This window comes from Acipenser ruthenus, chromosome 2, assembly GCF_902713425.1.
Source record: "Acipenser ruthenus chromosome 2, fAciRut3.2 maternal haplotype, whole genome shotgun sequence".
NCBI lineage: Eukaryota > Metazoa > Chordata > Actinopteri > Acipenseriformes > Acipenseridae > Acipenser > Acipenser ruthenus.
In genome coordinates, this window is record NC_081190.1 from 98,587,583 (window position 1) to 98,875,940 (window position 288,358).

Here is a 288,358-nt window from a genome sequence, read left to right on the forward strand (position 1 = left end):
GCTGTAGTGATTAATCTGTAGAGTAATTGAAAAACAAGTGCAGGGTCTGTTCATTTTGGATGAACTCTAGCGAGTTGGAGTTCAGATTACCCCTGACAGAGGAGTCAGGCTCTGGGATCTCAGCCAGGGGTCAGCATCTTGAAATAAACAAAACCAAAAAAAGTTAAACTAATCCTAATATATATTCTTCTATATATATATATATATATATATATATATATATATATATATATATATATATATATATATATAATGTGTGTGTGTGTGTGTGTGTGTGTATATATATATATTCATTTAATTTTGTTTCTTCTTACAGGCAATTGGAAACAGATGACTAGGAAATCCATGAATGATTATTGAAAGCTGCTGCTTCTATTGTGGAACAACACAAGTGTTTTCGCTATGTTAATCTGGCCCATAGCCAAATGGGAGGGGATCCCTGTCCTGAACAATGCTGATGTTATTATTCCCAAAAAATATAACTTAATCTAAAAGCTCGGAAGTTGATACCTTTTTTTTTTACAGGAACAGTGCTGAGCTTGCTAATTCTGCGGGTTGAAAAGCTCAGGGGGTCTAAAAGGTTCACAGATAGTTCAAAGCTGTAATGCAGCACATTTCTGTAAACTTTACCGTGGTATATTGTTTTTCCATGCTGTATCGTGCTCATTTTGCACACTAAACTTTACTGTTTCTCATGCTTCAACACAGTTGGTATTATTGTCCCATGCTTTTACTATGATGAAGCTTGCATCGTCATGGAATAGCACACTGGCACATAAAAAGCTACCTTTAGTAAATAATTAGTATGGAAAACTACACAGTCATCACTTACTGTTCCTTGTTTATATAGTCTTGAATACAGCTGCCAATAATCAACCCTCTATTAAAATCTCTCAGATCTGCTGTGTGGCCCTTTGTGATTGAAACTGACATGCTTTTCCAAAACGTTTGTGCTGTAGATTTGTAGGAGACCATTGTTTTGCTCTAGTGTTCCCAGGTGGCTGCTATGTGTATTAAGATTTGATTAATAAACTGTTTATCTAGGTTAAAAACCATAAGAAACAATCAAGTGAACAAACTCTTTCTGCTTCACACTAAAGAAGGCAGTAGCCGAAAAGTTTGTCCAATTGACTTGTTTTCATATAGTTTTACTTTAATGTATTGTTTATTCCTACTATGTTATAAAATAATGAGCACGTATGCACTACATTCCAAGACTTGGCAACCAGCTTTCTTTTGAGGCTGCAGTAATACCTGGAATGTCTTATCCTGCAATGTATATTTGGCCAGTCCTTGGGCTCATAAACATGTGTGAAGAACCCACAGATGTGTTGGGTAGGACTACAGGCTACCCATTGCTCAGATCTGCTAGAACAATCAGATGAAATTGAAAATGAAATTGAGGGTGGAGGAAGGTAATGCCAGGTCAGCACCCCAGGTCTTAACTGTTCTGGACAAAGGTAAGCAGTTTTCAGGCTCTCAATACTAGAATCAACCTAAGTACAGTACAGAGTAGACTATCTGGGTCAGGGGTGGGCAATTCCGGTCCTGGAGGGCCGCTGTCCCTCCTGGCTTTTGTTCCAACTGTGCTCTAAATTACTTAATTAGACCAATAATTGGTCCAATTAAGTAATTCAGGGCAAAGTTGCAACAAAAGCCAGGAGGGACACCGGCCCTCCAGGACCAGAATTGCTCACCCCTGATCTGGGTGGTAGTCATTAAACAGGGATGCTTTCTGATAAAGGAAATAGCAAAACTAGTAAGCTTATTGGTAACAGTTAAACAAATATACCCCCTAACCTCTCATCTGCAATCCCTTGGTGTCTGTTTACTTCAGTCTTCAAAGTTTTGCACTTTACTTTATTAGAGCGCAATCCTTTACTTTTGCTACCTATTGTAGCGTTCTGCACAGGCAGGCAGGGAAGACGGGAGACAACACGCTGAAATCAGTTCCAAATTTTTTATTTCGGGACACTAATCTCTAGCTCCCACTCAGAGACCACTGCGCTGACTGCTTCACTGCTTTATGGAACACAACCAAATCAGGACAGCAACAACAACACATAATTGGCGGCACAGCACCCTTTTATAACCCTGCTGCCCTGTCCTCTCTCTACGTCCTGTCCCATACCCCGCGTCTCACTGGACGGGGAGGTGGGACGGGTCTTCTCCTCTCTCCCTCCTTACTCTTTTCTGTCCCCTCCGATCTCACCTCACTCTCTGTCAATACCTTTGAATTTCATGCAGTCCAACTAACCTCTCCCTGTCAACTCCTGCTCATTGTTCTGTACCGCCCCCTGGGCCTCTCACTCACTTTCTGGATGAACTCGACTATCTACTCTCCTCCCTCCCCTCTCTGTCTACCCCGACTGTCCTGTTGGGTGACTTCAACATCCATCTCTCCAACCCCAGCCACTCTGCTGGATTCCTCCCTCTCCTTCACTCCTTCGACTTCTGTCTCTCTCCGTCCCCTCCTACCCACAAAGCTGGCCGTCAACTGGACCTCACCTTCTCCAGGGCCTGCTGCCCCTCCACCCTCTCTGTCACCCCCCTGGACCTCTCTGATCACTATTTCATCTCTTTTTCTCTGTCTCTCCCCCCTCTCCCTGCTCCTCCTACCCCCACTATCACCTCTCGCCTTAACCTCCGTTCTCTCTCCCACTCTGTCCTTGCCTCCACTGCTCTCTCTCACCTCCCTCCTATCGACTCCTTTTCACAACTCTCAAAAGACTCTGCTACCTCTACCCTCTCCTCCTCACTCACCTCCTCCCTCGACTCCCTCTGTCCCCTCACCTCCCGACCTGCTCGCCCCTCCCCTCCCCATCCCTGGCTCTCCTCTGCGCTCCGCTCGGCAAGAATCACACTGCAATCTGCTGAAAAGAAATGGAAGAGAACCAAACTCCCTGCTGCCCTAGACCTTTACCGCACTCTCCTCTCCTCCTTCTCCTCTACTCTCTCCTCTGCTAAATGTGCTTATTTCCAATCTGTAACCAAGCCTCCACTAACAACCCACGTAACTATTCTCTACCTTCTCCTCCCTCCTAAACCCTCCCCCCTCCTCCTCCCTCCTCTATCTCCCCTGATGACTTTGCCTCCTTCTTCTCTTCTAAAATCTCAGATATCCGCAAACTCTTTAACACCTCTCCCTCCCCCGCACCTCCTCCTGCTCCAACCCCTACACCCACTACATCCCCTACTAACTCGCCCTCCTTCTCCACCTTCATGCCCCTCTCAGACTCTGACCTCTCCTCCCTGCTCCAGGGTCACAAACCCACCACGTGTTCCTTGGACCCTCTCCCCACTCACCTCTTCCAAGCTGCTGCTCCTGCTCTACTCCCCTTCATCTCCTCCCTCCTCAACACCTCTCTACTTTCTGGTATCTTTCCCTCTGCCTTCAAAAAAGCCTCTATCACTCCCCTCCTCAAAAAACCTACCCTCGACCCCACCTCCCTCCAGAGCTACCGTCCTGTCTCCCTCCTACCCTTCCTCTCCAAAACCCTCGAGCGGACTGTACACCGCCAGCTCTCTGCTTTCCTGTCCAACCACTCTCTGCTTGACCCTCTCCAATCTGGCTTCCGCTCTGCCCACTCCACTGAAACCGCCCTTCTATCTGTCACCAACTCACTTAAGTGTGCCCGAGCTGCATATCTCTCCTCTGTCCTAATTCTCCTCGACCTCTCTGCTGCCTTTGACACTGTTGATCACTCTATTCTACTATCATCTCTTGCTGACCTGGGGATCTCTGGCACTGCTCTGGTCTGGTTCTCCTCCTACCTCTCCAACCGCACTTACCAGGTAACCTGGCGTGGAGCAACCTCCACACCTCACCCTCTCTTAACTGGAGTCCCCCAAGGGTCAGTCTTGGGTCCTCTCCTGTTCTCTCTCTACACCCGCTCCCTGGGCCCCCTCATCGCATCCTATGGTTTCTCATACCATTTCTATGCTGATGATGCTCAGATTTTCCTCTCCTTCCCCACCTCTGACTCCACCATCTCCTCCCGTATCTCTACCTGTCTGTCTGCTATTTCCTCCTGGATGCACTCGCATCACCTCAAACTCAACCTCTCTAAATCTGACCTCCTTTTCTTTCCCTCCTCCTCCCCCTCCTCTGATCTCTCTATCTCTGTTCCTCTGGAATCTACCACACTCTCTCCCTCTTCCTCAGCTAAGAACCTTGGAGTCACCCTGGACCCCTGCCTCTCTTATTCCCAGCACATCTCCACTCTGGCACGCACTTGCAGATTCTTCCTGAGCAACATCCGAAGAATCCGACCCTTCCTCACCAACTATGCTACCCAGCTCCTGGTCCAGGCCCTGGTACTCTCCCGCCTAGACTACTGCAACTCCCTCCTGGCTGGCCTCCCTGCGTCCGCCACCCGTCCGCTCCAGCTCATCCAGAACTCTGCTGCCCGCCTGGTGTTCTCTCTGCCTCGCTTCGCCCACGCTATTCCACTACTCCGCTCGCTCCACTGGCTCCCGATCACCGCTCGCATCCAGTTCAAGACTCTTGTACTAGCCTACAGATGCCTTGACCAGACTGCACCCAGCTACCTCCAGACCCTCATCTCTCCCTACACCCCCACTCGACCTCTCCGCTCCGCCTGCGCTAGAAGACTAGCTCTACCTCCACTACGCTCCCCTGCCTCCAGAGCCCGCTCCTTCTCCACCCTTGCTCCGCAGTGGTGGAATGACCTTCCTACAGATGTCAGGACTGCCCAGTCCCTGACCACATTCCGGCGCCTCCTTAAGACTCACCTCTTCAAAGAGCACCTGTAGAACTCCTCTGTTTGTATCCTGGGACACTATCACCCTTCATGTAAATGTGCTTTATTTTGCTCTTATCTGCCCCCTATTTTACTGCATTTAATCCTGTACTTCAGAATACTGTAATCTGCCAAGTGTTTAACCTGTAGTACTTTGTATTTAATCATATCCTGATGTAACTATCACTATTTAATCATATCCTGATGTAACTATCACTATTATCTGCTGTATTATTGAATTGTGGTTTGTCACACTTGTACTTTGCTTGAACAAAAGTTATTGTATTTCTTGCTCTTATTGTATTACTTGTATTGTAACACTTGAAATGTATTTGCTTACGATTGTAAGTCGCCCTGGATAAGGGCGTCTGCTAAGAAATAAATAATAATAATAATAATAATAATAATAATAACATAGCTCCGCCCCTTTATGTTAATTGGGTGCCAGAGCTTTAAACACATCCCATTGGTCCTCAGCCGCACACCAGGACCAATGGGCACAGACAAACAACAGCCTATTACAGGGGAGACACAAACAGCACCACACGCGGAGGTTACATTTACACATAAACACAGAGACAGGGTTATACAAGCAAATGGCGGGAAATACAGCGCGGGAAGGGAACACAATACAGCGGGAATTACAGTACGCGAACACAGTACAAAACATAATTGCTTGGATCGCTACATTGCCCCCACCTTAGTCTCTTTTTGTCCCCAAAGATTTCAACAGGGTGCAATGCTCTGATGGCATCGGTGCGATCCGGCACAGGTTTTCCTTGCTGCCGCTGACGCAGCTGGTGAACGATGCAATGAACTTCCATGCTTCCAAAACAACCCTTTACCCCCTCGAGTGACTGTAGTGCAAGGCACTTTGAACCAGCATGGGGTGAATCTCTTTCAGGTCTGGAACTGGAGGAGAAGACTGGTGCCGTTCACGTCTCAGGGGGAGCCGGTGGCAGGGTTGAAGGAGGTCTCATTACAGGCTCCAGCCAGTGATATGGGGCGAGGCAGTCTCAGTGGAGCACAACCTTTCGATTCCAGATGCAAAGTTGCACCCGGTAGACCACCTCGCACACTCGCTGTAGTATGGTACACGGTCCCAATCAGGGAGCATCCAGTTTGGGTGATCGTCCCTTCTTTTGGCAGGGGCTGTAAACCCACACCAGCTCCCCAGGCTGAAAATGGCGTCCTCTCTCCCGCAGGTCATAGTTTTGCCGCTGTCGAATCCTGGCGGCCTCCACTCTGGCTCCTTTTTCCCCGGCAGCTGCCCATACGGTATCGCCGCTGGCGTCCGCAGCGACGTAGCGACACTAAGCCAGCAGGATTAGTGTCAAGTGGAGGTCCCAGTCCCGTTGGTGCTCACTGGTGGCGATGGCCAGTTGGGTGCAGAGTGTGCGGTTAAAACATTCAACTAAACCATCTCTTTCGGGGTGAAGGGGGGTGGTGCGGGTCTTGCTAATCCCCAGTCGTTTGCAGACATGGCCGAAGACCTCGAAATTCCACCCTTGGTCTGAGTGGAGCTCCTGGGGAACCCCGAACCGGGAGAAGAACCCGTCAATGACCACATCCGCCACCGTCTGTGCCTCCTGGTTTGGCAGCGCATAGGCCTCGGGCCACTTGGTGATGTAGTCTACGGCTGTGTCACAAAGACGGCCAGAGTGGGTGGCGTCAGACCAGAAGCAGGAAGTAAATAAACAGAGAGATGGGGTTTTGGTAAAGCTGAGCGCGTGATTGCGCTCAGCATTTAATAACAGACAGAAAATAAAAGGTTTGAAACAACAAAACACAAAACAGGACACGGCACTTGACGCCAAAATAAACAGACATACAAAACGGACTAACACTAAACAAACGGTGCACGGACAGACAAACAAACACGGTGAGAACAAACACTTATATTTATGATCTTTACTTCTTTTAACTCTCCTCTCTCTCTCACCCGTTCTCCTCTTCCGAACACCCAACAACCACTGAGTGAAAATGTGTATCTATATATACTGTTGTGCTGGGATTCAATTACTAATTAATTATTCACTTGAATCCCAGCACGTGAATTCATTACGTGAAACCCCGTGTTCACATATTACATTTAACCAGCACGTGAAGTGATTTGTGCCCTCCTCGTGCCTAAATACAAATCTACACTTTTTAAATACACGTGAAACACAGACCCGTTTATATCCCGTGTACCAATCTATACACCAACATTAACACACGCAACATCCAACATACAACACAGATCACACAAATGCACACAGGGGCGGGGCACTTTGCCACATATACCCCCCCTTGTGCGCAGCACACATGGCCTCAACGGCCACCTCCCCCCTTAAAAACCCAGCAGTCCAGAACAAAGTCTCGGGCTGGGAAGGGAGGCTTCAGTGGGCCCTTGGCTGGCAATGCTGTCAGCACCCCTGCCGGTAGTGGCACGGCTGACAGCCTGTTGGTCCCGTCCTGCAGCGAAAAAGCTGCGGGGGCAGGTGGTCCCCCGACCTCCCCCTTCTTCGTAGCCGGCAGCTCCCTCCTGTGGGGCTCCGGCCACAAGAACTCCTGCAGCGAAACTGCTGCTGGGGAAAGTGGTCTCCAGACCTCGTCCCCCTTCTTCGTGGCCGGCAGCTCCCCTTTCTGGGGCTCCGGCCACCGTACTCCCTGCGGAGGTACGGGCAGCAGAGGCAGCTCCTGCTCCTCTGCTCCGGGCGGTGGCGGAGGCAGAGGCAGCTCCAGCTCCTCTGCTCCTGGCGGTGGTGGAGGCAGAGGCAGCTCCAGCTCCTCTGCTCCTGGAGGTGGTGGAGGCAGAGGCAGCTCCAGCTCCTCTGCTCCTGGCGGTGGTGGAGGCAGAGGCAGCTCCAGCTCCTCTGCTCCTGGAGGTGGTGGAGGCAGAGGCAGCTCCTGCTCCTCTGCTCCTGGAGGTGGTGGAGGCAGAGGCAGCTCCTGCTCCTCTGCTCCTGGAGGTGGTGGAGGCAGAGGCAGCTCCTGCTCCTCTGCTCCTGGAAGTGGTGGAGGCAGAGGCAGCTCCTGCTCCTCTGCTCCTGGCGGTGGTGGAGGCAGAGGCAGCTCCTGCTCCTCTGCTCCTAGTGGAGGAAGCGGTGGAGGTGGCGGAGGCAGAGGCAGCTCCTGCTCCTCTGCTCCTGGCGGTGGTGGAGGCAGAGGCAGCTCCTGCTCCTCTGCTCCTAGTGGAGGAAGCGGTGGAGGTGGCGGAGGCAGAGGCAGCTCCTGCTCCTCTGCTCCTGGTGGTGGTGGAGGCAGAGGCAGCTCCTGCTCCTCTGCTCCTAGTGGAGGAAGCGGTGGAGGTGGCGGAGGCAGAGGCAGCTCCTCTGCTCCTGGCGGCGCTGGCTCCCTCCGCTGTGGCGGCTGGGCTGGTGCGCGCCGTGCTGCCTTCAGCAGCATGAATAGAGGCTGCTGGGGGACACCAGCCTCCTGCCCCTCTCCCCCCCAAAAATTTCCAGGGGGTTGGGCCTGTAACTCCTCCCCTTCCGGCCCTTGGGGCTGAACCAGCAGGCATTTTCCCTCTGCTGGTGGCTTGGGTCCCAGGGCTGTGGAAGCCCCGACTTGCCTCCCTTTGGGCTGTGGACGCACCGACTCCTCCCTTTTGGGCTGTGGACGCACCGACTCCTCCCTTTTGGGCTGTGGACGCACCGACTCCTCCCTTTTGGGCTGTGGACGCACCGACTCCCCCCTCTTGGGCTGTGGACGTTCGGGCTCCCCCCACTCAGGCGTAGGACGTTCGGGCTCCTCCCACTCAGGCGTAGGACGTTCGGGCTCCTCCCACTCAGGCGTAGGACGTTCGGGCTCCTCCCACTCAGGCGTAGGACGTTCGGGCTCCTCCCACTCAGGCGTAGGACGTTCGGGCTCCTCCCACTCAGGCGTAGGACGTTCAGGCTCCTCCCATTTGGGCTGTGGACGCTCAGGCTCCTCCCGCTTGGTCTGTGGACGCTCAGGCTCCTCCCCATAGCTGCGGAAGGGACAGTGGGCGAACAGGTGATCCTGGTCGCAGAGGAGGCACCCCGGCGATGGCTTGTTACATCGCCGTGGATGCCTGGCCCTTAGGCGGCACTCCTCCTCCCTGTCCTTCACCTCTTTATCCGGTTCCTCCTCCTCCTCACCTTGGAAGGGGCAGATCGCCACCGTGTGTCCGTAGACTCCACAGGCCATGCACCAGCCTTGGTCCTCGAGGCCCCCGAGGAGGTCCTCCAGGTCCCGGCAGCCGTCTCTCCAGCCTTCCATTTTCACTTTTTTTTTTTTTGAAACCAGTCCTGTGGTTTTTTTTTTTTTTTTTTTTTTTTTTTTTTTTTTTAAAACACAAAACCCCCTCTCCTGGTCTGACGCTTGGAGGCGCTGTTATCCCACGATGACACCACGTGTCACAAAGACGGCCAGAGTGGGTGGCGTCAGACCAGAAGCAGGAAGTAAATAAACAGAGAGATGGGGTTTTGGTAAAGCTGAGCGCGTGATTGCGCTCAGCATTTAATAACAGACAGAAAATAAAAGGTTTGAAACAACAAAACACAAAACAGGACACGGCACTTGACGCCAAAATAAACAGACATACAAAACGGACTAACACTAAACAAACGGTGCACGGACAGACAAACAAACACGGTGAGAACAAACACTTATATTTATGATCTTTACTTCTTTTAACTCTCCTCTCTCTCTCACCCGTTCTCCTCTTCCGAACACCCAACAACCACTGAGTGAAAATGTGTATCTATATATACTGTTGTGCTGGGATTCAATTACTAATTAATTATTCACTTGAATCCCAGCACGTGAATTCATTACGTGAAACCCCGTGTTCACATATTACATTTAACCAGCACGTGAAGTGATTTGTGCCCTCCTCGTGCCTAAATACAAATCTACACTTTTTAAATACACGTGAAACACAGACCCGTTTATATCCCGTGTACCAATCTATACACCAACATTAACACACGCAACATCCAACATACAACACAGATCACACAAATGCACACAGGGGCGGGGCACTTTGCCACAGGCTGCCAAAACAAACCGGTTCCCGCTGTCTGAGGTGGGGAAAGGGCCCATAACGTCAATGGCCACCCTCTCCATTGGCTCCCCGACCTGGTACTGCTGCAGGGGTGAGTGTGACTGTTTGCTGGGGCCTTTCTTGGCGGCGCAGTCATCGCACCATCAGCAGTGGGTCTCCAAGTCATGGTGGCAGTGTCCCCAGTAGTATCGGTCGTGGAGGCGCACCAGCGTCTTGGAGATGCTGATATGCCCTACCCCTGGTGCACCGTGGTTGGCCTGGAGTACGGCAAGCCAGAGCAAAGCAGGCACCACTAGTTGCAGACCAGGCTCTCCGGTGGACGGAACTTGCCATCGGCCGTGCAGGATGTCCTCTTGAAGCTCCAAGGCGGCCCACTGTGCCCAGAACGCTTTCACCATCTGCGAGAGCGGGGTACTGCAGCCAAGTCGGATCACCGGTCCTCCTCTTTCCATTGTAGGAGCAGACATAGCTCAGAGTCCTGCCTCTGCTGTTCCAGCCACTCAGCGGGAGACTGGGGCTGCACCTCTCACAGTCACCGTGTCCCCATCCTCTTCCAATGCCTCTCTGTCCCTGGCTTCCTGACGGTCACAGTATCTGCACCCCACCTCACTGCACGTTCGCCTGGACAGGATGTCAGCAATCCCGTGCTTCACTCCTGGCCGGTGTCGAATGTCCAGGTCGTAGGACTGAAGCGTCTTGAGCCAGCAGGCTACCTGTCCCTCAGGTTCCCTGAAGCGCAGCAACCTTTGCAGCGCAGTGATCAGTGTGGAGCACAAACCGGCGACCACAGAGGTAGGGGCGGTAGTGTTTGATGGCTTTTACTACCGCCAATAGCTCCCTCCGGGTCACGCAGTAATTACGCTCCGCTTTGCTGAGGGCACGGCTGAAGTAGGCCACCACTCTCTCTCCGCCTTCAGGGGTGTCTTGAGACAGCACCGCACCGATACCCTCGTTGCTGGTGTTTGTATCCAGGGTGAAGGGGGCTTTCGTGGATGGGGCTGCAAGAACAGGAGCGCTGGTTAGGGCATGGCAAAGTTGAAAGAAGGCAGCCTCGTGTACATGAGCCCACTGGAAGGACCGTTGTTTGTCCAGGATGCGGTGAAGGGGGCTGGCGATGGTGGCAAATCCTTGCACAGTGGGTAGGAGTACTTCTTGGTGCCTGAGTTTAATCGGAGGTAGTTGACACAGAACCGCAGGTTTCCGTCTTTCTTGTTCACTAATACCATGGGCGTGGCCCAGGGGCTGTTGGACGGCTCAATCACCCCGGCTTCTTGCATCTCCCGAATGATCTCCGCAGCCACCTTGCAGTAAGACGCAGAATTGATCGCTCTTTCGTTCCCGGCATCCCTCCTTTCTGTGCTGGTACACCCCTCCATAGCCTCACTGAGGCAGCTTCCTGCCCTAGGTGCGCGCCATTTGCGGGAGCTCTCATAAGAGCTGACACTGGCTGGGATCCGAGGGTTGATGCTGGGATCGGCCGTCTCTCTCTCTCGCTCTGCCCCACGTCTGTTGCAGGAGACCTTGAAAGGGCTGACACTCACTGGGGTCTGGGGTCTGACGCTCGGTCACTGTCTTGCTCTTGGCGCTCGCCGTTGGTAGCCCTTAAAAGGACTGGCAGCTGCCAGGACCTTGGATGGGTAGGAAAGGTAGGATTGGCTTCAATGGCAGCAGCCATCGCTCTGGCTTTCCGCCGATGTTTCAAACCTGGCCGACGCCTTTTTCAGGAGCCCTTGAAAGGGCTGGCATGTACCAGGGTTCCCGCGAAGCCTGTTGCGCTGGGTGGGGTGACTGGTTCTTCTAGGAGGAGCAGCGGTCCTGCTCAGAAGGTCGTCGTCCCTTTCGCCAGATCCAGCCTCTCTCTCACCAGTTGAAGGAAATCCAACCCCAGGATGCACTGGTCCTGGATGTCGGCGACCCAGACCTCCTGGTCGAAGGCGGTTCCCCCAGACGCAGCTGCAGTAGCCTTCTTCCTCGCATCGGGGATAGTTGTCCCATCACCATCCGCAGTTGCACCGTCGTTGTTGCCACTTTAGCCTGGCTGGTCTGGCCAGCCTGTGTCGGGTCTGACCAGGGTGACGGTGGATCCAGTGTCTATCAGCGCGGTGCAGGCACGCCCTCCACACTGCAGTTCAGATGGAGATGCTCCCCGATACTGGTTCTCCCCATGATGACTTGTTTGCTGGTGGTTTGTTTGGGGTTGGAGAAGCGGGCCAAAGCTTCCCCTTCTACTTCGGCCCTCTTCCATTTCCCGCCGCTGACTGGTCAGGTCTTGGCCGCGGTGCTTGCCGAGGGCAGTAGGCGCAGATGTGACCCGGCTGCCCGCATCCCCAACAACAGGTTTTACTTTACAGTACATTGCTCAGCTTAGCTGCAAATCAGGTATTACAAATATATCAGTATTTTGATTATATATTTAACATGGCCTTATGAGGTAATGTATTGCCTAATACAGTATGCAAAATCTACAGAGCACTACAGTCTTAAGGCTTTTCATGACTGCACCATTATAGCTATAACTGTTACTGTTTCTGTTAAGTAATTGATTTAGTACATTCAGGTTGTGGGGGTATTCCTGAACTACTGAACTGGTATACAGAAGTAAGTCCACTTGAGGTAGATGGGAGCTTATTGGGAGGTGAACAGCCTCTCATCTCACTAAATGTATCCCTGTCTGCATTGAATAAGGACATCAATTCTGAACTTGTGAGTGTAAAAAAACAAAGCCAGCTGGTCACCAGAACCCAGAATAAAAAAACAAAACAAATGCAGAATTCTGGACAGATTGTATGCTTGCAGCTGTAAGCACTTGAAATATTAGGTTAATATATGTTTGGATTGGATTCATTTTCTGAAGACTCAATTGCTTCCTCATGCGTTTTACTCACATCATTCACATATGGATATATAAATGGGTGTACATGCGACAAGAAAGAAAGAAAGAAAGAAAGAAGGAAAGAAAGAAAGAAAGAAAGAAAGAAAGAAAGAAAGAAAGAATGGAAACAAGTTAATGGTTACACTGTGGAGTATACTGTATAGGTTAGACATGAAAGCTATATTAAGCTCACTGGGGTGCTTTAAACATCAGAGCCTTCAGGATATGATGGCTGAAACACAACATCCTATCTAAGTGAAGAATACATTCGTGAAGATCATTGTGATATTTCACACCTACATCAAGTGGTGCATTTCATTAAAAAACACAGAAAGCACTAAGAGTAAGAGGGACTGTACTCTATGATTTAGCTATTGATTCAAATACAAATCCAGCAGAGACTAGACACTACTAAGACCCCTTCACTCTGGCTGGCATTCAGTTGCTCATGATGCTTTCAGTAAGTGGACTGAACCACTTTTTCTGGCGTACCACTTTTCTTTGTGACACATGTCTAACATTTTGGCAAAAACAAATTGCAAAAGGCCACTCTCCTCATTGCTGCAACCTCTGCTGATAACGCAAGTGTGAACTGCTGTACTACAAACACAAATGAAGCACCAGAAATAACTGCATTCTGATCAGCCTGTCTAGTGAAACTTGGAATTGAAGAAAGGAAACCGTTTCTTGTGTGTTTATTTTTTTTACTGTTGGTAACCCTAACCCGTACAGAGTGATTCTACAGTCTCCTGAGTGGAGGTGGTGGTGGACTACCCATGTCTCCCTATCAAGTGAAACCAATCACTGACTTTAAAGAAGTGGTACAGTATGAAGTAAATGTGATGACTTTCCATCATACAGTGCCGTGTACATTAAGTTTCCATTCAGTTGCAAGGCGGGGCACTGTTTATGTCAGCTTTACGGAGAGCTTCCTATATAAAATTTGCCATGGCACATTTGCAGTGCAATGTTGCATTTCTCCATCCATTTTGCATATTTCCCCATGCTTTTTACCTTGTGTCACAATGAAAATGTTACGCCATGAGATCAGAAGTAACCCCCATGGTTTAGAATAATTACAGTGCAAGTAGCTTTGACCTTGAGCTTAAGGATAGAACAGTTCTCCTCATTCAATTCAAATCAAGGGGACAATAGGTGGGACTGGCAGAGATGAAAGGTTGCACTGATTTGAAAGTGCTTGTACTTTTTTATTTTTATTTAGAGGAATAGTGCTGAGTTTGCTAATTCTGCAGGTTGAGAAAGCTCAGGGGTTCTGAAAGCTTCACAGATAGTTCAAAGCTGTAATGCAGCACACTTCAACATAGTGAAAGCATAGGAAACAAACTTTACTGTGCTGTATTGTTTTTGCTTGCTGCATCATGGTCATTTTGCACACTTGACTTAATTTAGATGAAGTGTTTCTCACGCTTTACCACAGTTGGTTATATTTCCCTATGCTTTCGCTATGTTGAAGCTTTGATCGTCATGGACTAGCACACTACTACATGTCATAACACTTAGGTACACCATAACCATGTGCAGTCAGGAGCACTACTCTCAAATGTTGACTACTGAGAGAGATGTCACAGAATAATAAAGACACTGATTAATTTCAGTACCATATCTTTAAGACACCTGCAAAACCCTTGACAATGCACAAGATAATTGGGTGGAAAACAGTCATCACTTGTATTTAGGATTAACTTGACAAGCTCAAAGCAGCTCAAAGTCAGATAGAGAGAAAACAGAATCACGCTAACGATTGCAAACACAAGAGAATAGTAAGAGAAGTAGAAAAAACTATTAAAATGTCCTTCTGTGCAACAGTGCTTACTCTTTTAAGGCCAAGAGTTTTTACAAAATTAAGAAGCCCTGTATTTTGTTTGTGTTTAAATGTCAAAATACTCAAATAAACATAATAAATGAAATGACAAACTTTTAGACTACATGTACAGAAGTGCATAGCGTTACAAAATGCAGTAAACAGTCAGCCAGTAATCCTGTGTTAAAATAAAACTTGAATTCAGTTCAACAGCTTTATCAGTTCCTGAATATTCATTCAAGCTGTTTCAGCCTCTTACACTGGGTGTCTCAAAGTTTAAAGGTTACAGGTAGGAGCTGTTCTTTTTTCTCTTTGAATTAGTCATTTTCATTTTTTTTATTATCATGAGCTGCAAAAACGAAACCCCTAAAAGGTAACAAACAGCAGGCAGTGAAACTCGGTGTATGGAGGTCACCAGGGCTATAAAATCAACAATACCAAATGGAATCTCGACTATAAATCTCAGAGTGATAAAGCATGTGGGTTACGTCACAAAGCTGCAATTACAATTTATTGACTGTGTCTGTTTCTACTTGAGATAATGTTGTAGTGACATGGAAAAGGTGAAGTTAAGGGTTGCATGCTCTGCATGAGTTGATTAAATGGAACCAGCTGAATAAATATGGTCAGTTTCATTTGAAAAACAAAAATGATATCACATTATTAGAGGCATGGTTTTTTTTCTCCCATACGTTGTTGATTTCAAAACACTGAAAATTGAAACGGGAAATAGCCGTTGAGAAACGCTACCCCACAGCTCTAAGGAGCGTTCTGCATCACTTTATTCCTGCTCAGCCCTATATAGGGTGCATGATGCGGAGAAGCTAGGCCTGGCCCATTTTCCGCAGGTTGAGGCTTCTATTGGTGTCTTGTTCCAGGCGCCTAATTATAGCACTACAAGGACGCTGCCTGCCCCAACAAGCAGTGCTGGGTCTCTGAGGTGATCCTCAAGAGAGCCTATTCAGCTGGTGCGTTCACCGCATGGCTAGGGAACTACAACAGCATCCTAGTAGCATCCCAGTCACATTTGCAGCTGTCCCTTTCTGAGAACCACAGACCATCACCACAACAGCTGGATGAACTGTGCTTGGTTAATAAAAACCTTCTTTGTGTGTCCAAGTTCAACGGACAGGCTGTAGGTAGAAACCTGGCTGCGCTGGTAGCTGCATGTAGGCAGCTTTGGCTTTCCCAGGCAAGCGTGCCTGATGGGTACAAAGCTCCACGGTTGGACATCCCGATTACTCCAGTGCATACGGTTGGTCCCGCGGTAGACGAGATGCTGCAGCACCCTAGGCCCAAGCAGCCTCAAAGACCAGCATAGCTGGCTGCGCCCGCTGGCATAGGTGATGTATGGAACCAGCATGCTGGCAGAGGTGATGTTCAGGACCAGCCCGCGGTGCTGCGGAGGTGATGTTCGGGACCAGCCCACAGATGCTCGCTATGGAGGTGATGTTCGGGACCAGCCCGCAGATGCTCGCTATGGAGGTGATGTTCGGGACCAGCCCGAGGTGCTGTGGAGGTGATGTTCGGGACCAGCCCTCGGATGGCGGAAAAAACTTGCTCCTCGGCGTAGATCTGGGCAGTGTCATCAGAAGGGAGGTCGTCACCACGGACACATCCAGCCTGGGAGGGGGCATTGTGTGGAATGGCAGGGGTGTGCAAGGTGTGTGGAACCCCCCTTGGCAGGGTCTTCACATAAATGTTTTAGAGCTGCAGTCAATTTACCTGGCCTTGCAGCATTGTTCGAGGTTCGAGGGAGTCATGCGCTTGTCCGTACAGACAACACAACAGTGGTGAGAACATAAGAACATAAGTGTCTGCCTCGTGGGTTCGACATGGTGTCTGCCTCGTGGGTTCGACCCCATGACCTGTCCCATGGCAATAATACTGCAATTTTTGCAGGACCTGTTTGATGAGTTTCTATCTGGCAGCTATTTAAGCTTGCCATGTCAAGATTGACTTGGTCTTCCCAGGAGCTCACTTCCAGGCGGGGCAATTTATGAAAGGTGCTCAGCAGCTTCGGCCACCTGTGAAGGACATTGTTCCTCGCTGGATGCTAAACGTGGTGCTTAATGCACTCATGAAGCCTCCATTTGATACATTCAGCAGAGCTGAAATATTTTTCGCTCAAAACATCATTTTTGCTTGCTATTACCTCTGCAATGGGTGAGTGAGATGCTGGCATTCTCCATTGCAAAAGCCTGCTTAATTTTTACAAAGGCCAGGACAGAGGTGACGCTCCCTACCGATCCTGCCTTTTTGCCGAAGATGATCTCAGTATTTCATGTCAACCAGTCTGTGGAATTTCCATACACCACCTTTCCAGTCTGAGAGGGAGCGACAGCTCCATACGCTGCCCAGTGCGGGCCCTGGCATACTACGCTGACAGGACGAAAAGTTGGAGGCAGTCAGAACTGTTTTTTTTGTCTTCTTTGGGGCTAAATCCTATGGTCAAGCCCTGTCTAAGCAGAGGCTGTCCAAATGGATAGCAGAAAAGTTCAGGACTGCCTATGAGCTGGCCAACTTGCCCCCTCCAGAAAAGATCACTGCCCATTCCACCAGGGGTATGGCAACTGCGTGGGCTTTATTCCAAGGTGCGTCTATCAAAGACATTTGCAATGCAGTGGTGTGGGCTACTCCCCATACCTTTACTAGGTTTTATAGAATTAATGCCGTGGATCCTCAAAACCCTGGTTTTGAACTTGTGTTAAGGGTGGCTTCTCAGGGTTCTGCATGGCAACCTTTCGGCTTAGCCTTGTAGCATTCCAGTTGTTCTGCAATATTGCCCTTGCGACGGCTTTGGTACTCTCACCCATATGCTAATAGTTAAATTTTGCACTTGAAAGGGAACACTAGGTTATTATCATATCCCTGGTTCCCTGAAATAGAAATGTAACCATTAACCTTCAAGGTTGCTGCGTCCATGATTGCAGCAGGCTTGAAGGAAAAATGATGTTGAGGTCTGTGAGCGCAGTATATTTATGTCCTTGTGGGCGGGTCGTGACTGTGTCACAGGCTCGTCGGGTGGCTTTGATATAGCTTGTTCAGGTTTTGGGTCTTTAGGAGGTAAATACCCATACGGTAATGGTTACATTTCTATTTCAGGGAACCAGGGTTATGATAATAACCTAACATTTTTTCACTTGTAATTAATAACGAAAACTCTAAACCTGAGGTTTATGCAGTTGATCTTTCAGACCAAAGCAATTGAAAAACAATTGTGACTGGGTTCACAATCAGGCACTTCATTTTAACAAGACACACACTCAATAAAGGATTATGTAGCTTCGCTGGGTCACCGCTGAACAATCAGCACTGCCATTTGATTCATGAACTTGTAAAAGCACAATAAAGTCAGTATGTTTAAAACATGCTTGCCCCACCTATTGTGGAAAAATGGTTGTGGACTCTTTTGTGATGTGTTTATTTCACAGGACCCTAGCTCTGGTGAGTCATTCACTGTATGTGCCTGTGTGTGGCTGAGTCTGAAGAGGTTCTAGTTAAACTGAAACTTTAGAAAAAAGCATTGTGTCAGAAACCCATCTGTGTCACAAGCGTATATCTTTTTCAGCCTAAAAGCTGTGGTAAACCAAGTTTGAATACTGTCAAGAAACATCTTGAAAACACCATCTGTCCTACACACCAGCAAAGGAACTGTGAGTCTGAAGTTCCCAGGCCAGTTTCACCACAATAAATTTGACTTCAGCAGACCATTGCCTGGGGATAAGGCACTCTTTGCAGAAGAGCATGAAGGGTGCTACTGTAGTGTGGCTCTACTAGAGGGTATGCAATTGCAAAGTGACGTCCAAAGTAACATACTGGAGTGTACATGACTATTTTCTTTATTCTGGTGTAGCCACTACCTTAGTGTGACCTTCTTTTAGACGCTACCACAACCTCCACTCCTGCAGTCAAACCAATTGTCTCTTTTCATTGCAGCCAAACCTAATCATTGCCTCACCTGTAGGAGTTTCTGAATCGTAATGAGACCAATGTAGTAGCCAGATCAGCTTGGCTTCGACAGGATTCAAACCACACTTGCATGATTCTTGCAGCAGTCCTTTTACTAGGAGAGAAACTGGGACACCCCGGCTGTGTTTATTAACAGTACTACAGCATATGGGTACACAGACTAGTCCCACTAAATATCACTAAAAAATGAAAAATAAGAATAATATATTTTTTAACTTAAGACTTTTGTAAATACATTAAGTGTCAGCAGGTCATTAAATTATGTATTTATAAGCCACACATATTAAATATTGTTCTGATTCCATCTGTATTCCCACTGTCTCATTCTTTCATAATTTCTTAGTAACCAGTAATATAACTTTTCTAAAATCAACATAGACATCTTTCTAGGCATTGAAAAGAAAAAAACAAACTTGGCAATTTGAAACTCAGGTCCCTCACACAAAACGCATGGCTGGCACATTTTTGCCAAGTCAGCAGGCCTTTGTAGAAAGTGGTGGGTGGAGATCACACCAGGCTGATATCTGAAACTAGCTATACAGACTGGCAGAAAAGGAAGAAAGCAGCATTAACAAACTTTGCTGCTTGTGAAATATGCTGGGTTAGCTGTTGAAGCACTCACCATTTACCCTTAAAAAAATCATACACAAAATGATAGATGACTACAGGCAGCTACCCCCTCCTAAGAAAGGTAGAGGACAATAGACCCTGCAGGTAGAGGTATAACAATACACTGAGGGCACCATACAATAAAAGCAATAACACAGCCACAGTGCTTCTTTAAACTTCTGAGTTTTAAAAAGTCATCAGGATGTGATGACTACAACAGAAATTGGTATATATTACCTTACAGCAGATGTTTGGGTCAATTTTGAATCAAATATGTACTAGCCTGCTATCAATTTCCAATCTTAATTTGCAGTACCCATGCTAACAGTATGTATTATCAGAAAACAAAATGGAGGCGATTGGAAGGAGAACATTCCATGCTATGGGTTCATTGGGCGGGTTTCCTCAGACAGGATTCGTAATGTCAAGGGGCGCTGCAAGCCAAGGAGGCTTGAGAACTCCTGCTCAGTAACATTAGTTTAGTAAATTCGATCATTTTACTGTACGTAATGTATATAGGCAGCAACAGATTGCTATAATAATTATGTATATTCTTCCCACCAAAATATTTGGCCTCTATCCAATAAAAATAGAAAACAAGAGCAGGGCTCTATCCAACAGCTAATAAACAGGGATAACCCTCACAAGCGTTTACCGCACTAAAAGCAAACTGTAATAATGCACGTGAAAGCACGGTAAAGCATAGTTAAGCATTGCAAAGCCTAGAGTGGTATGGGAAGCAAACTACTGTAAGCACTGCAGATAAACACAGAAACTTCCCGTTTCTGAGAATTTCAGCATGCTCATTTCTTGGCGTGTGAAGTATGGAGGCATAGATTATGTACATTTAGTTTTCCTTAAATTTGAGGCTGTGGAATACTGGAAGTGAGAAGTCAGACAATGGAATTAGAACGATGTCTCCCACAAACTATTGTCTTAAAAGGCAGTTACCGGTACTGCAATTAATTACGCATGGGCACCAGTGAAGTGTCACCTACTTCTCTTTATCCATAAACTAGGTGTGTGTGGCTTCAAGCACGTAGCCTAAACTGCACTCCATCTTCCCAAACAAGTTATACGGTATCATTTAGATTATCGCTCTAAAAGCGATATTATCAGGCACCGTAACAGTAACTGAAATGCAAATGTCTTTTTTCATATCGATATAATTTATTTATTGATACAAACAGTACATATGCAAAAACAGTCTATTTTATATATATATATATATATATATATATATATATATATATATATATATATATATATGTGTGTGTGTGTGTGTGTGTGTGTAATCGGGATATGCAAATGTCAGCATTACAACTTTAGAGCAGAATGGGCTCTAAACGTTAAATTAACATGCGATTGTAAAAGCTGCATTTCCCATTTCATGCAACTAGGTTGTTTACGGGCTACAGGACTCTTACATACAACTTCCTTGGTAGTGATACGAGTCACGCAAGAGGCTTTGTTTCTCAGACTTTAAAGTTAGAAGCAGACACACGCAACCTTTAGGGGTTATCGTCATATAAAGAAAAAAAATAGAACGTATAATTTACAAATTTACGAATATCAAATTTACACATAAAGTGTGAGGCTTTGCATGTATGTGAGAACGTTTAGTACGAGTAGGTTATTTGTTTTGTAAATTCTGTTTTTACTCAATCTTTACAAAATATTCAAATTTGACGTTTTGTAATTATTTTTTTTCATTTCACGTCGATTCACCCCTCATCTGCCCTTTTCCACGTCAAATGTTTCATTGGGAAAATAAGACCACACCCACCTCTTGCCGTCTGTCCAATAGGTGACTACTAGATAACTTTCTGGCCAATGGGTGACTAGGGGGCTAGGTTACACGTGCTGTTGCTAAGGTTCGGCTTCTAAATTGTTACTATCACGGTCCACCCACTCAGAAGACTGATATCAATGTATAAACATTCTATCAACATTCTGCTGTAAGCCTAGTAGCAGTCGTTTGTGATTGGCCAGAACTGGCATTTAAAGATCAGTCTTCTGTCCCAGTCCACTATTGGATTGGGTCTTTGTAGTTGTCAATCTTTAGGTGCATTTTAGTAGAGGTGCAGTTGATATGAACTTGGAAGTTCCACATATTCTGGACTGTGCAGCTCGTATTTATCTCACCGATTTTTTATATTTTTTATAAAAGGATTCCGAAGTGTAAAAATATATATTTTTTAAATAACACGACATCGCCATGGATTCTCTTCTACTTCTTCACGAGGCTGCTGAGTATTTGGAAAGAAGAGACAGAGGTGATTATATCTTGTTATTTTAATTCTTGCAATTCATATAGTCTTACAGTGAATTAATATCAATGCAACGAGTGCATACTTAGAATTATGCAGCTTATTATTTTGTACTAAAATCAAAACATTACGGTGCATAGTATATTAATAATATAATAACAATAACTTGAATGTATAATTTGGTGAAAATATATGCCCCATTGCACAGTACTTTTAATTCTCATCGTGTTCTTTCAAACCTTTATTATTATTATTTATTTCTTAGCAGACCATGACAATAATCCATGCAACGAGATTTATATTGTTGTTTTTTCAAACTGGGTATTTTGTTTAAAAACAATTGCATTATGAATGAGACTAAACAAATGACGAATCTTACTGTATGCGTTAGTGCAACGGAGGACTTGTGTATTACTTGTTATATAAACCGAATTAAGTGCGTAACTAATTAGCTGTTTTATAATTGCACCAGTGATATTTTGTGTACAGTTCCAGCAAATAATCATATGCTCTAATAAATGAACACTGACTCTGTTTACTTTGTTTTTTAGAAGCAGAACATGGTTATGCGTCCGTTTTACCTTACAATAGCGACTTTTCCAGAAAGAGAACGAAAGCTTCAACAGTTTCAAGAAAAACGCAGAATAATCGGTAAATATACGCTGTCATTCTTGACAGAAACGTGTTTCATTTACTCGGCTTGTTAATTCACCTATCTGCTGATGTATTGACGCCATTTTTCCTGCTTTGGGCTTGGCTTCTGTTTTGATCTCGCATAAACACTGCCACGCGTACAACAGTAACATTGCTGTTCAGAATGCACCACTTATTTTGCATCCCCTCTTCTAATACGATATCCCAACATGCATTCACTGAGGTTGATCAATTTTGATGTATTTTCTTGATATTATAAAACGTTGTTTGTACATTTTAGTGTATTATTTGTAATTGCAAAGTTTGTTACCATGCATGAAACTAAAAACAGTAACAGTAAAACGCATATATATTAATATTAGTGTGTGTACATAAATAAATACCAGCATATATTGAGTTGTTTCTTGCACTGCAGTACTACTGGTAATATATTTGACCGGCATGAAAATACTCGATGCATGTATGATATTGTTTAGCAGCTAGTATTTTCATGTAGCAAGCAGTGTATTTGTATGTCATATTTGTGTCGGCTTCTGTTTAGTGCTGAATTCTTCTGCTTTCTGGCTGTCTTCTGACCTGTGAGTGTTCTTGCGCAGACGCTGTGCAATTTGTTTGGCTGACCAGGCAATGCCAGAGTGCTGCCTACGTGCAAGAAGTCTTAAAGAGACAGTCACAGGGTTATGTAACTTGAAGTCTGACAAAACCACTCTTTTATATATTTAAAAAAAAAAAAAACTCTTTGGCTTGCCACATAACAATTATATTTCATGTTCATCCATAATATAGCGAATCTGTGGGAGGAAAATGTACAGATGTGATTCTTTGTAAAACATATGATAGGAGAGATAAGGTGGTATTATAGTATATATTGAAGAAACTATGAACTAGAACATACAGCATGTACTGTATACCAGACAAGAAAACGAACTGTGCATACTGGAGATTTCACAATTGCAATTCCCTGAAGTATTTGCATCATGGTTCTCTGTTGTTGCACTGATGAATTGTCAAGCTGTAGATCCAGTAATTGTGGTTTTTAAATGTCATCAGCCAACAAAGGGAGTGTTGTGTTGCATTTTTCCCCTGTGGAAATACTTGCAGAAATAATTTGCAAATAGTGAGGCATCATTTTTTTTTTTTTTTACATCAGACAACAGCTAACAGTAGTGGGTGTGATTGGATGGTGTGTATGGATGTCCTGTAAGCAGGCTGTAAAATCTGAACTATAATACAGATCTAACTAGATTTTTACATAGCTGCCGTACTATGTTAATTTAGAAAGATGTACTTTGTTATCTAGTTATCAATTCTTATTGAAAAAGCCTGAAGGGGGAAAAAACTGAAGTCAAAAACAACTTTATAGTCTTCTTATGGTCAGAGAAGCAGAACCAATTCTGTTAGTTTGTAAAGTTATAGATTCAGGTACAGCTTGCTCCATTTTTCAATGTTTTTCAATTCCAATTCCTTTGTAAAAATCTATTCCCAATTCCAGATCCAGTTCCCATTCTCCTTTAATCAATTCCAACACATCATTGATCAAAATTGCAATTAGCAGTATTGTGTTAAAATTAGCTTCTCACAGTGGCAACACATTACTTCAATTGAAGTCACAGTTAATCAATTAAATTGTCTATAAATGAAAGCAGTTGAACAATCGCAACAATTATTATGTCTCTAAACTATAATTTCCAATTCCTTCGAAGGAATTGGAATTGGCATTTGATTTTAAAAAAGGAATTGACCCCAACCCTGGTGCTCCTCAAGGACTTTCAAGAATGTTTGTTTCTATTTTGCCAACTTTTTATGTTTTGATTTGGAACATGCAGATATTTCAAAGCCAACAGAAGAAAGGCTGCTGCTGCTGGTTCTCGGAAGCTAAATTACATGTGCTGTAACTCAAACGCCAATTGTTAAGCTACTGCAGCTGCAATCCGACCACGTGAGCCAGTAACATACCAGGGTGACGCATTTCTGCATTGTATTTGATAGATTTGCGTATCCTGGAATTAACGTTAAAAGAAAAAAGAAAAAAACGAAGAACCAAACAATTCTCACCGCAATGAAAGTGGAACCTACAGCAAAGACTGTTTTAACACACTTTACATTTTTCAAGCGAGGTGCATGTGTTTTTATTTCTTATATTGGGTATAAACAGATTCAGAATCCCACTTTCACTTTTACAGTTAGTATTGCTATCTTGTTTACGTGGGTGTGGGGGCACAGGGGTTATTAGTGGTGCCTTTTAAATGTTTTCTGTGGTGTATGATGAACGATAAAAGCACAGAAGAGCAGATTAACATATAGGGAAAGTCATATTAAACATTCACCAGAGGTAGTGTAAGCACCAATTGCACATCATAAAGCACTGTACACCCCCCCCCCCCCCCAAACCATTATGCATGGTTTCTCGTAGTACTCAGATTGGCTGGGGGTGTCTGGCATTGACAATCTAGCTGGTAGTCAACTTCCATTTGCTCAGATTACAGACTCTCTTATTTTTCTCTGGGATTGAATACAGGTTATTGCTGCTTGTAAATGACAGGCTTTTTATTTATTTTTTTTATATATATATATTTTTTTTCCTCCCCACAGGTCATCACATAATGAGCTTGAAAAACACAGGTAAGTGACAGCTGAAAAAAACACTCCACTTAATTTTTTTTTTTTAAAGCCGAACAAACAGTATTTGAAGAACAGTTCCACTGAGGCTTGTTGCCTTATTGTATGGTTTGTGAACCTGTCCTTTCGCTTTAGTGGTCCTTCTGATCTCCGTATGCCCCGCCCCCCCGCCAACAACTTTATCTTTTCTTAACATAAATTAAAATAGCATGCTTGTGACTGTGTGCCAATAATTAAACAGGCAATGCAACACCTGCTGCTGGTGTGAGTAAAACCTGCTTTTAGTAAATAAGCCATTTACTAAAATTGGATGTTGTTAAAGCACACTTTATATATACTTTCACAAAAGCATAGTGTAAAAAAAATGTCATTGTCATATTTGATCTTAGGCTTTAACGAGTAAGAAGCAGGGTTCTAAAAAATACAGCCTTCTAGTCACCACATGGTGCTACACTGTGATTTCTCATTAACATCCTGACAGCGTTTTACACTTATAACTTTAAGTTTCAAAGCACTTTTCAAAATGGCCGCTCTAGTACACTGGGGTTTGAGATCACTGCAGGAAGAGCGATTTAAATAAAATTTTTTAAAAAAACCCAAAAAGAACAGAAGTGCTCTGGCTTTTAAATTCTGTACCACCTCGTGGATCGTTATTGCTGTGTAATCCTTATAATATGCACCAGAGTGGCAATTTTGAAAAGAGCTTTAAAACTGGCTTTAAAGTTTATAAGTGTAAAAAGTTGTCAGGATGTTAATAATATAAAGAAAAATTACAGGCACATTATTTAAACAGTTGTAATTGACATGTAATATGAATATGTATGTAGGCCTTTTAAATATATTGCTGCTATCTTTTTTATTATCAGTCATATTTATTTAACTTATTTGTGGGTGAAAAAAAGCTTAGTGAAGCAGCTGTGAGTCATGTGTCGTCTGCATTCGTTTTTTATGGTGCTTTCAGTTTGTCGGTCACATGGTGGTGAGTTGTTGATGACTTATCTCCAGTGAGAACATGTAAAGGCATCCGGGCCGGATTAAGGTTATGAGGGGCCGAAGGCTAATAGGAGAGAAGGACCTAAGTATGTATTACATGTTGCAAAAAAAAAATTATGAAGTCATCAAACATATTTATTTATTTACCTATATAAAATTAACTCAAGGTAAATTCATCAAACATAAATCACTCACTACACTCATTTCTTCAAACAAGCACATTTTTTCCCCTAGCTTTAGCTGTGGCAAATTCATGAGTGATGTCATCGTAATTCAAAGACCTCACAATTTCATTCTCAATGCGCAAGAGAGACAAAGCACTGAGATGCTCTTGATGGTCGATCGGAGGACATTTTTGTAAATTATAAATATCGTAAAATATTAAACTTTACAAGACCTACAACTTTTGTTCATAGCATTTTCCAGTGATTTAGTTTGAAACGGCTTGAAAAATGGGTTGCTGCCGCAGAGACAGTGTTCAACTAGTGAAGGCTGAAGATAAGTGAGTAGTTTGCTAACTGACCACGAGGGTGCTACAATTCATGTTGCTAATGTCATCAATTTGTACAAAGCAATATCTAATGAGACAAAAAAAATTCAGATGGCCGCGTTACCGTCACTCAGCTGTTACTTCAATACGGAATGGAGGGCCTAAAGGAGGGCCTACAATATATGACGGGCCTAAGGCTATAGTCCTTGAAATGGAAGTAAGCTGTCACACACATAGCGCACACCATTGTGTGTTTGATCATTTTTCTCCACACACTATGTTGTGTGTTTGATCATTTTTCTCCAGTAGGCTTCCACCCTGAAATTAAACTGCATGTGACTTCATTTAAGGTAGCTTAGACAATGCCTTGGAAACAGAACATAAGCTGATGGCTGATTAAACTCTCTTGCCAGGTGTACATAGTAAAAAAACAAAACAAAGCAAAAAAAATTAAATATTTCAGAAGGTGGCAGATATTTATTTATTTATTTATTTTTTGCATGAGTTCTGACTGTCACCCGAATTTAATTTCTTTAAATAATGCTTTATTTCTGGAGCTGGCTCCTACAGTTTGATTGTTTTTTATTAAGAGTTATCATGTATTAATATGACTCCTAAGAGAACCCCTTTCTTTGCATACAGTAGGCCTGTTTCTAAATTAGCTGTGCTAGCATCCATTTGAATCTGAATATTTCAATACATTAGGCTTGATTGCATTACTGAGAATAAGACAGAGATAATCAAACCGCACCAAGAGCAGTTAGATATTATGAGAGGGGTCTGTTTGACTTGATTAAAAGGCCTGACGGACTAAAAGGTTGCTCTTTGGTCTTCTACCCAGACTATGAGGCTACAGTTGGATGTCTCCTAAGTATTATTGGTATCCACTATTTGTATTAGTAACAGCTGCCTCTTTAGAACACACATGACTGTATTATGCAACATGTCCTAGCTACATCCTTATATAGAGGCATTTGTGTATTGTTTTACGGATTATTGTTTTACATTTTTACCAGTAACTTCCCTTTAGATGTTTCCCTGATTGATTGATTGATTGATTGATTGATTGCCAGCCCGACAGTACATCCCTGCCAATTGCTCCTGCTGTTCCTCTAGCTCTCCTGCATTTTTGTTTCTTTTGTAATTTAGGAGATTTCGTTTATCAGTGGGGCTGGGATAAATATTGACCATTTATTGATGGCCTTTCAGAAATCCACTAACCAGTCTGCACACACAGTGACCTGCAGGTGTCAAGTCTGGCTTCAGGCTGGTCAGTAATCTACAGCCCTGGGTGGGGGTCTAGACTTGGCCTAACCTCTCATTGACAGGCCAGACCTGCAGGCCATACGTCAGGGTTAAAGTTTTACTTCAGGGAGCTCTAAATTACTCTTAGGAAGACACCATGTGCAACACCACTGGGTTTAAACATGGACTGAACCTACTGACCTGACCAGCCTTAGACCTTAATTTAGTCTCTTTAAAAACATCTGGATTCTTGTTTTAAGGAAGAGGCCCCAAGCCAACTATGACAAGCGGAAATAACTGATATTTTTTTTAGAGGGAGATGCAAGTAGAATTTTTTTGTGCGTTGGGTAGAGGAATAATCACATTTTTTTTCTCCAAAAAAGCTTTGAGCAGGTGGCAGAAAAACATTTAGATAAAGAGTTTCACACAGTTTTTGAAAGATGCCTCGCCCAGTCCACTGCTGATCTTTCATTGATTACCTACTGGATAAGATAAAAGTAAAATAGAGACTATTTCACACAGGGATGGTATAACAATTGCTACTGTAACATGTTGCAAACTTAGTAAAAAGTGCAAGTACATTCCCACACACTCTGGCTTTCCCTTATAAAAGTTTCCCATAGTAAAAGCATAGCAAAGTGTAATAAAGCACAGTGAAAGTAGTAAAGCATAAACATGGGAAAAGCATGATAAAACTGCAAAAATACTGTGGTAAACATTTATAAGGGTCGTCCCAGTGGGAAAAAAAAAAAATTGGTTGCAGCATCGCATGAACTTTCCTTTGTTCTGCTTTGCTGCATTCTGTTTGTATTTAAAATAGAAGCGCCGTTGAGTGAGTGTTTTCTTGTCACGTTTCACCAGCGTGTTCTGGAGACCACATCGTTTTCCACAGAGCCTGATTGGTGACTCGGCAAGAATAATAATACAAAACATGTACAGGCATGTTCAAGAGCTGCTTCCAATCAATCTGTTTGCTTATTACTGTGTCCTATTGAGTCATATTGCTAATTGGTGGAGCATTTCTGGTCAATGAGGTTGTGTAGTATAATTTTCTGCACATTTTCTGTAAATAGCTGCATATTTATGTAGCTTACTATCCATATAAAACCCACAGCCAGTCATGTTTAGATGTGTCAAACTTTTGGATTGAATCATTTTTGCATATTATTTTATTTATTTACTTGCTTATTTTGGAACAAAAATGTTTAATTGCTTTCAATATAGGCTATAATATAAGTATAATGACTCACAAATCAACATGTTTTAATTATGTTAAGGGTTTTCATATTTTTCAACCGGTTTCTGTCTAAGAAAATGTTTTACATCAAGCAGATGCGTTTTTTCAAGTAGTTACTAAATTGCCTTGAAATGCACAGCAGTTGAGTTACAAACACAACCTTTGGTTTGGGTCACTTTTGCATGACATCACTTTTGCATCATATTGATGGGATCCTACTTCTGTCTGTTGTATTTATAGTCTACTTAAAAAAAAGAAAAATGTATGACTGTTGTAATATAGTCTACAGAAGATGTTTGCTTGCCTTTTAAGAAATAGTTTTGCATCTAGTTCTTATTTGCACCTTTCACCACTCCTTCATTGGTCTTTATCTGTTCCCCTCGTGTACTGTAGTGCTGCAGCTATCTTTCCCAACTCCCTGGCTGTCAGGCTTGTGTGCGCAATGAAATTCATGTTCCCCAGCACGCTCCACAAACACTGGAGTAAATGGTTTCCAGTAGTGGGTGAGTGGGCGCTGCCAAGGTCTACACGCAGTGACTCGTGCACTTCCGGAGGTACACATCAGCTGGGTTTCATTAACAGCTTGATTGGAGGGTGCTGATAGGCTCTTATTACACAAAGGTTTAAAATGGATATGTCAGAAACTGAAAGAAAGTTGTTTTTGTAACCCAGGTGCAGTCGTTGAGTTGTTGCATACCTTTATTGATTGATTGATTGATTGATTGATGGATTTGTCTATTTTGCTTACTTTGCACTTTCCATCCAAAAAACAATACAGGAAGCAAAATGTGTGTGTGTGTGTGTGTGTATATATACAGTATATACAGTGCCTTGCATAAGTATTCACCCCCCTTGGACTTTTCCACATTTTGTAGTGTTACAACCTGGAATTAAAATGGATTTCATTGGGATTTTTACCATTTGATTTACACAACATACTTAACATTTTGAAGGTGCAAAATATTTTTTATTGTCACACAAAAGTTAATTAAACAAAAAAAAAAAAGGCATTTGTTGGTTGCATAAGTATTCACCCCCCTGAGTCAATACTTGGTAGAAGCACCTTTGGCAGCAATTACAGCTGTGAGTCTTTTTGGGTAAGTCTCTACCAGCTTTGCACATCTGAATCCTGCAATTTTTGCCCATTCTTCTTGGCAAAATTGCTCAAGCTCTGTCAAGTTGGATGGGGACCGTTGGTGAACAGCAATTTTCAAGTCTTGCCACAGATTCTCAATCGGATTGAGGTCTGGGCTTTGACTGGGCCATTCTAAGACATTCAGGTCCTTGTTTTTATACCACTCCAGTGTAGCTTTGGCTGTGTGTTTAGGGTCATTGTCCTGCTGGAAGGTGAACCTCCGCCCCAGTCCCAGGTCTCTTGCAGACTGAAACAGGTTTTCCTCTAGGATTTCCCTGTATTTGGCTCCATCCATCTTGCCCTTAATCCTGACCAGTTTCCCAGTCCCTGCCGATGAAAAGCATCCCCATAACATGATGCTGCCACCACCATGCTTCACCGTGGGAATGGTGTTCTCAGGGTGATGAGCAGTGTTGGCTTTGCGCCACACATAGCGTTTTGCGCTTAGGCCAAAAAGTTCTATTTTGGTCTCATCAGACCAGAGAACCTTTTTCCACATGTTTGCTGTGTCTCCCACATGCCTTTTGGCAAAATCCAAATGGGATTTGATGTGGGTTTTTTCAGCAATGGCTTTCTTCTCACCACTCTTCCATAAAGCCCAGCTTTGTGGAGCGTCCGGGTTATAGTTGTCCCATGGACGGTTTCTCCCATCTCAGCTGTGGATCTCTCCAGCTCCTTTAGAGTTACCATTGGCCTCTTGGTTGCTTCTCTGACTAATGCCCTCCTTACCTGGTCACTGAGTTTTGGTGGACGGCCTTCTCTAGGCAGAGTCACGGTTGTGCCATATTCTTTCCATTTTTTAATAATGGATTTAACGGTGCTCCGGGGGATGTTCAAAGTTTGGGATATTTTTTTATAACCCAACCCTGATTGGTGCTTCTCCAGAACTTTTTTTTGATAGCTCCTTGGTCTTCATGATGCTGTTTGTTTAGATATGCTCTCTAACAAACTCTGGGGCCTTCCAGAAACATCTGAGATCATGTGACACTTTAATTGCACACAGGTGGACTCCATTCAACTAATTATGTGACTTCTGAAGGCAATTGGTTGCACCAGAGCTTATTTAGGGGTGTCACAGCAAAGGGGGTGAATACTTATGCAATCAAGACTTTTCAGTTTTTTATTTGTAAATAATTTTGAAAACTATGTAGATTTTTTTCCCCACTTCGACATTATGGACTATTTTGTATAGATCAGTGACAAAAAATCCTAATTAAATCCATTCTAACTCGAGGTTGTAACACTACAAAATGTTGAAAAGTCCAAGGGGGGTGAATACTTATGCAAGGCACTGTATGTGTGTGTATATATAGATAGATAGATAGATAGATTTTTTTTTTTTTTTTTTTTTCTTTCCAGGGTATTGAGTATCATAGAATGTTGTTGTGTGGCTGCAGTTAAACGTGGGTTCCCCGAGTACATTTTCAGTCCATGATCCGCGCACAGTCTTCACTGTACCCTTAGACCCGACTGTAAAACTGACCCTGACAGGATTTAGTGTGCACTGCATTTTATTATCGCGTCGTTTTAGACCGCAATGTGGTGAATCGGTGCAAGGCAAAACGCGTTATGATAATTATTTCTAATATTTATCAACTGTGTAATTTATGGCGAACATTGACATGGTTTTTTGCCTTAATTCATGTGCAGCAATGTTCGTTTAGAATATTTCAGATAGTTTCTCCACCACACTAAAGAAAATTATTATTACTTCATAATAATGATAACACTATGTAACACAATTTTTGTTCCTGGGTAGTAAGTGTTATTTCCTAATTGCTTATGCCTCAAAAGTATAGAAAATGGCTATTATTCCCCACAAACTTTGCTTTTGTGACCAGGACAGTGATATTTTGAAATTTACCTATTTCCAATGAGAAAACGGGCGAATTTGTGTCTTCGTTCACATAAAGTCAGAAAAAAACATATGAATCCAAATTAACATGTATTTGTACTAAAATAATACAAAAATGACTACAAAAGATTTAGAAGTGAGTAGTTGAGTAGATTTACGATTATACTGTAAATCACTTTCACGAATCAGCCCCGAAATGTAGTCTCCCATCATGTTCTTGTTATACTGTCCTTGGTAGCGGCGTTCAAAGTCCAGTATATCCTGGTGGAAGCGCTCGCCTTGCTCCTCCGAGTACGCTCCCATGTTCTCCTTGAATTTATCAAGATGAGCATCAAGGATATGGACTTTGAGGGACATCCTACAGCCCATTGTGCCGTAGTTCTTCACCAGAGTCTCAACCAGCTCCACATAGTTTTTGGCCTTGTGATTGCCCAGGAAGCCCCGAACCACTGCGACAAAGCTGTTCCAAGCCGCTTTCTCCTTATTAGTGAGCTTCTTGGGGAATTCATTGCACTCCAGGATCTTCTTTATCTGTGGTCCGACGAAGACACCGGCTTTGACCTTTGCCTCAGACAGCTTAGGGAAGAAGTCTTGAAGGTACTTGAAGGCTGCCGACTCCTTATCTAGAGCTCTGACAAATTGTTTCATAAGGCCCAATTTGATGTGCAGTGGTGGCATCAGTACCTTCCGGGGGTCCCAGCCGTACTCATCATACTTCAGGGCGTCCAGCAAGGTCTTGATGCTGTTGTAATCCTCTTTGAGGTGCACCGAGTGAGCCAGGGGAAGAGACGGGTACTTGTTACCATTATGGAGCAGCACGGCTTTGAGGCTCCTGGATGAGCTGTCAGTGAAGGACAGTATAACGCGAGAGACTACATTTGGGAGACTACATCTGGGGCTGATTCGTGAAAGTGATTTACAGCATAATCGTAAATCTCGAAAAACTACTTGCTTCTAAATCTTTTGTAGTCATTTTTCTATTACTTTAGTATAAATACATGTTAATTTGGATTCATATGTTTTTTTCTGACTTTATGTGAATGAAAAGACACAAATTTGCCCGTTTTCTCTTTGGAAATAGGTAAATTTCAAAATATCACTGTCCTGGTCACAAAAGCAAAGTTTGTGGGGAATAATAGCCATTTTCTATACTTTTGAGGCATAAGAAATTAGGAAATAACACTTAACGCAGAATAGCAATAACGCAGAATTTCACCCCTGTTTGTGTGTGTGTATATGTGTGTAATATATATATATATGCGCACAATATACTGAAACTTCTGTTTCAGTCGCAACAGCATTAGCCCATGGTCCTTTAACATCATGGCTGTGTTGTGTTACATATTTTGAAACCCGAATCTTACTGTAACCTGTTAAGGCCAAATGTTTATTCTGAACTGGTGGCTTACCACAGGCAACATGAGTGAAATGTGCAAGTGTCTGCAGTACACCGGTTGACACTGCATTGTCAGTGTTATGTGCTCTGCTCTGTTGCAGACTGCTGACATTTCATATATGCTTGTAGGTGGGTTCCATGTCATCGTGAAAGTGTTTATTGTTTTTTTTTTTTGTTTGTTTGTTTTAATATAATCTTCTGGTTTTAAATTCATAGTTTCAAATGTTTTTTTCTGCAAATGGCACCGTTAAAATTGCAGAAATTGGAACATTACTTGAATGAATTTTGTGGAACATTGTCCTCCCACGGAAATGAGTGTTTCCTGGTTGTAGCCTGTGCATTCTGCCAATTTCTTTAAAGGAATTGAATTAATTGCTACTAAGCAGTGTAGAAGTATGTTAATAATTATTTTGAGTACTCAACCAAATGTACTGCTTAACATACTGTGGGGTAAGTAGTGGTGTACAGTTAAGCATGACGACTCCTGTGTGAGAAAATTGAACATATTAGAAATGGAGAACCTCTTGTGGTCAAATGCTTTCAAACACGTCAGATGAGTTGACAGAATATGACATTTACGCAAGGCCTGTTGCAACCACCACTCCCATTGCTTTTTGCACGAGAAACCTTTTTACTTGCCTCCCAGAATGACAGTGAGGCATAACGACCTAAAAATTATTGAATATACTACTGAATGTGCATGATGCAAACTAATGTTAATTGAGTACAATCAATTGAGCCTGGACCCCGCTCCGAGTACTGAGTACTGATCAGAATGTGCACCATACTAAAAATGCCTTGTTTAGTTTTCTGTGTTGATATTCAACTGAATGATATGCCTTTGAATTAAAAATACAGAGACTGCTGTAAATGTTTTGCACACTCGTCAAAGATGATCCTTGAATTCTGGTTTCTACAGCAGCTATCGGAATGCATTTCATTGGGGTAGCATAGTTCCGATTATACGTCAATAATGAAATGACTGTAACAGACTGGAAAGCAATGGGTAGCTGGAGGCACAGAGTGGTATTTTTATCTGAGTACTGTTGTAAAAGCAGTCGTCAGTGGTTGTTTTTGCAGATATTCTCTGCGTGGGAGGTTTCACTTTCTGTTTCTTCCTGGGCTCGCTGTGTGCTACTCGCAGACAACCTGTCCAAGTTCATGTATCATGAAACGGTATAGGAACAAGAAACCCAAGGCTTTGCTGCAGAAACCCAAGACTTTGTAAAAAAAAAAAAAAAAAAAAAGGAGGGCAAGAAATGCCGACTCCCGTGGTTTATCTGCTTAGGAAATCTACAATAAGATGTTTTTAAATAGAAAATATTTTGATAGTATTGAGACCATAGAAAACGTGAGAGAACCCACAATGCATTGCACGACACCGCTGCCTGAGCTGATTTCCGTTTCTGCAGGGTGCTAGTGGAGACTTTTATACTGACTAATGATTTATACAAATTAATTATTGAGAAATAAAAGTTTTAGTACTGTTGCAATGCCCCCCCCCCCCCATGTAAATGAAACCTATGATCAAAACTAATCTAATAAACAGTATCAACCTTCAAATCTATCAATTTATGACATTCCAGACCTTTGGACCCTGTCATTTTACGATCACCTGCCCATTAAGTAAGAATGTCTTCTGGCTGGAAAAGTGGCAGGTCCCACATAAAGGCAGCAACAAAAAGGAGGGATAATAGTGAGAAAACATTCAATATCCTGTACAGAGAGACATCCAGGGTCTGAGACAGCCTGCCAAGTGGAAATGTAATATCTTGAAACATGCAAACAATTCTCGGGGAAATGAAAGGTAGTCAAAATAGCAGGTGAGTCTGTGGAAGTTGAGCTGTAATAGAAGTCTTAAAGCAACAGCCAGGGATACTCCTCCCTGCGAATGTGTTGAAGTGGTACTAAAAATAAAGATTCAATATGAGTGTTTGTTACAATGAATCAATCTGTCCCCCAGGACCCCCTTGTAAGCAAGACATATCGTCTCAAAGGGTCTGATGAAAAAAATGTAAATAAACAAGCCAAAGCACCAATTAAGTGAAACCACTTTCTTTGTGTTTTTAGCGAAGTTTCTCATATTGGCAGAAAAACTTGTAGCATTATTAGTCAAATGGCATGGCTATAACTTTGGTGGGTTTTAGAAAAGCACCAAACAAAACAGCCCGGCTCTTCCTGTGACACATTTACATGCTGAACGCCTGCTATGAAAATATAGAGCATCTGTTTTTTGGATGACATCATTTCCTTAGTAACTGCTGTCTTATTTATTATGTTTTTTAAATGATGCACTACACAGGCTTGCTTGTTTTGTAAACTGCACCCTTGTCAACAGTCAGCTTTGAAAACAAAGAAGGCCCGACCAGATTTTTACATTTGTCACTGTTTTTACAGCATTTTACAAAAGTTCTAGAAATGTTTTGGTTCATTGTGAACATTTGAAAATGTTGCCATTGTGGTGACATTCCACCAGTGGAGCTGGTCTAGACTGCCATTGGGCTGCCTTGGACAGCACCTTTGCATTGCCATGTATTGCTTACCCAGGGGTGGCCAAAGCTGGCCCTTCCACTCCTGGTCTTTGTTCCATCCCTGTTCTAAATTGTTTAATTGAACCAACTAAACCTCCATCCAGACCGATAAATAATTCATTATATAACTTTACCTGTTAAACGTGGAGTTGAATGGCCCTCCAGGACTGTGATTTGACACCCTTGGCTTAACCTAATGGTTATAAACTTTCTTGAAAAAAAAACAAACCAACAAATTCTAAAACAGTTTTGTGGCCTTGGACCCTGTATTTCCAAAAGGCGATTAGGAACTGTACATGTTAATGCCTGTAACTGATTACTGTGCTTTTAAAAATTATTATTATTCTCCTGGACCTAGATTTATTTTTCAAATGATACATTTTAAATATTGTATCATTGGTTGGGGGGGTTGGGTTGGGTTGGGTTGGGTTGGGTTGGAGGGGGGGGGGGGGGGCGGGTGGAGTAGGACAGACTGACGACTGAAAAATGTAATTACAGGAGCAGATTAAAAGCATTATGTACGAGTGATTTCTGAACCCAGAGAAGATCACAAGCTTCAGTGCCTGTTTCCAGCCCTCCAGAGTTTGATTTTTGTTTCAGCTTTCTTTTTGTGAGTGCTGTCACTAGTATTTTCCATTCAGGCGCTGAACTAGAATCATTTGGCTCTTTTAAAAAAAAAAAAAAAAAAAAAAAATTGTGTTTCCATGCCAACATTTCCTTAATTTGTCCAGAAGTACAGGTGGAAATAGTAAAAAAAAAAAAAAAAAAGAAGGTTGTATATTTAAGAAATGCCCAGGGTTTCCTGTTACACTCTGACCATTTTTAAAATCCTGCCAAGCTCTGTCCCTACAGCTGCTGAGACTCCTTCAATCCAAGCCTGTTTTGAATCACTTCTTTTATAACAGCACAAAATAAAACTGGTTTACTTTTTTATTTATTTATTTTTTCTTTCTTGCTGCTTCCCTTGGCCTGCGACCGACTCATTCATGGGGCTTGTGAAGCAAACAGGTCCAGACAAGCACCAGCCTTGCTTATTAAAAACCATGTTAACATATTTCAATTCAGTCTAAACATTGAAAAACGTACATATTTGGGGGCCAGTTTTGTTAAAGTCTTTAGAACAAAATGCAATTTACACCAAAAGAAGATATTACTATAAATGTTACAAAACTAGTAAAATGCAATTCACAAGGGTAATTTAATACCTTGGAAGGAAAAAAGGTTGTTAAACAGTTACATTTTTTCTGAAAAACAAAATCATGCAAATTGCATGACCAATCATAAAAGCTGTCCTTTGATCTTGATGTTTGGGGGAGGTGGGGCTTGGCTGGGGGTTGGGACTGAGTTATAGGGTTCTGTAAGCTGAATAGTAGCGTCCTTGTTTAGAATTAATTCTAAACTTTAATTCGTGAATACAGCAGCATATTGCATGGTGTGCAGCCGAAACAGAAAATGATTAACAGGAGATATGAATAGCGAGCGCGCCAGCTTTCTGTAACAGCTGAGCTTGTCTCCCCATGCTGAATGCAGGCTGCGTGGAGACATAGGGTCGCACTCACAGAGCTATCCGGGCTGAGATCGGAGCCAAGGCTGCAGTGACAAGCTGGAGATAAGAGCTACCCGACAGCGAAGGGACAGCAACGATAACACTGTCAGGAGGAGAGGAACTGAAACTTGGCTCACAGCGGCAGTAGCACATTGTGTTTCAATGCATCCTTTTTAAAGGCTGCAAACGGACAAGCCTAATGTATTTTTAAGGTGTCCGTATGACTCCATGTTTAAGATTACACACTTCCCAGAATGCTTTGCTATGCGAGTTAAAAAGCCTGAACTGTCCCGGTGAACATTATTAAATACACAGGGTGCCCATATGACTCTAAAGTAAAATGGCATCTGATTTTACAGTAAAGTGTATTTTTACATTTTAATAGCAGCTCAGCAGTTTGAGCCCTGGGTGAAGAGGTGCAGCTGGCCTAGAGAGCGGATGTTTAGTCCAGCCAAGCCCATGTCTGTGGCAAACAGCAGTTACAGCCTGAATATATGGGATGCAATTTTAATTTCTGGAGAGGGGGCCAGAATGACCAATTAACTAAATAGTGAGTTGAAAATAGTTTACAAAGCTAGCAATCTTTCAGCTTGCTCGTTGTTGTGACAACAAATATGGTTTGTATATCATCTTGTTTTTATTATTGTATTGCAATCACAGTGGCAACAGGGAAACATATTTGGAAATATATTAAATAATATAATCTATTAACATTTGTCCTGGCGTCACCCTGCGGTAGAACTGGGCAGAGCCTGGAAATGTCACATTTCAATTGAGTCACGTTTGAAGAATGTTGAATTAAGGGACTTTAGGGATGCATCGCTTTTGACAGGCCCCCTTATTCACTAGCATTATGGGACATATTTTCAAAGGTTTTCTCTGGTATAGAATTAACTCTTTTTTTTTTGTAAGGGAAAGAATAACAAAAACACCCAAGTGAAATTCTAAGAAAAACAAAATTTCAGTTAATTGATCAACGCAGGCTATTTATTCCTCGTCTTCGCACTCTGTTGCAGAAGAACCCTTATGTCTGGGGAAACATGGTGGTACACATTGCATAGCACACTCATCTTTAACCACCTGTTAATCAGACTTTACGAAAAACAAATATTTTGGTACTAACTTTATAAAATGCTCTGCTGCTGCATTAAGTATTTATATGGATCTTTAAACCAGAGAGAAATGTATGAGAAAATCGAGCTGAGCTAGTAGGATGGGGACAGGGATGGGGGAAGGGGGAGGGGGGTTGTTCACCCTGGGAGGTCCTGTTCAGAGATTTCTCTATTTTTCTGTCCACCCCACACCACCCTTCTCATGGTATTTCTCATTATAAATCTCTGGCCCTATCTGTACATCCAAACAGATGTCCTAAAGCTGTTGCATGGGCAGGTTTTTAAGACGGGAGGGATTCAGTGTGTTTTTGTCTCAATGCTGAGCCTCAGTGGTTCTCCAGCTCCTCCCTGCCTGTCTCACTTTAGTGTTGAGAAGCTGTACCGAGCGCTTCTGCATTTTCTCTGTTGCAGACGTGCCAAACTGCGGCTCTATCTCGAGCAGCTGAAACAGCTGGTGCCCCTGGGGCCGGACAGCACCAGACATACCACTCTGAGTCTACTGAAACGAGCCAGGATGCACATCAAGGTAAATGAAGACGCCCAAAACTGCCACTGAATGGCGGGGTGGTGTGGGGGAAACACCTGATCGAATAAACATAGTGCTTCTTAGTCCTGAGGGGCCATTCCTACTTTTTTATTACATTGGATAAGACCTCAGTATCAGACTACTGGCAAGCCCAAAGCTTTTTAATAATCATACTTCTGTGTATTAGTATAGACTGAAACTATACAAGTGGATCAGCCATTAGTATGATATTGATGACATGTCAGTCAAACAAACCCTCTGACCTTTTATGGACCCTAAATAACTATCACAGTATGTGTGTGTGGGTGGGTGGGTGTGTGTGTGTGTGTGTGTGTGTGTGTGTATATATATATATATATACACACACATATATAAATATGATAAGGTATTTTGGGTGCTATTTTTGATTTTTTGATTGAAGAAACTGGAGGAACAATACAATGAAGATATTTTGTCCAAGTGTATAAAACGGCAGTCAAAAGAAGTTTTATTTTTATTTATGTGTACAATTTTTTGTTACAGAATCGACAGCACAAAGTCATGTCCATCTTTAGATGACATTATCTAAATTACATTTTCTATCCACCTTTACTGTTCCTTCTTGATTTACTTACTTACTGTATTGAGGATGTACAGATGTGGAAGTACAAGGCATGTAAATGCATTAAAAACGTGCTTTTCTTTCTGTAATCTATATGAGTCTCAGGATCTGTTCTGCGTCTGCTTAGGGTGTCAGTCTGGTCCGCGGCTTCCCCTTAGAAAAGCTCCACCATAGTAAAAGCACTGTAATAAACCAGGGTAAAGCATAGCTGTGGTCTCTGCATAATACAAGCATGGGAAAAGCATGGTCAAACTGCAACAATACTGTGGTAAACTTTTATAAGGGTCTCCCCAGTGCTGGCATGTTATAGAGCAGGTTCCTACTTGCAGCTCTTTCAGTACATTTCAAACCAGGACCTTGTTGAAGCCAGGATCCTAATTACTTAACTGTATGCATGGGTTCAATTAAAATATTTAAAGACAATTTTGGAACAAGGCTATGCAATAGATAGAATGGGTTGAAAGAGTCACAAGTGATTACCGCTGTAGAGAGGATGTAGTTCCCTGGTGCACTTCGGTAGTCATTCTATTATTATTATTATTATTATTATTATTATTATTATTATTATTTATTTCTTAGCAGACGATGTTACAATGCTACAATTCTTACAATTCTAGCCCGGCTATACCCTTTATTACTTAATTGAACCAATCACATCTCTGTCCAAGTATTAATATTAATTATTGAATTGATAGCTCATTAAACCTGATGAGGACCGGAGTTGTGTACCCCTGGTGCAGTTCGATTTCAGAATACTTTCCTCAAAGATATTTTTATTGGTGGCCAACAAGAGCCAAGGGGAATAAGTGTAAAAAAAATGAACAGATTCTATCTTGTTCCCTTGCTGTTTTCACTTAAGGAGGCTGTGTGGTCCAGTGGTTAAAGAAATGGGCTTGTAACCAGGAGGTCCCCGGTTCAAATCCCACCTCAGCCACTGACTCACTGTGTGACCCTGAGCAAGTCACTTAACCTCCTTGTGCTCCATCTTTCGGGTGAGACGTAGTTGTAAGTGACTCTGCAGCTGATGCAAAGTTCACACACCCTAGTCTCTGTAAGTCGCCTTGGATAAAGGCGTCTGCTAAATATACAAATAATAAAAAAAATAATAAAATAAATACAATAAACAAAACAGCATGAGATTATTACAGTTGGGCTCTTAGCCCTTTTCACAGCACACTTTTGTTTTATTATTAATCCACAACCTTGGTCTACAGAACACTGCTGTCAAACCTAGCCTCATAGGAACAGAAAAATATACTTCCCTTAATTTTACCATAATAAAAGCATATCAAAGTGTAATAAAGCATAGGTACGCATTGAAAGCCCAGAGAGGAATGGTGAAGCATATTAAAAAAAAAAAACATGGCAAACTACTGTAAATGCAAAATATAACCAAAGGGTGACTGCAAAATTACTGTGGAAATTTACTGTGAAACTTTTTTTATAATAGTTTATTTATTTTATAGCCAGTGCTTGAAGCAGTATTCCAATGTAGTGAATACAGCCCGGCCTTGCTAAAAACCTAGCCAGCTGATTCAGACCAGTTTAACACCAGCTGGTGGTCACTGGAATCTATGACCAGGATTGCCAGCATTTTCCAAAGCATACTGACAGATTGATGTAGGTCTCAGAACCAGAAAGAGTGGATCATTCCCTATTTTTTTGGAGCTGTGCATTGGGCATAAACTTCCTTAAAGCATTAAATCATGCCTAAATGGTATGCTGTGTGACTTCCATTCTTCAAACTTCAGTTTAAAGTTAAAAAAAGATTGTACTTATTTCTTTATTTATTTCATTAATAATACCATACCAATGCCCAAATCATTTTACAGCTATATAAAAAATTAATGTTATTATAAAATTATTAGATTCAGTATTTCTTATGTTTTTATTCTGTGCTTTTTTTCCCCAAAAGTAAAGGATGAACGCATAACCTTTTGTTGTTGTTTTGTGCGGAGTTGGTATTAGAACATGATGTGAGAATGTGTGATGCAAGGGGCTCTTTATCAGCGAGGCTCTGCTGTAGAAGCGAAACCCCACAAGGGTTCAGACCGTCCAACATGTTCTTGAATACCCTCCAAGTCGGCCTAATCAGTCTGCAGCAGGCGCTACCTGTCATATTGAAGAACATTCCTATTCAGGCTGATTGCCTAACATTATACTAAAACTGCAGTCAGAAAAACTGAGTAAATGCTTGGTTAATCACATATTTTCTGCAAGCCTAGTGCAGACCGATAACACAGCAGATCTGCACTTGGAACTTAGGCTGCAAAGCATAAATAAAGCCTTTGTGTATACCGTTTGACAGGGTTCAGGATCTATCCTAATAAATAGAAGTGTGATCGTTTAAAAGGCTTGCAAGTATGTTCAGCACTTGCCCAATGTAACAAAGGTTCCACACAAATTACACTTTTTTATTTTTTTAAATTATATTTGTGGTGGTCAGTTTTTTAGTTACTAAAACCTTAAGACCAAATACATTTGTTAACCGTTTATTTATTTTATATTGTTTAAACCTTTACCTGATGTTAAACACAGCTGCATTCCCACAGAAATACATTGTTATTTTCAAGGTCTCCAAAAGAGATGGACTGCAATCTGAGCTTTTTTTTTAGTTGTTTTGTTAGTTTTCTACTAATTCCTTGCATTTGAGATGTATTAAAACACGGGACACTTTTGCTTTGCTGCATACTGGCCTTGATGACTCAATAACCTCTTTTTCTCCCCCACAGAAATTGGAAGAGCAGGACCGAAAGGCTTTAAACATGAAGGAGCAGCTTCAGCGAGAACACCGCTACCTCAAGCGTAGACTGGAGCAGCTCTCTGTACAGGGCCTGGAGAGAATTCGCATGGACAGCATGGGATCAACCATCTCCACCGACTCTGAGCAGGGTAAAGACGCCTTGCTGTTCCTTAAAAGCCTTGTTGGTCAGTGTGGAAGGCCTCGAAATGACACACAGAGTTCAGGTATTCAGGTGAAATAGCAAACTAAGTTTATTTACAAAGAAACAAACAAAAATACTGGTCAAAATTAAATGGGTACTGCATCTTTAAACACAGACGTCTATTTACAAATTATTTACACAGGTCCCAGGCAGAAACGCACATATGTAATAAAGAGTATTTGAAATGATTTTTGTTCGATCACCTGGACTCTGACAATTATCCCTTTACCTGGGATTGGAACCAGGTGCACCTCGTTCCCCTCCCCCAGCCTCCTAGCAGGCTGACGCCTATGGAATGTTAACCCCATGGCTGCCAGAGCCTGATAGACAGGTTCCTCCTGTTCCCCCTGCTGGTGGAAGGTGGAGTTTCCAGTGCAGGAATTCCATCTGTCACAGTCAGTTTTCATACTCATTTTATTTCATGCCGTTTTATTTTTTAATTGCGCCCTTACATGGTTTTGCACTGAGCATACAAGTTGCTAAAATAATGGAAGCTGCTAATATACCTGTATCATTAAACAACATTAATGATACAGATATGGGAAATGTATGGGAAACCCATGTTCCTTGTGAAATCCCCCCCAGTCTGTCTATAAAAAACCCAGTGCTGAAATTAATAACAAAAATGCACAGTTCATTTTAATATATAAGCCGCCTCCCAACAGCACCACCTTGGATTTTGACCATTAAAATGGTGGCGTTCGCCCATTCTTGTCTTGACCGAAATCTACTTATCTACTCAAATGTCGGAGAACTAAAAAGCGTTGTGCCTGCTCTTGTTTGTTTATAGATGTGGATATTGAGGGGATGGAGTTCACGCCAGGGGAGATGGACAGCTTAGGCAGCATCAGTGACGGCGATGACCACTACAGTGTCCAGAGCAGCTCGAGCGACGCCAGCTTCTCACATTCCTGCAGGCTACAGGCCAGGCCCTCATAGTACGGCTGGACCGAACTCCCCAGCACAGGACCTCCAAACTGAAGACGCTTACACAGCAACACCGCAAACAGCAACAACAAAAAAATTATAATTATATTCCAGAGGTGTCAATTGCCACTCTTCCAGGAAACCAACCCCAACCACAGATACTCTAAAAAGTTAGATTTCCTTTCCCACAGTCCTCTCTGCTTTGTGACCACAGAATCAGATAGAAGAGCAATGTATGGTTTTAGTGGTGAGGATTGTGGTCTGGTGTACAGTTTTGACTTGGTAATATATCATGTGAAAAAAAGGAAAACTGCTGTGCACCAAGCAGTGCAAAATCAGAAAGAAATTGGTAATGTAGGTACACAAAAATGTGAATAATTGATTCTGATATAATAGATTTTTTTTTTTATCAATTCAAATTTGTGTGTACCTACACAACCTTTTTCTCTTTGATTTTATGGACTTACTTACTATCGAAACACAAAAAATGCTGCACCAGCATGTAGAGCATTTAGAGCATTTTCCAGCACAAGGGATTTCATGATTGACCTGTCCCTGGATATCCTGTACTGTTCATGTACTGTAACCCACATCCCTGGGATTGTAAAATGCTTTAAAAAAGGCTGTGATATGTTCTGGTGGGGAATTCTGTCTCAGCTGTTATATGATCCCCCAGGGTCCGCAGAGTACATCTTCTTTGTATCCCACCCCTCTGGGATCGTCTTCATACTGCAGCTTGGGCAGTGTGTTTTTTACGTTCACAGCAGTCGACATTGGAAATGTGTCTCTCTCTCTCCCTCTGCAATATTAAGGTTCTGTGGAGGCAGGATGCATTTATACCCTCTCCGTCCTAAAGAAAAAGGGACTTAGACGTACACACACAGATGGAATCATGTCTTAATAATAATAATAATAATAATAATAATAATAATTGATGTCCCACTAATGATTACCACTTGCTTTGGTCATGAAAAGCACTCAATATTAACATACAATGTATAGAATAGTACTAAAAAGTTACTGAAATGCAGAGCAAATCTTTTTCAAGCTCAAAACTGTACAGAAAAAATGATTAGCCTTTAACAGAGGCTTAATCTTAATCTTAAATCTTGATCATTTTTTGATTATTTAATTGTTTTCTTGCATTTTAGAGTGGGTGTAGTTGTACCAGCAGTTTATATGACTTTGTGAGGTTCATTCATGCTGAGTAAGACGGGAGAATCTGGGCCCCTCCAAGATGGAGGAGGGGTAGGTGCATTTTTATTTCGTTTTTTCTAATTTGCTTTCCTCCATACACAGTAACTGCATTTTTCAAAAAGCAAACGCATTTGCTTAAACAATATTTGCATAGTTTTAACTCTCACTCTCTTTGCAGTCTCTGGGTATTACATATATGTTTAGCAGTACAGTATAGGCATATAGTAAAAAAACAAATGTGTGTGGGGGGAGTGTGAGCGCTCTTTTGCACACCACATTCAGTATTCACATGGGAGCATTTTCATTTTAAGATTGTAGCAAAACAACTAAAACTACTACTGCTACTAAACATGTGTTTTTGTGCAGCATAAGCTTGGTTCAGTCATTAGAGTATGGCCTATAATGGACCAGTCTTTTGAGAAAGGTCTCCATTTTTTTTAAATAAAATAATTATACAAAATTAAATGCTAGAAAACACTTTTAGACATGGGGTTTTTTTTATTTTAAGCAAGTGTAGTCTGTTTCCTGTATGAAAGTTTGTATTATATTTTCCTAAATGTTCTCCAAAAATCAGACTTGTATAGGGGAGGGTGGGGATGATAAAGACCCAGACCTAGAACCAGAGTCTCAGGGACTCTTTGCCATTGTTATATTGTGCCTTGGTGTTAATGGAAGCCCTTCTTTTTGTTCAATAAGGCAGCTACACTCCGTTTTAACGAACAGGCTTTATCAAGACACCTGTATCGTAATTTTCACGTAGGTTTAACACCATTTAAAATATCCTGCCTGTACAGATTCAGTCTTGGAGAGAAAAAAAAAAAACTAGATCAGCTAAAAAAGGTGCAATAAAAGTGAGTTGAATTGGTAAAGGGCAGCAGTGTGGAGTATTGGTTAGGGCACTGGACTCTTGACCGGAGGGCCGTGGGTTCAATCCCAGGTGAAGTACACTGTAGGTGTAGATTACAGCAGTGTAATAACTTATCACTGCAGTTAAAACTGAGTTGGCTTCTCATGTGGGCCGTGGGAAATGTTAGCAGCTTTTTCAAGAGGCCCTTGCACTAGCCAGTAAATACCAGATTATGATCTGTCTTGAATTGCTGTAGGGTTTGCAGTGAATATCCTTGCAGTATGATTGCTGCAGTCTTCAGGGTGCAGGTGATTCTGATCGGGTCTGGCTGTAGAACAGAGTTTAGCTGCCTTCCCTTCTACCCTGCGGCCCAAGGTGCCCTCATTGGTGGTTGTGTAACACCAAACGAATGGTATCGTAATGGCAGCTTGAAGTCCTTGTTTTGCATTGTCGCCTACCACTTGAATAACTTTTTGTTTGTTTTCTTACGTTTATGATACTCCTCTTGTCTGTTTTAATAGGGAGGGGGGAGGGGGAGTAAAATAAAAACAATGGCAGCTGAAAAAAAAAACCTTTTTTTTTTCTTTCTGTGAAGCATGTTCCAGTATTGTATGAATGTAAACCGCATACAAAAATAAAACCCTCTCTTTTATTTTTTTAGAGAGGAAGACTCAGCAATATTAAGATTATAGTGTTTTTGGCTGACAGGTTGTGGAACTGTTTTAGCTCCTTATATTGAAGAGTTGACACTGTTGTCAAGTAAAGCAACATGACTGTTAATCTGAGCAAATGCCAATTTTCTTTACTTTAGTTCATTTATTTGTCTAATGAACCTGGGTGATTTGTAAATCGAAAAAAAAAAACTCTTGCACAGAACCTCCCACCTTTGACAAAAGAAAATCTTATTAAAAAGTAGGTAGGTTGGCTTTTGCTTTTTTAATAAGCTGATTTACTTGGGTTTGAGAAAACTGGTTGGTTGGGGGGGGGGGGGGGGGGTACCATAATGAAAGTTAGTCTGTAAAGTTCCCTTATTGTCATCCAGTACAATAATGTTTCAGTCCGATCCCCTTGAAACTTTGCTATCTTATATTTGAAATGTCCTACAACATTTAAAAAAAAAATCTATGTTGCTTCATCCCTGGAAAAATTGAAATTGAAAATGACCTTTTTAACACTATTTGACACTTTTCTGAATAACACCAAGGCTAAGAATATCAGCGAGTAGGTAAGAAGGGTAAGGAGTAAGGAAGGGAGAACATGGTAAATCAGAAGTTAAAGGGACAGTATACTGCAGGGTTCCCTATCCTGGTCTTGGGGGACCCCTGTGTGTGCTGGTTAATTCCAACTCAGTTCTCAATTACTTAATCAAACCCTTAATTGAACTAATAATGTGCTTAATTAGACCTAAAAAGTGTTCAAGTTACTTATACAATTGTATAGTTAACCAATCTACAACTGTTTAAAAGCTGAAAACAATTTAAAAGGTCTAATGAAGGTAATTAAGGGTTCAACTAAGTAATTGAGAACTCAGTTGGATTGAAAACACAGGGGTCCCCCTGGCCCAGGATTGGGAACCCTGGTATACCGTATAGTAAAGAAATTTTAAAAAGGCACCTACTTTTTCTCTCTCTTTTCCCCCCTCTCAATAAATAAAATAAGTATAAAGGTATAAAGTGCTTAATGCACATAACTGCGCTCCTGCCAGAATGTTATTTACCCTGGCATCCTGCTCTATATCCAAAACATTATTTCAAATAATTAGCTGTACACTGGTCCTTTTATTAATTCTGCTTATCGCTTTCTAGTAAAGTTTCTGCTGTGCAGGTTGATTTGACTCTCATAATGCAGTTTAATGTTGAAGGAGGTTCAGGCCCACTGGAGTTGGGTGGCCACTGACCTGAGATTATCTGTGTTGTGGTGGTGGGTGGTGTGAGAGAGGAGGGAGGGAGGAGGGAGGGAGGAGGGAGGGGGAGGGACGAGGGACGAGGGAGAGGGAGAGGCGGGGGAGGGGGAGGATGGGTTGTAAGAGATCTTGGCGATTTTTGCCTGACGAACACTGGGAGGGTGGGTTCTGTGCCAGAGACCTGTGAATATGTATCTTTTTAGTAAAGGAAAGCTTCATGGATCTTAAGATGTATAATATTGTATAAGTTCATTTGTACACACATACATAACTGGTGCTCAATACAAGCAATATGTAGCACACTAAAGGTATTGTGCTGTATCATTCTTTCATTGTAATATAAATAAAGTTTTATACAACAGCGTGTTGCATCTTCCCCCCCATTAAAATTCCCATTTAAAACCAGTGGGGGCACTACATCTACAGAGTCACGTTTACTGTTTAATTTAGTCAAATTTATATTCAGCAACAGCTGGAAAAGGGAGCCACTTTATAGGGAGACTGGCCCAGCTGGGTAAAAGCCTGAAGGAAGACCATGACAGCTCAACATGCCTTTAGAGAGTTTCAAATACAGTACGAATGCATCCTGGTACCTTTGCTCTAGGTCACATGGTAGGAGCACACTAGAGGAAGGCGTTTCAGGGGACAGGTAATGGTTACACTCTGGTGTACCAGCTGAACATATTTGGGAGCCCAGAGATTAGACTTGTTTGAGAGCTGAGTTTGCAGTGAGTGAGATGTGATAACTGAAACAAAAAAAGATATACAAATTGAATCTGTACCAGAAGTAAAATCTTAGTTAAGTTATTTACAAACCATACCAAGCTGCTCTTTAAGTAGCCAAAAAATGTACATTTTTGTGAGTGTTACCAATAGGTGCTTATACATTTTAATCAGTCAACACAGCATGCACAAATCTTCCTACTGTTCAGTCTTAAACTGCCCCCTACTGCATGATTCCAATACGTTTGTGGAAAACAAAAACCCATTGCATTGAACTAGCCACCTTACTCAGTAACCTCAAAGGTTGATCAGTGTTACAGTATATATTTCAATGGTTCTCCTAAGTTTTCAGGCAAAATAAAAATGCACATGGAAATTGAAACTGCAGTTATTTTATTTAAAGTTTTCTTTCTGGCAAAAAGAAATAGACAAATACATTATAAAAAACATCTATTAAAAATAATCTAAGAGGTACAGTACAATGCACGAAAATAAGACCTCCTTCCAAGTTTCGTCTTTTTGTGTTCAGTGCAGTAAATTTAGCTACATAGGACCTTGCAATATAAAGTTTTTACAGTTAAAATAATTTAACCACACCTTGCACCACAAATCTGACCCTACAATTCTGTGCTACAAAAGTCACATAAAAAGGAGAAGCACAACTGTAAAACTGAATCTGGAAACCAGAGATGAAACCATGAAAGGACTGTAATACACCGCGGTACAGTTACTCCCATGTAGTCCTTCTAAGCAGTACATTCTTTTTCATTATTGAACTGTGCAGCTTGCTTGATCACAGCAGTCAACCCGTCAACAAAAACAATATCCTCTTCTGAAAAGCTTGCAGGCAACAGCTATTCATTCGTATAATCATTCATGCTGGTAACTGCATTGTTTTCCGTGCAATTACTTCCAGACAAACATTTAAATATTGAATTTTTAATATAAAAGGAATGCAGTTACTTTGCAAAAATTTAAAACATTGTTCAATTCATGGTTTCATATAGTACCTGAGAATTAAAAGGAGCTTCAGTCTGCAAGCTTTGCTGTAGTACAGTACACTGCAGTGACTTCCATACATTCTGAAATGTATTATAATAACACACAATACCCAGCACAATAATAATAACTATTAATAGTTTTACACAAACTGGTTTGATTTATGTGGAGAAGCTACAGAGGCCAGGTTTTTGGCCTTTTCGGAGGTGGCTAGTGCAGTTTCTTTAGTTTTTTCCATCGCTTCCTTGTCTTTCAGAGGTCTGGACGGTCCATCACCTACAAACAAATAACAAAAAAATATATTAATATACAATACATATATACACATAAAAAGCCCATAATAAAGTCCCCTCTACACAGAAGCCCTCTCCCCCATGTTTGACTGTAGGTCTGTGTTGTACTGCATGTCCCATTTACAGGTAATATTTAATGCCATTTACCTGCCACACAGTTTCAGTAAAGTAACACAAGGTATGAGTAGAGTTCTAAATGGATAGGGTCTCTCTTTGTCTGAAATGGTGGAGAGGGCTCCTCTATAGTGCTGTATTCAAAATTAAAGCTTCATTTGTACAGTGATAAGGGGAGCGGTGAAAAAGCCTTACTCCAATTTGCCATGCCATTGCCCACCCCAAATTTCCCAATCTAAAAAATGCCTATGCTAACCACCATGCTGCACTACAAAAACAGGCCAAGGATCTATGCCTCTAGACTGATGGTCTAAGGATGTGGGAATACAGAACAGTCAATATTATACAATACTTCATTGGTAACGCATTACAAATCATTGATCATTGTAAGGGCTGTATTTTTGTCACAGCTATCACTGATTTCATGATTCTTGTGAAATTAACCCATTGCCATGCAATATATAGTTCCCTGTGTAAATGCCCATTTCTGAAAGAATAGTGTATATATATATTTATTATCACTTAAAAATAAATACAGCAATGGTTTGCCTTATTGACGCACTACAACACCACTGCATTCAGGAACCTGGCAACCTATTTAGTTTGTTTCCAGTAAATGATCTTCAACGAAAAAGAAATCAGCTGCATCAAAGATTGAAAATATTTCTGCTAAAGATCGCTCTGTCCAGTACCAGAAGGGGCCATTTCATGTGTCTGTTGTTATTTTTACATGTATTTGTGTTTTTATTTTGTTTGATAATTCATGGATGGTGAAAACAGAATGTATTTAAACTAAAAATTCTACAATTAAGCATGTACTGCTTTTCAGGTAAGTATTTAAATATTTAGGAACATTTGTTGTATAATAACCCAGAGAGAAAATGATCAGTTTTGAATAGGACAACGCTATTTATTTCTGTTTTAATAAATATTGTGTTCAAATCATGAAATATCTTGAAGTAAGCCATTTTTCACTGTGAAAAAAATACACCCCTGATCATTATTTTTTTTTTTCCTGTAAACAGAATTTTTTTTTTTTTTAAATGTACAGAAATATTCTACTGTGCTTACATAATCGTGTGGGGGATAACACAGTAAAGCAGCAGTGGGGTGTTAGCAAGACAGGCTGAGCCCTTCCACTGCCTGGGAATACAAGATGCTCAGAGCTGGTTAGGTGGGGTGGAGGTCGTGCTCAGCTGGGAACTATTGCTTTATGCTGCCAGAGTCCCCAAGCCCCCTGTCTATTAAGAAACAGGCTCTGCAGGCCACAGCCAGCTGTACATGTAAATTGTGACCACTTTCTTAATACTATTTCACCAAGAAAAGAATCTCTCTCTCAAAATGAAGACATTAACCAAGAAACAACTACAGTGCCTTGCATAAGTATTCACCCCCCTTGGACTTTTCCACATTTTGTAGTGTTACAACCTGGAATTAAAATTGATTTAATTAGGATTTTTTGTCACTGATCCACACAAAATAGTCCATAATGTCGAAGTGGGGAAATAAATCTACATATTTTTCAAAATTATTTACAAATAAAAAACTGAAAAGTCTTGATTGCATAAGTATTCACCCCCTTTGCTGTGACACCCCTAAATAAGCTCTGGTGCAACCAATTGCCTTCAGAAGTCACATAATTAGTTGATTGCAGTCCACCTGTGTGCAATTAAAGTGTCACATGATCTCAGATTAAATATACCTGTTTCTGGAAGGCCCCAGAGTTTGTTAGAGAGCATATCTAAACAAACAGCATCATGAAGACCAAGGAGCTATCAAAACAAGTCCGGGATAAAGTTCTGGAGAAGCACCAATCAGGGTTGGGTTATAAAAAAAATATCCCAAACTTTGAACATCCCCCGGAGCACCGTTAAATCCATTATTAAAAAATGGAAAGAATATGGCACAACCGCGACTCTGCCTAGAGAAGGCCGTCCACCAAAACTCAGTGACCAGGTAAGGAGGGCATTAGTCAGAGAAGCAACCAAGAGGCCAATGGTAACTCTGAAGGAGCTGGAGAGATCCACAGCTGAGATGGGAGAAACCGTCCATGGGACAACTATAACCCGGATGCTCCACAAAGCTGGGCTTTATGGAAGAGTGGTGAGAAGAAAGCCATTGCTGAAAAAAACCCATATCAAATCCTGTTTGGATTTTGCCAAAAGGCATGTGGGAGACACAGCAAACATGTGGAAAAAAGGTTCTCTGGTCTGATGAGACCAAAATTGCACTTTCTGGCCTGAGCGCAAAACGCTATGTGTGGCGCAAAGCCAACACTGCTCATCACCCTGAGAACACCATCCCCACGGTGAAGCATGGTGGTGGCAGCATCATGTTATGGGGATGCTTTTCATCAGCAGGGACTGGGAAACTGGTCAGGATTGAGGGCAAGATGGATGAAGCCAAATATAGGGAAATTCTAGAGGAAAACCTGTTTCAGTCTGCAAGAAACCTGGGACTGGGGCGGAGGTTCACCTTCCAGCAGGACAATGACCCTAAACACACAGCCAAAGCTACACTGGAGTGGTTTAAAAACAAGAACCAGAATGTCTTAGAATGGCCCAGTCACAGCCCAGACCTTAATCCGATTGAGAATCTGTGGCAAGACTTGAAAATTGCTGTTCACCAACGGTCCCCATCCAACTTGACAGAGCTTGAGCAATTTTGCCAAGAAGAATGGGCAAAAATTGCAGGATCCAGATGTGCAAAGCTGGTAGAGACTTACCCAAAAAGACACACAGCTGTAATTGCTGCCAAAGGTACTTCTACCAAGTATTGACTCAGGGGGGTGAATACTTATGCAACCTACAAATGTCTTTTTATTTGTTTAATTAACTTTTATGTCACAATAAAAAATATTTTGCACCTTCAAAGTGTTAAGTATGTTGTGTAAATCAAATGGTAAAAAGCCCAATTAAATCAATTTTAATTCCAGGTTGTAACACTACAAAATGTGGAAAAGTCCAAGGGGGGTGAATACTTATGGAAGGCACTATATATGCAAGCCTGTTTTATACAGAATACTGAAGCCAGTATACATTTGTAAAAGTGATTTTAACAGAGCCAGTTTGCATCATGGGAAACTGATTTCTGATACAGTGGGAGGAAGCAGAGGTAAAGTATTAAAAGCTTCCATTTAGGTCTGAGAGAAACAAATCCAGATCCAGATCTTGGGACTGGGAGCTAGAATACCCTGGATGGGAATCCCAGCCTCCTTCTGGCAATCACAGAACTCAGACTGACCGGCACCAAAAGTGATAAGCCACAAGGAAGCATCAGTCTAAACTTCCTAATTCTATAATGTTACAGTACAAACACAAAGGCACCCAAGAGAATGCAGCTAATGATTAAATGCGAAGTATGAACTAAAATGCCTTGGTAACCTTTTATAAGACTATTGTTTTTTTGCATGTGTTAATAGCTACTCTTGAATATGAATCACTTCAGGCACTAGTCAGTAAAGTTCTTGCTCCTGTGGGAAGCCTGCACTGGTTGAGCAGACAGGTTAGCATACCAAATTAAAGGGCTTCAGTGCTTGGCCGCTGCACAAGCAGAAATTCAAAGAGCCAGTTTCACGGCCTTGTGCTAGATGAGGACACAGTATACTGTACTAGGGGCTGGAACATACCTCCTGTCTTGGGATGAGAAAACAAGATAGGACTGTTCCTTCTGCGGTGGTCAGTGTGCCTTGGCAGCTCCACTGGGAAGTAGCACTGATTGAAAATAGAGAACATGCGGAGTCACGCACCCATCCAGATAACTGTGAGGCAGTGGGATCTGGAGCCAGTACTCGCTGATAGACATATGTATTGTGATACATGATCAAAAGGACCAAGCAGGTATATGAAGCCCGCTACTACGGTTTTTGAATGATGAATAAATGAGATTTCTATTTGGCGTAAGTGTGTCACTTGAGTTTTGCCTTTTAATAATCCATCATTATTGATAATTTGAACTTATTTCACCCATGTTGTGTGATATCCATCATACTGTGAATTGTGCATCGTATTTGTTCAATGCCCGTATTTGTTTGTGCACACAGCTTGCAACTCCTGTCAGCCTGGGGAGGGATTTTAAGGTATTTTTATAAAAATAAATCAGTCCCCCTAAATCTTCTCATGTTTCTTTTGTATTTATATTATAACTGCGCCCCCCCCCCCCCATCCCCATGTACATGGTACCCCATTTTCTTCAGGATAGCACCATCACCGAGCTCTGCCAAAGGTCACATCTATCAAAAGACCAGTTAAATCAAGCCTCAAACCTAGGATTTAGTAGTCTCCACTGCCCTTATCTGAATGTTTGTCAGCGGCTATATTCTGTCTTCCGCTCTGCTCCCCTGGGACTGGGAACTTGGAGTTACTGCTTTTCCAATGAAGTCAAGCAGACCAAGAGAAATCCATGGGGTAAACTGGGGGCTGTCAGTCAGCAAGATTGATGACTTATTTGTTGACTTTAAACCAACAGACATCAGGTCTGCTAACACAGGACTGGAAGAAAACCAGCAAGAAAAGATGAAGAAGATGATGGTTTGAAAGGGAAACTGTCAATTGTGACACAGTAGCCACAAATTAAACACCAGGCCATCTAGCTATGTGAACAGGTCCTGTCTGATTCTACATGCCCATCTAATAAAAACAATCTTCAAGCCATATATTGGTAAAGAAAACCACAACACATTAATAACCTGAGGTTGTACTGTTAAATTGACTGAAATCCACAGCCCTAATCTAAATCAACACACTGGCGTAACTAATAGCTAATAACTAGCTAATAAGCTAATAAAATAGCTCCAAAATGGGATTTTAAGTCGTTTGTAGTTTTCTCAATACAAAGCTGAAAAATCATGAGTCAGTAGTATATACAGGTCTTATTTATGTAGGATTGATTCCAACATGTCTATTAATTACCCTGATAAAATGTTTCCACTATTACACAGCATATTGCTATCACCTCATTTTTGGCAACAACCCAATACCTTATCTGAACTCTTCCAATCAGTAGTATAATATATGTGTGTAACTAATAAGCATCGAGGCTCGGAAGCGGGGAAAATATAGCTATTTATCAAAAACTACAGTATTGACTCAAGTTTCAATAAAAATAAAAAATGTTTTTTTTCTCAAAAGGTCAAGCACTGAGGGGATAACTATAAAACCTATACACTAGAAACAATACAATCCCAGGCTTTCCTAAGTACAGTAGGTCCTTCTCCACAATATGTTAAGTGAATTTGATATGATTTCCAGTCCACGGCCTTGTATTTAGAAGTCCTTAAGAGAACACTCAAAATTATTCCAGTGCAAAGGTCCCTCACAGGACTGATGTGATTGCAATGCAGCAGGGACCTCCGACATTCCAGAATATATAAAAGCTGCTGAAAATTAAGAAATGGTCACTTGCCCCACTGCAACAATTTAAACAACCTGAATATGCATAAAATACCCAACAACACAATGCTGCTTCTTGCAGAGCCCTCTAGCTGTGCCACATAATGGGAAGCCACTACTGGGATGTGTGCAGTGATGCTGTATCTATAAGGCTAAGGCAAGTCTAAGGGATATCTAGAATCTTTAACACTTCCACTGTGTAATATGGGTCTTAGGCATGCATGTGGCATCCCTATGTTCACTTGGTAAAATGCATGTTGTACTTACCGCTAATGCAACACAAAGGCAGAGTCCTGCGCTACAGTTAGTAATAAGTAAAGTATAAACATGATTAACATAATAGTAAGCACAGGACAGCACAACATAAAATTACACTCTTTCAATTGAGACATGTTGGTTAAACATTCTTCATTCATAACAACATGACTCATTCATAAAGTCTAAAGTAAAACTATAAGACATTCAATAAAACAAATTTAAACAAATCGCTAGCGGGTGCTAATTAAGCAGTATAGGGTAATTTCGTGTTATAATGGACCAAATTGTTCTTTTACCTGAGATTCTGAATGAGTAAAATGTCAGAAATGTGTGACGTATACATCAATACTTTTAAACCCTTTCCTGAATGTGTTGTTTGTTTGTTTAGCTATGATCAAGTGTTTGTTGGTTGAAGAATAAAGGAAGTAAACTTTTAAATTTTCTATAATGCAATACCAACAGGTAGCAAAACTGTTCGCTCACTACGTGATTTCGTAAATCATTATTTTCCCCATAAATTATGCATAGGGCTTCTGTTTTTCGGTTTTTATTCATTTCATTTTTCGGTGCTTATTTTTAGCTATTTGAATTTCATGAAAATCTTTTTTTTTTTTTTTTTTTCCGGGGCTTTCACTTTTTCTATACTGTAAGAAATTATTGTTTTCGATTACTTTCCAAAATGCTTGGGCGTTTTTTTCTGTCAAAATATGTACATTAGTAACACGACAGTACTTGCACACTTAAGTTGTACCTTCTTTCCTTTGCTGTCTTCCACAAAGAAATCCTTCTGGGGTTTTTGGGTGTCTAGGCATTTTTTTACATTTCACCACAATTTGAAATTCTGTTTTAAATTCTCACTATCTAACTGTAATATAGCTTTAAATCCCATGAACAAGCCTTCTACTGTAATTGTTATCTCGTTTTAAATCTCGCAAGCGGTCTCCAACAGAAATGTAGAATGTGCTGTCACTCAGTAGCTGGGGTGGGTTTAAAGTATTCAAAACAAATCCATGATAGATACAAGTCAGGAAGGAGGGACGCTGCCCACCTGCACGGAAAGGTCGTTTTTTTAAATGGGAAAGGGGTGAAGTCAACGTGAATTGAGGAGCCATTTCTAGTGTTTTTCCGGTGTTTTCTGGTTTACATTAACTATACACTAATTTCATTTATTTTGTATCAGGGGTGTTTTATCGTTTTTTATCAGTTAAAACAGATAACCAGAAGCCCTAATTATGCAGTAATGGTAGTGCACCATGCTATAAAAATGCACTCCATGTGAGTAGAAAGAACAATATGGCATCATAATTCATATACCCCCAGGACACCTCGTTGAAGTTTTAGTTGTCTGGGATTAGTCAGAGCACTAGAGATCTATTTTACACCTGCATCACAAATAGGACTAAGGGATTCACTCCATCAGCCCATACTGCCAGGATAAGCCCCAGATGGGAGTGTTTTTATTTATTGTTATTTATTTATTTTTTATAAAGAGTTTTACAGCACCTATCCATAGTTATTTCTGAGATTACACCTAAATATAATCAGTGGAAGCAATCCAGGAGGATTCCCTGGTGCAGCAGAATGCTCTAAAAACAAACAATATCTGTGGCTTTTCCCAGCAGAGTATAGGCTAATCTAAACCACTAGGGATTGTCAAAGGACCCTTTCACTTGCAGTGAAGATTTAATCAACGTACTTGGGTACCACAGCTATGAAGGCAAAGTACCACATAGTACCACAGCTACAAAATAAAAAAAATCACCAGGTGTTTGTCCAACAGTGCCAACTGATAAACTGTAATGCATTTATAAAACTGAGCACTGCCAACAATAGAGCATCTGTCTGTTCTGTTTACAATGTGAATAAAAATCACAGTTCTGGTGCATGTAATCAAATTACTGCTGAGGGAAAACAAACTACAGCTTGTTAGATGCTTTCTTGTTTCGAACTTTGCTTTTCTTACAGTACATTTGCCTTTCAGGAAGCAAACTTAGTTTTGTTATAGGGAGATATGTAAATGTAAACTCCCTACAACCCAATCAAATATCGTCCACTGTAGGCCATTTAAATAATAACCAGCTTCTGAAAGAAATAATGCTCAAACAATCCAAACCCGAGAGTTAATTGAGTCGCGTTGTATGGTGGAAGGGACCTTACAGATGACTTCTATGGTCTTATAACTAGGGCCTAGCGACAACGGAGTATTTGAATGAGAACTCCTCATCTGCAATTTAGTGCTACAGTCAATATTTAAACGGTTTTATAATTATACATGTTAAAAAATGAACAAATATGGTTTACTTGTTGTGTTTATAACAAAAATGAACAGGTATTTACTTGTTGCATTTACTTCACAAAATGAATACAAAGAATAATGTAGTATTATATTGTGTGCTTGACAGCAACTTATACATTTGTTTTACAAGTCATACAAAAATAACATTTTGCATTTGGACTAGTAAAAACTATATATAATGTGACATTAACTTGTATAGTCACTTGCTGCCAAACATTGCGCATTATAACTTCTACCTGAAAATGTGGCCTACGCAATGTCAACTACTGTTAACAACTTTTGTTAAATTCTTATTTTAAGCATACACTGTTTAAAAAAGCAGCTTAAATTGTTCACTTAGCCGAAAAAAAGATGTCATCAAAATATTAATTTCCAGTTACAAAATTGAGTTTATTACTTTAAAAAAATACGGCACAATGCCGCTGAATACACCAGCAACCCATGCAGATTAGCAAGATAAACAAAAATGACAAAAGGTAATTTTGAAGTACATTGTGTAATAATAATAATAATAATAATAATAATAATAATAATAATAAACCATCAATGTTATTTAGGATTCAACCTAAAAAAATGAAATAAAAAAACATCAGAATAATATTCTACTTACAGTCCAGTTCATCGTTGGATTTAATGTAACATCGTCTTTTCTGCTGCACACAACTCAGCTATCCTATTGTTGTCTTTAGATATTTAAAAAAAAAAAATTCAAATACTACTCTTTTGAGACATATTTCCTGCTGGTTACACAGCACTGCAAGCAAAATTACTGTCTCAGTGTTCTTGCGTCATTAGTAAGCGCGCCAAACCAAACATTACATTCTGTGCTGGAAGGAATTCAAGCATGAATATCGGTGTACATTAAATCGGCTAAAATAACAAAAACTGCCGACAGCCGATTGTGTTTTTTTCTTTATATCGGTGCCATACTGATAGGCTACCGATTATCGGTGCACCCCTACTTTAAACCTTATTGTACACTGAACCCTGTAAAAATGTGTACTGTAGATAGATTTAATGAAGGAAGCGTTTTTTAATCATTTAATTTGAATTATATGTAAACTTGTACATGTTTAAACAAATCACTTGTGCACTATTACCATTGTGAAGCGATCTCATAGGGTTCATGTGTTCCCAGGTCCTGCACATGAATACCTGCTTCCTCACTCCTGATTTCACACTTGCTTGTAAAATCTCACCTTCAATTCAAATGTACAAGGCTTTAATTGGCCGGATAACAAATGTTACTGTGTGGGTTGCTGATATCTGTGCAGATGAACCTGTGCATTATGTCAGATGGCCCAGCATATCATTTAAAACACTCCAAGTAAATCTAGTCAAGTGTACATACCGTGCAAGGTGGACAGAGCATACTCCAGTCCTCTCGTGGCTTTGATCTGATTGCTTTTAAACCTGGCCAGTCCAAACTCCTGGGAAGAGCAAACATACATTAACATGCTATGTGAAGCTCTCACTTGGGACATACTGATCAAGAGGACTGATCAGTGCAGTGACCTCTGTTCCCACTGTCAAGCCAATCACATCTTCCTACCCACCGAACCTAAGCAACACATGTTACAGTTATCGAACCCTGAAGGCAAGGGCCCAACATGGGAATCTTCCATCTGGACTTGTTGGGCACACCAAACCAGTAAGGGTCGCTTCTTTGCAATCCCCAGACAATTCCCTACACTAACCCACACTTGCATGACTCACCCTTCACTCCAAGCTGCAGTGCTTTTACTAGGGGCACCACTGTCAACCCAAGAGGGCTGTTTTAATAGTAAAGGTTTCTACTATAGTACTTTAGTGAACCTTCCGAGTCAAACATAACTGGGTTTTTAGTAGCTTAACAAACTTCTTAAGTGTTTTCCCTTCCCATCCCCATTGTAGAACAATCTTCTTTTGGAGTGGAACTACAATGGCAATGCTACGATTCTGAACAGTAGGCATGGTAGCACAAGGGCATCTTCAATGGTATAATATTTCAACCAATATGAACCAATAAACAGTGTACTTAAACCAGTGCACTGCCTGTGCTAGGATTTCTTCAGTGGGCTGAAGGCTGCTGCAATCAGCAATTTTCTATGAGTGAAGTCTCTTGAACCTTCTACAGATTGTGAAGCTGAATGTGTTAACCTAGTTATTCTTACAAAGAAATTACTGTACCTGAATTGCCCTGGAGAAACCAAACACCCCTGACGAGATCCAAGCTTCTCGTTTGGCCAGGGACCAGGCTTGTTTTTCTTGGCTCATACTATAAACACACCTTTCTTCCACAACCTAGGGAAAATAAAACAATGACAAAAGCATGCAAACAACACTGTTAATCATTTCATTTTTTTTTTTTAAGAAGAATTGTAATTATTGTTTTTTTCATTCCTAAAAAAAAAAAAAAAAAGAGCTGAGCTAATGAGAATTTGGAGTAAATCCAGTCCTTCCAGTGGTATTGTGACCACGTGCTGTTGTTGAGTGGCGTGTGGTGACGTCATGGACCAGGAAGTACCAGAAACAATGGAAGTACGGGTGAGAGCTGAAACGCTACGGCATTCAGCTGCTTTTATTAAATAATAAAACAAAAACAAAAGATTTAAACAAACAACAAAACACTACAAAACAAAAGGGCACGTTGGCCAAACAAATATAAATAAACAAATAAGCGTGCTGGTTTTACCCCAGCATGATACTTAGCAGTTGTTTACTCTCTCTCGCTCAAAACCTGTCTTGCCTCTGACACTCTCCTCCGAGCACGGACAGCTGCAGGTTCTTATACTCTGGCCGAGGGGTTAACTAGCTGTTAATTATCTTATTACCCCTTGGCCAGTCTGCACGAGTTTAGTAAGGATGCGTGACTGTCAGCTAGTTAAATAATCAGTAGCTGATCAGCCACGCATCCTCACAAGGTTTTTAAATTATAAAAACAACAACAAATACGCGGCGCTTTGATCTGCGCCGCAAACAAAAATACAAATAATAATAAATATATATATAGGGGCGGGACACTCCGCGACACATGCCCCCCCTTGTGCGCAGCACACATGGCCTTTTCGGCCACCTCCCCCCCTTAGTCCCCAAAGTCCGGGCTAGCAGTCCTGGCCCAGGAACAGAGGCAGCAACGGGCCAAAGGTGGCGGCCACGGTGGGATGTCCTCCTCCCACCCAAACAGCCGTAGCGTCCCCCTGGACTGCGCATAGGCCGGCTCCTCCGGCCAAGGACATTTTGGAGGTGGTCTCCAGACCTCCCCCCCCTTCTTCATGGCTGGCAGCTCCCCTCCGTGGGGCTCCGGCCACCCATTCTCCTGCAGCGAAATTGCTGCGGGGGGAGCTGGTCTCCTGACCTCACCCCCTTCTTTATGGCCAGCAGCTCCCCTCCGTGGGGCTCCGGCCACCCGTTCTCCTGCAGCAAAAGTGCGGCTGGGGGAGCTGGTCTCCTGACCTCCCCCCCCTTCTTCGTGGCCGGCAGCTCCCCTTCATGGGTCTCCAGCCACAGTATTTCCTGCCGCATGGCAGGACTGGTAGCAACCCCAGGCGAAGCGGGACCCTCGGGAAGCGACAGCAGCAGCAGCAGCGGACCCTCGGGAGGCGACAGCAGCAGCAGCGGACCGTCGGGAGGCGACGGCAGCAGCAGCGGACCCTCGGGAGGCAAACTCGGGAGGGGAGCCCCTGGCCATGGAGGCGGCAGCGGGAGCTCCACTTCTCCCTCGTACCCTGCAACTGGTGGCTATCCAGGCGATGCAAAGCCACAGGCAGCCCCACGCGATGCGAAGCCACAGGCAGCCCCTGGCGATGCGGAGCCACACGCAGCCCCTGGCGACGCATGGCAGGCATCCTTGGGCGGTGCGAGGCAGGCATCCTTGGGCGGTGCGAGGCAGGCATCCTTGGGCGGTGCGAGGCAGGCATCCTTGGGCGGTGCGAGGCAGGGCAGGAGCAGTCCTTCCCATGACGGTGGAGGTGGAACCAGCAGGTATTCACTCTCTGCTGGTGGAGGTGGAGATGGAACCAGCAGGTATTCACCCTCTGCTGGTGGAGGTGGGAGGGGCAAGCAGTCCTCCCATGGCGGTTGAGGCGAACCAGCAGGCATTCACCCTCTACTGGTGGAGCTGGGAGCGGCAAGCTGTTTTCCCACAGCGGCTGAGACGGAACCAGCAGGTATTCACCCTCTGCTGGTGGAGCTGGGAGCGGTAAGCAGTCCTCCCACGGCGGCCGAGACGGAACCAGCAGGTATTCACCCTCTGCTGGTGGAGCTGGGAGCGGTAAGCAGTCCTCCCACGGCGGTTGAGGCGGAACCAGCAGGAATTCACCCTCTGCTGGTGGAGGTGGGAGGGGCAAGCTGTTTTCCCACAGTGGCTGAGACGGAACCAGCAGGTATTCACCCTCTGCTGGTGGAGGTGGGAGAGGCAAGCAATCCTCCCACGGCGGTTGAGGCGGAACCAGCAGGTATCACCCTGTGCTGGTGGAGGTGGGAGGGGCAAGCTGTTTTCCCACAGTGGCTGAGACGGAACCAGCAGGTATTCACCCTCTCCTGGTGGAGCTGGGAGCGGTAAGCAGTCCTCCCACGGCGGTTGAGGCGAAACCAGCAGGTATTCACCCTCTGCTGGTGGAGGTGGGAGAGGCAAGCAGTCCTCCAACGGCGGTTGAGGCGGAACCAGCAGGAATTCACCCTCTGCTGGTGGAGGTGGCGGAGGCAGAGGCAGCTCCTGCTGCTCTGCCCCTAGCGGTGGTGGAGACAGAGGCAGCTCCTGCTGCTCTGCTCCTGGTGATGGTGGAGACAAAAGCAGCTCCTGCTGCTCTGCTCCTAGTGGTGGTGGAGACAAAGGCAGCTCCTGCTGCTCTGCTCCTAGCAGTGGTGGAAACAGAGGCAGCTCCTGCTGCTCTGCTCCTAGCGGTGGTGGAGACAGAGGCAGCTCCTGCTGTTCTGCTCCTGGTGCTGGAGACAGTGGCAAGGGCTCCTCACCCTCTGGCGTTGGAGATGGAAGCGATGGCTCCTCTCAGTCTGGCGCTGGAGACGGCAGCAATGGCTCCTCTCCCTCTGGCGCTGGAGAAGGCAGCGATGGCTCCTCTCCCTCTGGCGCTGGAGACGGCAGCGATGGCTCCTCTCCCTCTGGCGCTGGAGACGGCAGCGATGGCTCCTCTCCCTCTGGCGCTGGAGACGGCAGCGATGGCTCCTCTCCCTCTGGCGCTGGAGACGGCAGCGATGGCTCCTCTCCCTCTGGCGCTGGAGACGGCAGCGATGGCTCCTCTCCCTCTGGCGCTGGAGACGGCAGCGATGGCTCCTCTCCCTCTGGCGCTGGAGATGGCAGCGGCGGGGCTTTTCCCGATGGAGCTGGAGATAGCGGTAGCCCTGCCATATCTGCAGCCAGGTAGCGGATTACCATGTCCGCAACCTCCGGGAGGGACACTGGGCAGTGTTGCTTTTCCCAGGCTTCCCATCGCTCTCCATCTCACAGGAGGTTGATCACATCGGGGAGGGCCTCTTCGGCATTCCTCCCAGGCTCCACCAGCCAGCCCCAGATTCCCTCAGAGGAGAGTGCTTTTGTCGGCGTCTGAGCCATCGGGACCTCTCCACCTGATGCCAGACGCTCAGGCTCCTCCATCTCCTGCCATGCGTGGCTCTGGCTGAGTGGACGACACCTGACCTCGCCACACAGGAAACACCACCCTTCCTCATCCAGACAGGCCAGGCAAACATCCAGTGTGGTAGAAATGCGACAGGACCTGCGACCGGCCCCGCGCTGCTGTTGCTGCTTTCTCCTGCCGCTTCTTCCCATTTTTTTTTTTTCCCCCTTCACAAAAACACTTTTTGAAAAAAACGAACACAAAAAAAAAAAACTCCCTTTGCTGTTCCTGGTCCGGCTCCTGGAGGCGTTGTTTGTCCCACGCAGGACACCATATGTGACCGAGTGCTGTTGTTGAGTGGCGTGTGTGGTGACGTTATGGACCAGGAAGTACCAGAAACAATGGAAGTACGGGTGAGAGCTGAAACGCTACGGCGTTCAGCTGCTTTTATTAAATAATAAAACAAAAACAAAAGATTTAAACAAACAAAAAGACTACAAAACAAAAGGGCACGTTGGCCAAACAAATATAAATAAATAAGTAAGCGTGCTGGTTTCTGCTGATCAGCCACGCATCCTCACAAGGTTTTTAAATTATAAAAACAACAACAAATACGCGGCGCTTTGATATGCGCCGCAAACAAAAATACAAATAATAATAAATATATATATAGGGTATCCAAGAACAAAAGTGATTTTTGTTTGCATTTTGTAAATTATTTATAAAGCACATTTAACTAGACAACAAAAAGGGGTCATTGACCTCAACAAAGAACCATCCTTCCATGAAACGTGCATCAAAGCTTGCTGTAAAAATCACCTTTTCAGGCAATGATATCCTATGAATACAAAGGTTAAAAATTAGCCTTAATCCTGTTCAACTCCCAGGTCTGGAGAATAATAATAAACTTGGTTCAACAAGGCCTCCAAAAGAAACAAATGAACCTGGCCTGACTCTTCACTGGCTTATCCTTAAATGGAAGAATCCCTCCCACCATCCTTAGAAGAACGGATTGATGAAATGATTCGGATGGCCAGTCTTCAGTCTTGACTTTTAGAGAAGTCAGAACAATTTGAGAAGTTAAGGTATCTTACTTGACTAGCACTAAGCTTACTACCAAACAATAAGAAAATTGACCTGGCATGTCCTTACAGTGAAAACAAACTATTTTATGATGAATCTTAATAAACAGTTCACATAAAAAAAGGCCACTTCAACAAGACAGGGTGCAGAGGCACGTTGAACAGATGTTGGTGGGATACAAATTCAGCAGCTTCTGCAGGCCTGCTTTTGTTAGCTGGTAATTTTAAAATGTCAAAACGTAGCCAGAAAAAGCTTTGGGTGCATCATATAATTTCACAGTATTACCATTCAGTACCTATAAATCGAAAGGTCTGTCTGTCAGCTTCCAGGAATCCAAGCGTATGACTGTGGGTCACTGTGGCAAAGTGCCCACCCCTGTGTGTATTTTGTGTGTTATGTGTTGCTGTATGTTGCGTGTGTTAATGTTGGTGTATAGATTGGTACACGGGATATAAACGGGTCTGTGTTTCACGTGTGTTTAAAGTGTATAATTATATTTAGGCACGAGGATGGCACATCACGCACGTGCATTTAAAATATAATATGTGTGGCACGGGGTTGCACGTAATGAATTCACGTGCTGGGATTCAAGTGAATAATTAATTAGTAATTGAATCCCAGCACAACAGTATAAATAGATGCACGTTTAGTCACTCGTGGTTGGGTGTTCGGAAGAGGAGAACGGGTGAGAGAGAGAGGAGTAATTAAAAGTAAAAACGTGCAAGATAAGTGTTTGTTCTCACCGTGTTTGTTTGTCTGTCCGTGCACCGTTTGTTTAGTGTCAGTCGTTTTGTCTGTCTGTTTATTTTGGCGTCAAGTGCCGTGTCCAGTGTTTTTGTCTGTTCAAACCTTTTATTTTCTGTTCTGTTATTAAATGCTGAGCGAAAGCATTCGCTCAGCTTCACCAAACCCCAAATCTCTGTTTATTTATTTCCTGGCTCTGGTCTGACACCACCCACTCCGGCCGTCTTTGTGACACATGGTGTCAGAAGAGGGATAATAGCGCCTCCAAGCGTCAGACCAGGAGAGGGGGTTTTGTGGAAAAACAAACAAACAAAAAAAAAATATATATATATATAGTAAAGCGAGGATGGGAAGAAAGAGCTGCAGGAAGCAGCAGAAGCAGCAGCAACAACAGCTGCAACACTCATCCTGCATGCCGGGCTGGGAGGAGGACAGCCACAACGGTGCACGGACAGACAAACAAACACGGTGAGAACAAACACTTATCTTGCACGTTTTTACTTTTAATTACTCCTCTCTCTCTCACCCGTTCTCCTCTTCCGAACACCCAACCACGAGTGACTAAACGTGCATCTATTTATACTGTTTGTGCTGGGATTCAATTACTAATTAATTATTCACTTGAATCCCAGCACTTGAATTCATTACGTGCAACCCCGTGCCACACATATTATATTTTAAATGCACGTGCGTGATGTGCCATCCTCGTGCCTAAATATAATTATACACTTTAAACACACGTGAAACACAGACCCGTTTATATCCCGTGTACCAATCTATACACCAACATTAACACACGCAACATACAGCAACACATAACACACAAAATACACACAGGGGCGGGCACTTTGCCACAGTCACAAATTCACATTTATTGTTTATTCTCAGTAAATATGTAGATACGATGTGACAATCTCTGTAAACATCACAGAGGCAGTTGTGTGAAACCAAGCTGTTGAGCAATATTCTGTTTATTCCACCATACTCTGGGGTTGCCCTTAAGGCTTGCATACACAAAAATGCAACTTTGTACAAATAGTATTCACATTTTTTGAGCAGCATGTAATTCCAATACCTAAGTAGTAGACATCAAAACAGTGGCCTCAAGTGATTCATTCGACAGGGACATCATTACTAGGGATTACTTCCTAAAACAGTTCTATATTCATATATATATAAATCATACTGTCATAGATATAGAATGGGATCCCTCGATTACAACCAATATTTATATTCTTATGGGAAATTAACTTTTCGAATAATCGCTCCATAGTATACAGTGGCTTGGACTTTCCACCTCCCCTTATTAAGTTGTGCTGAAAATTCCCCTTCATTTAGTTTCATTGTCCCAGTAAAAGAGACATGTGTAACAGGGTGCAGGGGCTGTGAGTGAACTGGCGACAATGCACAGCGCAAACATGCTTCTTAACCATTAAGCAAAAGAGCCATTATGCAAAAGAGCTTCTGCATTCGTAGTTACAGCTTTTAACCTCATCTCATGAGAAACTAAGTAGACAAATGTTTCTGCTAACGCCATAATCAGTGTTGTAATGTTAGCCAAAACACTTGTCTACTTGACTTTGTTTCTTACAGCTTTTCTCTCAAGACAAACAGTCACATGAACCTATCACCTACCAGAAGTCTTGTGTGGTTAATGTTCCATGAAAATGTGGTCAGAGTTTTATTCTTCAGGTCCACAACAGAGTCTTCGATAACAAACACAGACCGTGCCAAATTAGATGGAAATATCTTCTCTGCCCAGCGAGGCAAGTGATTGGTCTTTGTCAGGAGACGTCTTGAAATGAGCGTGTTGTCTGGCGTCACCTCGCGGAAGACAACATCTTCTGTGAGCACGTGTTTGCTGGAAAATATTGATTTTTAAGTTACTTATCATGAGCAACCAGAAGTATTTTAAGAAAGAGAAATGAAAGCTGGAATGAAACAGGTTCATTTTAAAATGTCACCCCATGTCATTATAATATACAGTATGTAATTGTAATATAATATTATAGAAATTAGCATGATATGTAAGGATAATAATTACTAAGACAACCAGGGCTGGGAAAACCTGGCACGTAAGAAATTGTTACTATTGCTAAATATTTAGGTGTAATCAGTATTGCTTTCTAGTGCACCTAAACTATAGCAGTCATCGCCTCCTTTTGTAATTATGCCCATATCTCAAACAAACAAACATCAAATGCACACCTGACTAGGACACAAACCAGGACCAATAGTACTAGATTTGGTCAGCCTTGTCAATCACATGTGTTTCCTGCTGACAAAATCAAAGTTATTGTCAATGCTAAATTTACTTTCACTTCTACATGCGCCACAGCACATGTAAAATTCTGTTTTCTCATTTTCTTTTCAGGTTACCAATGCTATATTTGGTAGCACTGGAATTCAAACTGTTGCTTGAATGCAGCTCACAATGTATTCTCAGAAGTTTGGACTGTCAACAATAAACTGGCAGCATGTATGTGCTGCTCCACGGCCTGGGGTACTGTAAGCTGTAATTCAATACCCACTAAAACTTAGGTGTCACTTCATATGAACAAGAGTGAGGACTCCTTAATTGCAATTTCATTGAAAATAATACACTTCACATTGTCTGTATGTCTATTAACACTAGAACTGCCATGACAGTCTTTTGAACCGTTTTATCACTTAACATTTTAAATTTCTCTGCGTTTGTGAATTTCTCGTGCATGTCCGTTCCTAAGTGTTACTAAATATTTGAATTAAATACCCATACGGTGTTTCAGCTGCAGAATCATAAAAATGAATAAGTTAGAAGCACTTACTCCTTAAAACACCACAGCAGCTTTTTGAACCGCATATTGAAATCAATAAAATATACAACAATTTCATCTGGCCTTTGTAATACAATCAAAGCCATTGTGAAAGAACGTATTAATCCTGTTGAGTGCTTGAAACACTGATGAAAGTCATTCTACACATCATATATTATTGTTATTATTCTAAGCTCTCTGCACAGATCAGTAACCATCGGGACTGATGCTAAACGAAAGCCAGAGACTACTGCATTTTACAACGCAACAAAGTATGGTGTGGATGTACTTGATCAAATGGCACGGCAGTATTCTATCAAAGGTGATTCTGACAGGTGGCCTGTGGCTGTTTTTTATGTTTTGGATCTGGCTTTTGTTTTTTACAAAGAGTGCACCGGGAACACAATCTCCCGGAGGGACTTCATTTTGCAGTTAGCCCTGGAGCTACGGCAGAAACATTTTGATCAGAGAAGTGCAAGCCGGCTTGCAAATGCCCCTCAACCTTCAGCCAGCGCTGCACCCACCGGCACACGGAATAAAAGACAATGCCAGGTTGCTAAATGCAACAGAAACAAAACTTTGGATGTCTGCGCCTGAAAAGGTGGTCTGTGGTACATGCACTGGTAAAGTTGAAAAGCGTGCTTTCTGTAGGACAGCTGTAATAGATATGCCTTTGAACTCTGTTTCCCTCAAAGTGCATTAACGTCGTTTGTTTTATGCTTTTTTTATAACTAGTTATTTGTTTTTTTATAATTTTGTATGTGCGTACAGCTTTCTACACCTGTTTACACAGTAGTTTATTGTGTAATGTTTATTTTATTATAGTTTTTCATATTTATGTATATATGCTCTTTTTGAAAAATAAGAAAAAAGTTTAATTTTCAATGTATATACAGTGTTTTTGCTGTGCAAATGTTATATATTATGTTATATATCATAAATAAAAATATTAAGTTGTATCCAATTGTTTGTTTTTCATTTTCATATCGAAGCTGTTTTAAAATATAGACGCCAAATGAACCGCTGCGGTGGTTGTAACTAGTCTGAAATTTCGGCGGTTCTAGTGTTAAAATGATTTCCACTGAAGCGTTGCCCGATGCTCGCATGGCAGCACTTGTTTCAACACCACCAACGCTATACAGAGCCAGACATTTTTTCAGGCTATTGTACATTTCTGGGTCATAAATTAAAGCTAAGTACTTGTGTCCTAAGAATGCTGCTGCTAGAATACATCAAATAAGAACTGAAAGGCTGTATTCTCGTTATTCTTGGAAACATGAATATGTATGATAACATGTCTATCAATAGATTTTGGGCTAGATTTACTAAGCGTTTGCTCTAGTGCAATGCTTGCTCCATTATCCATTTCTTTATACATTAGAAAGGTTTGGTGCAAGCTCTTAGTAATTCAGACTTTTAACTTTATTTGCAAAACTAGAATTTAAACTAAAGAGTTAAAAGGAACAATACACACACAAAAAAAATTTAAATAAATCAGATTTTTTTCAGTTTTAGAAAGTGCTAATTATTTCATCCATGTCAAAGATCACTTTTATTACTCAAAACAAAAAAAATGCATTTTACATAAATAAAACAAACAAATAAATAAAATACAAATAAACCACATTCATAAAATGTTAGCAATTGTTAATACCCCTTACCTGAAAGGGTTTGGATACCTCTGCCAGAATGCAGAGAAGACATGTTCCCATGAGCTTTTGATATCAGTCTGACTGAAGAAATACTTCACCATTGTTCCCACTGCTGCCAATCCCGCTATGGACAAAATCCAATACTGGCTTTGCCTGTACAGAAACAAAATAAACAGTATTAATTAATTATATTATTTATTGAGAATATCCAATCTTTAGGCAACAGCTGTATAACCTCCTAATGTGGCAACTCAGTAGTAGCAGCAACATGCATATTTGTCTCACAGTATAAGACTGTGACATGAATGTTTGAGTACGAGTAGAAGTCTATTTAGAGGGGACAGTAAAGCCAGGTTCCTGATTCAGCTATATATTCTATGAAGCATTTAAGAATAGCAGAATACAACTGTGGTATGTGTTCTGTATATATCACAGCAACTGAAATTGTTGATAACTGTCTTAAATTTAGTCGTTGCCAATTATTTTTTTTATTATTTTCTCCCCAATTATTTTAAGGCTCAGCTACCACCCCTGCGCTGACTCGGGAGGGCGAAGACAAACACGCGCTGTCCTCCGAAGCGTGTGCCGTCAGCCGACCGCTTTTTTCACACTGCGGACTCACCACGCAGCCACCCAAGAGCTACAGCGTCGGAGGACAACGCGAGCCGAGGACACCCTGGCCGACCTAACCCTCCCTCTCGGAAGCTCCCGTCCTCGGTCGGCGAAGGAATAGCCTGGACTTGAACTCGTGACGTCGACTATAGAGCGCATCCTGCACTCCACGTGGAGCGCCTTTACTGGATGCGCCACTCAGGAGCCCTGTTTATTATTTATTTCTTAGCAGACTTACAATTGTTACAAAATATCACAGTACAAAGTATCAAATTACAAAGTATCACATTGTAAAGTATCACATTTCAGAATATCATATTACAGGTAAGAGAAGTTGTAAAGTACAATAAAATCAGTGGCAAAAAAAGAGCAAATTCAAATAAGAGCAAAACAGAGAATACAGTAAATAATTACATTTAAGAGCGGGTTTGACTGAGAGCAGTTAACTTATATTAAAACTATTTTCTTATACAAGTAAAGTCCAGTATGAGCACGTAGTATATTTATATATTACAAGTACCGGTACTTTCACTTTGTCGGGGTAGATGGACAACAACGTTGTCTGTAAGGTAATCATTTTAGAATACCTATTAAAACCAACCTTAAATCCAGGCCCATCTCATTGTTTACAATCCAATTATGCACATTTCGAATCTACAGTACACTGTACTCCATTAGTGAATCTAACATCCAGCACACTTGACAGTCAGTCATTCTCTTCATGTAAAACTACACCTGGGTAATCATTCACTCCTGGGTAGGCATTGCACTTACTGAAATTTATTTTACATAGAAAAGATTGCAAGAAGTAAATGAAATAAAATAGGGGTCTCCAGCATGTTATTTATTTGTTTTTAACATTCATTATTTTATTGGGACTCATTACAATAACTACATACCAATATATTTAGTTCATCAGCTGTATATTTAGTTCAGCAGCATTTTGCAAAAAACTATTCTGTCTGATGGCATTTTAAAACAGGGTTTTATAGGGGTCAGTAGCTCATGAACCACTGTGATACAAAGTATCAAGTTTCTATCATTGTAGGTATTGCTTCTCAATGTTAATGTAGTCATTTAGGCTTGTGAGTTATTCACATCTGGATACTTTTTTTTTTTTTACATGTATTAGAAGGCAAAAAAATGTGTATATATATATATATATATTGTCACGGAAGCCGGAAGCGGGATTTACTCTGCTGGAGCCGCTCTTTGCTTGCTTGTCACCTGCTTGTCAGCGCTTCTTTAGCGTGACGTCACATCTGCTGCTGCTGTGACCCGGGGGCGTGTCCTGTCGGCGCCCCATAGGCACAGAGCAGTAGGGGGCGTTCTAGCTCTGAGTATTGCTTTTCACTCTATTTGCTAAATATATATATATTTTGTACAACGCCCTCTTTTTAGCGTTTATTTTATTTGAAGTGTTTATTCAAGTTAAAAACAAATGTTATTACTTAATGAAAATGTGTCTATTGTCAGTGTCACTTTGTTTACTGCGAAGACACAACAATGGCAGGGATTATTTAAAAAAAACAAACAAAAAAAAAAAAAAAAAACAATGTGTGAACATTAGTGACTTCTACTGCTGCTCCTGGAACCTCGAACCAGCGCATCAACATCTGGATCAAATGACTGGACTGAGGATATCTTGAGTAACGGTTTTGAAGAAACAGCTATTTTGTGAGCAATCACGACTTGCCTTAACAGCAGCATCACTTATGCTACAAGCATTAGTAACATCAATTGCTACTGTTTCAATGGCTGTGCTCAGAGTACTTTGTGTTTATCTTCACGTAACTTTCCTGTATATTTATCATATTACTTGCCATGATTTGCTTTATAGTGGCTTTTAATGTTGTATTATTTCACAACAGACACATGTTGTTTACAAATTAAGCACATTGGCTTTCCATTCATGCCCTCAAAGAAATGCGAAATTCCCCATTTCTCTTGAAACACACGGCACTCTTGATCCACCGTGCTCTTCACGGATAAAAACATGATGACACACCTTGTTCTGGTATCGTCTACTCGAACCAGCTGACTCACTGCTGTCTCACCCACGTGGTCGGCGATTGACAGCAATCACAGCTACATGGCCACAGTTGCCAAGTCCGCTTATAATAAGCGGGATTGGGCTTGTTTTGAGAGTCGCGGGTTGTAATTTGCATAAACACCCATACTCTAACATGGTTGAGCTTGTTTTGAAAGGCAGTGCCGCTTTTTTTTCACGTGACACTTGACAACACTGTACATGACAATTTGTGTTGCTCATGCACACGTGTTCTAATGATGGTGAGTAAAATAATCAATATGTGCTATTTTGGGGAATGTAAATATGCTATGTATGATCACTTTTGTTAAATACAATAACTTTGAGGTTTTGGGTTCCCCTCTGTATATCGGATCAACCGGCCAAACGAAACGAGTTTGACACCCAGTGCCAGGCAGTCAGGTCAGCTCGGACGTTTTTACGTCACATAATCTTTATTACAGTACAGGTAAAGCGGTTGCAATACCTTAAAACAACGGTATGCACTGTACACCGACATACATAACTTAAACCAGACTTGAAAGTTGAACACTGTCATTTTTTTACACAGATGGTGTTACACGTAACCTTGGCTTAAAACTACCGGTAGTTTACAAACGCAAGACAAAATCGCCGTAATTAAATTATAAAACGTTCACGTTTCATACATTCATAACATATTCATTTCTTAAATATAGCTCGTAAAACTTTTTTTTTTTTAATTTCAATGCCAGCTAGTAATATCGATCGTGTGTAACCTGTAGTAGTAGAATAAAAAAATATATTCTAGTTCATGCAGATGGCAAAGTATTACTATACTTCAGTCACCAATCGTCTAGCATGCAGCACAGCAACATAAAACAAAAAAGGTAAAAACCTACCTAACACGTCATTCCAGCTGTTCAGAGGATTTCTTGTTGAGTCGGTTACTTGGTTTAAACAGATTTAAAACACACGTACTATAGTTTTAAAACCCATCTGCACTCCCCTCCATCTTAGTTAACCCAACAAGTCCGTGTTTTCTAACATCTTGTGCAATGAGTGTGTCGTGAAACGGAAATCCCTCCCAACGTGATCATCGGAGACGACGCGATGGAAAGCTGCAAAACGTGACGAGTCAGGCTCCTACTATGAAAAGCAAATAAGAGTCTTTGTCACGCTGCCCATTTTGGAACAAGAAAAAATAAAAGTTAGCTGATCTAATGGTCGTGGCTTGTAGTTACCCAAACTGTGTGTGTAAAACTGTGGTAGAGAATCAAAATCAAAGAATGTGGGGAACGGTTTCTACAGTGATTGTTATAGCCCTCCCCTACTATTGGTGGCGCTGTGGCCAGTAGGAACTACCCATTAAAGGAGCGGCTAGTCGACCGACTTAGCTTCACAAACACTCGTTCCCCCCCAAAAAGTGTGCAGTTCGGAGTTCTTCTTAGTCGGTGTAGTAATACATACAGTGGAATTGCATTTATTGATTTGTTCTCCAATATTGCTGCAAGGTAAGAAAGATTTATGCGAGCTTTATAATGTGTTTGTAGTAACAATACATTTTATATTTCTTTCCGGTAACTCGACATCAGCACTTAATCTTGGTTAATTACGTCAAGTTCAGTGTTTATAACAGGACATCATTTTTTGTGTTCACGTCTGCTTTCTCAGATTTAGAAATATGTCTATTTAATTATTTGAAAACAATCGTCGGAATAGGTGTCTCGGCGGTCGTAGTTGCTGCCGCTTTGTTCTCCGCGCCAGTATGCTGGTACCCAATCAAACTAAAGCGCCAAGCCTCACACACAAGCAGGATGCTGTTTGGGAAAGTACTAGGCACACACAGCTGACATGGTGGTATAATAGTACTGTTTTTAATCATACAATGTCCGTTTAGTAGTATCCACCTCTTTAAGTTAACGACTCTGGCAAATTACTTATGTGGTATTATTTTTTATATATTTTATTTTATTAAAAATGTAATGTCTGGTTTCACTGACCCCGATTAGCGCTAATCTAGGATTAACAACTTTAGTTAGTTGGTTTGTGCTAATCAGGAACTGTGAAAGCGGACAACCTTTTCCTGAATCTGTTTTTCAGGTGCTCATTAAAATAATTTGTATTTCTTTTGACGATGAGAGTATATGTGGTGTCAGTATAGCAAGATATTATTGTACGATATTTAGTGTAAAATAGATTGCAAGATTGTCATATCTGTCTGCCAAATTGATTTTTTTGTGGTCACATTTTTATTGGAACATAAAAAAACAAAACAAAAAAAAAACAATACAACAGTTAAGTACAGAAACACATTCCCCATGTTTCTCATTTCCCCTCCTCCCCCAAGGACCTCAAAGTCCCTTATCAGATAGTGGTAGCTGGGGACGGGCTTATTATAAGATATATATATATATATATATATTCTTCCATTATAATTGTAGTGATTCAAAATGGGATCTTTTTGTTAAAGTTCTGATGCCACCTTTGACTGTAAACATCAATCTCTCTTTCCTACTTTCACCTGAAGAAGAGACCTTGAGGTCTCGAAAGCTTGTGATTAATTATTGTTTAGTTAGTCCAATAAAAGGTATCGCATCTCCTTCTCTTTGGCTGTCTTTGTCTGACAAATTGATGATGTCACCCACAAGTTGTGGAAAATGGGATTGTATGCAGGATCCATCATGTTTGTTTTCATCCAGAAATTGACAGTGCCCAGTGGGATTACATCTGGCACCTAAACCAGCAGAAATGCATACAACACAATTAAACACATTTTATGATTTTAAACAATAACATTTTTTTTTTTTTTTCAGCATTGCCCAAACTGGCAAATTAAGGCATGTATTATCCCTTAGTGGCAGTGTCTGCAGATACCATAGGCTAGTGTGGAGTGTGAAGTAAGTGCTAGATTGTTTTGTCCCAACCCAGGATGATATCCCCTTCAGTCACTGCATGTATATTTGTACCATGTTGTGTTTCCTGTCTATGTATCTATTTTATAATGCATAATGTTTTGGTTTTTATTTTCAAAATTGGCAGGTCAACTTATCGAACTTACCCTTTAATGTGCTTTATTGGTTATGCCTACTGCATAACAGGGTGTATTGGAAGATCTCCTAGGTGTAGTTTCTTTATATGTCATTAAATGACCCATTAACATTTTTGTTTTGTTTAAAAATTTAATACAGAAACAACTTCTCTGTGTGGCAGAGGAATTTCTAAAAACAAATAAACTAAATAAATAAAACAAACTCAAGCAAACATAATACCTCAGAAAATAATATTAAAATTGTATGAACAATCTGAGGAAATAAAAAAGAAAGAAAGATGAATGGTGGAAGTCAGTTTGTGGAAACTCTGAAAAAACTAAGCTATCCCAAGGCTTCAAAGCTCAATGAGGAAGACTTTGACTGGCTCTTTGAGACTTTGGAGGACAGGTCTTTCCTGCATTGGTTCTGCAGCACTGTGAATAAGCAGAACCTACTGAGTGAAGAGGAGGTAAAAGCATTCAAAGCTCTCAAAGAATCGGGAAAGCCCATCTTGGACGAGGAGGCCCTGGGCGAGGTTCTGAAAACGTGTCAAAGCACAGAGTCAAAGGAGTCGGCTCTCCTGGAGGAACTGGAGCTGGAGAAGTTGGAGGAAGAGCTTTACACTCTGAGGAAAACGAAAAACTTGAAAATCCAGAGGCGCAACAAGCTTCAGATGATGGGCACTGTGAGCAGGAACGCTTCCCTGAGGCTGACTAGTGAAGAGCAGGAGGCCGCCAAGGGTCTCAAGGGAACAATGGAGATGCTGGGTGCAGAGAATGCCAAAATAAATAGTGAACTCCAGTCTCTAGTGGAAGAAGTGAAGCAACTGACAGCGTTCTTCACCACCACCGAGTCCAAGAGAACCTCACTGAGCCGTCCACCCGTCTTCCTGTCCCAGCTGGCCCTGGACCGTTACCTGCAGCAGGAAGAGCAGAATACCAAGGCACTGGCTGCTTACACCAAGAAACAGTTCTTCGAAGGGATTACGGAGCTAGTGGAGAGCTTGAATGAGGAGAATTTCCAGCTTCTGGACATGAGCGGGAGTTTGATCTCCAGGGAGAGCAGCCAGGCTCCAGAGGGACAGAGAGAAGAGATGGCCAGGCTGCAGTTTGCCTACATGGCGTCCCAGTACCAGCTGGTTCAAAGGAAGACCAAAGAGCAAAGTGCCAGGGCTGGTCTTCAGTGGATCAAAGAGAATCAGCACTCCCTCCTCAGGTCAAAGGTAAGACTGAGTGTGTGTTTGTGCTAATTTAGTTTCAGTTTATTCGCTAACATTTTTTGTTACTCAGAACAGGTATATTTTTAAATATATTTTTACAGTAATTGCCTACACCCCATCACAGGATTATTATTTGAACCCAACTGACATTAATTAGGATAGGATGTATAATCATGTTCAGTATTTGGCAGTGAGGTGAGGCTGACTAAAAAGATATATATATATATATTTTTTTTACAAATAAGGGAGCAATGACAAGGCTCCTAAAGCTAATGAAAAGTAGTGTTTTATTTTAAAATCTTGAAGGGGCGGGGGGAACAAAGCTTTAAAGAACCAACTCTTGTTTATTACAACACCCAAGTGTAATGTGCGTCTGTCTCCGCAGTTATCTGGCGATGAAGACGACCTGCAGTCGCGGGGGATACGGTTAAAGAAGGAGCTGGAGATTGTGGAACAGCAGGTGGAGGTGCTGAGCAGAGAACGGCTGCCGGCCGTAGCGTGGGAGAACGCCCAGCTCCTGAACATGCCAGTGGTGAAGGGAGACTTCGACCTGCAGATCGCCCAGCAGGAATACTACACCTCCCGGCAGGACGAGGTGTGCAGCCAGCTCCTTCAGCAGAAAGCCTCCTTTGAGCTGCTGCTGCTGGCTTATGAGATGGAGCTGAGGAAGTACAGGCAGTTCCACCGGCAACTTGAGGACATCAGCAAGGGGCTGGAGGAGAGCAGGAGGGGGCTGGCCCAGCGGCTGGAGGCCTTCTCTGACCCCAGCCTCTCCAGCACTGTGAAGCAGCGCAGCATTATAGAGTCGACAGACTCTGTTTTCCATAGGTATGTCCATTCAGTGAAGGAGAATTCTGCCGTCAACTGGATAGGATGGTCTTGTCCACATGTTGTGCAATGCATTGTATAATATGTCTTATAAGTTATCAATCACTGAAATGTATGAGGTCTACTGCAGTGTTTAACTTTTTGCATGGGTTATTTAAGATGGGTTAATAAAGGGTGGAGGTTAAGTAAAACTCTGTTTCAAAAGAAATATAACATGGAATACATTTTGGATAAAAAAAAAAAAGCTTAATTAAGGAAAATGTAGGAATGTACATTTTCTAAGCAAACTATGAGGAAGTATGTTTTTTGTCCTGAAAACAAAACGTTGCTCTCATAGTAGCAGCTTTTCACAGGAAACTAATTTTGATTTATCGGCACAACCGTTAGTTCGGGATGTCCGTTAAATGTTTTTTTTGTTTGTTTTGTGTTTTTTTTTTTTTTTTTTTTTTAAGTGTTTCTCTAGTTTTGGATATTTAACGCAGCCTGTGTGGATAATTAAAAAAAAATACTATGAACATAATTTAGATGGTTTTTTTAACATCATGTAATCAAAGAAACAAAAAAAATATATTGCAATTGTCTTCCGGAAGCTATAATAGTGGTACAGTATTTCGTGTTAGATTTTGATATGTCAAATTCTTTCTGTTTGTCGTTAAGTATATGTAAACTACAAAGCGGTATGTAATTTTATATGTTAACGTAACAGGTTTCTTTCGACTTTATGAAGGAAAATGAGTTAATTCTATAAGGTGATGCAAAACTTTTGGCCATAGCTGTAGACAGACAGACAGATAGACATGTGTTGATAGTCTGTCTCTTCCTTTTCATTCCCAGACTTTATCAGTTGCTTGAAGGGGAGACTGGGAAGGAGCAGCTGTTCAGAACATATGAAGGCCTGGAGCAGGCAGCTCAGAAACTGCGTCAGGATGTCACCTCAGTGAAGGATCGCTTAACAGCTTCTAGCCAAGAGCAGTCTTTCCTAACGGCTAAAATGGAGTCTGAATCAGACGTGCTCCGCAATACTAATTACTGTGGGCTTAAGCATCTCACGCTTACGCCACAGGTGTGTTTAACAAAACAGGAGCACTTCTTAAACTCACAGGTATGTTAATTCATACATTCACTTAAGTCACATTTGAAAACCTTTAAGGTATTGTGGACATTTTATTATTTATCACAGTTTTTGGGCAATTGGTAACACTTTGTTTACTGTTAAATAATCCCTACTTAGATAATTAACATTGACCCATTCTGTAATGTTTCAAGCCCCATGCACATTTATGGCTTGGCTATCCCCAAAACATTGTGGAATAGGTATTAACTTTGCACGGTGATATTTTGCAAGGTTATCGGTCAGTAGCTGTTCTCAATTGATTTTATTATTTTTATTTTTAACTAAATATGGTATATGTATATATGGAAAGTGTTAATCCGTGTCAATTCTGTGTGAATGTTTATTCTTTACATTTGTATAACATTGATTACGATGATTAATCAGATGTATTTGTATAAACTTTATTATAGTTGCAGTAAAAGCATGTATAGAAACATTAAGAACATGGTATGCAGTAAATTTAATGTGTCTGTCAACTTTCTTTTTTCATTATACCTTTGTCATTAAAGTAAGCTGCACAATGGTTGTGTTTGTTTCACAATTGATGGGTGGCATTTTCATATAGATACAAAACTATATGGTGGCGATTTAATTTCATACCCTTTATCAGATCTGTTCTAGTTTAACTTCTGGATATATTTCCCTACTACAGTAGAATTGAATATTAAAGATGCCCCTGGGATAGGTTTAATTTGATCAGAGCTGGTAAGTGGTTATTGGTTTACTGTGTGGCCCAGTATACCATCTGAATAAACATAAACTTGTATTTAAATTCTGCAAGCCTTACAGTTCAAATTAAATCACAGAACCTGATTTATTGCTAATCTCAGACTTGCTTCTCTAAGTAGTCTATAGTGAACAGAAAACCAATTACAAGTTGATTCTTAGGATCTCAATCTGTCTTTTTTTTTTGTTTTCTTTTGTTTTCCCAGGAGTTGGGTGAAACAATTCTTCAGCTAGAGTCCCAGTTGAACACACTAAACCAGCTCATGGTGGAAATTCTTAATGACGTCAAGGGAAAGAAGAAGATCTTAGAAAGAAACAAGCTGCAGCAGATGGAGAGGGAGCTTTATCTCTATTTCTTTCAAGATGAAGATTGCCTAAAGAGCATTGTGGAAGAGCTGGAGAAGAAAGTCAAGGCTCTGTCTATTGGTCAAGGAGACTTGTTCTAAAATTGTATTTTTTTTTCTTGTGAAAGAATCAATATTTATTGCCTGTTTTTCAAGGCATATAATTCTGGCATTCCTGTACCTGAGATTACCCTAAACATGCCAGATTGAACAATGGAGACCACTATACAGCAGGCCTCGGTCAGGCATGCTGGCTTTTCAGAAAACTGCCTTATTCCCAAGGAGGACTTGACACATTGAGTGATTTTCTTTTTGACCCAAGGGTCAGTGCATTGCTCTCTTTAGCAGATACCGTGGGATTCCATGTGATCCCTAGTCTGGATGTTGTCACTGATGGAAGAGCCACAGACACCAAGGCCAGTTGTGGAAAACTAGAGGAGCTAAACATTAAAAATCAGTACTTTCAGAGCACTTGAACATTTAAAATGAAAAGCGATAGTTTTCAAGTTTTAAGTAACATAATAAAACCTTATATTCCATGAATAGCAATTTTCTATTTTGCTTGACACATCAATAACATTTTTTTTATGGTAGTACGGATAGAATTGACTGTGTTAAGATTTTAATTTTAAATTTTTTTTTTTTTTAAATCTTACAATGTTTAAAAAGAAAAATACAAAAATAAAGATCTAACCTGATACCTGTTCTTACACAGGTAAAAATCTTGGTAAAAACATATAGCTTAAAAAAAAAATCAAACTGTAAAGCAAGGTTTATCAATTAAATAATTTGTTGTACAGTTCATATTTAAGAAGAATCAACTAAGATTTGAATACGTGCATTAATAAAGCATTGCTTTTTTTAAAGTGCATGGTATGTTGTGGTTCATGACCTGGTAGTGAGTTTAAAGAGTATTGAAGCAGTCCAACCCATCGGGTCACAGTATTTCTAATTAGAACACCCACAGATACAAGTGAAATGTGCATCAAAAAGAGCTTTAGAAAGAACAAAAGGACCTTTTTTTTGTACCCAATACACAGTTTATTTTAGGTTTCCTGTAACCAGCCAAGCAGTAGCACAGTCCACCTGTTTTGGTTTTGGACCATTTGGATGTCTTGGATGAAACATGGTGCATCTGTTGACTAAAACCATTGTGATTGCTGTTAAAGTGAATGCACAGTTTGCTAATATACCACGTTTTAATCTTTGTTGTTCAGGCTCTCAGATTTAATTGAAAGAATATGGAGCGCAGAAGCCGGGTAGGATCTGACCTTTATCGAGGACCCCTGTCGGGCACTGCTCAGAAGATAATGTCAGCCATTCGTTTTCAGTATTCAGACAGGACTGCAAGCACCAGGGAGGTTAGGCAGAGTGAGTCATGTTGTAGTATGTAAGGGTCAGTCGCTTTGAAACATTAAGACTCAATAGCAAAGTTTAAAATCACGCTGTAGAAACCTGATAAAAGCCTGTTAATCATAAGTGGGACAGTTAGTAGTGTATTTAACTTTTGCTGTATTTTTTACATATAGTTTTCATAAAGCACACAGCATAAAACTAATAAGATTCTGTCGAGATCCTTGCAACATCTTATTAACCATATACATGAGTTATTATACCCTGCTAGTAATATAATTGTACAATTTTAGAATCAGACTGGTTATTTGAAAAAGCAATAAATGTAACATTTTATGAAGTTTAAATATGTATTCTGCCCCTCACAAATATTGTTTAATACTGTGCTTGATAGTGACATCTGTGCAAATTACTTTTTTTTATTTTTTTATTCCATTGGAAGGAGTGGTACTTTTGTTTTGAGTTTTCTTTTGTTCTTATGCATAGCCTCTAGTTTCAGTTTTTCTGCGAGTACTTTGCTTTGGTTTATAATAACAAACTCAAATGTTTTTTCCACTAACTCATTTTATGGTAATGGTGTGTAAGGTTACGGTCGTAGTTTTCACTGAAACTTTTATATTTTACAAGTGGGTAGATGCTTTTACGCTAAACTAATTGTTCTGCTACCAGCTTCCGATATCCCAGTTAAGATACATTTTGAAAAATGTTACCGTTACATACTGAGATGCAACACTATTTTCTAGCTGGGAGAAATGAGGCTTCGGGGTAGATCAAAGTACTTGTCCAAGGTTTTCCAGCGAGTCACTGACTGTGTGGTATTTTTTACTTTCCCCTTAGCTCCCTTTCCCATAACAAACAGACTACCATTCATGCAATGGTTGCTTCAATGAGAATAAGAATGTAGTTCCCTGTTTCGCTCTCAAAGGAAATATGCTGACCCCCTGGCACCTTCTGGAGCATTGCAGCACTTTTTTGGTTTTTTTCCCCCAGTTGCCATTCTAGTTCAGTTCATAATTTGTGGCCAGATTGTCACACCAAAGAAAAAAATATATACAAGATATCCAAGTTATGGATACTGTATATCAAACATTTTTGTAATGCCATGGTGAACACTGCTAGAACACCAGTTGGCCTAGCAGAGAAGCTATTGAGTGAGGATTTGCCATTCCTCTTTTGCTAGCCTTCGTGTATTTCTGTGAATTGGGTGGAGTGCATAAAACGAGGACCAGGATCGGGATATAGCCATACCTGTTATATTAAATAAGTGATTTAGTTATCTCCAACCAAAATGTTTGCTTGAATTAGTCCAGATAACCTCTGCTGTGGAGCAGCGCCCCCCAGAGGGAAGCAAAAGCAAGACCAGCCTTGGTGGGAAGGAAGATTCTGAGACCAAGCACCGGAAAAGAATAATCAGGTTAGAGAGAGAAATGCCTTAATAGTGCCAATGCAAGAACGTCTGCAGAGATTTCTGAACAGCTACCACCTTCTGTTAAGTTATTTAGATAGCTGGAAGACATTTTTGGGTAAGAACAGTGCAGACTGTACCCCAGTACTGTAGTTCAGTTCTCTGACCTGAAACAATGCTGAAGTATTTCATGTGCATGTTCCAGAATGTCTTAAAGTAAATGTTTTTACTTAAAGTAAAACCTGTCATATCCTAATTAATTGGTTTCAGGAGTCCATCGGATATGTACTAATATCATATCCCAGAGGGAATCGTTATACTTAGGGGTCTCTTTAAATTGCAGACACTTTACATATGTTTCCCGGCTAGGTTATGGAATAAATTTAGGATTTCGCAGACCTGTTTAAACATTAAATAAACCTAAGTAAATAATATTTCAGACTACTATAAAAGCCTAAAAATAGTGGTACTTGCTTCCTTACTAAAATGAAGTGCTGCCATTTCTTCAAGGCAAGCATGCAACATCCCCCAGCAGTTGCTGCTGACATGCTCTGTCTGTGTTGTGAAGACTTGCCCATACGTTGAGACTGCACGTTCTGCATCTACTGAATTGGTTGGAAGTGTAAGGCAAAGCTTTGCCAAGTTATACAGATGTGGAAATCGATTAGAAACAGCCCAAAAACTCGGTTACCTAAGGGCATCTGACATTCTTTAATAAAAGCCATATATGCAGCATGTTCGTTGTCATGTTTTGTCCCATCCAAGAAAATGTTATTAGTACCATTCAAAAGAAAGAAAACGTGCTATTTGGGTCTAATTCTAACTGCATTTAAAAAGTAAGCAGCAGGTTGTTTGAAGCGAGGTGGCAGTGCTAGATTGTACCTGTAGTACTGATTTAACTTTGATTCAAACCGAAAGGAACACTTTGTCTGCGCTGACTTTCAAGTTTGTTTCCTGAAAGCTGTTATTTGTTTTACGTTCTGTTTAGCAGCCTCAGTAGTAGCCTTTCGTTTAATGTGTAATTCTGAAGCTAAATAGCGATCAATCATATTATCTCCAGTCACATTATGAGATGTGCAAAACAATTTACCTTCATCTGCATGTAAAGCTTCTTTGGGAAATTTCTTGACACGATCCTCAGCTGAAATATACTTCGCTTTTATTGCTTTGTCGTCTATTTTTGGTATTTTATCTCCAAAGTTAACCGCTTTGGAATCCATTTATATATATATATATATATATATATATATATATATATATATATATATAAATTACAGAAGCTGTGTTGAACTAAAACTATGCAGGCTGTTTTGCTTGTATTCTCACTAACAATGAGAATTTTTAACCCTCCAACCCTCAGTATGTTTCACTTGCTGTGATACTAAGGCATTGAGTTCTTTGAATAACACATGGGAGAACAGAACACCATGGTTTAATGTTCCAGTAGTATTAGTGCTAAACCTTTCTGGTTTGGTGAGATTAGTTTCCGTGTTTTCATTTGGCAGGCCATCAGACAGCTTATGACAGACAAAGGTCTGTGGCTGATAAGTTGTGCGTGCCTTGCAAAAAAAAAAAAGGTTTATTTTCATCTCTTAACAACTTTTGGCAAGAACACTATTCACACATGCTGTCAAGTTGAAACTACCTACTGCAAATGCTTCCTATTATATATATATATATATATATATATATATATATATATATATATATATATATATATATATATATATATATAAAAATTATAAAGGATCAATTTTGTAAAGTAATATGCAGCATAATATGTTTTTAAAAGCCAGTTAGGAGTGATGTAGAAAATACATGTTGTGAAAGTATAAATTTTTAGGAATGTTACGCCATCATCCAAATTATTCCATGAAAGAATGGTGTAGAAATCGCTGACCTATTTTACTATGAAATTTATATACACACTGTGAATTCAGTATAAACAAGTATTCTGTTGTACTAAACCTTTTCCTAAGACACAACCAGCAATACCACAGACACCGACTAGTGGTGTGGCAACGTTTTGCTCTTTACAGTCAATACAGTGAACGTCATGGTTACTGTTACAGTAAATAAAAATGAATACATTGTAATCTACTGTAGAACCCCCTCCAGGAGGCAGACATCAACATTCTCTGTATTTATATTCCTACCTGTACATTCATGTAGTCATTCCTGTCTGTATATGTATATCTGAAACAAAAACACATTGGAAATGTGAAAAAAACAGCAAGTTATCAAAAGTGCCCAGCCATTTAAAGTGGAGATATGAAAAACACAAGCTACGTTAGAAGAAACAATTGGGGCAACCTTGCTCAGCACCAAGCAAATAGGCACAACTGTTAAAGTGGTGGGGGTCAAGGTTGCCCCAATGGTTTCTTGAAACTTGGTTTGTGTTTTTGATATCTTCACTTTAACTGGCTGGGCACTTTTGATAACTTTGCGTTTGTGTTTCAGATATCAGTTCTTTTTTCACTTAATGGATAGCACACACACACACACACACACACACAAACATTACGGGAATAGCAAAATTGTTCAATCTACATTGAAGCAGTGTATTGCTGTTTGGATAGGGTAAATGTAAATAGTAGCCTAGTCTGTTGAAAGGGTTAAGATGTGAATCTTTGTGGCGAAGCGGTTAAGTAGTTGGAGTGAAAGAATGACTAGTTAGGGTTCAAGTCCTGCCTTATATATTAGGTTTGTATCTAACGATAATAATCAAATTATTTATCGATTGGGATCCCACGATAACAAATTGATAATATTTTAATGAATTCGAATATTCCATGAAATTAAAAACGTAATCTGTGTTGTTGCTTCTAAAAGTCACTGAGAATATGCGTCTGTGAACAAATACAGGATGATGATGCAGAGATCAAGAGTAACCTGCTTTGTTGATGTATTTTATACATATTTTGTTTTAAATCAGTCCCAACTGAAGCCGCCTGTCTTGAGCGAAACTAATATTAACATTATTACGTTGTCACGTGCTGCTGTTTCAGAATTATTATAATTTTTTTTGGTACCTTTTCGTTTCGAAGCAATGCACTATCCACAACCTTTTTTGTTTTTGATTGCTGTCTGAGTCTAAATGACGCTGGATCGTAGCTCGACATGTGTGATCCAATGAAACATTGCAGGCTGTACAAAATAGTTTGCCACCAGTAGAATGCAAAATTATTGCACACAGTAGAGTCCAGAGCCCTAACCACTACTCCAAACTGCTGCCCAATAACAAAATCAGTTGAGATCTCCTAGGTTACTAAACCCGCCCCAGATGCCCGTATTTACCAATCAGTGAGGCGAGCCCAAAGTGGTTAAATATATATCAATTATATATAATGCACGTTGAAGTTGTGTGCAAAACTATGTATGTTCAATGAAAGTGTCATTCATATCAATTCAATTTTTTTCACCTAAAAAATGTTACTGTGGTAAAGTGGCGAGTGGTTACAGGTAGGTGCAGTGCAGAAAGGATACAAAACAGACAGACAATGATTTCCAGGTACAGGGGTGTTTATTGATTTATTAGACAATGGCCAGAGCCTAATGGCGAACACCTGTAAATAATAAATTATGGAAGTGATACAGTGGTGTGTTTCACTTCGTTTGTAATCCTCGGGTTTGACCCGAAACCAAAATGTCCAGGTTCTTTCTTCACCCACACGTAACACAGAACACAAACACAGTGTTTTGTTTTTTTTTTAAAAATTTTAAGAAATGTAGTCGTCGCCAATAGTTTTTACTGCGGTTTTCTCCCCAAATTGGAATGCCCAATTATTATTTTTATCCTGGTTCACCTTGAAAATCGAGTGATGCGGGCTATTTCACTCTGTTTTTCTTCTTTATGCAAGTCATAGTAGTAGAAAACACTAGTGGAGGCTTTGAATAAATTGTTGATGCTCATTGCATCAGAGTAGAAAAATGCAACATGTCTAAGACTTTTGCACAGCAGTGTAGATAAAGAAAGAAATGTCTATGTATTGATTTATGTATTCATTTATTTCAATATTTATGAATATATTTATTTGTTTTATTTTTACCAAATATATAGGCAATCCTTCAGCATAGTTAATTCTAAAAAATTAACGCTTTTGTCCAGTGGGGACCACAAATAACATTACTCTCATCAACCAGTATCGAGAGGAAACTACTTCCTTGCGCCAATAGGGACGTCAATGAGCGTTACACTGACAGGAAACCAACATGTTTCAGAGATCAAGATCAGAATCTCAGAATAATGAGATGACTCCGGGGTGGGAGGGGGCGGGGAAATCTCCTAAAAAAATCTCCAAAATGTAAAAAATAAAGCCCTGAGAATTAATAGAAACTTAAGAAAGTTTACAAATGAGAGGAGGCCATTCGGCCCATCTTGCTCGTTTGAGTGTTAGGAGCTTATCCCAGAATCTCATCAAGCAGCTTCTTGAAGGATCCCAGGGTGTCCGCTTCAACAACATTAATTACATGGTTACTAGGATGCCAGGGTGTCCGCTTCAACAACATTCATCTTCGTCTTTCAAAATGCTGCTTGTTGGGGCTACCGAGTGGCGCATCCGCGTGGAGTGCAGGATGTGCCCTATATCATGGAGGCTGCCGGTTCAAGTGCAGGCTACTCCATGGCTGACCGTGGATGGGAGTTCCCAGGGGGCGGCACACAATTGGCCGAACACTGCCTGGATTGGGAGGGCTTAGGTTGGCCAGGGTCTCCTCGGCTCACCGTGCACCAGCAAACCCTGTGGATTGGCCGGGCGCCTGCGGGCCTGCCTGTAAGCTGCCCAGAGCTACGTGGTCCTCCGACGCTGTAGCTCTGAGGTGGCTGCATAGGGCCTGCAGAGTGAAAAGAACCTGACGACACACGTTTCGGAGGATGTGCCTGTCCGTCTTCGTCTCTCCCGAGTCAGCGCAGGGGTGGCAGCGGTGAGCCAGGTTGAAATAAAAAAAAAAAAAGAATTGGGCTTTCCAAATTGGGGAGAAAATGAGAAAAAATATTTGCCTATTCCAAGTTTTAGGGAAAAAAAATGCTGCTTGTTGTCTCATCTAATCGTGTAGCATTGACAGTAACACAACACGCTTGCACACTGAAGGTTATAGTTTCAAGTCCCATGCATGCTAGACATTTTTTATATTTATGTTATATAAAAATGATATTTTTTGCAGGCAAATGTCCCATTTTAAAACAAAAAAATCATTTAATACAAATTATATAGACGTCACAATAAGTGCATGCGACTAGTCCATTTTAAAATATTAGTAAATAGTCTAATATAAATGTTACAGGTGTCCAAATAAATGAGTTCCCTAGTATATTTCCATGTTGACAAAGCAAGTTAATGGTCATTAAACTCAGATGTCCTGTAATATACATATGTGTGGATAAAAGTGCCTGGGGTCTGCAAAAATCTGCAAAAAACAGGAGAAGGACATTTTTACCTTACTTGGCGACTTATTTCTCTTACTGTATGACAGGTATTGGCTTTTTTTTCTACATTTAACATAAAGTGTTGGGAACTACAAATTAAAAGTGAAATGGTGCTTTTGGCTGATTTACTTTTGTTGCGCCAATACCCTGAAAACGCGTAAACTATCTTTGCTCTAACTTGGCGGGAGGAACTACCGTTCCTCTCAATATGTGGTGTGGCAGTCTGGGTATACCAACCAACACATGAACACAACATCTCAGGAGCTTAACCTATTAGTTAGGCCCCCCTTTACAGAGTATGATTACCGCCTAACCAGAAAGCTAATTCTTTTCAATTAATTTTAGTTTGCAGCCAGGGAGCAGTTCAATATTTTATGAGGATAATGTTATGAGGGAACAAGAAGTAGCATCATCCATTCTTGAAAGGAAGGAGCGTTCCTCGTTGACTTTAACCATGCCCGATCACAAGTCTTTTGATTTAGGCAGGTAAGGGATGAGCTACTTGCAGCAGAAGTACCAGGATGCAGTAGTTTTATTTAGTGTTGTATTTGAAAACAAAAAAACATATGAAGAACCAAAATATTATACAAAAGATTGACTCCTTTACGTATCATAATGGCAGGTCTCTTCATTGAACCCTTTAAAGCAATGCATGTCTGGGTCAGCATTTGATTTTTTTCTGTGATTTACCATGCTCCGCTACTAGCCTCCTAGCCAAATATTTGATTGTTTCTTATATGTTATAGTTCCAAGCCAAGAAGCATTAGTGGAGTATGTATTGAGACCCACAGGGACGCAGAAGTAGCACCATGTACTTCAGTAGCGAAGGAGCACTTCTCATTGACTTCATCCATGTCTCGTAAGAAAACTTTTGATTTAAGCAGGTATGTACTGTAATGAGTGGATTCAAGGAAGTACTAGACATTGGGGAAATCTAACCAAGCTGGTATTAAAACCTAAAATGGGTGAAACTGCTGTGCAATAGGAGTCTATTTCCATCCCTGTGTTGGCTCCGTAAGGGCTGAGTTTCAGTCACTGCAGTCGGCCATGGTACAGTTATGGCCAAAAGTTTTGCATCACCCTGTAGTATTAACAACTTCTTCTTCTTCTTCTTAGCAGACGCCCTTATCCAGGGCGACTTACAGTCGTAAACAAAAATACATTTCAAGAATCACAGTTTTGCTTCATAAAGTCAAATGAAACCTGCTGAATAGTGTTATTCTAACATTGAATTACATACCACTTTCTAGTTTTCCATATACTTCATGAAAACCTGACGAATTAAAAATGTGACATTTTGAAATCCAACATGAAGTACTGTACTACTATGGCTTCCGATAGACTGATATCATTTTGCAGTTTCTTTGATTACATGATGTTACATAAAATATCTAAAATAAATATATTTATAATATATATTTTTTTAAACTGTCTCAATTCTAAAATTCTAGGTAACACTTTTGGCCATAGCTGTAAATTGAAACCTCTTTCCAATGCAATGCTCAGATAATTTGTTTCCCTTCCAGAATATGCTTTTAATTAAGTCTTATTGTCAATTTAAGCATGTTATTGTCCTAGCAACTCCTATATTGTTCATCACATTGGTAATAACATGTTTATAGTACACCATAAACATTAAATATTATTTGCAAGTTTACATCATTTACTCTGTTTTTGGTTTAAACAGAATAATCTAACCAGTAACCAATGGTGTCCCTTATCCTCTACCTCACTGTTAGCCGCCACCATTATTGAATGTGCTGTATTTGGGTTGCAGTGGTGAGGCGACATTCAGATTGGGTATAAGGGAAAAAGTGACCACAGTAAAAACGGGGTAGTCTGCATTGGGCTGCATTAAAGTCAATATGAAAATCCCCCTAACATTTAATATCTGTGCAATGACTGTCTTCATACTGTATTTCTTGTTGCAGAAACAGAGACAGCTTCTCACCCATCTACCTGCCTGCAGAGGCATACTGGGAAAAAAAGACACAGACATTTGAAAAGGAAAGAAAATATTCTCAGTTTATTGTGGAAGAAGAAACCTCTATAGAGAGTCCTAGTAAGTACTGTAAAGTATATATCAGTTGGTATTGTAATTATTTAGGTTGACTTGATATTATTGATCATGGAATACTGTAGGATCTCCTAATGCTCTTGTACTAACAAGGTGTTTTAAGCATTGCTTCTTTCTCAGGCCTAGATACAGTATGCTGCTGTTAACCACCCAGCTACCCGTGTATTTTGGCAATTTATGTCAAAAATTGGCTCAGATTTTTCATTCTTAGCCTCAAATAAGCAATTTGGACAGTTTTCAAAACAATCTTTGCTGTTTTTAAAAATACACACTTTTTTATTGTTATTCTGAAAAACAGAAATATATTATTTCAATAGAACTTAAATAACAATGTTTTTACAATTGTAGCAGTGTGACAATATAAATCGTGACATAACATACATATTTTCCAGTGGCAGCATTATATGTATAAATAACATAGATATTTTTTTACAATTGCATCATTATAATAAGTGTACAAAGAGTCATTGTGCTGTCATATCACTTTTTAGAAATTATTTTTTGTGTGATAGATTTCAAAGCAGACACCCTTCAAACTCTCATCAGTGCTGACATCTTTATCTAGCACATATACAATAGAAAACTTGAGTTGCAAATTTTCAGTCACGTCATATACTGTGTCTTCCACATTTTCAGGTACGGGTGTGTATCGCTGTCATATGCATTATTTGTAAAGTGTAGGTTACTTCATCAGCAGAATAATCCGGTCGTTTTGACCAGTACTAATCCTGACAAGGTTTCCTACAACACCAACAAAGCAATAAATACCCTCATCTCATTCCCAGCTGTGCTTACCTAAAGATGGGCCGGTCTGTCAAGCACATTTCTTGGGCAATGAAGGAATACTGGGATTTGACGAACACCTGTGTATGGCTATGAAATATCGCAGCAACATGCACCAGAGTGCACGTGTTCTCCTTTAAACTTCTGAGTTAATAGGATCAGTTCCTGTTTTCCATTTGAAGGATTTGGAATTGGAATTGATATTTTAGACATAATAATTGTTGCTTTCATTTGAAGCCAATTTAATTGACTAACAGTGACTTAAATTGAACTAATTAGCTGCCACTGTGAGAAGCACATTTTAACAGAATACTGCTAAATGCTATTTTGATCAATGATATGTTGAAATTAATTAAATGGGAATGGGAATTGAAAACAGAAAATGCTCTTTGTGACAAGACAACAATCAGATATGTGTCTTGAAAGGCACATGGTGATGGACATTTTAGTTTGTTTTTTTTTAATTCAGTGTCAACTAAAGTTAGCAACCCTTACAGTAGACCAGTGTCAAATAAATATACAAGAATGAATTCTGCTACAGTGTTATTGATGTTTATTGTAGAATTTAAAATGTGTATACAGGAAATGTGGAGGAAATGCTATAGAGATGAAAATCTCAAGAACTCCATGAAAAACCCTATCCAGCTGTTATTTGCATTATCTTGCCAACAACAGATGATGCAGTTGAAGAAAATGGAAATCCAATTGAATTGCTCTGTTGATTGAAACCTTTGAAGGATGGAAGATGTGACAATGTGGAGCACATCATTCTGGCAGCTTTATCGGGCAAATTCAAGTGCTCTGTGACTTAATCCAGCTGTGCTGTCTCATACTCAAGTGAATGTATAACCCTATATAAATAAATCCACACAGCCATTGTCCAGAACAACCTTGTGAAAGGCAGTTCAGTGCTTTTGTGACTGTTATCACAAGTCCCAGGTGGAAATCAAGAGTGCTGCACATTTCAGTGTATGCCGGGGGTTTATAAGTTTCAAGATAATAAATCATACACTTCAGGCAAATGGTCACTTTACATTGAGTTTGTGATTTATTAAGTTAAACGTTTTGTGTTTGTATACAGTACCATTGAGAAACAATAACGCTTTTACAGGTGACTCAAGCAAAAAGTTATCCAGCACAGATTATAAATTGTAACACTTTGCAGTCCATTCAGAAAAATAAAGGATGCAATGCCCAAATACATAGGATACCGTGTTATTCTGTGCAAGTACATTCATCTTAACTGCAATACCAGGCATTGACCACATGGGGGGGAAGTTGTCTGTAACAGGAAGCATTGTTTAAAACTTAATTGTAGTTTTAAATTTGGATTCGGAACACCGGATAATAAAAATAGTTTAAAAAAATGTTTAACCCACACAGATCTTTTTGGAAATAACCCATAACTACAGATTTTTGTTTTTACATCTATATATGTTTATTTATTTTTTTGTTAAAGTATTTATAACAAAGGCTTTCCTGATACCTTTTTACTTTCTGTCAGACATGGTGTACCACCGTGAGGCCTTTGGCCATGGACATTGACCTTGAAATGATCTGATACCAAGAAGAAGGAAGTGTGACTTTAAAAATCTGCATATCAAAGCAGAAAACAAGTAGACCAGTACTGATGTTGCCCACATTCAACCAAGGCTTTAGATTCCTTTTACTTATTATTTTAATACTACTTACAATTGAGCATTCCAATACATGAGATTATATATAATATATATATATACACACACATTTTTTTAAAAAGTTGGAATCAGCAATTGTATTTTACCCCATTTTCTCCAAAATTTGAAATGCCCAATTCGTAAGCCTGGTTCACCGCTGCAACCCCCGCGCTGACTCTGGAGAAATGAAGACAAACATGCGTGTCCTCCGAAACGTGTGCTATCAGCCGTCCTTTTGACAGCTGTCCTCTATAGTTATGCAACTGGAAACATATTTCAAATAGGCTGTATATTTTTATTAATGAAGGTTAATGTGCAAAACACAAGACACGTAATTTTAAAGGTTAGATTTACTGCACGTCATGGTAGTGTACTTCTCAGTTTCGTTGTCTGCAGAGGCATGTATGGAAGAGATTATTTCAAACTTCTTTTTACTAAAACTCATAATCACTTTGCTGCTTCTAATTTTAAAAGAGATATCAACAAGTAAATACATGGTTATAAGCCTTCAATCGTGATCACAATATAGTGAATGTGGATTCTTGTCCTATTGGTACACTTCATAGAGTTCCTTACCCCATTGTAGAAGTACTGGAAATGTCTTAAGTTTGACTGAGAAGTAGTATGTTCTGTATTAAAATAAGAATACCAAACCTTACTTTATAAATCAAAAACATTTGTTGATATTATTGACATTGACTTTAACAGAAAGTGTGCAAAGGCAAATGGCGCACTCCCTGTGGGTCGCCAAGTCTAACTAACCAGCACTCTAAGCGGCAATCATTTTACCAGGTGAGCCATTAGGAACCGCCTCGCCCCCCACCCAAAAAAAACAACAAATCTTTAAATAGAATTAAATGTACAAACTGTAATGAATAACATTTCTGAAAATGCGCAAGCTTTGTTTTGCATGCCTTAAATGCCTCAGAGGTAAATGCCAATTCAAAGTTGTAATTCCTTTGTTTTCAGGAAAACAAGTTGTCAGAATGCCACAGACAGACATGCTCAACATAAAGGAATTCATCCTAGCAAATGACAAGGTAAATGGAACTTGGAAGCCAGCTTCTCTCTGCATGACACCTTGTTTTATAGTACAGCTCATTGGGTTGAGACCACCGCAGACTTCTGCGCTACAAATAAATTAATTTATGATTTGGTTACTAAAAAACATCATATTGAAATCCTTAACCCTTTGCCTTTTCAGACACACTATTGCCAAAACTTTTTAATTTGCTTATTTTTGTTAAATGTGAAAGACTTACGTTAATTTTACAAAACTAGAATGAAACATAATATTTTAATCAATTTAAAGTTTCTTAAAGTTCTTTATTTCTCATATTTCTTCTTTGAAAAAATATGGGGTACAAGAGAACAGCTGCAGGTCCTGAAATTTGTGGTACATACAGTACACAGCGTGACTTGTGCATGTACAGTAGCTTAATCCTGTATGTTGTTGTCCAATACCTATGGCTGCCCACAGTAGAGGGACACCTCTGCTCACTTCCAAGTCAAGATTTTTAGGAATGCATCTCTAGTATCAAAGCAAGCAAATAAATGCAAGTTACGCTTACAGGCTTTGTTGGCTGTGTTTAACTGGGTAAGTGTCTACCACTTCGAATGCCCAAGAATGCTAACTGGACTGCAGGCAACATGAATAGGCCTATTGCTGCTGTCTGTCTCCTTTCAAATGCAGATTAACAGCCAGATGGTTTGGAATCTGCATATTTGCAGACTTGTAAATGTGCTACTTTGAGCTCATTGTCTGTTCCTTGTGGTTAGGTCTGCAGAGCCAGTGGTTAAGGTGGAGTTGGAATGCCATGTTGCTTCAGAATGACTGTGGCATACATACCTGCATGTGAAGCATGTAATTTGGAAAACTGATATTGATGTGTTCCCACTTGTTTTTTCTGTCCAGATAGTGTCAGAATGTAACTGCTTCTGGAATATCAAAAATGCTATGAGTTTTGCTCAGTTCTCACAGGCTGCAAAGCGCTATACCCATGCATCACAAGGTCGAACAATAAGGCTGGTGATTGCAAACTGCTGATGTACACCAGCTATGTACAGCTCAATTTTAAGAGTTTATTAACCCAGCGTTGATTCAGGGCTTACATTAAACACAGGAAGATCACACAATGTTTACAGACAGTTTCAATGATTTCTCACGTCTTTCACCATTTAAATAGGAAGCATAAGCAACAGGGACTGTAATGGAAAAGAACAGATGGCTGATGAAACAGTACGAGCTTATGCAATTTAACTGGAAAAACCTAGTAATACATTTGTAAAGTGTGTTATTAGACATATCATGACACTTTACCTAAAGTTATAGCATGTCACTTTTAACAAAAGTAAGTGATTTTAGAAACAGTTTTAATTGGTTTGGTTATGGTTTGTATATAGGCTCAAAACAGCTTGTTCAGCAGAAACAAAGGTTTTATCATCCTTCCAAGGTCACAGCTGCACTCTGGGTTATGAAAAGCCAGCCTCTCCCCACAAGGCCAGGGCAATACATAGGCAAGAGTTTCAAAATCCTTACAGCAGTGAATGCAAATATGCTTTCCAATAAGATATTAATACGATTCTAAACTGGAAAATGTGGATTATAAAAAGTAATTCTTAATCTTCCCTTATGTGTACCAATTTCTTAAAGATGTGTGGTGCAGTAGACTTCCAGCTGCGAGAAACAATAATTGCTGCTATTAAAATCCATCAGGTCCCCAAGCAAGTAACCTTTACAGATGTATTAGAATTTCTCCACAACACTGGTTAGAAATTAATTTGTTAAAGAGTTTTTGCTTTCAGTGTTATGACAGACAGTGGCTTTTGTTGTGTGACTAATGGGTTTTAAAACAGTCTGCTGGATTTTCCTGCATGTGATTTTGTGTAAGTGGATATTCTAGCTATTGTAACGTCTCAAGTTTATTTTCTCATTTCTCCAGAAAAAGTTTTAGCAAGAGTCTCAGAGGTCTGAATATGTGGTGCAATAACTTACTATCCAAACTACAGTATCAAATATGTTACCACTATTATGCAATGGGACTTTTGCACTTGAAACAGTCAATACATCAAAAGTAAAATATGAGAACCACTAGCTTGAAGTCACCAGGCTTCCCCATTATATATTTAATTTGTTTGAGTGTATAGTTCAAATTATGTGTGTAGTTTTAGTTTTAGTATGCATTGCAAAATAACACTCGTGCTTCACTACAGGTTAATAACTCTTCAGATAAAGTTCATAAAGAAAACAAACTGGCGAATGTGAACATAGAAAAAGAGAATTCAAACTTTAAAGAAGCGGTCCTAACTCCTGAAAAACATGCGCCCTTTGCTGTGGCAGAACCAGAAAGGTGCACTTCTGAACGCCCAGAAATACAGAACTGCTGCCGAGAGCAAACAAAGAGATCAGCGAGATCCAGAAAACCACCTGGTCGAGGTGAAACAAGGAGTTCAGAGGAAACAGCGGCCTCCCTCAAAAGGAAGCAGAGTGCGGCTGACAGAAAGGCGAAGAAGGCGGCTGTAAAGTGGGCTACACCGCAGGCTCTAGGCTGCGTGGGCCAGTCTGCGGGAGACCATCAAAAGAACAACGATGTAGCCAGGAAACCCCTGCTGACAGTGGGATCAGACGCTCAAATCTGTGATGCTGCAAATCTGAATGCGGGGGAGAGATCTAGGGTACTGGAGGAGGCGGCTCAGGCAGCAGCGATCGTCCTGACGATGGTTTATCAGGATGGAACCTCGCAGCTCAGTACAGAGCAGGTTAGTACTGCTTGTACTGTAGACTAATTTGATGCTGTAGGTTTAATACTGTTTTACTGGATTCATAGTGACACCTTTTTTTTTTTTTTTTGTTAAAAGAACTAGATTGAAAGAGTTTGGGAAAGTCCATTATTGTACTGCAGGGGGTGTATGGAACGTGGCATTTTGAGCTTCCCTAATTTTCCTCACTTCTTTCTTTCCTGGAAGTTCCACCTTGTTAGTTCAGTCTTCATGACAATCAAATCCTTGACCTCTCTTAACTAGGGAAAGGCCTGAAAACAATTGCTGGAACAGAACCTATTAGCAGTCCACTGTGCTTCCCAGCCCCACAGGGTATTAAATACTATTGTATTCAATGACATATTATACCCATTTACCTCTATTTTAATGCAACAACAATATAAATGAAACCAGATATTAACTAGAGTGAGGTAATAACCAAAGTGATATGAACAGGAGCTTGTTTTGCCATGGACTCCCATTATATTGTGGAAATGTGGTGATTATAGAGGAAGTTGATATTAAGCTGGTTTGGCTGTAGGACTTGCCAGAATACTAGACATATAGACTTTGACACTCCATTACCTCTTTAATAGAAACCAGTACGTGCTCTTCCATTTCGTCAAGTGTAATTCTGGAAGGCAAGCTTGTGTCTATTGTGTCACTTGGGTCTATTCAATTGATCTAAATAGAAACGGATCAAAATATCTCCATCAGTTAAATGTTAAAAACAGGGACAGACGTGCATGTTACTTACTTACGCAAATACACTAAAAGGATTCATACACTTTTTTTTTTTCTTCAGTAAATAACTTGAAACTGCAGTATTTCAATGCGCCACCAGTTACATTACTTGAAGAGACCCCAGCATCTGTGTGCCCCACCATCCCTCGTGTTAATTCTTGTTGTTCATTTTTGAAAATGTCATGTTCTTTTCTCAAGTGCCAACGAATGGTAATTATGTGACTTGAACCAGAACAATTTTAATTTCTAAGGAATGAGCCTAGTTTTTATTTCGTTGTGGTGCTTTTAAAGTAAACTGTAACTAATAATATAGTTCTATACATTTTCTCTACCATGCACACCCATTCATTATATAGGTCTCAAATGTGCAGATTTGAAGGAAACACATGTTTTAGCAAAAATGTATATTCATTTAAAAGCATGATATCTGGTACTGCACAAGGAAAACTGTTTGCAAGCCATGATTTTTGGGTCATTTCACCTGGAGGGTGAAATTGTCCTCACTCCTTCATTGGCTTCTTTCCTTTCTATAACCAATAGGCTGCTTCCCTTAATGACTGACATGCTTTCATCCAGTAACCTGCTTTGACTCCAAGCACACTGCTGGGGTAAAATGACCTAAGAGGTAAGGTAGTAACATACTTCCTGGAAGGCAGGCCAAGCAAACTGAGAACTGCGTGTAGTACCAGCTGTCTGGAATTACTTTTTTAGCTACAGTTACTGAAATTCTCTATCTACAGAAGCCTTTTCCATCTGTTAGCGGTTTCCTTATGTTATTGAAGAACCGGCTTGATGTCACTGGGACTGCAGGATGCAGCGTGGATGATTTTGGTACAACGGGCACAGATAGAAAGTACATTTACTTAAAACTAGAACAGAGGCCTGCCTGGCTGCAACAAGGACAAGATCACAGGCAGTTTACCAGGTGAGTTGAGATTTTCCATATTTATCATTACATCTTTCTTATTTGTTTAACCAGAATAGTCATTATTGGCTTGCATAATAAATCCAAACTGTAATTTCTTGAATGTGTTTTTTTTTTTTTTTTTTTTTTTCCAATTTATTTTGTGGTAACAAGCTGCATGCCTTGCTTTCTGACATATGGTCAGAATTTATATACGTTTTTCAAATAATACAAAAAATAAGCTATAACGCTTCTTCAAAACCACAAGGCGGCACATGGGAGTCATAACCTGCAAAATGGAATTTGCTGTTTTTCCGCATTGTCTCGGTTTCTTTGTTGTTGTTATTGTTTCTGACACGTTTTTCTCAGTGCATCTTCTCTTACAGCTTTCAGCTGATCAGCTTGATATTCGGCACAGCTATTGCACTATATCTGTATATTTATGCTATTGTTTTTATTACCAATCGGACTTACGGAAATATGGATTTGGGGTCACAGGGTGTGACCTCCAAAAATTGTAATGGCTATAACTCGGGAACTATGTCACTTAGAAATGTACTGTTTGTGCATGCTGGTAGCTGTCAACTGATATAATGAATACGTGAAATATGGATTTGGGGGTCACTGTGACCCCCAAAACTGTATGGCTATAATCTGTTGTTCATGGTCAAACTGGACAATTCACGGTTTTGACAGTATATATCTCCTTACACACTGCATAGAGATTGATGTTTACTATAGAACCTGTATAGGAAACCAAGTATGCCATATCCAAAAATGACCTTGACCTTGACTTTTGACCTGTCGCGTTTCTCCAGAAACTTCAATTCTAGTTACATTTTATGATTGTGTCTAGGGGTGTAAATAGAGAAAAGGTCAGTTATGTAACTGGAGACACACCCTTCAAGGCCTTAAAAGTCAATAGCAAGATTTTAAAATCAATGATAAACTTAATAGGAAACCAATGTAAGGATTCCAGAACTGGGGTAATATGATCACCAGATTGAGACCTATCTTTGAACATACTGCAGTTTGTTTACAGTCTTCTTGGAAACCCCAGCAAGCAGGGCACTACAGTAGTCAAGTCTGGATGGACCAGTTCTCCGCAGCAGGCATAGAGAGAACAGTGCATAGCCAGGCAATAGTCCTAAGATGGTGTGGCAATGTGGCCACGCCCTTGTGCGTAGTTTGTTTATATGTTACGTGTTGTGTGTAAATGTTGGTGTATAGGCATTGGTACACGGGATATAAATGGGTCTGTGTAACACGAGTGATTTAAAAATGTAGATTTGTATTTAGGCACGAGCATGGCTGGTTAAAATGTAATGTGTGGTCACGGGAGTACACTTAATTAATTCACGTGCAGTTGTACCGAGATTCCAATTGAATGATTGACTAGCAATCGAGACTCGGTACAACTGCATAAAAGCAGCATGTTTTCACTCACTCGGGGTGGTGTGTTCAGGGCGAAGGAACGGGAGAGAGTGAGGAGATAATTAAAGTTAAAAAGCAATTGCTACGTGGTACGTGTTTGTTTTAGTGTTCGTCCCTGTGTGTCAGTGTCTGTTTGTTTTGTTTGACTGTTTATTTTGGCTAAAGTGCTGTGTCCTGTGTTTTTGTTACAACCTTTTTATTTTCTGTTTTGTTTAATTATTAAATGCTGAGCACGATCACGCGCTCAGCTTCATCAAAACCACAAGTCTCCATGTGTTACTGCCTGTTTCTGGTCTGATGTCACCCACTGCAGCCGTCTTTGTGACACGTGGAGTCAGAAGAGGGATTATCAGCGCCTCCTAGACTAAGACTAGAGCAGGAGTACCATGTGGTTTTTTTTTTGGAAAGGAAAAAAAAAAAAAGGATTTTTTTTGGAGAAATGGATGGAGGAAAGAGCCTAGAGAGGAAGCAACAGCAGCACCCATCCTGCAGGCCAGTGACAGAGGAGGTGATCGACTGGCTGCTGGATCAGGAGAAGCAAGGGGGGCCCAGAGTAACATCAGCGCAGCAGATGCAGGCAGTGTTAAAAAGGTGCCCTGCACCGCTACTAGCAAGGCTGTTGTCCTCTCTAGTGCCCAAAGGGGAGGAGCCCGAATGTCCTACGCCTGAGTGGGAGGAGCCCGAACGTCCTACGCCTGAGTGGGGGGAGTCCGAACGTCCTAAGCCCAAGAGGGGGGAGTCAGTGCGTCCACAGCCCAAGAGGGAGGAGTCGGTGCGTCCACAGCCCAAAAGGGAGGAGTCGGTGCGTCCACAGCCCAAAGAGGGGGGAGTCGGTGCTTCCATAGCCCAAGAGGGGGAAGTCGGTGCTTCCACAGCCCTAGGACCCAAGCTGCCAGCAGAGGGAGAATGCCTGCTGGTTCCATCTCCACCAGCAGAGGAAGAATGCCTGCTGTCCCCGTGTCCACCAGCAGAGGGTGAACGTCTGCTGGTATCATTTCCCCCACCGTCACCACCCGGAGGAGAGGAGCAGAAGCTGCCACTGCCTCCACCACAGTCCCCTGCAAGAGCGGGAGAGCCACACCAGTCCCGTGCAAGAGAGGCAGAGCTGCACCAGTCCCCTGCAACAGTAGGAGACTACACGCTGCTCGCACCTCCGTCGTCAGGAGACTACACGCTGCTCCCACCTCCACCGCTTCCTCCACTAGGAGCAGAGCAGCAGGAGCTGCCTCTGCCTCCGCCACCTCCACCGCTTCCTCCACTAGGAGCAGAGCAGCAGGAGCTGCCTCTGCCTCCGCCACCGCCTGGAGCAGAGGAGCAGGAGCTGCCTCTGCCTCCGCCACTTTCAGGAGCAGAGCAGCAGGAGCTGCCTCTGCCTCCACCACCACCAGGAGCAGAGGAGCAGGAGCTGCCTCTGCCTCCACCACTTTCAGGAGCAGAGCAGCAGAAGCTGCCTCCTCCTCCACCACCACCAGGAGCAGAGCAGCAGGAGTTGCCTCTGCCTCTGCCACCTCCAGGAGCAGAGCAGCAGGAGCTGCCTCTACCTCTGCCACCTCCACCAGCAGAGGGTGAATACCTGCTGGTTCCATCTCAACCGCCGTGGGAGGACTGCTTGCCCCTCCCCTCCACCAGCAGAGGGTGAATACCTGCTGGTTCCGACACCACTAGGAGCAGAGCAGCAGGAGCTGCCTCTGCCTCCACCACCTCCACCACCACCAGGAGCAGAGCAGCAGGAGCTGCCTCTGCCTCCGCCACTGCCCGGAGCAGAGGAGCAGGAGCTGCCTCTGCCTCCACCACCGCCAGGAGGAGAGCAGCAGGAGCTGCCTCTGCCTCCGCCACTGCCAGGAGCAGAACAGCAGGAGCTGTCTCTGCTTCCCACACCTCCACCACAGGGAGTACGGTGGCCAGAGCCCCAGAAAGGGGAGCTACCGGCTACAAAGACAGGGGGAGAGGTCAGGAGACCACTTTCCCCAGCAGCAGTTTCGCTGCAGGAGTTCTTGTGGCCGGAGCCCCACAGGCGGGAGCTACCGGCTACGAAGAAAGGGGGAGAGGTCAGGAGACCAGCATCCCCCGCAGCAATTTCGCTGCAGGAGTGGACCAGCATGCTGTCAGCCGTGCCACTACCGGCAGGGGTGCTGACAGCATTGCCAGCCGTGTGCCCACTGAAGCCTCCCTTCCCAGCCCGAGACTTTGTCCTGGACTGCTGGGTTTTTAAGGGGGGAGGTGGCCGTTGAGGCCATGTGTGCTGCGCACAAGGGAGGGTATATGTGGCAATGTGGCCACGCCCTTGTGCGTAGTTTGTTTATATGTTACGTGTTGTGTGTAAATGTTGGTGTATAGGCATTGGTACACGGGATATAAACGGGTCTGTGTTTCACGTGTGATTTAAAAATGTAGATTTGTATTTAGGCACGAGGAGGGCACAAATCAACGTGCTGGTTAAAATGTAATGTGTGGTCACGGGAGTACACTTAATTAATTCACGTGCAGTTGTACCGAGATTCCAATTGAATGATTGACTAGCAATCGAGACTCGGTACAACTGCATAAAAGCAGCATGTTTTCACTCACTCGGGGTGGTGTGTTCAGGGCGAAGGAACGGGAGAGAGTGAGGAGTTAATTAAAGTTAAAAAGCAATTGCTATGTGGTACGTGTTTGTTTTAGTGTTCGTCCCTGTGTGTCAGTGTCTGTTTGTTTTGTTTGACTGTTTATTTTGGCTAAAGTGCTGTGTCCTGTGTTTTTGTTACAACCTTTTTATTTTCTGTTTTGTTTAATTATTAAACACTGAGCACGATTACGCGCTCAGCTTCATCAAAACCCCAAGTCTCTGTGTGTTACTGCCTGTTTCTGGTCTGATGTCACCCACTGCAGCCGTCTTTGTGACAGATGGACATTGTAATGGTCCCTTTTTTTATGTAATTTTATTATATTTTTCCATCCTACGCCAAGGTCGGGATTCGAACTGCTGACCCTCGGCACTAAAGGCAGACGCGCTACAATTTCGCTACATATACATATTTCCCTGGTGTAGAGAAAGCTTGTCCTCGAGCGTAGAGCAACTGAGCAGCATACATCTGAACTCAGCAATGAGACTACACATTTCGTGTGAGTCGAACCACTAGTTGGGCGCCACTTGTAATGATAATTTTATATATTTATTATTTTTTCATCCTATTCCGGGGTCTGGATTCGAAATGCTGACCCTTGGCACTAAAGGCAGACGCGCTACAGTTTCGCTAAAGGGGAATCCCCCCTAGCGGGACTTGTAGTCATGTCTTTTATGCACACATACAATGTGCCTATTCGGCCAGTAGGGGTCATTCATTACAACATATTGGTGATATTCCGTACATGAGGCTCAAAAGTTAAGCTAGGGTAAAAAATGACGCCCACATTTCACTGTAGAGCAAATTGTACACCATCGATAGCCATGCTGTTAGAATTAAGCCTCAAATTCAAAATCCCTTTTCCACAGACCTGAAAAAAACCCTCATTGAGTTATCCATTATATTTTAGGTTGTTGTTTTTTTTTTATCATATAGAGAAATGCTGCTTCAGATACTTGGCAGCAAGCGGCCTGTCATTTGCTTCAAAGCCAAGGAGCTTCTTCGAACAGCAATGCAGCACTACAGAAAGGAGATCAACTGGAAACAAGGCAATATTGATTTAGTTTAATTTAAACTTAAAGCAAGATAAGACTTTTTTTTTAACAGAACAATGTAAAATCAGGAAATGCCACATATTACATCTTTACCACATAGAAAGCACAGCTAAATATGGTACACTTTCATTTAATGCAGTATATGAATATACACAAATGTGTGTTTATATAAGGTCCTTATTAACTTTTCTTTAAGTTTTAAACACACAGTTTAGTAAAAGATTAGCTTTATACAGATTACCCAAATAATGCAATCATTATTATTTTCTTTTAGGTTTTTAAATGTCAGAAAGTAATCGTATTAATCATGACATATAGAAATGCGCTACCTGTGATGTGTATTGCTAATTGAATCTCTGGATTCCCAAGATAACAGCTAATAAAACAGAGACACTTTCACCCCCAGTTGCTGACTGCAGAGTCCTGGATCCCAGAATCGCTGCCTGGCTGCTGGATCCTGCAGATTCGGCACCCTGTTTCCAAGAACTGGTGGTGAAACATAGCAAGAAAACCAGTTGGCTTAAATCGGAGATCCCTGGAGCGAACAAGGTCATTTTCAAACTGTTGCCTTGAAGTTGTACCTCAACAGAAACAATTTACATTACAGCAACCACTGAAAGAAAAGGGTACCTGACAGTGACAGCCCGAGAAATACAGAGACTGTGCCAGCTCAGGGAAGGGACTGGAGTGCAAACAGAAGCAGTTCATTTTATAATACAGAGCAAATGACAACACTAATCTCAGACCACCTGATGTCATCTTACAGTAACTAAGGTAGTCTAAGACTAGTGCTAATCTCAGGGTCTATGAAACCAGACTTATGATTATTATTTTTAATGAAATTACTGTATGATTCCACCAATACAGGCTTGGTAATAGGATGTTAAAGTTTGTGTTAGTCTCCTGACAAAGTGAAAAGGGGTTAAATCAATTCATTTGTTTAAGTGTTAAGAGACTTTCATTGGCACAACTTCAATGATTGTCCCAAGATACCATTTTATTTTATTTTTATATATATAATATATATATATATATATATATATATATATATATATATATATATATATATATATATATATATATACACACTACCGGTCAAAAGTTTTAGAACACCTCCATTTTTCCAGTTTTTATTGAAATTTACGCAGTTTAATGTCTCAATGTACTCTGAAATTAAAGCATAGAACAAATAAACAATTGGAGATAAAAAAGAAATCATGGAATCGTTTTGTTTAACAAAATTTAATCTAAATTTTTGACTCCTCAAAGTAGCCACCTTTTGCAGATATAACAGCCGAACACGCTCGTGGCATTCTTTCTACAATGGAAATCAAATATTGTTCGGAAAGTTTTTCCCAACACTGTTGCTCAAGTTCCTCAAGTTCCCACAAATGTGTTGCACTTGTAGGTTGCTTTGCTTTCACCCTTCTATCCAGTTCATCCCAAACCAGCTCGATGGGGTTTAAGTCTGGAGACTGCTGGCCATTCCATGATCTGAAGCCTACCGTCTTGTTCTTTTCTTCTAAGGTAGTTCTGACATAGCCTGGAGGTATGTTTTGGGTCATTATCTTGCTGTAGGATGAACCCCCGACCAACTAGGCGTATACCAGAGGGTATTGCATGGCGCTTCAAAATGCTGTGGTAGCAGTTTTGGTTCAGGGTGCCACTCACTCTGTGCAAGTCGCCGACTCTGGATCCAGTAAAAGAGCCCCAGACCATCACGCTTCCTCCTCCATGTTTGACAGTTGGTGTCACACACCGAGGAACCATCCTTTCGCCTTCTCGAAGGCGTACAAAAACCCTGCGTGATGAACCGAAGAGTTCAAATTTTGATTAATCGGTCCATATGACCTTCTTCCAGTCTTCAGTAGTCCACTGGCGGTGCTTCATGGCTCAGGCAAGCCTCTTTTTCTTATTTTGCCATCTTAGCAATGGCTTTCTTACTGCCACTTGACCTGTCAAACCTGCAGCTTGAAGTCTTCTCTTCACAGTTGAAACTGAGACTTGCTTACTTCGACCAGTGTTAAGCTGTGCTTGAAGCTGTTGTCCTGTGAGCCGCCTATCACGCAAGCTGTTGACTCTCAGAAACTTGTCTTCTGATTCTGTTGTGGCTTTGGGTCTGCCAGACCTCTTCCTGTCAGAGTTTCCTCCAGTTTCCAAGTGCCTTTTGATGGTGTAGGAAACTGTACTCACTGACACCTTGGCTTTCTTTGCAATTTCTCTAAAGGAAAGACCTACACTTTTAAGGGTTATAATGGTCTGTCTGTCTTCCTTTGTTAATTGCCTTTTTCTCGCCATTATGAGAGCAATATACTACTTCCTGCAGTACAATACTGTCCAAATAATGCTTAAGAGGGTGTAGTAATACAGTCTGTTCCAACACTGCTTTTATACAGACAGAGGGTTTGTAAGTAATCAACAAAAGTTGGGACACCTGTAGGAATTGTTAGCATCAACTTTCAAGGCTTAATTTACTTCCATTGCTGTAGAACAGCTGTAAGTTGTTAACCCATTACTTGTTCCCTGAAAAAGGCCTTTTTGTATAACTCTGAAATGTACATTATTTTTCAGTTTTTGGTAACCTAAACTTTTTTTTTTTTAACCTCTGGCAGTTTACCGCTTACCGTACCATTTCAGGTTGTTCACTGGACTTGAAATGCTTAAATTTCAATAAAAACTGGAAAATGGGGGTGTTCTAAAACTTTTGACCAGTAGTATATATATATATATATATATATATATATATATATAATATCTCATAATTTTTTTTGTTATCTTTTGCGGCCACTGTCTCTTAAATCTTAACGTCTCAGTTTTGATTTGTGGTTGAAAGTGAAAATTGCATTTTGTACAATCTTTGTTGTTTTTATTGCTCAAAGGAATAATGGCTACATTGCAAATATAAAACAGGCCTCTTGTGAGAATCATGGTGGGCCAATAGAACATTCACAATTTTAAAATGTGTGAATTTATTAAAGAACAGTTTGTAGAACTTAATAGAGGGAGAGTCACATGGATCTTGCCTGTATGGTAACACTAAAATATATTAATTAAATATAATTTATAGGCCACTTTTATAAGCACAAATGTGCCCCATGCCTCACAACTCACCACAGTACAACCCACGAGTAGCTGATTCACATTTTGTAGGATGTTTATATAGAGTATTTTATGTTCTACATTATTGCCAATGACATTCCGACTGTGTGAGACCACTGCTAGCAAAATGATACCGGTAGGTGCTACAAACACGACTTTTGTAATGTGAAATAGGAAGGTTGATTTTGAGTAATTATATTAGTTTTATGTTTTGATTGTGAGCTATTTCTGTGTTTGTTATTAGCAGCTGGACGTCTGCACCAACCTGGTGCTTCTGGATCAACTCATGATGGATCTCCGTGCCAACTTGCAGGCAAGGCTCAGTTTATTAGATTACACATTACATTGGACCACAAATATTTCTGAAAATTATTAGACCCTCACCGCTGCTGCAGATGGTAACATGAGCAATGAGCATCTGTGGTTAAAGATGTAGTGATAATGCACATTCCTAAAACGTGACTATCATAGTATGACTGAGTAGGCATTTAACTTATTTTATGGAAGGGCAGCATATGCTGGGAAAAGGTGGTACTAGAGAATCTGCTTTCTCCCCCATAGTCACTATTGCCTGCCTGTGTATCACCAACATGTTGTCTTAACTAGCGTGGGAGATCTCACACTCACATAACCAGGACAGGAGAAACTCCCACACACTACCCTGCTTCCGCTGTAGGGGGGGGCTGGTATGCATTAGTAAATCCACTGTGGCTTCCTTTTCAAAGACTTGTATCTCAGAAATCATTTGACAGTACCCTTCAGAATATTGTCTACAGATTTACTACACATCTGTATTGTGTGGTTCTCTGTGAAGTTCCATTAAGCAAACTTTTAAATTGAGACAGATTTCAGTTTGATTACTTTGCAGAAATATGTTGCTTCTTTTGTTTGCATCATTTTAAACTTAAAATAGATTACCATCACCAAGATCACTTAATTATGCTTTTTATATGGAGAGAGAGAGAGAGAGCGCAAGAGCGCTTAATGTAAAACTATGAAACAGGAAAGGCAAATGAGAGAGAGAGTGAGCTTAATGTAAAACTATGAAACAGGAAAGGCAAGTAGGGACATGTGCGTTCGGTTCCCAGGCAGTTAGCAACATTCGTACATGCAAGGTGTCTGTCTGCCTCTCAGACATGTAAGAACACGCCAGACAAGTACTGACTGCTTGAGCTGCCACTGAAACAGGTAGGAACATGCAGGGACATGTACAAAACATCAGTCTACAAGCAAATGTTTACCAGGATATGAGTACTCCCTAAATAACGACAATAAAACCAACAAAAAAAAGCCCAGACACCTACTAATATATTCAACCTGATTGTTTCTACTGTCAAATGTTATCTATTGTAACTTCTAACATCCGTAAACAAACAAACCTCAAAGTGTAATATCCAAAAATAATTGTACAATTAGTAGTTTAATTAATTATTTAAAACAGTCTTGAGCCAAAGTCAGGAAATATTGTTCTCTCAAATTCCTACTCAACTCGCCAGTTTAACCATTCAGCACTTGAAAAGTTATTCCCAAGTTACATTTTAAATGGAATGGAATGTTTTCAGATGCAAGGCCTGTGGCAGTTGTTCTATAACATGGAGCTTGGTCTGATGACAGTTTTGGCAGGTAAGAAAGCCTTGCACAGTACATAAATCTCAATGTGTCTGAGCATATTGGAAGCTGTATTTCTTGGCGTTCACATTTATTAACTTTCACATAGCTGTGGTACAGATGGGATTGATATCACCTTATGACCTCGACACAATGACTGATCTTAATGGTTCCATAATGTGGATGTTCAGAAGAAAGTTGATTTTTTAAAGCTTTAGCACATTTGAATTTTAATGTGATGCACAAAAAACATTATAGAAGCTAGATAAAGGCTGGATACCAGTGGATGCTTTTCTGTTATTGGTAGAAGCTTTTACTAAATAACTAATTGTGAATGGAATAACTTTTTAATATTTTTTATTTGGTGTATCATTAAAGTAATATAATCTGTTACCTTTTTTATTTTTTTTGCAGCAATGGAAAATCACAGAATACATGTGGACAAGGATGCCCTTAAAAGAACATCTGATCTCTTAGGGGTATGGTAATAAGCATTCTTAGGGTGTATAGGGATGAAAATATACCTAAAAATATACATTATAACCCAGTGAACAATTTAAGAGATCACAAAAAATATGTTTGTGATTGAGAAGCTCAAAGGGTATAATCAGCTTGAAACTCACAGAAAAAATAGCTGTTAAATTCCAGAAGTTTAGTCCTGATACCATGTCTATGAAAAAGAAAATCTGTAAAAACTATAAAAAGCAGAATTGATTGAGCGGAGAAATACATTTAACAAAATGTCATTAGACTGTTTTATGTGCCATGAATGTAATAAATGGATGAATGTGATGTATGTGAAAGTTATTGCTTTCCGCACCTGTCTTCAATTCCTCATTTAAATGAGACCCACAAAGTTGGAAACATTCCCGGGTCCAACCGTTACATAAATCTAGAGATGCGAATCACCTCTGTAATTTATGTAGCGGTGTTCATCAGTTTCTGTGAGAGTGGCTGTGCTCGTTGGAGCTCTATCCGCTTAGCTAAGTTCAAAAGTTAGTTTGCTGTCGTTCTAGTAAGTTGGCTTAGCATGGTACAGCACATTTACATAAGCTGAAATCTTCATGTGGGGGATTTAAACCTGATTACTTGGAGTTTAGGGTTCGAACATTCTGTATCGACAGGACACACTGTACAAGAGAAAAGTAAAAGGCACAACCTCATTTTTTATTTTATTTTTTATCCTGATTATGCTGTTTTGTTGTGACATCATTTGCTATCACCACAGCAAAAGTAGGAAACCCATCTTTTCCATTTTGAGTCTGATTGCAATAGCAAACCTGTATACAGTATGTGCCTGGACTAGTTTCACAGAGGTTCTCAAAGTGAGGGTCTTGGAGAGTTGTTGGGGTAACAACCACACCACAAGCAGGCCAACAAGCATGCTTACAGAGGATGCAGGAGAAATATTTATCAAACCTAAAACTCAATAATTGCATTTTTACAGATAACTGGTAGGATCAGGAAGTGTGCAAATCATAAACAAGTTTTTGCTTTACGAATGCTGCTTCTATTATTTACTGTATTGTGTTATTATTTATTTAAATATTAATATCATCAGTATATTTGCATTATGAGAAACAGTTCATTAGCAACCACTAGCTGTGCCGCATTATGGTTAACAAATCAACAAAGAGGTATGGCATAAAAGTAGTCTGTAGCACCTGATGCTATAGTTATTGGCCAGGACTTTTTATCTTGCAAAGCAATGTCCAGTGTATGTAATGATTTTACTTGCAGCATAATGGAGAGAAAATACATTTTTGCTGTTTTACAAATCCTAGTTACAAATTAACACAGAAAAAATATACATGTTCTTTATGGCTAATGTGGTGTAAGCCAGAACAATATGTTGTGTGTTTGCAGACGAAGCTGAAACAGCTGGAGCAGGAGGCACACAAAGCGGCTGGGCAGCAGTTCCTTGTGACCAGCAGCAATCAGCTGCGTCTGGTAGGTGTCCATGCCATGTCTTTCTGGCTTATAAACAACCTGAACACGATCAGTTCAGAAAGCTTAACAATGAAACACTGGAGTGAACAGACACCACGAAGGGGAGCTTGTATGATTCTGTAAATCCTCCTGGGCGAGTTCTTCAAATGTTCATATGTCATGAACCACTTGAAGCACCTAAGGGAAGCAGTGTGGAGTAGTGGTTAGGGCTCTGGACTCTTGACCGGAGGGTCGTGGGTTCAATCCCAGGTGGGAGATGCTGCTGCTGTACCCTTGAGCAAGGTACTTTACCTAGATTGCTCCAGTAAAAACTCAACTGTGTAAATGGGTAATTGTATGTAAAAATAATGTGATATCTTGTAACAATTGTAAGTCGCCCTGGATAAGGGCGTCTACTTAAAAAAAAAAAAAAAAAAAAAAAAAAAACATTTTAGATTACAGCTTCATATTTTCAGTGTTTTGGAGACCCTTTTGGCAAAGTCTAATGCTCGCTTTTTCTTTGGCTGTCTTATTGCTGTCATGTCACATTTTGGTTTTCGATACATAATTGTATTCTGTGATTCTGTAGGTCAAGTTAGACCATGGATATAGCTTCTGGCGCTGCACAGGCAAAATTAATTTCTTGAAATGACCTGATAGGACTTCTGTCTCAGGTATATTCACACATACACTTCATGTGCAGACAATACGTTATGCCTCTGGGTGCGATTTGTTTTTGTTCATAAAAAACACACCTCCGGTGTGAAACGGATCACTGCAGTTTAAATGCGATTTCCAGTAAAACTAACAAAAAATATTCATATAGCTGTTACAATATATGTACAGGGCAGGGAAAAGTTTTCATCCCTAAGACTGAATAATTAAATCCCAGGGAAGTATGCCTGTATTTGTCTGTTTTTAAAGTTCTTGTTGAATTGAAGAATTATACCATTCCTGTCCTAGGTTCTGTTTGAGAAGCTTCGCTTGCAAGAGCTGTGTGAAAACAAGAAACTCCCAAAGACAGTCCTGAAGCAGCATCACTCAACCTCCGAAGTAGTGGTGTGTTTGTATTACAGGTTTACTGGAGATAGGCCACCTGAAGCTTGAGAAGCTATGAGTAGGAGTAAAAGATAAGAGTTTCTCAAACAGTCCATGGTCTGAAGAGTACAGTACATGAAAACCATGTTCTATTGTGGTGACATAGTCAAAAAAGGTCCTCTAGTGCAGGGGTTCACAAACTATCATGGCACACGGTCCCCCCCACCAACCCTCCATGACATTAGGTATCCATACCAAGGATCCCCACCCAATGAACCAAGACAAATGTGAAAGTGTGATCTCCTTACAGTCACCTCTATCTGTTGTATAATTTGTGCACAGCCAAGGATAGTAAGTGTTATTTTCTTAAAAATGCCAAGCCCCTAATCACAGCGTCTATTTAAATAAGCTGACCTCTCTTGCTTAGGGAGCATTGCTTTGCAATTTGGGAGAAACTTTCCGGGCTATAACCGCTATCTATGCACATGTGTAGTTTAGAAAGTGATGTGATCACACTAATATAATTGGATGTAGAGTAGGTGGGCTCACTTGACTTGTGCTGTTATTTTAGATTATACTCCTCTGTAGCACTCTCATTGGCTGAACATATTTCAATATGCAGTGTGTGGGTAGAGGTTATGCCTTCGCCAGTCTTGGACATGTTGAGTAGCCCCCCACCCCCACCTATCACATTGTTTTGATAGGAGAGATATCTCAGTAGGTAAACCACATTTTGTATTCATCTCTTGGTTAAAAGATATGTGTTTGGTTTGATCTCTGGCTAATGATGCAGTATCAGTGGATACATGTCAATATTTCTCCCAGCTTGGTGCTTTTTGTAAAATGATTTGTTGGAACACTGGGCTAGCTTCCTACTGATTTTCCAAGAACATATACATGATCCACAGAAATAAGCATGTAGGCTTTGATCAAGTAGTCACAGGGAGGGTAGATGCCCAAATGCTAATTAAATGCAGTTGTTGTGTCATTAAAGTTACTTCAGTGTTTCTTGCAGTTTTGGTCCAATATTGGCTCAGATTGATAAATTCGGTGTTGGAAATGACGTAGCTGCTAAACACCCTGGAATGCTTTTATTGTGAAGTTGCTAATTCATATGTGCATTTAAAAAGAAAAATAGGCAATCTAAGGAAATGCTTGTTTGTAGATGTGACGGGGTAGCTGAGGGTGGTGACGTCAGGCCCTGAAGCAGTACAACAAAGGCATGAATGCGGGGCAAAAGGCTGCGCAGTATATTTATTGAGTAAATCAAAAACAATAAAATAAAATGCTTTCAAAACACAAAGAAACAGGCACAAGGGCTAAAACAAACACAAACGAGTACCTATACGTAGCACAATAAAGGTAGCAATCGTCTTACTCTGTGTTCTCTCTCTCTCTCTCTCTCTCTCTCTCTCTCTCTCTCTCTCTCTCTCTCTCTCTCTCTCTCTCTCTCTCCATGCGTCTCCAAATTACTCCTACGCTCTCCACATGCTCTGAGAGCGAGATCTTATATAGCAGGTGGTCAGGAGCTAATGAGACAGTTTAGCGATCATTTATCTCCTGACCACCTGCATTCCACACGTGAAGGCAGGGAGAGGAAGTTAACCCTCCCCCTGCTGAATCAACACAATATCAAATAGCGGACGGCTTTCGTCTGCCCGCATATAAACAAATGCAAAACACTATATATACAACCCACCACCACATACACATCCACCCACAACCAAACCCCAATAATAATTACAATTACAATCATAATAACAACAGACACAACGAAAACAGTAATATTAAAAAATGATAATAATAATGCCCAGCACACATATACATTTCCTTTTTGAATAATAAACATAATAGCTTTGAATCAGCAGGGCTTTGCCCTGCCCCCTCTTAATGTGCAGGGCTTTTCTACCCTGCCACAGTTAGCTTTGTCAGCCTCCATTGTCTGAGATGACTTTCAGGGCATTTCTGTCTTATTTATAAATACCAGGTGCCCTGTCCTTGGTGCTGATCTAAGCTCCCTTCACAATGTCACCCTGGATGTTATCAGCGTCTTGTAGGCACGGCTGTCAATGGTGCTGAGTGAGACATTGGCTTTGTTACAGTGCTGAATATGAAATTGAATGCTACAGTAGTTACTGTAGTCTGACGGAGGTATACAGTACCCTGTGAACATCAAGTGTGCTGTTATTACACCTAGAGCTGCTTCAAATTTCATTTTATTTATCGTCCCTTTATCCTTAGCTTTTTATGGTGTTTACAATCATTCGGAGTTGCTCCAGTAGTTAATTTAAAGCATGTGTTCTGTATCATGGTCCACATGGCATTATCTGTGTGTGTAGAATCAAAGTTACATGATGCAGTGACCATGGCCAGGCTGCATCTTCTTCATTGAAGTTACTTACCATGTTAAACTACTGACTAAATGGACATATCTTAAATTAATCTTGTGTGAATTTATACTAACTGGAAACTGGGGATATTATAGAGTGCCTGCAGTATTTGTCATTCTCTACATCCATGCATAGTGGATGTAGGTCATGGTTTTGTGGTCTGCTTTTTCATGATAGCTTTAATTCTGTATTAACAGCTATGGCAGGGAAGTGTGTTGTTCTTTGTTGACCTTTATCTTTGGTGCAATCACCTTATCTTTCTGTTTCTCAGTTAATGCAGTTACAAGACCTTCACCCACTGCCCAAGATTATCTTAGAATATAGACAGGTAATTTTTCTCACTGTAACACACATTTAATTATTTTAATTGTTAAAATATTACATTGTTTTGTTTGTTTTTTCATTATTTTGTCATCCATATCTGCTATAGTAAAAGCAATAGTGCTCAATTTAGAAATACTAAAACAAACATAGTAAATTCAGTGGCAAACGTTTCGACTTTTTAAATGTCTTCCAATCAAAACGTTTGTCATCGAATGTATTATGTTTCTTCTTTAGCATTGTTAAACTGTTGTTATGTTGCCTGGTCAAACATAATAATCAAGCAGAATGCTGCTATTGTTTCTGTCGTCATCTTTAAGCTAAAATATCCGTAATACTAAAAGGAAAAACACACCAGGATATATTAAGCCAGGCCAAAGGCGAATTTCAGAAAGAAATTAAATAAAGAAATTGCAGATAGGAGCACTTTAACTATTGCTCTGGTAGTCATTTTTTTTTATTTTGTTGTTGCAAGTTTCATACTGTTAAATATTTTTTAATAAATAAATAAAATTAGACAGTTATTTCTAAATAGGGTCAAAAATGTAATTAGCATCCAGAATATTTTAGCTGAACTTTTAGCTGGTTTTGCAGCCTGATTATCACTAGTCTGACATCCTTCTCTAAAGTAACATTCGGTAGTCCAAGAAGAGCGCTAATCGGGGTCTGTGAAGCTTGCTACTTGTGGGTTTTTTTAATATGTTTTTTTTTTTTTTATGTTCTCACACCTAATGCCATCTTCTGGTAGATTCTTGTAATACAGGAAAATAAAATATCTTATTTATCTATTTGATTTTTTTAGGTTCATAAGATAAAGTCAACTTACGTGGATGGAATAATGTCCTGTATGAAGAAGGTACATTGCACTTAGTTATTTTAACTATATACAAGGACTGGACAAGACAGTTGACAAGCTTGTGTGGTGTCTAAAATGTTCAGAAGCATAACATAAGTGATTACCTGGGGTAGTTAAATTTCTTCCTGGTGTAGTTGAATTCCTTCTGGGGTATTTGGGGTGGAAATATGCAGCAAGGTTTATTCTCCATATGGGCTCAGATTGAAAACCTGAGGCTGTTCCTCATAAAACTAAATTTCCTTGAGCCTTCCGCTCACAAGGGCTTACTATTGGTACTCACTCTATCAGGCCTTTCACACCAGCTGTAGAGACCATTTTGATATTTTTTGGTCATTGCTTGTATAATTGTACCAAAATACTAATTGTACTTTCCTAGCTCTGCAATACTTTCTTTTTCAAAGTATTGGCAGCACAGCTTCTCATATTCCATAGAGTTCACTTAAACTGTTTGAGAAATTTTCCTGCAGAAATCTTCTGGCTTTTTTTTTCATTTTTGTTTATCTATAAGAAATTGAATTTATGGTTTTCTTCGAAACTACCAGCTCAAGAAAAAAAGATGCAAGGAGCATCTCAGAGTAACTAATCCCTTTACAATCTCAAATAAACAGACTTATCTTGAAATAAAAAAATAGATTTTTAGACGTGTGGACAGTGAAATAGACTGGGGCTGTTTTTATTTATTTCTATGCAGTTTTCCTTATTTTTTTCATGTAAATGTATTTTTTTTTTCATCTTGCTGAAATAAAGAACAGCACATTAATCATTTATGACAGTCTAATCTCACGTTTTATATTGAATTTTCCCAGAGCTATATTTCCTCTACATGGAACCAGACTGGCACTGTGAGTGGCAGGCTTTCAGCCAAGCATCCTGTAAGTAATTATGCACCATAATATGTATGTTCCATGTTGTACGCTGTGAAACGAGTTTGAAACAAGTTTAACTATGAGCCTCTGTCTTGCATTTCAAAACCATTGTGTTTTTAAAGTTTTGTGTTAATAAGTTTTAGTATAAAATAAATTGAAGCTATTAATCTTTTCCTATATATATATATATATATATATATATATATATATATATATATATATATATATATATATATATATACACACACACATACAGACAGACTTCTTTATCACTGCGTTGTAAGTGAAATTCTTGCATGTGGACATCCAACCGAAACAGCTGAAATTGCTGCATGACAGTATGAAAACAAATCCAGAAAACCTGCAGTTCAGTAAGTAGCTTCCAACAATCTCATCCTTATCTTTGGCAGAGGTTATAAAACAGGTCAGTGCTGCTGTCGAGACAAAACGTGTAGCAGGAGAGGGGTTAACAATTCAGTATGTAGTGCCACGGCTGTGATTTGTCACCTTTGTTTTGAACTGCATAAACAAACGTAGAGATGAAAAATGTGCTAAAGGCTTGCTTATGAAAGCAGCTCTGTTATAATATTCACAGTGCATTAGGAATGAATGACTGCGGGTAGAAAGGAAACGTAGTCACATAGGCTACCACATGTCAGGCTACAAGTATAGGAAATAGGGCTGCATGTGTACTGGGTTGGTATGTCCTCTTATCCACTGTGTTTCCATTGACTACTTGCTTTGCAATGTTATCGGTGTAATGCTTAATTTAATTTGAATTGTTATACATTAATTAATAGAAATATGAGATACAATTGATTTGACGGTGGTTTGTATATAGTATACACTTCTTATACTCCACTGGGGATGAATATCCATGCTGGGGGAGTACAGTGAAGGAGTATAAGGGTATGGAGTGTTGCATATACCTGTATACTATCTAGAGCACCACTTTATCAAATTGTGATTAAGCTTGTTAAGGACCTTCTATATCACAAGTTATTGAGAATTGGAATCAGATATTTTTTGTTTGTTTTTTTTGTTTTAAGATAGTTTCACAATGCAGACACAAATGTATTTGTTTATTTAAAAATAATTGCTGCTGTCTGTAGAGTACAGAGCTGGGAATCAAATGGTTAATACTTTATTTCATCAGATAGGAGATGACATTGAAATAATTATGGAGTTGCAAAATTTAATAACTTCTACAACTTTAAAAAAAAAAAGCTATAGGCAATCTTTGTACTTTTTGACCTGCGACTGTCTGGTTCTAAAAACACTTTGACAGTGTTATTCTAGGACAGGAATGAGAGCTTGTTTTCCTGCTGTGACCTTTTCGTTTTAGTAAATGTTGTGCAGAGTGCAGGTTTGCCTGGATTTAAAACCGTTCTATAATGCTGTATCACATTTTTCTATCAATTTAATTTTGTAGAAGATATTTTTTACGATATTATGGCCCTGAAATAGCGACTCTTTTTGAAAGTCTGCTGATGAATTATATGTGCTGAATTGTATCCCAAATAAGTAATCGTAGGGTTATGACGGAATGCAGGCGTTCACATTGTTTTAAATTGTAATGTAACCCTTTTTAAAATTTATACCTGTAAATATATCGCCCCCACTCCCCCCAGAAAATAGTTATACGATTGAATGAGTTAATTCAATGTTACATTTTATTATTATTTATTACACACTAACACATACAAATTCATGGGTCAGGCTGTGCTGTGTCCAGTCTGGGAATCTCCATTGTGCATCATACTAAGGTCTTGCAATTATCATGCAAGGAGCACTAGTTTCACTTTTATGTGATAATAGTTGCGGAATCAGTCTTTTTCATTGACATAAGAAATCATGTGTTTGTTTTTGTGCAAGATGTATACAGGGTTTTCCCCAGGCCTTTTCAGACGATACGCCCGTCTTGCAGATGCTACTGTGCCTTTAACAATAAGGATTGATTGGACTTCTAGCAGACAGGATCACTTGCACGTTGCTGGGTGAAAAAAACAATTGTAACCACATGACAGCTGTGTTACGTTTTGACACAACATTTAACCAGTCAGAGAATTGAAGGGGCGGGTTTTCTGTGTTAAGCACTTCAAGAGGCTAAAACGTTAGACTACTAAAAAAAATAACCGATCAAAAAATGTCCTTGCCCGTGACCGCTGACCTCTCCTAAAGGTCAAATGAAAAACTAGCTTATAACTCTTTAGGGAGTGCAGATAGGGTCATGGTTACTATGGAACACATACAGGAACACATTATTTTATTATTATTTATTTATTAGCAGATGCCCTATATGCTCTATCAAAAATGTCCTTGCTCATGACCTCTGACCTTGTCTAAAGGTCAAATGAAAAACTAGCTTATAACTCCTTGGAGAGTGCAGATAGGGTCATGGTTACTATATAACACATATATGAACCCATATATGCTCTATCTAAAATTGTCCTTGTACATGACCTTTGACATCTAAAGGTCAAAATAAAAACTAGCTTATAACTCTGTATTGGTGAGACTAAGATGTCATCTTTATATAAGTTTATTTTGACAAACTACTCAAAAACTATTAGTAGGGGTTTTGCAGGGGAAACATTTACTTACAGCGATGGCCAAAGGTTTTGCATCACCCTATAGAATTAACAAATTTTGCTTCATAAAGTCAAATGAAACCTGCTGAATAATGTTATGTTAACATATTGAATTACATACCGCTTTGTAGTTTTTCATATAGAGTAATCTGTCGTGTATCTGCCCGTCACATATCCGTTCTAACCGTTTATCCGCCATGATTAATCTCTTCAGCAACAGATTGTAGATCCCACTAAAGTTTTTATACACTGTGTTGTAGGGTTGGATGATAATGACATTCAGATTCAGTTTAGGCTGTATTACATGTGTCCATATGATGCTTTTTTTGTTTTCTTTTTGCAATTACATTCGATTTACGTAAAACAATCCTGCGTCAAAATGTTTAATAGTCAAAAGTTCCAAATTTCTACAGTCATTTTAGTGAGCTAGTGTTTTTTATTTTATTTTATGAAGAGCTATTTGTGTTTTTTGTTAGAAAACCAGTCATGCTTTGCCAGTGTACAAATTATCAAAATTGATCCATGACGTAACGTTAAAAGCATGTTGTTTAAAATCAATACTTAACTTCCCAGTGTATGCAGTGCTAACACAGATCATGTTTTACGCCTCACTCATACAGTTCAGTGCCGCTTACTGCTCAATGCAGAGCCGCTTCCTCCTTCACTGGGTCACGGATGATAATTATGCTTATCGTTAAGAATTTTTTTGCAACGATAGTTTTATTGCGTTGAAACATTATCGTGATTAGCGATGTTATCGATTACTGTTCCAACCCATCTGCATTATATTGTACTCCATGCACTACCACTGCTGGTAGTGTCACGTGAGCTATTCAGTGTGTTGATAATAAATCCTGTTCACCTGCGGGGCGTATCAACTTCAACCTCAACTCACACGGCAGACGGATACTCTGTCACAAGCATTAATACCCTGTATCTTTCTAAACAAGGGATTTAGGGGAGCTCCCTAATAAAAGCTGAATCTCAAAACAATAATTGTGTGAATATAGTAATTGTTACAGCTGTGTATAATGGTATTTAAAACAGGATTCATTTATCCGCCCTTACTCTGTTGACGTTATCTCGAAATTGTTCGAGATAACGTCCATTATTTTTGCCTCTGCCATTGTGACAACCCGAAACACACCCGCTAGCTAATTTCATAGTATATAGCAATTTAAGCTTTTTGACCATGTTGTTTTGCTTTAGTTTTAACAATAGTTTGTTACTTTATTATTAGTTTATTAATACACACTTGCCTATTGTTTTTCTTTTACTTATCCATTTCATTTCATATGTTGATGCATGTGCGTCATGACACGTAATACATATGTATGTATTAATTATTTATTTATTTGTTTATTGATTGAGTCATATTGCATCTGATGGCTAACTCCGTCTTAGAGAACACTTCCTGAGGGTTGTGCTCTTAGCCTGAGACTACTGTACTTCCTGCTCCCAGAGCTGCATCCTGTTGTCTGCATCTCTCTGCTCCTGACTGATAAATGTAACTCTCCCATGAAACTAAGATGCATATTTTTCAGACTCTAATCCATATATTAGAAAAAGTAATAGCTGGTTCAGTGTGTATAACCAGGGGTAGTACCAGCTCTAGCTTTTCTCTCGAGGTTCCACTGTCCCCAGAACTTCTCGATGGTATTATTCTATTTTTATTTATTCTTAATCATCATTTGTTATTGTTTCTGTGCTCATGGTTATTTGTCAGGTTTAATATAGTCCCCAGGGGAGCACTCAGGGTTGATTTTAAGGCTTTCAATTCTAAATTGGAACTATTAGTAACATGAAAAAAAAACACCATGACTTACATCTACTCTATGCACATGTGAACATGTTAGTGTCACATACACAGGTGGGCAGACAGAGTCCAGATACCCCTAGATTATGATACTCAATAACTTGTGCTAAAGAAGGTCCTTGGCAAGTTTCATTACAATTGCACAAGCGCTTCTCTAGATATATACAAAACCTTAATGTTCTTGTACGTCTGCCTCCAGTTTGTCCCCCCGTTTATTCTATTTAATCTGTTCAACCCCTGATAATACTGTGAATTTAACAAACAGTTTTCTCCTATTGTGTCACATAAGGTTTTGAATCTGTGGAAAAGTAGTGTGTGCTCTTGCTGTGAAGGCTTAAAAAGCTATTACTGTTATCTCCAGAAGTGTGAGGGACATCTTCTGTACTGCGCCCTTGAACACACAACTGTGTTAATGAACACAGCCAAGAGAGATTTAAGGGTCTGGCCTTACAAACAACTGACTTTCTGTAGGAATACTGCATTGTTAATGTGTTTCTTCATTGCCACCGGACTGAAACGTGCTTTTTATCTACCACACCTATGCATATTTAAGTGATTCAAAATAACTTGAAATTAACTGAACTTGATATTTGAGTGTATATATTTGTATAATATATTTAACCAGGATAATCCCATTGAGTTTTTAAAAGTTATAGGTAATGTTTTAGCAAGGATAGGATCAAAAGTGTCTTAAAAAAGGCTAATAAGAGAAGAATGTGTTTTTTTAAGATTTGGTTATTGTGCAGAAGGAAAAAAGGTTATTTTAAAAGTGTTTTATGAAGCAAATTTTGTTGAAGGTATTAGTGAACAAAAGCATGTTTACATAGTGTCTTGTTTTAAACATCATTTGGCTTTGACTTTTCTACTCTCCTTTAAGAATCCAATTGATACCTGTTAAGACTTTCGTGTATCTCAATCACAACTGAAAAACGTGTTAATAGTAAAATTGATTTAATTTATGTTTTTTGTTTTCTGTGAAATAACTAAATTGGTTTTTAAATAGGCCAAGCCTTAATTTTTGATTAACAAGCATAACGTACAAACGAGATCGCAACATAGTAATAAGCGACTTCTCTTTATTAAAGCTAGAATGAAAAGTAAAGTATTTTATGCTGGACACACTTTATTACAATCGTTCTGCATGACTATTTACATTAATAAAGAGGAATCCCTTCTGCTTTCAAATGAAAAGGTAAGACTTATGATTTAAAAGCCCATTTAGTTGTTTCATAGAAAAACCATGTAAATTAAATCAATGTTACTATTATTTCTTTATTTATTTCTTTATTTATTTCTTAGCAGGTGCCCGTATTACATTTGTTACAAAATATCACATTACAAACACGTTTCTCCGTTGTGATTGAGATACACAAATGGCTTAACAGGTATCAATTGAATTTTTAAAAGAGAGTAGAAAAGTCAGAAGCACTACTTATAATCTACTGAAAGGCTTGTATCTGCCAGGTTCAGCTCAGATGAATACAGCAGAAAATCCATAATGATCAAAGTCATCTTGTGACAGGTAAAATTGCTTCAAATTATTCTCCTCTTATCTCAGCCAAAAATGCTTCCATATTGTCACAGTATTCACAAAAATATATAAACTCATGAAAGCCAGAATTGCCAGTGAAGCGGAAGCGGGGGGGGGGGGGGGGGGGGGCAGTAGATGGACTATATTTATTTCAAAATGCAACTAATCCTTATTCCCTAATAAAAAAAATAAAAAACTTCCATTAAAGATATACAATCATACAGATGTAGCAATAACATTGTATACGACAATATAGGAGCTTCATGATCCGAAAACGTATTGTGAAAATGCAGGCCACGATGGGCTACTTTTGTGTGATGTGTCAGGTAAAAGGACTTCATGATGGACTACTTCATTAAAAAACAAACTAACTAAACAAACTACTTTTTATTAAAGACAATTTCATTGGGGGAGTTTCATTATATACCTCTGGGTTAATTATTTTATTTTTTTCTTTAATAAGTCGTGTGATAAATTAGTTTAAATAGTATTCACTACTAATGACATGCCACCCCACCAATGGACATTTGAAAAACAATGTGGGCAAGAGCAGTAAAACACATTATTAAACAACCAGGCATGAGGCATTTACAAATCACAGCTTTATTACATGAGCTTAACACTGTGCTTTAGAGTTTCACTCAAACAAGATGTCACCTGACAACTATGGATTTCCAGGCGAGATTCTCTCCTGTACCTGTTCTCTGTGTATGGAAACCACATTTTCCCGAGCTGTCTGCGTAAACAGCACGAGAACGCTACGCATGGATAATTTGCATATCGACCTCCTCTTTTCTCCTTCATTTGCATGAGGTCAGGTGAAAAGGGGGTCTTCTCCGGTAAAACAAACTGAGCCAATGGAAACCGGAAATGTATAGGGTAATTTTTCATTTGGCTCGAGCAGAATGTCTCAAGAGAAATTAGAACACTTTTGGAGACTCCCCCATTGTTGCTCTGAAAACTCTCATGTATTTGTTTTCCCTGTCAGTAATATGGTTGTTTCATTTTAACTGTTATATCAGCGTCAGATAATGACATGCTCTGATTGGTGACTAAAGATTCCAACAGCTGTCCACACTAGAAGCAGTACTTTGAGCTGCTATGTACATTGCTAGAAAAGAGTGTAATTTGAGTTAGGGTCATATGTTAGGATATGTCACTATTGGTTGATGTCTGGAAAGCACTGCATCAATTACAAGAAGCTTAATACAACCTTTATTTTAAAAAAGGCAATAAATATACTGCTAGTCAGCATTAATTATCTTCCATGAAATGCTTGGTTGCCAGTTTTCCCCTTGGCCTAGCACTTCAAAGGGAAAAGGGACCTTTGTGAATTGAAAGAATCTTAATACTACAATTCTCTTGTGCAGTTTGTCAGTATTGCTTTAATCTGTAACAAATAGGATACTGATGTAACATTTCCTGATCTACCCGACCTTCATTAATCCAGCTGATGCATCACAGATAGCCATGCAGCCTGAGCTTGTCATATAAGGCAATTACTGATACAGTTTTCTTGGCAGACCTCAGCCTTTATATTAGGATAAATGTTGTACTGTATATTTCGTTCAAGGGGAGACCTGTTAGACCTCCCAGGGGATCCTTCCTCTGGGGAAAGGTAAAATGACACCAGATACCCACATTAGGTTAAGTCAGTAGTAAAGCTTGGATGGGATCATCGATCCTCAGACTCTTAATCGTTTATTTACTTTACTCAATACAGTACATAATATAGACATTATAATTCATGACACTGAAAAACATACCTTCAAATAGTGGTACAGTATTTCAATATTTTCTACATCAACAAGTGACCTCCTGATCTGAGGATGGAACCCATGAGATTTTGTACTGCAGAATATAATGCAAAAATAGATACAGCGTATTCAGCAGCATCAACATTTTGTATTCCAGCATTCGTATTTTGTATTATGTTCAGAAATGCTTCATCAGTGATTCACAAGAAAATCATGCTTTACCATGATTTATCATAAAATATTTATTGTAGTTGTATGGCTCTCAGTGGATTTCTGCTCACTGCTCCTCCTTCAAAATAATGAATAAGGTCAAAATAATGAATAATTAACCATGTGCGGTAGAAGGACTTGCACTGTTTTGTGGTCTTGAGGAAAAAGTTCAGTGCATATTTCATTATATGCATAGAAATGATTCTAATCTGAACCAGCCCTGTGACCAGACCCAGCTCAGAGTAGTGATTTGCTTGCAGTACTTCTTGTAAACAGTATCTTACTAAAATGCATTGTCTTGTCTTTGTAGTGTTTAGTGTCTCTGGTAGCAATATTTCATCAAAAATGTACACTAGAAAATACAGACTGCTGTAAACATTTTACATACCTATCATAAATTGTGATTTTGCAGTTTGGTTTCTGTCAGCATGGATTTCATTGGGATAGCATGGTTCAAATTGTAGTCCAGTTCGGATTACCTTGGTTCAAATTATTGGGAGTCTACTCTAGTTTCATTTTTGATATTAAACTCTTTGCTTACACTTCTGCAGTCTTTCTAGTTTGGTGGTGGATTACAGTACACCCCATGAAATATTTGGACACTCTTTGCACAATCAAAGAGACCATTACTGGTCTGGTTTTCATAATGATCACATGGTCTGGCTGCCTGTCACACTCTTCATGGTGAACACGACGACTGTCATGATTTAGCACCACCAGAATGTTATCATCCACCCCCAGCCTCCTATAGACATTTCAGATTGCATAAGCTCTCGATGTGCGTGCCCTGCTTTTTAATTGTTTAGCATTTCCAATCACAGTCATCAGTGTGAAGACTGAATTATTTCCCAGAATTTATGTTGAAGATTTAGCATGAATCATCAGTTATTTATTCGTCATGAATTTTGAAAAAGGTTTATAGGGCTGCTTTTTCATTAATGGTTTCTGCTCAGTAGCATTATTTGCATTCAAAGCCCATGCCAGCTCATAAATATTTTTAAGTACTGTTACAGCAGTCTGTTTATCTCCTTGTGGGTTCCTGTAATCATAATCTTCAAAAAGGAAAATGTTGTTTATATCTAAATATGAGTGCTAATGGAATAGGAATCAGAGTCAGATACAGTTTACAGTACAGTTGGTTTCAAGAATATGGGGAGAAAAGAAACCATGTGGGGGCAGCTTTCTATGAAAATCCTTTACAGCATTTACAAGATGTAACACCATAACCTACAGAAGCAGGGCTGTCATTTATTTTATAATGAGCCATATGTTAGGAACACAAGGAGGCCATAAAGGTTCTTCCCTTGTGTTAGAGTTATGACTGTAGCTTCAAATGGCATTTTACAGTACCCTTACATTGTTATGATGTTTAAAGTAATTCTGAGTGGTTCGTATTGCAATTCTTATTGTTTTTTTGTTTTTTTTTAACGGCAGTTCAGGAACAGCTCTTTAGGTCTCATTGCCTACCATATATATATATTTAACATAGGCTAGATCAGCCAGAATAAACTACTTTGGATCAAGTTTCCTTTTGTATTGCTGACAATTTTGAATTGCTGAAGTCCAGTTTTCCATTTCCAATTTGCGTCTGGCATGTGATTATGCATGATGATGCAAAAGTAAATCTGCTCATTGTCAAAGCCCTGTGAGTAGGCTTTATTGGAGAAAACAGTGAATGCTTGTGATTACTGAGACAAATCTGTTGTCTTTCAACAGCAAACGTTTTTTTTTTCTTTCTTTTTTTCTCCCAGTTCAATAACAACAGTCATGGACTTAAATAGCATCTTTCTCAGATGAAACTATCCCAAATCAATTCACCCCTATTGCTTTGGGCACGGTCACAGTGGGACTGTATACATATGAGATGCAACTGTAAAAAGGCTCCCCTCTGATTTGTATCTCCATTCTGAAATAAGTAATGTATGGATGTCATTTTTGTAATTCATTATTTTAGGAGTGCATCAGTCGCTGTACCTAAACATCTGATATATATTGTTTTTGTAAATAAAGTACAGTGTTTTGTTTGAGTTTTGGTAGTGGCTGGCAGGGATGGGGTTAATTCCTGTCCCTGCCAAAAACATATGAGAATGTGGCTGCTCCCGAATAGAGTAATTGGTGATAATTGGGAGCAGCCACATCCTATAAAAGTATAGCCCAGAGCTCCATTAGGGAGACAACCATAGAGGGAGAAGCCCCGCTGTCTCCAGCGCGAGAGGGAGAAGCCCCGCTGTCTCCAGCGCGAGAGGGAGAAGCCCCGCTGTCTCCCGCGCCAGAGGGAGAAGCCCCGCTTGGGGATGCTTTGTTTACTTCTGTCTGTGTATGTCAGCCTGCGTGTGTATGTTCTGTGTCTCCCCTTGTAATTTGGCTGTTATCTGTCTGTCCCTGTTGGCTGCTGTTTGTCTCTGCCCATTGGTCCTAGTGTGCGGCTGAGGACCAATGGGATCTGCATGAGATCTGGTACCCTGATTTGCATAAGGGGCCAGCATTCTGTGTCACTGTCTTGTATCCTGTAAAGCTGACAGAGGTGTGTGAGAGAAGCGTGCTAAATAAAAAGCATTCAAAGATCCAAGTGTCTCTTCTGTTTCTGCCTCCTGTGAAATGCTACAATATATATTGCGGAAGCAGAATTAAGAGAAAGAAACAGTTCTATACTGTCAATAGATAAGTAGTCACAGTGTCTGTGTGTTTGCTGTTGGTTAAGTTTATGGACGGTTTTGATCTGTGTTTAGTTGGGTAAATGGCTTATCCGTCCTGACGTCAGACAGGGACCACCCGAAGTACTGTTGATTTAGTGCTCCAACTGAGAGGTAGCGTTATTTTGTTTGTTTTGTTTTATTAGCGGTAGTTTCCCCACCGGAGTGTAAAAAAAATAAAACTACCACCAGTTTGAAAAGGGTTTTGACTTTGTCAGGGTTACCAGCATATGAATTACAGTAAACAGTATGAATTTAAATGTAATTGGGTGTGATTACTTACTGACTTCAATGAAGTAGTAATCTGTTTTTGAAAGCATATCTTATTCTAAACAAAATATGACATTGCAGCAGTGCAACAATCTTCATAAAGAATACTTGTTCTCATATTCTGATTAGTTTGAGTGGAGCAGTGTTTAGCAAAAATACAAAAATTCAGGTAAGTGCAGTAAGGCTTGTGTAGGTCTTGTATGAAGTGCAGTAAAGTATAGTCTTTTCCATTCATCCAGTACCTTACAAGTAGGTTCTTAACCTGACAGTTTATATTAGTATTTCTAACCTGATAGATCCTTCCCTTCATTAGTGTTGAGTAGCTAGATTATTTTTACCAATCATCAGGATCCTGTGTGATGAATATTTCTGATGCGTCCAGTATTTGAGTAGCGAGCAGGCTGTATACAGCATGTCCTTGTCAAATCCTTTGAATGTAACTCTTCATTTTAATTTGTAGAAAACAATTGCAATCCATAAATGTATGATCTAAAGATAATGGGTGGCGGGGTCTGGGTCTGCTGCTTGTGTTTGGTGCCCGAGGCGTGGCCTTTTAGCTCCTATGGTGGCTATAAATATACAGACGTATCACATTTTCGAGCTGGTCTTGCACTTTATTACAAGATCATTGCAGGCAGAGCTGTCAGGCACAGTGCATGCTTCTCTCCACTCTGGGAGTCTGCTGTAGAGACTAATGTTAGGCTGTAAATGGGAACTGATTGTACTTTTCATGGATGAGAGCACTTGGGTTGCAGCAAGGTTATTCACTGAGCTCTGCAGCTAGACGCAACCCTGTTTCAAGGTTTAGCTTTTAGTGATTACTACTCTTTCATATACATCCCCTGGAAAAAAATCACATAACTCATATTATATGGCTGAAAGTGTAACTCCACTAAATGCAGACAAGGGTGGATTATTGATGTTTCCAGGCTGCTGATAATACATATTTTATATGTCACAAGCACATCAAGTGGTTCAGTTAGTGGCCTCTTATTGAGGACAATCTTCAGTAATTGGTTAATCCCACCCCATTTCAAAAGAATTATAGCTGCTCCTATAAATTACTGTAGACATCCAGTGCAATTCCATTCCATTCCATTAGTCTATAACTGCAGTGTGCAGTTATGCCAGGGACGTTATCACCTGTTGGCATTAATGGCGTGCCAGCTCATCCCACATGTGCTCAATTGAATTGAGATCTGGGGACTGTGCAGGTTATGGCAGCATCTTCTGGATCTGTTTGCTCTTTAGTGGTGGGTAAAGTCTGCATAAAGTAAAGCTAATTTGCACTAAAACTGAAAAAAGACAACAATTTGAAAGATGTTGTAATCCTCGGATCATGGACATGACTGTTAATTAGAAGTAGGTGCATTATGGGACATTGAGACACGGTACACATGTATAGACGAGAACATTAGCCACAGTACAGCACAAGAAATCCTCTGTTTTCCAGGATATTCATATATTGATTGTGTGCTGCAGTCATCTCTGTTATGTGGAAGCTCACTAATGTGTGTATGCAAATGTTTAGTGGGTGGCTTTGGGTTGTTTTGGGGGATGAGTTTTGTTTAAAAAAAAAAAAGAAAATCTGCTAGCAGGTCTTACGAGTTTAGCATCACCCTATATGATTAACTAATTTTGCTTCATAAAGTCGAATGAAACCTGCTGAATAATGTCACGTTAACATATTAAATTACATACCGCTTTGTAGTTTTCCATTTACTTAACGAAAATCTGACACAAATTCAAAAATTATTATTATTATTTTTATTTTTTTTATGTTTTTTGATATTGTACTGTATTATATTATTGTATAGTATATTTATTTGTTATGTGAAGCGCTTTGGGATGACTTGGCATAAAAGGCGCAATTCAAAATAAATGTGATTGATTGATTGAAATTCAAAAAGGTGATATTAAGAAATACTGTACTACTATTATGGCTTCCGGTAGACTTTTGAAATATCATTTTGTAATTTATTTGCTTACATTATGTTAAATAAAATATCTAAATTATGTTCATCTATTATTATATAATAGAGGGCAGCAGTGTGGAGTAGTAGTTAGGGTCCTGGGTTCAATCCCAGGTGGGGGACACTGCTGCTGTACTCTTGAGCAAGGTACTTTACCTAGATTGCTCCCGTAAAAACCCAACTGTATAAATGGGTATGTATGTAATAATAATGTGTAAAAAATAATGTAATTGTATGTATAAAATAATGTGATATCTTGTAACAATTGTAAGTCACCCTGGATAATGGCGTCTGCTAAGAAATAAATAATAATACAAAATAATATATATATATTTTAATTCTGTCTCAGTCCTAAAATCCTAGGTGATGCAAAACCTTTGACCATAGCTCTGTGTAATGGTACATTATTCATCCCAATGAAGGTCATTATCAAAGAAATGTGGAAGTTTAAATCTGATAGATGTTAATCAAAGCACAGAAGAAAAATAAATGTCAATTAAAACAGGTTAATGTTATCTTTTTTTTATTTTAGTCTGAGGTTAATTATCATGCTAAGCTTTGAGGACACCTCCTCCCTCCCCTCCGTGTCTTTTTATTCCATCTGGCTGTTCTCCAGAAGAACTCTATTTTTGCTTCTTAAGGCAAAACTGATGTTTTCATTTCTGTATGCCATATTGCAAAGCAAGTCATCTGTGGCTGATGTGCCCAGCAGGGAGAATCACACACCCAGAGTGGCTTTTGTTTAAATGAAAGATGGAGAGAGTCTAGTATAAAACACAATCAACCTTTCGTGTGACATGGAGTGAGGAAGTAAACTTGCAATGGATCTTCTACGTCTCCAAATAGACAGTACCTCTGTTTAACATCTTATCTCAGGACATCAACAGCGCAGTGCTCCCTAACATCAGCTTGTTCATCGATTTGCTAGCTTTTACACTGCAAAATCCTGGCAACCAAAACAAACCAGTAATAAAAAACACAACGATTCTTAAAGCTTCATGGGTAATGTCATTTTATTGCAAAATCCATTCCATACAGGGTTGCTGCATCTCTTTTCCTGGCTTCGATCTGCACTTGCTTATGAAAGAAATCACTTGTGTCAGGCCGACTGCAGTGCAGGTCACGTCAGTGGAGAAAACCTGAAGAAGCTTAATTATCATTCAGTGTCCGTCTTCGCTCTCCTTCTCCCCATTGTCTTCAGTGAGCAGTCAGCAGATTTTTCCACTTGGTACAGACATTATTGCTTATTACTTCAGTTGGGGGAGTTGGAAATTATGGAAAGCTTGTGCAGTTTCTTAACAATAAACAAGTCCCACCAAATGAACTTCTACAAAGAAAAAAACTAAATAATTAAATGTGCTTTTGTTAGCTATTATTATTTAGTTTTATTTATGTGTCTTTGGAACAGGCACATAAACAAAGCAATGGGAAGTAAGCAGTGTCAGGTCTGATGGTCTTAGCTTTTCAAGATTTCACACTAGCTCTGTTTAAAACAAGCCAGGTACCATACAAAGATCCTGACCCTCATCAATATTTACCATGGTCATTTTGCACAGTAATTTAGCAGTTTCCTCATGATTCCCATGGTTATACTATGCATTTGCCATGTTTTATCATATCTCTCTGGACTTTACCATGCTTAACTATGCTTTACTATGCATTTACTACACTGCATATTTGATTATGTATTATGCATGCATAATACATGTACATACTGTACAGCATGTTTTTAAAGTATGTGGATCATAAGCTTAGTTTGAAAGTATGTTCTGCGGCCCGTCTTTCGTAATATATTTTTATATTTTAACAGATTTCATCCCCTTGTAGAAGCACTAAAAACAAATTGGTAATACATGTAGAGAAAGGCTTCAAGGTCTTTCTCAATATCTTTATTTACTGTAATTATCCCTCCTCTACTTTCTCTCACAGCAGCACTTTCTTATCTGCCCTACCGTTTATGATCTGAATCTACTTTGTATTTTGGCATAGTATTATTGACATGTGTCTCCAGATTGAAATGCCTGGAAGGAACACAAGCAGTGTGAATTTAGCACTCCAGGGCCGTGAGGGAGCTGCGCGCTGATTGAGTAAAATCCAATATTTATTTAGCGTATACAAATCCAATATTTATTTAGCGTATGCTTTATTGGATCTAGTTGGCTGGATATGCTGTTTGTGTTGCATTACCTTCTACATTGCCTTCTAACCTGTCCCTGCTCTCCCCTGCCATGCGACCAAACTGCAGTAGCAGTGGTAATGTCATCTGATTTAGGCTACTTCTTGCAGAATCAGTGTGCCTGTTGACAAGTTTGACTGACAAGTTTGAAAAGTAGACTGGGATTATAGGGTCTCTTTCATTTTGGCTGTGTTTGAGGTCAGGTCTGCTTACAGTAATAGTTACTATTATATAGGGAAAGCAGTTTTTAAAAATTCTTTCTGAAGCATGTTGAATAAAAGCACAGAAAAATAACACCACTTTGCTATCCTTTAATCCCTGCTTGCGGTGGCATCTTGAATATTAAATATGCTAATTAGCAGCGCTGGATTAGACTTTATGGCACTTGGCAATAGGCTGCCTTCTATTTTTGTGATGAAAAGCAGATCTTCATAATACAGTCTGATGCCCCTTGTTAAATCCAGTTTTTTAAAAAGTTTCATCTGGAACTGAATGTCAGCCTTATCAGGCCAAAGAGATAGAGCAGAAAGTTTAAAAAGAGCTTTGAAACAGACTTTAAAGTTCTAAGTGTAAAAAGTTGTCAGAATGTTAACAATGAAAAGAAACATTACAGGTGCATTATTTAAACAGTTGCAGCAACACGTGGGGATGTGTAACGCTATATTTTTTTGGAATCCTGCTACTTAATCTTTAAGGTCATGTTTAATTGTTAAAGGGGTTTCACATGGTTGTACCCATATGGAAATATATATATAATGAACCATATAAACAGACATTTTTTTCACACAGACTTGAAGCTGCTTGTAGTGATTTCATTTTAGGGTGCAGATTCCTACCAAAATAAGTTTTTGTACCTTATACGTTTATACAAAAGCAGATGATGCTTGGTCTGACTTAATCATAACAAATGATAGCTTATAGTATTGACAAAAATGATATACTGTATGTAGTATGACTGCAGTATGCATGTACTGCACAGGGTGTGGTGACTTTAGAAGAAAGGGGATGTTCGGCTTCTGCTTGATACAGCTTCAGTGTTTGGCTACTCTGCTTATTGATTTGATGTCTTTCCGAAGATTAAACAACTTCTTATTGCTTCTAACTGCACCTGGATGTACTGTAGAATGAATAAATCAGCAGTGCTCTTCTGCCAATGCATTCTAGTCCCTTTCAAATGAATACATCTCTGCTTCAGTCCATTTTACAACCAATAAGATAACAGCTAGCTTTAGGCTGTATGTACTGCCTCTCTCATCACGTGAAATGTTACATGGTTTAGCTTCTTTTCAGATCATGTTCTTAGTGTATTTACTAATACAGTAGTTCCCTATCAAGTACAAAATGTAACCATTACCTCATGGGTATTTATCTGAATAAGATATATCAAAGCTGCATGTCAGAGCCTGTGACGCAGTCGTGCCCGCCCAAGGTCATAATTGGACTGCATACACAGACCTCTTCGGGTTAGACTGCTTGCAGTCTCTCCCACAGTGTCTCGTTGCTGCATTGGTGTCTGCTTGCAGTACCATTGTGAAGGCTGTCAGAGCTCTGACAGCAGGCTTCCCTCAGTTTTAGGGCTGTGTTGGTTGCCTGAAGCTATATAGGTTGGTACCCCTATATATTCCTTCTGCGGTAACTGCACCGAGGGTACCGTAGCGAGGGCACCGTACTGAGGGCACTGTACCCAGAGCACTGTACCGAGTGCACCATACCAAGAGCACTGTACCACGGGCACCATACCGAGAGCACTGTACCACGGGCACCGTACCGCGGGCACCGTACCGAGTGCACCATACCGAGGGCACCATACCGAGGGCACCATACTGAGTGCACCATAGCAAGAGCACCGTACCAAGGGCACTGTACCGCGGGCACCATACCGAGAGCACCGTACCAAGGGCACCATACCGAGAGCACCGTACCAAGGGCACCATACAGAGTGCACCATAGCGACAGCACCGTACCGCGGACACCATACCGTGTGCACCATAGCAAGAGCGCTGTACCGAGTGCACCATAGCGACAGCACCGTACCGCGGACACCATACCGAGTGCACCATAGCAAGAGCGCCGTACCGAGGGCAACATACCGAGTGCACCATAGCGAGAGCACCGTACCAAAGGCACTGTACCGAGGGCAGTGTACCACACTGTACCGCGGGCACCATACCGAGAGCACCGTACTGAGGGGACTGTACCGAGTGCACCGTACTGAGGGCACCATACCGAGTGCACCATAGCGAGAGCCCCATACTGAGTGTACCATACCGCACCGTCCCCTACCGCACTGTACCGAGGGCACCATACCGCACCGTACTGTACCGCACTGTACCGAGGGCACCATACCACACCGTACCGCACTGTACCGAGGGCACCATACCGAGGGTACTTTAGCGAGGGGACCGTACTTGCCACAGTGGACAGAACACAGCTTTTTGTCTGTTATGGGGCAAAGTCCCATGGTAAAGCCCTATCTAAACAGACTGTATCTAAATGGATCGCAGATGCAGTGAAGTCTGCCTATGAGCGAGCCAACTTGCCCCCTCCAGAAAAGCTCACTGCCCATTCCACCAGGGGCATGGCAACTTCGTGCAGCGGTATGGGCTACTTCGTCTGGACTACTCCCCATACTTCTACATGGTTCTATTGACTGAACGTCATGGATCCACAAAACCCTGGCTTTAGAACAAGAGTGTTAAGGAGGGCTTCAGGGTCAACCCTTAAAACATAAACATAGAGGTGAGTTCTCCCTTATTTTTTTAGCCCTAGCTACTTGTACTGGGGTCCTCATGGAAATGCGCAAGGTGACCTCGGTCTAGCCTTATGGCATTCCAGTTGGTCTGCAATATTGCCTGGTGACAGCTTTGGTATTTATACCCATGAGGTAATGGTTACATTTCATACTTGATAGGGAATGTTAGGTTATTATCATAACCCTGGTTCCCTGAAATAGATATTTAACCATTAACCTTCATGGTCCTTGCATTCATGATTGCAGCGGTTTTAAAGGAAAAATGATGATGAGATCAGAGTATGCAGTTCAGTTATGACCTCAGGTGGGCACAACTGCGTCACAGGCTCTGATGTGCAACATTCATATATCTTACTCAGGTTTCAGGATAAATACCCATGAGGTAATGGTTAGATTTCTATTTCAGGGAACCAGGATTATGATAATAACCTAACATTCATAATAAAGTGACAAGGCTGTATCTTTGTAATTACAGTCCTTTTGTTTTTGTTTGTCTATATATATATATATATATATATATATATATAGTTAGAAATCCGCTGGGTGTGGCGAACGTGCGCACATAAAGAATTGGTAAAAAAAAGAATTGTCCTTTTTAATCAGGATGGTACCTGATGCAAGTTTATTTACAAAACGTTTTCCAAAAGCAGATCGGTAAACAGGTTCTCAGCACAATTCCAGGGTTAGGCAAAAATACAGGCAGTCAAACAATCAATCCAGGTCAATTCACGGGTAATCACCAACAAAAGCACAAAACACTCTCTCCTACTCCTTCACTTAGTGCTGTGAGCCAGCCCCTTTCGATCCCAACTACTCCTCCCATGGGTGACGTCACTTCCCACCGGATAGCTGTCTGGGAGCTGTAGTTTCCGTCGGGTCGGCCATCTTGTTTCCAGTTGTGTGAGGGCACAATTTGCCAGCAAATTTGCCCTCACGTACCTCCCATTCACGACCCTGCCCCTGGTCCAATCATTTTTCATTTTTGTTATTTTTCACCTCCCGTAGTGTTCAACATTTAACAGAGGGTATAAAGAAGTTTGGATCAGAATCCAATATCATCATCCCTTACAAAAAAAGTAGTATACTGCAAGTATACTTGTGCCAAAATTGTCTGGTTTTAGTATACTATTGGTACCGTTATACTATCCTATTTTGGCACAAGTATACTTGCAGTATACAACTTTTTATATTCTTTTTGTAAGTAATGCAATGTAGTTCTCAAATATTGGACATTTCTTAGATTGTATCTTACTTCTCTTTTGCATACCTGCTTTGTCTCTTGCTAGATATGCACCTCCAGATTCTGACAAATACTTTTAGAAAACCAGGTGCAACTTCTTCTCTGGATCAAAAAGCTATAATGCTCTGCGGCTGCCCGCCTATGTGGATAACTATCAAAAAACTAGTAGAAACTAACTAAAACACAAGTCTGGGAAAAACAAATGGAAGTACGGAAAAAGTCTGGAATTTTGATGTTGAAAAAGTGTATGAACCCTGAGCGTATTCTTAACTGATAGAGCAAGACACGTATGGTTATAAGAAGCTGGTTACATGGAGGGAGTTTAAGTTATTTCTTTTTAATTATTCTGTTATTGGTATGAACACTGTTGTTTCCCATCATTTCATGGTTGAATTTCTGTGTGTCTATTCAGTACTGTATTCTATTATCATGGTGATCTTGGTTATCAGTATCCCTAAATAAAATAAAATGTCTGCCATTTGTTCATAAAACATGCAGAAAGGAAAGTGTTATGGTGTAGGAAGGGGTATTTAACAAGAATATATATTTTTGCATGTACCTACATATGAAGAATACAGGATTATTTCTTGCAATAAAGTGCTCTGTAATCATAATTCATAAGAATATTGTAGTAATTTTTTTCTTAATGGTTTGGGACCCAGGACTCCAGTGATGATGACCACAGTGTCCTCTATTTTAAGATGGTGTTGGTTTTGAATAAATTATGGCTCATTGCCTATTTTCACAGTCCTCTGATTCACAGGGGTCAATACATCCAGGTGCTGAATCTGTTATCATGAAATACTCTGACTGTTGCACTTTAATTGTGATGAACTTCAGATGCAATCAAAAGATAATAATAATAATAATAATAATAATAATAATAATAATAATAATAATAATAATAATAATAATAATAATAATAATAATGCCTGCAGAAGTGTGGCCATGGTGTTGGTTGGATCCCTTCTGAATTCTCAATACAACCATGTGATCATCCCTAAGTAAAGTGTCAAGGAAACAAGCTTTTAAGAAAAGGCAATCCCTTCAGAAAGAAGTCTCTTGTTTAATCCGTAGTTCATTAAGCACAGTCACATTCGCAGCTGTGGAGGGGGAAGGTTACAGTAACCCAGCTGTCTCTAATAAAGCAACCTAGCTCTTCGAAACAAATCCCTTGTGTGTTCCGACTAGAATAATCACATTCACTGACTCAAACCTCGGTACCTATTGTCAGTTTAGCCCTACATGTTACCCTCCAAAAAGGATTGGGAAAGATGAACACATGCTGAAGGATTGGGGGGGGGGGGGGGGGGGCGGGTTCTTGTTTGACCCAGACTCTGACCCCTTGAATGCTAATAAGCTTGGTTATTAGTATCCCAAAATAAATAACTGTCCCCTCCTTTAAATATATGCAGTCTCCATTGCAGAAACACATTTTAAGGTAAAAATGATGTGTATGTCCCACCCAGTTGTTGTACATTGGTGTACAATGGATACACGTTTTTGAGGTACAGTTTTGTGACGGATTGCTCAAATAGCTTTCATCTAAATTCACTGCTGGCTGAGTGTACTGCCACATTTTTTATTTCTTCGTTCCAGAACGTTAAGCATAAAACACAATTGCAAACAGATTCAAAAGAAAGTGTTTGTTCGATGAGATTTTTTACAACTTTTAAATTAATAATTTTGCATTTTGTACAATTTAAATGGTTGATTTTGGAATACAAGTTAAGGTTTGAAAATGAGTGTAGCCTGTTGACCAACCCTATGTAATCGGTATGAAGCCAATTACAGTAGAGAGTCAATTATCCGATCTTTGATCAACCGTACTGTCTAATCAACCGAACGCACCTGTAATCATGTGGTGAATTACGTGTGGTGTGTTATGCACACAGCTTCTGCTGCTAAAACGACTACAAGATTTAGCTGCCAAGAAAAAGGACCAACAGACTGAGGCAAATGAAAGTTACAGAATTATTCAGACCACCAAAACCTAATGGAGCATTGTGTGCTTTACGTTGTTGCAGTTAAGCAAATTAAAACAGTCACCTCATTCTTGATTTTCTATTTCATCAGTAAGGGCTGGAGATCCTGTCTAATTAATTGAGCAGCCAAGAACTTTTATTTTATTAATTTCAATTGCATATTATTACAAGGCCTTAACAGCAAGTCTCAAAGTATTTTAAAACATTTAAAAGTTTAATGATTCCTAAAGTTCTGTAATGTGTCAATCCAAAGTTGTACTGAATTGTATTCTTTGATGATTTACAAAGTTTGGTATATACATGGGTGGATCCGGGGGGTGGGGGTCCCGCTAGCCGCTGGCCACGTCGCCACAAGCGAAAGTTTTTTCTGTTTGGCTAAACTCATTTTCACCTTGTTCGCCAGTGGCGAAACCATTAAAACCGGGTGTAAATCAGACCAGCCAGCAGGATTTCTATTAATTACGCGTGGGGCCAGATCAAGCAATGAAGGAGGTTTGTAAATAACTTGATCGTGGCGCTGAAACGGTGAAAATTACATAAATGTTCACGAAACACACAGCTTATTTTTTTCTGTTAGATACAGTAGGTCCCTATCTCCGTTGCTTAATCAATCAGAGGCGGAGGGTGAATGGAGGATTAATGAGGTTGGTCAGTGAATATTTATTTAACCATATAAACTACCAGTGCGCAGTCATTACACCATCGATAGCTAACTTGGGATCCAAGCGAAAGAACAATCAAAACAAACAATAAGCTGCTGGAGTAAGCTATAGTATGAAGTCGCCTTGGATAAAGGCATTAGCTAAATTTGTTGTAGCGATCTCGGTTAACGCAGGAGGCACATCACACAGGGCGAGGCAATCCACACACAGGCAGAGGGCGGGCGCGAACACGGGACCTCTCGCACTAAAACATAGCACCGATACCGCTGTACAAAAGAGCCGGCTCCATTGGTGTGGTTAACCGAGATTGCTACATTGGTACCCTGGCACGCACTCGTCAGACTAGCCTGGTGAGCAAGTCCGGGGTGGACTTGAGGCTGGCAGGGGAGAGTGTAGCGTGCAGAGGGGACGGCAGCAGCAGGCCTGGTAGGTGACGTAATCACACACGAAGACATAAGCACCGATATACGCTCCTTGAAATGGAGCCAGCTCTTTAGTACAGAGGTATCGGCGCTATGCTTTAGTGCTAGAGGTCCCGGGTTCACGCCCACCCTCCGCATGTGTGTGGATTGCTTCGCCCTGTGTGATGCACCTGCCTGCGTTAACCGTGATCGCTACAGTATTAATCAAATTACGACGAGCCCTGTTTTTATTCTTCATATGAAGCAATGAATACAAAGAAAGTTTGTTTTGATAGCACGAGCTGCAAGATAGTTATACATAAACAAATAATGTAATCTAAATGACTATGCAACAGTTGTTTTTTTTTCACACGGTAGTAAATCTAGCATTTATTAAAGAAATCAAAGTAATACTAGCATTCAGATAGCCTACTGCAAATGTGTTGGTAGAGTGGGGTCTGTCATTAAATATCTAGCTAAGTTACATGTTTAAAATAAAATACACATTTTGTCTTGCTGAAATAAACATATTAAAACCTATTCATATTTTATACTGTAGAAACAAATGCCTTTACATTTCCTGTAGTATGATTGTTACTGTTTTAATCCTGACAAGTACAGTACCTATTCTACCAGTGACAGTATCTTGTATGTGTCATTAGGGTTGCATTGGAAACTGAAAAGGGAAGGAAAGCAATGGAAAGAGCAGTTGTTTAGTTGTATTAGTAGGTTATTAACATTTGAAATGGTTATACTTTTTTTATTGTCGGCCTACAATAAAATACTTTTACAGTTATTTTTAACCTTCTTTGGCGTGGCTTAAGTTTTTCCAGTGTGGCTAAAAAATGTTGAGTTGTTTTAGCCACAGTGGCTAACTAAATAAAATTCCTAGAGGGAACATAGACCTGTGTATGTTAACTTTATTCTATAAATTGTTAAAGGTACAGTAATTGTTATTACTACCTTTTCGATTATCGATACAAATCGATTATGCAAACTAGTATCAGTCCCAGTATAGTTTAGATACTTGACTCTCTACTGTACATTAAAACTGTATTTCCTAAGAAATCTGGCTAAACTGGGAAAAAAAATTAAACCAAATAGGTATAGAGCAGTTCATTTCTCATTGGGTCTTCACTGCTGATTTTATGTGAAAATAAATGACACAAGAACCTTTCCTTATTGAGTCAGGTGCCGTGTCGCAGTCTGCGTACCGTAATTACTTGATTCTTTAAACCCCAGTGGTGGACCTGGCTGATTTACCAGCTCTTTTATTTTCTTTGAAGTGCATCGATTGTTTTAGTCGGTTTTGGTTGGCTATGAGACTCATTAACAATTAGAAATGTAATAACAAATGCGTTTTTGCTAACATCTTCCTTTAGGTTTCTCTGAACAGAAATGTTATGGACATCAATGTATGCAAGGTGATTAAATTGTTCTGGCGCAATATATGTCCCTAATTACTTCAAGGAAGACTGTCACGAAGTCTGTTCTCCAGAATGTAAATTTGAGTAAATTGAGTTAGTCTTGCTGCCCTTAAGGCATTTACCGCACCATGCCTTAAACTGTAAGTCAAATCAGTTAATCCTCACCACTGAAAGTTGCATCGTGTAGAAGTCGCCTCAGGACACCAAAAATAGTCTAGAAAGTAGACTCATACGAGTATTACAGTGATTGTCAATCAATGCAACTGATAGAAAACCGGAGTGGTTTGTATGCTTTGTGTCAGATCGGCTATTAATAGCATGCAGGAGGGGAATTCAGAGGGAAGAGTATTACAGTAGTCACACAAAGACTTGAACCAGACTTTCCTCACCAACAGAGGAGAGGAGGGCCAACTCTGGCAAGCTCTGCATTCTGAGCTCTTAAGTCCCTTGATAGAGGCCGATGGTTGTATGACAGAATTGACAAAAGTGGGTAAAAAGGAGGGAGCACACTTTTGCTCGAACCTATAAACTGGGAGATATTTGGACATGATAGAACAGGGGACATTAGAGCATGACTTGACCATTTATAATTAAATCTGTGTGTCGTCCGCTAGAAATGATACATACTGTGGTGCCTGAGAAACCCAAGAATTACATTGTGACAAAAGCATTACTAGAGCCAGGTTCATTTAAGCAGAATGTGCAGAGCTAACATTAGGTAGTCCACAGTTAGTGCTAATGGAGATCTGTGAAACCACACGTTTGTGTACCAAGGTTATTAAAATCAAACATCGAATAGTGTGTGTGAGTGTCTGTATAATATGTAGAACAGCTGGGAAGGTATTATATGAATGGTGGCTTAGATCAAATGATTGGACCCCATAGTGTTTCCTATCCCTTCCACTATATCTTTTGTTTCCACAAATTGTTTAAAAAAAAAAAAATAGTTTGAGTTGTGCGAACTCTGTAAAACAGGCGCAATTGCAGAGGTTGGGGGAGGGGAGCCTTTAGAAATAATGAATAAAATATACAGGCAGAGAGATCACCCTGAGAGCCATGTCTCATATTGTGATTGATTGGATGCATGTACTACACGACTGCTGTGAAACACACTCTCTCTGCACGTCACTGACCAAAAACAGCAGCGCATGGTACAGTGTTTCTGGAGGTCTTAATCCTCACTTTCTCATCTTGATCAATTTACTGCTCAATAATGAAAGGCTTTCGGGCTTTCATTAGCTATGCATGAGGTTGACAAGCCTGGCGCCTTAATTTATTCACCATTAACAATGCATGAGTACAGAGGTACTGCAGCAATGTACTAAACTGCAGTATCAGCCACTTAATCTGTCCTGCAATCCTTCGGTAACCTTTTATTCTTTGTTTAGCAAACACACCAGGATCTGTTCAATTGATCTAAACAGAAGCGGATCTAAATCCCTCCCACTGAGATCATTCAAATTTGTGTTTCAAAGTTATGAAAATCAAGCAGCTAACAGTGCATGTATGTCTGCAATGTATTTAAAATACAAGATAGGGTCCTTTATGATTTCAACAACTATTAGATCTACTTTAAACATGCTTACTTATTACTGGGATTTTGTATTTGTTCCAGTAATAAGTAAGCATGTCTTAGGCATGATAGTCTTGCACTAGTGGCTGATAGCTATCCTTTTGTGAAGTTGACGATTTTCCTCCAGCAAGGAAAACAGTGTCATGGTTTGTCTGGCAGAAGACCCATGACAATATTTTTTGGCAAAGGAACTATTTCCCGGCATATGTTGCGTTGTGGGTAATAGACAGTTTGGAGCCATGAAGAAAGCTAACTCTTGGAAGGAAGCAGTCCTTATGCCACTTTGATATATTCAGTGAATTTAGACGAAAGTTCCCTTATGTTAATTTGTGTGGATTGTTGAAGCCAAGATCTGTGTGTGTGTGTGTCCACACTATAAGTGTATAGGTGTGGATTTATTTATGTAAACATGCATAGTATATATATTATGTGTTATCTCGGGGCACAGGTGTGTGTGTGTGTGTGTGTGAGTACAGGACTTTGTAAGTTCAAGTTTTGACTCCCTCTTAATTTATGTATTTGATATAAGATGTTTTTCTTCTGTCATTTACAGTATCTACTGTATGGGGAATCCCTGTGCATTTTTTTCACTTGGGTCAAGATTCTTCGCTCCAGTAATGTAAGACTAGATTTAACAGGTTTATTCAAAAACAAATATTATGCAAGATTCTTAAAATCAATATAAGATGCTTTATTTAAAAAAAGAAAAACACTTACACAGCTGATATAGATGAGATGTCATGTAACACAGCATCTGATATAGATAGTATGGGCTGTTGATTTATGACATGCATAATTGCAAGGGGGTGTGGAGCCCCCCCCCCCCCCCCCCCCCCCAGCTATAGCTGGCATCCATCCTTATTATTTTATAAGCAGCAGTAGTAGTGGTTAGGGCTCTGGACTCTTGACCAGAGGGTTGTTGGTTCAGTCCCAGGTGGGGGACACTGCTGCTGTACCCTTGAGCAAGGTACTTTACCTAGATTGCTCCAGTAAAAACCCAAATGTATAAATGGGTACCTGTATGTAACAATAATGTGATATCTTGTAACAATTGTAAGTCGCCCTGGATAAGGGCGTCTGCTAAGAAATAAATAATAATAGGCAGATAGAGTGTTTTAGACTATGTGCAGAATTCAGGCTTTGTTTTAAAGGTAGTCGTAAATCTGGATTAGATTCAACGTGCCCTATTTGCAAAGATATTAAGATTTTGATTAATTGAAATAAAATGTGATGTTCACAAAACTGTTCTAGAAGGCTTATTTAACAGATATCAAAATGTATTTAATCCATCTAAAATAGAGCTAAATAACTCTGAATTTAAGCCTTGTGAACAGGGACTGCTATGGGGTTACATATAAAACTACTATGGCTGCCTTTCTCTCGACCCAGAAGCAGTTTCCTAGGATCGGCAGCTCGCTGGTGGTCATTTTTGTGTAATATAGTCACCAACATGACTAATGAGGGTAAAGGCTAATAGTTTAACCTGATGGCATTTAAAAATAGACTTACTCCAACCTTTTACACAAAATACAGAAATACAGCTGTTCTGCAAAAAAAAGAACAGAATCATACAGTCCTTGATCTCACTGTTCAAGGTAACCAGCCAAGGTTACAATGCTTGATCTCATAGCTCATTGAACAAAAAAGATGCAGGGAATGCATCTAAAAACACATACAGATTGTGGAACATATAGAATGTCTAGCTTAATTTCATTTCATAAAGACCATGTTTACCCTAATCAAGTTTATGTATAACCATTAACTGCTGCTGCAGGCTGCCACTTGTCATGATAGAGGATTCCATCTGAGAATAATTGGTTGTACTCTTAAATCTTTGTGTGCATCATCTGGTTTTTCTACTTACTCTACAAAGCCCCAGCAGCAGCTTGAACTGGTCAAATTAGCCACTGTTTTGTGTGCAGTCAATCCATGTGCCCTCTGTAAGATTTCTATCAAACCGGTACTGCCTTTGTGATTCTGGCATCTGCAAGTGTACAAAGGAACCTAGAGTAGGTAGAATTAGGACAACTTCAGACTATCAGACCACAGACTGTCTCTGACGTATAATGGGTACTAGAGATCTAAACTACTTACTTGCTCTGTGTAATGCTTCAGTGCATATGTGCAAGCACTGCCAATTATTTATAGAGGACTGTATAGTTTAAACTGTTCTTTAAACTATACAACAGCTGTGACAGTTGAACTCACTGGGCACAGTGTTGACAGATGTTGGTTGCTTGAGTTTTGTTAGTGTCTTGCGTGATCACTGTGAGTGTTCGGTCAGGCTTGTTTGTTTTGGATGACCCTCCGGAGTATTTTGATGTAAACTCTCTTCTGGCCACTGTTCCATCACCCAGGTAATTGTTTTCTATCTGACAAACAATGCATTTCACAGACAGTCCTGCCCTCCTGGTTTTACTGACATTAATCAATATTATTGAACTAAGAGCAATTCAGTTATTTACTAACTTGTAAGATAAATCTACATATTCCATCAAAAATAATTTGTTATATGTATGTATTTAAGACCTTTAATTTTATAAAAAATAATAATATTCTTGACCTAGGGCAATGCAGCATCTGCTAAATGTATTTTTGTCTATCTACAGTATTTGGAAAAAAAAGCTTTCAAACCAAAGCTTTGACATGCAGTATGTCTGGATAGACACTCGTCAGAAAAATAACAATCTTTAACAGACACATATATAGAATCAATGCATCTAAATTATGTTCTTAACTAAAGTTCGGGAGGGGGGTCAGACACCAATCTCCGTGTCACCAAAATGAATCATTCAATTTACACATTAGCTAAGATTGTTAGCACTATAAATACCCTCCACTGTAAAATCGCATACTCTGCATTCTCCTCAATAAATATTTGTACTAAAACATTTTTTGATTGGTGTTTGTCCCGAACTACTGAAATATATTTTAAAAATGAAAAAATATTTCTACCAGAAAAATACTGTATAGCTATCTGGTGGCAGTTTGTTAAACACTTCCACAATTGTGTAACTGCCTACGGCATTTTATAATGGCAGAATTATAATTTTTTCCTATTTACATTGGTTATACCCATGCTAATGTTCTGTAATACCCTTAAACTGATGTTATTGCCTGGCTTTCTCTTACCTTAATTCTGTAATTCTGCTTGCATGGGCACTTTGCTGTGGCTGCTGAAAGTTTAAGTGCACCATAATTTAAAAGCTTTAATCAATGCATTAGCAGAACTGTGCCTAGACATCAGAGCAGATGTGGTCCCCATTTTAAATATATGCAAGGTAAAGTGGTCCCCGTTTTAAATATATTATAATAACTGTCCTGATCAGAATCTGTTGGGTTAATCTCCAATTATTCCCCCCTGTGAAAACAACATTGATTCTATATACTGTATGTGTCTGTCCATCTGAGGAGAATTTTAATGTGTATTTTTGAATTTGTATTCCTGGAAGCGTCAGCTGGTTAAGCAAAATTGAAAAATCTCTGAAAAGTTAGGTAATCTTCTTTTTAACTACTTGAGATGTGTCATGGATTTATACATTTTACTGTACATGGGCACGATATGTTAATAGATATATAATAGATGTTTTCTCCACATCTTTAACAGTTATCAGCGAAATGTTATCAAGTGGTGTGTAGTGCATTGAAATATGCACTTATCTGACTTACGAAGCTAAACAGGATGCAGTTGAAAATAAGCGCAAACTTAGCAGCTATTTAATTGACGGATTGACCATGGTGTGATTGTTAAAGCTGCAGTGTAGTGACTAGGGGATAGATTCAAATTAGTTTCACGAATGTTTACATTTTAATAATCAACACATTTAATCTGTTATACTGGAATCCCTCTCATACTGCAGTTGTGTTTTTTGTAAGTTATTACAGTACAGTACTTCTGTGTTTATAAGACTAGATGGAAAGTACTTTGAATGCTGTCTGTTAACTTTTAATTTGTAAATACGTTTTCTTAAATATGCAAAGTTTATGAAGTTATAGTCTACTCCATGTCAGTCTGCACCTACTGTAAGATAAATTAGTTAAATATATCCTCTAAAAGGGACACCAGGGAACATTAACAGTCTCATAGTGTCCATTAGTTTGTTGGCAACTGCAATACAACTTCCTATAGAGTTGGAACACTACGTTTTATACAGAAGCTGCTGTCAGATAGAGTTATAACTATTTTAATGTCTGTACTGTACACTTTTTGTCTCCTGTTAAATGGGATGTATGTGAATGGGCTTTAGAAAATTTGTGAAGTATCCAACAGTTTATTTTATTTTGTTGTTATTATTATTATTATTATTATTATTATTATTACAGAACATTCAATCCATTCCCAAACAGCCGATTCAGATCACCCGGAAGCAGTACATACAAGGTAAAGTGGTCCCCGTTTTAAATACATACAAGGTAAAGTGGTCCCCGTTTTAAATACATACAAGGTAAAGTGGTCCCCATTGTAAGTATATTATAATAACTGTCCTGATCAGAATCTGTTGGGTTATTCTACAATTATTCTCCCCCTGTGAAAACAACATTGATTCTATATATGTGTCATTGTCCGTCTGTTAATCCCTATAATATCTTTTAAATGTAATAAAAATGTGTAACAATGAAACTGTTACACCGAAACAGCACATTATTCCAAGTAAACTAGTGTATTGGGTTATGAATGATGAGTGATCCATACTGATAATCCATTTCCTTTGCCCTTGCTCGCAATCACATTATTATGCAAAGTAACTCAAACAACATTTTAGACTCAGTGGGCTAAATTATCCATCCTTAGTGTATTTGTTCTTCAAGAAAAAAAAAATCTATCTATTTTCTAAAATGAATAATAAACAATTTTAGACTAATCACAAGCCCCTAGATTAAATGTCTGACTTTATTTTTTGGTTGGTAAATGTATTGGGTGTGTTTCTACAATCTGAAAATTGTGCTAATGAAAATTTTGGAGTAAATGGCTTTGTGAATCTAGCCCAGTGTTCCTTAAGGGCCTTTATTGTTCTACTTGGTCCCCAGGGAACAAAAACCCTAGGAGTTATTTATTATTATTATTTTTTTTAATTGTCATGCCCATGTGCAGAAACAAATATCTTCCTGTTGAGTGTCTGACCTAAAGCTAAAGCAACATTTCTCACATTAAAACAGTGTGCACTACAATTAATGTTCCCTTTGCAGAAATCCCATCGATGGAACATGGAATTATCACTAAACAGTGCAATATCCTTCATTAAAGAAAATATCAGGGCTCCTAAGTTTTTATACAGTCATGCATCTTCGTTCTTTACATTTTTCAGGAAAGGAACCTGAAGTGGTAACCATTCATCCTCGGAGCATGTTCATCCCAGCAGAAGGGTGGACTTTCCTAGCAGCAGGTAAGTAGACAAAAGACTATTTGCGGTCATGTTGCCATGGCAACCAAAACAATACAACGAAACATGCACCATATTTACAGAGAAAAATATATTGTTAGTGGTAGTAGTCTAAGCTGCCAGATGGAGGTAGTGGGGAGGCACAAAAAACCTGGCATTGGCCAATGAAGACCAATTTGTACTCTGTTTCGCATTATTGTTCATATTTTTGGATTGTAATGACCATGGGTCTCACATGGGTCTCTATTAGGGTCTCTATTAGGGTTCTCGTGTAGAAGAACTTCCAGCGATTTAATCTGATTGAAGGTAGCTCATGAATATTTAAACTGGGGTTTCTCATTATTCATTGTTTTGCGTCGAGTAGGTGAATACTTGTAAAAACTGTAGATAAGTAACCCAAACAAGAGCTGATGGGTTTGTCTATCTTTAAGAATACTGTATTCTACTGTGAACCTTTTTTTTTTTTTTACATTTTCAAATTAATAATAATATTTGTATTTAAAAATTACATCATCTTAATAAAATGTGATTTACCTCACATTTGTATTTGTGGAACTCATTGGGGAATGGGAAACATGAATATTACTGACTGATTTAGGGGGGTTCAGGGTTTAGTACCGTAGCCTGTTTTATGTTTAACTATTACATACCTGTATGAATATATTCTTATTCTGCTGGAGTATACTTTGCACAGGAGAAAAAGCAAAAGTAACTAGCTGTCTGATTAGGGCACCGCTTGTGTACTACCCTATCAAAAACACCATAATATACAATATAGAACACAATAACCTGAGTATACTGCGGAACCTGTACTATGTATAAAATAAGATACACATTACAAATCAGTTAAAAGTGTTACTGTACACATGCAAGTAACAAACTTAGGTGTGACATTAACAGCTATCCCATGGGAGTCTTATTTTCACTCCTGGTATATATCTCATCACAGCCCCCCTGTCCAATTTTGACCCAAATCTTGAGGGGCGTTGACAAGAACATATTGGGGTATTACTGGTTTTGAAGGAAATATTTCCATTGTTTTTGTATTTGCTGTGTATTTAAGTTGTTTTTTTTATTTGATTATGTTTTTCGATTGTGTTGCACCCATACTTACAACTGCCATTGTGCCTGGCGCCTCCATCTTCTGATCAATAGAAATAAATGAACGTGAGGTGAGACGGTGAAATGAAGTTCTCAGAATGAGCACTGACGCTGAATAGACACCAAAGTCGTGCCAGCTTCAGATCTCCCCTGCCTGGTCCTAAGCGGATCTACGTGCAGGTCTGGATGAAGCCTGGTAGATTTATGTAGTGACTGTATGTGATTCTGACATGAGGGTGTTTTAGTGCACTAAGACTGGCAGAGAAGAAGATTGTGCCAGGAGCGTGGAAGGCGATAACAAAAGAAAACTGCAGACAGTCTGAACAGGCTGAGGCTCCGTTTGGGTTTGGTCTGACCCAGTTAGCTAAATCAAAAGCACTGATCGTGCCTGTTGCACAAGGTCTATAGCAGAAAGAAAACAAACATTGCCAGTATTTCAGATCCTTATCCGAAAAGCTGTGTATGTTTATTTAACATTTTGTTTTATTTTATTTATTTATTTTTTTCCTTGGATTCAGGTTCGCTGCAGTTACCTTGTGCACAGTAGTAAAGGAATGCACAGGCACAAAAAGAATCCAGCATTACTGTTGATACCTAGAGACACTTTATGTACAGTCGGGTGCTCTATGATTGATGCACATTGCGGATGTAACTCCCCTTGGAATTTCCACCCACTCATTAAGCGATGGGATTTACTTTGCTTCTTAGCTCTTTATTGTATCAGTCAGTTTAGTCTAGGTATGGTTGGTGTGCTAGATGGTTAAAAGCATGGGGTCCATGATATAAAATGATCATTAGCATGTCATATATTACTTTTTTTTTTTAACTTTTCATGCAATGCAATTTGTGTATAATACATATAAACAGTATAGACATTTTCTACATTAAAATAACAATGCATAAACCACATCACACTATCGCATCACATCAGATGGTTGAACTATGGAAATAACTTTTGCTGTTGGATGTGGTAAAAAATAATCCTGACATTTATTCTTTGGGTTTTCTGTTTCTTTATGAGAGATTGTGTCCCTCCTGATTTGGTAGCAAACAGCAAACCTGCTTTATATTTTAATGCCAACATACTGTACTGCAGACACAGGCATGTTCGGTCACATTCATCATGTATCAAACTGAAGGTGCTGGTCTTTATATAACTCTGCAGTTAGGAGAGGAATTAAATATAAAAAATAGTACATCTACATGGTCCAAAATAATATACTTCAGTTACTTATTGTTATTTGTTTATTTAGACGCCTTCATCCAAGGCGACTTACAGAGACTAGGGTGTGTGAACTGTGCATCAGCTGCAGAGTCACTTACAATGACGTCTCACCTGAAAGAGGGAGTACAAGGAGATTAAGTGACTTGCTCAGGGTCACACAATGAGTCAGTGGCTGAGGTGGGATTTGAACCGGGGACCTCCTGGTTACAAGCCCTTTTCTTTAACCACTGGACCACACAGCCTCCTAAACACCATATTTCCAAGGTATTTTATTGATTTCTGTCTTTATTTCACCATAAAGTATTAACCTGGACCCATTATTTATCACGATTCCTTGTCCTTGCATATACTCTGTGGTAGTCCATGTAATTCACCTAGATTGGGCCGCATTAAAAGATCTATACTGGCTTTTGTTTGATCAAAAGAAAATAAAAACGAGAAACAAGCAACTGATTTGCTGCCTTATTTTAATTCAGTTGCCGTGACACTGTTTTGATGCTGTTTTTGCATTGCTAGACTCCAATATCACTAGCTCTCGTGTGACTGTTACTGCAGGGACAGCTGGTGATAGCTTGTGGTTTAGTTTGCATTGTATGTAATCATTGTAGTGAAGCTGGTTATGGTTCATACATGTTTAAACCAGGATACCATGGGGTGATGATAAATGTAACCAGCTTGGTCCAAGCAGTGTTGAGTAACTTTTATATTTATTTATTATATTTATTGCATTTATATAGCAGTTTTAATTCAAAAGTATCGCAAATCACTGTACAGTACATAGCAGAAAAAAACAACAAACCACAATACTTTTGTATAGCATGTCACACATACAACTGCCACAGTCAGACCATTTAAATAACAGTATACACATAATAATACAAAAGCAGCAATTTTAAAGTTACATTAAAACCCACTAAAATAAGAAATCCATTTTATAAAAGTGTGTTTTTAGTCTTGTCTTAACGGTCCCAGCTTCCCTGACAAACAAGACAGAGCATTTCATGATTTAGGAGCTCTACAAGAAAAAGCCCTACCTCCCGTGTTGCTTTTGTTGACCCTAGAAATAACCAGCAGCCCCTCATCATGTGATTTCAGAGTACGGTTTGGAAGATACGGGGTCAGTAACTCCTGCAAATAACTAGGTGCTAATCTGTTTAGGGCCTTGTAAGTTAACAGTAAAATCTTAAAATCAATTCTATACTGCACAGGAGCCAGTGTAAAGAGGACAAAACAGGGGTAATATGTTCACTTTTCCTGGTTTTAGTCTAGCGGCGGTATTCTGAACAAGTTGCAAGCAGGATACCACACACCATTTTGCATCACCAGAAAAAAGTGCATTACAATAATCAATTCTAGATGAAACAAAAGCATGAATTAGTCTCTCGGCATCAGATCCGGAAATAATTGCTCTAAGTATGACTATATTTCTTAAATGATAAAAAGATACTTTAGTAACTTCCCTAATATGAGTCTCAAATGATAGATCAGGATCAAAGATGATCCCCATAACTCTTAATTTCTACTTTAAGTTTTGATGAGAGACTGCAAGGGTCAAGCTCATGTAATCCAATATTTCTGTGATCCTACTAGTATAACCTGTTTTATCTGAATTCAACATTAGAAAATTCTGTGGCATCCAGTGCTTGATGTCTGTAAGGCAAGTAGCTAATAACATCCCAAGCAGAAGAAATTCCTGGCTTTAGGGACAAATATAGCTGGGTATCATCAGCATAGCAATGGAAGTTCACTCCATGTCTGCGGATAATGTCACCTAACGGTAGCATATATAATGAAAACAACAAGGGACCTAGAATGGAGCCCTGTGGAACACCACAGACAGCTTCCAATAATGCCGATTTTACCTCCCCAATAGAGACAAACTGAAACCTATCAAAAAGATAAGATTCGAACCAGGATAGGACAAGGCCAGGCAGTCCTACTGTGCTTTCAAGACGATGCAGTAGGATGGAATGGGCTACAGTATCAAAGGCAGCACTTAGATCAAGAAGAATTAATACTGATGGAAAGCCCGAGTCTGAGCTTATCAGCAGATCGTTCACAATTGTGACAAGGGCCGTCTCGGAGTTATGTGTGGCACGAAAACCAGACTGAAATTTCTCGAATATACCATTAAGATTTAAAAAATTGTGTAGTTGAATTGCAACAGCTCTCTCTAGAAGCTGAGGAGGCTGTGTGGTCCAGTGGTTAAAGAAAAGGGCTTGTAACCAAGAAGTCCCTGGTTCAAATCCCACCTCAGCCACTGACTCATTGTGTGACCCTGCGCAAGTCACTTAACCTCCTTCTTATCTAAGGGTCCAAATTGTGTTTCTTAAGCATAGGCTTTACCACAGCTACCTTACCGGAGGAAAGTGAACCATTTATAATTTTTAAAATGTGGGAATTAATAACACCAAGAACATCTTTTAATAGTTTTGTAGGAATAGGATCAAGAGAGCATCTAGTAGCTCTCATATGTTTAACTAGCTCTGACAGTTCCTGTAAGGTAATCAAAGAAAAAGCCCCCATAGTAGCCTTAATAGGTGTAGTTGGTAAAATTGTGCTGGAGTCCTCCTTAATAGAAGGTGTCTGTGGAATCTCATTTCTGATGTCTAGTATTTTATTTTTAAAGAAATTTAAGAAGTCATTGCAGCTGTGAGAGGAGAGTATTAACCAGCTCATCTTCTGATGAGGACTCTGAGAGTGGTAATGAGCTCAATACATCAGAAAGCTTAACAGCAGTTGAAGAATTAATTACCCAGGATTTAAATGCACGGTCCACAGTCTTTGTAGATATTGGCAGGTATTCAATGCAACATCTAATTTCTGAAATTCAAATCCAATGACAGGATGAATTGCATTGTTTGAAATTACAATGGATGTACTGGAAAACCAATTATTTAGTACTAATCAATTTGCGCAGAAAACACAAACCAGGGAAAGGAGTTTTCTGAATGCAATTAGCTGACACTAACAAGAATTCCCCAATGCCCCATTTACTTTAATATGTATTCAGGCATCCAAGCACATAAATGAACAAGTACAATGTAAAGTAAAACCTATAGACCAGTGCTGCTTTTAAAAGGCATCATAACCCATTCAAAGAGAAGTACTGGTATCTTTAAAGAATCTGTGCGTCTGAGTCTCTCATTCCAAGTTCCACAGGGTTATCGTCTGCCTGGGGACACTGTCCACAAAACGTTAATGTCAGACAGCCTTAGACGTTTAGCAAGCTAGGAGGTGGCTAAACGAGTTGGGTGGTGTGACTGTGATAGTAACTGCCTTAGGCAGGGCACTCGTTCCCCAGCTGTATCATTTCAGCTAGAGGAGCATTGCAGCTTTTAATAATCCATGTGAGGCCCTTGCTAAATTAAGTACCCTGTGGTGATTTGCTTTGGGTCTTTCATTTGGAATGCCAGCGAAGGATAGGTGGTTGCTGCATGGCTAGTATTGATACCGAGCAGATGAGCACAGGGGGATGTGTGCATGACTCTGGAACTTGTTGAACAACGTGCCTGTATGAAAAGTAGGTTCCAAAAATATAGCGTTGCACGTCCCCAACTGTTTAAATAATGTGCCTGTAATTTTTCTTTTCATTGTTAACATCCTGAGAACTTTCTACACTTATAAGCTCTTTTCAAAATGTCCGCTCTAGTGCAGTGCTTATGCTTATGGAACAACTGATTTTTGAAAAAAAAATCCCTTAATATTTTTTTTGAAATATAGACATAATTCTGAATGACTATTTAAATGAACAACAAAAAAATGTGCTTCTACACCAATTTTAGGCTGCCCTGTACTGTGAAATCTGAGTGACTGTAGGCAAAGTAGGACTCTCACTAAATATTTTTCAGTGTAAAAGAGTACCATTTCTCTGATCAATCCCATAATTTGGGGATTTGGTATTGTACTCTATTGAGGGGAAAAGCCTTGTGTCATGAACTGTTTAATGTAGTGTGGTCCTAAAGTGTGAGTTTCTGTAATTGACTTTATTCTCAGCCTGAGGTACCCTTAAGGAACTTTGCATTTTATGCTTGTATGCTGATTTTATGCTCTGCTTCTTGCTTAAAATCCCCTCATAAGATTTCAGAAGGGCACCACTTGTGCTTTTCAGGTTAATTTAAGAATGGATCATTTTAACCGCTACCAAAACGAACTGATATTCCTTTGACAAACTTTTATATATTTTTTCTAACATCATATAAAATTCAGCAGACTAAACGTACAGTATAGTCTTGCAGTGGAAAAATATGTCTGTGATCAATTCAGTACTTTTTGTAAATTTTAGTTGGTCAAACAGAGACAGGTTTCATTATTACAAATAATAAATGATCTAATTTGCATTAAAGGACTACTTTTATGTCCTCTACTTTTTCATAATATATAATTTCTTACCTGTTTGTTCTCTGTTGCATTGGCGTAATGCATTTTTTCCCATGCTTACTGACTACTCCAGCCAGAAAATTCCCAGATCTGCTTTTCTGAAATGAGGTGGGTAAGAATAATCATATTAGTCTTGCTCTGTGCATTGAAACCTGAAGGGGTACCATTGTGCACTGAAGCCTTTGCTCCACTCTGCCCTCACTGCAGAATAAAAAAAAAATCTACTTTGAGTCTTTTCTGAAGCTGTTTTCCTGCAGTAAAGCATGGCAAATTAGGATCTAAGCACAAACACCAATAGAGAAATACTGTAAAAGTAATAATAGGATAGTAAACCGGTAATAATTTAAATATTATCGAAATGTAGGTTATATAAATAATCCAGTGTGTTACATGAGTATTAAATACCACTTGCATGTTATTACAATTGTTATACCTTTCATAGTAATTACTGCCACTTAAAATGTTACCAGTGTTTCCCCTGTGTTAGAGCACAATGCCTCTCTGCTGTTATGAAAGCAAATGCATACCTGTCAATCTGTTTATAACATTCAGCTGCTAAGTACTAAGTACTCAGTATGCTAACTACTCAGACAGGATAACCTCCTAGGGCATAATATTTAATACAGAGAACTTCCAACGTTTTGTGTTTTGTTATTTTCTGGAAATGGAAAGAACAGACAAGGGGCAAACAAGAAGGATTCTATATACAGACGTGCTCAAATTTGTTGGTACCCCTCCACAAAAAACGAAGAATGCACAGTTTTCTCTGAAATAACTCGAAACTGACAAAAGTAATTGGCATCCACCATTGTTTATTCCATATTTAATAGAAATCAGACTTTGCTTTTGATTTTTTATTCAACATAATATTGTAAATAATAAAACAAATGAAAATGGCATGGACAAAAATGATGGGACCGCTAACCTAATATTTTGTTGCACAACCTTTAGAGGCAATCACTGCAATCAAACGTTTTCTGTAGCTCTCAATGAGACTTCTGCACCTGTTAACAGGTAGTTTGGCCCACTCTTCCTGAGCAAACTGCTCCAGCTGTCTCAGGTTTGATGGGTGCCTTCTCCAGACTGCAAGTTTCAGCTCTTTCCATAGATGTTCGATAGGATTCAGATCAGGACTCATAGACGGCCACTTCAGAATAGTCCAATGTTTTGTTCTTATCCATTCTTGGGTGCTTTTAGCTGTGTGTTTTGGGTCATTATCCTGTTGGAGGACCCATGACCTGTGACTGAGACAGAGCTTTCTGACACTGGGCAGTACGTTTCGCTCCAGAATGCCTTGATAGTCTTGAGATTTCATTGTGCCCTGCACAGATTCAAGGCACCCTGTGCCAGGCGCAGTAAAGCAGCCCCAAAACATAACCGAGCCTCCTCCATGTTTCACTGTAGGTATGGTGTTCTTTTCTTTGAAAGCTTAATTTTTTCGTCTGTGAACATAGAGCTGATGTGACTTGCCAAAAAGCTCCAGTTTTGACTCATCTGTCCAAAGGACATTCTCCCAGAAGGATTGTGGCTTGTCAATGTGCATTTTAGCAAATTCCAGTCTGGCTTTTTTATGTTTTTCTGTCAAAACTGGAGTCCTCCTGGGTCTTCTTCCATGGAGCCCACTTTCTCTCAAAAAGCGACGGATGGTGCGATCAGAAACTGACGTACCTTCACCTTGGAGTTCAGCTTGTATCTCTTTGGCAGTTATCCTTGGTTCTTTTTCTACCATTTGCACTATCCTTCTGTTCAATCTGGGGTCGATTTTCCTCTTGCGGCCGCGCCCAGGGAGGTTGGCTACAGTTCCATGGACCTTAAACTTCTTAATAATATTTGCAACTGTTGTCACAGGAACATCAAGCTGCTTGGAGATGGTCTTGTAGCCTTTACCTTTACCATGCTTGTCTATTATTTTCTTTCTGATCTCCTCAGACAACTCTCTCCTTTGCTTTCTCTGGTCCATGTTCAGTGTGGTGCACACAATGATACCAAACAGCACAGTGACTACTTTTCTCCATTTAAATAGGCTGAATGACTGATTACAAGATTGGAGACATGTGTGATACTAATTAAAGAAACTAATTAGTTTGAAATATCACTATAATCCAATTATTTATTATCTTTTCTAAGGGGTACCAACAAATGTGTCCAGGCCATTTTAGAATATCTTTGTAGAATAAGCAATAATTCATCTCTTTTCAACAGCTTCTTTGCTTTATTCTATGACATACCAAAGGCATGCAAGAATACATGAAAGAATAGCTTTTAATTTCATCACTTTTCCGGAGGAATGAAGCATTATTTCAATGAGCTGTAAGGGTACCAACAAATTTGAGCATGTCTGTATGTAAAACAAATATATATATATATATATATATATATATATATATATATATATATATATATATATATATATAATGCAATGTCAGAACTCATAACCATTCAAAATGATAAAGGGAAAGTAAAGCCTCTGAGCATGGTTCAGAAATCCCTGTCCCCAAGCTAGTGTGGGTAATGAAGCTTTGCGAGGAAACTGAGCAATCCTTCTGTTACTGTTAAACATACCCTATGTCATAGGAGGCTTTGTGTCTTCTGTCTCATTTAATTGCACAGCCCAGCTTGCGTGTCAAGCAGGCAAGGGGAAACAGACATCCGTGTGAGAATTGCAGTTGATTGTCATTTTCAAAAGTGTTACTCTAACAATTATTGTGTTGCCTCGGTTGATTAAGAGGCTACAAAAGAAAAGTGTAAGGTACTACACGCAGGCAATAAAAATGTGCATTATAAATATCATATGGGAGATACTGAAATTGAAGAAGGAATCTATGAAAAAGACCTAGGAGTTTATGTTGACTCAGAAATGTCTTCATCTAGACAATGTGGGGAAGCTATAAGAAAAGGCCAACAAGATGCTCGGATATATTGTGAAAAGTGTTGCATTTAAATCAAGGGAAGTAATGTTAAAACTTTACAATGCATTAGTAAGACCTCATCTAGAATATTGTGTTCAGCTCTGGTCATTTCGTTACAAAAAGGATATTGCTGCTCTAGAAAGAGTGCAAAGAAGAGAGACCAGAATTATCCCGGGTTTAAAAGGCATGTCGTATGCAGACAGGCTCAAAGAATTGAATCTATTCAGTCTTGAACAAAGAAGACTACGCGGTGATCTGATTCAAGCTTTCAAAATTTTAAAAGGTATTGACAATGTCAACCCAAGGGACTTTTTTCGACCTGAAAAAAGAAACAAGGACCAGGGGTCACAAATGGAGATTAGATAAAGGGACATTCAGAACAGAAAATAGGAAGCACTTTTTTACATGCCATTATTGACACAGAAAAGGTGACACAGTCAAAATGAGTGTTATGAGCCCATGAGTGGTTTAGCTGATGGGATGAGGAGTGGCAAGGAGTGCAATATTGTTCAAGCACGTTCATCCACACACACACACACACACACACACGCGCTGCAGTAATAAATCAGCCCAAAGCTGCTGTAGTGTCACATCACCGATGCACATTTATCCCTTGGTCAGTAAAGATGCCCACAGTTGCCAATTGAGACATTTCCAACGCCCATACTAACCATCCTTTGTGATGCAGACCATGTAATGTCCCAACGTACACTGAGGACACGGAGAGACTGTCTGACTGTGCAGCAGCCCCAGCTACAAAATGTCTTTCACTGTAGTTGGATCAGTGCTTAATGGACTCCCATTTCTAACGATGATAAAATAAACAGCTTTACTCCGTGCTCCCTCAGGCACTGCCGCAGTGAAACATGGCTCCGTCCCTGTTGAAAATGCACAATAATGTCACATCAAAGAGCCACTGCAGGCACTTCAGAAAGCTGTAGGCCTCAGAATGGCAGGTTTATTTACAGCACACCAAAAGCCTCCATTATGGCCTCTATCTGGCAACATCAATAGACTTTATGCATCAAGGAAAGGTTAATTTAATGTATCACGTAATCAAACAAAAAAAAATGGCTGAATGACTTCACTAATCAATATTACTCTGTTGTTGAACACTCTCACAAAAGGTTTAAAACCTGCCCTGAATAGCAGCACCTACCAGGCTGCTGGTAGCATGATGGAAATTACATTTCAGTGACATTTACTGCTCTCTTCTGTACTAATGTACAAAACCACATTGCTTTAAGACTGAACATCTTTCATGTTCCGTTTTATGAGTTTAGGATTTATAATGTCAAGACATATACTGCAGTAGCCTAGTTGCGAATAAAATATTTTGACAATTATAAACAAACTTTTGGAAAATTGTTCGTGCTTGTTTTACAAGTCATCTGCAGTCCTGACTTCTGTCTCTAAATGTCATCAGATGCATGCATGTCATCTCTAAATGTCCTCAAATATATCTGTCAGATACCTGTAAGTCAGTATCATAAGGACTTTTTTTACAGTTAGATGTGGCACTGAGGAAGCAATACTGTATGTTTACACAGAGAGAGCCTGTGAGCAGCAATGCTTAATATTTGTTTTGTTCAATTGTCTAGACTTCTCTCAGGTGGAACTGCGCCTCCTCGCCCATCTCTCCTCAGACCCTGAGCTTCTGAAACTCTTCCAGGAACCGGAAACAACAGCAGATGTCTTCAGTATGCTTGCTTCACAGTGGTAAGTGCGTCGTCCAAAATGTGTACGATTGCACGCTTGAACTAGTACTCCCGTCATCGACTTCTCTTCCTCTCCCTCCTCTCTTACATCACAAGAAATAACATATGCTGCTGTGAAACCACGCACCCTGCGTTTTATTTGAAACACATAAACAAATAAAATTAGTCATTTAGCAGATGCGTTTATCCAAAGCGACAAACAGAAACTAGGTGGTGAACTATGCATCAACAACTACTGCTGCAGAGTCACTTACAATAGGACCTTGGTTTTACATCTCCTTTTGAAACATAATCTCTGGTACCACAGTAGGTTAAAGACATCTCTGTTTAGTCATGCTTTTAGACTCTTGCACTTCCTGGATAATTTCACCTGCTGGGTGCAGTTGTATTCACCCCTTCACTGGGTGTTTTTCTGTCAATAGGCAATGTGCTGCTTCCCCTATTGACTGACATGCTTTTGACCAGTTACATGCCTTGACTCTGAACAGTGCTGGGGTGAAGTGACCAAGGAAGTAAAGCAGTAGCTGACTTCCTGGAAGGACACTGAGAACATAGTGTCCTACCATGTCTGTTTTTAAAATGAAAATACCCATTTTGCACTTCCATGAGCTACAGAAACAGGTAAGATCAATGGAATGATTTTGTTAGCTACAATTACTTTATTTGTATTGTGTTACAATTACTCCGAGTGACTTCATTTTCATTGCAGTTTGCTTGAGCTGTACCCTGATGCTACTGTTCTACTAGTAGCTGGCTAGTCAAGTTTAGTATAGAACTGGTTGTGAATTTTAAAAAAAGTGCAATACTTTCTATCACTTTCTTTTTTACTTGGACAGCTTGCTTTAGTGGCATTTACCTTTGATGCTGAAGTAATTACATTAATATTTTAGCATGTTTTTTTCCTGAACTGAAAGTGTAGAAGCAAAATGAAAGAACATAGTCTTTATTGTTTTTTAAATGTTATTTTCATTTATGCAAGGAATTTTTGGAAGGTATTGCTGTACCTTTTGAATAAGATTTGAATCAGATTAAAATGGGTATATTGCTTCCAACACTGTTTGCGAATAAAGCAAAAATCTTGTGATTTCTTAAATTGTGTTCTTAATTCTAAACAGCTTATTTCAAAGAGGTTACTAAATCAGATTTGGGCACTTTTGGATATCTTGCACCCTGTTTATGAAACCTGGTGATGAGAAGTCTGCAGGCTGTTTTGCTTTTGCTGCTGTCGCCAGGTGTTTTTCATTGTTATTGGTACTATTTATGGTTTATGCAAGGATGATTGTTTGATGTGTCCAGGACACTCTTGAAAACATTCGGGACACATTGAATTAGTATGATTGTTTGGAATATAGCTTCCCCTGTGATTTTAGTGAAGTAGAGAAATTTGCCATGTTTTGCCAGAACAGAAACCCATGTCTGCTTGTCACCATCCAGGAAAAGCGACGCTCCCATTCTGCTGGACTCTGTAGGGCCAACATTTCAGCACATATAAAAGTTTGCCATATTGAATTTGCATGTTTACAAAAATGTACAGACGACAGGAGACCATTTGGCACATCATTGGTTGTCCTAGTTCCTAGTAGCTGATTGCTGTGGTGAGGGGAAAAAATCATTTGACAATCTGAATTGGGGAGTAAATGGGGGGGTAAATAATTGGGCACTCTAAATTTTAAATAAATAAATAGGTTTGTTGATAAAATTCCTTTCTGAACACTCAGTTAATTATCCAGGCTCTTGTGTCATAACTATGAAAACTCAAAATGTTTAAAACTGAGCTCAGAAGTTTTTTTTTTTTTGTTTTCATTTTGTTGTATTGATAGTACACATCGAAATCAGTTTTGAGATATATTTGAGTTCCTTGAAATGAGTATAGTATTGAAACCGCTGGTACATTTATTAAGAATTTGTGGGGAAAAAAAAACTGAACTGAACCTCAGATCCATAGAGTACATTTCCACTGACCTGAACCTGGGATTTATAATGACAATGCAGTCTGTCTGCTTTGCTGCATGTGTCTGGTAGCCTGTTACAGGGGAGTTAATAGGCTTACAAGCCTAAAAAAATTGCTTGCTTCCTGGTAATAAAAATAAGCCGCCTTAGATCTTTATTGCCGGAGTTGGCAGAAAGCTGACAGAGCAGCACGCTCTCTATATTAAACACACCTTCAGGCTAGAGGTTTTATCAATATTTGAAAAGCGTGTGTTCTGAAGTCTGTGTCTCAGGGCTTTATTAGCCCTGGATGGAGTCCATGCCTTCATGCTTTCAGTGTTAACTCGTTTGAAGCCGCCATTGCTAATTTAGCTTGCCTAGTTACATAAGAAAGCTTTATTCAAATGTTGTATGCAAATTGAGCCATGATATTTGTAGAGGTGGTTTTGATTGAAAGGTCTATGTTTAGAGGTTCTGATTTGAGATTTCTAAATTAGTGTTTTAACCCTTATTTCACTCACAGAGGCTGTAAAAGGCTGACATTTAAATTGGGGGTTTAACCAAAGATCAGAATCTATTTTGTAAAACACTTGCCTCTCAATTACAGAGCTTGTTCTTTAATTGAATGGTAAGACATTTGTCTTTAAACCGTATGTTTTGCAGTTTGTGTCCAGCCCTTGACTTTTCATTCAATTCAATGGGCTGAGATGCCAATTCATTATTATTATTATTTATTTCTTAGCAGACACCCTTATCCAGGGCGACTTACAATTGTTACAAGATATCACATTATTTTTATATACAATTACCCATTTATACAGTTGGGTTTTTACTGGAGCAATCTAGGTAAAGTATCTTGCTCAAGGGTACAACAGCTGTGTCCCCCACCTGGGATTGAACCTACGACCCTCCGGTCAAGAGTCCAGAGCCCTAACCACTACTCCACACTACTGCCCTCATAAACCTTTTTGTTCTGGGCATGGCTAGGTTTAGTAAGGTGAGAAGTTAAGACGGCTGCCAGTCATTCAAAAGATACCACCTGCAAAGAGAAATTATAATGAAGTCACATCTTAGGGTTGTCTTTGCAATTAGGTGCATAAAGCTTTTGGAACAATTGCAAAGACAACTACTTGTTTGTCTTTCCATGTACAGGTTTCTGAGCAAACACAGCAGAATAAAGCACAGGTAACAAAGACTACTGCAGTCTTGCACGGTTTCTGTGTGAGGAAGCTGTGTGGTCCAGTGGTTAAAGAAGGTCTTGTAACCAGGAGGTCTCCGGTTCAAATCCCACCTCAGCTACTGACTCATTGTGTGATCCTGAGCAAGTCACTTAACCTCCTTGTGCTCCGTCTTTCGGGTGAGACGTAATTGTAAGTGACTCTGCAGCTGATGCATAGTTCACACACCCTAGACTCTGTAAGTCGCCTTGGATAAAGGCGTCTGCTAAATAAACAAAATAATAACAAAATAATTTCTAACATTAGCAATATGTTGTAAGCAAGTATGTTTAGAACACAACTTTGTACAAAAGGTTATTGTCTGTCATTGAACCTTCTGTCTTAGTACACTGCTGATATACAGGTTAATGGTTAACACTCTTCCATCTGAGGAGAGTCTAGATACCAAAATTGTATTGCAATTATCATAGGCTGGCCTATACTCTGCATTGTGCTTAATATACAGTATTTTAAGCAAATGGAAATGCAACATACCCCTTCATCATAGTGTCAGAATGTTCTCCTGGTTTTCTGCTGACATCATCATTTTGAAACATTCGCATTGGATGGATTAACCTGTATTATGAGCATCTTTTGTACTTCCTGTTTTATCCATCTTAATGGCAGCCCCAAACCACTGGTGTAATTACCAGGTAAACAAACTGACATGGTGGAACACATTGACAATTACCAGCAAGAGTACGCAAAGTGTCTGCCAATGAAAGACTGCCTGGGTTTTTAATTGCTTTTGAAAGAATGCTGCAGGCTTTACATAACCACATTTAAAGAAAGGTAATTGCAGCTTACAACCTTAAAATACCAGTAGATACCATAAGCAAGTAAGAGTCATGCACTATATTAAAATTAAGCTAAAAGTACATACAGTATTTACTGTACAGAGACTCTGAAGTCAGCATGCTCTGCCTATCATGTTTAAAAATGAGTAAAATACTGAAGTAGTGTTCGAATATCTAATTTGAGTCATGTATTTGTCTTCAGGTTCTCTAGTGTAACACTTCATTGCTGAAAAGGTATAGCTTGATCTACTGCTTTTCATTTAATCTTGAGTAAACTAAATTTATAAAGAGGCGTAACATACTGTATTAGCATTCTCAGGAGGCTCTTGATGTGCTTACCCCTACTGTCGTTGCATTCATTATGTTCAAAGACCATTTTAAATGGTAATTATTTCATGTCTGCATAAAAGAATAGTTAAATATGAAACAAGGAACAAATTATTTTTTTACTAATCATGCGTATTTGTGCATTATAGCCTGTTGTTTGTTACGTCCCACTGTGGCCTTGTGCCCCATGCGTAGCCAGCAGCTTGAGTCGCTCCTTCTCAGGGATCAAGCAACATAAATCAGCTGACGTTTTATGCTCTCCCCCCAGGCTGCAATAGCCGGCTGGAGTTATTTTATTTTCGTTTTGGCTTCGGCTAAAATTACAAGATGGTTTGTATATTTTTAGTAATTGTTATTGCTGTATTTTATTCTGTTTTTCTGTTTTCACAGAGACTAAGCGCAGGCCTGTCAGCAGCTTGGTGCTACGGCACACATGTAGCAACAGCTGCTGGGTTCAACAGCGCTGCGCAGAACCAAGATATTTGCTTAGGTTGTGGTTGTTTGAAATCTCTCCCACAGTATTTTGATGCCGTTTTGGTGACGGCTTTTTCATCACCATTGCAAGGGTGTTAGTCCATTCTAACAAGCAGGCTTCCCTCAGTCTCATGTGAGTACTGGCTGAGTGGTTTTGCCAGTGGCTTTTACAGGTGGGCAGTCCTGTACGTTGCTACCCGCAGTAACTGTGAACCAGTGGACCCAGACTGTGCGGTACCAAGCTCACGGACCCACTCCGTTCCCAACCCAGTACTGAGGTTACCGCATTGGTGCCGACCCGGAACCGTGTCCGTCCAGTACTATACGACCAGGTGCTTAAGTCACTGAACCGGTACCGAACCAACCTGGTTCTGTACCATCCCAGTTCTGACCCGGTACAGACCCAGTACTGACCCGGTTTCTTCATGGTCCTACACAGCCCGCTATTGACTGATTACACTCTGGGTCCGGTACAAGACCGGTCTTGTTTGGGTCTTGACCTACCCAGTTGCTATCTATAAGCAGTTTGAGGCAGCACCTGTTACTGTACACTGCATTGTTTGCTTCTTGCATCATGACTGGGTTTTATCCATGCGAGACATGCAAGGCCAGTCTACCTGTTGAGGACAAGCATGGCAGATGCTCTTTCTGCCTGGAGCCAGAGCACAGCAAGGGAGGCACTGATGAACTGCAGTTTCTGTGAGTTTTGTGCATCTTTCTCCAAGCGTCCCTCACTCCTGCACAGAACTCTTCCCCATCACCCTCTGGTAGAGAGGTGGCTGTGCCCTCACCCTATGGCTCTGTGCCAGGGGAGACTGGACGACTCACCCGACAAAGTAGCCCTCCTGAAGCCGTCTTCCCGGTCTTCCTCATCTTTCTTTCCCTCTCCTTCTCCTCCCCCGAGGAAGAAGAAGAAGAGTCGCCGTTCCAAGCGATCGGCGGACTCGGAGCAGATGGAAAAGCTCTGGGCAACGGTTTCCCACCAAGGAACGGTGCTCGCGAGGTTACTGCGTACTTACAGGAGTTACAGGTACTTTCGGCGCCAGGGATCATCCCGGTCGATGGACCCCCAATATAGGGTGCATGATGTGGAGAAGCTGGGCCTGTCCCAATTTCCACCTGTGGAGGCTTCAATTGCCGCTTTGGTACAGGCGCCTAATTTAGTGCCGGTGTTGTAGGAAATAAGTTGACTGGGAAATAAGTTGATCGCGCAAGCGCAGTAAGGCAAAAGTAGACAAAAGTAAGGCGGGGCTACAGGTTGATTAAAGGGGAGGTTCACTGCATGGCTTTTTATTTTTATTTGGCCATTTTATTTACTAGACTGTATGTTGGTGCGTGTTCGTGCCACTGTCTTTTCGTATGAACTTTAAAATGTGTGATCGATGACTGTTTCTATGGTAAACTGTTTTAAACCTATGTCTTTTTTATGTTTCTATAACATCAATGTCAATCTGATGTAGTTTATGTGTGATCGCAGAGATATATATTAAATGATTTTACACGTCAAAATGTTGTCAATATTTAATCGAAATTAAAATGTTTCAGTAGTATAATGACATGCTGCATCCATAATATTATTAGCAGGGCAAGACGTAGAGAGATACCGTATATATGTGTACATCTACATGATTTTAAATCGTGATAATTCACTTTAATTCAATATACTGTATCTCTTTCTCGTTATTTGTCTTATTGGTTGTTGCACTACAGGGATTTACCATTTTAAAATGATACTGATATACAGTAGCCTACATATACTGTATGATCTGTCTCACAACACAAAATCTTGGTTGGTATTGAACTACAGGTATTTACCACGGTTTAGCAAAGACGTTAACTCTTTAGTTTGATTAATTCATGTATTGTTTCTTCCCAAACTTGTAATTGAAATACATGCACTATGATAACCTCCTGTTCGTTTTCTGTCCTACTTATACAAAGTACTGTATGTAAAAATAAATGAAAGAATAAATATAAAATAATAATACTGTATAAGCAACGTTTTTCAAGTACATCATGTGATTGATGTGCACCGTGGTTAGTAATCGCAGCATGGAGCTTAATTTTTTCCATGATTGAAACTCATGCTTACCTATGGGCAGCAGTGTGGAGTAGTGGTTAGGGCTCTGGACTCTTGACCGGAGGGTCATGGGTTCAATCCCCAGTGGGGGACACTGCTGTTGTACCCTTGAGCAAGGTACTTTACCTAGATTGTTCCAGTAAAAACCCAACTGCATAAATGGGTAATTGTATGTAAAAATAATGTGATATCTTGTAAGTCGCCCTGGATAAGGGCGTCTGCTAAGAAATCATATTTTCTGCTAAGAAATTTACCTTTTGGACAATCGCTCGCATACCTGCTGTCCATACTGTAGTGCTTCCCAAAACAAAAACACCTCCAGAAATGCAAAATAACGTTAATACATAACACATTTCGCTAGTTAACGTTTGTTACACAAACAGAAATACACAATCAGAAATGTACAATCATACAATTCATTTTAAATTATTTATTTGCTGCTAATATTACAGCGATATTCACATTCCCTTATATAGAGTAATACTGTCGAATATATCCGATCTACATGTTAATGTAAATTATACGTACAAAAGTCATTTTAAATTATGCATTTTTGTTAGGCTAATATAGCAGATCTAAAACGATATTCACATCATCTTATCTAGCAGCATACTGCCGAATAAATCCGATCTACTAATTGATATAAATTATACTTACAAAATTAATTTTAAATTATTTATTGTTCATTAATATATCCAATCAACTTATTTCCTGGGCTCGATCAACTTATTTCCTGGGCTCAATCTACTTATTTCCTAGCCTAGGCTCGTTTACATTAGAAACAATGGAACCTCCCCTTTAAATTCTAGAGCTTGATCAACTTATTTCCCGATCAACTTATTTCCTGGGACACCGGGTCTCGGAGGTGATCCTCAAGCATGCCTATTCAGCCAGTGCGTTCACCGCACACTGGGCAACTGTAATAGTTTTCTGGTAGCCTACCAGTCCTATTTGCTGAGGTCCCTCTCTGACAGCCACAGGCCCTCACCAGAACAGCTGGATGAGCGACACCTGGTTAACAACAACCTGCTTCGTGAATCAAAACTGAACGGGCAGGCTGTAGGCAGGAGCCTGGCTCCGCTGACAGCTGCACATAGGCAGCTTTGGCTTTCCCAGACATGCATGCCTGACTGGGACAAAGCTCCGCTGTTGGATGCCCCTATTACACCAGGGCATACGTTTGGTCCCGCGGTGGATGAGATGCTGTAGCGCTCTCACCGTGTGCTGGAATCCACGAAGGAGCTGGTTTACTTGCTTCCCAACCGACCACCCCCAGTGTGCAAATCAGTGGCAAACTGGCACCCTAGGCCCCAGCAGCCTCAAAGACCGGCACAGCCAGCTGCGCCTGCTGCCAGAGGTGGTGTTCCGAACTCAGCATCATTGAAAAATGACGCTGAGATCTGTGTGCGCAGTCCTTTATGCCCTTGTGGACGGGCTATGACTGCGTCACTGGCTCAGTGAGCAGCTTTGATATATTGTATTCAGGTTTCCGAGTCTTTAGAAGGTAAATACCATTCGGTGATGGTTATATTTCTATTTCAGGGAAACGTTTCCAAGGTAGTTTTTATCCATCCATAATTCTAACTAGGTAACTACCAATTTATTATTTTCTGTCCTCTTAGTTTATGTTGTGACTGTGACTGGTAAGTGAACTATTTGTTTTTTTTAGCTTTACTCTTTATTTTTTATATTTTTTATAAGTTTCGTTTTTTGGGAATAAAAAATATGCATCACTGGTCCAGCTGCTGGACGACCGTCCATGGAAACTGCCTGCACATCGCGACCTGCTCAGCCAGGCGTGGGGGATCCTGTGGCATACTGACCCAGCGAGCCTGCAGCTGTGGGTCTGGCCCCTGACCGATTGCAACTAAGCAGCTCAGTTTCTCGGATGAGGTTATTGTAACCCTCCAGAATGCCAGGGCTGCTTCTACGTTTTCCCAGTACAGGTTTAAATGGGGAGTCTTCCAGACTTGGTGTCTGTCTGTTGGGCTGGAGCCCATCCCTTAAAAAGTTTTTGTAGGACCTTTTTAACGAGAGGAAATCTCCTCTACTCTTAAGGTCTACCTGGCATCTTTATAGGAGGCTGTGTGGTCCAGTAGTTAAAGTAACAGGCTTGTAACCAGGAGGTCCCCGATTCAAATCCCGGCTCAGCCACTGACCGAGCCGGGCAAGTCACTTAACCTCCTTGTGCTCTGTCTTTCGGGTGAGACGTTGTTGTAAGTGACTCTGCAGCTGATGCATAGTTCACACACCCTAGTCTCGTATCTTGTAAAGCGCTTTGTGATGGTGGTACACTATGAAAGGCGCTATATAAAAATATAGATTATTATTATTATTATTATTATAATTATTATTATTATTATTATTATTCAGCTTGCCACATTAAAATAGACTTGGTCTTCCTAGGAGCTTACTTCCTGGTGGGACAGTTTTGAAGGGAGATCGAAGGTTGCATCCTCCTATAAATGACCTTGTCCCTCGCTGGTGGTTGAATGTTGTGCATAATGCACTTACTAAACCACCATTCGAGTCCCTGCATTCCACAGAACTGAAATATTTGTCTTTGAAGGTGACTTTCCTACTAGCAATCACCTCAACGAAGAGAGTAGGTTAAATGCAAGCATTTTCCATTGCTAAAGTCTGTCTATTCTTCACGAAGGCCAGAACTAAGGTCTTGTTCCGTACTAACCCTGCTTTCCTCCCTAAAAGCATCTCTGCTTTTCATGTCAAGCAATCAGTGGAGTTAGAGGCTTTTCAGCCACCACCGTGATTCAAATGAATTCATGCAAGTACTGTCTTTTTCATCATCACTTTCCTTATTTGTAAGCCAATTAACCAGTGGATCAGGTGCCAGATCAGCTCAGAATATGCTTTGTAATAGATCATTATTTACCAGGCTTACCCCCACCAAGGCCTGGATTCAATCAAAATTAGAGTGGCAACATGGCCATTGGCCATTATAAAATGTAGCAATGGTAGGGCCACACACTTTGATTTACTTCTGGCCTTGAATCTCACTTCTAGAAGCTGTAAAGTGAGGGGGGAAAGTAGGGGGTTGAACTGCGATTTTGGAGCTCAATGAGCATGAGGGGTTTCCAGTCACAATGAGGAGGACCGTTCCACTCAAGGTTTAACATGTTAAATTAGTGCTGGGATGATCCTGCTATTTTCATGTTTGGAAATCAATTCAAAATTCAGATATTCGTTCATCTGCAAAACATAATTAAATCCATTATATGTAATACTGTATTAAAGTAAAACAAAGATCTCCAGAATAATACGTTGTGTATTATTAGTTATTATAAGTAGTTAATCCATTTTTAATCTTTACAATTTTCATTTCTTTGCAATAAACAAAGTGGCAAAAGACACATTTTCATAAAGTAACAGCATCCTGAGATTCACTTGCTGTATGCCTTCTTTTTTCACTGAACAAGCAAGTGAAAACTGTCAAATTTAACCTAAATAAACACTTCTAGAAAATAAATGTGGAAAGGGGGCATTCAATGAAGAAAAACTCACTGTTTTGGTTGTCATTTATTGTCATCGCTATGGGCCTACATAACATTTCCCTTGCAAGTTGGGCATGAGGCATTTTGGAGTGATGTACCTACATCTGTATCCCCTGCTTCTGACTCTCTTCCCAAACCTGAAACACTGGCTTTAGCCAGTAGAGATCACTATTTGGTGCCAAAACTTTTTAAATAGAGGTTCAAGATCAACTGTACTGATCGTTTGTTTTTATATAATCCCACACATCAGACAGAACTGTTTTTTTTACCTGCCATTTTAGAAACTGTTGCGCAAAGTCGGTGCGAGGCTAAACACATTGTGATACTGTACATATTTCTAATTTCTATCAACAATGTCATTTATGCTGGACCCCGACATGGATTTTTGCCTTTTGAATACATGTCAGGCAATGTTCTTCAAATATTCTGATATTTGTCTCAGCACTATGTAAAATGTAATAATTACCTATTTAAGGGTCTTGGTGGAAGTTTAATTGGTTAAACTAAACCATTTAGAACAGGGTTGGAACAAAAAGCAGTTATGTAGGTTAGGTATGATGTGGCCAGTCTTCCCAAACTGGAAGAGTACCGGTGTGCTAGCTTGCAAACCAGAAGCAGATCCCTTTAAACATGCTGCTTATTTGTTGTTATGCAAACCTCTTTTCTCTTGCATGCATTGTAGGAAAGGGATTCCTGAAACCGAGGTGAAACATGCTGACCGTGAACAAGCCAAGCGCGTTGTCTACTCTGTTGTGTATGGAGCAGGTAAGACCATTACCATTACATAAATATTGTACCAGTCTGACTAAATGCAGTCAAACTAGTTCAAACAGAACTGAAGTGTGATAGGAGATCAAGAACCAGTTATTATCTCCATTTATGCTTTTACAAATTCCTGCTGGTATGAAAAGTTACATTTATGAAGCAAACTTATGATAACAAACAGCACGCTACAATTTATTATACCACTATTATGAGACAGCCACAGAGTACTGATTACAGGCTTGAGTTAGTTTATTATGACATTTCGTCTCAGCATTCACTTTTCCATGCTCTTATTGAAGTCAAGCAAGGCAGAGAGCTTGCAGCTTTGCCAGAGTGTGAGCCATGGCACATGTTTAATAGGGTTAAACCTACTCCAGCAAAGAATGAATACCTCTGAAGAGGTCTACTCTGTAGGTGTACTAAGCGAGGGAGAACAACATGCTAATAAATAGTGGGTAAAGCATCAGGTTAGGCACTTCAATTAACATGTCTTGATAGTTATTTTATGTATATTCATTATTTTGACAGGGTAGCGTCACAGCCCAGATCTTATTGGCAGGGATAGAGACTCAGAACACAGAAGCTGCCATTTCAAGCGCTAATGTGCACTTTAATTATAAATACAAATAACAAACAAAACACTAGACATTAAACAGAACAAAACACATTCCCAAACAGACAGATCGACACAGCACACAAAAAACCTCCACCTTTCACCAACAACTCCTCTAATCATTACTTCTAAATAACACCCGTGATCACCCTATTTATACATCTGTGGCTGGAGCCTTAATTCATTAAGCATTTAATCATTTATTCAATTCGGCTCCAGCCACATTCCCACGTGTTTTGACAGGGAGAAATGTAACCCCCTTCCTGCCGACCCATTATTCCCCACGCTAACATCCACACGTGGACCGGCAGGGCTTGCCCTGCTACACTGCCACAATTATTTATTAACATGAATGAATATTTAATCAAGAAAGGACTGACAATTAGAGTGGTTGTTCATTTAGCCCTGGCAATAAATACAATCATTGGTTTACAGCACTGTTAGAATTTGAGTTATAGTAAATACTTATTAGCCCCTTTACGTTAAACAATAGCTACCTTGTAAGTAGGGTATATTACATAGTACCTGATAACTCTATGTTGTATACTGTAGCTAATAAACACTAATTGGTGTGTACTGTATGACCATTGTATGAATAAAATTGCATGGTATGTTCTAACATGGTAGATGTATCTCTGTGATGTTCTCTCTTCAAACCCCTGTCTTAACTTTCTCCTTTTACATTTTTTTGTTTAAGGAACTTATCAGCCCAATTAGCCTCTCATCAGTTTTTAATTAATCTTTAAGTCTTCTGGGAGCACTACTGTTTTTTTTTTTAATATATTAATGTGTACACCAGAGAAACCCATGTTCCAGAGGTGCTCAGTTTATTTATATTTATGTTTTATTTATAGGGTACAGTTGAATAGAGGGATAATTATTTGCAGGGTTATTTTCTGTCAACAAAGAATCTTGCCCATAGTTCTCCTGGAGGCACCAATTTTAAAATAATCAAATGAGTTTGTAAGTCATATCCCATAAGCGAAAAAGCATACCTTATTAAAGTGCATTCGTTTTGTGATGTAGGTTTATGAAAAATCTTCTTGTCTACCAACACCCACACAAGTGGGATAAACCATATTATGATAATCTCATTAGGAGAATTCCATTTAAAAGGGAGAAGGGGGGCTTGGTTCTCCGTACTGCTGAAAAGGGTCTCAGAAGATGAGTGTTGTCTCATGACGGGTGATTCTCTTTCATTCACAGAAGCACTTTACTAAACTGATTTCAATTACAAAGCTAGACATGTAGGAACATGCAGAGTAGCCTTGGAACCCCCATGCAGGTCATCCAGTCTTGCATTGGTTATGGGACGTCTCTAAATAATATTGATCTCCATTCACTCCACCCCCCGTCTGAACAGAGTGCACCATCCACTTGATCTACACAATTGTTTCAATTTAAAAGATAAGATTTTCTTTTGTCTTTTCACAGTTCACTATGTTTTTAGTATGTAGTTTTAATAATTTAATTCTAGCTGTCTCTGTCTAGCATTCAGTAAATTAACTATTATCATACTGTACACCCCTTTGTGTGTCACAGTTTACTCACTAACATACATAGAAATGGGATATGTTCAACTACAATATTCTCAGAAGACATGTGTATCATTGTTTCTATTAAGTCAAAATCAAAATCCCCAGCAAGAGATTACAGAGACCTGTGCAGCATGTAGTTATGTGATTTCTGAATTATAAATGATGATTTCCACTTGGTGTACGTGTCTTGGGATATGCCTCAAATTAATTAGAATAACAGGGCTGCTGAAGGCAATGAGAGGCTGCAGTTGGAGGAAACCTTGTTAAACAAATAGCCATTCAATTAGGGGACTCCATTTCTGTGGTTACCAAATACAGTAAAGAGCGGCCTTAAAAAGACAATTCAAGATGATGCCCTGACCGTCGCGTTTACCATGGAGTGGGACAGTAGTGGGTCAATTCAAAAGATATATACGGGGCAGAGAACTGCTGGCTGAGCCAAAAATGACAGTAATTTTAATGCTGTGTTACTATGAACAAAGTGAAGGAAAAGGTCATTTTCATATGAACACCTTTTTATTCAACGTTCTGTACAAAACAAGTCTCAGTCCTGCTCAGCTGTCTCACCGAGCCTCACAGTTGAACATTCCATCCACTTTTACCTTGCTGTCAATCACCATCATCACTGCTGTTTTGCCTTGGCATATTTCTACTGCAAACACCAACATTGCTGTCCTGCAAGCATGCTTCTAAACCAAACGATGATACTTGCAGCTTTAGCATAGTGTCTGAGGAAGATCTCTTTGTGACCCGATACTGTATTTTGATAATGGTTTTAAAGGAAACTCAGCGACACAGAATACAAGTTTCAATGTCTCTCAATTAGCAGAGACAAGCCACTACAGCGGGATAGAGTCATGCAAGTGGGAACTTGCTTATTCGAATTCTGACTGTTTTCCGCTGGACAGGGTGGAGCACTCGGGCTGTTTAACCTCGCTGGTCAGGCAGCAGACAAGTGGAGACCAGTCAGGCTGAACTCTACCGCACAGGGTTAAATATCTTGGCAACATCACCTGCTTATAATTAGCTGCTCAAAAGTCAGTCACCCCATTAAGACATTGTATAGCTTGTTCCTGTGGGGAAAGTCATTGTACTCTAGCTAGGCCTGGAGTAATATTTACAAGGTAATACAGTATATATCAGGACATAAAACCCAATACAGCAAAGGACCAGCATAATTGAACATCAGTTGTTTAATATCTGCCACAAAGAAAAACAAATAAATACATTGTCCAACACGGACATCAAAGATGTGTCAGTTTATAGCTGAAACAGCTGTGCTGTGTTGTTCTGCAGCCACCTTCTATACAGAGTTAATGTCAAAACTGATCCTACGGTAACTCATGAGGTTCCATTTCTGTCAGCTGTTTTTGCTGCATACCAGACAATCCAGTGGCATGAGATCAATGTGAAGGTTATTGTACAGTACATGAATGTGATGTGACCTCTAAACTTATGAAGTGCTCCCTGCATCAGCACACATTTGACAGGCAGCCATCTTATGGGTTTTAGGTGCCACAGCCTGGAGTCACTGCCCTGCACGCAAGGGTGAGTGGCAGTAGAAACAGTTTGTTTTATATTTACAAAGGGACCAAAATAATATTACATGCAAACCGTTTATAATGGAAATTAATAGGGATCTGTCCTGTTTTGTCCCATCTCACCATGCATTTCTTTATCCCAGTAAATCTTCAGCTATAGTCAGTATGCACTTTTGACAACTTTCAAGGATTCAGATTTATTTCATTTTTTAATTTTTTTTATTTCCTGCATAACCCTGGATATGGTTAACTTGCTGCCCCCTTATAAAGGTTTCCCATAGTGAAAGCATAGGAAAGTGTAATAAAGCATAGTGAAAGCCTGGTAAATAATATCAGCAAGGTATTGTAAAGCATGTTAATTAACATGGCAAACCAAGGTAAACTGTGGTAAATGCATAGTATAACAATGTGAAAAGCACTGTAAAACTGCAGAAATACTGTGGTAAACTTTTAGAAGGGATTCTACTGTACATGCAGACACGTTTGCATTTGATGTGCTTCTTTGTATTTCTAATCATACAACAACATTGAACAAATGCTTTGTATTTTTTTTTTTTTTTTTTAGGTAAGGAGCGGCTTTCTGAAATACTTGGGATCACTGCAGACCAAGCCAGCCAGTTTGTGGAAAGCTTTCTACAGAAATACAAGCAAGTCCGGGCTTTTACTCAGAAAACCATCCAGCAGTGCCAAAAACAAGGTATCATTGTGACAAGGTAGCGTTACACAGGTACTAAAAGTGAAGAGAAATCCCCTTGCAATCGCACTCAGGGATATGTAGAACTTGACCCCTGTAGACTGGCAGATCTAAATCTCAGTTCCAGAAGGGGCTGTAGTTGAGAGGAGCATAGTGGTTGTAGTAGTATGACTGGCCAATGCTGCAGATTCTGCTCTAGAAAATAGAAATGCAGTGTAAAAATATCACAGCAGTAACATTTTAACTCTTCTAACGTTCAGGTTGTTATGAATACATCTACAGTCATTGTGTTAGGATTGACCATGCATGATGCAAATTAACCGCAATAGCAACAAATTACCATTAGTTCCTGAAGTTCTTATTTTTAGACTTGGCAGCAGATTTAAAACACATTGTTTTTGACCTATACTGTCTATATTAACCGCTCTTAACATTTTATTATGGGATTTCATTCTGATGCAAATTGTTATGCACTTCGTTACCACAAACCCTAGCCCATGATTTGCAGCTTGTAATCAACCTGTTTCTGAAGAAGTGAATGGCAGTACAAAGTGCAGGAATTGGGATAGGGAAATTCTGTAGCCATGATGCATTTAGAGCTAGCTCAACACACAGCCATTAGCTGTGATGAAAGACTGTTTGTAGCTCAAACCGATGTCTATCCAGAGCTGGGGAGAGACCACCAGAGCACAGTGAACACCACCCTGATATGTCATGTGAGAAGCTGTGTTTACCCAGATGTAACATGCCTTTTCATATACATAACACGTGTTGTTAGTTGTACAGACGACCTTGATCCAACACGCATTGTTTTAAAAGTGGGAATTTACTGGTTCCAAATGGTATGCAAAAGCATCACGGGTGGCTTTCATTCCAGGGTACCTATGTAATGTGCTTTCGGGAGTTACCCATGTGGCTGAAGGTCAGTTGATCACTTTATGTTAAATGACCCTGCTATTTAAAGGGGATTTGGTCCTTAAGCTGTCTCCTATTGTGCATGGCTGGAATGCACTACCCTTGGAGATTTCCAGTTTCCCCACAATTTAAAAATGCACTGCATCGACATTTTATGAAACGTTGTATTTGTTTATTATACATCGCACACCGGATGGGTTTGGGATTATCGAATGTGGTGTTCTGCTTTCCGGAGCCCTGAGTCAGAAGACAATGATATAACATGTTACAGGTTGGATCTTGCAAATGGTTCAAATCTGTTTTTTGCAGTTTTTTTAATATTTCTGTGCTGGAGCACAAATGGTTTTTTTTTGTCTCTGTTTAAATTCCTCGCGATATTCTCTGAAACTGGTCAAGTAATACCTGTTCCAGTAATTTATGACGAGATCTTGTCATAAATATATTGATGAAAATAAAGGTTGTAACAGTGTTTAATTGACAAAACTGTAAGTGTGGTCTCTTTTTGGTCGGGTGGCATTTTAATGTTGTTTAAAAAACAGGTGTCTGGGACAGCAGCGCCATTCTTCAAAAAAAGTCATTGATAATTGTAAACACTTGTTTAAAACATAATGATACCATGTTATATTCTTGAATTTTGTATTTGCATGCTGTATGTGATTTCACCCAAAGGACAGTACAGCTCTCTCTCACACACACAAACACACACACATCATGCTGTCGTAATTTTGTGGTAATAATAAGAATACATAAGCGTGCTGTCCTTAAAGATAATATGCGATTACCTCAGTCTTCAATGAACTCCTTACTTTATTTTAATTTTTTTTTACAGGAGAAAGTTTTAAATTCATGTCACAAGACTGAGAAGCTAACAACTTAAGAGTGCATTCGTTGGTGGTTCGGTTCTAGCAAATTGAAGAGGTGTTTTTCTCTTTTAAAAAAAATTGTTAATTAAACACTGGAGTACATGCTTTGAAAATCTGGTCCTACACCTTTTAGAGCAGCCTAGTTAGAAAATAGAAAATAACGTCTTAAATAAGATATTATACCCCAGTGGGGATTATCCTGCTAAGATTTGAATCAGTACATTTAACATTCCCTCTAATATTAGTTACATGCAATTGTATATAGATTTATACGATCCTCTGAGGCAAATACAATGTGAATTACATACACTGGCTAAACAATTAGAGAATGTGAAATTAGGAAAATCCCTGTCATGTGATGTGTCATGCGATCCTGTGGTCCTATATAAACTGTGTGAGAGCTGTGTGCAGCTATTCAGCAACAATCATGAGAAAGCAGAAGGATCTTTGACTTCATGATAAAAAAAGACTTGTCCCACAACGCAGAAGCTGCATTAACCATCGTGTCCATTAAAACAGTCTCCCTGGTTCTTGAATGGCAACCCTTGCAGAAAATCTCAAATTGTTTACAACTCTGGTTGGAAGCAAGTCTAGATGTATTGAACCCGCAGATGTGTGCAACATATTGTTACGAACAACAGATGTGAACAGTGGCACCAATCCCAGAAACCCACAACACTGGAGAAGACACAGCTGTTTCCAGATGGGCGCTAGTACACATTCCTGGCTTCTGTTGCCCTGTAAAAGGCCCTATCTCTTTTAATATGTAGTAGGCATCAACATAAATGCACACTGACCTTGGTAGCTGTGTGGGACAGTATAATAAGTTTTGTGAACAGAAGAATAACGAGGTGTCTCAGAAATGACAGATAGCAATTGATTTTCTCTCCCTCTCTCTTTCCATCCCTCCCTCTGTTGTTCAGGTTATGTTGTTTCTATCATGGGACGCAGACGACCGTTGCCTCATATCGGAGCACAAGACTATACCATTCGCACCCAGGCAGAGAGGCAGGCAGTCAACTTTGTGGTGCAAGGTACAGTAAACAACAAAAGAAATGAAACCATTTCTAACTGTCTGTTCATAATCCAGCTGCCCTACACGTTCGGATCTGACTTGTGATCCCTTTGGCTTTGCAGTCAATCACTTTTTCCCCCTCTCTCTCTCTCTTTATATGTACCATATTATTCATATGTATTATAAGGGTCTCTGTCTGTACTGAGCTGTGGGATTATCCACATTTATAAGATATTGAATTAAAAAAAAGACCAATTATTAGGTCCGTAATCTCACTCATCCCTTTATCATGTCTGTTTTTTTGGACTCCTTGTTTCTTGAACCTAAGCAGCTCACAAGTACATTTCCATGGTATGGATTTGAATCATGGTAACTGGATGCATAGAAAGCAAGTACCTGTTATTTTTGTTTGTTAACAGTACATGGTGAAAAATCTCCATGCTAATTAGATTTTAGGACACTAGATCTAATCCATTCCAGATTCTTTTTTCTGCCAACATTGATTCATAGGAGGCACAGAGCTGTACAACCTGACAATCGCTGGAGTTGAGAATATATATATATATATAGATGGGCTTCAGTGAGTTACAAGAAAATAATTCCATGTAGGGTTTCTGTGACGTCATAAATTACGAGATCGAAGGTTGAGTAATTTATAAACTGTCACAGAAACCCGAGATGGAATTGTTTTCCTGTAACTCACTGAAGAGGCCCATCTATTATTTTTTATAATACATGGAGACCCTTGTGATGCTAATATTAAAGAAGACGAGGTTCAGCACTACAGTTCGTTTTTTTAAACATAGTGTTTCAGTGCTGTACAGACATTCTATGTTGTTATCTGTTTCTGCAGTTTCTCTGAGATACGAATGTACCAGCTTTACATCTTTTTTTTTTTTTTAACGTATTCTCATTTTGTTGTTCATTAATGAACATTTCTGTACTGTGGGTGTTCTCGAGTGATTGAAAACGAGACATTTCGTGTTTGACTTGAAAGTGATGGTCTTGAGGAGTCGAATGGGTCAAAGTTCAAGTATATTTTCCTCTAGAGGAATTATCACTTTTTGATGTCACTACTGTGGTATTATGCCATTTTCTTCAATTTTTTATATATATGTATATATATTTATTATCCCTCTGTTGTTCAGGTTATATATATATATATATATATATATATATATATATATATATATATATATATATATATATATATACAGACGTGCTCAAATTTGTTGGTACCCCTCCACAAAAAACGAAGAATGCACAATTTTCTCTGAAATAACTTGAAACTGACAAAAGTAATTGGCATCCACCATTGTTTATTCCATATTTAATAGAAATCAGACTTTGCTTTTGATTTTTTATTCAACATAATATTGTAAATAATAAAACAAATGAAAATGGCATGGACAAAAATGATGGGACCGCTAACCTAATATTTTGTTGCACAACCTTTAGAGGCAATCACTGCAATCAAATGTTTTCTGTAGCTCTCAATGAGACTTCTGCACCTGTTAACAGGTAGTTTGGCCCACTCTTCCTGAGCAAACTGCTCCAGCTGTCTCAGGTTTGATGGGTGCCTTCTCCAGACTGCAAGTTTCAGCTCTTTCCATAGATGTTCGATAGGATTCTGATCAGGACTCATAGAAGGCCACTTCAGAATAGTCCAATGTTTTGTTCTTATCCATTCTTGGGTGCTTTTAGCTGTGTGTTTTGGGTCATTATCCTGTTGGAGGACTCATGACCTGCGACTGAGACAGAGCTTTCTGACACTGGGCAGTACGTTTCGCTCCAGAATGCCTTGATAGTCTTGAGATTTCATTGTGTCCTGCACAGATTCAAGGCAGCCTGTGCCACGCGCAGCAAAGCAGCCCCAAAACATAACCGAGCCTCCTCCATGTTTCACTGTAGGTATGGTGTTCTTTTCTTTGAAAGCTTCATTTTTTCGTCTGTGAACATAGAGCTGATGTGACTTGCCAAAAAGCTCCAGTTTTGACTCATCTGTCCAAAGGACATTCTCCCAGAAGGATTGTGGCTTGTCAATGTGCATTTTAGCAAATTCCAGTCTGGCTTTTTTATGTTTTTCTTTCAAAAGTGGAGTCCTCCTGGGTCTTCTTCCATGGAGCCCACTTTCGCTCAAAAAGCGACGGATGGTGCGATCAGAAACTGACGTACCTTCACCTTGGAGTTCAGCTTGTATCTCTTTGGCAGTTATCCTTGGTTCTTTTTCTACCATTCGCACTATCCTTCTGTTCAATCTGGGGTCGATTTTCCTCTTGCGGCCGCGCCTAGGGAGGTTGGCTACAGTTCCATGTACCTTAAACTTCTTAATAATATTTGCAACTGTTGTCACAGGAACATCAAGCTGCTTGGAGATGGTCTTGTAGCCTTTATCTTTACCATGCTTGTCTATTATTTTCTTTCTGATCTCCTCAGACAACTCTCTCCTTTGCTTTCTCTGGTCCATGTTCAGTGTGGTGCACACAATGATACCAAACAGCACAGTGACTACTTTTCTCCATTTAAATAGGCTGAATGACTGATTACAAGATTGGAGACATGTGTGATACTAATTAAAGAAACAAATTAGTTTGCAATATCACTATAATCCAATTATTTATTATCTTTTCTAAGGGGTACCAACAAATGTGTCCAGGCCATTTTAGAATATCTTTGTAGAATAAGCAATAATTAATCTCTTTTCACAGCTTCTTTGCTTTATTCTATGACATACCAAAGGCATGCAAGAATACATGATAGAATAGCTTTTAATTTCATCACTTTTCTATATATATATATATATATATATATATATATATATATATATATATATATATATATATATATATATATATATACAGTGCCTTGCGAAAGTATTCGGCCCCCTTGAACTTTGCGACCTTTTGCCACATTTCACTTTCAGCTCATACAAGGAGAAGACTGATCAGAGATGCAGCCATGAGGCCCATGATCACTCTGGATGAACTGCAGAGATCTACAGCTGAGGTGGGAGACTCTGTCCATAGGACAACAATCAGTCGTATACTGCACAAATCTGGCCTTTATGGAAGAGTGGCAAGAAGAAAGCCATTTCTTAAAGATATCCATAAAAAGTGTCGTTTACAGTTTGCCACAAGCCACCTGGGAGACACACCAAACATGTGGAAGAAGGTGCTCTGGTCAGATGAAACCAAAATCAAACTTTTTGGCAACAATGCAAAACGTTATGTTTGGCGTAAAAGCAACACAGCTCATCACCCTGAACACACCATCCCCACTGTCAAACATGGTGGTGGCAGCATCATGGTTTGGGCCTGCTTTTCTTCAGCAGGGACAGGGAAGATGGTTAAAATTGATGGGAAGATGGATGGAGCCAAATACAGGACAATTCTGGAAGAAAACCTGATGGAGTCTGCAAAAGACCTGAGACTGGGACGGAGATTTGTCTTCCAACAAGACAATGATCCAAAACATAAAGCAAAATCTACAATGGAATGGTTCACAAATAAACATATCCAGGTGTTAGAATGGCCAAGTCAAAGTCCAGACCTGAATCCAATCGAGAATCTGTGGAAAGAACTGAAAACTGCTGTTCACAAATGCTCTCCATCCAACCTCACTGAGCTCGAGCTGTTTTGCAAGGAGGAATGGGCAAAAATTTCAGTCTCTCGATGTGCAAAACTGATAGAGACATACCCCAAGCGACTTACAGCTGTAATCGCAGCAAAAGGTGGTGCTACAAAGTATTAACTTAAGGGGGCTGAATAATTTTGCACGCCCAATTTTTCAGTTTTTTATTTGTTAAAAAAGTTTGAAATATCCAATAAATTTCGTTCCACTTCATGATTGTGTCCCACTTGTTGATTCTTCACAAAAAATTACAGTTTCATATCTTTATGTTTGAAGCCTGAAATGTGGCAAAAGGTCGCAAAGTTCAAGGGGGCCGAATACTTTCGCAAAGCACTATATATATATATATATAAAATACCATGCATAAAATGAAAAATGACATGCAAAAACTAATTTCATACTTTGACAAAAGTATTTGGGCACCCTTGCATTAATATTCTGCTTCCTTTACAGCTTGCAGTCTTTTTTTTGTATTTTGAATAACTTCCTGACCTCTTTCTGGAGATATTTTTGCCCACTCTTTAATACATACAGCTTTTGAGTTCTGCAATCAACTTTTGTTTCCTTTTTGCAACAGCAGCCTTCAAATCGATCCACAACCTCTCGATGGGATTCAAGTCTGGCCAGTCCATAATTGTAATTTTCCTTTTTTTTTCAGAAATTCCTTTGTAGACTTTGCAGAGTGCTTAGGGTCATTATACCGCTAGAATACAAACTTCCGTCCAATCTAGCACTGTGTAACAAATGAGAGTGCAAAAATGTCTTCATGTTTTGCAGCATTCATTGATCCTTCTACAATACAAAGGTTGCCAGTGCCTGAGGAAGAAAAACAAGCCCATACCATCACACAACCTCCACCATGTTTAACACTGGGCATGATGAACTTTTCTTTAAATTCTTCTCTCTTCTCCATACATTGTTGCTTTCTTGGTGAAAAAAGTTGGATTCGTCTGACCATAACATTTGGTTGAAGAAATCATCAGGCTTCTTTTTCTTTTGTGTTGTTTTTATCAAAGGTTTTCATCTTAGTTTTCACCCATGCATATTCTTGTTAAGTTATCGTTGATTTTTTTTGCTCGTGAATTTCTTGACCATCTTCTCTCAATTCTTGTGTCAAATCTTTTGCAGTAATCCGAGGATTTTGCCACGCTGCTCAAACAAATCTTCTTCCAGATTTTGCAGACATCTTTCTTGGGCTTCCACACCTGGAGCTAGTTACAGTAGTTCCTGTTCTCCTGCCTTTGTCAATAATAGCCCATACAGTGTTTTTTCTGCAGAGTCTTTCTGCTATTTTCCTGGTAGTTTCTCCTTTTTTGTTTGGTTGTATCACTGCCATTTCGAAAACGTTGCCGTACTGTTTAGTTTTAACCATTTTTGTTGCTTTTTTGGATCACGCATTTCGAATTTATTTTTCAGCACTTCATGATTATGTATTCTATAATCAGGTGTTGGTTTTCAATCATGATAATTGTCAATAATTAGCAACGAATGGGTTTCATACGAAATATGCCCAAATACTTTTGTGAAAGTATGAAATTAGTTTTTGCATGTTGTTTTTCATTTTATGCATGTTATGTAATAATTTGCTGTTTTATTATAAAGTTGAATCTCTACTTTAATGTATATCTTTCAGTATTTTTTCTCATTTTTTTAACTGCCCAAATACTTTTGTCTGTGACTCTGTGCGTGTGTGTGTGTGTATATACAGTGAGTGTGTGTGTGTGTATATATATATATATATATATATATATATATATATATATATATATATATATATATATATATATATTATTATTATTATTATTATTATTATTATTATTATTATTATTATTATTATTATTATTATTATTATTATTATTGTTTGTTTATTTAGCAGACGCCTTTATCCAAGGCGACTTACAGAGACTAGGGTGTGTGAATTATGTATCAGCTGCAGAGTCACTTACAACTACGTCTCACCCGAAAGACAGAGCACAAGGAGGTTAAGTGACTTGCTCAGGGTCACACAGTGAGTCAGTGGCTGAGGTGGGATTTGAACCGGGGACTTCCTGGTTACAAGCCCTTTTCTTTAACCACTGGACCACACAGCCTCCTTTATTAAAATTAAGGGAAGTATATTTTTCTGTTCCTATGAGGCTAGGTTTGACAGCAGTGTTCTGTAGACCAAGGTTGTGGATTAATAATAATACAAAAGTAATGTGTGCTGTGAAAAGGGCTAAGAGCCCAACTGTAACAATCTCATGCTGTTTTGTTTATTGTATTTATTTTAAGTGAAAACAGCAAGGGAACAAGGTAGAATCTGTTCATTTTTTTTACACTTATTCCCCTTGGCTCTTGTTGGCCACCAATAAAAATATCTTTGGGGAAAGTATTCTGAAATCGAACTGCACCAGGGGTACACAACTCCGGTCCTCATCAGGTTTAATGAGCTATCAATTCAATAATTAATATTAATACTTGGAGATATAGATGTTGTAACACGGACACTCTCAGTCACATTTGTTTGCCCCTATAAAAACGTAGACCTGACACAAACTTGAGGTCTTTAGAGCTTTTTACGCACACTTTTAAAATACAAAAACAAAATAAACACCTAGCTCTACTCAAGCACTAACTAAACTTACAGGAACACACTAACTATAAACAGGACAGCTAAGCTGTTTACCCGTTAACAAACAAACACACTGTAGCACGGTAACACACAGTCCCTTTCATTTGACAGCTCGGCTGCAGGGTCCATCTGCCTGCTTCCTTCTACTCAGCAGTCCAGAACAGACTGGCTGTCCCCCTTTTAAACTCTGCACATGGCTTTAATTTACTATAACTGCCAGGTGCAGGTGATAATTTAACAATTAACAATAAAATTAAACAATTAACACACGCATTTGCACGTGTGTTTGGCAGGGAGGATTTTAACCCCCTCCCTGCCTTGCTACAATATATATATATTTCGATTACAAATTTTGATTGGTTAATTTATGGGCATTAGTTGATTAATCGGTAGATTAACCCGTGCACATTTTTAATAAAGGTAATGATATTATAGCGGCTGTCCTGCATAGTAATACTAAAAAATCTAATGAATCTAAAAAAAAAAAATTAAATAAATAAACCAATGGGAATTTGGTCTTTTTTAAAAGCATTTTTTATTATTTTTATTTTAGTAAATGTAACACATTTTCACAGATTATTGGTTGTTTACATAGCTACGTACTTGGCTTCCTTGTACGTAGCTACGTAAATATATAGAAACCCAACAGTTACAAAAAATATTGAATTAAATAAAGAATCCATATTACACACATCTTTGTCGACATCACAATAGGACCTTGTGAATTACTGAAACATCATAGGCTTTATCCAAGATCATGATCATTATTCTCACTAGAAATAGATCACTTAGAAAGTTACTAACAAAACAATTTGTGCCATTTGTTAAACTAATTTAACATTACTAAGATCCAAATAGATATTTTTTTTTTTCCGACATACTCAGAAAAATGTAATGAAATGATTGAAAATCAGTTTAAAAAATGTAAAAGCAGAATGAGACTGGGCAAGAAACCGCTTGTCTTAGTACATGCTGAGAATAAGAATTCTTTGATAAGAGGCTGCTTCATTTCTACTTCATGTAAAGCAATCCTGCTGTGTGTTAGGGGTGAAAAATGAGTTGAATCAGCTGGCTTGACTCCCCTTTATATATTTCACTGAGTATATCTGAATCCATCGTTTATCAGGAGAGAATGTAGTAGGCAATTGGTTTCCCAGCTAGAGTAGGTTTCTGCAGCACTGCATTAAAGGCTGCTTATCGATTACTGTGAGTCTTTGAGAGTCTCCTGTTAACTCATGAGTTCAGCCACTTCTTTGTTTCTTTTGATTTAAAAAAAATGAACATTAGCAACATTATCGCTGGTCACCTCTCTGTGTGTTATATACAGGTTGTGCATTGCACCCGTGGTGCGCAGTGTACTTGGGTAGTTGTATTCTATAGAGAATACGATTCTACTCCAGGCAGCCCAGTCGTGTGCATTATACAAGGGGTGCGTTATATTCCATATGTTAGCAGACTCAATACGACAGGCAATGTTTTGGAGACAATCAGGAATAGATGCATATGGCACACCGGATCCCCATGATGCAAAGACAGGGTAACAGGGTCTCTCAAAAAATAATCTGGGGAAGTTACGGGATAGACCCGGTTGTTGAGTGAAGATGGTATCCAGAGATTCACGCACTGCTCAGCCAAGGTGTGTTAGTCTTGAGTCTTCTTCTGTACCATGATAAACACTGATCTCTGCCAGTTAAGTTATTTGTAGAATAACTGGATGTCTATGGTACCAGTTTCGTAAAAGGCCGGTAAATGTTTCTCTTTCATTTTCAGGATCAGCAGCCGATCTTTGTAAAATTGCAATGATCAAGATCTTTATTTTAGTTGCCTCCTCCTCCACTCTCACAGCAAGGTAAGTCTTGGAAAGTGACCTGGGGCATTCCTTTTAATGTATTTATTTATTATTTTATCCTGTGCAGCTCCCTTTGAGAAATTAAAAATCAATTTACACTACAAGGGAATCTCAGTGGGAGTTACAAACATGTAAACATCTAACAAAAAAGAAATGTGATTTAATATGGGCAGCAGTGTGGAGTAGTGGTTAGGGCTCTGGACTCTTGACCGGAGGGTCGTGGATTCAATCCCAGTTAGGGGACACTGCTGCTGTACCCTTGAGCAAGGTACTTTACCTAGATTGCTCCAGTAAAAACCCAACTGTATAAATGGGTAATTGTATGTAAAAATAATGTGATATCTTGTAACAATTGTAAGTCGCCCTGGATAAGGGCGTCTGCTAAGAAATAAATAATAATAATAATAATAATTTCTAATAAAATTATGCATTCATTTTTTTAGTCCTATAGATTCTGCTGTAGAGATTATGCTTGCTGTGCGTGCATTTTCCCATAAAATCTTTTTACAAACCTCTGTGATCATTCAGTGTTCATTTTAAACTTTCAAACATAAGTGTTTAATATGAATATTGAGTGATTGCAGAGCTTTGCAAGACAATTCGATGAATAATAGAGAAGATGTTGACATGGGCATCTCGTCAGAACTTTTGTGTGGTCATTCAGTGTTAAGTCTTACCTTGGACCCTCTCTCCTCTACTGCATCAATCCAGTGCAAGCCATAGAAATAAAACTATACCGGAGACTCAGTGTTACACTGTCAGCGTTGGGGAAGCTCCTTTTGAAAAGGAACCTGTTACAGTTACAAGTTACTTGAACAAAATTATAATTCATTACAATAACTTATTACTTTGAAAAAAATGTAGCTAGTTACAAATAGTTACATTTTTTTAGGCACAGTTTACATTTTACAGAGATTTTTTTTTTTTTTTTCGGTTTGGTCAGGTTGCAGCTCAAAATGTTCTTTAAAGATCCAGCTGTCAAATCCACTCGTTCCCTCTTAGAATCCACTCGTCTGTCCCCTTGTTCCCTCCTCTTAGAATCTCTTAATTGGTCTGCAATCTGAGTGTATGTAGTAAATACTAACAAATGGTAACTGTGTTCCTACAGTACAGTGCAGTAATTAATGGGCACTTTAAATAATCTGTGTCCAGTAACTCAGTTAGCTTTGTTTTAAAAAATAAACAACATTTCTTGATAAGATGATCAATCCGCAGCTTAAAATCCAAATGAACTTCTAGACAAAGACCAAGATATTTATATTCATATGAGGCCGAACATGGTGAAAGTCTCTCCATTAAAATAATCAACATTTGAGGTAGAGGACTGTTTCGGCAAGACCTTTGACTAATGTAAACCATGGCCTAATTGGACTCTTGAATTGAGCAAGGCACAGAATACATGATTAGTGTGTTCAGAATCGGAGGATTAGCGAGCTTAAAGAGTTAGCAGCGGGGTTCCGAAAAATATAGCGTTATACGTCCCCACGTGTTGCTACAACTGTTTAAATAATTATTATTATTATTTATTTCTTAGCAGACGCCCTTATCCAGAGCGACTTACAATTGTTACAAGATATCACATTATTTTTACATACAATTACCCATTTATACAGTTGGGTTTTTACGGGAGCAATCTAGGTAAAGTACCTTGTTCAAGGGTACAGCAGCAGTGTCCCCCACCGGAGGTTGAACCAACAACCCTCCGGTCAAGAGTCCAGAGCCCTAACCACTACTCCACACTGCTGCACTATAAATAATGTACCTGTCATTTTACTTTTCATTGTTAACATCCTGACAACTTTTTACACTTATAACTTTAAAGTCTGTTTCAAAATGTCCGCTCTAGTGCACTGGGGTTTGAGCTCTGTCCTCTAAATCACTGCAGGAAGAGCGATAAAAAAAACATAACAAGTGCTCTGGCTTTTCAGTTCCGTACCACATCATGGATCATTTTTGCTGTGTTACCTGTTTGACAATGTGGGCAATAATCCTTACACTATCAGTGCACTAGAGCAGACATTTTGAAAAGAGCTTTAGAACAGACTTTAAAGTTAAAAGTGTAAAAAGTTTTCAGGATATTAACAATGAAAAGAAAAATTACAGGCACATTATGTAAACAGTCATAGGGACGTGTAACTATATTTTTCGGAACCCCGATACTTACACTTTAAATAATCTGCAGGAAGAATTATGTGTTTATTTATCAAGAACAAAGTGAAGTTTGACATCACTTGAACTTTTAATTGCACTGAGTATTACCCATTTCCATCTTTGCAGCAGTTTCTGTACTGTAGTAAGCTTGCCCCAAGGGAAAGTGTATTAAAAAACCTTCAAAGTGGGTTTGTGTCTGTACAATCGCACGCCATCAAGTGTGTTATTATGTTTATGAAATGGACTATAACATTTTAAATAATAGTGTGATGTGGCTACTGAGACCAGGAGCTGTGCTGTGGTACTGAGACCATTTTGGCCAACCAGAGGAGTTTTCCACACACTCCGTTTTTAGTATTGCAGATACAGCTCAGTGCACATGTGATTTTTTTTTTTAGTAAATAGTACCTTTCATGTGAAAATACCCCTGGGCACATCACAGCAGTGAAATACAAAACTGCCAAATGCCTGCCTTCAAAAATCTCTTTATATTATTTATCTTTTTAATTATTTACTGATTCAGCCCCAGCAAATATTCTCATTTCGAAAGGGTTCAAGTGGTTCCTGTGTGTGTGCTTTTTTTATTTCGTGTGTTTGCTTTTTTATCTTGCTTTGAAATAAATGTGTGTTGAATTTGATGCTGTCATATGTCCATGTAGCAGGAGTCACACTGTGAAATGCAGCAAACTAAAGAGGGTTAAATCGTAGTTCAGAGTCTACACCAAGCTAGTGTGAAACACAGCAAACTAAAGAGGGTTAAATCGTAGTTCAGAGTCTACACCAAGCTAGTGTGAAACACAGCAAACTAAAGAGGGTTAAATTGTAGTTCAGAGTCTACACCAAGCTAGTTCCTGCCCTCAAAGAAACTAACAGCAAAGATTAAAAAAATAGTGCCGCTTTCAAAATTGTTACTTTGACTGTATTTTACTTTTATTAAGCCCTATGTCACCCATTACACTATATATCATTTCTACTTATCTTTCAATGACTGACAAACAGAACTTCCAGTCAGAAAATAGGTGGGTTTTTTTTTTGGTTTTTTTTTTTTAAAGTGCCTTGTTAAAATGATGTTCTTCCAAGTTCAGTGAACTTTTTATTTTTAACAAACAGCAGATGGATAAGCTAAAATGGTTATGCTGGTAATAACGCACGATGCTGCCTTTAACTTTTGTATCAAAACTGCTCCCCTTGTGTAATGGGATTGAGGAACATTTTCCCCAATATTTAGCATAAATTTTGGGAGTGTCGGATTGTTGGTATTTGGCAGAGTTGCTCTGTCTGTACGTCTTTACATTCTCTCCATCTGTATGTTGCTGTGAACAGACTGGCTGTAGGGGTGACGTCAGGCCAGAAAGGAACACAGACAGAGTCAGTACTGGCAGGTGAAACTGAGACGCAGCGGCGCTCAGTGCGTTTAATTCAATTAAACAAATAAAAGATTTAAACAAAAACAGCACACAGCACTTGAGGCCAAAATAAATAGACAAACAAAACAGACAGTGGACGAACACTAAACAAACAAGTACCGTGCTGGTCATCCAGCACGAGGTAGCAATTGCTTATTATTTCTTACTTTTAATTTCTCCTCCTCTCCACACCCATTACCCACTCATCGAGTGAGTACAACGTGCATCTATATACACTGTTCAATTCAATTACCAATTAATTATTCACTTGAATCCCAGCACGTGAACTAATTTGTGCAATCCCATGCTCACATACTTTATCTGCACGTGAAGTGATTATGCAATCCCAGTGCCTAAATACAACTATATATTTTAAATCACTCGTGCTACACAGACCAATTTATATCCTGTGCACCAATACTATACACCAACATTAACACACCACACGCAACACATAACACATAACACACACATGGGCGGGGCACACTGCCACAGTCGCACATACATTTTTATATGTATCTTGTGAACATGAAAGTTTTTGTTGTTGGCTTTTCTTTAGTAGACTAAAGCAACAGTAGTAATACATCAAATCCAGTTCCTCCCTAAGAAGACATGACCAGTAATGGGGAACAAGTACGGAGCAATCCTCGGTTCACCGTGCACCGGTGACTCCTGTGGCCGATAGGGTGCTTGCAGGTCTGCTGTAGAAGCCACTCAGATCTGTGTCCTCCGGCACTATGGGTCTGGCGGCTTAGCAGTAGACCTGCAGCGAGATAAGACGGCTTGGCAGGACACGTTTTGGAGGACACGTGGGTCTGCTGCCATTTCCCAAGTCAGCGTGGGAGTTGCAGCGGTGAACTGGGAAAAAATAATAATTGGGCATTCCAAACTGGGGAGAAAACCGACAACTAAATTGGCGACGACTAATAAAAAATAAAAAAATAAAAAAACGGAGTTCAGTCCCGAAATAATAAACATGAATAAACACGCAACAAACTCAAACACTATCACAAGTTCAAAGTGAGTGCTCTGTGTGCAAGTGGTGAAATACAGTTATCGTGCACAGTGGTGAAGTGAAGTCTGGGTTTGGTGCTGGCTTCTTGCGACAGGTCCCGGATAATTTAGCTGTCTAACAGTAACAAACACAATAATCACTAGACAGACAAAGCAACACGAAACACTCACAGTTACTTTATTATCCTTCAGTGGTCCTTCCGTAACCATAACAAAGGAACAGATCGCTTCGCCACATCCCCTGATATACCCTCAGTCACGCCCCCTTCGGTAGCAAGTGCAATCATTTTTCCACCAATCTGCGATTGCCACATCGCTGACCACATAAAGGCGATGACTTCTGGTATTGTGACTCCACCCCCTTTCTGGATGGCGACTTCCAACTTTCCCTGGAATGAATTGCCAACCCATCCAGTCCTGTTATACAGCGCCCTCACAGGTCGGTCGGGAGATTTATCACTTGGATTCACTCACTCTCTGTCACAGGGAAATGGGGTTTTTATTTTATCATACGCACAAATAAAAATGGGTATTTTCCAGATGATTATTATTATTAATTATACTCAATATCTATGTCGGTCTGTGATCATGATACAAAGAACCAAGTAACCTATTTTTAACTTTAATTGGGGCAATGCATTGTCAGTATAACTCCAGTACTAGTGGATGTTAATTATAACAACAATGAAAATATAATGAAAGGATAGGCTATTTTAACTTGCAGAACAAAACATGGTGAAAGAAACTCTTGTTTTACTGTTCGTTTTTTTCATGCTGTTGTCTTGGGGTAATTAAGTTTTAGTGAACCAGTCCAGAACTTGCAGCATGGTAAAGAATTATTTACTGACACACTGTGTTTGACAGTGCATTAAATTCCATTTAACCTGCATCTCAATAACAGAAACCAAGTGCCATTTAATAATTAGGGTTTTCTGCTCAAACATTCTGTCTCTTAATTTGCCCGCAATCTTTTCACCCATGGCTCAGAGGCAATTCTAGATATCTTTTTGTTTTATTTTATTATATTTTGGAAAGTTATTGGTATTGAAAAATAAGAAACTAATTCTAACGGCGCAATAGTTATAGGTAAGAGCGGCTGGCAGAGCCTTGTTTGAACTCGATTTTGAAGGGTATGTTTACTCAGCTGTTTCAAAATGGATCAGGACGGCATTTCATATGCTCCGTGTCCATGTGACGGATCATTTTTTTGTCAATGTTTCATGAAAATATGTGCGGTAGTTTTTAAGTTATAGAATCGCTAAAAATTTTGCTTGATAAATTAGTCATTTGTTTGATAAAATAACTCAAAAATGGCTGTGTGTTTGAACACCCTATCTGGCAGGCGGATAGTAGTCCTTGACTAGGAGTGCCTTTTTTTGGAACAGAAAAAATTGATGAAGTGTTTAGTGAGTTATTTAAATTTTTTCTGTGTGATTTACCCCAGCGTTTTGTTTACGTGTTGAAATCCCTAGTTAACGGAGTTGCAAGTATCTGGGAGATCCTGTTGTTCATGATTACTAGGCTATTATCTTGTTTATATTAAGTGATGAAATGGTTGAATCGATTGTATGGTAATGTGCCGTTCTCCTCCTAATGATGCCATTTAAATCAATATACATTTTTAAACAAGGTATAAATATAAATACATTTATTATTATATTCATGTTGTTATTAATAATCAATCAGATAGCTAGCCTAATATAAATGTAACTAAAGTATTCATGTTTTTAAAAATAGTTAAATGTAATAGCCTAATAATAATAATAGCTTGTTTATGTATGAGAAGTCTATATTATTTGTCTCCTTTCAATGATCTCATTACTACGTAACCCCTAACTAAAGGGACACGGTGTAAATTAAAAAGTGAGGCTACTATCTCCTGCACGCAACTTGCTATCTCATGAGTACATTACTATGCCACATATACATCCAATTTATTTTCCAGCACATCAAACACATGTTTTTGTGTCCGTCGTAAACAAAACCAAAATCCCCCCAAAAAGAAATAAAAAGACTGAAGTGGTTATGACAGGAAAAGTACACAATAAATAACTTGTCTCACTCCAGATGTGTTAATATTCCAACTATTCTAATTAGCTTTGCCAATTCACATATCATTCTATGACAAGGAGTCACCAGAATTATTCTGGGTTTAAAAGGCATGTCATATGCACACAGGTTTAAAGAGTTGAATCTATTCAGTCTTGAACAAAGAAGTCTACGCGGCGATCTGATTCAAGCATTCAAAATTCTAAAAGGTATTGACAATGTCGACCCAGGGGACTTTTTTGACCTGAAAAAAAAAACAAGGACCAGGGGTCACAAATGGAGATTAGATAAAGGGGCATTCAGAACAGAAAATAGGAGGCACTTTTTTTACACAGAATTGTGAGGGTCTGGAACCAACTCCCCAGTAATGTTGTTGAAGCTGACACCCTGGGATCCTTCAAGAAGTTGCTTGATGAGATTTTGGGATCAATAAGCTACTAACAACCAAACAAGCAAGATGGACTGAATGGCCTCCTCTCGTTTGTAAACTTTCTTATGTTCTTATATGGAGGTCGGCATAACACAATGGTTTAGTGACTCATTGTAACAGCATTTAAAAGTATGCTGAAAAGTACAAGCACTATACTGTACTACAACAGCTGTTAAACTGTATATAGTGATACAGAAGCTAAATGTTGTTACAATGAGTCACTAAACCATTGTGTTATGCCGACCTCCATATAAGAACATAAGAACATAAGAAAGTTTATAAAACGAGAGGAGGCCATTCAGCCCATCTTGCTTGTTTGGTTGTTAGTAGCTTATTGATCCCAGAATCTCATCAAGCAGCTTCTTGAAGGATCCCAGGGTGTCAGCTTCAACTACATTACAACTACAACAACAACAAGGAGAACTTTCCCTGAAAAATTGGAGATTGTTAAAAAAATGGAGATGTACACCACAGATCCCTGAGCTGACACGGGCAGGAAAAGGATATACTAGGCACTTTCAGAATTCATATTATGAAAGGTATCTGTGGCTTATAGGTAGCTGCCACTTAAAAAAAGAAGAGTCATTTAAACTTGCTGTTGCTGTAGATGACATGTTGTTGCACTAAGGGATTCAATTAGCAAATAATAAACAAACAGAAAATATATATATATATATATATATATATATATATATATATATATATATATATATAGGTACCACAGTCTCGACTTTGAATTATGTCTTAGCCCCAAGGAAGGGTTGCTGTAAAGAAAAAATAGAAATAGTGTCACAATGGAAACGCAGGCAGAGATTTTAAAAGCTGATTAAACCATAACAGTACGCTGGGTGCTTTTCTTCCACCGCTGCTCTGAATCAGCTAGCTTCGGCGCCCTCACCTAAGAAAGTCACACTTGCAATGCAATGCAATCAAATAAAACGAGCTGGCTCATGTCTGTCACACTTCTGATCCCCAGAGATCTGCCTCTTTTTCTTCTGCTTACATCCACTCTCTTGGCAGCTCTGTTGAGAATTGCAAAGAAAACTGTTTCATGTGCTTAACATTTTCCCAAAATGCTTTCAGAAACTGTCACCGCTTCAGATTTTAAAGGGACAAAAATATTCCCTGATTCAACAGGAAAAATGAATCCCAAACCTTTGCTTGGCTCGCTAGCGTGACGTGTTGGTAACTATGTCATGCTGTGTGCATTTGACTTTGTGCTTACATAACCGTCATCCGGAGTGTATATATAGCATCTCAGATGAAGGAAGCGGAGTTGTAACATCTGACACACAAACAGATATTGGTTGTATGTGATTGGCAACAAATCCGCTGTGCCCTGTTCTTCTGAGTCACTTCCCCTGGATTGCATCCCACTTCAGTTTAGACGTAATCCCTGGATAAGCATGGGTTATGTGGGCGATTGCCCTATAAAAGAAAAAAAATAAAAGGACAATCAATCCAGTAATTAATTAAAATCGCTATATATTAACCTATAGAGATCACTGTGCTCTTTTATATAATTAATTTTATCAATTTATCAATTTTATGCACATAGCTGGTAAATCCCACTTTATCAGAGAATTTGAACTTTCAGATGAGGTGGGGGATATTTTGACTCACCTTAGTATTTTATGTTGTTTGTGAGTAGTCTTAAGTGGTTCTATTTGCAATTGCTCATATAATAATCAATATATTGTGTATATTATCAAAAACACAATATTTGAGTAATCACAATAAGAAACACTAAGAATGAATAGCCAACTTCAGATGAGGTCATTTCAGTCATTTAAACTTGCTGTTGCTGTAGATGACATGTTGTTGCACTAAGGGATTCAATTAGCAAATAATAAACAAACAGAAAAAATAATACAAATGATACTGTGTACAACTTAGTGTTTTGAATGAGATGGATTGTAAAAGCATTAAAATATAGGCACATTAGTGGCGCAAACAGAAGTGGACCGTCTACATGGCTCCCATTAATTAAGCAAAGGAAAAAAATCTATTTATGGGGTTCAAGATGCATTTGGTGGAGTAGTGGAGAGTGCCCATGGAAACCAGCAAAAGACTATGCCTCTGCCAAGCGCCCGCACCAACCAACCCCCCCCCCCCCCCCCCCCCCCACACACACACACACACACACACACACACACACACACACACATACACACTGGACTCCCGTCAGGTTCTTACAAATTGCAGCTGTCATTCTTCTTAGAATAGAATTTCATACAGGGACCAAGTGGCAGAGATTTAAAAAAAAATCTTGTTGTTTGAAAGGTCAAGATTAGATCTGAAACATTTAATTAATATTCCCAATTTCAGTGTCACTGCACAGTTGCTTTCTTAAATTTGCTAGAACCTTGTATGCAATGTACACCTAGTTTCCTAGAGTAGCAGTTTCAGTATACAACCTCACAGTTGTTGTATCTCAATTTTGTACCCGGGTAATTTGTCTATTTTGTAAATAAAATAAAATGAGTATGAGCGCATTCCAATTATTTTCGTTTCTCAAAAAATTTATAAAGATTTATTGTAAAGCTAACAGCATGTGGTTTCAACAATTGAGGTTATATAAATCTAAAGTAAACTAAGTTAGTTAAACTAAGTTAGTGATCGGCAGCTTTTCCCAGGCAACAGAGACTAGCATTGTGTGAATGTCAGGAAGGGTTCTATTCTGCCAGATTTCTCATTCACTGAATGCCTCAGGATTTCAGGAACAGTCAAACCTCATTTTCTTGTTTGCTTTCTGAATGGATCCAGGCCATGGATTCTATTCCCTCGCATCTGTTTGTGCCCTTTATATCCTTTACTGTTTGACTGCCCAGCATAAGAGAAAGTTCTGGGTAGGTTTGTAAAGAAAGGTTCACTGAATTGGCACTGTGAGTTGGCATGTACACAAATCAAAATAAAACCCTCCGATTCCAAACAACATATAAAGGTAAGGGGTGAAGCTACTTGCTTATTAATAATTCTTGGGCACACTGTATTTCAGACTCATTGCCCAAATTCACGACGAGCTGCTTTTTGAAGTTGAAGATTCCCAAGTTGAGGAATTTGCAGGTTAGTGAGTTGGTTAAAGAAAGAAAGTGCTATCTCATTTAACAGGATCATGCTGGGAAGGTTGCTTGTTTTAAAATTCTAAACTTGATATATTCCCAATAAAAGGGAGTCCTGATTAAAGCCACTTTTACAGATTGGTTAGACCGAGGCACAAGGAGAAGGATATCCTGTTAATAAAACCATCTCCCTATTAGGTGGTCTCTATAACGTTTTTCCAAGTTGACTGTACAATCAATGTGTGACTACTTGAATATAAATTGGACAAATTCTGTTATATAATATATATATATATATATTATACAGTCGCCTCCAAAATTATTGGCACCCTTGATAAAGATGAGCAAAAAAGACTGTATAAAATAAATAATACCAGTACTGAGCTATATTGTAATTTTACAACATGTGGAATGCATTTGACTTTATTAATGATTCAATGGAATCAACCAAAATTACACATTTCTCAAATTATAAATTTATTTCCAAAAGAAATGAATTGTCACAATTATTGGCACCCTTGTTTTCAGTACTTTGTGCACCCTCCCCTTGCAAGGATAAAGGCACTGAGTCTTTTTCTATAATGTTTAATGAGATTGGAGAACACATTGGGAGGGATCTTATACCATTCCTCCATACAGAATCTTTCCAGATCCTTGATATCTTTTGCTGCGCTTATGGACTGCCCTCTTCAATTGAAACCACAGGTTTTCAATGGGGTTCAAGTCCGGAGACTGAGATGGCCATTGCAAAATGTTGATTTTATGATCAATTAACCATTTCTTTGTGGATTTTGATGTGTGCTTGGGGTCATTGTATTGCTGGAAGATCCAACTGCGGCCAAGTTTCAGCCTCCTGGCAGAGGCAACCAGGTTTTTGGCTACAATGTCCTGGTACTGGGTAGAGTTCATGATGCCGTTGACCTTAACAAGGGCCCCAGTGGCAGCAAAACAGCCCCATAACATCAAAGATCCACCACCATATTTTACAGTAGGTATGAGGTTCTTTTCTGCACACACATCCTTCTTTTGACGCCAAACCCACTGCTGGTGTGCGTGGCCAAAGAGCTCTATTTTCGTCTCATCTGACCATAGCACCCGGTTCCAATCCAAGTGCCAATGCCGTTTAGCAAACTCCAGGCGCTTACGTTTGTTGGTTGCTCTCAATAAAGACTTTTTTTCTGGCAACCCTTCCAAATAGCCCATTGGCATGGAGGTGGCGTCTAATTGTAGATTTGGAGACTTGGTGACCCCAAGATGCAACCAAGTTCTGTAATTCTCCAACTGTGGCCCTTGGATTTTCCTTCGCCTCCTGAACCATCTGCCTCACTGTGCGTGGGGGCAAGATACACTTGCATCCTCTACCAGGCAAGTTTACCACTGTTCCAGTGGTTTTGAACTTCTTAATTATTGCCCTAATAGTGGTAAGTGGTATATTTAGTTTTTTAGCTATTGTTTTATACCCATTGCCTGATTTATGAACAACAACCATGTGTCTCTTTTCATTTGTGAGTTCTTTGCCTTTCCCCATGGTGATCGATGACAAATGGATTTCATATGTGTGTTACCTCATTTTTATACCCCAGTGAAACAGGAAGCCATGGAAGGCCATAATACAGTTCCTTAAGACTGAGATGAACTTAAAGAAGTAGAATGTTAATGTAGATTTAATTTTGTTTGATTTTATTTATAAGAATCTTTAGGGGTTCCAATAATTCTGACACCTATCTTTTTGAGAAAATGTTGTATTACTTGTTAATAAAAAACTTTTTTCTCTAAGCAATTGTATTAGAATAAAAGAATATGGTTTTCCCTTATATTTGAGCATAAAATATAGCTCATTACCTGTGTTGTTTATTTTATACAGCCAATAATTTTGGAGGTGACTGTGTGTATATATATATATATATATATATATATATATATATATATATATATATATATATATATATATATATATATATATATACACACAGAGAGAATGAGTTAACTGCTCTTTTAGCTTTTGTTGATGCAAAATTTGTACAAAATTGAAGTTTTCCTTTTCAGTGGTTGTTAATCATTTAGGTGTTTGCAAGGTAAATGAGTCACTTAAGTTAGTTTCAAATCATTTCTGAAAAGACACTGACTCAAGTAAAACCCCTGCAGACTGCCCCAGTTTAACATAAGGGGCAGATTCTAAAACTGTCTGATCCATGTTTTCTCTTCACTGCTTTTATTATGCTGTTTGTTTCTTTTCTTGCACCATTGAAAAGACTAGGTACTTAACAATTAATGTATTTGTCTTTTATTACAGCAGTCTTAAAAAGTACAATGGAATCTCTCCAGCATGTTGAGGCATTAGGGGTACATCTTAAGGTTTGTCAAGTCTCTTATTTCAGAGCGTTCCTCAGTATAGTCATTCGTTGACGCTCAACAAGTTTATGTAGTTAGAAACTAGAAACTGAAAATCCATGGTGGTTTTAAAGAGCTTTCCAAATCTTCAAATTCAATAACTGGGATTCTTCTGTGCATATGGTTAATTGTATTGACGTCCTGTGACTAGCCTAACCTGCTCAGCCAGCTTGGTCTCAGTACCTTGAACAGGCCATCCAAAACGATTACATTCTCTGTCTATGTACTTCATGTAACAAAGATCCATGCATAGTTTTATCAAATCATACTGGGTGACCGTTTCAGAAGATATAGCCTTCATTAGCCTAACCAATTAAGCATAAGTAGAGTGTTGTAACTGAGACTTCCAAAAATAGGGTTAAGAATAATTATATATATATATATATACAGTATATATATATACAGTATATATATACAGTGTATATATATATATATATATATATATATATATATATATATATATATATACACAGTATATACAGTGCCTATAGAAAGTCTACAACCCCTTTCAAAATGTTCACCTTTTGTTGCCTTATAGCCTGGAATTAAAATGCATTAAAATATTTGGTTTTTTTTTTCCATTTATCTACACATCCTACCCCACAACTTCCGAGTGAAAAAAATATTCTAGAAATTTGTAGAAAATTAATTAAAAATAAAAACTGAAATAGCTTGGTTAGATAGGTGTCCACCCCCCCTTGTAATAGCAATACTAAATTAGCTCAGGTGTAACCAATCGCCTTCAAAATCACACACCAAGTTAAGTGGCCTCCACCTGTGTTAAATTGTACTGATTCACATGATTTCAGGAAAAATTCAGCAGTTCCTGTAGGTTCCCTCTGATGGGTAGTGCATTTCAATGCAAAGACTCAACCATGAGCACCAAGGCGCTTTCAAAAGAACTCCGGGACAGTGGCCCAGTCAAAGTCCTGATCTCAATCCCATTGAGAATCTGTGGCACTATTTGAAAATTGCGGTCCACAAGCGTCGTCCAACCAACCTGAACAACCTGGAGCAAATCTGCCAAGAAGAATGGGCAAAAATCACTCCGACACTGTGTGCAAAGCTGGTACATACTTACCCCATAAGACTTAAAGCTGTTATTGCAGCAAAAGGTTGCTCTACCAAATATTAATGTGTGGGGGTTGAATACTTATGCAAGCAAGATATTTCAGTTTTTTATTTTTCTTAAAAATATTTCCCAACATAATACCAGTGACCTTACAATAATTGATTTTGAGTTTCAGTGTTTTAAAATAAAATATTAAACAGAACGAAATTTCAATGTACCATTTGTAATTCAGTAATATGAGAGAATTGGTCAGGGGTCTGAATACTTTTGCAAGGCACTGTGCATATATATATATATATATATATATGTGTATATATATATATATATATATATATATATATATATATATATATATATATACAGACGTGCTCAAATTTGTTGGTACCCCTCCACAAGAAATGAAGAATTTTCTCTGAAATAACTTGAAACTGACAAAAGTAATTGGCATCCACCATTGTTTATTCCATATTTAATAGAAATCAGACTTTGCTTTTGATTTTTTATTCAACATAATATTGTAAATAAGAAAACAAATGAAAATGGCATGGACAAAAATGATGGGACCGCTAACCTAATATTTTGTTGCACAACCTTTAGAGGCAATCACTGCAATCAAACGTTTTCTGTAGCTCTCAATGAGACTTCTGCACCTGTTAACAGGTAGTTTGGCCCACTCTTCCTTCTCCAGACTGCAAGTTTCAGCTCTTTCCATAGATGTTCGATAGGATTCAGATCAGGACTCATAGAAGGCCACTTCAGAATAGTCCAATGTTTTGTTCTTATCCATTCTTGGGTGCTTTTAGCTGTGTGTTTTGGGTCATTATCCTGTTGGAGGACCCATGACCTGTGACTGAGACAGAGCTTTCTGACACTGGGCAGTACGTTTCGCTCCAGAATGCCTTGATAGTCTTGAGATTTCATTGTGCCCTGCACAGATTCAAGGCACCCTGTGCCAGGTGCAGCAAAGCAGCCCCAAAACATAACCGAGCCTCCTCCATGTTTCACTGTAGGTATGGTGTTCTTTTCTTTGAAAGCTTCATTTTTTCGTCTGTGAACATAGAGCTGATGTGACTTGCCAAAAAGCTCCAGTTTTGACTCATCTGTCCAAAGGACATTCTCCCAGAAGGATTGTGGCTTGTCAATATGCATTTTAGAAAATTCCAGTCTGGCTTTTTTATGTTTTTCTGTCAAAAGTGGAGCCCACTTTCGCTCAAAAAGCGACGGATGGTGCGATCAGAAACTGACGTACCTTCACCTTGGAGTTCAGCTTGTATCTCTTTGGCAGTTATCCTTGGTTCTTTTTCTACCATTCGCACTATCCTTCTGCGGCCACGCCCAGGGAGGTTGGCTACAGTTCCCTGGACCTTAAACTTCTTAATAATATTTGCAACTGTTGTCACAGGAACATCAAGCTGCTTGGAGATGGTCTTGTAGCCTTTACCTTTACCATGCTTGTCTATTATTTTCTTTCTGATCTCCTCAGACAACTCTCTCCTTTGCTTTCTCTGGTCCATGTTCAGTGTGGTGCACACAATGATACCAAACAGCACAGTGACTACTTTTCTCCATTTAAATAGGCTGAATGACTGATTACAAGATTGGAGACATGTGTGATACTAATTGAAGAAACAAATTAGTTTGAAATATCAATATAATCCAATTATTTATTATCTTTTCTAAGGGGTACCAACAAATGTGTCCAGGCCATTTTAGAATATCTTTGTAGAATAAGCAATAATTCATCTTTTTTCACAGCTTCTTTGCTATATTCTATGACATACCAAAGGCATGCAAGTATACATGATAAAATAGCTTTTAATTTCATCACTTTTCAGGAGGAATGAAGCATTATTTCAATGAGCTGTAAGGGTACCAACAAATTTGAGCACGTCTGTGTGTATATATATATATATATATATATATATATATATATATATATATATATATATATATATATATATATATATATATAAGAACATCTCGTACACATGTTGGCCTCAGCTGATGCGGTCACTTTGCTCTTGATAACACCACAAGAAAGAGAGCTTGTGGTTATGTCCTGTAAATTGCTAATTATTGCTTTGGGAGCAACAACAGCACCATCAATGACCCCCTACTGCTTGTGTGAAATAGGAAAGCATGTTGGAGAGGGAAGCTGGTTTCCCTGCAGCTGATACTGTCTTTAAATCATATAACAGCACACACCAGCCGACATCTTGTGCACTCTCATGCCAGCATGGCTTGCATTAACAGAAGACACACAGAAGCCTCCAGGCGATCTAAAAGTAACTCCACTGGCATACAATAGTTAGAAAAAATATGTACTAAACTGTTTTTACATTCTGTTTGGGATTACAGCACCATTCACAAGTATTAAAGTCCTTATGACTTTGAAATGAAAAGGGTAAGTCAACAATTACATTTAGGCTATAGGCATTTGTTTGATATGTTAATTTTTTGTTTGTTTTTTTTCAATAAGGACCTGAATAGGCAGTAATGTTTTGTTTCCCTTTCTGCATGCTGTGCTTTAGGGAGTGTTAGGTAACAGTTAAGGATTAGCAACAATTCAGAACCCTGCTGTACAAACACATGTCTTTTTCCTTGTAATCCGCTTTTTTCATTTTTTTTTTAAAATCAAGGTTCCTTTAAAAGTGACGCTGTCCACTGGGAAATCGTGGGGTTCCATGACTGAACTGCTGGACTCGAGGAGCTGCAGCCATTAGCTCTGTCAGCTAATATCCTGCACAATCGCTAGGCAACCACTCGGCTGAGCTTTCATCAGCACCTAATTCCTGTGAATTTCTCCTTTTCAGTCTGTCTGTAGCCTGGGGCAACGGGAGTAGGATAAGACTGGTTTTCACCAGTTTTTTTTTTTTCTTCTGCATTTTCTCTAGGCCAGGGTAACCAATGGGGATCTGTTATTGAAAAAGCTGATTTTGTTAGAGCAGACTGAACCAAGTTCCAATTAGACGCTGGGGAGGGGAGGTGTAACTATCTCAATCTAGATTGAACATCCTTTTTTAAAAGCAATGCAGGGTCTTTGTTATACAGTATTGGTATAGAGTTATTGCAATAAAAGCTGAATGTTTTGATTTCTTATCTTTTTACAGTAGCCTCCCTTTGGTATTTGGGACCCAAGTGCTTTTTCATCTGCCTGTAACAGACATTTATACCAAGATATTATGCCAACTTTTCCTGAGGGATAAAATCTAGATGCTAACAGGAATGTAAATGTATACTGTCCTAACTCAATTTCCTGGCAACATGAAAATTACTGTTCTATATTTAATCTATCGGTATGTTAAACCGATTTTAATTATTTTCAGAAGTCTTAATTAACTCTGAATTCAATTGTTTTGTTATCGCCCAGCTTTTATCCAGTTCATTGTTGATGTTGTGTTTTTTACTGAAGATCTTCTTCACAAACATTGTTAGCAATACTGACCTACATTTGATTAATGTTCCTTTTTTTATGAAGTCCCTAGAAAAGTTTCTGCCAGACCATTTCATTTTGTTGTTTTAATACGTTTTAATAAGATTTGAATAATAAGCAGTTTTATCGCTCGCAGTTACCTTTTGCAAATAAGCCACAGCCCACGTTTGCATTTTACAGAAAAAAAAGCTATGAATCACTAATACTGTATATACAAGTCTAAAAACATCTACAATTTTCTTATCAGTAAAGGTAAATGCGTCAGTAATTAGTCTCCTTTTATTTGTGTGTTTTCTTTGTGTGTGCTTATTTTATCGATCTCACAAGAGGTGCTTTCAATTTTCCGTCATGTGTAGCGCGGTTGCACTTTCTGAACATGAGTGACGACCCTCAAAGCTAACGACACATCTGCCATGTCTCCTGGCACGAGTCTCCTGCATGAAAACGCTTACTAATAATATATCTTGTTGCCAAGCTGCATGTCATGTAAACAGAGAGGGGGGTGTCAGAATGAAAAGCAGCGGGGGTGGTTTTGTGGGGGAGTGATTTTTTTTTTTTTTTTTTCTACTTTGACTTTGGGTTACAGAAATACAGAAAGAAAAATAGCCCTACACTGTGTACAGCTAAATTGAACCATTTTTTAAAAACATTGTTTTAGGTTGTCAATAAATACAGGATGTCCTGTAGATTCTCCATTACAGTTCCCATTCTCCATTACAGGTTTTTTTTATAGAATCCACCCAATATCAAGCCGTTACTGACCTCCCTCCCCGACAAAAGTCACTTAAGTTATTGTAATCAATGTAAATGTTGGCGTGGGAGGGGGGAGGCGTTTGATTTCTATTCCCAGTGTCAGTTATGATTGAACATTTTCAAACATTTTCTCTGTGATGATTTATTTACCTGCTAACACAGCAGGGACTGTAAATAGGAAATATTGAAGATGGCAAATCTCCTGAATTCATATGTAGTTTAATATCTTTAAAAAAAACAGATCAATCTTTTGTGTTTCTTGATGTGAATATTATGAGCCCTTAGATCACCTTAGGCTGTGAAGCATCTGCCAGTAAGGATAGTGACTGCTGAACTGGTGATATATGTTGCCTTGGACACTACCAGTCAGTATCCTACCACTTGATGCTATAGCCAAACCTCAAACTTTCATTTTACTTTAATACTACATAGTATTATTGCCCAGGTAAATCCCTGACAAAAATATCCAACCTAATATTTTACTACTGAAAAATAAAACAAAAGCACACACACACAATTTAAATGAGCTTTCAGTTTTTATTTGATACATTATTTACATCCATTGCGTTCATAATGCAAGAAATAATATCTTTACATCTTTACAGTGTTCCCTTTTTTAAGAAAAAAATCAACCAAAACCCCCCTTAAGAGCCCAGCAATCCCAGCACACATATGGCTCATGTGTGCCATGTAGATTCTCAGTCACCTGGCCATCTGGAATCCGACTAAAGTGCCTGCAAATCGTGTAAGTGCTCTACTCTGCATTATTGATTCCTGTTACACATATATACTGTACAGACTGAACTGCAGAACAGAAGGATCACTGGGGTTTACAAATACATCAGCAGATTCAATTTAGAGCTTCTGTACTGTGACAACAGCAGGGTATCATTATCTGGTTTTCATCTTGCAAAGAAAAAACAATAGATCAGTAATTTGTATGACATTTCTAAAATTTTGTGTGTGTGTTTTATAATTATTATTATTGTTTTATTATTAAATAAAAAAAAACTGTGCTGTATTTACAGTGGAATAAATTGTAAATTTCTTACACAAAAATATAATGTAATCTTGATCAAAATGTTTTGTAGTTTGAAGAGTTGACAGCAGATTTTTGTACTCCTCGAGATTACGGAAGATAGACTAGGAAACAAATGCCAATTAATTTTCATCACTCGAGCGAATACTGTCATTTGAAACAGAAAGCATTTCATTCTGGAACAGGGAAAATGCTGCTTTCCAAAATACTAATCTGGATTACTTTTAGAAATTACATCTACTACTGGTGAAGATATAACTCACTACCAAAATAAATCATGCAGCAATAGATTTTAAATGGTATAATTCAGAAAAATCCTTGTTCACAAACATTTGCTGTTCTTCTAAATCTTTTTTTTTTTAAATCACACCTCTTCCTTTAGGTTCAGTGAGGTTTTTTTATATATTTTTGCCACTGCTGTATGCAGTACAAAAAACTTCCCAGCAATCAAACCTACCTTTACTATACAGGATTATTTTAGATCCAAAATTGGTTTTATTGCTGGATTAGATGGCTAAGGCTTCTGAAATGCAAATAATGTTTCTACAATATGTGTGTGTGTGTGTGTGTGTGTATATATATATATACACACACACACACACACACACAAAATGGGCAAGCTAGGTAGGACTAAAACATTCCAAATGAAAAACTTTTGGCAACATTACACCAAACCAGTCAATCAATAAATCAATGTAATTTTAAAAATGCATTTCAAAATAAATGAATAAAAAAAAAAAAAACATTAGCCCACTAGGTGGCCAAGACACTAGTGCTTTTGCTTTGTTTTACTGCATTCAGAGTTCCCATTCAATCCACCATCCAAGGGGCTGTCTTGTGATCTCCACTCGGTCTGGGTGCTCTCGGGAAAGTAAACGGACTCAGGAACCTCCTTAGTTTTCCCCCCTCCCCCTCCCACTTGCTATTACGTGCAGAGCGGAAACCCACCCCACTGTCAATCTCCTTCAGGAGTTAATACATCTTGAGGCAACTGTCTTCTGGATGTAGGTAAGGACAATTTGGTGAACCATTACATTGTTTTATTACTAATAATAATTATAAAAGAACACTACATCTATAATATACATCTAGTATTCACTAGCAGCATTTTATTGTGTGAGTTACCCATCAATTTAAATGATGGGGAGTAAAAGGAGGGATTTTGCTATAAATAACTGAAATTGCATTGAATAACATTCAGCACTGCAAAAATGATTTTTCATTGTGTAAAACTGCTGTTTATATATATATATATATATATATATATATATATATATATATATATATATATATATATATACATACAGTGCCTTGCAAAAGTATTCAGACCCCTGACCAATTCTCTCATATTACTGAATTACAAATGGTACATTGAAATTTCGTTCTGTTTGATACTTTATTTTAAAACACTGAAACTCAAAATCAATTATTGTAAGGTGACATTGGTTTTATGTTGGGAAATATTTTTAAGAAAAATAAAAAACTGAAATATCTTGCTTGCATAAGTATTCAACCCCTGTGCTGTGGAAGCTCCCAGTTTACACCAATGAAAGAAATTGCTCTAACGTGGACACAATTACCTTACCATTGGCCTCCACCTGTGAACCATTAAAGTTGCTGTCACATTTTCTGGATAAAAAACCCACTGTTGAAGGAGCATTGGTCAGGCTGTGAATCTGAAGGAAAATGAAGACCAAAGAGCATTCTACAAAAGTTAGTGATAAAGTAATACAAATGCATATATTAGGGAAATGGTACAAAATAATATCCAAGTGTTTGGATATCCCAGTGAGCACAGCTGGATCAATAATCAGGAAGTGGAAGCTGCATCACACCACCCAGGCACTGCCAAGAAAAGGCTGTCCCTCAAAACTCAGCTCTCAAACAAGAAGGAGACTTGGGAGAGAAGCCACAGACAGGCCAACAATCACTTTGAAGGAGCTACAGAGTTCAGTGGCTGGGAGTGGAGTAATGGTGCACCAGTCAACCATATCAAGAGCTCTGCATAACACTGGCCTGTATGGGAGGGTGGCAAGAAAGAAGCCGTTACTCAAAAAGTACCATATGAAAGCACGTCTGGAGTTTGCTAGAAAGTATGTGAGTGACCCAGCTGCGATGTGGGAAAAGGTTTTGTGGTCAGATGAGACCAAGATAGAGCTTTTTGGCCAAAACTCAAAGCGCTATGTGTGGCGCAAACCTAACACTGCCCATGCCTCAAGACACACCATCACTACAGTGAAGTATGGTGGTGGCAGCATCATGCTGTGGGGATTCTTCTCATCAGCAGGAACTGGGTATCTTGTTAAAATTGAAGGAAGAATGGATGGAGCAAAATACAGGGAAATACTGCAAGAGAACCTGCTTCAGTCCGCTAAAAAACTGAAGCTTGGGAGGAAATTCACCTTTCAGCAGGACAATGATCCCAAGCACAAGGCCAATGCAATATTGGAGTGGCTCAAGAACAAAAAGATGAATGTCCGACAGTGGCCCAGTCTCAATCCCATTGAGAATCTGTGGCACTACTTGAAAATTGCGGTCTCCAAGCGTCGTCCAGCCAACCTGAACAACCTGGAGCAAATCTGCCAAGAAGAATGGGCCAAAATCACTCCGACACTGTGTGCAAAGCTGGTACATACTTACCCCATAAGACTTAAAGCTGTTATTGCAGCGAAAGGTGGCTCTACCAAATATTAATGTGTGGGGGTTGAATACTAATGCAAGCAAGATATTTCAGGTTTTTATTTTTCTTAAAAATATTTCCCAACATAAAACCAATGTCACCTTACAATAATTGATTTTGAGTTTCAGTGTTTTAAAATAAAATATCAAACAGAACGAAATTTCAATGTACCATTTGTAATTCAGTAAAATGAGAGAATTGGTCAGGGGTCTGAATACTTTTGCAAGGCACTGTGTGTATATATATATATATATATATATATATATATATATATATATATATATATATATATATATATATATATATAATATATATATATATACACATACACACATATATATATATATATATATATGTTTCTTTCACTAGTTCAGACAATAAAATGCATCTGCTTCACCCCCTTTTGAAAACTATATGGTAGTTATTTAATGCAAACACTAAAAATGCCACAATTTTGTAAACACAAATCACCATACCTCCAGGAGTGTATGGGCAGCCAATAGAAATCTGTGGAACAGCGATTCGTTGATTTCACTTTTCACTAGCCCAGCAGCACACATGCACTGGTTCCATCCCCATCATAAAACAAATAGGCACACAACTGACAGTCTTGCCGACAGCAAGAGCCTTGGTACACTGAATTAGTCAACACCATTTCGTGACAGGGCCCTTATGATTTATGAATACTATTATTTGTTTATTTAGCAGACGCCTTTATCCAAGGCGACTTACAGAGACTAGGGTGTGTGAACTATGCATCAGCTGCAGAGTCACTTACAACTACGTCTCACCCGAAAGACGGAGCACCAGGAGGTTAAGTGACTTGCTCAGGGTCACACCATGAGTCAGTGGCTGAGGTGGGATTTGAACCGGGGACCTCCTGGTTACAAGCCCTTTTCTTTAACCGCTGGACCACAGCCTCCTGCCGTAAGAGCCATGTTCAGAATCAACGATTGAGTGTTAATGCTAGTTTAACTGCTGTCTCAAAGCACTGAAACGACAGTGGTGTTTCTGATGTGGCCCTTTGTCTTCAAAATTACTTAAAAAAAATCTATATAACAATAGTAAACACTACTTCTCCATTTACTGAATATTACTGTTACTGGTTAAGGTAATTTCATGATACCTTTCTATTAAGACATTTTTATCAATCAAAAACACCACCAATTGTTTTTTGCCTTAAATACTAGCTACATCAAAGCTAGTTGGTATCAAAAGTTCAACAATAGGATTCAACCTTGAACAATGTTCTTACTATAATGTTGTGCCCTTTAAAGATGAGGGACATGAAGCCACCTTTTCACGAACCTTGAAAGCTGGTTTCAGGAGACATAGTTTGTGGCACATTTGCTGTGTCAAACCCCAAGCCTTCCCTGGTGTACCATGCAGTGGCTTGCAACCTAGTTTCCTGAAAGCAAGTTCCAAGCCACAGTGGCTTTGTGTTCCCTCAGCTTTAGATTCAGATACTGTAGTCAATTTGCAATGGCTAGCACGCACACACACACACACACAAAAGCATGGAATAACAAAGTTTTAGCCACCAAAAATTCTCTCAGAAATTAATTTGGTTCAGATTGTTTTGTTGATTTAAAAAAAAAATCCATACAAAGATGTACCATACCAAAACACATGGATTTGTATCAGTTGCATATTTAATACTTATGATTGAACCCATCGTTTTTATTGCAATCTCAACTCAAGAAATGCAGTTCAATTCAATACTTAATATGTCTACAACTTCTGTTAAGCAATATCTTCTAACTGCATGTCTTCTATGATGAAAATATTTCACTAGTTTTGTTGCTGCTTCTTTAATAATTCTTTTTTTGTATATACTGTTGATATATCGGCTGATGTTTGGTATTTTTATCTACTAAATCCAGTTGTTGCATTTAGTATGGTGCATTTTTATAAGACTCTTGTTCATCTTTCAATGAATCCAAAATGCAGTGTTTTTTTCAGTGACTTTACCAGAAAGAAACCACCCGTGGATCTGGTGTATTGAATGTGGTTTGCAGATCTGATGTGTACCACATGTGGGTACCAGGACTGGGAGAGGATTTCCATATACCTGTGGTTTTTTTTTTTTCTTTTGGTAAGGGCACTTCTGTACACCAAGTGAAATGTACAAAATGATATGAGGTATCATTTCCATCCCCCGTATGCAGCCACACCCCACCCTTACAGTAGCATGACCAAAATGCATTCAATAAATTATAACATTTATTTTACGTAAATGTAAGACTTTCTTCTTTTTTTTCTTTTGTTTTAGTTTTCTTCCCTCTAAGACACATTTCATGCAAAACAGTTATTCCTTTGAGCACATAACACACAGATTTATATTTTAGGATAAAAAAGCTTATATATTTGTTCTTTTTCTTCCTCCTCTTGTTGTTCTTTATAAAAAGGCAGGCACGGTACACATGCCAGTTTTGCATTGCATTGCTTTTGCATTCTACATTTAAAAGGTATGATGTCATTAAAGCAGTTAATTGTTTTTCAAGCAAAGGCTGCAGCCAGGACATTTTACACATTTACTGATATTATTTATTTACTTTTTGTCTTAACTGGCAGCTAACACATTAAGCTCTATTCATCCTGAAAACCAATGACTGTCTCTGTTTTTGGCTTTGCACACAAGCTGCACACATTAATGTGTAAATGTGTCACCACGGAAACTGAAACCACCTGCCTGCTCCAATGACATCATTCTCAGCACAAGCAAAGAACTAAAAACAGCAGCAGAGTACAGACTCCAATGCACATGCAGAGGTCTGGCCCAGGGTTGCAGATTAATGCGCATGAGAGACAAGGCAAGGAAATCAAATATTTTAAAAGTTTATACTTCTCTTTTACAATATGTAACAAAATGAGCTCAGAGGTTTATTGTCTCTCCCTTGCTGGCTTGTAAAAACAATGGGAATGGAGATAATTCAAAGGGGTACTTTTTTGGATGCACCAGGATTTTTTTATTATTTTATATGTATTTATATTTTTATTTTCGGTAGTTTGGCAGAAGACGACACATCCAAAAGAAAGTGCAAAAAAATCATTGCCTTGATGGCAGTGCTGCGTGTGAGCAAACACTCTGGCTCCCATGCAGGACAGCAGGCTGAACATTTGCCACATGGTGTTTTAAAAGAACAAATGTAAATAATATTATTAAAAAAAATACAAAAAGTTTATCAACTGACATTAATAAACAAGGATTTAAAAAAATATATTTTACTGTATGAATCTATTTTGTTGTTGTGAGAGACAGTGGAAACAGAAATGCACTCTGCTGTATTTACCAGGTTGTCAATACTAGTTGCTGTGCTTAAGTATATGGGTATCTCTGTATCTCTGTATGTAAACAAAGGGACAGGCGAATAAGCAGCACCCGATCAGTCATGCTGAAGTACCGAGTTATCATACATCACGAGGAGGGCCAAAGTGCTGCTGGAACCAGTGGCACCACCTTTCTACAGCAAGGGTGGGGCAATCCTATTCTCCTTTGTGTACCGTGCAACCCAATACAAATTAGAGATGTGTGAGTGGGGGGTTATGGGATGTGAGTGAAGTTGGAGTTGGGAGTGGGGGGCTTGATCGGCTAACGCAACAATCATATCAATAACAAGAAGTGTATTTTGGGGGTGGGTGGTGGGTTGGGGGGAGACAAAAAAGAAAAGGACAATTATTCTTCGTGCAGCTGCAGGCGGTAGCGGTGGTAGCGAAGCTGAAAAAACATTCTCTCCACGAAGGAGTGGCTCATCCCCGGCAGCGTGTACTCTTCTGTGACACCCATGTGCTGGAAGCCCAGGGACTCATACAGCTTGTGTGCGGCCAGCTTGACCGCAGTGGTGCCCAGAACGATGGCCGAGTAGTTGTTGAGCATGGCGAACTCCAGCACTTTGCGGCCCAGGGCCTTGGCAATGCCTTTGCCACGGTAGCGCGAGTCCACAGACATGCGGCGCAGCTCCACCGTGTTGTCCTCCTCGTTGCCCTGGGCCCCCACAATGCCAACAACCTTGCCCTCCAGGACTGCCACCCAGAAGCAGGAGCCTGAAAGAGACAACTGCCGCTTAGCAACACCCTGTGTAAGGCCCTCTAGGTAAAACAGCTGGAGCGAAAGTGCAGCTAAACTGGTACAAACAGACTAGAAGTCTTTTTCAGTGTCTTTTAATGCACTGCAGTTGAGACATACTCTGCTGTAGAACAAAGTACCTCATTATTACAAATACAGTCAAACTTGTACTGAAGACCACCTTCACATAGTGACCTGTGTTGAATCCCCATATACCAACATTGCCAATGTTAAATCAACTGTAAATAAATACTGACTAAAAGTGGAAATTATAGCAGTTGTTGGTTGTCAATAAACAGGATTTGCTGTTTCTAAACATTATTCTGAGAGCGAAGCATGCCGGAGAAAGGATTATTTTAACACTACAATTTTACAGTTCTAGAATACTTGCTTTTTCAAACAACTTACCAGTTGGCAGCATTACCAGTATGAGCAGTTGGCAGTATGAGTGAGTGGCTCCAGTATTAGCTTTTGTTTTAAATAAACTAATTGTATTCATCACATCCACTTCTGAATGTAATCATATGATGCACAGAATGACACTACTGGTATAATTGCTTTTTCCTCTACATCCTAGATAGCAGAATGACTAAAGGGGCTAATTTCAAATAAAAAATGCACCTGCTGCAGGGCTCTGCACTTGAATGCATAAATGTTGCAGCCCATTCATAAGTGGAATCAGAAATTAGGACTAGGAAACCCGAAGCTCTTTAATGATAATAACATGGGGGATCACGTGGGTTTTAATTTAAGACAGCCATTTCAATAATGTAAAATTGACATTCTGCCTTAAACCAGCACCTTTCAATCCTGCCAAAAGAAGCTCTTTTGTGATGACAGCTCTGAGCAGATGGACAATAAAAAGTAATGTGGAAAAAATGGTAGTACAAAGGTTAAAGTCAACTTAGTTACCTTTCAAGTACAAAATGTATTCCATTACACAATGGTTTAACCTATTACACCCAGTTCAGCTGAACACTTCTACCAAAGCTGCGTCTTACGCCCATGACATCAGCACGTCTGTCTTCGCCCCTACAAGAGACAAAACTGCGTGCAGGATGGCGCTCAGTGACATTTTCTATTTCAGCCTTTTCAGCTACACAGAGAGTGACCCAGTGTTTGAGAGACTGAAAATTTGCCATCTTCGACCAGAAGCAGTTAGATGAGCTTGTCTTATTTTATTTCTGCTTGTTTTTTCCCCTTGGGATAAACCGCTGAGCAAAAAAACTGTTTAAATAATTGAATTGTGTTTTAGCGTGAGTCTGTTTTCTCGTGGCCCTCTGGCCAGAGGCAGCAGCAGGCTTGCCTGCTCCTGCGCTATGCAGATCGGTAACATAGTATTATTAATATTATTTATTCTCTCTTTTCTACATTAACTCCGGCTGATGTTTTACTAGTCTTGTTTTTTAGAAGCATATTGTGAATTTAAACTATGTTTAAATATTTTTTGTGGTTGAAATGGTTATATTTGTGTATCTCACCTTTTTATTCCAGGTGCCGTGCGCGCGGCTTACTGCTTATGCAGTCGCAGCAGTCTGGGCTCAGACTTGCTTGCAAACCAGTGCTCCTGGATGGGCACTGTGTTTAGCCTTCAGGCTCCACAGACTAACTTGCAGGCTGTAGCCCAACAGTTAGAGAGCTTTGCTCTTCTGCCCATGCCACAATAGCTTTGTGAAGGCTTGTAAGTGGGAGAGAACTGTAAGCAGGCGCTCTCAGGTTCTTGCACTGCATCCCTGTGTTGTTGCCTTGGTCACACACAGTTTGCTTAAGCACTGCCAGTACCAACCGTGCATACAGTTGTGCACCGTGTACCGTACTTTACCGTGCCTCCGTGCACCGTACCGCACCATGCATACTGTAAAAGGCACCTCAAGCCAGGAAGCAAATGGCACCTTGGCGTCCTAAGGCTCAGCAGCCCTAGACTCAGCAGCTGGTTGGGGGACACCCCACCATAGGGACGGCCAGACACAGAGAGGGCACCACCACCAATATCGCTTACCGCTTTATGCACAAAAAGCAATAGGGAAATGACCAGCGGCTCAGCAACAGCCACAGGTCCAGGGCCCTTTTGCAAGGAGACAACTGGATTGGTGGCGATCAAGCACCACGGATATCTGGTTGCTCACCACAGTACAGCTAGGCTACTTGCTCCAGTTCAAACAGGGCCCTCCCCCCTTTTCGGGAGTGGTTACGACTTCTGTCTCCAACCCTCAAGACACCCTGGTGGTGTTCCAAGAGATGAAGACCCTCTTACAATGTAGGGCTATTCAGGTGATAGACCCCTCCAGGTGATAAAACCCAGACTCCCCGACCTGGAGTCAGGGTTTTATTCCAGGTACGTCCTCGTGCCGAAAAGGGACGGCAGCCTACGACCCATTCTCGACCTCAGACAGCTCAATCTGTTCTTGAGGTGCAGGAAGTTCAAGATACTGATAATGAAACAGCTCTTGCGGTCTGTCAGATCGGGTGACTGGTTCATTATGGTGGACCTGATAGACACCTACTTCCATGTCCCGATAAAACCCGGCCACAGGAAATATCTGCGTTTCTCTTTTCAAGGGACCGCTTACAAGTTCCGTGTTGTGCTATTCTGCCTTTCTCTAGCCCCTCACGCTTTTTTGAAGTGCATTGAGGCTATCCTGGCCCCTCTGAGGCTGCAAGGCATCAGAGTGCTCAACTACCTGGATGACTGGCTCATATGTGCCAAGTCTCCAGTGCAGGCAGTAGCGCACACGGAACTGGTGACCGCTCACCTCAACAGACTCGGCCTGACGATGAACTTGTCAAAAAGCCAGCTGGTGCCGTTCCAGACTACCATCTACCTGGGAACCTGCTTGAACTCAAGCAGCATGATTGCCACTCTGTCAGAGGACAGAACCCAGAGGCTCCACTCGTGCCTGAGGCTGTTTCAGCCCGGCGTGTCATGGGAGGTCGTCACCTTCCAGAGGCTTCTGGGCCTGATGGCAGCAGCATCCCAGACCCTTCCATTGGGTCTTCTCCACATGCGCCCTCTCCAAGCGTGGTTCACTCGCAGGGTGAATCATCCCCTCCTGCAACCACATCTCAACCTGTCAGTGTCCCGACACTGTATGGAGACCCTCTCGTGGTGGAAACAGCCAGCTCACCTGTGTCTAGGTGTGGCGCTGGGCAGTATCACCAGGTGAGAGGTGATCACCACAGATACCTCCAGCTCAGGCTGGGGCACTGTGTAGAACGGATGAGGAGCGCAAGGTGTGTGGTAGACCCCTTGGGTGGAGCTACACATAAAAGTCCTGGAGCTGCAGCCCCATACTGGCCCAGAATGCGAGAGCTGCTTCAACGCGCTCTCAGTATGGATACAAGTGGGCCGTGTTCCAAACGGTGTTTGGCATGTCAGGTTGATCCCACGACTTGCCCCATGCCAGTCATTCTGCAGTTTTTGCAGGACCTCTTTGATGGGGGTAAGTACCCCTCAACTCTGAAGGTTTACTTGGCAGCCATCTCGGCTTGCAATGTTAAAATTGACTCTGTGTCCCCAGGGGCTCAGTTTCTGAAAGGGGTACGGCTTCGGCCTCCTTTGAAGGACAAAGTTCCTCAGTGGAAGTTAAATGTGGTGCTAATTGCACTCATGAAACCACCCTTTGAACCTCTGCATTCTACAAAGCTTAAATATCTGTCTCTGAAGGCAATGTTTTTACTTGCCATCATCTCCTCTAGGACTGAGGTCATGCTCCGCACGAATCCAGCCATTGTGTCGAATGCCTATAGACCTTCCATGTCAATCAGTCGGTGGAATTGGAGGCCTTTCATCCTCCACCATTCCAGTAAAACGATGAGTGTCGGCTCCATACGCCTTGTCCGGTTAGGGCATTAGTGTATTAAACTGACAGGACAAAAAGTTGGCGGCAATCCAAGCAACTGTTTATATGCTTTGGCGCTAAGAACCAAGGTCAAGCCCTGTCAAAACAGAGGCTATTCAATTGGATCGTGGACACAGTCAAGACTGGTTATGAGCAAGCCAACTTGCCCCCCCAGAGAAGGTCACAGGTCACTCCACCAGGGGTCTTGCTACCTCTTGGGCGTTGTTTCAGGGTGCATCAGTCTCTGACATTTGCGATGCACCGGTGTGGGCCACTCCTCACACCTTCACAAGGTTTTACAGGCTTAATGTCCTGGATACTCAGAACCCTGCCTTTGGAACCAGAGTGGTGACAGTGGCATATCAGCTGGACTCAGAAGCACATGCATAGGCATTCCTGCATTCTGTGGCGTTACCATGCCTTATAACTGTGGCAGGCCTTGTGTCTCGCCAGACTGCCTGTTCTGCATGTCATGTCCTTGCGACGGCTTGGATATACTTAACCATTGTGTAATGGAATACATTTCGTACTTGAAAGGGAACGTTAGGTCATTATCTAACCCTGGTTCTCTGAAATAGAAACGTATCCATTACAATTCTTTGGTCGTTGCATACATTATATGCAGTAGGCTGAAGAAAATGTATGGCAGTGAGCGCCATCCTGCACGCAGTTTTGTCTCCTGTGGGGGTGGAGACAGGCGTGCTGATGTCATGGGCATAAGACGCAGCTTTGGTAGAAGTGTTCCGTTGAATCGGGTATAATAGGTTAAACCATTGTGTAAGGGATACATTTCTATTTCAGGGAACCACGGTTATGATAATAACCTAACGTTTTGTTACTAACAGAACAGAATAGCAAAATCTTACATATTCTTTATCTAGTGGCCTAAAATAGGCAGAGCACTTAACCTCCATTTAACAGGGAAAAAAACTGAAGTAGAAGAGTGTTTAAAGGATTGCAATCCACACCATTTTTCATTAAACAGTGGAGGTCATAACCCTCTACCTTTAAGAAAACGTTAAGGTCTTTGCTTCAGCTTTTTCAGTAGTATAGATGGATAGGGAGAGTCTTCTCTGTGAATATGATGTTGACCAAAGAAGAATGGGTGTTCCTTTAGCTTCCCTAATGGGAATTGTGACCTTCTGTCCTCACTGCATTGATAATAGACTACTCTGCAGCTACAGTAATTCACCATGCAGCGATACAAGTGACTGATCATCCTCTTAACCACCCTGCCATTGTCTTCTCATAACAAAACAACGACAGTAAAATGTCAGCTACATGCCTCCGCAAGACTTTTGTGCAGATTAATGGCGGTGTGCGTTAGTTACGGTGGATTTAAAGGAATCACATACAGTTTGAGAAACAAACAATTCTTGATGCAAAGGTACACTACTGGAGTTTTTTAAATTGACCATCATAGATTTAAAGATTCAGAAAATGTTATGGCCGTAATGATGGGGGGGGGGGGAAGAAACACATGTAATGTTTACAGAAATTAAGCGTTCTTTTGTAACACCAATTTATATTTTTATATTGTAAAAACAGCTAGAAGACATCAAAATGGTCAACTGGCTTTTCTTTAAGCCAAAATTTACTAAGAAACTAGCTTTGGAAATATAGCTCACTGTAGTGATGATCTGAATACAGGCTGCAGATGGGTATGTAAGGGAGTTTCATGAAGGGAGTTTCAACTAGATCTGGGGTGATGAGTGCACAGGATGCTGAACTACGCAAGTATGCAATGAACATGTTTGTGGGACACCGCAGTTTCTACCAATGGCTCAGTGGAGCTTCCCATTCAATAACCCTGAAGCTCTTCAATGCTGTAGCTGCTGGAATCACTGTCAGACAGTATCAGAGATCAATGTGGATCTCCCCAAGCTAACCACTGTAGGGATTGGTTTCATCCACTTCAATAGGTATCTCCCAAGTGCTTAACAAGTGTATAACAAATAAATCCTTAGTCTTTTTTATCATTAAGCGATCATAGCTCTATAAGATTAATACGGGTACTTGAACCTGGAAGCATGGTGCTATCTAGTTTTTTTTTTCTTCTGCATTTTTATATTATATCCTTTATAAATTTGTAAGAAATTACACAACCTTCTATCATTTCAGTGCAATACGTTCTAATTCATCTATGAAAATTCTTCTCGACACCTGTACTTAGACTCAGCTCACCGCTACCACCCCTGCGCTGACTCGGGAGGGCGAAGACGAACACACACTGTCCTCCGAAGTGTGTGTCGTCAGCCGACCGCTTTTTTTCACACTGTGGACTCACCATGCAGCCACCCAAGAGCTACAGCGTCGGAGGACAACGCAGTTCTCTGGCAGCTTACAGGCAAGCCCGCAGGCTACAGGGGTCGCTGGTGCATGGTGAGCCGAGGACACCCTGGCCGACCTAGCCCTCCCTCCGCCCGGGTGGCACTTGACCAATTGAGCGCCGCCCCCTGGAAGCTTCCATCCTCGGTCGGCAAAGGACTAGCTCGAACTCGCAACGTCCAGACTATAGAGCGCACCCTGCACTCCACGTGGAGCGCCTTTACTGGATGCGCCACTCAGGAGCCCCTCGGAATGTCTAACTTGTTGGAAAAGTGGTCAAAACGGCAGTTATTTCTAAAAGTTCACAGAAAATGTAGTTGGTGCGGTTACTAAAACCGGTGTACCTCTTGATTCGTGTCACAAAGACGGCCGGAGTGGGTGGCGTCAGACCAGATGCAGGAAATAAAACAACAGAGAGGTGTGGTTTGGTGGAGCTGAGCGAATGCTTTCGCTCAGCATTTAATAAACAGAACAGAAAATAAAAAGGTTTGAAACAAAAAACACAGGACACGGCACTCGAGCCAAAACAAAAAAAGACAAACAAAACGGTCTAGACGGACAAAACACGGTGAGCAGATTTTACTACTACTTCTTATTCTTTTCGCTAACATTTACCTCCGCTCCAATCCCGTTCTCCACTCACCGAACACACCACCCTGACTGAATGAAAATGTGTCTATATATACTGTTGTGCTGGGATTCAATTACTAATTAATTATTCACTTGAATCCCAGCACGTGAATGAATTACGTGCAACCCCGTGCTCACATATTACATTTAACCAGCACGTGAAGTGATTTGTGCCCTCCTCGTGCCTAAATACAAATCTACACTTTTTAAATACACGTGAAACACAGACCCGTTTATATCTCTTTTAACAAAATCTCTTTTAACATATTTAATATGCATTAATGTTACTATATCCAAACTAAAACATTTTAGTTGTCCATGTAAGATGCAGAATGTTGAGTCAAGTGATTGTTCTACTCTGAGGTCATCTTAATTTCTGTACTGCAGTATAACTGCATCTCTCTCTCTCTCTCTCTCTCGCTCTCTCTCTCTCGCTCGCTCTCTCTCGCTCGCTCTCTCTCTCTCTCTCTCGCTCGCTCTTTCTCTCTCTCGCTTGCTCTCTCTCTCTCTCGCTTGCTCTCTCTCTCTCGCTCGCTCGCTCGCTCGCTCTCTTGCGCTCTCTCGCTCGCTCACTCGCTCTCTCTCTCTCTCGCTCGCTCGCTCTCTCTCTCTCTCGCTCGCTCGCTCTCTCTCTCCCCCCCTTACTCGCTTTCTCTCCCCCCTCCTCGCCTGTCTTTCCCTGGAGAGCATGCTGTGTGAATAAATCTCCCTGACCGACACTACTTTACTCCAGCTCTTCCTGCAGCCCTGCCATCACTCCCCATCCTAACCCCTTTCCCTGGGAGAGTGAGAGCATGTGCTCACTAGGAGACACTGTGTTATAAAATGAGCACGGCTACAGTGATGGTACTGGCTGCCAGGGATCCATTAGCCTTAGAAGTAGAAAACGTTTTAAAACTATTACTAGGAAGAAAGAACTGGCACTTACTGTTATTTACTGTCTGATACTGTTTATTGTTAATTGGTAGAGTAGATGTTTATTGGATGTGTGGGGGGTTAGATTTAGCACACTTAAAAATAAAATATTATGAAACAAAAGTATAGCACCAAATGGAGACTAAGCTTCTCAAAGCTTTTGATTTTTAAAACAATTTACCCCAGTTGACCTATACTGATTCCACATCTCATTTTCAGTGGGGTCTGCACAAACAGCAAGATAGCAGGACAAGGTGTTTGCTATAAATATAGGAAATTGCTAACCCTCCCCATTCAAATCTAATAGAGCTACTCAATGTATTTGACCCCAGCAGTTTAAATGGGTTTTATTAAATGATTACTGGTCTAGAGCTTTTTGTGTCTCACAAAAAGCTACCATACATTTCTTAACATCAGTAAGAAATAAATACTTGAGATATATTATATTCTTTTTATTCCATGTATAATTCAGCCATGTACTAAGAAAAACAGGCATATCGTATTTTTGTAAAACTTAAAATGTTATAATTGTAAGAGAAAAAAATACCATATGTATGCCATTTATATATATTTTCTCATCTGTGTAGGAAATATGTATATTTATTGTAATATATATATATATATATATATATATATATATATATATATATATATATATATATATATATATATATATATATATATAATGACAGAAAGAAAGAATGATAGTCAATAACAAGGTGTATCTGATATAGGCTTAAGCGAGTAGGCAGATATTATATATCCTATTGTAATCAAAGTAAAAGAATACAGCTTGGTTGTATTTTTAGACTTAAACTTGCAATCTGGCATAGCAGCTACTGTATATATCTGCAACCATCTGCTGTCAAATTTAAGTTAATCCATTTGCATTAAAAAAAATGGATATTCATAAATGTTGCTGTTAAATGCACCAATGCTTTATGAATGCACCCTCAAGCGACAAGATTTTGTATTCTCAATCCACCAGATGGCATCTGATTGGGGACAAAGGTCGAGCAACTCTGGAAAAATCAATGAATGTTTCCTGAACTCCTGCTGTCGCAGATAGCTCCTCTCTTTTACAGGGATTTTTAAGTAGCTTGACCACAGTATTGTAATGGGATTCATTTTTTTATTGGGAAGGGCTCTTATAAGCAAAGGTAGAGATAGTGGAACAGAAACAGTTGAGGACCCTGTTATTTGGAATGCCTGCTGCACTTGGGGGTGGGGTGTATGTTAATGGCCTACATTTCACATTAGTCTCGGCTCAACTCCTGGGAAATCTGGCTTCATTTTAGATCACTCACACTGTTACTATTCAAATATGTGGAATTTTTTCCCCACTGCTAGTAAGACGGCTCATGAATCACTGCATCACGTGCTCACATTGTCAATGCGCGGACCAGACCAAAACAAATGATGAATGCGATGAAATGTACTCTGCCTATATATGATATGTTATTAAATGGGCATGCTCTGGAATTGACTAAAATGAGAGCCCTACCTATTTTTGAACGCGTGAAAGATGCCTAAATGTCCTGCAAAGTTTTATTGTTCATGATAATTCACCATGAGAATGAATGTTCCTAGAAGCCCCTGGTATCACCCGAGATAAGAGCAGGCAAACTGATTTGCTTTGATTCTGAAGCCATTAGCAAGCAAGGAAAGCTTCCCAGTGATACAATTAAGGCAGACATGTGGGTTTAGGTTACATACCTGGGCAGTAAAGATCACTGGGTAGAGTGCTCTTTTACTGGCACGTTTCCTGTTCAAAGCCTTATTAGCTAGCTCAGGAGGCCACAAAAACAACTGTTTCTGTTATTCTTGGTCCAACAGTCGTTATAATTACATGACAATTCCGCCATTTAACTCTTAAAGGCCTGGTCACACGGGCGACTTTTGTCGAGGGCCACCCTGGTCAACACCCCGGCGACACACCAGAGACGTGGCTCCCACTTTAGGACGATGTTCTATTTTTCAGGTGACACAAGGGCAACATTTTCAATACCAGCCCATCATATTTGTTAGTAGTGTCACATGATAATAAGGCTATAGACCAGGGGTGGGCAATTCCAGTCCTGGAGGGCCAGTGTCACTCCTGGCTTTTGTTCCAACTGTGCTCTAAATTACTTACAATTAAGTAATTTAGGGCAAAGTTGGAACAAAAGCCAGGAGGCACACCGGCCCTCCAGGACCGGAATTGGCCACCCCTGATATAGACCATAAAGTCAGACGGACAGCGTATGTGGTACATTCTGATTCCTGCATTTCATCTAATTAATTATATGTAGTCTACAGATATGCAACACAGTGTGTATGTGGATAAGCGAATGTTAATGTCCACGATTACAATAACATATTTAAGCTATGAATACAATTCTTACAATAATAAAATACAGGTGTAGCGTATTTTTTTAAAATGTTTTATTTTAATTGAATTTGCCGCGTATGCAGTATGCCTGTAATTCCTACAATAACCCCCAATCATATTTATTTTTAATTTTAACAGTAAAAAAAAAAAAAAGAAATGCTAAAAATCTCAGGTCTGCCTTCTTGCTTTTGAAAGCCTAGAATTAAAAGTATTGAAAACAATACTGATATATTTATTATGTTTGGCATATTCAACATGTAGACTTGGGAAATAAATAATTCTACTATGTACACATTTTTATTTAGTTAAGGTTTGTCAATGTAATTGCTACATTTTTATAGCGTAGTCTTCCTATGCAGCACGTTGACGTCTTGTGACAGAAACGTGCATTATGATTGGTTTGCATTAAAGTTGTTGCCTGTGTGTTGCCAGCTTGTCGACCGCATGCTTGTCTCTCCTGTGACCACCGCAAACTGCAAGGCAACACGCAGGCAACAAATGTGTTCCTCTTGTTCCTGTCAACAAAAGTCGCCCATGTGACCTGGCCTTAGAGGCTACAAAAACACTGCCCATAATGAACTGCTTTCAAGTAGGCTACAGGACTGCATTTTTGTTTCTGTTGATATATTTTCGATTGAAACTAGATTATTTTTTAAATATAATGCAGTATACTTAGGTATTTTTAATTGCAGTGGGGGAAGCTGGAAACATAACAGACAGTATACATTTAGCTGTAATAAAATATATTGTTTTTGACCATCTATGTTACTTCATTCCGACCGCCTGAACACGAAATAAGTGCATTAGCTTACTTTAAATAGTTCATGTTGTTCTCTTCACGTAACCAAGGCAACCTTACCTGCGGGTTTCATGTAATACTGCTCAATGTCAGACATGTCCGTGTGTAGTGCGCAGTCGAGAAAGCTGTGGATAACTTTCTTACTAAAGTAGTACCTCGCGCCCATTAGAAGGACGGGCGCGCAGCAGGTCAGCGCCACGGACTTGGTCACAACAAAGCACATCACTATGGAGATAAGGGAGAGAAATAAACGATACCTGTCAGAAAAGAGAATCAGGTGTTGATTTTGGAGAACAAACCTCAGGGAGCATAATTATACAAACAGTAAATTGAACGAGAAAATAAACACAAAATAAACATACCATACATTCTAAATACATCTTAACCAGTGCAGGATAATATATAGTGTAGCGTGCACGGGGGATGGCAGCAGCAGGGCTGGTAGGTGACGGACTTGCAAGTGAGTTGCTTCTTTTCTACAGCGGTATCTATGCTTTAGTGCGAGAGGTCCCCGGTTCGCGCCCGCCCTCCGCCTGTGTGTGGACTGCTTTGCCCTGTGTGATGCGCCTGCCGGTGTTAACCGAGATCGCTACAATATATATTATAATTTAACAAAAGCATTCAATAATATATGCATGTTAAAAAGATGGATACAATACAGCGTCTCATATATATATATATATATATATATATATATATATATATATATATATATATATATATATATATATATATATATAGTGCGCATACATATTCTATTTTAAATTATAAAGTTAAAAAAAACCTGTCAAATACCAATGAAAACTAGCAAACTGGCACAAAGAACATAAATAATAATAATAATAATAATAATAATAATAATAATAATAATAATAATATACTGTATTAATGTATTTATTTTTTGCAACCACACAAGTCTCTCTCCAGGGGGCACCATTGTGAAATGCAAAACAGCTGCGCAATATTGCATGTTTCTCTTCTCTGCAGTCGACGGTACTAGAATATCGATTTGAGCTGGCTGCACCTCGCTGCTGTATGATAGTACACAGTAATGTACGTAGGTTGCATCTATAAAGAGTGTTCTCGTCACGGTGATCTCTTATCCCGTCTTCTGTATTGTATCTTTTATTCATACATTGGTGCTAACATTGGTAAAATGCATGTTTTCCAATATGTCTCTTTCGGGTTGGAATCATAATTAAAAACTTTTTTTTTTTTTTTATCAAATGCTTTTATTTTTGTGTTGGTTATTTATTTTTGTTGCTTTTTTTTTTTTTTTTTTTTTTTACTGTACACTGATTTCAAATATGTTTAGTAAACAATGCTTAATTACTGCATTTGGCGTTTTGGTAAAATCATGAAATATCACATTTACAACAAATTGTATCTAGTTAATAAATGACTTTACTATATTCGTAGGCCGTCTACCGGCTGGTTTCTTTTGAAAATATGTTTAATGGAAAAGCGCCGGGTGAAATGCACACGCATGTATCGATCTGACTTGCAGCAGAAATAATGGATGCATGCTAAAACAGCGAGACCACAGTGGTCTGAGCGCGCACACGCTCCATTCATGATTCATGCGTCACACGGTATAGTACGCACTGCATACAATCACTGTCACTAGGATGATCATGTCGTATTACACGATAGCATATATCCACATTGCTAACAGCAAGTGTCATGTCTGTCCTTTTAAACTCGAACACAAATTAACAGTTTGGACGGTTCTGTTCTTTGCTTAAAATTGATGTCTAGATCTTTACTGCACTTTGAATAAGATCGCTTTTGTGAACACAAACGGGTGCCAATGTAATAAACGAATGTAGCCCAAAAGCTTGGCATTTGTAGGCGGTGTACAGGCAAGACCCTTTGTAATTTCCATTACAGAAAATCACTGGTCAATAATGTCTGTGCGGACGAGGTACATTATAGAATCTGGTATATGTGGCGATACATTTTAATGACAGATTATGTTAAAAACGAGTCGCATGGATGAATTCAAGAACGTTTCCTAAAATGCGTTGTTGCAACACACTGCATTCTTCAACGAGACAATAGAACCTAAATTCCAGCAAAGACCAGCACAGGTCAGATCTTGTAACAGATCATTCTAATCCCAGACATACTGCTGGCCACCAGCATGTGGTCCAGTTTAATATGTCATAATCACACACACACACACACATTAAAAAATTCATATAGTATATAAATATATAAATGTATACAGCTATACACTGCTCTTATGATAAAAATGCAAATTAGGAGCTAGTGTACACACACGGTCACTTACTTGTTATGAATGTATATATAATTTGCGTTTTGGTTTGTTGTTTTAAGCCCCGAAATGCCGTATTAGGTATTCTCTCCATTATCCCATCATAAAAGATGCGGCGAACATCCTCGTGGTCAGTGAGCTCAAACTCGCGGATAGAAACGGTATCTTTTTTCAGGTTTTCCTCGAGACTGTTCGGAGATAATGACGAAGACGTCCACATTTGAGAAGTAGACACGATAATGGAATCTTTCTCGGTCCCCGGTATGGAATGTTCATCTGCAATGATTTTAGTCTCGCAAACCATTTTTGGAGACAAACAATGCATGCAACCTGCCTCAGAAATACTTAAATGAGAAAAAAATGTAAAGTGTGTATGATTTTTATTATTAAAAGAAAAGTGAACAATGCTGCAACCCTGGGCTTTTCACACGACCAAGAGAATGAGCTGCATTTTAAAGTGCTATTTATATGTGGCATAGCTGGTGAATTCAGATTCTGGGGCCCCCGGGGGTCCTAGTACTTTTGAGATTGGCTGCACCAATCCACCACGTGACATCAATAGGAGGAGAATGAAAAAAAAAGTGAAACACCCAGTTTCTTATTTTTTTTTCTTTTTTTTTTTTAAATCGTATTGTTTTCTATTTCAGATTACTACTGCGTAATGTATACGTGTCACACGATGTCTTCTCTTTCTGCTAAGGTTCACACAAAACATAATTTATGTAGTTTTGCCTGCCTGCCATCAAACCCCCATGTTTCAAAGGAATAACTGCGGTCTATATATGCTCTGCTCTCTGAACACCATTGTCTGTCCGGCAATTCTCCACTGCGTTCCAAATGCTAATTTGGTTTCGTAAAACATGATTGCCTTAGACGATAGTAATTATTATTATTATTATTATTATTATTATTATTATTATTATTATTATTATTATTATTATTAATAAAGAAAACAATAACTTGCACCTGCATTCAGAATGAATGGATTCTTCATTAACGTTACATTACAGGCAACCGGTCACGCAGCCGATTCACTCCAGGTTTTTCTTTATGTTGTGGTGCGCATGGTGTTGAACAAAGGCTTTAAATTGACAGAAATGAATTGGCTGCCATGCATTGATAATAGTCAATACTATTTACTGTGTATGTATATCGTACGATTCCGTCACCTTCAAAGTGAAGAACAGGCTACTTAATTTCCATCCCCTGCAGTCTCGCGGTCGATTCTGGTTCTACATATCTAGTGAAACTCCGTTTTTTTCTAATAATATAATGATTTCATAATGAACACGTCACAAGTTCATATAGTAAATTAAATATTAGATATGGATATTCTACATTTTCTTTCATCTTTTTCTTCTTGTAACAATAACATTTCTTACCATATAATGCATTGCATTTAATTCACTGTACAGACCATTATTGTTTTGAGGTTGCGTGATCCAAATCACAAAAGTGGCTTTAGTTTTAGGGTGTAGATAATAATAATGAAAACATATTTATTTGATGTTTGTTTCTTAAACCCCTAGAGTGCGCAAGACATCAGCATCCTGGAGCGTGCCTGATGGATGGATGTTCTGTGCTCACGATTGAACTGCCCTTTGCCATCACAGCATCAGCACATGCCGCATGCAGGGTCAGACAGGCAGCGCTTTCCTCGAGCATGCGCGAGAGTAGTCGGGCACACGGGCTTATGTATTTCAACTTTAAAAGCGATGCCGATGAGTGGACGTTTGCAGTTGCTATATCATATATATATATATATATATATATATATATATATATATATATATATATATATATATATATATATATATATATATATATATATCACGGATTTCAAATGTAGTGCCACTGCCATGGCAACATTTGTTTTGTCTATAGTACATGTTCATTTGTATCGTAGTTCAACATGAGTTTATTAGGGGTGCGGATATATTAAAAAAAAAAAAATGAAGACCCTTAACAATAACTGAAATACGAATGATCCTACCGTTTAACATAAAAAATCTTTATTGTATGCATACATTGTAATAATTGATTGTTAAGCCGATGGAGAATTTGCGGTACAGTATATTTTGTGATGTTTTTGGTTTTTGTAACGGCAAATTCATAACAGCATTCAGTGGGTATTTAACGTTTTCTCAATTCATAACAACATTCAGTGGGTATTTAACGTTTTCTCGGTATTGTGATACTTCTTGTAAACTTGAACAATGAACATGTAAAACACCGCAGTAAACATAGCTGACATGACAGTCTGCTCGGGATGACACCATGCTTGTGAGAATATCGATACCTGGGCAATACGACCTTTGGTGCTGATGGACAGCTCCTTGTAATTGGTTGACGGAATAGTCAATACAGCCTTAACAGTACAATTTCACAATTGTTCTTCCCTCATCTAAAGCCGAATCCATATACATATTTAAGTTTTTAAGTGCATAATTATGTTTTTCTTTAAAAATTGCACATTTGAGACCTATGTAGCGATTGGAAATGAATGAAAGTGCATAACAGCTAAGGCTTACAGAATCATTTATTGTATTACCACATACAGATTTATACAGATTAACTGCTGCTCGGGTGGCATTCGTGTCTCCAGTGAAAACCCTGATAATCTGCTGCCTCGGAGCATGACCAGCTGCTGCAATACTGCATCAATCTTGCTGTCAAGCGTAGATGGTTAGTGTCATGGTGTGGGTCAGCTTTGTTGCACCTCTGCTAAATTGGGGGTACTATGTGCCAAAAGGATTGCAATTTTAATCATAGGGATTTTCAAGAATATATACAGTTGTGATCAATTAAGCATCCTCATAAGAGGAGCTTGTATGAGTTTGCAAACTGACCACTGCTCCTGCACATATTGGTGTTAATAAACTCATAAACCATAGAAGCTGTCACCGTAATGTTTCCAGTGTTGTTGAAACTCTACTGGAACAATCGAACTGCATTGTGACCTAAGAAGGCCGATATATTAGGGTTTGTGGTTTCCAGATGATAAGACCTAACACTTCGAGACATTGGTGTCATCCTAGATACACATATGTATTCTGTGATTCACTGTGTCATTGTACAAGAAAAATTAATCATTTCCTGACAGTTCTTTTGCAACGCTGCTGCCACAGCAGACTGTTACTGCAGAAACCATGTGAGGTAGTGACTTCATATTTGCAGGGTTATATGCACACTGCATGTAAATGTGTTGACCATAACATTGACCTCTTTCCCAATGTGGCTACCATAAAGAGGTCCTATGACCTCTGTTGAAGCTACAGAAGCATAGAGACAGTACACTTTGAGTTATTATCTTAATATTTGGTATACAGCTGTATTCTTTGCACTGCTGTCCAGTATAAATGAACCCTTTCACTGCTGCTTTGCTTTAAATTCTGGTCATATTAATGCTACAGACCACATGCATGCTTTCACATAGGACATTCATAGTTCTGTTTTAGGATTCTCTCTATACAGTTCCATTACATTAACTGCTTCAGTGCCAAATTCTTTTAACTTCTGACAATATTAATGATAGAGACCATTTGCTTTCAAACAGTGTCTTTACAAGCTGTATTCTATTAGTATCTCAATAAAGGTCCATTACAGGTGTTGTCAAATAGAAATTAACATTTTCACTGCCACATTATTTTCAAACTCTTGATATGTCAATGATACAGTAAGCCTTATATTATGCAGACGGGGATGCTTTGGTTTTGTTCTCCCATTTCTTTTTCATTTACAGATTCATTATTTGCAAGAAATAATACCTGAAATTGCAGTAAAATAACATGCTGTAGGTCCTACTTTAAAAAAAAACAAACCTAAATTAAACTTTGCTTGGACATTAAATTACAGGAAGTCATACAGATGTGTCCATGTAAATTACTTTAAACATACAGTATATACACAAGGTGCTATGCAGGTGTTGTTTGGCAAAAGGTGAACAGTCTAGGCCTGTGTATTTTGGACCATATTTGAACACCCTGGAGTATCTTATTACTCTTTTAAAATGGAACCCTACCTCACCCCTCCCAAAGTGAATTGGTTGTCAAGTCAATTAGGCACAGTGGTTCTGAAAATTCCAAGGTTGGAACACTTGTTAACCAATGAGATTTCTCCCTTTGTTCTTGCCATTTTATAAAGTGGGTTAATTCTATATGCTGTGTCATGGGAACTGTTTTGTATTTGTTCATAAAAGTGTAAATGTCTAGATTAGGATACAATTGTAGCACACTACAGCTTAAAAAGTATATGGTTTACCTTAAAATATATTCCATACAATAGGACTGATTAGCTTACCAAAACTGTTAGAGGCTCTCATATGGAAAAAATATTGAACAGAAAATATTGCAGGTGCTTTAAATGCTGAGAAGATTCCATACTCTGTATCCTAGAGTTTTCATGGCAGTATTCAAAAGGCAAAATATAAGCATTCCAGTTAGGGAAACAGGCAGGCTAGTTGGCTGGCAGGCAACGGCAATAGACAGAAGCATCGACTCATTCCCCACCAGCTTGTATTTCCGAGCAGGTTCACGCTGGGATGAGGTCACACTGGTTCAGCGATAGGAGCCGCTGCTCACATAGTATCCTCTAGTTACAAGCACCTCACTTAACCCCTGTGTAGGTCAGCTCAATTGCTCTCTCTATTAGAAAGACTAATTATCTGTAATGCATCTCCTGAAAACCCTTATTGAGAACCACTGGTGCATTATTGTTTTTCTCATGTCAGGGGAAGCAGGTACAGAGCCCATACATACAACACAAGAGCAAAATCAAATACACAAATTGTCTGAAAGGAATAAAACAATTGTAACAGTATATACAGCGGTTTCATTCCTCTCTGAAAATGTGCTTAAAAACAGGGCCTTAACGGACTGTGGAGACATTTTGCACTAATAAATGGGCATCGATCTACATTCTAAACACAGCCTATGCAGAAGAAAGTGATGCAACAGCAACATCAGTAGTGTCCTGAGAATAGAAAATACCTCTGTGTTCATCCTTCCCTTGCGCTCTGCCTCGTTCAAGACATTCTCTCTAAAGAAGCTTACCGTGGTAAATTTGCAGAGTAGTTTACCATGCACTTCCTATCCTTCGACTTCGCATTCACTGCAGTTTACCATGGTTTTTCTCTCTTCTTTGTTTATCACCATGCTTTCACAGTGCTATACCTGACTTTCGTGTGCTTTGCAGATTGTAGAGAAATATTTAGAGGTATTGTGACAGTTATTTGCAGGAATTGGTATGTAGGTGACCTTTGATTTTGGCCAGTCGAGCTGCTGATACAGTAAAACTGTAACGTCAGGGGTGACACAAAGGGCAAGTGCTGTAAAAACAATAGCGAACCGATGACTGAAAATACATAAGTCTGTTAAGAATGAACCCGAAGCAACTAAGTTGTTTGACTGTCTCAACCTTGTCATCATTTGAGATGCTAAACCTGTCTGTATAAATATGGGGTGTCTGTGAGCTGCTCAGTGAGGCAGGCCCTGAGAAGACCCCAAGCCCCTCTCCACATATTGCAGAGGGTTCTGCTCATGTGAATCCCAGCACACAGGTAACAAGGATGGTTATTCCAATGACTGTTATGCTCATGGCTCCATTGCGTGCTTCATTTCAATGGGTTCTTTTATATGTAATCTTTGGAACTTGTTTAAGTTTTAATCATGAGTCATTCGAGTCTTGATTATACTTTATAGATTAATTAATAGAATCAACTAAACCACAACCTTAGAATATAACAACATCTTTCCACAAACCTTACACGTTGTACAATTATATGTTCTACATAGGTCTCAAATGTGCAGTTTAGAACACATAGCTAATATGGATTTTCATTTTAAAACATGATATTTCACTAAACGAATCTCTGTTTGCAAGGCTTGCTTTCAAGTATTCCTGCACTGCATCTTGGTCATTTCACTAGGATTTTTTCTTAACCCTTTTAATGCCTTATCTCCTGTCATTAACCAATCAATTGGATCTTTCATTGACTGACATGCTTTGACCCTACAGACACTGCTGAAGTGAAATGACCTCGAAAACTAAGAACTTTTAACACCAGATAAGTACATGTGTTTCTTTCAAAACTGCACATTGGAGCCATACATATATCTCAAATGGAAGTACACAACAGATAAGATTCATAGTTAGCTGCAATCCCTTTAAACATGGTATACACAGCAGTACACTTTTATAAGACCTTTAAAAAGAGAGATTATTCTTCTCTCCAGATTTCCACTACGTAATTATTCTGATCGTGTTCCCTCTGCAGCACGCATCTCTACACAATCCCCCTCTTTTCCCCCGGATTTTCCTTTTATCAATGGCAAGACTGCGTAATGTGAAACATTGGGTGTTGTGATATTGATCCTGTGTGTGGTTGGTTGTCTGTGCCTGTGAGTGAGGCAGGGAGAGTAGCTGCAAGTATGAGTCACTGAGTCTTATACAGAAGAGTCCAGCAGGCTGTGACAATACTGCATTGCAGGGTGCTCATCTCAGAGCCAGTGATTACTAGCACATTCTAATTTCATGAAACAGCACAGAGCCGAGGCAGTGTGCATCACGCTGCTTAAATCAGAGTACAGGGGTTTTCTAGCTGACTTCACATTTTATTTTTAAAATAATTTATTTTAATTTCTGCCTCTTGAGATATAATGTCAAGGAAATGCAATTTAGACTAATGTAATGTATAAATATTAATAAAACTAAACAGCCAAGGTACAAAAACACTGTTAGCAGTCACACAATCCAGCAGACCTTTCGACTGATATCCTTGCGAAATTACATTACTTATTGTAACAAAATTGCACTCACTCTGTTTGTTCGCCCCTTTAAAAACTTCGACACGACACAGAAATTAAAGGTTTTAGCGTGGACATGCACATAATACAAAAATAAACAAAAACAAAATAAAAACCTAGCTCTTTCGGAGCACTGACTAAACGTGAACAGGTCCCTGACTAACACGCAGGCTGGCTAAGCTGTTTACCTGATATCAAAACTAAACACTTTTACACACATTTTTTTATTTATTTAGGGTTGCTTTTTTTGTTTTTTTTAAACCAAAACACTATGGTTCCTACAATACCTTTTTCTCTTACCAGCTCCCTGGTAATTAAGCTTCAAGCTCTCTTTTATACTATGTGGCTGTTCCCAATTGACACCAATTATCTCATTTGGGAACAGCCACATTCTCACGTTTTTTGGCATTACACACACACACATTACACACACACACAAATCTCTCTGGAAAGCTGTTAGATGATTAGTAGCAGCATTCTAAATATTTAGCAGGCCCTTCTAAAGTTACTGATACTTAGAATTTTGTGAAATGTATAGAAGGATGATAACACCGTGTAACAATTTTTTTTTTTTTTTTGGTTCCTGGGTAGTAAATGTTATTTCCTAATTGCTTATGCCTCAAAAGTATAGAAAATGGCTATTATTCCCCACAAACTTTGCTTTTGTGACCAGGACAGTGATATTTTGAAATGTACCTATTTTCCAGAACATTCCAGATAGATTCAGTGCTGAGTAAACTTGGAGTAACTTCTAGAACTTTCTAGAACTTTCCAGTAATATAAATAGTAGTATAAATACAGGGGCCTTAAGCTCACCAGTTCAGTTTAGTTCCAGCTGCCTAAGTGGACACATATCTGCATTTTTCTGAGATGGCATCAAGGTCATAGGAGACTTCAAAATGGTGGCATTCCTGATGGGTCTCCAAGGCGGTTTTACCAAGTTTCCCTGCTATCTTTGCCTTTGGGACAGCAGGGACACCAAGGCGCACTACCACAGGCGGGACTGGCCACAGTGGACCGAGTTCTCTGTGGGGAGGAACAACGTCAAGTGGGAGCCACTGGTGGACCCCCGGAAGGTGCTGATGCCACCACTGCACATCAAATTGGGCCTTATTATTATTTATTTCTTAGCAGACGTCCTTATCCAGGGCGACTTACAATTGTTACAAGATATCACATTATACATTATTTCACATTATACAGATATCACATTATTTTTACATACAATTACCCATTTATACAGCTGGGTTTTTACTGGAGCAATCTCGGTAAAGTACCTTGCTCAAGGGTACAACAGCAGTGTCCCCCACTGGGGATTGAACCCACAACCCTCCGGTCAAGAGTCCAGAGCCCTAACCACTACTCCACACTGCTGCCCTTATGAAACAATTTGTCAGAGCTCTAGATAAGGAGTCGGCAGCCTTCAAGTACCTTCAAGACTTCTTCCCTAAGCTGTCTGAGGTAAAGGTCAAAGCCGGTGTCTTTGTCGGACCACAGATAAAGAAGATCCTGGAGTGCAATGAATTCCCCAAGAAGCTCACTAGTAAGGAGAAAGCGGCTTGGAACAGCTTTGTCGCAATGGTTCGGGGCTTCCTGGGCAATCACAAGGCCAAAAAACTATGTGGAGCTGGTTGAGACTCTGGTGAAGAACTACGGCACAATTGGCTGTAGGATTTCCCTCAAAGTCCATATCCTTGATGCTCATCTTGATAAATTCTGGGAGCGTACTCGGAGGAGCAAGGCGAACGCTTCCACCAGGATATACTGGACTTTGAACGCCGCTACCAAGGACAGTATAACGAGAACATGATGGGAGACTACATTTGGGGGCTGATTCGTGAAAGTGATTTACAGTATAATCGTAAATCTCGAAAAACTACTCGCTTCTAAATCTTTTGTAGTCATTTTTGTATGACTTTTGTATAAATACATGTTAATTTGGATTGACTTTATGTGAACGAAAAGACACAAATTCGCCCGTTTTCTCATTGGAAATAGGTAAATTTCAAAATATCACTGTCCTGGTCACAAAAGCAAAGTTTGTGGGGAATAATAGCCATTTTCTATACTTTTGAGGCATAAGCAATTAGGAAATAACACTTACTACCCAGGAACAAAAATTGTGTTACATAGTGTAATTAGTTAGACGCCTCCTAAATGCTTAGAAGCGCTTTGTGAAACAAACCCCCGGATCTCAGTTCTCAATAACACTTTGACCAAACTGCTTCCAATTAGGCCAAGCTGTTGATAAGAACATAAATGTGTATGTGAAAATATAATAAACACAACTTTATACAATACCACCTATTTCATGGTTTGTTAATTCCCAAATTCAATTTTTTCACAGTTAGTCCATGATGGCAGTACATTTTACTATATTATACTGCCCTGTGGCGGGGTACACCCTGTCCCTGTGCGTATTCTGTTTTGTGTTTGAACGTTGTTTTGTTATTAGTGTTTTACAGCATCCAGCTAAAATCGTGGGAATGAGTGGTCAACAGCGAGTGATTACTGACAGACTGGCTGTCAACCATGTGTATGAGAAAACCCGTGCCGAATGTGGTCGAGGGATAAACTAGGTAATTGGGCCAGTTAGTCCCTCGACCACAATATAAAAACCAGCAGCTTTTGCTGATCGGGGTTGGGTGTTCAGAGAGTAAGAACGAGAGACATGAGCGAAATCAATAATAATTGCTATGCATGTGGAGTTGAACCAGCATGGTACTTGTTGTGTGTCTGTTTATCTGTTTTGGCCACCGTGCCGTTTTGTTTTGTGTTAAGTGTTTTTAGTTTTGTTTTCAAACCTTTTATTTCATTTATTAAATATGTGCATCAGTGCTTCATCCCGCAGTACTGGCGCGTTTCTTCCTGGTCTGACATCACCCACAAACCATCCTGGTCACCTGCCCCCTCCACTAATTCAGACCTGAAACACTAATATTCAACCCTGGGTTGTAAAGCAACAAGACGGCATGACGTCTATTGTTATATGATAATGCAGTGCACTACCTATTTCTCTAAGTCTGAGGAAGTTGGAGTCACAGCTCTTGTGACACAGTTGTCTGTATTACAAATACAGTAGTTTTTTTGTAGCCAATGGCTCTTTGTAAATGAATGTTTCACTGAACCGCTGTCTGGGACAGCTCCTTGCATTTCAATCTCTCTTCTTCTACATACAAAGATTTGGTTGCTCACAAATGAAAAAAAATATCCCTAATGTTCTTTCAAACATCGCAAGACTGAAATTAATAGAATCTCCTGTTAAAGAGTATTATACACCAAACTACGAACTACTTTTAAATGCAAAGTACTTTTCTACAACTTAATATCGAATATTTCTGACAGCTCTCCAGCTTCATCTCCAATCAAATCCTCAGTACACTAGACACTGCATCCAGCTGGGAGCGGTTGCTTAAGGTATCAGCAGCTGCCAGGAACATTAGCGGCCCAAGTGATGTGACTGGCGATGTCCCAGGGTGGTCTGAATTCCCTGGTGACACACTCAGAGGCAAGGAAGGCATCTGTCAGAAGGAATGACAAGTTACAGAGTGTGACGTTTAGGGACTAAAACATGACAAGGCATTTGTGATAAGGCGTCTGCTTATTCTGATTTATAAGGATACCTTGTGGGGTGCTGTGGCAATGTGCCCCACCCCTGTGTGTATTTGTGTGTTATATGTTGCATGTAGTATGTTAATGTTGGTGTATTGTAGTTGGTACATGGGATATAATGCAGGTAATGAGCACGAGTGTTTAAAATGTATAACTGTATTTAGGCACGGGGATTGCACTTCACTTCACGTGCATTTAAAGTATGTAATAGTATGTGAGTACGGGGTTGCACAGAATTAGTTCACGTGCTGGGATTCAAGTGAATAATTAATTAGTAATTGAATCCCGGCACAACAGTATATATAGATGCACGTTTTACTCACTCTGGGTTGTGTGTTCGGTGAGTGGAGAATGGGAGAGAGAAGGAGAGTAAAGCCAAAATTAAAAAGTAAAAAGTTACTATTTCATACTTGTTTGTTTTTGACTCACCGTGTTTGTTTGTCTATTCATCCACTGTTTGTTTAGTGTTCGTCCGTTTTGTTTGTCTATTTATTTAAAGTGCCGTGTGCTGTTTTTGTTTAAATCTTTTATTTGTTTCATTAAAACACTGAGCGCAGCAATTGCATCTCAGTTTCAACTCCAGTACTATCTGTCTGTGTGTTTCTTTCTGGCCTGACGTCATCCCTACAGCTAGCCTGTCACAGGTGCATTTTGACCTAAGAACTCTGTATAGATTAGCATAACCGGGCACCAAGAAGTGTGTCATTAGACAAAATGTTAGGAGTGTTTTAAGAAATGTTTTAAAACTATTCAAGTTTGACGTTTATAAAACTCTTGTAGATAGGGTTTATTAGTTTACCTCATTTTTCTAATAATTGTTTAACCTAAGTGGATGTTTATGAAAAGCAATCCTTCAAAAAATAGTCCTTAAGTTTTGTTAAGGCCAGATAGATTTCTGTCCTCTTTATTGCCACTGTTGCCTTTTAGTCTCTATTTCTGCATATTACCGTACCAAATGCCTCTCGCTCCTATTAATATCTCAGTTCAATAAAATACATCTTTCCTATAATGTTACAGATAAACAATCTATACTTGAACATCATCCAAGCGTCAACGTGGTTAATGCAGTGATGAAATATTTTCCTGTACATACTGTACAGTCATGTCCTTGTGTGACCCCCATGGTATAATCTGTTACTGGAAGGGAATGTATGTTGATAGTCCTGAGTGTCCACTCATGCATCACAGTATCCTCAAAGGTGGTGATGATTATTCTATTATTTTAACAAACTGTTGCAGACACCTTTTTCTCCAGTATACATTAGAGGACTTGTGTAAGCAGCACTACTATTGCTCATAATTTAAAAATAAATGTGGAAACAATTTTAAGGACATGTGCATGTTTGTTGCCTCATAACTAGAGCATATAGAACATCCATAGATGTACCCGTTTAGGTGCCTAACAACAATAAAGATGAGTTACACTCGCTATCCGCCATTCTGCTGTTTCCATCTCTCCATATCTTCCTTCAATCACACTACTCGTGATTAATGTGTGAGCAACATGCGTTGAAAACCATGTGACTGCCGTTCAGATCATTCAACCTTGCATTACAGAAGTTGTGCTAACAGGGTATGAGAATCATCAAAACGAAAGGGGCTCCGACTCTGTTCAAACACTGCAAAGTTAACTGCGTGTGTATTGTACTATACTGTATATAGCTAGCATTTTATAAAACTGAACTGAACCAAGGCACGGTGATATTTAGTAATATTTAATCATTACTGTACCTCGGTAAAAGTGCATCAGACACGACTGCTTACATCTTCCGAAACAAATTGGGCCAATTAAGCCCAACAACCCAAATGCCAATTTAGCTTTTTTGTTAAATTACTGCCTTTCTGACTTCAAATAAGTGCTGAGTGTTGTTCAACTCTGTGTTGGTATTAATGACTGTGCTGAATACCTGTTTGCAAGATGTCTTGTGAGTAAGTAAAAGCATTCAGTAAGAGTTTTCAAATCCAAACACAAATCTAAACAAGTTCCTGCTCAACCTGCTATAATATCTCTGCTATTTAAATAGTTGATTATGTTTTGGTTATAGTTCCAGATGGTGCATCTCTTACACAGTGTATGCCACACAGTCACCCTGTCACACCCTTCTTTTCACACCTCCACTTTCGGAATGCATTCTTTTAGTTATTTTGCTCCAATTCTCTGGCATTTACTTCCAAGGGATACCTCCTTATTTGGGCTATTTTACTTGATTTTGTTAACTGTTTTGGGATGCTTTAGAAATATGAGAGGACTGACTGACTGATTTAAAAAAATCTAAAAGATGCCTGTGCTGAGTTAAAGCAGGATCCAATTTCAACAACCTCTTTTGCTATGAAACATTGCAACTGATGAATTTCTAATTGCCCTGTATAAATACAATCTGTCACACAACCCACAAGGCTTCTAATGGGGTCTGTAAAACACACAGCTAAGACTTTCAGGATGTGATGGCCACTTTTAACATGTTTAACACTTAAGTGCAGCGTTCGCTCTTGTTAGATACAGAGAAACTTGCCGTTTTGACTGAGAAAGGGTCAATTATCAGTGAGAAACCTTGGGCCACTCATTAACCCTTTTAATATATTATTTTTGTTGCATTATACAATTTTGAAACACTATTCCAAACACAAATATCTCAACAATTTTACAATTTGATTTACATTTAAACAAGACATTTATTGTGGCTCTGCCTCGGATTCTGAATCATCCACTGATGTATCTATATAAAATCTAGATTTTTTATGAAGCGTATATTTACTTAAGCGTATATTCCTTTTGATCACGTAGGAGTCAATACCATTAAAATATCATATTACCAGCAGAGGTGTAATTACAGCAACAACAGTCTTATTAAAAATACTGGGTTTAATAAAAATGAAGAATTGTGGGAATATTTATTAATTTACTTATTTTAACTATCAGCATTATATTTATGTTCAAATGCCATGTTGAATTATTAAAATATTGATAAAAAGTGGGGTGAAAAACAACTGGCCATTTTTTTTAAAAACCGAATTTGTTATTCCCAAAAATGGAAAATGAGTAGCCCTAAAAATGGTTAAAATTAAAGGCAGTGCAGACGCCAGTGTTTTATACAGTAGTATAAAGCAATAATATGCAGGCTACCAGTTAAGCATGCAGTCTATATCTATGATAACAACTGACAGGGCTGCATTGATGATAAGATCTCACACAGGCTTCATAAACGTAAATATACGCTTCATAAAAAATCTAGATTTATTTTATATAGATAAATCGGAGAATGACTCAGAATCCGAGGCAGAGCCACAATAAATGTATTGTTTAAATGTAAAGCAAATTGTATAATTGTTGAGATACGTGTGCTGGAATATTGTTTCAAAATTGTATAATGCAACAAAAATAATATATTAAAAGGGTTAATGCGTGGCCGAAGGTTTCTCACTGATAATTGACCCTTTCTCAGTCAGAAGTTTCTCAGTATCTAAAAAGCTTAGAGGGGACGCTGATGGAGCGGTTCGTTACAGCGAAAGGACAATCAAAATGAAGGATAAGCTGCTGGAGTAAATTAATGAAATGATACTGTGAATAAAAGTAGAATTACGCATACCTGTTTGTTTCATGTATGCAATATTCTGCTTTTGCTTTATCCAATTTGTTAACGAATTAAAACATAGTACAAAAAAGCACAAATCCCAATAAAGCTGAACTTGTATTTCAAAATCAATCTGACACGAATTGTTTCAAAGTGCACCAAACTTTATCGAACATGCAAGACTCCCAAATTTAGTTTTTATTCCAAATCAACCTGACATGAAAAGTTAATCAGATTTTTATTATTATTATACTACTAAAAGATTATTATACTACTAAAATACTAAAAGACACTTAAATTCAATGTCAAACGTTTAGACAAAGTATTTTTCAAGACTTTTGAAGACACTGAAACGTTTGGCATTGAATTCTTTTAGCATTTCTAACGTCTCCTAGTACAAAACTCCTTGACTCCATTTTGGATTTTACTTAATATTATGACAAGTGGAATGTCTCTGCCATTCACTTTCATTGGGACACCTGGCCATGGTAGTTACAATAACCTTCATACTGTTCACTGGCATAACCTAAAAAAAGGCAAAGTCCAAAATACTTGGCTGTATTCCTTCCAATATCCGATTTTATCCACACTCTGAACTCCCAGAGTGGTACAATATGTAAACAGCTGTTAGTCTTAGTTTCAGTGCCTATGGTCAACAGAGCACATATTGTAGATGCTTATATATCCATGGAGGCACAAATAACTGATGTTTCCCAGGGATATGCCTCTAATGTGATGACTCCATGGGACGTTACGGAGAACATGCTTTGATGAAGATTTCCTGTGCCAACATCTCCGAAGGAATCACTAAGGCAGTGATCATTAAGTAATGGTCACTTATCTTTCCAAAGCAATTTAAACACCCTATTTACTGTGTTGTTGCATTTTTTTACATCATCGGAAGGCAGTTTTAGCTTCCTACCCACTTGAAACCAGCTTGCTAAATACATCCCATTTCAGTATAAAATTGTGGGCAACTGTAATTTAAGATATATGCACTAAAACAGATGTAAACTCTTAGTGTTCTGACAATACCGGTATTTTAAAAATGACTGCCACGTCCATGTATTCACAAACCCCACTTTAGTCTGCAGAGACTGCAATTTAACACTACTTTCTCTCTCATTAGACTGACTTATTAGCCCACAATGATAGGTGTATTTTTACTGCACTTCACTGCAGTCTACCACAGTACAGCCTTCTGTGTATTTTATTTTTTTAAAAATACCATGTTGGATGCAGGCTGTTTACATTTACCGTGGGAGATTCAGCTTCAATAACACAAGCCTTTTTTTCTACAATTTTGGCATTCCAAAAGAAATGGTTAAACAGGTCAATAAAATCAGGCAAAACCTCTATAAAATAACCTAGGACTTGAAAACCAAATTCCTCCATGGCTAATATAGTGACTTTATCCAGCAGGCTGCATGGGTATTTAAAATATGAAAAAAAAAAATATATATATAGAGTAGAATGACGTTGCAAGAAAATCTAGATGTGACCACAACATTCCTTTGTAGAAGAAAAAAAAGCTGCAGTCCATATGTTTTTGCAGAAAACATATCTCTGCATTACTGCGACATTAGGAGCACTACTTGTGACACGAGGCTGCCCCCTTGCGGTACGAAATGAACAACTTTCAATCCATACCATTACAAACCCTACCTCCTGAGAGCAAGGTAACAGCCTCTGCTTCTATTTCCCTCCCCTAGTGGTCTGCTGCTCAGGAATGTGGGACCTACTGTACCTCTTTCAATCTGTCATCATGAAGTTTCTTTCCTCTTTCCTTGCTCCATGCACCAAATCTTTCCACTGTGGACTTATCTGCAATTTTCCATTTCATGCAATCTCAAATAATAAAAAGAATGAACTATTCTTAAAAAGTAGAAATCATGAAACTAAAAGAGTCTGTTTTCCCTAATTGGATTATTGTGGGATAAATTTGAGGTTTTAGTCTGAATCCCCTTGCTGTGGTAGCGGCTCCTTATTTGTTTGCACAAAAGTGTTCACTCTTGCATTAACTATTGTCTGTAACATCTACAAACTTTCATATTAGCAGTAAAATTAACAAGCTGCGATATTACAAAATACAATATGAACAAATTCAATGTTGTTTTATTTGTGTTTAGAATAGGATGGGAAAGGGGAGTAAATCTAACTTATGACACCCTTTTTAGTCTGTAGGAACTAAATTCCCATACACATATAGAATACTGACATGGTAATAACAAAAGCATCACTGAACAATAATTAAAAACACTGTAACATAGTTGTGTGTTTTAATACAGGCTAAACAACAACCAATTCCAAACAGTGAAAATAATACCAACACTACAAAAACAATTGAAATCTAGCAAAAAACAGGTAGAAACAAAGGCATTCTTAAAACATGAAACATTACAGTATTTGAGAAGTTTGCATGCTCCGTATTTTCCCGATACATTTCAGTGCAATTCCACAGCTAAAGGAAACTCAAAGATCACAGTTTACACATACTTCAGCAGATACTGTAAAGCCATAAGTATTTGCGACCAAAATACTTGGCAAATCACACCCATAAAACCTATTTTGCTCCAGAAATGTTGGTGACCTGTTGCAATATACAAAGTATCTGTTGTTAGTGGAATTTGATTATTCGTGCCAAAAATGCTTGCGTTTTTTTGTTTTATTCATACGCGAAAAACACATAATAAAAGGATTGCAAATATTTATGTCTTTATAGTATTTACAGCACATACAGAGACAGTAATCATCTTGACAAAAAGCAGAAACTACTACTGATGTTCTTCTAACTGTACCATGTTTAGTGATGACTTGTATTAAAACTGAACTACAAATGGAGCAGCAGATTGTGCACACGACCCTGCATTCGATAAAAATGACCCCTCTTTTTATAACGTGGAACACAAAGCAACTCATGTATGCACCACTTCTACTCATTGCTTGGATACAAACTGGCCGTGGATTTGGAGAAGTCACAGGCACTCAGGACAATCGCAGCTCATACAAAGTCTGACCCACTCATACATGCTTTTATTTTTTGGATAGTTTTAAAACATTAACATCGCTTTGGACAAAACAGGCACATTTTACAGTAATGCAAACAGAACATATAAAATAATAGGGCCAATTAGGTGTGCTCAGCTGCTTTTCTGAGCTGCAGTTATCACCACATATACAGAGCATTGGGTGCTCCCAGGCATGTGAAGATGTACTATTTCTTATGTTGTTAAAAACGATCTCAATATCCTGAACTAATGTATACAAACAGGCAAAAAAACATAACATACCCAAGGAGAACCAGTGATAATGTTGCAAGTGCTAATAAAGGTAAGAAAGGGGATTTGAAAACCTTGGTCAGCGCTTCTTTACATGATGTACACAGATCACTGCTGCTGCTGATGATGATGATTAGACATGGATTTTTGTATTGTTGTTAGGAGTGCCTTGAAGATGCCTGCTCAGCTGAGTGCACTGGTAGGAAAACAATCACAGAGAGCTCTCTTCTCCACTCTCAACAGAAGAGTGTCAGTCTGTGAACGAAAACAGCAAATTCAATCACAAGCTTTAAAATGTCTCACTATACAGCCCTGGTTATATATAGAATGCCTTATAGAGGTGCCCGAATCAACGCCATGAGAGGCCAGAGCTGGTGTGTCAATCTAACACAGCACACTATATGTGTTTGTATTAAGAACATATAGTTAAATAATCATAATTAAACAGTATATATCATTTCAGTGTTAAATAATTTCCATCTGATACAAGCTATCTAATAAAAAATATATTTTCAGATGACTGTATCACATCAATATCAAGGTCTACTGCATATGTTTATAATCTTGCCTGACTCTCAATATCCCGCAAATGAAACATTGTATATTACTTCCATTCATGTAACAGTCAAGTGAGGCTCGTGTCCCATGGTGCACTTGGATCTTACACTTTGTTAGTAGGGGTGTAGGCAGGGCAGAGGGAGAGTGTTTGTATTGTTTTGCAACGTGGTAGTGAAGGCTAATTCCCAGTCTAGAAGTGTGTTGTTCTTTTGTTCAAACCTTTTATTTTGGCCCTCGTGCCGTGTTTTGTTTGTTCCTGTTTTTTTGTGTTTAATAAACGTGCGCTTAAACTCTCTCAACTCAGAATAAACTGAGTAAGGTTGAATGAATGCACAATTCATGATTTGTAGGTAACCACATCGTCCTCTCAAACAAATGCCAAGGTGTTTTTGCAGCACACTCTGTCAAATGCTTTACAGATGAACCGAATCACAGGCTGCTATATTAGGCATCCGAGATTGTTTTTAGAGTAACAATTATTTAAGTGTTTATTTTTTTCACCCTGCGCGTGCTGCTCCTACAGTATGACCCGTCTCTGGGTGATAAAACATGCGACAAAGTAAATAAATATTTACCCTTGAGTCAAGGTTAAACGCAGTCTTCTTCAAATCCTGCAACGCCCTCTGCATGAATTCAAACGCATGACAGTCCACACAGGGGCGACCTAAAGACAGACACCGTGTCGTAAGCATTTTGGGACCAACATGAAGAAAGGGGAGGAGACGAAATTAAATGAAACACTGTACATAGCTTTTTTGAGGGACAGGGAGAGTGTGATATTTTATACAATATTATTATCATTATTATCATTGTTACAGTGTAAATCATATACAATTAATAATGTAACAAATATAAAATGTCATGTTTATATATATATATATATAATCTCACACACAAACTAATGGTATAACTAACTTAACAATACAAAGCTTCTTCAGTGTTTTACGGCAGGTCATGCTTAATGTTAAGATTTAAAAAAAAAAAAAAAAAAAAAAAAAAAAAAAAATCCTGTCTGTACTTACTCTCAGCTGGAAGGATGGTCCCAGTTTCTTGATTAGCATCAATCGGCCTCACACAGATCAGTCCCAGGACAAAAATCATAAGCATCACAATGCACATGGACTGGGTAATACAAGTCACCGACATCATTTTTTCTGTTTTCTTTTTCGCTCCAGGCCACTACTGCATTTAAAAATGGAGAAACGAGTAACAATGACAAAAAAAAAAAAACACTACAAATCACGTCACGAGAAAGAAAATGTTACTCTAAGGTTATTATAAGAAATGCAATAATGAAATTTAACAATGCAATCAGAAACGACTGGCATAATATGATGATAAAAAAACGGTAATGCTATATTTCAAAAACTATAGCCAAACCTTACATTTGCAACCCCCCCCCCCCCCGCCCCACATTGCAATATATTAGTCTTAAGTGTCTCTATGTTACCTTTACATAAAGAAAAGTGATATTATTTATGAACAATCCTCTTTCCCACAGAACAAAACACAGCTGGTCGCCGCCTTATAGGTCTCAGTCAATGAAATGTTATGACTGACATGAGCTGTATCGAATCATTGCGGTCCCCAGTGCTAGGCAGTGAGCAAGGAGAGCGGTAAATTGCCCTTCGTTGAACACCGTAGAATTACACCAGCAGACAAAGACAGGATATCTTCGAATGGGATGCCGTACTAACATACGGATCATTTCCAGTGTCAAGAATTGCAGCAGTACCAGGGTTGCCAACCTTGCCGTTTTGTTTTTACTGACATACAGACTTACAGTGGCCCTTTTTTTTTTTTTTTTTTTTTTTTTAACTGGCATTTTGTGTGTGTGTATATATTTAAATCAGAAACAATCAAATACATTACAGTACTTACATTTCTTTAGATCTCATTTACTTCATATGGTCAAACATGGACACATTTGCAGACTGGATCCTTTGCTTAGTTGGTAAGCTGGTGCTGTTTTTAACAGCAGTCTTTATAGTCAGAATTCGAGCAAGATTGCCCGTAGACAGTTCTTACGTCTGTTGTTACAAGGTTCGTCTATGAAAAAACTGGTTCTAATACTGCAGTACTGTGTGTGGCAAAGCCACATATGTAGACGAGCGCAATTTTGTGCTAGCATTCATCAACCGCCAGATCCCGTCTAAGCGCCGAAGTCGACTTGGTACTTAATAAATTCAATTTCTTGGCTATCCAGCATATTGCCAAGAACAATCTGGGAAAAGCATTGCAAACTGGACTGTGTCTCCCGAGCTCGCTGTGCTTTGGCTACTTGGGTGTATTTATTACCCCCCCCCCCCCCCCATGTTATAAGTTAATTTGAGTTCAGTGACTTATTGTGTGGCTTGTCCTTATTATAAATTTCAGTTTAAGAGGAATTGTGAAGCTGTCCACTCTGAGCTCCTGACATCTTTACACTAGCCTAACTCTACACTAGCATGCTGAACACAAAGTACAAACCCACCCCCCTTCCTGTATGCACTGTATGTGATTGAGCTTGGTCACTACTGTAATATATTGCAATATTATTAATATTATTTATTTCTTAGCAGACGCCCTTATTATTTTTATTATTTATTTCTTAGCAGACGCCCTTATCCAGGGCGACTTACAATTGTTACAAGATATCACATTATACATTATTTCACATTATACAGATATCACATTAATTTTACATACAATTACCCATTTATACAGTTGGGTTTTTACTGGAGCAATCTAGGTAAAGTACCTTGCTCAAGGGTACAACAGCAGTGTCCCCCACTGGGGATTGAACCCACAACCCTCCGGTCAAGAGTCCAGAGCCCTAACCATATCCAGGGCGACTTACAGTCGTAAACAAAAATACATTTCAAGAATCACAGTACAATATTATTTGTTTATTTAGCAGACGCCTTTATCCAAGGCGACTTGCAGAGACTAGGGTGTGTGAACTATGCATCAGCTGCAGAGTCACTTACAACTACGTCTCACCCGAAAGACAGAGCACAAGGAGGTTAAGTGACTTGCTCAGGATCACACAATGAGTCAGTGGCTGAGAGGAGATTTGAACGGGGGACCTTCTGGTTACAAGACCTTTTCGTTAACCACTGGACCACACAGCCCCCTGCAGAGACTTCATACCAATTCTGGTATTGGTTAACCTCAATTAAATCAGTTATTGGGACTGGCATTACCATATTTTACTAGAATGGCATTGGCGTTGCCAAAGTTTTTAGTTAACGCAAGCCTTTTTGTGAGGTACTTCAAATCAATCGCCAATGGTTTTTACCACGGGTTTCTCTCCAATTTGGAATATTATTTTTGTATCCCGGTTCACCACTGCATCCACCCGGCGACTCGGGAAACGGAGGCTGAAACACTCGTCCTCCAAAACATGTTCTTGCCAATCCATCATTTTTTGCATACATATCCGCTTCCAGGATGTAGGTCAGGTGTTACATGTAATTAACCATACCGTTTAATATCCTTTTTACGGTACTAACATTTGCTAACAAATAATAGAGCCATTGCTGCTGTTGTTGTTAATTATTATCATTGGAATGAAACAATGTTGTCTTCTTATTATTAAAATAAAAACTAAATAATATATTGCAGCAATCTCGGTTAACGCAGGCAGGTGCACCACACTGAGCAACTCAATACACACACAGGCGGAGAAAGAGCGCGATCTTCCCGGTGCCTCTCGCATTAAAGCATAGAGCTGATAACGCTGTACAGAGCTGGCTCCTCTGCAAGCCGCGTATATCGTATCAGACTTATGTCTTTGTGTGTGATTACGTCACCTACCAGCCCTGCTGCTGCCTTCCCCCGTGTACGCTACAATATATTTTACAATTAAAAATATTAACAAAAACCACTACCTCTGTAAGAAATGAGCTTTGTAGTTTTAAACTTCTCAAATAGCAGCACCGTAAAATTGTTCTCGTTTAGGCCCACAAAAGCCATTACCTTGCAGTACAGAAGCGTTGAGGCGCATGGGGGTCCTGACTGGTGTTGTGTGTTTTCTTAGGTAGCCTTTTAAAATGCCAGAACACTGTGTGCTTTTTTTTTTGCAAGATGGCGTCGATGAGGGAGAGCGATACCGGCCTGTGGCTCCACAACAAGCTGGGCTCTACAGACGAGCTGTGGGCTCCTTCCAGCATCGCCTCTCTTCTCACGGTCAACGTCATTGACAACATCCGCCTGTGTTTCTCGAGCTTGTCGCCCCCGGTGAAGCTCAAGCTGCTGCTGGGGATGCTGCATCTCCCGAGGCGGACTGTGGATGAGGTGGGTCTCTGTGAATTACGGTGCTGTGGTGCACGTAAATAAACGCCAGGGCTACACACTGCACGAATACTGGGCGGGAAGTGTGTAAACACAGCCAAATGCGTGCAATTCACTTAAAGAATAAATATTGTATAGTGCGATAAGGAATTAGCATCTAACACATACAATGACGAATAGATAGGTTTCGTTTTATTTAGTGTGTACCACTACCATAGCAGTATTGACTGGCTCCTATTAGTTTACCACAACAGTTTGTTCCTGGGGTTCTTTTTTGAATAAGCAAACAAACAGGTGCAACAGTTATTTTAATAAAATACGCGTAACTATAAGTGTGTCGTTTTGTAAATCGAGGTTTTCTTGCAGTTGCACTTACCCGTGCAATCAGTTGTGTGTAACTGTACTATTCGACACCTGTGTCTGTACCGACCGACGCACTGTACAGTTCAGTTTACCGCCTCCGGGAAGGTTGTGTAAATACTGCTGTATTGTGATCTGTTAATTAATCTGCATCGGGGTCTTTACCGTTGCAACAAGGGCAAAGTAAAAAAACTAATCAAATGTTATTAATATAGCGTCTTTCATACAAAAAGCATCTCAAAGCACTGTACAAAGCAAAAAAAATCACAATAAAATACATTTGTATCAGGATCCCAAGGCGTGTCACACACAGCTGCCAACAATTAGACCATTCAATTAAAAACAATCTAATAAAGAACATGTTTAAAACAGTGATTTAAAAAGTGATTTTAATTATTTTTTTAAAAAACAGTTTGTATCAATAAAACAAGAGGCCCTTTCACACTGGCATGCTTTACCTGGTTTAGAACCTACCCGAATCAGGACCTTGTGTCAAGCGGGTCAGGTACGCGATTTCACACTGCTTTTGATAAAGCAGGGTTGACCTGGGTGACAGACGCAAGTACACAATACGCATATCAATGCCCCGGAAGCAGCTTGTTACAGACGCTTCCATCCAAGCTTCTCTGGATTGAACTGTCGGCCCAAATGTTGTTTACAGCACATGTTTCTACATCCCTGCAGCAATCTGGCTCATGCTGTGTCTCAATCAACAGAAATATGGCTAAACAGAACAAACACAAACAGAAATCTTCTTTCCGGAAGTAAAACCTTCACGCAGGAGTTTGTTATTGCGTCGGTTCACGAACTGACGTCACTGATTTTGTCTGCTCAACCCGGGTCAAAGCATTTTGACCCACATCATGAGGTGGGTCTCTGGGACCTGGGTCTACCCGAGTACAACCCAGGTACGTGGTTTCACACTACATGGGATTGTGACGTATAGGAGTGCCAGTGTGAAAGGGGCTTAGGAGTGTAGGTTAGGAGTATACAGATTAAAAAATTCCTGTAAGGAACTGGGTGCTAATCCATTTAGGGTCTTATAAGTTAAAAGCAAAATCTTAAAATCAATTCAAAACTGCACAGGGAGCCAGTGTGAAGAGGCCAAAACAGGGGTAATATGTTCCCCTTCTCTGGTTTTAGTCAAAATTCTAGTGGCAGTGTTCTGAATCAGCTGTAAGCGAGACACCACACATTTTGGGTTACCAGAAAAAAGTGCATTATAATAATCAATTCTAGATGAAACAGAGGCATGCATTTGTGTTTCAGCATTAGATATAGAAATAGGTCTAAGTTTAGCTGTATTTCTCAAATGGTAAAGGATGCGTTGGTAACTTTCCTAATATGAGTCTTGAATGTTAGATCAGGGTCAAAGATGACCACAAATTTTTCATTTCTGGTTTTAGTTCTGATGAGAGACTGCTAAAGCCTAACTCAAGTAATGCCACATTTTTTGTTGGTTCTGAGAGCCCACTGGCATAATCTCTGCTTTATGAGAATTCAACAATAAAATGTTTTGAGACCTCCAACACTTGATGTGTGCAAGGCAAGCAGCTAATAACACCTCAGTATTTCATGACAGGTCTAGCTGAATATCATCAGCGTAACAATGGAAGTTCACCCCATGTCTGCGGATAATGTCACCTAAAGGTAACATATATAATGAAAATAATAAAGGACCCAAAATAGAGCCCTGTGTAACGCTGCAGACAACTTCAGACAATGCTGATTTCACCTCCCCAATAGAGACAAACTGAAACCTATCCGAAAGATAAGACCTGAACCAAGATAGGACACCTCCTGACAATCCCATTGAGCTTTCAAGACGATACAATAAAATGCAGTGGTCTATAGTATCAAAAGCAGCACTTTGATCCAGGAGAATTAAAATGGGTGGAAAGCTTATCAGAGCTTATCAAGAGATCATTTACTACATTAACAAGGCTGTCTCGGTGCTGTGCAGCACTGAATCCAGACTGACATTTTTCATATACACTATTAATAGCTAGAAATAATTGATTTGCAAGAACTCTTTCTAGAACCTGATCTAAAAATGGCAGATTGGAGAATGGCTTGTAGTTATTAAGGACTTTGGGGTCCATATTATTGTTCTTGAGCAGTGGCTTTACCACAGCTACCTTAAGTGCTAAGGGAACTATACCGGAGGAAACTGATCTATTTATAATTTTTAAAATGTGAGTATTGAAAAAACCTATTGTCTGATTTCTGATGTCTAGAATTTTTATTTGAAAATAATTTAACATAAGAGGAGCCAATGTTAAGGGTGGGAGTATTGGGGAGGATTTACTCATTTATCAAGGGAAGCAAAAATAAATCTAGGATTGTTTTTATTGGTTTCGATTAAATTAGAATAATATGATGATCTAGCCAACGCCAGAGCTTTCCTATATTTTACCTGAAGGCTTTTACATGCAAAGTAATGAACATGCAGTTATATTCCTTCCATCTCTGTTCCAATTTACGACCCTCGTATTTCAATAACAGTAAAGAAGATTCTGATCGTGTTCATGTCTCGAATTTTAGTTTATCAGGGCATTTAAAATTATTAGTTATGAGCCGCTTCTCATTTTCAGTTGTGATTACTCACAAGTTTTTCTCCCTTTTTGTGAAACCTGGTATTGCTTGGCAATTAGAAAAATACAGGGGTCTGATTAGAACTGAACCTAATAACGAAACGCTGCTGCTGTGGTAAACAGGAAGGCTTGCCCCGAGCTGAGCTGATCAGGGTGTCCTTATTGGTTGCGGGGCGTGCAGGGAGCCTACACCTGCTTAACGCAGCAGCGCCAGTTTGAGGCTACTGCATCACGGCCATAGCTACACAGGTATGAGGCGCCATTTCGGACAAAAGTCTGTCACATACGAGTGACGGGTCAGGTTTCTGTGCAGATGGAATCCGGCTATGCTGCGTAGGAGGGGTCGGCTTTACGAATGGTCATGAAGGAAAACAGTGATATCGTGATGAACAAGAAAAATGGCTATGCAGTTATTCATAATATTGCTGTCGTGTGCCATCTGTCCTGTTATAGTCAGTATAGAGGATCCGAATGTAGATTTTTTGTTTAGAACAGGTTCAACAGGTGTTACATATAAATGATTTTAATGCATTTGACCATCTACATCGTCTACTCGAAGAGCATGCAAGCATTCTGTCAACTTCAGCATCTGTCCTGGACAGTTATGAAGTAAGACAAATGCCTTTCATAGAGTAAATGTACTGGTTGTCTAAAAAATGTACTGTTTATTTATTTATTTATTTATTTATTTATTTATTTATTTATTTATTTATTATTATTATTATTGTTATTATTATTATTGTTAGACATTTAGCAGGTGCCTTTATCCAAAGCGACTTAGTTTGTCAAACAGTAAAATAAAGTACCATAAAGACACTTGCAGTGTAACAACCTCAACATCACTATAACAAATTTAGCCACACACAATAGTGAACACTAAAAAGTACAGCGTAAATAAGTTAATATGTATTTGATCCTGATCCATGTGACTGTTGTCTTTAAGACTTTCATTACTTTTGATTTATAAGTAATAATAATAATAATTTAATAATACATGTAACGCCTGTTGAACCTGTTCTAAAAAGTTGTCCATCTCCAAAAAATATACATTCAGATCCTCTATTGGCTGTAACAGAACAGATGGCACACGACAGCAATATTATGAATAAATGCATAGCCATTTTTCTTGTTTGTTTATGGCGATAGCATTATTTTCCTTCGTGACCATTCGTAAAGCCGACCCCTCCTTCGCAGCATAGCCTGATTCCCTCTGCGTGGCATAGCCTGATTCCCTCTGCGCAGCATAACCTGATTCCCTCTGCGCAGCATAACCTGATTCTCTCTGCGCGGCATAGCCCGATTCCCTCTGCGCGGCATAGCCCGATTCCCTCTGCGCGGCATAGCCCGATTCCCTCTGCGCGGCATAGCCCGATTCCCTCTGCGCGGCATAGCCCGATTCCCTCTGCGCGGCATAGCCCGATTCCCTCTGCGCGGCATAGCCCGATTCCCTCTGCGCGGCATAGCCCGATTCCCTCTGCGCGGCATAGCCCGATTCCCTCTGCTCCATATGTGACAAACTTTTGTCCGAAATGGCACCGGCAAAGCACAGCCTGATTCTCTCTGCGCAGAAACCTGACCCTTCACTTGCCATATGTGACAGACTTTTGTCCGAAACGGCACCTCATACACAGGGGGGCGCTGAGCGAAAGCTTACTTTCTTTACATCGAGGAGGAGAGCATCTGCTCTGCAGGATAACTACTACGGAACCCTTCAACTGCCAGTCACGTTGCTGTTTGTGTACTCAGGCAGTCGCATCTTTTGTTGGTGAATTTAATACACGCATCAGTACTGTACTAGAATTTAAGACACAGGCCTTTTTTTTTTAAAGATAAATTTGGTTAAAAAAATGCTTCTTATATTCAAAGGAATACTATTTATTTATTTATTTATTTATTTATTTATTTATTTATTTATTTATTTATTTGAGAAGGGTAAACTGCTGTTTACCAAAAAGAAGCAAAAGAAAAAGGTAATGTAAGTACACAATGTGAATAATTGATCAAAAAATCTATTCTATCAGGACGTTTCGGACCGCAAGTCCTTCTTCAGCTGGATGGAAAAAGCAGTGCTGTAAACAAGCTGCTATAAACAAGTTGTCTTTCAAAAGAAAATTTCCGGAGGATGATGGCATGATGACATCAGAATAGAATGTTAATTCCAAGAGGTTCCAAAGTGCCAAATTTGAAAATGAATTTGCGTTATTTTTGCTGCCTGGCTGCATTTGTCCCATAGCAGTGATTTGTCCCACAAATTGCAGCGTGGTCATTTGTGATGAAATGTCTGGCAACAGGAGATGTGGAGGTGTTCATTCTTATACTTCGTAGATGTTCCACAAAGCGATCAGCTAAACGTCGTTCTGTTTCTCCGATGTACAGTTTGTTACACTTCACGCAACCAACACAGTATACTATTCCTTTACTGGTGCAAGTAAGTCACGTGAATAGTAAATGAAGATTTTTGCCCCTTTTTATATATTTATTATACCTCCAGTTTCTTATTTTCCTCAATATTTTGTCCTAGCCAGGTATCCCCACAATTGGATAAGGTGTTGCCTGAATATTAGCCTTGTAAGTATTCAGTTTTGATGAGTTGTGATGAAGTATTATACTGAAAAATAATCTTCTTATCTGACTGTAATCTAAAGTTGAAAAAAAGTTGAAAAACCACTGCTGCCCATTTTTGTTCCTGTCTCTTCCTACAATCTAATCGGGGATTGCAGGTTTACCTTTGGTCATCTTTTACCCCTATACTCACTATTAGCATTACACTCTTAACCTAGCATCTCATTTCAGATGAAGGAGGCGTTGTCTGAAATCATCCAGCTTGCCACCTTGGACACGGAGCCCTGGGTGCTGATGGTGGCTGATATTCTGAAGTCCTTCCCAGAGACAGGCTCTCTCAATCTGGATCTAGAGGAGCAGAACCCCAATGTGCAGGACATCCTGGGAGAGCTCCGAGAGAAAGGCAAGAGCTCAGTACATCACCGTACAACGTTGATCTTGGAATCACAATCAGGGTTGAGCTCAATTCCTGTTTTTCAATTCCAGTCCCATTTTAAAATCAATTGCCACAATATCCCAAATATCTCTGGCATTCTTTACTGTCTTGTCCCTGTAGCACACCGTAATTCATTTCCTGTGGCACCATTTTAGTGAATGTCAGGATTTCATGAGTATAATCATAGTTTGAATATAAAATTAGTCACAGAACTGCATTATGTAGCAAAGCACTCAAACTGAAGGACTTGTGAATGGGACGTTTATTTTTTTTTAACTTTCTGATGGTTCATTGGGTAGAAAGAGGGTTGCTTGTATCTACTGTCAAAGTGAGTGCCAGTATCACATTAGTGCATCTAGTCTGCTTTCACTTCTCAAAATACACTTTCTAGTAGTTTTTCTCCTACAGACAACAACAATACAACAACAAATTAAATTCAGGATCGCTGCAAACCCATGAATCAAGCTCAGTACGATACTATAATCAGTGCTGTTGGATAGCTACCGACTGCAGACCTGTTAACATTGTAGCTTTGTTTTATTTCAGTAACCACATTTATTTTTAAAATATAGCCTATTATTTACAATTTTGGAGGATATAACCGTTACTCTGTGAATGTTTTGTTTTACTTAAGCAATTTCAAGTTACTAATAAAATAATTATTATTATTATAAACAGCAATGAAAAACATCAGTTTGAGTAAAGGAAACTGATAATTGTAAATGCAGTAAGGTGAGTAATAAACTGACTCCATTGGGATTTAGCAGTTGGTTCAAACAATTTAACAGTAATGCTGGATTGTAAGTAAATATACAACTATAAATGATGATAATAATAGCATCAACAAACTTAAATGAGATGGATGCAGTAATTGTATCAATTAAATATGCGATTTAAAACTAAGGTTAACTGAGAAATGTTATTATTATTATTATTATTATTATTATTATTATTATTATTATTATTATTATTATTATTTATTTCTTAGCAGACGCCCTTATCCAGGGTGACTTACAATTGTTACAAGATATCACATTATACATTATTTCACATTATACAGATATTGCATTATTTTTACATACAATTACCCATTCATACAGTTGGGTTTTTACTGGAGCAATCTAGGTAAAGTACCTTGCTCAAGGGTACAACAGCAGTGTCCCCCGCTGGGGATTGAACCCACAACCCTCCGGTCAAGAGTCCAGAGCCCTAACCACTACTCCACATTATTTTTTTTTATCGCTTGACAGCGCATTATATATATATATAAAAAAAGTTAATCTCAAGCACAGGTGACGCTGAACAGCAGTTTTAAACCCGGAGAGGCTTGACAATGACTCAATGGAATCTGGAAGGGTATTCCAGAACCCCAAGGCTGTGCCAAAGAAAGCATAATGACACAACTGAAGAGATAAGGACTGATGGTCAGAGCAGCTCTGTGGAGACTCTCAGCCCAGGTCTTTACGAGCACAGACTGACAGAGGCAGAACACAGTGAATGCAAAACTAGAGAAGTGAGCAAGAATAAAATAGAACCTTCTGCACCATTAAACTGAGCTGACAAAGCAGTTTAAAATTGACATGGTGCCCGATTGTTATCTCTTAAGACCAAATGCTTTGCATTACTGACTTTGTATTCGGTACACAACTGTATTCTTTCAATTTCTAAGGCAATGTAAATTAACCCTTTTTGTGGCTGTAATTTTACAGAGCAACCACTGCCACTGAGAGTATTTGAGGTACTGATTTCATATTTGCAGAGTTACATAAACAGTGCAGGCTAAATGGGTTGCCAGCCTTGACATTAACATCTGACGTTTTATAAAGCTGCCATATGTGCTGTTACTTTAAATATTTATTTGAGATTCAGTTTGCAGTATTGATTCCAGTATCCAAAATTACACATCTATAGCTTAAACATTTATTGTTGGACACAACCAATGTGGTGCCTAGTTTTAAACAGAAAGCAGATCATGATCAGTTATCTAAATCTCTGGGAGATAGCTCGGGTACTGAGCTGGTCTGTCATCAGGAGAGGATTCGGGTAGCACTAATGAGTGCCTGTCTTATATATCCTACCTAACTGTGTGTGTGTGTAGCTGAACTCTGCTTGCTCTCTGTTTTCCTAACTATCTAAAGACTATACATTTCTAGGCGTCAGTGATAATGTTCCAGACACAGGTCACACAAGGTCAAATGTATCCCAGTGTATCAATTCCTTTTCCTCTTTCTTGGTTTGGTTGAATGGAAAACGCTCCCACAGCTGCAGCTGAATTGTGCTTCACAATATTTTTTTAACTTTCGTTGACCCCTGCACTTGGTTCTCAGATTAATATTATTATTGGTTTATTTATTTGGCAGATCCAAGGTGACAGTATTTAGATCCGCCACTTTAGATCAGTCAGATAACTGCGTTGTCTTCACATTTTGTACACCACTGTGTTTTACAGTTATCCTACATTGATATTGTTCAATAAACCCAGCTGTTCAGTGGCTGTATATACAGCCTTTAACTACATTGTTTGTAAAGTGAAATATTTTAGACATTTCAAATATGTTGGGTTGCTTTATTTTTGTTATCTGGTGTGTTGTGTTTTTTTTTTTTTAATAACTTGTGCAAGGAGAAGCACCGTCTGTCCATGTGTGGACTGGTCTGACCACTTCAGTTCTAGAGCAGTAGATTTCAAACTGGGAATGTGCTCAGTGTTGTTAAAATTACAAAAAATTTACATTTAAATAGAGAACCCCCTTTTTAAAAGCTTATTTTTGTTTCCAGTCAGTGAATGTGAAGCTTCTGCCATGTTGCCGCTGGAGTGCCAGTACCTAAATAAAAATGCCCTCACAACTCTTGTCGGACCACTGACCCCTCCAGTGAAACACTTTCAACTGAAGAGGAAACCCAAAAGTGCCACCCTCAGAGCAGAGCTGTTACAGAAATGTAAGTGTATTGGACTTGATCCTCCCCCGTTTTTCAAGTGCTTTAGAAGTGCTCTATTAAACTCTGTATTCTAGGATTCTCTGGGTCAAATTTGATTGTGGCAGTCATACAAATCAAAGCTTCATATCTCGGAGATCATTTGAGGTAGCGACTTCTTCATAGTTAAAGCTAGTGATTTCATATTGTTATATAAACATTGCAGGCTTACAGTAGAAAACAGTAATCTTTAGGGCAGTGTGACAAAAACAATTTATTTTGCTTAAATGTTTAAACCACAGTCCTCATTTGAGCAGTTATTGCTATGTTTGTATGCAATATTTCTGTAAAAAAAAAAAAAAAATCTGGGTTATATATTTGATCAGACTGAAGCAAAAGCAACTTTTGAGCTAGTTTTCTACAATTGAAATAGTTGTGTTATTTGCACAGGATTCAGAATGGGGTCCAAGTATCCCTCCAATGCATTTCTTTTGATTATTTGCATTAGTACTGTGTGTTTCACCAATATTGCTCAAAACCACGATTGTTGGCTTTTATTCCAACCTTTTCATTTAATCCTTCCACAGTAGAATCCCTTTTCATTTAGAATCCCTTTTCATTTCATCCTTCCACAGTAGAATCCCTTTTCATTTCATCCTTCCACTGTAGAATCCCTTTTCATTTAGAATCCCTTTTCATTTCATCCTTCCACAGTAGAATCCCTTTTAATTTCATCCTTCCACTGTAGAATCCCTTTTCATTTAGAATCCCTTTTCATTTCATCCTTCCACAGTAGAATCTCTTTTCATTTCATCCTTCCACAGTAGAATCCCTTTTCATTTAGAATCCCTTTTCATTTCATCCTTCCACAGTAGAATCCCTTTTCATTTCATCCTTCCACAGTACAATCCCTTTTCATTTCATCCTTCCACAGTAGAATCCCTTTTCATTTCATCCTTCCACAGTACAATCCCTTTTCATTTCATCCTTCCACAGTACAATCCCTTTTCATTTCATCCTTCCACAGTACAATCCCTTTTCATTTCATCCTTCCACAGTACAATCCCTTTTCATTTCATCCTTCCACAGTACAATCCCTTTTCATTTCATCCTTCCACAGTACAATCCCTTTTCATTTCATCCTTCCACAGTACAATCCCTTTTCATTTCATCCTTCCACAGTACAATCCCTTTTCATTTCATCCTTCCACAGTACAATCCCTTTTCATTTCATCCTTCCACAGTACAATCCCTTTTCATTTCATCCTTCCACAGTACAATCCCTTTTCATTTCATCCTTCCACAGTACAATCCCTTTTCATTTCATCCTTCCACAGTACAATCCCTTTTCATTTCATCCTTCCACAGTAGAATCGACAAACTTTACGAATTGTATCATTTCGATTTAAGGTAGAGGTCAAATCATTTTGCCCCTATGGCTCTGATAACTTTGAAGTTTAATGACTGTTCAGTAAAACAAATACATTCAAGTTCAAGCGTTTGTTTCATACACGCCTGTTTTATTTCTTTCCATTTTTGTTTCGCGCTACAGCAACAGAAACTGCTCAACAGCTTAAGAAGACTGCTGGAGTGCCTTTTCATGCCAAAGGGAGGGGCTTGGTCAAGAAAATTGATACAACAAGTAAGTATAACAAGAGGCACCTGCTGGTCTGAAACTAAAACAAGAAGAGGGGAGTTATCTGTTAAAGTGAAGAGATACTTTCTTAGTGGAATGAAGACAGAAAATACTTTGCTTTGTATTTTAATAACATAAGTATTGAGATCATCAGGATTAAAGTTTAGTTCAGGGTGTTTTTTGCTGTTTACATGTTGCTTTTTTCCTCCGCTGCTTTTTTTCAGAGTCCCAGTTTATGCATCTGGCCAGAGATTCCTAATGTTGTATGTCTAGTGTGCCTGTTGTGGGCTTTTGAGTTCAAAATAGCAGGATGGAGATTGGTCGGATTTGTATAAAGTTGTAAATAAACTTTCAAATGGTGTTACTTCTAACATGTATCCTTTCCTTTACATGAATCCATATATACCCCAAAGGTTTAGCATGTCCTTATCAACTATGGTTTGTTTTTTCCTCTGTAGCACCCCTCAAAGGTATACCAAAAGCTCCATTCAGGAGCCCCACAACCCCTAGTGTGTTCAGCCCAACAACCAACAGAACGCCCATTCAGCCCCCGAGAACTCCTCTGCGCAAGGAGCGCGGTGTCAAGGTAGACATCTTTTATTTTAGTTTGCATGTACACTCTAGTTTAGGAATATGACAACATCAATAACTTTAAACTCTTGATCATAAAATACATTGGAAGTACTAAACGAAACTTACTCTTAAACAAATGTTTCATGAAAATCTTTGATAAAGACAAGTGTAGGAGCCAATTAGTATTTTTTGCCTATATTATTTATGAGAAGACATATTTTGATACATTATATTTGTCTATTACGCATTTACAGTAATAGGGTAGTATATCTTTAAGAGAGCGAGCTTTGTTAGGTTCTGGGGCTCGCGCGCTTTTGTATAAATTTGTTAAATACTCTGTTGTAGACATAGCTTTGGAGCCTCACGGTTTTCTTACCCTGTCGTGTTATCTTCGTTATTCTGTGGAAATTACCGGTCAATAACTTATCTGTTATTACGCTGAAAATCCTGTAAAATAACTGTGAATACTAACCTGTGGAAACCTGAGGAATAAAAGTTGTATTGCTTTATTTTACTACGGAGTCTGTGTGGATTGGATAACGTTAGATGGATACGCGTCAGCCATACCAGCCCAAGCTATGCAAATTTGGATGTTATACAACAAGTGCTTCTCATTTTGTTCTTTGTGGGGGAAAAAATTCAGTTACTTAAAAATTTAGATTTTATAGTTTACATGTGATGTTAAAGACGTGTAGCATTGCTCTGTATACATTACATACTGTAGGTCTGCTTGTGGTATAGTTTCGTGACCCCTAGTTTGGAACTCCTGTTCCAAGAACATCTCTACTACGCCTAACTAATGATGCCTCTCCGTTGCATGCTCACAGTTGACTTCCTCGCATAGCTACGTTCGACACATACCAGTATCTGACATTTCTTTCAAATAATGCTCTTGTTCTAGGCGAGGGTATTGTGGCTTTGAGGTTGCTTTTTTTAAATTTTATTTGGCCTTTTCTTCAGGCTCAGAATGTCAGGTCAAAGTCAAAATTTTGGAATTGTCGATAGTCTCCTGAATACATATTTGTAACATGGCCCATGTTGTTGTGTAAAGGTATATATGTTTAACCAAGGCAGCTGTACTGTCACTTGTACTGTATTTTCTGGTATAATTAAATAAAATTACACAACTAATGGGTGGCCAGTTGCTTCTGCTGAACGTAACCACTTCATCTGTAATCCCGTTCATCACAGTGAATGAAACGGAAGGACCATTAGTGCTTGCAGTACATTTTAATACTGGAGTACGGTAGAAAGATAGATGAACAGAGTAACAGGTCAAATGCTGTGTGAAGTCTAGTTTCTGGTGTTTTTCCACAGTTACTAGATATCTCAGAACTGGATATGGTAGGTGCTGGTCGGGAAGCAAAGAGGAGAAGAAAAACACTGGGTAAGTACAGAAACTTTGCTTGTCCAGGTACGAAACGGTGAAGTGACAGGTTCTTCTGTAGAGCGCTGGCTGAGAGGGATAATTCATATTGCTCTGAAGCACATATTACACCTATGCAGTAGTACAATTAGAAACACCGTGCACAAAATAATTTCATTCCAAAAAATACATTATTCGGGTGCGAGCCACAAAGGTTTTATATTGTATTTAAAATGTTTTTTAGAGCTTCATAAACTGATTCATGCCAGAAAAGCTTTTACAGTTTGACTCATTTTTTTTGTCCCTAAACAGACTCTGAAGTTGGAGACAAACCAGCGAAAGAAGAAATGGTTGTTGAGAATGCGACACCCGATTATGCTGCGGGTCTCGTCTCTACGCAGGTATCGCACATCAGAACCCGCTTTCTTTTTCTTCTTTTGCATCATGGAAACTTCTTTATAAGAGCTGGTCTGAGGTTCAGTTGGCTAAAACAAATAATTAAGGACATTTTACTGGTTTTGTAGTGCTGAAGTAACTGTAATATACTTTAACGTTTTGCTTATAAATTTAAGTTTAATTAACAGCATGAACGATTTAATAAAATATAACACCAAAAAACATTTGCCGCATATATCTTGTATATTGGAACTTATTTATACTTTAGAAGCAAAGTTGTAGTCAAACTTCAGGTAGGGATATTGCATTCTAGGTCATTGTATGCATTACTTTCGGTTTTCTTATAAGAAGTTATGCTTTTAAAGTAGGAAGCTGCAACCTACTGATGCCTGTAATGTTTCTTTGTATGTTACTGACACACCTTCACTGGACCAGTTTCCACCATTCTATAAATGTTTTGTTGCTTCCTACAGAAACTTGGTGCTTTAAACAGCGAGAGTGCATTACCCTCTACAAGTTATTTGCCCGCAACTCCTAGTATGGTACCATCATCTTCATACATTCCCAGCTCGGAAACACAGCAGGGTGAGTATTAAAAAGTTGTGCATGTGATAGTTTGCTTGTGTTTCTTTTCTTTCCTGCCAAATACAGTGTGTAAATATTTGCTGATGGTTTAGAACAGCTATGACTGGATGGTAAATATGATAGAGAAAGGATCTTTCAAAGCTAGAAACACTCTCTTCCTGCACCACACCCTGGTTTAGGTGCCAACAATCAGGCCGCTGCTAAATCTACTCTGAACTGATTGCACTTCTCATTCACAGCTTGAGTAAGTCTCACTTGAGATTGTAGGGTTACTATTAGTTGTTCATTCAGCTATAGAAGAGGAAACAATTATTTAACAGGGGTCTGATTGCACAAACTCCTGCCTCCAGATAATACATAATTGAGGGTATTATTTGGGTAACTAGATCATTTGTATAGCATTTTAAAGCACACTCATGTTCGTTCTTCTCTCCCCAGCTAACACAGCAGGTTCGGTCCGGGAGGCGCTACAGACCAGCCGGCAGCCAGAGGAGCCCACGACCCCCAACAGCACACTGCCCAGCCAGTTCAAGCAGAGGACGCCCATGTACAACAGCAGCACCAGCCCCTCAACACCCACTTCTCCGCCTGCCGCCAGCAGCACCCCGACCCCCAGCACTCCCCCAGCCGCGGCACCACAACCCGCCGTGCAGCAACCGCAACCCCCGCCACAGCAGCAGCAACCCAAGAAGAGCCTGTCCCTTACTGTGAGTACCCGCCTGTCCCTCACTGTGAGTACCCGCCTGTCCCTCACTGTGAGTACCCGCCTGTCCCTCACTGTGCGAGCACCCGCCTGTCCCTCACCAAGTACCGCACTGTACCCAAACACTGCCTGTCCCTCACTGTAAGTACCGCACTCTACCCAAACACTGCCTGTCCCTCACTGTAAGTACCGCACTCTACCCAAACACTGCCTGTCCCTCACTGTAAGTACCGCACTCTACTCAAACACTGCCTGTCCCTCACTGTAAGTACCGCACTCTACTCAAACGCTGCCTGTCCCTCACTGTAAGTACCGCACTCTACCCAAACGCTGCCTGTCCCTCACTGTAAGTACCGCACTCTACCCAAACGCTGCCTGTCCCTCACTGTAAGTACCGCACTCTACCCAAACGCTGCCTGTCCCTCACTGCAAGTACCGCACTCTACCCAAACGCTGCCTGTCCCTCACTGCAAGTACCGCACTCTACCCAAACGCTGCCTGTCCCTCACTGCAAGTACCGCACTCTACCCAAACGCTGCCTGTCCCTCACTGCAAGTACCGCACTCTACCCAAACGCTGCCTGTCCCTCACTGCAAGTACCGCACTCTACCCAAACGCTGCCTGTCCCTCACTGCAAGTACCGCACTCTACCCAAACGCTGCCTGTCCCTCACTGTAAGTACCGCACTCTACCCAAACGCTGCCTGTCCCTCACTGTAAGTACCGCACTCTACCCAAACGCTGCCTGTCCCTCACTGCAAGTACCGCACTCTACCCAAACGCTGCCTGTCCCTCACTGCAAGTACCGCACTCTACCCAAACGCTGCCTGTCCCTCACTGCAAGTACCGCACTCTACCCAAACGCTGCCTGTCCCTCACTGCAAGTACCGCACTCTACCCAAACGCTGCCTGTCCCTCACTGCAAGTACCGCACTCTACCCAAACGCTGCCTGTCCCTCACTGCAAGTACCGCACTCTACCCAAACGCTGCCTGTCCCTCACTGTAAGTACCGCACTCTACCCAAACGCTGCCTGTCCCTCACTGTAAGTACCGCACTCTACCCAAACGCTGCCTGTCCCTCACTGTAAGTACCGCACTCTACCCAAACGCTGCCTGTCCCTCACTGTAAGTACCGCACTCTACCCAAACGCTGCCTGTCCCTCACTGTAAGTACCGCACTCTACCCAAACGCTGCCTGTCCCTCACTGTAAGTACCGCACTCTACCCAAACGCTGCCTGTCCCTCACTGTACCACTCTGTACCCAAAACTAAGCTTGCTCTACATTGTAAGTACCACACAATGATTAATTTTGTGGCACATTGTCAACAACAGACACACCATGCTTATTTAAGACCATACAACTGAATTGTTTGGTTCATTTGGGAGAGGTCATTTTGAACTGTCCCTTCCACAGAGAGAACAGATGTACGCTGCGCAAGAAATGTTCAAGACGGCTAACAAGGTTACAAGACCGGAGAAGGCCCTGATACTGGGGTTCATGGCAGGATCTCGAGGTATGTTAATAAATACGTCTGTTCTATACTTTGTAAAGCGCATTTTATTCCTGAACTATGTGCTGTGTCCCCCAGTTTGTGGACCTACTTTCATTGTAATAAACTTTAGCTGCAGCAACTGTGGTATAGTTATTTATTCTCAGTTGTTTTGTACTTCCAGTTGGTATTAACAGTAACACATGGCTCAAGCAAACGTTTGGTTTATATTTTATTATTTGTTTTTAACAGACAACGTTTAAATTCACTGAACACAGTATCATGTGGCATGCAGTGCCCAAGTTGTCCACAAGGTGTCTCTCTACTATAGCAATTCTAGAAAGGCAGACCAACAAGAGTCTTCACTGTATTTGTCAATTAAACATTACCTGCCATTACAAAAAATGATTGATTGTTTTTTTTTTTTTTGCTTTACCATCACTATTAACCAGATTTGTATTTTTGTTTTATCAAGTGTTACTTATTTACATTTGTTTACAGAAAACCCTTGCCCGGAGCAGGGCGACATCATTCAGATTAAGCTCAGTGAACACACTGAAGTTTTACCAAAGGCAGACGGCACTGGCAGCACCACCATGCTCGTCGACACAGTTTTTGAGATGAACTATTCCACAGGCCAGTGGACCAGACTCAAGAAATACAAACCTATAACCAACGTGTCTTGAGTGACCTAAAGGACTTCTTTGGGGGGCAAATCAAGCTTGTAGAGTGTAGGCCAGATGCAATAACAGTTATATTTATGTGACACATCTAAAAGCAGTTGTAATGTTTCTGGGCTCCAGTGTTTTTTTTTTTTTTTTTTTTTTATGATGTCGGTGTCTGATGTACCTGGAGCAGTCTGTGTAGATATGATCTGTTTAAAGAGGGCTCTCTTTTTATGTGAACTGGAAAACAATACACATTTAAAACAAATAGCCTGGACTGGTACAGGTATCTGAGGGCTAGAGTCCAGAATACCCCAACGTACATCATCTGGGCTGGAATGATTTGCTCTTAAGTGATATGAACACATTATTATTACTTTTTAGAACTGGTTTTCTTATTGGTAACTATACCCACTCTTTAAATACATGGTGAAAGGTAGGGTGTTTTTTTGCGGCAAGGTTGACAGTGTCTGAATTGTTTGCTTTTTGCCCATCAAAATGCAGATATCTTCGTTAAACTGCTGCTTTAAAAAAAAAAAAACTGAAACTATACAACACCAGAATTGTAAATAGTGGAATGACATCATTTTATCTGTTAAAGTGTAGAACTCCTTCAAGCACAGTTTACTTGTTTTTTTCACCAGGGGTGAACAGCTGTGCATTCTGCTTGTTAAGATAAATAAATGTAAAAAATCACAAATTCTTAGATTAAATTTTTTTTTTTAAATGGCTTTTTTCTACTTTTTCTGGACCGTTAAAGGAAAAACAACATTTAGAAAAGTTGGGTATTACATCAAAACAGTTTAATTGATGAAACTTTGTGACTAGGACCCATTGATGCCAGTAATTCAGTTATGATTATAAGAATGTTATTTTTATTTATCTTAAGTAAACAGTCCAGTGCAACACTGCTTTATAGTGACAGATGTTTTACCATGGTGAATTTAACCCATGTTTTAGATGATTAAATAAGGTTTATATTGGTATTGAATTCTAGTAGATTATACCTTATTCATTTATATTTTTTAACAGCAATATAACTAAAATGTGAACAATTTGGAAGATAGTGAAAGGAAAACTGACTACCCCACCAACTAACAGAATGATCCCAAACAGATTCTCCAGTAGGTTGCATTAAAACAATATGTAGCTGCTTTCCGTTTGTAGAACATGTTTCTTTGTTTGTTTGTTTCAACATCTGGTAAAGCTTGGGTTTTGTTCACATCTTAGTAGCTCAGTTTGGTGTCTTGGTTATCTGGTGCCTTCATTGAGAGATGTAATTCATTTTGTAAAGTATGTTGCATTACAGTAATAGTTCAAGGCTCTTTTCTATTGTTTTTTTTTTTTTTTGTACAGAAAAATGAAATAGGCCTTTCTTCTGGTACGCACTCTGTCTAAGATGTATAATAGATTTTTCTAAAGAGAAGCTCTATTGGGGAGGGGGGGGAGAAAAGTTCAGTTTTATGAATGCTCAGCCATAGTACATTTAGTTTCTGTATTCAGGCAGCTGGTTGAACTGGCAGTGGCTCTTCTAGACACCATGGGAGTGCTGTACTGGTCTTACAGTAAGAAACGCAGCATTCCAATAAACACAAGAAGAAATTGTATACTGTGCATTTCTGTGAATCCTTATTTTTTCAGTCTTTCTAAAACTGGTTTCACCAGCCCCTTCAAATCATATTACTGTTTCTCAGCTTACACAGCTTTGAAATCTTCTCTTCAAAATGTTTCTTTACACATTTAAATGTTTTTTTGCAAAGATTCAGCCTGATTCAGCAGTATTGAGGTACAATTCAAACCCTTTTTCAGCCCTGTCACCTCAAGAAGCACCACGGTTACACAGACTCTCGGATTAAGAAGTCAGTAAGAAATAGTTACTGCAATAATATCCAGAATACTGTTTATATCCCTCTGCCAAAAGCTGTAAATAAAAATAATTGCTATTGGTATCATTAAAAGGTTTATCACCCCACTACCCACATTCACTGGATACACATGTAAAAATGTCATTGTGCCAGACAACTCCTTTTAGATATTCCCAATAGCTTGTGTCGCAGCCAAGTTTCATCACAAGATTGAGAGGCGGTTCTCTAGGTGCTGTATGTGTAGACGTCACGTGTGTACGATATAGTGTGTTAGGGTGCACTGTTAACATGGAGCTACCGCCCCTCAAAGATGTACGGAGGGAACTTAAAAACTTAATAAAAGAAATGTAACTTGCATAATTCTTAATGATTAATATTCGTGCAATTTACATCTATAAGATTAACCTCGTTTGGAAACTCTTATTGGTAGATTGCTGGGGAGGATCTCCTTTCGGTTCACCTTATTGATTTGGATTTCATATTTGGGTACTCCCAATTAAAAGTTGACTACACAAAACACACTTACAAAGGCAGAGAAAGTAAAAAAAGAATTGATGTCTAAAACAAGATGATGTACAAGATGTAGGTACTAAATTGGACTACATTTTTTATCTTGAAAGGTTGTTTAAATTAGAATCGCAACAGAAGAAAATTTTAATTTTGTCAGCTTTGAGGGCATTTGTTAATTCTTCGCGCAGAACGAATACCATATATATATATATATATATATATATATATATATATATATATATATATATACAGATGTGCTCAAATTTGTTGGTACCCTTCCACAAAAAACAAAGAATGCACAATTTTCTCTGAAATAACTTGAAACTGACAAAACTAATTGGCATCCACCATTGTTTATTCCATATTAATAGAAATCAGACTTTGTTTTTGATTTTTTTATTCAACTTAATATTGTAAATAATAAAACAAATGAAAATGGCATGGACAAAAATGATGGGACCGCTAACCTAATATTTTGTTGCACAACGTTTAGAGGCAATCACTGCAATCAAACGTTTTCTGTAGCTCTCAATGAGACTTCTGCACCTGTTAACAGGTAGTTTGGCCCACTCTTCCTGAGCAAACTGCTCCAGCTGTCTCACGTTTGATGGGTGCCTTCTCCAGACTGCAAGTTTCAGCTCTTTCCATAGATGTTCGATAGGATTCAGATCAGGACTCATAGAAGAAGGCCACTTCAGAATAGTCCAATGTTTTGTTCTTATCCATTCTTGGGTGCTTTTAGCTGTGTGTTTTGGGTCATTATCCTGTTGGAGGACCCATGACCTGCGACTGAGACAGAGCTGTCTGACACTGGGCAGTACGTTTCGCTCCAGAATGCCTTGATAGTCTTGAGATTTCATTGTGCCCTGCACAGATTCAAGGCACCCTGTGCCAGGCGCAGCAAAGCAGCCCCAAAACATAACCGAGCCTCCTCCATGTTTCACTGTAGGTACAGTGCCTTGCGAAAGTATTCGGCCCCCTTGAACTTTGCGACCTTTTGCCACATTTCAGGCTTCAAACATAAAGATATGAAACTGTAATTTTTTGTGAAGAATCAACAACAAGTGGGACACAATCATGAAGTGGAACGAAATTTATTGGATATTTCAAACTTTTTTAACAAATAAAAAACTGAAAAATTGGGCGTTCAAAATTATTCAGCCCCTTTACTTTCAGTGCAGCAAACTCTCTCCAGAAGTTCAGTGAGGATCTCTGAATGATCCAATGTTGACCTAAATGACTAATGATGATAAATAGAATCCACCTGTGTGTAATCAAGTCTCCGTATAACTGCACCTGCACTGTGATAGTCTCAGAGATCCGTTTAAAGCGCAGAGAGCATCATGAAGAACAAGGAACACACCAGGCAGGTCCGAGATACTGTTGTGGAGAAGTTTAAAGCCGGATTTGGATACAAAAAGATTTCCCAAGCTTTAAACATCCCAAGGAGCACTGTGCAAGCGATAATATTGAAATGGAAGGAGTATCAGACCACTGCAAATCTACCAAGACCTGGCCATCCCTCTAAACTTTCAGCTCATACAAGGAGAAGACTGATCAGAGATGCAGCCAAGAGACCCATGATCACTCTGGATGAACTGCAGAGATCTACAGCTGAGGTGGGAGACTCTGTCTATAGGACAACAATCAGTCGTATACTGCACAAATCTGGCCTTTATGGAAGAGTGGCAAGAAGAAAGCCATTTCTTAAAGATATCCATAAAAAGTGTCGTTTACAGTTTGCCACAAGCCACCTGGGAGACACACCAAACATGTGGAAGAAGGTGCTCTGGTCAGATGAAACCAAAATCGAACTTTTTGGCAACAATGCAAAACGTTATGTTTGGCGTAAAAGCAACACAGCTCATCACCCTGAACACACCATCCCCACTGTCAAACATGGTGGTGGCAGCATCATGGTTTGGGCCTGCTTTTCTTCAGCAGGGACAGGGAAGATGGTTAAAATTGATGGGAAGATGGATGGAGCCAAATACAGGACCATTCTGGAAGAAAACCTGATGGAGTCTGCAAAAGACCTGAGACTGGGATGGAGATTTGTCTTCCAACAAGACAATGATCCAAAACATAAAGCAAAATCTACAATGGAATGGTTCACAAATAAACATATCCAGGTGTTAGAATGGCCAAGTCAAAGTCCAGACCTGAATCCAATCGAGAATCTGTGGAAAGAACTGAAAACTGCTGTTCACAAATGCTCTCCATCCAACCTCACTGAGCTCGAGCTGTTTTGCAAGGAGGAATGGGCAAAAATGTCAGTCTCTCGATGTGCAAAACTGATAGAGACATACCCCAAGCTACTTACAGCTGTAATCACAGCAAAAGGTGGCGCTACAAAGTATTAACTTAAGGGGGCTGAATAATTTTGCACGCCCAATTTTTCAGTTTTTTATTTGTTAAAAAAGTTTGAAATATCCAATAAATTTCGTTCCACTTCATGATTGTGTCCCACTTGTTGTTGATTCTTCACAAAAAATTACAGTTTCATATCTTTATGTTTGAAGCCTGAAATGTGGCAAAAGGTCGCAAAGTTCAAGGGGGCCGAATACTTTCGCAAGGCACTGTATGGTGTTCTTTTCTTTGGAAGCTTCATTTTTTCATCTGTGGATATAGAGCTGATGTGACTTGCCAAAAAGCTCCAGTTTTGACTCATCTTTCCAAAGGACATTCTCCCAGAAGGATTGTGGCTTGTCAATATGCATTTTAGCAAATTCCAGGGTCTGGCTTTTTTATGTTTTTCTGTCAAAAGTGGAGTCCTCCTGGGTCTTCTTCCATGGAGCCCACTTTCGCTCAAAAAGCGACGGATAGTGCGATCAGAAACTGACGTACCTTCACCTTGGAGTTCAGCTTGTATCTCTTTGGCAGTTATCCTTGGTTCTTTTTCTACCATTCGCACTATCCTTCTGTTCAATCGGGGGTCAATTCTTAATAATAAACTTCTTAATAATATTTGCAACTGTTGTCACAGGAACATCAAGCTGCTTGGAGATGGTCTTGTAGCCTTTACCTTTACCATGCTTGTCTATTATTTTCTTTCTGATCTCCTCAGACAACTCTCTCCTTTGCTTTCTCCGGTCCATGTTCAGTGTGGTGCACACAATGATACCAAACAGCACAGTGACTACTTTTCTCCATTTAAATAGGCTGAATGACTGATTACAAGATTGGAGACATGTGTGATACTAATTAAAGAAACTAATTAGTTTGAAATATCACTATAATCCAATTATTTATATCTTTTCTAAGGGGTACCAACAAATGTGTCCAGGCCATTTTAGAATATCTTTGTAGAATAAGCAATAATTCATCTCTTTTCACAGCTTCTTTGCTTTATTCTATAACATACCAAAGGCATGCAAGTATACATGATAAAATAGCTTTTAATTTCATCATTCCGGAGGAATGAAGCATTATTTCAGTGAGCTGTAAGGGTACCAACAAATTTGAGCACGTCTGTGTGTGTGTGTATGTGTGTGTGTATATATATATATATATATATAATCTCCAACTACTAACCAGGCCCGACCTTGCTTAGCTTCCGAGATCAGACGAGATCGGGCATTCTCAAGGTGGTATGGCCGTAAGCGAACGACAATCTTGGTTTATCTCTTTCATAGTATTAAGTTAATATCATTCATGCAATGACAGGTTGGGGGAGGGATTTCCAGATCTCTAATTTGTCACAAACGTTAACATTTAAGCAGCTCTGGGCTCCATGTGTGCGGGCCCGTGTGTCCGTGTGTCTGTGTGTGTATATATAGCAGCGTTAAAAGTGCCATTAGATTCTTGCGAAATTGTATGTTCACAAAGTAGTAGCCACACGTTGGCATTGAAAGTGTTAAGTTCTCAAAGGCATCCATTTTGTATATTACCCTCTTTTAGTTTGAATCTGCAGCAGTGTTGTAATGGATCTCAGCTGTACTGAGCTGTGTTGCCGTTGGAGGACTGTATGCCCTGAAACCAATTTGATGTTTATTCTACAAAATAAATCCCCCTTTCAAACAACTCGTGTGGTTCTTTAGGCTGAGCAGTACGGCAAGGGTCCCTCTCCTCCAGTTAGAGACAGCATACATGTGGTTACATGATACATGGATGAAGGCTTATTGTGACTTGTTCGACTCCTCGAGACCATCACTTTCAATTCAAACACAAAATGTCTCGTTTTCAATCGCTCGACAACACCTCAAGGTGGTATGGCCGTAAGCGAACGACAAACTTGGTTTATCTCTTTCATAGTATTAAGTTAATATCATTCATGCAATGACAGGTTGGGGGAGGGATTTCCAGATCTCTAATTTGTCACAAACGTTAACATTTAAGCAGCTCTGGGCTCCACGTGTGCGGGAACACATATGATAGTTTAATATGTTGCACACACCATTCCTCAATTCGTGACGAAATGTGACCCAGAAAGTTAAAAACAGTACATAAAATAAAATAGAATAAAAAAGATGTATAGGGACACCGACATGCATACAGAGATATTATTATTATTATTATTATTATTATACAGTATTGAACATGCCCCCTGCTGGAAGCTTCTGGGAGAGCTGTCAATTTGTTGTCCTGTGCGTGAGTGTAGTGCTGCTTGAAAACTCCCGCCCCTCGCTGGATTGAAACTGGACATTTACATAACCTGTGCAGGGAGGTGCTGTTTACCTGTATTTTACTTCATGGCTCACATTTCCTAAAGCGTAAGGGTTTCTGTATGGATCACGTGTGTTAGGTTTAATTTCGAGTTTTATGTTTTGTTTTATATTTGTATTTAATGATCTTTTGGAATACTGAAGTTATTACAGTAATAATGCTGTGCACAATGGTAGTAGTAGTAGCTGTGTGTGTGTGGTCCTGTTGGATGTGCCTAATCTTGTTCTGTCTAGGAAACAGACAGGCTAATTAAGGGACAAACGAATAATACAGTACTAAGTTTTCTGCTTATTATGCAAAGGCTGCCCTTCGAATCGGTGATATCATGGGGCAAGTTCAGCATAGAAGAGGGATTCTTGGTCTCAGTTCAGCTCCTCCTACATGGCACAAGGCAGCGTCAGCTCAACAGAGGAAGCTGGTGGTCAACGAGGTGCAAAAACAGGAGGAGAGGATGAGGTGCGTAAAGGCCGTTTCCCAGGCCAAGCAGGGAGAATGGATGAGATGGGAGAGTGTGGAACAACGCAAGATATACGTATTACCATGCATGAGCCTTGCTATTGGCCCGCACACGTGGAGCCCAGAGCTGCTTAAATGTTAACGTTTGTGACAAATTAGAGATCTGGAAATCCCTCCCCCAACCTGTCATTGCATGAATGATATTAACTTAATACTATGAAAGAGATAAACCAAGACTGTCGTTCGCTTACGGCCATACCACCTTGAGAACGCCCGATCTCGTCTGATCTCGGAAGCTAAGCAAGGTCGGGCCTGGTTAGTACTTGGATGGGAGACCGCCTGGGAATACCAGGTGCTGTAAGCTTTTCTTTCTGCAGCTTGACAGGGGGCGCTATTTCCCTTGTTATTTATGTTACTAACCTGGAAGCTGTAAGTCTAAACATCGTTTTCTTTTTTTGGTTTTTTTATTGTCCCATTCCACACACGAACAAGTATTGTATCAGCCTTTACTGGTTTTGAAAACTGAGTTAGGACAGAAAGGGTTATCGTATTATATTCTAAGCCGAAACTACCAGTAGCGGTCCGATACAAACAAATGTGAACAGGGTTAAGACAAAAGTACTGACGAGTTTTGCTAGTTATGGTTAGTTTAATTAATTAAAAAAAGAAATAACAGTTGATGAAGTACTTTTTATTATAGTAACAGAACGAGACATGTTTTAAAGCCACAAACTGCGTGTTTAGATTATTGTGCCAAACAAGAGAACAAAACGAGCATATCAACCAAGAACGGATTTAGTGACCCGTTCATTCGTTCGAGTTTATTTATATTATGTGTGACCTTAACAAATGTTTGACCAATGTTTTGCTTGCTTTCTTTTTGAAAGTCGTACATTTGTTACATTTTTTTTATTTCGTTTACGCAGACGTGTATACAGACCCGTCGCTTCTTTTGCGGAACATCTCACATGCTGCTGCACGAATGACGTCGTCCTGTGTAAATCCTGGCATCTTGTCCTCCAATGATAAAGGCGCATGCAAATATATACCGAGAGGCATTACGGGAATGCAATTTATAAATACTTATACTGAAAACTGAAGGAACCCATTACACCCAACAGACTGGAAAGTGCGATATGATAACAATGAAAATGTTATATTAGGAAAAGAGTGTTTCTTTAAATTGCAGATGTAGGCACCGTTTCTTTGAAAAATGTCTCTTGTGGACGGGTGACGACTCGCAATGTGTACAACTCATACTTACCTGGCAGGGGAGATACCATGATCATGAAGGTGGTTCACCCAGGGCGAGGCTCGGCCATTGCACTCCGGCTGTGCTGACCCCTGCGAATTCCCCAAATGCGGGAATCTCGACTGCATAATTTCTGGTAGTGGGGGACTGCGTTCGCGCTCTCCCCTGAAACTATGGTCAAAGACAGAAACAAACACGAACCCGTCGCAGGAAGGAACTCACTCACTCACTAGTTGTTCAACAACTCTCCGGCAGGCGGCTTCGTCACACAGGGAGTCAGGTTTTCTTTAAAAGGAGCTCAATGTTTTTAGCTTTCTGACTGTCAAATAAATAGCTACGTGGTTCCTGCACATCTATTTCCATGTTTCGTTATTTTTTATTGACAAGACTAAAAGTAAAGACTCAGCAGTGTCTGTATCAAAGTTTTTATTTTTATTTTAAATAATTGGAAATCATTTTCGAGCTTATCAGTTTTATTTATTTAGTTGATGTTTTTTATTCAGATAAACTGTGCATCACAACTGCTGCTGCTGCTGCTGCTGCTGCAGAGTCACTTACAATAGGACCTGGGTTTTACATCTCATTTGAAGGAAGGAGCACAAGGAGGTTAAGGGACTTGCTCAGGGACAGGGTCACACACAATGAGCCAGTGGCTGAGCTGGGATTGAACCAGGAACCTCCCGGTAACAAGAGCTTTTCTTTAACCACCTGACCACTAAGCCCCTTAAAACATATCTTGGCAGACAAACACTTTAATTAGACAACATAAAACCACATACAAGCAGATTTACAAGCAGGGCTGCAATCGCGTTCGCGCTCTCCCCTGATGTTATAGTCAAAGTTAAAAACACAGGTATTGAAAGCAATTAGCGATTATCTATATATCTCCAGCAGGTGGCTCTGTCAGACTGGGAATGAGATTTTGTTTTTTCTTTCGGAGCGTATAATGTTCTAGAAAGTACCAAAGTGTTTTATGTACATGTATTGTGAAGTGTTTCATCTTGAGAAGACAAAGTAACGAGTCAGCGGCACGTGTATCAAAGTTACAAAGTTGCTAATATTAAAGAAGACGAGGTTCAGCGGTACAGTTGTTTTTTTTAAAACATAGTGTTTCAGCTCTGTACAGACGTTCTATGTCGTTATCCGTTATTGATTCAGCTTTATTTAGATGATTGCCTTTACCTTGTTTTAATTTCCCGTTCCTCTGAGATACGAATCTACCAGCTTTACATCTTTTTTTTTTTTTTTTAACGTATTCTCATTTTGTTGATCATTAATGCACATTTCTGTACTGTGGGTGTTGTCGAGCGATTGAAAACGAGACATTTTGTGTTGGAATTGAAAGTGATGGTCTCGAGGAGTCGAACAAGTCACAATAAGCCTTCATCCATGTATCATGTAACCACATGTATGCTGTCTCTAACTGGAGGAGAGGGACCCTTGCAGTACTGCTCAGCCTAAAGAACCACACGAGTTGTTTGAAAGGGGGATTTATTTTGTAGAATAAACATCAAATTGGTTTCAGGGCATACAGTCCTCCAACGGCAACACAGCTCAGTACAGCTGAGATCCATTACAACACTGCTGCAGATTCAAACTAAAAGAGGGTAATATACAAAATGGATGCCTTTGAGAACTTAACACTTTCAATGCCAACGTGTGGCTACTACTTTGTGAACATACAATTTCGCAAGAATCTAATGGCACTTTTAATGCTGCTATATATACACACACAGACACACGGACACACGGGCCCGCACACGTGGAGCCCAGAGCTGCTTAAATGTTAACGTTTGTGACAAACTAGAGATCTGGAAATCCCTCCCCCAACCTGTCATTGCATGAATGATATTAACTTAATACTATGAAAGAGATAAACCAAGACTGTCGTTCGCTTACGGCCATACCACCTTGAGAACGCCCGATCTCGTCTGATCTCGGAAGCTAAGCAAGGTCGGGCCTGGTTAGTACTTGGATGGGAGACCGCCTGGGAATACCAGGTGCTGTAAGCTTTTCTTTCTGCAGCTTGACAGGGGGCGCTATTTCCCTTGTTATTTATGTTACTAACCTGGAAGCTGTAAGTCTAAACATCGTTTTCTTTTTTTGGTTTTTTTATTGTCCCATTCCACACACGAACAAGTATTGTATCAGCCTTTACTGGTTTTGAAAACTGAGTTAGGACAGAAAGGGTTATCGTATTATATTCTAAGCCGAAACTACCAGTAGCGGTCCGATACAAACAAATGTGAACAGGGTTAAGACAAAAGTACTGACGAGTTTTGCTAGTTATGGTTAGTTTAATGAATTAAAAAAAGAAATAAAAGTTGATGAAGTACTTTTTATTATAGTAACAGAACGAGACATGTTTTAAAGCCACAAACTGCGTGTTTAGATTATTGTGCCAAACAAGAGAACAAAACGAGCATATCAACCAAGAACGGATTTAGTGACCCGTTCATTCGTTCGAGTTTATTTATATTATGTGTGACCTTAACAAATGTTTGACCAATGTTTTGCTTGCTTTCTTTTTGAAAGTCGTACATTTGTTACATTTTTTTTATTTCGTTTACGCAGACGTGTATACAGACCCGTCGCTTCTTTTGCGGAACATCTCACATGCTGCTGCACGAATGACGTCGTCCTGTGTAAATCCTGGCATCTTGTCCTCCAATGATAAAGGCGCATGCAAATATATACCGAGAGGCATTACGGGAATGCAATTTATAAATACTTATACTGAAAACTGAAGGAACCCATTACACCCAACAGACTGGAAAGTGCGCTATGATAACAATGAAAATGTTATATTAGGAAAAGAGTGTTTCTTTAAATTGCAGATGTAGGCACCGTTTCTTTGAAAAATGTCTCTTGTGGACGGGTGACGACTCGCAATGTGTACAACTCATACTTACCTGGCAGGGGAGATACCATGATCATGAAGGTGGTTCACCCAGGGCGAGGCTCGGCCATTGCACTCCGGCTGTGCTGACCCCTGCGAATTCCCCAAATGCGGGAATCTCGACTGCATAATTTCTGGTAGTGGGGGACTGCGTTCGCGCTCTCCCCTGAAACTATGGTCAAAGACAGAAACAAACACGAACCCGTCGCAGGAAGGAACTCACTCACTAGTTGTTCAACAACTCTCCGGCAGGCGGCTTCGTCACACAGGGAGTCAGGTTTTCTTTAAAAGGAGCTCAATGTTTTTAGCTTTCTGACTGTCAAATAAATAGCTACGTGGTTCCTGCACATCTATTTCCATGTTTCGTTATTTTTTATTGACAAGACTAAAAGTAAAGACTCAGCAGTGTCTGTATCAAAGTTTTTATTTTTATTTTAAATAATTGGAAATCATTTTCGAGCTTATCAGTTTTATTTATTTAGTTGATGTTTTTTATTCAGATAAACTGTGCATCACAACTGCTGCTGCTGCTGCTGCTGCTGCTGCTGCAGAGTCACTTACAATAGGACCTGGGTTTTACATCTCATTTGAAGGAAGGAGCACAAGGAGGTTAAGGGACTTGCTCAGGGACAGGGTCACACACAATGAGCCAGTGGCTGAGCTGGGATTGAACCAGGAACCTCCCGGTAACAAGAGCTTTTCTTTAACCACCTGACCACTAAGCCCCTTAAAACATATCTTGGCAGACAAACACTTTAATTAGACAACATAAAACCACATACAAGCAGATTTACAAGCAGGGCTGCAATCGCGTTCGCGCTCTCCCCTGATGTTATAGTCAAAGTTAAAAACACAGGTATTGAAAGCAATTAGCGATTATCTATATATCTCCAGCAGGTGGCTCTGTCAGACTGGGAATGAGATTTTGTTTTTTCTTTCGGAGCGTATAATGTTCTAGAAAGTACCAAAGTGTTTTATGTACATGTATTGTGAAGTGTTTCATCTTGAGAAGACAAAGTAACGAGTCAGCGGCACGTGTATCAAAGTTACAAAGTTGCTAATATTAAAGAAGACGAGGTTCAGCGGTACAGTTGTTTTTTTTAAAACATAGTGTTTCAGCTCTGTACAGACGTTCTATGTCGTTATCCGTTATTGATTCAGCTTTATTTAGATGATTGCCTTTACCTTGTTTTAATTTCCCGTTCCTCTGAGATACGAATCTACCAGCTTTACATCTTTTTTTTTTTTTTTTAACGTATTCTCATTTTGTTGATCATTAATGCACATTTCTGTACTGTGGGTGTTGTCGAGCGATTGAAAACGAGACATTTTGTGTTGGAATTGAAAGTGATGGTCTCGAGGAGTCGAACAAGTCACAATAAGCCTTCATCCATGTATCATGTAACCACATGTATGCTGTCTCTAACTGGAGGAGAGGGACCCTTGCAGTACTGCTCAGCCTAAAGAACCACACGAGTTGTTTGAAAGGGGGATTTATTTTGTAGAATAAACATCAAATTGGTTTCAGGGCATACAGTCCTCCAACGGCAACACAGCTCAGTACAGCTGAGATCCATTACAACACTGCTGCAGATTCAAACTAAAAGAGGGTAATATACAAAATGGATGCCTTTGAGAACTTAACACTTTCAATGCCAACGTGTGGCTACTACTTTGTGAACATACAATTTCGCAAGAATCTAATGGCACTTTTAATGCTGCTATATATACACACACAGACACACGGACACACGGGCCCGCACACGTGGAGCCCAGAGCTGCTTAAATGTTAACGTTTGTGACAAACTAGAGATCTGGAAATCCCTCCCCCAACCTGTCATTGCATGAATGATATTAACTTAATACTATGAAAGAGATAAACCAAGACTGTCGTTCGCTTACGGCCATACCACCTTGAGAACGCCCGATCTCGTCTGATCTCGGAAGCTAAGCAAGGTCGGGCCTGGTTAGTACTTGGATGGGAGACCGCCTGGGAATACCAGGTGCTGTAAGCTTTTCTTTCTGCAGCTTGACAGGGGGCGCTATTTCCCTTGTTATTTATGTTACTAACCTGGAAGCTGTAAGTCTAAACATCGTTTTCTTTTTTTGGTTTTTTTATTGTCCCATTCCACACACGAACAAGTATTGTATCAGCCTTTACTGGTTTTGAAAACTGAGTTAGGACAGAAAGGGTTATCGTATTATATTCTAAGCCGAAACTACCAGTAGCGGTCCGATACAAACAAATGTGAACAGGGTTAAGACAAAAGTACTGACGAGTTTTGCTAGTTATGGTTAGTTTAATTAATTAAAAAAAGAAATAACAGTTGATGAAGTACTTTTTATTATAGTAACAGAACGAGACATGTTTTAAAGCCACAAACTGCGTGTTTAGATTATTGTGCCAAACAAGAGAACAAAACGAGCATATCAACCAAGAACGGATTTAGTGACCCGTTCATTCGTTCGAGTTTATTTATATTATGTGTGACCTTAACAAATGTTTGACCAATGTTTTGCTTGCTTTCTTTTTGAAAGTCGTACATTTGTTACATTTTTTTTATTTCGTTTACGCAGACGTGTATACAGACCCGTCGCTTCTTTTGCGGAACATCTCACATGCTGCTGCACGAATGACGTCGTCCTGTGTAAATCCTGGCATCTTGTCCTCCAATGATAAAGGCGCATGCAAATATATACCGAGAGGCATTACGGGAATGCAATTTATAAATACTTATACTGAAAACTGAAGGAACCCATTACACCCAACAGACTGGAAAGTGCGCTATGATAACAATGAAAATGTTATATTAGGAAAAGAGTGTTTCTTTAAATTGCAGATGTAGGCACCGTTTCTTTGAAAAATGTCTCTTGTGGACGGGTGACGACTCGCAATGTGTACAACTCATACTTACCTGGCAGGGGAGATACCATGATCATGAAGGTGGTTCACCCAGGGCGAGGCTCGGCCATTGCACTCCGGCTGTGCTGACCCCTGCGAATTCCCCAAATGCGGGAATCTCGACTGCATAATTTCTGGTAGTGGGGGACTGCGTTCGCGCTCTCCCCTGAAACTATGGTCAAAGACAGAAACAAACACGAACCCGTCGCAGGAAGGAACTCACTCACTCACTAGTTGTTCAACAACTCTCCGGCAGGCGGCTTCGTCACACAGGGAGTCAGGTTTTCTTTAAAAGGAGCTCAATGTTTTTAGCTTTCTGACTGTCAAATAAATAGCTACGTGGTTCCTGCACATCTATTTCCATGTTTCGTTATTTTTTATTGACAAGACTAAAAGTAAAGACTCAGCAGTGTCTGTATCAAAGTTTTTATTTTTATTTTAAATAATTGGAAATCATTTTCGAGCTTATCAGTTTTATTTATTTAGTTGATGTTTTTTATTCAGATAAACTGTGCATCACAACTGCTGCTGCTGCTGCTGCTGCTGCTGCTGCAGAGTCACTTACAATAGGACCTGGGTTTTACATCTCATTTGAAGGAAGGAGCACAAGGAGGTTAAGGGACTTGCTCAGGGACAGGGTCACACACAATGAGCCAGTGGCTGAGCTGGGATTGAACCAGGAACCTCCCGGTAACAAGAGCTTTTCTTTAACCACCTGACCACTAAGCCCCTTAAAACATATCTTGGCAGACAAACACTTTAATTAGACAACATAAAACCACATACAAGCAGATTTACAAGCAGGGCTGCAATCGCGTTCGCGCTCTCCCCTGATGTTATAGTCAAAGTTAAAAACACAGGTATTGAAAGCAATTAGCGATTATCTATATATCTCCAGCAGGTGGCTCTGTCAGACTGGGAATGAGATTTTGTTTTTTCTTTCGGAGCGTATAATGTTCTAGAAAGTACCAAAGTGTTTTATGTACATGTATTGTGAAGTGTTTCATCTTGAGAAGACAAAGTAACGAGTCAGCGGCACGTGTATCAAAGTTACAAAGTTGCTAATATTAAAGAAGACGAGGTTCAGCGGTACAGTTGTTTTTTTTAAAACATAGTGTTTCAGCTCTGTACAGACGTTCTATGTCGTTATCCGTTATTGATTCAGCTTTATTTAGATGATTGCCTTTACCTTGTTTTAATTTCCCGTTCCTCTGAGATACGAATCTACCAGCTTTACATCTTTTTTTTTTTTTTTTAACGTATTCTCATTTTGTTGATCATTAATGCACATTTCTGTACTGTGGGTGTTGTCGAGCGATTGAAAACGAGACATTTTGTGTTGGAATTGAAAGTGATGGTCTCGAGGAGTCGAACAAGTCACAATAAGCCTTCATCCATGTATCATGTAACCACATGTATGCTGTCTCTAACTGGAGGAGAGGGACCCTTGCAGTACTGCTCAGCCTAAAGAACCACACGAGTTGTTTGAAAGGGGGATTTATTTTGTAGAATAAACATCAAATTGGTTTCAGGGCATACAGTCCTCCAACGGCAACACAGCTCAGTACAGCTGAGATCCATTACAACACTGCTGCAGATTCAAACTAAAAGAGGGTAATATACAAAATGGATGCCTTTGAGAACTTAACACTTTCAATGCCAACGTGTGGCTACTACTTTGTGAACATACAATTTCGCAAGAATCTAATGGCACTTTTAATGCTGCTATATATACACACACAGACACACGGACACACGGGCCCGCACACGTGGAGCCCAGAGCTGCTTAAATGTTAACGTTTGTGACAAACTAGAGATCTGGAAATCCCTCCCCCAACCTGTCATTGCATGAATGATATTAACTTAATACTATGAAAGAGATAAACCAAGACTGTCGTTCGCTTACGGCCATACCACCTTGAGAACGCCCGATCTCGTCTGATCTCGGAAGCTAAGCAAGGTCGGGCCTGGTTAGTACTTGGATGGGAGACCGCCTGGGAATACCAGGTGCTGTAAGCTTTTCTTTCTGCAGCTTGACAGGGGGCGCTATTTCCCTTGTTATTTATGTTACTAACCTGGAAGCTGTAAGTCTAAACATCGTTTTCTTTTTTTGGTTTTTTTATTGTCCCATTCCACACACGAACAAGTATTGTATCAGCCTTTACTGGTTTTGAAAACTGAGTTAGGACAGAAAGGGTTATCGTATTATATTCTAAGCCGAAACTACCAGTAGCGGTCCGATACAAACAAATGTGAACAGGGTTAAGACAAAAGTACTGACGAGTTTTGCTAGTTATGGTTAGTTTAATTAATTAAAAAAAGAAATAACAGTTGATGAAGTACTTTTTATTATAGTAACAGAACGAGACATGTTTTAAAGCCACAAACTGCGTGTTTAGATTATTGTGCCAAACAAGAGAACAAAACGAGCATATCAACCAAGAACGGATTTAGTGACCCGTTCATTCGTTCGAGTTTATTTATATTATGTGTGACCTTAACAAATGTTTGACCAATGTTTTGCTTGCTTTCTTTTTGAAAGTCGTACATTTGTTACATTTTTTTTAATTTCGTTTACGCAGACGTGTATACAGACCCGTCGCTTCTTTTGCGGAACATCTCACATGCTGCTGCACGAATGACGTCGTCCTGTGTAAATCCTGGCATCTTGTCCTCCAATGATAAAGGCGCATGCAAATATATACCGAGAGGCATTACGGGAATGCAATTTATAAATACTTATACTGAAAACTGAAGGAACCCATTACACCCAACAGACTGGAAAGTGCGCTATGATAACAATGAAAATGTTATATTAGGAAAAGAGTGTTTCTTTAAATTGCAGATGTAGGCACCGTTTCTTTGAAAAATGTCTCTTGTGGACGGGTGACGACTCGCAATGTGTACAACTCATACTTACCTGGCAGGGGAGATACCATGATCATGAAGGTGGTTCACCCAGGGCGAGGCTCGGCCATTGCACTCCGGCTGTGCTGACCCCTGCGAATTCCCCAAATGCGGGAATCTCGACTGCATAATTTCTGGTAGTGGGGGACTGCGTTCGCGCTCTCCCCTGAAACTATGGTCAAAGACAGAAACAAACACGAACCCGTCGCAGGAAGGAACTCACTCACTCACTAGTTGTTCAACAACTCTCCGGCAGGCGGCTTCGTCACACAGGGAGTCAGGTTTTCTTTAAAAGGAGCTCAATGTTTTTAGCTTTCTGACTGTCAAATAAATAGCTACGTGGTTCCTGCACATCTATTTCCATGTTTCGTTATTTTTTATTGACAAGACTAAAAGTAAAGACTCAGCAGTGTCTGTATCAAAGTTTTTATTTTTATTTTAAATAATTGGAAATCATTTTCGAGCTTATCAGTTTTATTTATTTAGTTGATGTTTTTTATTCAGATAAACTGTGCATCACAACTGCTGCTGCTGCTGCTGCTGCTGCTGCTGCTGCTGCTGCTGCAGAGTCACTTACAATAGGACCTGGGTTTTACATCTCATTTGAAGGAAGGAGCACAAGGAGGTTAAGGGACTTGCTCAGGGACAGGGTCACACACAATGAGCCAGTGGCTGAGCTGGGATTGAACCAGGAACCTCCCGGTAACAAGAGCTTTTCTTTAACCACCTGACCACTAAGCCCCTTAAAACATATCTTGGCAGACAAACACTTTAATTAGACAACATAAAACCACATACAAGCAGATTTACAAGCAGGGCTGCAATCGCGTTCGCGCTCTCCCCTGATGTTATAGTCAAAGTTAAAAACACAGGTATTGAAAGCAATTAGCGATTATCTATATATCTCCAGCAGGTGGCTCTGTCAGACTGGGAATGAGATTTTGTTTTTTCTTTCGGAGCGTATAATGTTCTAGAAAGTACCAAAGTGTTTTATGTACATGTATTGTGAAGTGTTTCATCTTGAGAAGACAAAGTAACGAGTCAGCGGCACGTGTATCAAAGTTACAAAGTTGCTAATATTAAAGAAGACGAGGTTCAGCGGTACAGTTGTTTTTTTTAAAACATAGTGTTTCAGCTCTGTACAGACGTTCTATGTCGTTATCCGTTATTGATTCAGCTTTATTTAGATGATTGCCTTTACCTTGTTTTAATTTCCCGTTCCTCTGAGATACGAATCTACCAGCTTTACATCTTTTTTTTTTTTTTTTAACGTATTCTCATTTTGTTGATCATTAATGCACATTTCTGTACTGTGGGTGTTGTCGAGCGATTGAAAACGAGACATTTTGTGTTGGAATTGAAAGTGATGGTCTCGAGGAGTCGAACAAGTCACAATAAGCCTTCATCCATGTATCATGTAACCACATGTATGCTGTCTCTAACTGGAGGAGAGGGACCCTTGCAGTACTGCTCAGCCTAAAGAACCACACGAGTTGTTTGAAAGGGGGATTTATTTTGTAGAATAAACATCAAATTGGTTTCAGGGCATACAGTCCTCCAACGGCAACACAGCTCAGTACAGCTGAGATCCATTACAACACTGCTGCAGATTCAAACTAAAAGAGGGTAATATACAAAATGGATGCCTTTGAGAACTTAACACTTTCAATGCCAACGTGTGGCTACTACTTTGTGAACATACAATTTCGCAAGAATCTAATGGCACTTTTAATGCTGCTATATATACACACACAGACACACGGACACACGGGCCCGCACACGTGGAGCCCAGAGCTGCTTAAATGTTAACGTTTGTGACAAATTAGAGATCTGGAAATCCCTCCCCCAACCTGTCATTGCATGAATGATATTAACTTAATACTATGAAAGAGATAAACCAAGACTGTCGTTCGCTTACGGCCATACCACCTTGAGAACGCCCGATCTCGTCTGATCTCGGAAGCTAAGCAAGGTCGGGCCTGGTTAGTACTTGGATGGGAGACCGCCTGGGAATACCAGGTGCTGTAAGCTTTTCTTTCTGCAGCTTGACAGGGGGCGCTATTTCCCTTGTTATTTATGTTACTAACCTGGAAGCTGTAAGTCTAAACATCGTTTTCTTTTTTTGGTTTTTTTATTGTCCCATTCCACACACGAACAAGTATTGTATCAGCCTTTACTGGTTTTGAAAACTGAGTTAGGACAGAAAGGGTTATCGTATTATATTCTAAGCCGAAACTACCAGTAGCGGTCCGATACAAACAAATGTGAACAGGGTTAAGACAAAAGTACTGACGAGTTTTGCTAGTTATGGTTAGTTTAATTAATTAAAAAAAGAAATAACAGTTGATGAAGTACTTTTTATTATAGTAACAGAACGAGACATGTTTTAAAGCCACAAACTGCGTGTTTAGATTATTGTGCCAAACAAGAGAACAAAACGAGCATATCAACCAAGAACGGATTTAGTGACCCGTTCATTCGTTCGAGTTTATTTATATTATGTGTGACCTTAACAAATGTTTGACCAATGTTTTGCTTGCTTTCTTTTTGAAAGTCGTACATTTGTTACATTTTTTTTAATTTCGTTTACGCAGACGTGTATACAGACCCGTCGCTTCTTTTGCGGAACATCTCACATGCTGCTGCACGAATGACGTCGTCCTGTGTAAATCCTGGCATCTTGTCCTCCAATGATAAAGGCGCATGCAAATATATACCGAGAGGCATTACGGGAATGCAATTTATAAATACTTATACTGAAAACTGAAGGAACCCATTACACCCAACAGACTGGAAAGTGCGCTATGATAACAATGAAAATGTTATATTAGGAAAAGAGTGTTTCTTTAAATTGCAGATGTAGGCACCGTTTCTTTGAAAAATGTCTCTTGTGGACGGGTGACGACTCGCAATGTGTACAACTCATACTTACCTGGCAGGGGAGATACCATGATCATGAAGGTGGTTCACCCAGGGCGAGGCTCGGCCATTGCACTCCGGCTGTGCTGACCCCTGCGAATTCCCCAAATGCGGGAATCTCGACTGCATAATTTCTGGTAGTGGGGGACTGCGTTCGCGCTCTCCCCTGAAACTATGGTCAAAGACAGAAACAAACACGAACCCGTCGCAGGAAGGAACTCACTCACTCACTAGTTGTTCAACAACTCTCCGGCAGGCGGCTTCGTCACACAGGGAGTCAGGTTTTCTTTAAAAGGAGCTCAATGTTTTTAGCTTTCTGACTGTCAAATAAATAGCTACGTGGTTCCTGCACATCTATTTCCATGTTTCGTTATTTTTTATTGACAAGACTAAAAGTAAAGACTCAGCAGTGTCTGTATCAAAGTTTTTATTTTTATTTTAAATAATTGGAAATCATTTTCGAGCTTATCAGTTTTATTTATTTAGTTGATGTTTTTTATTCAGATAAACTGTGCATCACAACTGCTGCTGCTGCTGCTGCTGCTGCTGCAGAGTCACTTACAATAGGACCTGGGTTTTACATCTCATTTGAAGGAAGGAGCACAAGGAGGTTAAGGGACTTGCTCAGGGACAGGGTCACACACAATGAGCCAGTGGCTGAGCTGGGATTGAACCAGGAACCTCCCGGTAACAAGAGCTTTTCTTTAACCACCTGACCACTAAGCCCCTTAAAACATATCTTGGCAGACAAACACTTTAATTAGACAACATAAAACCACATACAAGCAGATTTACAAGCAGGGCTGCAATCGCGTTCGCGCTCTCCCCTGATGTTATAGTCAAAGTTAAAAACACAGGTATTGAAAGCAATTAGCGATTATCTATATATCTCCAGCAGGTGGCTCTGTCAGACTGGGAATGAGATTTTGTTTTTTCTTTCGGAGCGTATAATGTTCTAGAAAGTACCAAAGTGTTTTATGTACATGTATTGTGAAGTGTTTCATCTTGAGAAGACAAAGTAACGAGTCAGCGGCACGTGTATCAAAGTTACAAAGTTGCTAATATTAAAGAAGACGAGGTTCAGCGGTACAGTTGTTTTTTTTTAAAACATAGTGTTTCAGCTCTGTACAGACGTTCTATGTCGTTATCCGTTATTGATTCAGCTTTATTTAGATGATTGCCTTTACCTTGTTTTAATTTCCCGTTCCTCTGAGATACGAATCTACCAGCTTTACATCTTTTTTTTTTTTTTTTAACGTATTCTCATTTTGTTGATCATTAATGCACATTTCTGTACTGTGGGTGTTGTCGAGCGATTGAAAACGAGACATTTTGTGTTGGAATTGAAAGTGATGGTCTCGAGGAGTCGAACAAGTCACAATAAGCCTTCATCCATGTATCATGTAACCACATGTATGCTGTCTCTAACTGGAGGAGAGGGACCCTTGCAGTACTGCTCAGCCTAAAGAACCACACGAGTTGTTTGAAAGGGGGATTTATTTTGTAGAATAAACATCAAATTGGTTTCAGGGCATACAGTCCTCCAACGGCAACACAGCTCAGTACAGCTGAGATCCATTACAACACTGCTGCAGATTCAAACTAAAAGAGGGTAATATACAAAATGGATGCCTTTGAGAACTTAACACTTTCAATGCCAACGTGTGGCTACTACTTTGTGAACATACAATTTCGCAAGAATCTAATGGCACTTTTAATGCTGCTATATATACACACACAGACACACGGACACACGGGCCCGCACACGTGGAGCCCAGAGCTGCTTAAATGTTAACGTTTGTGACAAATTAGAGATCTGGAAATCCCTCCCCCAACCTGTCATTGCATGAATGATATTAACTTAATACTATGAAAGAGATAAACCAAGACTGTCGTTCGCTTACGGCCATACCACCTTGAGAACGCCCGATCTCGTCTGATCTCGGAAGCTAAGCAAGGTCGGGCCTGGTTAGTACTTGGATGGGAGACCGCCTGGGAATACCAGGTGCTGTAAGCTTTTCTTTCTGCAGCTTGACAGGGGGCGCTATTTCCCTTGTTATTTATGTTACTAACCTGGAAGCTGTAAGTCTAAACATCGTTTTCTTTTTTTGGTTTTTTTATTGTCCCATTCCACACACGAACAAGTATTGTATCAGCCTTTACTGGTTTTGAAAACTGAGTTAGGACAGAAAGGGTTATCGTATTATATTCTAAGCCGAAACTACCAGTAGCGGTCCGATACAAACAAATGTGAACAGGGTTAAGACAAAAGTACTGACGAGTTTTGCTAGTTATGGTTAGTTTAATGAATTAAAAAAAGAAATAAAAGTTGATGAAGTACTTTTTATTATAGTAACAGAACGAGACATGTTTTAAAGCCACAAACTGCGTGTTTAGATTATTGTGCCAAACAAGAGAACAAAACGAGCATATCAACCAAGAACGGATTTAGTGACCCGTTCATTCGTTCGAGTTTATTTATATTATGTGTGACCTTAACAAATGTTTGACCAATGTTTTGCTTGCTTTCTTTTTGAAAGTCGTACATTTGTTACATTTTTTTTAATTTCGTTTACGCAGACGTGTATACAGACCCGTCGCTTCTTTTGCGGAACATCTCACATGCTGCTGCACGAATGACGTCGTCCTGTGTAAATCCTGGCATCTTGTCCTCCAATGATAAAGGCGCATGCAAATATATACCGAGAGGCATTACGGGAATGCAATTTATAAATACTTATACTGAAAACTGAAGGAACCCATTACACCCAACAGACTGGAAAGTGCGCTATGATAACAATGAAAATGTTATATTAGGAAAAGAGTGTTTCTTTAAATTGCAGATGTAGGCACCGTTTCTTTGAAAAATGTCTCTTGTGGACGGGTGACGACTCGCAATGTGTACAACTCATACTTACCTGGCAGGGGAGATACCATGATCATGAAGGTGGTTCACCCAGGGCGAGGCTCGGCCATTGCACTCCGGCTGTGCTGACCCCTGCGAATTCCCCAAATGCGGGAATCTCGACTGCATAATTTCTGGTAGTGGGGGACTGCGTTCGCGCTCTCCCCTGAAACTATGGTCAAAGACAGAAACAAACACGAACCCGTCGCAGGAAGGAACTCACTCACTCACTAGTTGTTCAACAACTCTCCGGCAGGCGGCTTCGTCACACAGGGAGTCAGGTTTTCTTTAAAAGGAGCTCAATGTTTTTAGCTTTCTGACTGTCAAATAAATAGCTACGTGGTTCCTGCACATCTATTTCCATGTTTCGTTATTTTTTATTGACAAGACTAAAAGTAAAGACTCAGCAGTGTCTGTATCAAAGTTTTTATTTTTATTTTAAATAATTGGAAATCATTTTCGAGCTTATCAGTTTTATTTATTTAGTTGATGTTTTTTATTCAGATAAACTGTGCATCACAACTGCTGCTGCTGCTGCTGCTGCTGCTGCTGCTGCTGCTGCAGAGTCACTTACAATAGGACCTGGGTTTTACATCTCATTTGAAGGAAGGAGCACAAGGAGGTTAAGGGACTTGCTCAGGGACAGGGTCACACACAATGAGCCAGTGGCTGAGCTGGGATTGAACCAGGAACCTCCCGGTAACAAGAGCTTTTCTTTAACCACCTGACCACTAAGCCCCTTAAAACATATCTTGGCAGACAAACACTTTAATTAGACAACATAAAACCACATACAAGCAGATTTACAAGCAGGGCTGCAATCGCGTTCGCGCTCTCCCCTGATGTTATAGTCAAAGTTAAAAACACAGGTATTGAAAGCAATTAGCGATTATCTATATATCTCCAGCAGGTGGCTCTGTCAGACTGGGAATGAGATTTTGTTTTTTCTTTCGGAGCGTATAATGTTCTAGAAAGTACCAAAGTGTTTTATGTACATGTATTGTGAAGTGTTTCATCTTGAGAAGACAAAGTAACGAGTCAGCGGCACGTGTATCAAAGTTACAAAGTTGCTAATATTAAAGAAGACGAGGTTCAGCGGTACAGTTGTTTTTTTTAAAACATAGTGTTTCAGCTCTGTACAGACGTTCTATGTCGTTATCCGTTATTGATTCAGCTTTATTTAGATGATTGCCTTTACCTTGTTTTAATTTCCCGTTCCTCTGAGATACGAATCTACCAGCTTTACATCTTTTTTTTTTTTTTTTAACGTATTCTCATTTTGTTGATCATTAATGCACATTTCTGTACTGTGGGTGTTGTCGAGCGATTGAAAACGAGACATTTTGTGTTGGAATTGAAAGTGATGGTCTCGAGGAGTCGAACAAGTCACAATAAGCCTTCATCCATGTATCATGTAACCACATGTATGCTGTCTCTAACTGGAGGAGAGGGACCCTTGCAGTACTGCTCAGCCTAAAGAACCACACGAGTTGTTTGAAAGGGGGATTTATTTTGTAGAATAAACATCAAATTGGTTTCAGGGCATACAGTCCTCCAACGGCAACACAGCTCAGTACAGCTGAGATCCATTACAACACTGCTGCAGATTCAAACTAAAAGAGGGTAATATACAAAATGGATGCCTTTGAGAACTTAACACTTTCAATGCCAACGTGTGGCTACTACTTTGTGAACATACAATTTCGCAAGAATCTAATGGCACTTTTAATGCTGCTATATATACACACACAGACACACGGACACACGGGCCCGCACACGTGGAGCCCAGAGCTGCTTAAATGTTAACGTTTGTGACAAATTAGAGATCTGGAAATCCCTCCCCCAACCTGTCATTGCATGAATGATATTAACTTAATACTATGAAAGAGATAAACCAAGACTGTCGTTCGCTTACGGCCATACCACCTTGAGAACGCCCGATCTCGTCTGATCTCGGAAGCTAAGCAAGGTCGGGCCTGGTTAGTACTTGGATGGGAGACCGCCTGGGAATACCAGGTGCTGTAAGCTTTTCTTTCTGCAGCTTGACAGGGGGCGCTATTTCCCTTGTTATTTATGTTACTAACCTGGAAGCTGTAAGTCTAAACATCGTTTTCTTTTTTTGGTTTTTTTATTGTCCCATTCCACACACGAACAAGTATTGTATCAGCCTTTACTGGTTTTGAAAACTGAGTTAGGACAGAAAGGGTTATCGTATTATATTCTAAGCCGAAACTACCAGTAGCGGTCCGATACAAACAAATGTGAACAGGGTTAAGACAAAAGTACTGACGAGTTTTGCTAGTTATGGTTAGTTTAATTAATTAAAAAAAGAAATAACAGTTGATGAAGTACTTTTTATTATAGTAACAGAACGAGACATGTTTTAAAGCCACAAACTGCGTGTTTAGATTATTGTGCCAAACAAGAGAACAAAACGAGCATATCAACCAAGAACGGATTTAGTGACCCGTTCATTCGTTCGAGTTTATTTATATTATGTGTGACCTTAACAAATGTTTGACCAATGTTTTGCTTGCTTTCTTTTTGAAAGTCGTACATTTGTTACATTTTTTTTAATTTCGTTTACGCAGACGTGTATACAGACCCGTCGCTTCTTTTGCGGAACATCTCACATGCTGCTGCACGAATGACGTCGTCCTGTGTAAATCCTGGCATCTTGTCCTCCAATGATAAAGGCGCATGCAAATATATACCGAGAGGCATTACGGGAATGCAATTTATAAATACTTATACTGAAAACTGAAGGAACCCATTACACCCAACAGACTGGAAAGTGCGCTATGATAACAATGAAAATGTTATATTAGGAAAAGAGTGTTTCTTTAAATTGCAGATGTAGGCACCGTTTCTTTGAAAAATGTCTCTTGTGGACGGGTGACGACTCGCAATGTGTACAACTCATACTTACCTGGCAGGGGAGATACCATGATCATGAAGGTGGTTCACCCAGGGCGAGGCTCGGCCATTGCACTCCGGCTGTGCTGACCCCTGCGAATTCCCCAAATGCGGGAATCTCGACTGCATAATTTCTGGTAGTGGGGGACTGCGTTCGCGCTCTCCCCTGAAACTATGGTCAAAGACAGAAACAAACACGAACCCGTCGCAGGAAGGAACTCACTCACTCACTAGTTGTTCAACAACTCTCCGGCAGGCGGCTTCGTCACACAGGGAGTCAGGTTTTCTTTAAAAGGAGCTCAATGTTTTTAGCTTTCTGACTGTCAAATAAATAGCTACGTGGTTCCTGCACATCTATTTCCATGTTTCGTTATTTTTTATTGACAAGACTAAAAGTAAAGACTCAGCAGTGTCTGTATCAAAGTTTTTATTTTTATTTTAAATAATTGGAAATCATTTTCGAGCTTATCAGTTTTATTTATTTAGTTGATGTTTTTTATTCAGATAAACTGTGCATCACAACTGCTGCTGCTGCTGCTGCTGCTGCTGCTGCAGAGTCACTTACAATAGGACCTGGGTTTTACATCTCATTTGAAGGAAGGAGCACAAGGAGGTTAAGGGACTTGCTCAGGGACAGGGTCACACACAATGAGCCAGTGGCTGAGCTGGGATTGAACCAGGAACCTCCCGGTAACAAGAGCTTTTCTTTAACCACCTGACCACTAAGCCCCTTAAAACATATCTTGGCAGACAAACACTTTAATTAGACAACATAAAACCACATACAAGCAGATTTACAAGCAGGGCTGCAATCGCGTTCGCGCTCTCCCCTGATGTTATAGTCAAAGTTAAAAACACAGGTATTGAAAGCAATTAGCGATTATCTATATATCTCCAGCAGGTGGCTCTGTCAGACTGGAAATGAGATTTTGTTTTTTCTTTCGGAGCGTATAATGTTCTAGAAAGTACCAAAGTGTTTTATGTACATGTATTGTGAAGTGTTTCATCTTGAGAAGACAAAGTAACGAGTCAGCGGCACGTGTATCAAAGTTACAAAGTTGCTAATATTAAAGAAGACGAGGTTCAGCGGTACAGTTGTTTTTTTTAAAACATAGTGTTTCAGCTCTGTACAGACGTTCTATGTCGTTATCCGTTATTGATTCAGCTTTATTTAGATGATTGCCTTTACCTTGTTTTAATTTCCCGTTCCTCTGAGATACGAATCTACCAGCTTTACATCTTTTTTTTTTTTTTTTAACGTATTCTCATTTTGTTGATCATTAATGCACATTTCTGTACTGTGGGTGTTGTCGAGCGATTGAAAACGAGACATTTTGTGTTGGAATTGAAAGTGATGGTCTCGAGGAGTCGAACAAGTCACAATAAGCCTTCATCCATGTATCATGTAACCACATGTATGCTGTCTCTAACTGGAGGAGAGGGACCCTTGCAGTACTGCTCAGCCTAAAGAACCACACGAGTTGTTTGAAAGGGGGATTTATTTTGTAGAATAAACATCAAATTGGTTTCAGGGCATACAGTCCTCCAACGGCAACACAGCTCAGTACAGCTGAGATCCATTACAACACTGCTGCAGATTCAAACTAAAAGAGGGTAATATACAAAATGGATGCCTTTGAGAACTTAACACTTTCAATGCCAACGTGTGGCTACTACTTTGTGAACATACAATTTCGCAAGAATCTAATGGCACTTTTAATGCTGCTATATATACACACACAGACACACGGACACACGGGCCCGCACACGTGGAGCCCAGAGCTGCTTAAATGTTAACGTTTGTGACAAATTAGAGATCTGGAAATCCCTCCCCCAACCTGTCATTGCATGAATGATATTAACTTAATACTATGAAAGAGATAAACCAAGACTGTCGTTCGCTTACGGCCATACCACCTTGAGAACGCCCGATCTCGTCTGATCTCGGAAGCTAAGCAAGGTCGGGCCTGGTTAGTACTTGGATGGGAGACCGCCTGGGAATACCAGGTGCTGTAAGCTTTTCTTTCTGCAGCTTGACAGGGGGCGCTATTTCCCTTGTTATTTATGTTACTAACCTGGAAGCTGTAAGTCTAAACATCGTTTTCTTTTTTTGGTTTTTTTATTGTCCCATTCCACACACGAACAAGTATTGTATCAGCCTTTACTGGTTTTGAAAACTGAGTTAGGACAGAAAGGGTTATCGTATTATATTCTAAGCCGAAACTACCAGTAGCGGTCCGATACAAACAAATGTGAACAGGGTTAAGACAAAAGTACTGACGAGTTTTGCTAGTTATGGTTAGTTTAATTAATTAAAAAAAGAAATAACAGTTGATGAAGTACTTTTTATTATAGTAACAGAACGAGACATGTTTTAAAGCCACAAACTGCGTGTTTAGATTATTGTGCCAAACAAGAGAACAAAACGAGCATATCAACCAAGAACGGATTTAGTGACCCGTTCATTCGTTCGAGTTTATTTATATTATGTGTGACCTTAACAAATGTTTGACCAATGTTTTGCTTGCTTTCTTTTTGAAAGTCGTACATTTGTTACATTTTTTTTATTTCGTTTACGCAGACGTGTATACAGACCCGTCGCTTCTTTTGCGGAACATCTCACATGCTGCTGCACGAATGACGTCGTCCTGTGTAAATCCTGGCATCTTGTCCTCCAATGATAAAGGCGCATGCAAATATATACCGAGAGGCATTACGGGAATGCAATTTATAAATACTTATACTG

General features: G+C 39.7%; 8 protein-coding genes and 15 non-coding genes across 33 annotated transcripts; 20 read left to right on the plus strand and 3 right to left on the minus strand.

Moving 5' to 3' along the window:
• The first annotated feature begins 20,962 nt into the window (after nucleotides 1-20,962).
• Nucleotides 20,963-47,442, plus strand: LOC117409404 (max dimerization protein 4-like). 3 transcript variants are annotated; one of them, XM_034015399.3, is made up of 6 exons: nucleotides 20,963-21,328; nucleotides 21,874-21,973; nucleotides 24,569-24,598; nucleotides 38,547-38,661; nucleotides 41,995-42,229; nucleotides 42,998-47,442. In XM_034015399.3, the coding sequence occupies exons 1-6, from the start codon at nucleotides 21,271-21,273 to the stop codon at nucleotides 43,144-43,146; spliced, it is 687 nt and encodes a 228-aa protein (XP_033871290.1). In that variant the 5' UTR covers nucleotides 20,963-21,270; the 3' UTR covers nucleotides 43,147-47,442. The 3 variants fall into 3 exon arrangements, with proteins under 3 accessions (XP_033871290.1, XP_058860515.1, XP_033871291.1); XM_034015400.3 differs by having other exon boundaries at nucleotides 20,965-21,328; nucleotides 41,995-42,154; XM_059004532.1 differs by lacking the exon at nucleotides 24,569-24,598.
• Nucleotides 47,443-48,176: 734 nt separating this feature from the next.
• On the minus strand, nucleotides 48,177-72,747 carry prelid1b (PRELI domain containing 1b). 4 transcript variants are annotated; one of them, XM_059004558.1, is made up of 7 exons: nucleotides 72,506-72,742; nucleotides 68,993-69,136; nucleotides 66,172-66,397; nucleotides 59,324-59,437; nucleotides 58,506-58,584; nucleotides 54,868-54,898; nucleotides 48,949-49,079 (listed from the first exon to the last, which is right to left on the minus strand). In XM_059004558.1, exons 2-6 carry the CDS (start codon nucleotides 69,082-69,084, stop codon nucleotides 54,870-54,872), a joined length of 540 nt encoding a protein of 179 aa, XP_058860541.1. In that variant the 5' UTR covers nucleotides 69,085-69,136; nucleotides 72,506-72,742; the 3' UTR covers nucleotides 48,949-49,079; nucleotides 54,868-54,869. The 4 variants fall into 4 exon arrangements, 3 of the variants coding, with proteins under 3 accessions (XP_033871293.3, XP_058860541.1, XP_058860535.1); XR_004545507.3 differs by lacking the exon at nucleotides 54,868-54,898 and adding an exon at nucleotides 52,839-52,923 and having other exon boundaries at nucleotides 48,955-49,079; nucleotides 72,506-72,745; XM_059004552.1 differs by lacking the exon at nucleotides 54,868-54,898 and adding an exon at nucleotides 57,765-57,837 and having other exon boundaries at nucleotides 48,969-49,079; nucleotides 72,506-72,747.
• A 149-nt stretch (nucleotides 72,748-72,896) lies between these two features.
• Nucleotides 72,897-79,739, plus strand: LOC117971022 (HAUS augmin-like complex subunit 3). Of its 3 annotated transcripts, XM_034918917.2 has the most exons (6): nucleotides 72,897-73,117; nucleotides 74,420-74,503; nucleotides 74,795-75,857; nucleotides 76,240-76,682; nucleotides 77,517-77,784; nucleotides 78,729-79,739. In XM_034918917.2, the coding sequence occupies exons 3-6, from the start codon at nucleotides 74,934-74,936 to the stop codon at nucleotides 78,966-78,968; spliced, it is 1,875 nt and encodes a 624-aa protein (XP_034774808.2). In that variant the 5' UTR covers nucleotides 72,897-73,117; nucleotides 74,420-74,503; nucleotides 74,795-74,933; the 3' UTR covers nucleotides 78,969-79,739. The 3 variants fall into 3 exon arrangements, with proteins under 3 accessions (XP_034774808.2, XP_058860479.1, XP_034774809.2); XM_059004496.1 differs by having other exon boundaries at nucleotides 74,420-75,857; XM_034918918.2 differs by lacking the exon at nucleotides 74,420-74,503.
• A 1,791-nt stretch (nucleotides 79,740-81,530) lies between these two features.
• LOC117409093 (uncharacterized) lies at nucleotides 81,531-102,283 on the plus strand. Its single transcript, XM_058985585.1, has 7 exons — nucleotides 81,531-81,633; nucleotides 87,796-87,933; nucleotides 88,981-89,111; nucleotides 92,555-92,625; nucleotides 94,799-95,344; nucleotides 96,829-97,013; nucleotides 101,966-102,283. The coding sequence occupies exons 2-7, from the start codon at nucleotides 87,902-87,904 to the stop codon at nucleotides 102,096-102,098; spliced, it is 1,098 nt and encodes a 365-aa protein (XP_058841568.1). The 5' UTR covers nucleotides 81,531-81,633; nucleotides 87,796-87,901; the 3' UTR covers nucleotides 102,099-102,283.
• Nucleotides 102,284-102,494: 211 nt separating this feature from the next.
• LOC117409040 (DNA polymerase nu-like) lies at nucleotides 102,495-201,048 on the plus strand. Its single transcript, XM_059004511.1, has 19 exons — nucleotides 102,495-102,633; nucleotides 105,428-105,496; nucleotides 106,746-106,806; nucleotides 107,206-107,270; nucleotides 108,658-108,741; nucleotides 109,684-109,779; nucleotides 112,420-112,476; nucleotides 113,272-113,325; nucleotides 114,132-114,197; nucleotides 143,572-143,629; nucleotides 144,555-144,632; nucleotides 155,846-155,963; nucleotides 166,981-167,063; nucleotides 171,321-171,452; nucleotides 174,151-174,261; nucleotides 182,254-182,332; nucleotides 192,381-192,448; nucleotides 194,738-194,799; nucleotides 198,547-201,048. The coding sequence occupies exons 2-19, from the start codon at nucleotides 105,470-105,472 to the stop codon at nucleotides 198,628-198,630; spliced, it is 1,383 nt and encodes a 460-aa protein (XP_058860494.1). The 5' UTR covers nucleotides 102,495-102,633; nucleotides 105,428-105,469; the 3' UTR covers nucleotides 198,631-201,048.
• A 3,440-nt stretch (nucleotides 201,049-204,488) lies between these two features.
• Nucleotides 204,489-221,492, minus strand: LOC117409041 (N-acetylaspartate synthetase). The gene is made up of 3 exons (XM_034014568.3): nucleotides 221,054-221,492; nucleotides 218,821-218,985; nucleotides 204,489-207,856 (listed from the first exon to the last, which is right to left on the minus strand). The coding sequence occupies exons 1-3, from the start codon at nucleotides 221,361-221,363 to the stop codon at nucleotides 207,489-207,491; spliced, it is 843 nt and encodes a 280-aa protein (XP_033870459.1). The 5' UTR covers nucleotides 221,364-221,492; the 3' UTR covers nucleotides 204,489-207,488.
• Nucleotides 221,493-237,275: 15,783 nt separating this feature from the next.
• nicol1 (NELL2 interacting cell ontogeny regulator 1) lies at nucleotides 237,276-242,962 on the minus strand. Of its 4 annotated transcripts, none has more exons than XM_034013600.3 (4): nucleotides 242,822-242,962; nucleotides 239,884-240,043; nucleotides 239,437-239,525; nucleotides 237,276-238,558 (listed from the first exon to the last, which is right to left on the minus strand). In XM_034013600.3, exons 2-4 carry the CDS (start codon nucleotides 240,008-240,010, stop codon nucleotides 238,487-238,489), a joined length of 288 nt encoding a protein of 95 aa, XP_033869491.1. In that variant the 5' UTR covers nucleotides 240,011-240,043; nucleotides 242,822-242,962; the 3' UTR covers nucleotides 237,276-238,486. The 4 variants fall into 4 exon arrangements, with proteins under 4 accessions (XP_033869491.1, XP_033869490.1, XP_033869492.1 ...); XM_034013599.3 differs by having other exon boundaries at nucleotides 242,734-242,841; XM_034013601.3 differs by lacking the exon at nucleotides 242,822-242,962 and adding an exon at nucleotides 240,743-241,104.
• Nucleotides 242,930-261,030, plus strand: LOC117408532 (negative elongation factor A-like). The gene is made up of 11 exons (XM_059004566.1): nucleotides 242,930-243,139; nucleotides 248,884-249,055; nucleotides 251,864-252,025; nucleotides 253,554-253,643; nucleotides 254,096-254,223; nucleotides 255,528-255,597; nucleotides 255,889-255,977; nucleotides 256,446-256,557; nucleotides 256,996-257,264; nucleotides 258,676-258,775; nucleotides 259,253-261,030. Exons 1-11 carry the CDS (start codon nucleotides 242,930-242,932, stop codon nucleotides 259,435-259,437), a joined length of 1,587 nt encoding a protein of 528 aa, XP_058860549.1. The 3' UTR covers nucleotides 259,438-261,030.
• Nucleotides 261,031-267,157: 6,127 nt separating this feature from the next.
• On the plus strand, nucleotides 267,158-267,276 carry LOC131705932 (5S ribosomal RNA). Its single transcript, XR_009310575.1, has one exon. It is a non-coding gene; the product is annotated as a 5S ribosomal RNA (ribosomal RNA).
• Nucleotides 267,277-268,168: 892 nt separating this feature from the next.
• LOC131706874 (U1 spliceosomal RNA) lies at nucleotides 268,169-268,332 on the plus strand. Its single transcript, XR_009310861.1, has one exon. It is a non-coding gene; the product is annotated as a U1 spliceosomal RNA (small nuclear RNA).
• A 1,725-nt stretch (nucleotides 268,333-270,057) lies between these two features.
• Nucleotides 270,058-270,176, plus strand: LOC131706044 (5S ribosomal RNA). The gene has a single exon (XR_009310586.1). It is a non-coding gene; the product is annotated as a 5S ribosomal RNA (ribosomal RNA).
• Nucleotides 270,177-271,068: 892 nt separating this feature from the next.
• LOC131706877 (U1 spliceosomal RNA) lies at nucleotides 271,069-271,232 on the plus strand. The gene has a single exon (XR_009310863.1). It is a non-coding gene; the product is annotated as a U1 spliceosomal RNA (small nuclear RNA).
• Nucleotides 271,233-272,959: 1,727 nt separating this feature from the next.
• On the plus strand, nucleotides 272,960-273,078 carry LOC131706152 (5S ribosomal RNA). The gene has a single exon (XR_009310597.1). It is a non-coding gene; the product is annotated as a 5S ribosomal RNA (ribosomal RNA).
• An 892-nt stretch (nucleotides 273,079-273,970) lies between these two features.
• Nucleotides 273,971-274,134, plus strand: LOC131706878 (U1 spliceosomal RNA). The gene has a single exon (XR_009310864.1). It is a non-coding gene; the product is annotated as a U1 spliceosomal RNA (small nuclear RNA).
• A 1,731-nt stretch (nucleotides 274,135-275,865) lies between these two features.
• Nucleotides 275,866-275,984, plus strand: LOC131706262 (5S ribosomal RNA). The gene has a single exon (XR_009310608.1). It is a non-coding gene; the product is annotated as a 5S ribosomal RNA (ribosomal RNA).
• Nucleotides 275,985-276,877: 893 nt separating this feature from the next.
• LOC131706879 (U1 spliceosomal RNA) lies at nucleotides 276,878-277,041 on the plus strand. Its single transcript, XR_009310865.1, has one exon. It is a non-coding gene; the product is annotated as a U1 spliceosomal RNA (small nuclear RNA).
• Nucleotides 277,042-278,784: 1,743 nt separating this feature from the next.
• Nucleotides 278,785-278,903, plus strand: LOC131706363 (5S ribosomal RNA). Its single transcript, XR_009310619.1, has one exon. It is a non-coding gene; the product is annotated as a 5S ribosomal RNA (ribosomal RNA).
• An 893-nt stretch (nucleotides 278,904-279,796) lies between these two features.
• LOC131706880 (U1 spliceosomal RNA) lies at nucleotides 279,797-279,960 on the plus strand. Its single transcript, XR_009310866.1, has one exon. It is a non-coding gene; the product is annotated as a U1 spliceosomal RNA (small nuclear RNA).
• A 1,729-nt stretch (nucleotides 279,961-281,689) lies between these two features.
• On the plus strand, nucleotides 281,690-281,808 carry LOC131706471 (5S ribosomal RNA). The gene has a single exon (XR_009310630.1). It is a non-coding gene; the product is annotated as a 5S ribosomal RNA (ribosomal RNA).
• An 893-nt stretch (nucleotides 281,809-282,701) lies between these two features.
• On the plus strand, nucleotides 282,702-282,865 carry LOC131706881 (U1 spliceosomal RNA). Its single transcript, XR_009310867.1, has one exon. It is a non-coding gene; the product is annotated as a U1 spliceosomal RNA (small nuclear RNA).
• A 1,740-nt stretch (nucleotides 282,866-284,605) lies between these two features.
• LOC131706556 (5S ribosomal RNA) lies at nucleotides 284,606-284,724 on the plus strand. Its single transcript, XR_009310641.1, has one exon. It is a non-coding gene; the product is annotated as a 5S ribosomal RNA (ribosomal RNA).
• An 893-nt stretch (nucleotides 284,725-285,617) lies between these two features.
• Nucleotides 285,618-285,781, plus strand: LOC131706884 (U1 spliceosomal RNA). Its single transcript, XR_009310868.1, has one exon. It is a non-coding gene; the product is annotated as a U1 spliceosomal RNA (small nuclear RNA).
• Nucleotides 285,782-287,512: 1,731 nt separating this feature from the next.
• On the plus strand, nucleotides 287,513-287,631 carry LOC131706580 (5S ribosomal RNA). Its single transcript, XR_009310653.1, has one exon. It is a non-coding gene; the product is annotated as a 5S ribosomal RNA (ribosomal RNA).
• The last annotated feature ends 727 nt before the right edge of the window (nucleotides 287,632-288,358 follow it).

Coding starts and splice junctions, on each gene's coding strand:
- LOC117409404 (XM_034015399.3), top strand. CDS start 21,271: ATGGATTCTCTTCTACTTCTTCACGAGGCTGCTGAGTATTTGGAAAGA. Junction 21,329..21,873: donor TTTGGAAAGAAGAGACAGAG/GTGATTATATCT, acceptor TTTGTTTTTTAG/AAGCAGAACATGGTTATGCG. Junction 38,662..41,994: donor GAGCCAGGATGCACATCAAG/GTAAATGAAGAC, acceptor TCTCCCCCACAG/AAATTGGAAGAGCAGGACCG.
- prelid1b (XM_034015402.3), bottom strand. CDS start 69,084: ATGGTGAAGTATTTCTTCAGTCAGACTGATATCAAAAGCTCATGGGAA. Junction 59,438..66,171: donor TTAACCACACAAGACTTCTG/GTAGGTGATAGG, acceptor TATTTTCCCTAG/GTTGTGGAAGAAAGGTGTGT. Junction 58,585..59,323: donor GTTTCTCCAGGGCAATTCAG/GTACAGTAATTT, acceptor TGCTCTTCCCAG/GAGTTTGGACTGGCCAGGTT.
- LOC117971022 (XM_059004496.1), top strand. CDS start 74,934: ATGAATGGTGGAAGTCAGTTTGTGGAAACTCTGAAAAAACTAAGCTAT. Junction 75,858..76,239: donor ACTCCCTCCTCAGGTCAAAG/GTAAGACTGAGT, acceptor CTGTCTCCGCAG/TTATCTGGCGATGAAGACGA. Junction 77,785..78,728: donor AGCACTTCTTAAACTCACAG/GTATGTTAATTC, acceptor TTGTTTTCCCAG/GAGTTGGGTGAAACAATTCT.
- LOC117409093 (XM_058985585.1), top strand. CDS start 87,902: ATGTCTCGTAAGAAAACTTTTGATTTAAGCAG. Junction 87,934..88,980: donor AAAACTTTTGATTTAAGCAG/GTATGTACTGTA, acceptor TTCTTGTTGCAG/AAACAGAGACAGCTTCTCAC. Junction 92,626..94,798: donor TCATCCTAGCAAATGACAAG/GTAAATGGAACT, acceptor GCTTCACTACAG/GTTAATAACTCTTCAGATAA.
- LOC117409040 (XM_059004511.1), top strand. CDS start 105,470: ATGATGGATCTCCGTGCCAACTTGCAG. Junction 112,477..113,271: donor TTATCTTAGAATATAGACAG/GTAATTTTTCTC, acceptor TGATTTTTTTAG/GTTCATAAGATAAAGTCAAC. Junction 194,800..198,546: donor CATTAGGGGTACATCTTAAG/GTTTGTCAAGTC, acceptor TTTAAAATCAAG/GTTCCTTTAAAAGTGACGCT.
- LOC117409041 (XM_034014568.3), bottom strand. CDS start 221,363: ATGCATTGTTTGTCTCCAAAAATGGTTTGCGAGACTAAAATCATTGCA. Junction 218,986..221,053: donor TATATATACATTCATAACAA/GTAAGTGACCGT, acceptor TTATCTCCATAG/TGATGTGCTTTGTTGTGACC. Junction 207,857..218,820: donor GTATTACATGAAACCCGCAG/GTAAGGTTGCCT, acceptor TGTCTCTTTCAG/GCTCCTGCTTCTGGGTGGCA.
- nicol1 (XM_034013600.3), bottom strand. CDS start 240,010: ATGATGTCGGTGACTTGTATTACCCAGTCCATGTGCATTGTGATGCTT. Junction 239,526..239,883: donor GACCATCCTTCCAGCTGAGA/GTAAGTACAGAC, acceptor GTCTGTCTTTAG/GTCGCCCCTGTGTGGACTGT. Junction 238,559..239,436: donor CGTTTAACCTTGACTCAAGG/GTAAATATTTAT, acceptor TTTCGTTCACAG/ACTGACACTCTTCTGTTGAG.
- LOC117408532 (XM_059004566.1), top strand. CDS start 242,930: ATGGCGTCGATGAGGGAGAGCGATACCGGCCTGTGGCTCCACAACAAG. Junction 252,026..253,553: donor AGCAGAGCTGTTACAGAAAT/GTAAGTGTATTG, acceptor TTCGCGCTACAG/CAACAGAAACTGCTCAACAG. Junction 253,644..254,095: donor CAAGAAAATTGATACAACAA/GTAAGTATAACA, acceptor TTTCCTCTGTAG/CACCCCTCAAAGGTATACCA.